This window comes from Sabethes cyaneus, chromosome 2 (genome assembly GCF_943734655.1).
Source record: "Sabethes cyaneus chromosome 2, idSabCyanKW18_F2, whole genome shotgun sequence".
Lineage (NCBI taxonomy): Eukaryota > Metazoa > Arthropoda > Insecta > Diptera > Culicidae > Sabethes > Sabethes cyaneus.
The window spans coordinates 155,928,917-156,217,274 of record NC_071354.1 but is presented as its reverse complement, the minus strand read 5'-3'; the positions used below and the strand labels follow the sequence as shown (position 1 = coordinate 156,217,274).

General features: G+C 39.6%; 3 protein-coding genes across 3 annotated transcripts; 1 reads left to right on the top strand and 2 right to left on the bottom strand.

The window, feature by feature from the left end:
* Positions 1 to 11,013: 11,013 nt before the first annotated feature.
* On the bottom strand, positions 11,014 to 11,943 carry LOC128736234 (chymotrypsin-1-like). Its single transcript, XM_053830714.1, has 3 exons — positions 11,895 to 11,943; positions 11,260 to 11,831; positions 11,014 to 11,187 (listed from the first exon to the last, which is right to left on the bottom strand). The coding sequence occupies exons 1-3, from the start codon at positions 11,941 to 11,943 to the stop codon at positions 11,014 to 11,016; spliced, it is 795 nt and encodes a 264-aa protein (XP_053686689.1).
* A 108,931-nt stretch (positions 11,944 to 120,874) lies between these two features.
* LOC128738224 (SCY1-like protein 2) lies at positions 120,875 to 275,513 on the top strand. Its single transcript, XM_053833207.1, has 20 exons — positions 120,875 to 121,051; positions 174,927 to 175,052; positions 175,633 to 175,731; positions 199,661 to 199,798; positions 207,449 to 207,665; positions 207,770 to 207,915; positions 214,399 to 214,529; positions 214,693 to 214,807; positions 215,638 to 215,783; positions 215,885 to 216,038; positions 222,699 to 222,875; positions 223,315 to 223,387; positions 230,345 to 230,481; positions 230,541 to 230,766; positions 230,825 to 230,983; positions 231,082 to 231,176; positions 239,925 to 239,942; positions 246,034 to 246,183; positions 268,482 to 268,538; positions 275,352 to 275,513. The coding sequence occupies exons 1-20, from the start codon at positions 120,875 to 120,877 to the stop codon at positions 275,511 to 275,513; spliced, it is 2,703 nt and encodes a 900-aa protein (XP_053689182.1).
* LOC128738225 (general odorant-binding protein 72-like) lies at positions 152,939 to 154,301 on the bottom strand. The gene is made up of 3 exons (XM_053833208.1): positions 154,215 to 154,301; positions 153,965 to 154,132; positions 152,939 to 153,136 (listed from the first exon to the last, which is right to left on the bottom strand). The coding sequence occupies exons 1-3, from the start codon at positions 154,299 to 154,301 to the stop codon at positions 152,939 to 152,941; spliced, it is 453 nt and encodes a 150-aa protein (XP_053689183.1).
* Positions 275,514 to 288,358: the final 12,845 nt, after the last annotated feature.

Below are 288,358 nucleotides of genomic sequence, written 5' to 3'. Positions count from 1 at the left end.
GGAGCTGTTTTCTACTTTACTGTGAGGAAAATTTGTATATTAAACCACCCATGAACTCCTCAGAAACTTGCAAAACTCGAGATTGTGACAAAGGTCATCCGAGATTCACGATGTATGTACAACACAGCTTAATTTGTGGCAATACGAAGTTTGTCGGGTCAGCAGGTCTACTATAAATAAAAATGATTCGTTCTCATATAAAGAATACAGAATACAATTAACCTCCACCTGTTGTTGTTCACTATATCATCCCTCAATGATATGCTTGCGACTTCATACTTGCGCTGTATTTAGTTCAGACAAAAAACTAATGTTTGATGAAACTCTTCACTAGTTTATACATCCTACACATTGTTGCAGTAAGCAATCATTTACCGTTGACTACATTTTGATTGAAAACACGGTAAGGCAAACGTTTGAAAACTGATAACAACATACTCGTGCTAGTGATGAGCAAATTAATAAATTGAATTTGTCGTTCAGTCTAACATGCAAGCAACAAAATAAGTTTGAGATAGATTTTCTACCGATAAACTTTTCCTGAGACATCCCTAAATATTTCACGAACGGTCCGAGGACGTTAACTTTGCTGCCACTATTGCTGCTTTTCCGTCCGTACCAGGAGAACATGCAATCATTTCTGGCGCGATTGGTGTACACGAAAGGCGCGTCTTCCTCATTGCACTCGGATTCGCCTAGCAGTAAATTGAAGTGAAGCCCGCTCACGTGGAAAATGGCCACCAGTTGGACGGTTCCTTTCACAGTTTCCCTTGTGGTTATCTATATCCTATCGAGTAGAACTAACAGTTTAGTCAGTGAGGCGAAAAAATCAACGTCTTTCCATCATCCGGAAAATGGCTTTGATGATGAACTCGTGAGTGCTTTACCGTGTGTCCGGTTTCGAACCGATACCTCGACCTAGACTCTAGTTTTCGACCCATCATTGACAGATTCCGGCTTACGAGTGTTCCCAGCGGAGCCGCGACTGGACATTGAGATGTTTGATCCCGGTGACCAATTTTCAGATGGCGATTGACCTATGCGGAACAAAACAGGTTTGTGGTTTGTTAATAACAATATGGCTTGGCTCTTATGTTACGTTACCTTTTTCTATTCTTAGAAACCAGCTGAGAACTTAATTAAACAATGTATGCAACAGCTTTACGTTCTTGGGAAATCCTGTCCGCAACCTTCCATGCTTGAGGCAGCAAGTGTAATGATGCACAACGAAAAGCCACCACCACCACCCAATGATTTGAGATGTAAGCAAAAGAAATCAGCATCAAAACGACAAGAATTTCAATTACCCAAATCGTTCGGTGGCAAAAGCGGCCAGAATTCTGAGAAAAATCTGTTTGATTTGTGATGAAAATTGGCATGGGCGGCTAAATCTGAAAATTTCTGTAAAAATTTTGATTATTTTTATTCCGGAAGTTGAACTAAATTACTTGTTACTAGTATTGTGTATTTTATATTAAACTTATTCCTAAAGAACAGTCGTGCAGCCTCTCAGATGCAAGTATGTATCTCTTTTTTCGACGACATCTCATGACAGATGCCGATTGTTCTGCACTTTTAAACTTTAACTTGCACTCAATCGAGCAAAAGTATTTACGAGGCAATTGGCGTTTGCCGGTACAGCGGATAAAAAAGAACACAGATAGATTTCGTCTTCCGTCGTCTCTGGTCGCACATCATCACCCAAAGCTTCACGTAGTCAATTGTGCTGCGGTAACAAGATAAGCTCCATTCCATTGTTTACCCCTTACAGATTCGCGGCACGTGATCTGAATGCAGCCACCAACAGAGGAAAACATGCAGACAGCGTACGTACTCTGGCGACTGGAACCAGCGGGCCCAAGGAGCGAACGGCACTCAGGCACAAAAAAAATCTGTCTTACAAAACGCAATTTATCGCAAACGCAGAACCACCACCCCCGGGGGCAAGTTCGAAGACGGGAACAAGATCCTAAATCAAATTAAAGATATTAGCTTCCGACGCGCGTGCTGGTATCTGCCCGCAGGGAGCAGCCGGTGAATGGATTACAGTTCTTATGCGTCGATTACATTACTGAATTTCCGATCGCCAAAGGAGGCGAAATCAGGCGAAACAATCAGCGTTTGGAAAAGCAAATTCATTGCTGTTATATTCGCTCAACGTTAAGAGGATAAAATCTGATAAAATGAATGCTAACATGAGATGATTATTTTAAGTTATAGTTATGATTTTTATGAATGGGTATGAAATTGGGAGAGTTACCGGGAAGTACGTTAAATATAGTTCTGGTTCTCTCAAGCCCCTATTTAGCGCCTTTTAGAAGATCAAAGTTAATGGTGTCGATCGATGGTCATACCTGGAAATGCCTCCTGTACATACTGGAGCAGCTAAGCTGGGAAGTGCGAACCTGAGCACCTGTTTCCCAGGTGTAGGGCGAAAACGCTGTATCCCGCAGCTACACCTAAGATGGCAGACCCATCAGCGATATGTACCCAGATAACACAAAATCGTAATAGAAAGTTCACACTAAATCGTTTTCATGTCAATTTAACATTGGAATTGCATAATGATTAGAGTATGTCAAATTGAAGTGAATAATAAGTTGTTTTGCAGTCATGCGTGTCTTCATATACAATTCATGACTGTGAATTATAAAGCAGGATAGACAATTGCAATATTTGATTATATCTTAATCATATATTCAGGAGTATTTAGTTGCGTGTTATAAAAACTGCGCAAAATAAAATTACAAATAGTTGTCAAAATTTTCGCACGTATGTCGCCTCCACTTTGGTACATATATGTTCTTATATGGCGTGAAATATAACTTTTTCGTTCAGATATGATTTCGTATACCCCAGTTGCAATCGAGATATACAAACCAAATGGTTTACTGGGTAGGTATCGCGACCCCAGGGAGTGTTCCGAAACCGTCATTTACCACGACAAACGAAAATGGAAATACGGATCAATTGGCATAGGACACGGCAAAGAACAAGGAAACGATTACTATGGAAAAATTGGTGGTACCTGAAATATCAGAACTCTCCATGAACCGACACGAGCTGGCCTGCTTGCTCGAGAGCTACATTGAATCGGAGAGGAAATTGCTGCTGTTCAGGAAGTTGGCCAAATTCCGGAGAAAGAGAGTTCCGCGCAGTAGACCCTATTATTGAAGGTAAGGTACTTCTTTCAAGTACCACATCTACTACAGGGGCAGTAAAAAGGCAGAAAATGGAGTCATAGACTCCAACTGTCGACCAATGATTACGGTCTGAGCCTCATAAATTTTGCCGCGACCACCACATCTGAATCACATCTCATATGGATTCCCATGAGATTCCCATATGGATGTCTAGTTTTCAGATAGATCATGTCTTGATTGACGATCAATGCTTTTTGGTTGTCAAAAATGCACGGTCTTTTCAGGAACCAAATATCGACTCTGACCACTATCTCGTCGTGTGTAAGATTTGTGGCAGCTTATCGATCGCGGTGAAAACTCGCACTGAGAGAACACTACGTTTCAACAACCAGAGATTGACGGCAGGTGGTACGGTAGAGGAATGCACCAGAAAGCTTGACGAATCGTAGAACATCAAGAAGATATAAGAGGGCTACGGAGGAACATCCATGGTGCCATGAAAACAACTGTGAGAGAGGTGGTGGACACCATAACGGCTGGTTTGATGCCGAATGCCAGAGAGTAACAGATGAGAAGAACAGTACCAGAAGTCTCTTGCTCACAGTGGCTACACGTTAGAACAGAGAAAGGTATAGAGAGGAAAAAAGAACCCACCGTCTGAAAAACACGAGTACGAGGAGCACGTGCTCTCCGTCGCAGAGAACAGATTCGCCAGCAACGACACACAGAGTTTCTACAAATTCTGAGGTGTAGGCATTTTGCCACGCCTGTAATGTGCCAACCTGTTTATCGAAAAAAAGGCGATAGCATGCAGCAGAGGTGGGCACCGCTAATCAGCTAACCGCTAACCTTTTAGCCAGCGAGTAGTGCATTCGCTAGGTTTCAAATTTGTTAGCGCTTTCATTAGCTTCCGATAAGTTAAAGTGCCACTAAATTAACTACTAGCCGCTAATTTTTGAAAATAATAACAAAAATAAGTGTGCGGTTTCTTACAAATTGATAAAATTGCTCGCTGCTGTTCGCGACGCGAGCAAATATAGTTCATTCATGGCTAGTTGAACTATTTCCAAAAATTATTTTCAAAAATTAGTGGCTGGTAGTTTATTTAGTAGTACTTATGTTTATCGGAAGGTAATAGAAGCGCTAGCACATTTAAAACCTAGCGAACGTGCTACTCGCTAGCTAAAATATTAGCGGTTAGCTGATTAGCGGTGCCCACCTCTGGCATGCAGGTAGGAAGAGCACTTTCAGACGCTGTTGAATGGAGAGGTAAATACGGAGATCAGCGGGAACAGGATAAGACTAGCGACTACCAAGCTGTAGAGCCACCAATTGGCTGGCAAAGGGTGAACATGTGCATTCCATAACCTCTGTTCATTAACTACTATTCCTACCTCCACAAGGTGCCGGCTGGGGTACCCAACTTCTGTTGTCGTATGCTAACAGGAAAGGGGGCACAGTGGCTCCCGCCCCCATTAAGATGGCAGCTCCATCAGCGGGATAAGGACCTTAGGTTAACAGCCTACTGTACCAGAACACAAAAAAGTAACTGAAAATGAAAGAAGAAATCTCTTTGGATTATTGGCAACGACCTTTAGCATGAAAACACGGACACGAATCGGAACATGGAATATACTGACCCTTGCCCAGCAGGGCAAGCTGGCTCAACTTGCAAGGGAAGCTAGCCGCCTGAACCTTGAAATCCTGGGGCTGATCGAGGTCCACTGCCCGGGTACTGGCGAACACAGGACACCATCCGGGCAAGTCTTGCTTTACTCTGTCATACGAGGTGAAAATGCTGCTCAAGAAAGAGGAGTTGGATTCCTTCTCAGCCCAGAGGCACATGCGGCCCTGATGAAGTGGGAACCGATAAATGAGCGAATAATCGTTGCCAGATTCAGAACACGGGTTAGGAACCTTACAGCAATCCAGTGCTATGAGCCAACAGATGCTACCGACCTGCAGAAGAAAGAGAGTTTTTACAGCCAGCTGAACAGCGTGGTTGAGAAAATCCCGAAGGGGATCCACATGGGCGACTTCAACGCGAAGATTAGCTCAAACAACGCGGACCTTGAACGCGTCATGGGACGCCATGGCCTAGGAGAGATGAACGAAAACGGGAAGCCAAATCGACCATCGTAGAAGCCTTCTTGATGTACGCAACAAATGCAGCGCTGATATTGCATCCGACCATCATCTTGTTTTCACCGAAATACGTCTGCGCGTCGCACGTGTCCAACGACGGGAGGAGAAAGTTGCGTGCCGCTACGACGTTCGCCGATTGGAGAATCCTGAGGTGAAAAGGGGCCCGGAGTTGCCACCTGGTGGAACCGTCGAAGAGCAATGGACCGGCATCAAGAACGGCTTCATCACGACCAGTAATGAAACCCTCGGCAAAGCGCGCAGCAGGCGGAGGGAATGGATTTCGGATGAAACTTGGAGGAAGATCGACGAGCGGAGAGAGGCCGGCATTGAGCGAGCGCGGACCAGATCGGCTAAGACAGCTGCCCGTCAACGATACGCTGAACTGGAGAGGGCTGTTAAACGTGCTTGTAAGCGGAACAAGAGAGCGTGGACTAACTCCCTAGCCGAACAAGGAGAAACCGCCGCCGCCAATGGTGATATCCGTTTGTTGTACGATATTTCTCGCCGCCTTAGTGGTGCCAGGATTAATATAAAGATGCCGCTAAAGGACAGAACTGGTCAGCTATTGATTGATCGTACGTTCTGTACCATGCTTAAGCGATGGACTGAACATTTTAAACAACTCTTCCGAGTTTCAAATGTCAGTGATCAACAAAACCAGCAGCGTATGACGCCTACAGTTAAATTACAGCCTACAGTCGAATTAATCGCGTCAACTCGGAGGCGCCATCGCTGGATGAAATTGTAGCAGCCAACAAGAGTATGAAATCCAATAGAGCGCCAGGAATAGACTGTTATTTGACTGTAAATGCTCAAAGCTGACCCATCTTTGTCAGCCCAGATCATACATCAGCTTTTTAGCAATATATGGGAAACCGCAACTTTTCCGGTGGACTGGATGCAGGGCATATTGGTCAAAGTCCCTAAGAAAGGAGACCTAACTGAATGCTGTAACTGGCGTGGCATCACGTTGCTCTGTATTACTCCCAAAGTGCTCTGTAAGGTAATCCTCAACCGGATACAGCAGAAGATCGACGCTGCTCTTCGGCGGCAGCAAGCTGGATTCCGTGCTCGCCGATCATGTGTAAACCATATCACAACACTCCGCATTATATTGGAGCAGATCAACGAATTCCAGGACTCTCTTCTGCTGCTGTTCATAGACTTCGAAAAGGCGTTCGACCGACTCAACTACGAAAACATCTGGGGCGCACTTAGGCGTAGAGGAGTTCCATATAAGCTAGTCTATCTCATCGAGGCTCTGTACGAGGCGTTCTCGTGCAAGGCCTTGCACGACGGCGTCTTGTCCGACCCCATAAGGGTTACTGCTGGCGTAAGACAGGGCTGCATTTTATCACCGCTTCTGTTTCTCATCGTTATGGATAAGATATTAGTTGGAGCAGTTGACAGTAGACAAAATCGAGGATTGCCTTGGAATCCCTTAACGATGGAGCAGCTAAAAGACCTCGACCTAGCCGACGACATTGTCTTGCTGTTAGATGACCTCTCCGAGAGCTCCCAGGCAGCAGGTCTCACAGTCAAAGTAGCGAAAACTAAGTCTATGGTAGTAAACACTGACGATTCCACCAACTTCGCAGTAGTGGGACAACAAGTTGAGCAGGTAGACGCTCGATTCTTTAATTCAAACGTTAAATCCGTACTGCTGTATGCCTGCGAAACGTGGTGCGTCTCAGCGGAGACAACGCAAAAACTGCAGGTATTCATTAACCGGTGCCTGCGATACATCATTCGTGCCTGGTGGCCTGATAACTGGATATCCAATGAGGAACTCCATCGTCGGTGTCATCAATGACCGATAGCCACAGAAATTCGTGAACGTAGGTGGAAGTGGTTCGGACATACCTTGAGGAAAGGAGCGAACGAGGTTTGCAGAGAAGAACTCGACTGGAATTCACAAGGACAGCGTAGAAGAGGCAGACCCAGAGGCTCTTGGCGACGGAGCTTAACCAACGACATCCGGGTTGTAGACGAGAACCTGTCCTGGCGACAGGTAAAATCCATGGCGGGTAACCGTCAGCAGTGGAGATCTCTGATTTCATCTCTTTGTTCTGACAGACCGGCGGACATGGACACATAAGTAAAGTAAGTAAGTAGGAGCTACTAATATAGGAGGAGGTCAAGAAAGCAATTAGTGAAATGAAAAACGGTAAGGCGGGTGGGAATAACAGTATCTCGGCGCAATTTCGAATAGCGGGGATCGAGCGGCTGTACGAAGCAATCCACGGGATCAATGTCTGTATCTAGGGGGAAGAACAAATGCCGGAGGAGTGGTTGTATGGTCCTATTTGACCTATTTTTAGAAAAAAGACTACGACTCAGATCAGAATCTGATCAGAAGTTCACGCTGCGCCACTTACTAGACAGGTTTCGGGAGTACAACTTGCAGACTTACCATCTGTTTGTGGACTTTAAGGCGGCGTAAGATTCGATCAAACAAAATGAGCTGTGGCAGATAATGCTAGAACATGGTTTTCCGACGAAACTAATTACGTTGATTAGTGCGACGCTGGAAGGGTCAAAATCATGCGTCAGAATAACGGAAGCCGCTTTCGAGACCTTGGATGGACTGAAGCAAGGGTATGTACTCTCTAACATGCTATTCAACTTTGCCTTGGATGGTGCAATACGAAGAGCAAACGTAGAAAGGCACGGGACTATCATCACGAAACCTTCCATGCTTCTTATATGCTCCTTCCCATACAAATGAAATACAAATTACTGCATAACTCGAAAATTAATCAATCAGGTTGAACCAAATTTGGCATGTGAGGGTTTTTGAAGAAAGAACTTTTTTCTATGGTGCATTGAGATCCCTCCCGCCGTTAAGAGGGACGGGGGGGGGGAGCTCTCATACAAATGAAACATAAATTTCCTCATAACTCGAGAACTAATCAAGTAAATGGAACTAAATTTGGCATGTAGGGGATTTTGGAGGCATGAATTTATTGTATGATGGTTTGAGACCGCTCACCCCTGCGGGAGGGTGGGGACTATCATATCGAATAAAACAAAAAAATTTGCATAACTCAAAACCTTATCGAACTCGAGAAATTTAAGACTTTTCCATAAAACATTAGTCAATAAAACAAGATTACTTTTCGTCAGATTCACGATTTATGTACAACACAGTTTAATTTGTGGCAATACGAAGTTTGTCGGGTCAGTTAGTCAATGTATAAGCTTCGCAGCTTCTCGAAGCTTGGTAATCAGCTCTTTCTTTTCCTCGCTAAAATTTCCACAAAACCTGTTAGGGAACCCAACCAACGTGCAATGAACCAAATTTGTCACTTTATCATGGATGGCCGATTCATCTCTAATATCACGGACATACAGGGTGCGGACATTGACTATGATTATCAGTTAGTTACAGAATATGGGCGCTAAAAAACAGCACAACCCGCAATCTGCTCGGTTATTGGAGACCGTTACTGTGGCCCTAGGTGAAGTGCCACGGAGTACACGAAATGACTGATTTGATGGGGAATTTATCAACAAGCTGTGGAGAGAAAGGAAAGGAATTTGGCCAAATTACCCAAACAATGGGAACTTGGCCAAATATCGACGAAGACGGAGCCAGTTGACCACGATTTTGCGAAGGAAAACATTTTAGAAAGAAAACATACATCGTTAATAATGGATCATTAAAAAAGCGGAAAAATCTCACATGTGGCTCCAGCATAGATGAGTTCTGTCAAACATACTCGACGACATACTGTAATCGTGTAATCTGTATCAGTCTTAAAATTTACTCTAAACATGGCACGTGGCGCTTTAGTGTCCATCTAGCGGTAAGCATGAGCAAAAGCTACCTAAAATGATCCATTGGAAAACTATTCAGTGCTTACGACACGCGTAAGTTCTGTGCGAAGCAATCCTGTAAGGGCTAAATCTCGAAAACTGAAATATAGTCCCCAGGCTCTGTGATTTGCAGATATTGGTGAACCTTTGAACCACAGCGGGTAGCGCCGAACGAAAAAATGAATCTCACATTCGACGTAAACTGAAATCCGATATATTTTTCCATTAAATAAAACGTCCATTAAATTAGAAGCGTGTGGGTAAAAAGAAAACTCTACAACTCCCTTATAAGTGCGTGTCGTATTCCAAATTCCACCAGCATTGGCGAGTTCAGTTATTTTTAGACATAAATTGTGCCTCTTCTCCCATCTACGATAATCAACCACCGAACAAGAAGTTTTAATCTAATTGGTTTTCTAGCGGGACGACGAAAGCTTGGGTTCAATTCCTGTTATAATTGGCTCCCGTAGGAGGTTAGGTCAATCCGCGGAATTTTCAGCTTGGATAAAGAGGAACGTCATACAAACCTAGTAAAAGTTGCTTCAATGACCCTCACTTACCTAATTTTGCATTCTTTCTCCTTTACGCATTATTACAATCTGTTTGCATACTATTTTTAACACTTTCGATATCATTACTTTCTTCTATCGTTTTCTCTGTCTATTGAAAACGACTTTCGTTATATAAAAAAATCAGTTATGACGTTTGGGTTTTAGTCGATCATTAAAAAGGGCTAAGTATTCCGTTTGTTCAATAATTCTGATGAAATTTTTCGGAACTTCAGAATGTGACATATTTTCAGTAATAAGCAAAAATGTTTCCATACTGGATGACCCTCAGGTACAAAAATTTACCTATGATAAGCGGCAGAGACGTACCTAATGTTTTTATTTCACTGGCTGTCATTTTGAAACATTAATATTTCTGATGGTATGTGGAATGTTTGCTAAATTGAGTTTTCCAAAGACGAATGAATTCTCCCTGTAGTTTAAACCGTCTAATGTGAACATTTTTTTGGTTCTGATAAAATAATTGAGACAATAACGTAGTCCATATACACATATGCCTTCCCAAAGATCATGTATCAAATCGAAATAGACACTGTTGTTTTTAATGCCAGTTATCGAAACGTCATTCAGGAATAATGCGCTTTGGTAATTCTCTACAATTCCTAAGCTATTCTGGTATTCAAATGTATCGTTTTCTTTTTGTTCTCTATTAAGTTTGCAAACTGCGGATACTACTAAATCTACAATGCTATAATAATAAACAAAAAACGCAGGCAACGGTATTATACTAGGTATTCCAGGATTTACAAGGTGAAGAAGCTACCGGACGGCCCATGCCCATACAATGTGCCCATGCGTCGTATGTTCATCGATTTCAAAGCAGCATACGATACAGTCGACCACCATGGCAGATAATACATGAAAACGGATTTCCAGACTGACGCGACAGACCAAAGCAACATTCGATATGTTTTGAGCATGTCTTGGGGCTATTCTCGAGTCCCTTCGCGACGCGGCAGAGGCTGAGACAAGGTGACGGCTTATCCTGTATTTGCGGGCGTAGATACAGAGGGATGATTTTCAGCTGCGTAGCCGACTCCTAGGGTTCACCAATGGCAATGACAATTCAGCTAGCGAGAGAACGCTACTATCTTGTTGCGCTGTTTCCACGGATCAAACGTTCAGCTAGTTGGGTCGTGGGCTTTCATATACGTAATTGCTTCGTTTTTATCGTGTATCAGAATGTCTTTTAGCTAAATGTTCATTAAATACTAGATAGAAAACGTCTTTTATTTCTAACAATGAGCATGTAGTTATAAATATATTGAGCACCAATGAAGAATAACACTAATTAACCAGTAATAACAATAACAATCATTGACAACATTCTATAAAAACTACTCAACTTCCTCTGTATCCGGTTTTAGGTCAGTGTTCTCATAAATGAAATCGATATAATGGGATACTTTGGTCAATATTCCTGGATATGGTGCAATCGTGCAAGGCTTAATGCTCCAAGAGACGATGCCCACTTGAACTCCTTGGTGAATCAATGGACCTCCAGAATCACCCTGTAAATCGAAAGAAGAAAAAAAATAACTTCGCAATCTTTCATTTTGCCTTCTCAACAAACAACGTCTTACATTGCACTGCCCCTTGCCACCATCAGGCTCGGCTGCACAAATTTGACTCGGGTAGATGTTGCTACTATGGATTTCGTTGCACTTCTCGTTCGGAACTATGTAGTAGTCCACCTTCTGTAGAGTACTGGGAATAACTCCATCGTCATTCAAACCCCAGCCAATAAGGGTAACCCCTAGATCCGCTTCGTCCACCTCGAAGTATGGCTTAGGCAGAGTCACCGGCTGAATCGCTTCACTGAATACCAAGGGAGTTACCAGTTTCAACAAGGCGATGTCGTTAACATAACTATTTGATGGATCGTAGCCCGGGTGCTGAATAACTAGCTCTATTTTGAACACCGAGTCATCAATTAACCTGCTGATATTCGTTCGTCCAACTTGAATAGATTGCAAACTAGGAGTGCTGAGAAGATTTACACAATGGGCGGCTGTCATGACCCAGTTGCTGCTTAAAATGCTACCTCCGCAGCTGTGGCCTCCGCCCGAACTCCGAAGTGACAGCATAAACGGATATTCCTCGATTGTAGTATCGGTGCCGTTGATGACGCGTTGACCATCGTTTGTTGGTGCCGCTGTTAAAAAAATAACATGATTATTGAAATATTTAGTCACACTGAAGAATCTTGAATTCTAACCCGTAATTAGTTGAGCAAAAGCAGTGAGTACAAACAGTTGGAACCACATTTTGGGCTGCACAATTGTAGCTTCTGTTGAGAATTTGTCGAGTGACTGATGCATTTCTATCCGAGCAAATGGATTTTTATAATCGCAATCGACGGTATCCTCGTACGATTGTACAAAGAAATTATCTATCAAGTTGAATGCGCCAATTAGTCTAGCTTTGGCAAATTTTGTAGGTCAGTTACGCCGGGCCAGATCTGATAACCACCGTCGGGCAATTCGAATTGTTTACCTGTCCGCACGGTAGCTGATGCGCAATCAGCGCGCAATTTTCACCTTCCAATCAGTAATGGATGACGAGTGGTTTAGAATTTGGTATTACCCGCATGGGAAATTTATTAGCCACACCGCATCGCCTTTATTGATTGTTATATTACTGATGCCGGGACCAAGATGTTGTATTGTATCGTAGCTTTTAAGTTATATCTAAAAAGATATATCATTTCTAATTTGTCTTGTTAACATTGCACTCAGTAAAGTTTAATTTGGGAATTAACGATTTATATCTTCAGTTTGCCAAAAATAAAAATCTAAAAAACTAGATTTAATGGTTGCAACGTGATTAACTATGATGAATGCTGACAAATGAAAATACCGTTCAGGGTAGAAAAAAATCATTTCAACAAAGAAAAGCAATCACAACTCATCACATTCTTTGAATTCCATCACCAATCGGATAACTCGCAGTTGAACGATAAACATTTAATTTTTGCGATTGTCAGATAACCCATGTCTAATTTGTCATTTTGTCAAATTTTGTGCCCTCGATTTAAATTTCCTACAAGAAAGTCAGACAACAAAAGATCAATCATTCGCATGCGCCAGTAATCGACTGTTTTCGTGCATTAATAGCACAATCACTGCAATTCTGGTCTGTGGTTGAAAAATAATGCACTTAATAGGGTAAGAAGGGGTAAGAAGGCCCGGCGGGGTAAGAGGGACCACATCGATTTCGTCAAGAAATCCTCAAATTTTCTACAAATGCCCCAGTATGTTTTGTTTATTAACCTATCTAAACACTTTCGAGACAACCTGTGGCACTCGGCCGTATCCAACGTCAAAACTAGAATCAAAACAAACTTTTCGTTCGCAGTGTCTTCATGCGATATAATTTCAGCAGCAACAAATTTAAGGTTTTTCAGCAAAAAAAAGCTAAGTATTTTGACGTTTCTCTTACCACTGACTTTAATTGGGCAATTCTTGTTCTGCGTGTGGCGAAAAATGTATATAAAATAGTACGGATTGAGAGATAAATGCAAAATAATGTAAATTGTTAGGTAGGGGTAAGACGGGCCATTTTTCACGGGGTAAAAGGGCCATACGTCATAGTGATCATAATTGCCTAAAGTTTTTCTGTTTAGTATCTTAATAGATTTTAGAAATATTGAATGAAAAAACCAACCTTTTTCCTGTTAAATTTGACTAACTATTTTATTATTCTGATGGATACGCATTTCGTTTACGACTTGCAGGCTTCATCAGTGTCTTTTTCGACATAGAGTACACCTGTAATAAAAATTATCCCTGAATCTGAGATCTGTCTAATACAGAGCCTCTCACGTCAAAAGAAGCCAACAAGTGCCATTCGAATGACATAATCAATGTAAATTTAGATCTAACGAAATCAAAATTCGATGATTCCAATTCACTTAACGTTGCCTTCTTTACCTTCACCTAAAGTTAATGGTATTCGAAGAGTAAACGTCCTGCTGACAAATCAACAAAAATAACGCCAAGAAAAGAGTAAATAAAAACCAGTAGAGTAAAATAACGTCTACTCTTATTTTCAAAATTGAACTAGTAGTAAAGTTCCTTCTTTTAGCAGGAGTCTAAATGAAACTATACCTTCTTTTAGCATGTACCTAAAAACCCCTTAAGAACTTGTTCTTACTTAGTTAATAATATTGAAATTGTGTTTACAATTCAAAGAAACCTTCAAATCTGCCACAATCCGCCATGGTCCGTCTTACCCCTTTGGTGGTCCTTCTTACCCCGCCTGATTGTGAACGAGTAATTTTTAGACGTTTCGAAAATTGATGAAAAATCACGGAAAAATAAACTAATTAATTCTTTATATAATTTTTAATGGTAGATAAATGAATGCTTTTCCATGTGTGGAACAAGAAAATGTGAATTTTCGTACACATTTTATGCTAGCAATTTATTCGCTTAGGGGGGCCGTCTTACCCCGTCTTCCCCTACTTCTGTGTTGATTATTTGACCAAAAAAAGGAGTAAGATGGAAGAAACGTTACAATCAGAACTAGAAATAAACGGCACTAAGGAAAAGTTTTCTTCTTTGTTAAACAATACGAACTATGATCTGTAATCATGTTTTCTGTTCCCATTATTTTTGTTTTTGATTTTTTTACTTTTTAAGCTAACAGAATCAATTATTCTGTATCAATTCTGTATCAATTGTTGTCGCTTATGAATTTCCGTGCATCTGAAAGGACTTTGAGGCCGTCATCATTGCTGACTAACCCGTTTCACCGTACCGAATTTGGCCGCAACGAACCAGTTACATCGTGTGTCAGAGTTTTTAGCTGTGTTGACGAGCATTTCCAATTTGGCGAATCACTGAGATAGATTGTTAGAGTAAGTTCATTTAGACTAATAAGTCAGATGAAGTGTAAAACAAACAAATAAACAAACAAATAAACAAATAAACGAAATATGCCAACGTACAATTTGTTTTCTTATTTTGCTCCAATTACAACTGGCTATTTCTGCTATTTTCGATTGCTTCGAAAAAGTGCATCAGCTGTTCCCCCAACCATCAGCGATTGAAGTGGAATGAACTAGAGTTAAATTGCTTATCAAACGACTTGGCATGTTGTTGATAATGCAATGCGCTGGCCAGTATCGAAAGATGACAATGCAAAAGTTAAACATTTTATCTTCGTCGGAATACTTACCAACTTATTCATCAGATAAAATGTTTATATTTGAAAACACAATGTCAGTGTTAATGCACAGTTTTATATTGATTGTAAATTTACCACAAATTAAATATGTGCACGCATATAAATAACGTTGGACAGCAGTCAGTCAATCGATCTCGATGGTCATATCTGTTTGTACTACAAATTACGTCCCAAATAAGCCAATTTAATTGTGTCTTTTGGTTCACTAGTAAACAAAAAGGGGACAAGTCAAATTTAGACCACGTGGATTGCATTATATGTTGCAATATAACGTGATTGCGTTTAGATTCAACTAACCAGGCATAACAAATGTCGAAATTATTATGACAAAATTTGTAGCAGATGTGCATTTGAAACTATTTAATTTAATGAAATTATTCACCGATTTATTGGCACTTTTTCATGCGGCTATCATTTATGGCCCACAACCCCAACATCCTAACATAGCAATGATTCGCTAATAGAGGGTTTGTTAGTTGGGTGTTCGTTAGTTGGGCCATGCTCAAATTTAAATGTCAAATTCTATTGAATTTTTGAGTTTAGAAAAGTCTAACTACTGTCAGTCGACTCAGTTAGCGAATCAGCTGGAGCGTAGTCGTGACCCAATTAACGAATTCATTGTTTCACGGAAACAGTCCGTTTCGATATAACGGATTCACGTTACCACTTTTAACTTTCGTAAAACAAAACAGTTTTGTTATGCTTTTTATGCGTAAAAGCAAAAAGCTGCAGAAATGACATCTAGCAGCAAAAACAGGGCTGCGCATGCTCATTTGTTATCAATGAACGAAGCTTTGCGATAGATGAGGCTTTCGCAATAGAAAAAGCTAATACATTTTTTATCAAAGAACTTTCAACTAGACACTTTATCCTCGAGCTGGGGACTGAGCTTATTCGAAAATCAGAGGGGTTGTGTACAAGACACGACCGCATATATAGGTGACGCAGCACTACGTAAGTCTCTTTATAGTGATAGTAGCATGTATCCATGCCTGTAATCATTCGATTCTTCATGTATACATGCTATATGCAACATATATACATGCTACATGCGTTGTATGTAACATTTATCAAAGTAGTAACATTGCATACGTTCAATTCTCAAAAGATTTCAGAGTTATTTCTATGTGCATTTGGAAACAATTTAACAAAATCAAAAACACAAACTATTGCTTTCCTGCTACCTTACAGAAATTAAAGATTGTTTTTATTACCCATGGTTCCCCACGTTGAAGGGATTTTACCAATTCAATCCTATTTTATCATCAGCACATCTTTTTACTACACTTCTAATGAAACGGCAAGCATGCGTATGAAACACTGTACTGTATGAAACAGAGTCATATTATAACCGAACACTACAGCTGTAGCACATTTTTCCAACACAGATATCAAATTCGCCTAGGTTTAATTGTCTCGCAGCGCAGTAAAGAATTTGCGATCTGTTGCGACGAAAAACTTGTGTCATTTTTTCTGGCACACTTTCCTAACACAGACATCAAATTGGACTAGGTTTAATCGCGTTCGTAAGAAATCTGTTGGCACGAGAAGGTTTCGTCACTCTTTCTGGTGTACTTCTCAAGCAAGGACATCAAAATGGTCTAGGTTTAATCGCGGTGTTAAGAAATCTTGTTGGAATGAGCAAGCTTTGTCACTTGTTTTGGTTCACTTCCCAAGCACAGATATCAAATTGATATAGGTTTAGATCATCGTAAAGAATCTTCCAACCAATCATGAAGCAAGAATTCGGGTAAAACACAGGTTCATTATTTTCAATTTTTGAATAGTTCAACATCAAGGATCCATACTTTTCTTCATTTGAGCCAATTCTTAGAAGATTTTCCAATCGGTTGGTGTAACTTACTTATGTGTCCATGTCCGCCGGTCCGGCAGAACAAAGGGATGAAATCAGAGATCTCCACTGCTGACGGTTACCCGCTGTAGTGAATAGCAATGACATGGTTGAATGTAAGCAAATGTTTATGATCAAATCAAGAGTAATCATAGCCAGCTTAGTTATGAACTTAAATATAAAACAATTATGTCACTTTTAAAATGTTAGCACTGCCCAAACTTTGAGTCGATATTGTTTCTGGCAGCCATGTATATAATCCTATTGAGTGGGACAACGTTTCCCGTAAGGTCGAGGAACGCGAGAATAACGAGCGAAGTCATTCTGTGTGCTATCTTCGAGAACCAAGGATGTGTTTCGGATACGGATTCGGATACGACATGGCGCAGTAGGTAGGTAAGTGAAGTGAAAATCAAATATTTAATCAAGTGAATTGTAGTTTATTATAAGGATAAAGTTGTATTTTGTGGGCGAAGCGTTCCCAAATAAAGTCAATTATGAGTTGCATGAGCGAAGCGGTCTCAGCATAATAAAAAAAAAAACGTTGAGCGGTACGATCTCGGCGAAACAAAAAAAAATGAGAGTTGAGCGGTGCGGTCTCAGCAATAATAATAAAAAAAAGTTGAGCGGAGCGGTCTCAGCAATAATAATAAAAAAAAAGTTGAGCGGAGCGACCTCAGCATAAAAAAAAAGAAAAAAAAGCGTTGAGCGGTACGATCTCAGCGAAAAAAAAAAAAAAATGAAAAAGTTGAGCGGTGCGGTCTCAGCATAATAAAAAAAAAGTTGAGCGGAGCGGTCTCAGCATAAAAAAAAAACGTTGAGCGGTACGATCTCAGCGAAACAAATAAAAATGAAAGAGTTGAGCGGTGCGGTCTCAGCAATAATAATAAAAAAAAGTTGAGCGGAGCGGTCTCAAAAAAATAAACAAAAGTAGTAAAAAGTTGAGCGGAGAGGTCTCAGCATGAAAAAAATAAATAAATAAAAGTTTAACAGAGCGGTTACAGCTAATATTGACCGAAGCGGTCTCAATAAATACAGTTAATGTCAGTTAATAGTAACGAAACAGTCTTAGTGTTGCAAAATGCAAAAGAATAACTGCCTTGATCTTGATTCGTTAATAGAAACAAGACAAATAATATTAGTGATATGACACGGTGGTCCTAAATGGATAGTGTTTACAACGGCGAAGGCCGGTATAGTCGCATCGTGTGTCAGAGCCTTGGCAACTTTCAAAGGGAATATTCACCCCATCGACATCTCTATATCGAGCTGCAGTGAACGTAGGCGACAGCAGGTCCTGGGCTCAAAATTTGACAGCGGACCCAAATCAAGCTGCTGGCAGTAGAGTGAAACGAAGTGATGAAATGCTATTTCATTTTCGCTCACGCAGAGATGTTGGCGGCAAAACCATGGTTGTCTGTCGATGGGGTGGGAATATTTAAGATTCTTGCCTAATTGTCTTCAAGAGGTAGAGATGCTTCCTTACGAGTGTCAGCTGTCACTTGCTTTGTGGCCAATCACGTTTCAGTTTAAGCTAAATGGAGCTTAGTCCATTTGGACGGATCTTCAGGAACACCTGTCACTTATGGACACAGTGTCAGCGTTGTCACGGTTCGCAAGAGCTTGTCTGTACAAGCACAGACCTTAAAATGCAATTGTTCAAGCTAATGTGCCAGCATTGTACTCTACTGAGAGTCGTTTCTCCTCGCGTTGTTCAGTGTAGGGTCCACTGTATATTGTTATATTTGCATAAATTGCTTTATTTTTATCTTAGTGTAAAGCACAGATTCTACGCAGTCCATCGCAGCAGCTTGGTAATCTTAAACATTATGCCTGAATATGACCGCAGGTGTTGGTCTTAAAAAAAAGGACATTCCTGTAGTTCTGTTTGAGTGGGGTGCCTACACGGAGAATAAAAATGTAGTTTCAACCATATTTATAGTTGTTTTACGCACAAACAAAAATTTCGTTTTGTTTCAAACTGAAATGTATGATTGAAATGAAAATATTTATTGTTACATCAATGTGAACTTCAAATTTGAAAATACTTTACTTTTATTTCAAAACTGTTATTTACTTGATTGATACTTGAACAGAATCTCGTTTGAAAACAACAATATTGTCAGGTTGCTATAAAAATATTTTGTTGAGGCTTAAAACAACAATCATTTAGTTTAAAACAAACTGGAGCTTTTTCGCTCCGTGTACTTGTGAATCAGTTTGAGGCATTCAGGGTGAACAGTGAAAGTTGGGTTCGCGATTGTAAAGCTAGCAGGTTTATCACGTGAACTAGGCCTTCATTCTAGTATACAGATGTTTTGGAAATTTGGGACGTTCGATTTTTCAACGCCTCGAGCAGAGAAGCTTGATGTACTTCCGGTACACTCATTGAACCTTCTGCTTGTTCGCCGTTATGTAACACCGTTTACATGGGTTCATCTCGATATGACTGTCTTTATCTGCTGAACGCGTTATAAGGATGTTAGTATTTGCGTTGCTGTGGTGGTATCGGTACGGTCTGAATGTTTGGGGGTGGGTCCTGGATCTCAAAGCTGTGTTTTGCAGCCTATTTGATCGACATTGAGACTGTTCTTTGTCTACTGTCAGTTGTGTCAAAGTGGTGATCCTCTGCACCGTTTGGTCCAAAATGGGGTTGAAGTGCGCACTTCCAGATACCATGGAGGACCGATCGCTGGGCAGGACCCAGGTGACTGGAGTCACGTAGATCAGTCTCAGAATTGCAAACTGTGTTCTCACCTGAATAATTTAAATGAAGTTACTGTGAGTATAGAGCCATGGTTGAAACTGAGGCCAACAGGAGCCATTAAACAAAGAAGCTGCATACATTTGTCACCAAGTTTCCTGATTAAATTTCTAAATCGGAACACAACTAAATCGTTATTTTCGGAATGTGTTTTGGTTTTGTTCACATTTCCTTGCATCCAGCTGTTCCACGGTATATACGTCTATTTCATGTTCGCTAGGGTGAGTGTCCGTGTAAACTATCAGAAAGCTCTATTTGTTAGCTTTAACAACGAACAGACGAGACTCTGGCGTTAATCTAATCGTCCACGAGGAAACCACTAATTATAAAAAGGGCAAGTTTCGTAACATGGCTCTAGTAGTGGCCAAGTGGTGGCTCTAGAGTGTTGAAAATAAAACCCTCCAAATGTAAATTGATTCGCGGCATTATGACGGAGGATGTTGGTAATTAATAGAATGTCTTTTTTTCTGATACTGTTAACAATATTAATTAATAAACTAAAGGGAGTACAGTAGAGGGCAGATGTAGTGAATAGCAATGACATGGTTGAATGTAAGCAAATGTTTATGATCAAATCAAGAGTAATCATAGCCAGCTTAGTTATGAACTTAAATATAAAACAATTATGTCACTTTTAAAATGTTAGCACTGCCCAAACTTTGAGTCGATATTGTTTCTGGCAGCCATGTATATAATCCTATTGAGTGGGACAACGTTTCCCGTAAGGTCGAGGAACGCGAGAATAACGAGCGAAGTCATTCTGTGTGCTATCTTCGAGAACCAAGGATGTGTTTTGGATTCGGATACGACACCCGCCATGGCTTTTACCTGTCGCCAGGACAGGTTCTCGTCTACAGCCCGGATGTCGTTGGCTAAGCTCCGTCGCCATGAGCCTCTGGGTCTGCCTCTTCTACGCTGTCCTTGTGGATTCCAGTCGAGTGCTGCTCTGCAAACCTCGTTCGCTCCTTTCCTCAAGGTGTGTCCGATCCACTTCCACCTACGTTCACGAATTTCTGTGGCTATCGGCCGTTGATGACACCGACGATGGAGTTCCTCATTGGATATCCAATTATCAGGCCACCAGGCACGAATAATGTATCGCAGGCACCGGTTAATGAATACCTGCAGTTTTTGCGTTGTCTCCGCTGAGACGCACCACGTTTCGCAGGCATACAGCAGCACGGATTTAACGTTTGAATTAAAGATTCGGGTTTTCGTACGTAGAGTGATCTGGTTTGAGCGCCAAATGTTTCGCAGACCTGCAAAAGCACCCCTGGCCTTCCTGATCCGTGTGGCTATATCAGTCTTGGTACCACCATCGGGCGTTGTTTGGCTACCAAGATATTGATAGGCGGCTACCTGCTCAACTTGTTGTCCCGCTACTGTGAAGTTGGTGGCATTGTCAGTGTTCACTACCATAGACTTAGTTTTCGCTACATTGACTGTGAGACCTGCTGCTTGGGAGCTCTCGGAGAGGTCATCTAACTTGCTCTGCCTGTCGTTTCGGCGTTGTGCGAGCAAGACAATGTCGTCGGCTAGGTCGAGGTCATTTAGCTGCTCCATCGTTAGAGGATTCCAAGGCAATCCTCGATTTGGTCTACTGTCAATTGCTCCAACTAATATCTCATCCATAACGATAAGAAACAGAAGCGGTGATAAATGCAGCCCTGTCTCACGCCAGCAGTAACCCTTATGGGGTCGGACAAGACGCCGTCGTGCAAAACCTTGCACAAGAACGCCTCGTACTGAGCCTCGATGAGATGGACTAGCTTATCTGGAACTCCTCTACGCCTAAGTGCGCCCCAGATGTTTTCGTGGTTGAGTCAGTCGAACGCCTTTTCGAAGTCAACGAACACCAGCAGAAGAGAGTCCTGGAATTCGTTGATCTGCTCCAATATAATGCGGAGCGTTGTGATATGGTCTACACATGATCGGCCAGCACGGAATCCAGCTTGCTGCCGCCGGAGAGTAGCGTCGATCTTCTCCTGGATACGGTTGAGGATTACCTTACAGAGTACTTTGAAAGTAATACAGAGCAACGTGATGCCACGCCAGTTACCGCATTCCATTAGGTCTCCTTTCTTAGGGACTTTGACCAATATGCCCTGCATCCAATCCACCGGAAAAGTTGCGGTTTCCCAAATATTGCTGAAAAGCTGATGCATCATCTGGGCTGACAAAGATGGGTCTGCTTTGAGCATTTCGGCTGAAATACGATCTATCCCTGGCGCTCTATTGGATTTCATACTCTTGATGGCTGCTACAATTTCATCCAGCGATGGCGCCTCCGAGTTCACGCGATTTATTCGACGAACTGTAGGCGTCGTACGCTGCTGGTTTTGTTGGTCTCTGACATTTGAAACTCGGAAGAGTTGTTCAAAATGTTCAGTCCATCGCTTAAGCTGTTCTGTACGGTCAGTCAATAGCTGACCAGCTCTGTCCTTTAGCGGCATCTTTGTATTCATCCTGGCACCACTAAGGCGGCGAGAAATATCGTACAACAAACGGATATCACCATTGGCGGCGGCGGTTTCTCCTTGTTCATCTAGGGAGTTAGTCCAGGCACTCTTGTCCCGCCTACAAGCACGTTTAACAGCCCTCTCCAGTTCGGCGTATCGTTGACGGGCAGCTGTCTTTGCCGATCTGGTCCGCGCTCGCTCAATGCCGGCTTTCGCCTCTCTCCGCTCGTCGATCTTCCTCCAAGTTTCATCCGAAATCCACTCCCTCCGCCCACTGCGCGTTTTGCCGAGGGTTTCATCACTGGTCGTGATGAAGGCGTTCTTGATGCCGGTCCATTGCTCTTCGACGGTTCCACCAGGTGGCAACTCCGAGGCTCGAGATTCAAGTTGTTCAACAAAGGCCCTTTTCACCTCAGGATTCTCCAATCGGCGGACGTCGTAGCGTCACCCAACTTTCTTCTCCCGTCGTTGGACACGTGCGACGCGCAGACGTATCTCAGCGATAACAAGATGATGGTCGGATGCAATGTCAGCGATGCGTTTGTTGCGTACATCAAGAAGGCTCCTTCTCCATTTCCGGCTGATGCAGATGTGGTCGATTTGGTTTTCTGTTCGGTCGTCGCGGGAAACCCAGGTGACTTTATGTACTGGTCTATTGGGGAAGAGCGATCCACCAATGACCATGTGTAATAACGACATGAATTCTGTAAACAGCTCCCCGTTTTCGCTCATCTCTCCTAGGCCATGGCGTCCCATGACGCGTTCAAGGTCCGCGTTGTTTGAGCCAATCTTCGCGTTGAAGTCGGCCATGTGAATTTGGATGTCCCCCTTCGGGATTTTCTCAACCACGCTGATCAGCTGACTGTAAAAACTCTCTTTCTCCTGCAGGTCGGCAGCATCTGTTGGCGCATGGCACTGGATTGCCGTAAGGTTCCTAACCCGTGTTCTGAATCTGGCAACGATTATTCGCTCATTTATTGGTTCCCACTTCATCAAGGCCGCATGTGCCCCTGGGTTCAGTAGGAGTCCAACTCCTCTTTCTCGAGTAGCATTTTCACCTCGTATGCCAGAGTAGAGTAAGACTTGCCCGGATGATGTCCTGTGTTCGCCAGTACCCGGCCAGCGGACCTCGCTCAGCCTCAGGATTTCAAGCTTCAGGCGGCTAGCTTCCCTTGCAAGTTGAGCCGGTTGGCGTAAGAATATTGAAAATTGTTCGGGAAACCACTAAGCTATTAGCGTTTAAAACCTGATCGCTTTTCGAGAAAGATTTTTTGGAATTACCCCCTATACGAGCTACCTTCCTGAAAGACGCAGTCCTACGTCAAAACCACACGGTCAACTGCCCATTTAGCTTCGAGGCATGATGCTGGTCTAACAAAGCCAGACGTCGTACTTTTGTTCGAATCTCGGATAGGTGGTGCTGCTAGATAGAGTCGGTAGGATTGTTGCACTAGCCCTGTAACTGTCCTGTACTCTAACAGCCGGCTGTGAAGTCTGTCAATGAAAAAGGGTCCAGAAAGACGTTTAAGCCCAAGGCTTTGCTTTTACGGTTTACCAAATCTGCATAAAAATCAGTGCCTGAGGTGAGTTTTACCAAAGTTTGATTTTAACAGCAGTCAATTACTTACGAATTTACAAATCGATCCATATTAGATATTATGCTGAGACGCTTAAAAATGTTTCAGACTCGGCTGAACTATACACGGAAAGAAATCTGATTCCGATACCACAAATAAAATCATGAAATCATAAAATTTGAATCGCTGTCAAATCATGACTGAGCCGTCATATCAGGCAGATAGAGAGAAGAGCGGAAAGCTTGGTTCGACTCATGCACCTTCCAGCATTGGACAAAAGGTAGGAGTCAAAATGACTACTTGTCAAGCATAGCTACCAGTACCCCCCCTTCCTTTCCGCTCTTCCCCTCCTTCACAAAAAAAAAAATTTTCATTTCTTTCCCATACCGTCCCTTCATCAATTGTAGAACCATCGTTTCAAAAAATGTTAATATATATGTATGACCGCATTTCAAGGTCAAGACTAAAAACTTGAGATTACTCTAAATTTTTTATCTTACTTTTAGGGGAATTAATCAAATAATCGTTCATGCCACATGAAAGAGCTTTTAATGCTGAGAAATTTCTCTGAACATACTTAACCAGTATAATCAACCGTTTCGGCGCAATTAAAAAAACGCGTATTTTGATACCAATGGGACCACTGTGTTCAGTGGGGAATCGCTGGCCAGCAGCCAAAAAATGAAAGTTCATTTCGACTCTCCCTTGTATTTTTCCTGTGATTCTATACTATTGAAGTGTTCAAATCCAACATTTTGGATCAATATGACAAAATTTGAATTTTCTATGAATCTTGAAAGTATGCTATCTCAGCATGTTTTAGCGTTTTTTGGAAAAATAACCCAATATTTCAAAACATGCTAGAGGTCTAATGGTAGCTCGGATTTCAACGATGTCTAAGGAAAAGTTCTTCAAAAAATAGTGCTGAATAAAGCCCATTAATTGAGTATGCAGTAATTTTATCATAGTATGCCACAATTTTAATTTTAATTAAAAAAGTGCCATATATTCGCGTAAAACACGCTTAAAAGTTTTGAAGCCAAGGTTTGCCACTATTGACACTACCGGTAAAAGTTAGCGTAAAATATGAGCTTTCAAATGGATATAGTCTCATTTAGCGCAGAGTTGCGCAGAGCTCAGATATTATGCTTGTAAGGCTACTATATCAGAATTCAATAATATAGACAAAATTCAAACACTCAAAGGAAACGTAGGATATCTTAATTATGGGATATCTCCTTTACATAGTTGGATAAGCTGCTTCGCATGTATGGTCCATATTGCATATTGACTAGATTTTAGAGATTGGAGGAAATCTGGAGGATACAGCGATAGTAATGACGGAAATACAGCTCAAAGATCTTATGCCAATCCTGGTATTAGTTCTGAAATCACGGGTTTAGACATGAAATTAATTAAAAGGTTAACAAATTTTCTCATGGCAAGTTCTTGAACACATTATTTCAGAAAAATTCGAAACTTATTGTTTGTATACCAAAAACCTTTATGTCAGGGTTTAGTCCTCATATAATACGTCTAAAGAATCTGACTAAAGAAAAGACATTGGAGCTCAGTCACTCGCGGCCTCCTGTCATCATTAAACCTGATTTGCTCAACGATGATTGTTGTGCGTGACTCTGTTCAAAGTTGCTACGATAAGTTCGAACAATATTTTTCGAGTGCAACATTTAGGCGATTTTATGAACTGTATGATACAAATTTGATTGCCTGGTGTTTTCGTTAGGCAGCACGGACCGATTTCGTGATGATACGATGGTATTTGTTGCTGTTTGCTTGTATTCATTATTTTCTGCCGCGTTCATCGACTGATACTCCGCAAGTTTTCGAGCAAAAGATTCAGAAGGTTTCATCGAGATTCATGTGCACTTGGTTTCGACGAACCGAAAATGAATTACCTGTCACTTCTTTAGTCAGTTTCAATACGTCCACTGCAATGCAAAGAATTCGCGGTCATAAATGAATCTAGACAACTATATTGCTGAAAGGACGAATGACAGAAAAAGCCCAAAAATAAGTTTTTTATATATCAATTTTGTTGATTTTTTCGGTGAAAATAAAAACTATGATGCTTTCAGCGGACGTTTCGACTTACTATCCTTCAGTCATTGACTACGCCTAAAACATAATTACAATTATTTAACTATTTTACACAAATTAATTTCAAACAGTTTTCTATCGTCAACACAAACTTACATTAAACATCTATTCTCACTGCGTCGTCCTCTATAACTATTACTAACTAAGCTATCGTTTTTTCTTGTCTTCTAATTGTCGCAGTTTAGTCATTAGACCGTTGTATGTGTCATTAAAATTCCCGCACTCTCGCTGTAAGTTTACGGTTCGCCCTTGTCCTTTTACTTTAATGTGAAACAATTCACGTGAATAAAATTCACGGTGACGAACTCTAACAATAAGTTTTTTTTTGTTTAATTTTAGGTACTTTAACAACTCGGGTCATTCGTGACTTCTGCGGGATTGGGAATTGAACCACGATCCTCGGTGTGAGAGGCGTGAATGCTAGCCACTACACCGGTATTGACCCTCACGAAAATAAGGTTATTGCATTATGATAAAAATACAAGACAGTGTTTTACATGCAAAAATGAGTGTGAAAATACAAATCGTGATAGAATAAATCGTCTTCTTATTTCTCCTTATTTTTATAGCTTCTTCGAAACGGAAAAATGTAATAAGAAAAATCTTTCTGAGAACAATATTATTACTATTGAAGACGAAACGTGAAACGAGTGATTCTGCAGCAGGCGAAGAAGAAGAAGAAGAAGAAGAAGAAGATGGAGATAAAGAAGATTAAGAAAACTAATAAGGGGAAAAGTTTTGATTTTTGATTAATATTAACTTTTATGGATTTTGTGTTGATTGTTAAAGCTCATACTTGCTTTGTATTGTTTTATATAATATTTTATCCTATAAAAATCCATCTGCCATAGTTTTCAAAATGACCCTTATTTCTTATACGTCATTATACTTAAAAATACTTGAAAAATAGTTGAAAATTCTCCCTATATCAAAATTGTCTTACATCGAAACATGATTTTTTTTCAAAAAATTTTTGTGTTGGCGATCGCCAATTAAGTCTGTGTTGTGTGTTTACGATTTTTAAACTATTTATTATTGTTTGAGCTATTAGTTTTGTACAATTGTTATGATTATTTTGAAATAATGAACATCTTCATGGCGCCGATTTTGGAATGGAAAGTCAGCTATGGTGCCCCTACCAACTATGTCTAAGGTATTTGTCTTATATCGCGGTAAAAACTGTCTTATATCGGATTGCCTTATATCGAGGTTGCTTTATAACGAAGTTGTCTTATATCGAGGTATGCCTGTAACTCTCTACCCGTATCAAACTATAGTTGCAATTGGCAGGCACAAGAGTTTATTTTCTTCCCTGATAGGTATAATGCGAATCTGTGTGAAACTGCGGAAAGGCAACAATGAACCGAAAACATGAACGCTAAACTTTTCAGAATAGTTGACTTTTCTGAGTATTAACTTTTTCGAGAGTCCACTGTTCAAATCTCGTTAATGGATTTATTACAATTTTTTTTATACTTAGACCGTGATTTGTTACATATATCAAATGTTATAAAAGTCTGCTCTAAGCGCCTACCAACAAAAAAAAAAAAAAAGTTTGTGAATGCAATTTTTTGAAAAGCGTGATTTTGCAACGCTTATTTATATCGAGCTTATTTCGTAGTGCGTAGGAATATTTAAGTTCAGGATTTTTAAAATTAATTAATTAACAAAAATTTTAAAAAGCAAAAAAAATAGGTATATAATTTAAATTGAGGGGTCAATTCCGGCGTAGTGGTTTGCAAATTCCCCTTAATTTACTGTTAAATGCTTTCTAGGTCACTGTCTTTAGATTTTATAGATCTAGCTCTAATGAGTTTGCGATAATAGGTCGGTACAGCATTCACGTCACAGTAAGTAATTGGGCTAATTTGACTTTCACGCACAATAAACAGTAATTTCTTTCCACTCATCAGAACAGTTAACAAATCAACTGTTCCAGTTTTGCAGACAGCATAGTGCCCTCTTTCTTCTTCTACTTTCCTCCGTAGAATGTGCAAGCACATTTCCCAAACAAGAATTTCCCCTGGAATGAAAACTGTTGCTTCTACATTGGTGTGAGTGCACATCCGAAGGGGAAATGAGTTCAAGGAGGAGAAAAACGACCGAGCGAATGCAGAGCGTTTTCCCCTTGAACTTTCACGTTCGGTTATTTAAACTTTCATATCCAGGGGTTCTTCAGCTTTGCCGCCGGAATCTGTCAGAAGGTTGACTGGTTCGCGGAGCTCGCTTTTCAATCTGTTCCAGACAGTAGGTACCGAAACTAAAAGAGGAAATGAAGGAATCACAGTTCGGTGGTTATCCAGCACCACCATCGTAACAATAGCTTACGGCGCCAAATTCAGAATATATTAAAGCGGGTGAAAATGTTCATTCAAAAGCGTTACTCATAGACTCAAATAATTTTAATTCAAATATTGATACTAGCTATTGTTCCTGATTACTGCGTAACAGTAATTTGCGCATTAATTCTCCCTTCGTGTAAATTTAGCAGTAAGATTTGTGGGTAAATACTTAAGACGATAGGGGAATTAAAAAACTGTCGTTAAAATTAAAATTAGTGCAATAAAATTCCGACAATAAACGCAATTAGTACGAGGAGGCGCTGAAGGAAACGTCGACCGCAAAGCTCATCAAAGCGGAATCAAGTGCGTTGAAGCAGTTGTTTCTATTAATGGAGGAGCTGAATTCGTTTTCCCTGCAGGAAAAAGAAAAATACTTCAAGCTAGAACGAACCCACGAAGAGACAGGAAGAAAACTCAAAGAAGCGGATCAAATTAAAAGTCACTACCGGTAGGGTGGTACCTTACCGCTCGCTCTGGAGAACGACGAGAACGAGAAGCAATTTGATGATCGAATGGCATGTCGCCTGGTGGTTGTTGGTGAGGTTACGGAGCTATAAATAGCATTACCTAATGCTCCTCTCGTGTTCAACTGGTGAAGCAACAAGTTCATGCGTTGGTGGTGATGATTTATAGCTCATTTAGTCTGTAGAGCGACTACATGGCATCCAGCGGCTATTGATCTGTGCCAATTATGCAAAGTGGAATGCTATGGGTCCGCCACACCGTGATAGAAGGAGGACTTTGACGCTAATGGTTGAATTTCTTAGTAAACTATTTCATTAGCATGACTTGTTATGTAAGCAAGATGATTTAATTGAATTCAATCGTTTGCTTGTAAGGTAACTTTTGAACAATTTAGGCTGATATGCTCTTTTGATGCGGGCTTAGAATTGGTGAAAAGCGCCTGGCGGATGAAATGGGAATATATTGTAGCATAGATGCCTAACAAAATCTCATGATAGTGATATGATGATACTGTAGCTATTTTTGATGGCACAAAAGAACATTGGAACAAAAGTTATAAAAGTCGTTTCCAACCTTTGTCAACCACACAAAAGTTTGTTCTGATACGTGGTTTAGTATCCGAGAAAAAGCAATATGAAGCTCGAAAACACGATTTTACAGTCGCCAGGTGTTTTTGCAACGAGTTTGGGCTGCGAGTTCCTGGAATACTTAGGTGTATGGGTTTTTCTCAGCGGCTTCCCTTGGTAGCATGGTAATAAAATCAATGCGAAAAGTCTATAAATCGAAACCAGATATTAAAGAAGCAGAATAGTCGTGTTCTAGACATGACCGCATAGTTGACGTAGGACGATAATAGACTTCTTTTACGATTTTAACCCATATGTAGCCAATACAGCAATGTTCCGATTTTGTTAGCCCCATGTTGAATTTTGGGCTGACAAAATGGGGAAACTAACAAAATCAGGAAAAATTGTTTTCGAAATTTTTGCTGTTTTTGTAGATGTTGTATGACTTTCTGTTTCTGTTTTACAGAGTTGTACAAATAGTGGAAATACACAACATTGCTGAATATAGTATACCTCTATCTTTGTTTGTTTAGAAACTGTAGAACTTTTAATATAAAAATACTATAATTTTGACCCCAAATTACTCGCAAGAAGGCATCATTTTATACTAAAACTCCAAGAAATCAGGATAGTTTCAAGAAGAATGAAAAGTTTTATAAACCATGTTTAAAAGCACAAAAGAGCAGCTCCTCGTGAAATAGGTAAATGACTAAATTTGAACCTTTCTGATTTAGATGAAACTTTACAAACGTGTTTGATAGGAGGAAATATGCACTTTCCACAGGTTTTGGCACCATCTTGATTCAAGACTTATTTTTAAATAGGCCGTATTTATTATCACGTGTATTATGTTTGAAAGTATCGTGCCCAATATAAGAAGAATAATTCACGTCAGGTTCAAATAGTAATAAATATAACGTAAACAAATGACAGTTGCCGAGCAGGAGCGAAGACAAAATAATATCAAAATGTGTTATGCAAATCGAATAACACATATCAAAATTTGGTCTTGTTTCGGCTGACATAGTTGGTAAAATAACAAAAAATAATATCAAAATATTGCTATTTTAAGGCCAATAGAATAACTACTTGTGTTAGTTGAATAACAAAGCAATAACATGATTGTATTCAGAGTTTGGAATAACATATTTTAGTATTATTAAGGTATTGAATAACAAATGCAGTAGCATATGAAATATTAAAAAATCATTTTATAAAATATTTATAATCTAAAATCTCTTGATTCAATAAAATTTTTTTAAAGAAATATATCGAATGTCATTTCAAGGGCATAATAAGATATGATAACAAAATCAGTTATGAAACTCATCTTACAACCACTGTCTTAAATATCTACTCAATAACAAAATGTCTTATCAATGTATCTCCATATCTATTCAACAACAAAATATAGCATTATAACACAGTTTGATATTGGTTTTATATTATTTTGCTCTTCGCTCTTGCTCGGGTTACCATAAAACAAATTGTAACCAGACAATACTGTAGGCTAATAGAATTTAGACAAAGACGATCAACACTTTAAGATCCAAATCCGGATCGAAACGTTGGCGTAAAAAGGAAAATATAACGTCTACTATAATTGAATGACTGAATGGCCATACACCCAATCATTCGATATATCGATCATATAAATTAAATTAAATCCGAATATCTCGAAAACGGCTGCATTTACAAAAATAATTATTATGACCAATTTTGTTGGAAATGACATAAAGAATTTTTATTTGCATTACAAATTCATATATTACTTGAAAAATCCCAAGTTGAAAAAAAATCCTGAAAGTCGTTGATCTACGAAGTCCGTCCATGAAAGTTGCCACATCTCAGAATAACTTTTTAAATGCACTGAAAAAAATATTTTACCAATTTTTCAAAAATTTGAAAATAAAACTTAAAATCAAGATATCAAAAATATACCATTTTTGAAAATTTTTAAATTTGTTTTGCAAAAAATATAAGTAATTTGCAAGCTTTTAAAAGTTATCCGGAGATGGAGCAACTTTCATGGATGGACTTCGTAGAACAACGTCTTTCATGATATTCTTCCAACTTGGGATTTTTCAAGTAGTTTATTTGAATTTGTAATACAAATAACAATTCTTTATGTCATTTACAACAAAATTGGTCATAATAAATATTTTTCGAGATATTCGGAGAAAGGTTAGATTTATTTTAATTTTTGTGTTAAACACCTCTTTTTCATATGTTACCCCAGTTGCTCCACTGTTTCTATAAAATTTCTAATAACTACATTTAATTTCATACAATTTATCCGAATACACCTTATAGATTCAACCTTTCGCTTTTAAGTTGTGGGTATTTTTTTTTACCCTCCACTAACCCCCACACCAAAGAGCTCATATCGAGAGCCCTCTGGTAGTGGACACCTACTAAAACTGAATTCGAAAAAACTGGATACGCTGATTGGTTACTTTTATTAGACTCTTTACCGCGTGAGTAAACATAACAGAAACTTTGACTAAAAATAGTGGAAAGTATGTTGTATATATCGGTAGAGTTTTACCAAAATAGATTAAGAGATTACAGTGATATCTTTGGAGAAAGTACTCAAAAAACTTTGGATACTTTCTTCGAAAATCCAAATGCTTCTCATCGATAGAGCGGTAAACAGCTCAGAATCGAACGCTCAACCGTATCCTAAGTAATTAGACGTTCAAGAAGCCATGGCAGCTGGTCTCCAGGTCCGCTGGTACCCAGTGCTCGCCAGATCTTGCTCCACCTGGTCTTGCCACCTCGCTCGCTGTGCCTCTCTTCGTCTTGTTCCTACCGGATTCGATGCGAAAACCATTTTTGCAGGATAGTTGTCCAGTATTCTAGCAACATGTCCTGTCAGAAGTATCCGTCCAGCTTTAACCACTTTCTGAATACTTGGTTCGCCGTAGAGACGCGCGAGCTCGTGGTTCATTCTTCGTCTCCATACATCGTTCTCTTGCACTCCGCCAAAGATGGTTCTTAGCACCCGCCGTTCGAAAACTCCGAGTGCTCGTAGGTCTTTTTCAAGCAGTGTCCACGTTTCGTGCCCGTAGAGTACGACCGGTCTAATTAGCGTTTTGTATAGATTGCACTTTGTACGGGGGCTCAGATTGTTCGACCGCAAGTGTTTGAGGAGTTCGAAGTAGGCCCGACTTCCGCTGATAATACGCCTTTTAATCTCACGGCTGGTATTGTTGTCCTCTGTATCCAGTGAGCCAAGGTATACGAACTTATCGACTACCTCGAACTTATTCTCGTCGATTACCACGGTGTTGCCCAAGCAGACCCTGTCGCGCTCGGTCCCCCCCGCCAGCATATATTACGTTTTAGACGTATTTATCTTCAATCCAATCTTCTCTGCTTCGCGTTTTAGTCTGGAGTACTGATCTTACACCGCATCAAATGTTCTGCCGAAAGCATCCACGTCGTTAGCAAAGCAAATAAATTGACTGGATTAATTGAAAATCGTGCCCCGCATTTCGATCGCCGCTCGTTTTATAACACCTTCAAGCGCAATGTGAAGTAGCAGGCAGGAAAGACACTGAATCCCATTCATCGTAGCCATGATAAGTCTATAGTAAGCATACCCGGAAAACCGTTTTCGTCCAAAAATTTCCATAGTTCTTGTCGGCTTACACTATCATATGCGGCTTTGAAATCGATGAACAGGTGATGCGTGGGGACTCGGAATTCGCGGCACTTCTGTAAGATCTGCCGTAGGGTGAAGATTTGGTCCGTTGTAGACCGACCCTCCATGAAGCCGTCCTGATAACTTCCCACAAATCTATTGGCTATTGGCAATAGTCGATGGAAGATGACTTGGGACAGTATTTTGTAGGTGGCATTCAGGATAGTGATCGCTCGGTAGTTCTCACAATCCAGTTTATCGCCTTTTTTGTAGATAGGGCAGATAACTCCGTATTTCCACTCCTCCGGTGGTCGTTCCGTATCCCAAACTTTGACAATCAGTTGATGCAGACAGCCGGCCAACTTGTCCGGGCCCATTTTAATAAGTTCCGCTCCAATGCCATCCTTTCTCGCTGCTTTGTTGTTCTTCAGCCGCTGGATGCCTTCTTTAACTTCCCTTATCGATGAGGGTGGCACATCTTCGTTGCTTGCTACACCAATGTGGTCACTTCCTCCGCTATCATGGTCTCCCGCCTGCTCGCCATTCAGGTATTCATCGTAGTGCTGCTTTCACCTTTCGATCGCCTCACGGTCGTCAGTCACGATACCTCCATCTTTATCTCTGCACATTTCGGCCCGCGGCATAAAGTCTTTGCGAGATTCGTTGAGTCTCTAATAGAACTTCCCTGTGTCGTGAAAGCGGTAGAACTGCTCGAGTTGTTCGCACTCCTTCTTCTCTTGGTGACGCTTCTTCTCCTGGAAGAGTCGGGTCAGTCGGGTTTGCTGTCTCCGCTTCTGTTTGTATCGCTCCACATTATCTACGCAGTATTTGTACCCGCGCTCTTCTCAGCCAATTTCTGCGGGCATTCCTCGTCAAACCATTCGTTACGTCGATTCGGTGCCACACGGCCTATGACGTTCTCCGCTACGCTGTTAAGGGCTGTTTTCACGGCATTCCAACAGTCCTCAAGAGGGGCTTCATCCAGCTCATCATCGTCCGGCAGCGCGGTTTCGAGAGATAACGCGAAGTTTTCAACGACATGCGGTTGCTTTAGTCGCGCTAGATTATACCGTGATGGGCACCGGTACCGTATGTTGTTCACAACAGATAGTTTTTGCCGTATCCATACCATCACTAGATAGTGACCCGAATCAATGTTAGCGCCCGGATAGGTTCTGACGTCGATAATATCTGAAAAGTGCCGACCATCTATCAGAACGTGGTCGATTTGTGATACCGTCTGGTTGGGTGATCTCCAGGTGTACCGATGGTAGAGGTTATGCTAGAAGAAGGTACTACGCATTGCCATGTTCTTTGAGGCGGCGAAGTCGACCAGTCGTAGGCCGTTTTTGGGTGTGCGCTGAACCGTCCAATCACCCACCGGTTTGAATTCTTCCTCCTGACCAATCTGAGCATTGCAGTCCCCGATGATAACTTTTACATCATGTCTTGGGTACCGGTCGTATTCACGCTCCAACTCCGCGTAAAATTCGGGGGTTGATCGGCCACCAACCGATCACTCGCTTCTGCATCTCGCACATCTCTATATAAAAGCTGTGCCCAGCTCGTGTATATTGCCACAGTTCTGGTAGATAGTATGATCATCTCTATGTGTACGTACCATCGTACGCATACCTCCTGCAGCGCTACGATGTCGAACTTGCGGTTCTTTACTTCTTTAGAAAGCACATCGGTACTTCCGAGGAAATTTACAGACTGACCGTTCCATATTCCTAATTTCCAATCGTTAGTCCGTTTTCGTCGTCTGGGTCTTTGCCGATTGTTCCGATTAGAATTATTATTACTAACGGAATCCATTGCTTTGGCTTTTTAGTGGTTCAGGCTTGCAAAGCCCACAACCACCTCCACAGTATAGCCGGACGGTCAACGTAGCTCGAAGGAGCCCTCCTCCTCTGTCAGTATACGACCTTGGTTTCCATCGGGGCTGGTAACCCGATCTCCGCGGAGGTTGCTCGTATCCCGGCTGGTACCACGAGGAGGTAGGGGTAGGAGTTGCTGGGTAAGAGGCTGTGGACCACTGTGGGGCCTATTTTATGCCCAGTGCGCAAGGCACCGATGGTACATTTTATCCAATCGTTTACCAACAGATGAAAGAGAGGTATTTGTTGCATGAGGAAAAGTAAGAGGATGTATGCATAAGCGTATTAATCAAATGCGGAATCATGACTGTTTTAGTAAAATGGTCATAACTTCTACAATTTTCAACCGATTGTTATCATTAACCCTGATTTTTTTGTTTTTTATCAACCTTTAAAGCCCTTTAATCTTGTCCAAAATCATTGATAAAGTTGAAATTATTCCAAAAGAATGCATTCTTTTTTGTTTTGTTGGTAATAAATTTACAAATACCTAAAGTACTAGTATTCTTACAAAAAAGTGAACTTCAACTAATCGATAGCAAATTTTCTCATCTTTAATATGAATAAAAGAGATTTGAAATTGATGCACTGCAGCCGGAGATATTTGTATTTATGTACATTTCTTTCATTAAGCAAAGCTTCAACTTTTGTGCATATCTCAAAAGCTATTCTACTTTAATTTTTTCTGACCTTCGGATTCACCGGCCAATTTTATATGAAAAATCACCTTTAGCTTACTGAGTTCAAAAACGCTGTTAACTAAACATGTAGTGTTATCGGTGGACCAGTTAAATTAATTTCCAAAAATAGATCACATAACTTTTCCACAGTCATATTATCAGGTCTTCTCATCTCGCTGTGGCTTCAAATATGTTTTCCGTAACTATTTAAACGGCAACTACCAACTACAACCAACAACAACCTAGACAAGACGGATGAAGGAAAAACCTGACCGCGACAACGCTGTGATGATGACACCGTACGTCACGGTATCAAGCGAGAAAAGCATGGCAATGAAGTTAGCTGTACCCTAAATTAAACGACGTTAATTACCCAAAATTAGATTCCATTCACTTTGATTTGATTGGAGACCACCATTGTATCTGTATCCTTTGATAATGAGCTTTACCAGTATTGGGAATGCTTTTCGATCTAAATGAGTTGAACCTGTTCGGTTGACCATTTTTGGTTTTTCGTATTCGATTTATTTCATTTACTAGTGTATTTAATCATCAATTGTATCTTATTGTTCAATTATTCATTAGTGTTTTTCATGGTTTAGAATTAAAAAGAACAGTACACGTTAGAAGAGAAGGTTGCTCATGTTAATCGTATGAAGCGATAAATGAATTAATGACTACTTTACGTGGCTTTACTCAAATGCTTAGTGCAGTGATTCCCTTTGCTTTCTACAAATTGCTACACAGCATACTTTGCTGCACGACTAGGCTACAACTGCAACCATTCTTATTAAGAGTCGCATTACCGTTCAGAATAGATAGAATACCCCAGGCGGCTTAAAGTGGTAATGCCCTTGTGTTGTGAGGCGACACAAACAGCTGTTGCTCTTAGATGCAGACAACCGGGGGTGGTAAATGCTTTTACAAATGATTTGCAAGCCCGTCGGAAAAACCTTTATCCATTCTAGACCCACCCCAACGTACAGACATCCTCGTAGCAACCATGCAACGGCACGGCGTGGCTATTTCAGTTGCATCAAATGCATTTGGGTGGAATAATAACTAATTAAATTTTCATTTATGCCAGCCAGTGACGCCATCGACGGTCGTGAAAACCGCCCAGCATCGGTTGAAAATTGAAACGTTGTAATACGGGGGTGCGCTAGAAGCGAACTAAACTGTGCCACAAGCTCCATTTCGCGAGCATACAGATTGCATAGCTGCTGGAGAGACTCGAGACAACAGTGCCATCCAAACTGACCTCAACCGGCTGATCCTGTTTGGTAGAGACGATGAAAGTGCTGTTGCTAATGGAATGCTCCACGTGTTGCGCTTTCGGGCGTCTGTATGTGAGACTAAGAGTGCACGAATTAATGACAGTTTGGTGTCCCAAGCTGGGGGAAAGGTTATACGCCCGTTGCTCTTTGAAGCGAATTCAATTTCATTTTATCTTTTCTTATTTCATCCAATCTCATCGAAAATGAATTTGCATTTCTGCATGCATTATTGTGTTTGCTGTTTGAAAAAGCGTAAAGTGATTACTGACTCAATAAACCTTCAAATGGCAAACAAAGTAAAGTTTAACAAAAAAGTAGTTGCATTTGGGAGCAGCCATCAGATGTGAGACATCCCAGATCACGAACGTTGGAAATTGGTCCGTCTTGATCAGATATCCGCTATTGAAGTTACTGAAACACTGGGTCTCATTTGGAATCCCTCGACAGACACATTTAAGACAAAAGACAAAGATACACGAAGAAGACCTGATTTACTGGAATTAAAGATACATTGTCCTTTGTTGAAAAAAATAGTGTACATTTGAAAACGGTCCGTAATCGGCTGTTCGGCGAAGCTTCCGTTTGATGTCGGAACAAGAGCGATGTAGGTACGGCCGTCATGTCAACTTTGCGAATGCATCTCTTGATTCTACCAATCAACTATTTACAAATCGTAGCTCTCTAGTTATTTCTGTACACTAAGGAGCTCAAAATCCCGAAGAAATCTCCGATTGAGCGCCATCGAGGTAGATTTTTCCGGTCGAGGTTTTTGGGTACAAATGGGATCGAAGGGATATTCAGGAACAATTGGGCTTTTTGGCGTAATGCGATGATGCTCTATCCGACCAAAACACGTGTTGTCCATCTGCACGATGTTTTTGTAGAAACAGGATCAAAGTTTTCTTCAAACATTCGTTCTGGTACACATCTTGATTGATAGCCAATCCAGAGGGCTTGTTGTTAAAGGCACGAGAAAGAAAACGATGTCCTTCTGTGTCCAGAGTTTTGGCTGGTCTTCGACTGCTTTGCTTGCGAATAGTTGTTGGGTATCTTAGGATATGATGAACAGGCGAAGCAGCAATATATTCGCTTTTTAAATGTTGTACCGTATACTTTTTGTCGAGATTTCTGTGGCAGTTCGTAGAAGTGTACAACGCGCTCCCGAAATGCTTTTTGTTTCGACGCCATTTTAAACAAAACGGAACGAGCATAAACAAAACAAAAAATATTGACAAAAAGAGGAGAGAGAGAGAGAGCTTACACATACGCACACTCATTTTTCTCTGAGCTCGTTTGTTGTTTAGTATAGGGGCCTCGAAAACTTTTATTTGTGATTTTAATTTCCGTAATAATGCCATTGTAAATTATTTTTAAAGTTTTTGTCACCCCCCATGGAAATTTGCTTAAAAAATTGAGGGGCAAAAAATAATTTGTAGGATATAGGGTGTGTTGCTACATCGTCGTAATTGTCTATTCCCGTCCTATCCAACACAAATTATTAAAAATATCAGCATTTTTATGACACACAATGCAAAACTAGTTATTCCCTAATATTTTAGTTAGTTGTCTATCATACGCGATCAATCAAAGTGAGCTGAGATCTATTTAAATGCTTTTATCATTAAAGAAGTCCTACCAGCCAAATTCCCTACGTTTTTCGTGCGACGAAGAGGACAATGTCGACTAATCGTTTTAATTTCCGTCATTCATAAATAAAAATAACTCACGCAAGGCATTGTCGTTATTCTACAGCCAGGAAAATTTGCTTGATCTGCAGAAATTTTGTAGAATAACATTTGTCATGCCGTCCTACACAAATACATGCGCGTTAGCTTCGTAAACATTGTTGTGATTTTTAGTTCGGACGATGAAAAATTTTGATGGACGGATTTCTAAACGGTACGACGAATTTTAGAAATAAAGTCAGTTGCATAATTTCAATAATATGCTTTACTAGTCGCTTTTCAGTGATTTCAAAGTTCACGGATCGGAAGGTAAGTGTGTTTTAGTCAAATCAGCACAAGAACTTTTGGAGTATTCATTAAATCCATTCAAAAAATGATGAAAATTAGAATGGCTTTACTTATTACGACGGGAATTAAAAAAAAACCCTGCGTTAATTTTTTTAAACCAATTTCCTGTGGGCTCTACAGCCTTAAGAACTCGAAAAATGAGTGTACGTGTGGAGTTTACGCTTCTAATACGAAACAGAAATGAAATTCGAACAATGGAATTTCTAAAAATCGGCAAAAAAAATTCTTACCGTTTTGTCCTTCTTTCGCAAGGAAAAGAATAACGTCTATATGAAAAGCAAGAATAGATTAGGTTTTCACATTTAAACTTCAAGTAAAAATGCTTAAAAACGCATATTTTTTAGTCGAATAAAAAAAATCTCTGTTTTATGTGTCCCCCCCCCCCCCTTCCCTTCAGTAGCCCAACACCGGAAGGGAATAACCTTTATAAAATACTAGCTGACCCGACAAACTTCGTATTGCCACAAATTAAACTGTGTTGTACATAAATCGTGAATCTCGGATGACCTTTGTCACAACCTTGAGTTTGCAAGTTTCTGGGGAGTTCATGGGTATTTTAATATACAAACTTTCCTCACAGAAGTAGAAAACAACTCTCTCCATTACTTAGCCTGATAAAATTAAGCGGATAGCATTTAAATATTCGTCATCATTACAAACCATTTCGTCGAATAACATTTTGCGGAACATCAAATCTCGGTTGACCATAACGCGGAATATAGAGTTTCGCAGAATACCATTTCGCGAAAAACCTTACGCGGGATGTACCATTTCACGGAAAATCTTTTCGTAGAAAGTACCATTTCGCAGGGGTGACCCAACTGAAGGAAAGTAGTAGAGGTCAGTAGATCTAGGAAAATAAATAAACCTAGATAGAGATGATCTCTACAGGGGGCTGCCCCCCGCAGTGGCCGGCGCTTCCGACGGCAGGTCGCCGGCAACACTCGCGGCCTGTGTCCGCCTCGCCCTGAATCATCTAATGTTACTATTGATAGTTTTTGGTGATCTTGTTATTGATTAATGTTTTATGAAAGAGTCTAAAATTTCTCGAGCTCGATTAGTTTTTGAGTTACGCAAAAATTTAGTTCTAGACTTCTGAGGAAATTTTTATTTCATTTGTATGGAAGCCCCCCTCTTAAAAGGGAGAGGGGTCATTATTCCCCTCCCAAAGAGGGTAGGGGTCTCAATTTACTATAGAAAAAAAATTGCCTACAAACACACCCACATGCTAAATTTGGTTCCATTTGTTTAATTAGTTCTCGAGTTATGAGGAAATTTGTATTTCGTTTGTATGGGAGCCCTCCCTCCTAAACAGATAAGGGGTCTCAATTCATCATAGAAAAAAGTCATGCCTTCAAATCACCCACATGCCAAATATGGTTCCGTTTGATTAATTAGTTTTCGAGTTATGAGGGAATTTGTATTTCATTTGTATGGGAGCCCCCCCTCTTAGTGGGGGTTCATAAGAACCTTCCCTGGCCCCAAAAACCCCTATATGCAATTTTTCACGCCGATCGGTTCAGTAGTTTTCGATTCTATAAGGAACATTCGGGCAGACAGACAGAAATCCATTTTTATAGGTATAGATTTGTATGGGAGCCCCCCCTCTTAGTGGGGAGAGGGATCTCTAACCATCGTAAGAACCTTCCCTGGCACCAAAAACCCCTACATGCAAATTTTTACTCCGATCGGTTCAGTAGTTTTCGATTCTATAAGGTACATAGAGCAGACAGAAATCCATTTTATTGGCATAGATTTGTATGCGAGCCCCCCCCCCCCCCCCCCTCTTAGTGAGGAGAGGGGTTTTTTGCCATCGAGAGAACCTTCCCTAGGCCCAAAAACCCCTACATGCACATTTTCACGCCGATCAGTTCAGTAGTTTTCGATTCTATAAGGAACATAGGGACAGACAGACAGAAATCCTATTTTATAGGTATAGATTTGTAATGGCCTAACTGGCTGAACGAATTTTTTTTTAAATATCCAGGTTAGTCTCATATATCCGGTGCCAGGGACGTAAAATGTACTGGTTGGTGACAAAAATTTGAAGACATTTACCATTCTTTCTTGCTATCAGTCTTGCGACATGTTACTGGTACACAAGCATCTCTTGACCTACGTGTCATACACTCTTCTGTATCGGGGAGAACATGTCACCAGTCTTGGATACACTTGTTTTATATTCTCTTTTGCTGTTGCGCACGTCAACCAAACATACAGCTTTACCCCAAACAACCCGGTTTTAAATAAGAAGGTCCCCAATACACCTTATTCTCTATCACTTCTCCATACTATTCCAACTACAACTGCAAGCAAAAAGCGGCAAATGCATGTCATTTCTACACGACATTTTATATGACATGTACGAAAATGTTTGCTTATTATCATGTACATATTCGGACTAGCCTCGACACATACAAGAGATAGGCACTGTCGATACAAAAACAGTACAGAGCGAAGGTATTGGTTAGAGTCTGACATGGCATTACATGCTGGTAAATGTAAAGAAAAAATGTAACCGTTTCGGTCCCTGTCCGGTGCTTATACACCGATTATCGTTTCGTTTGGTAATTTAGCATCGTTTGCCTTCGTGACTCGCTCGTTGCATTTTTACGACAGTGGTTGTTTTTTAAGGTAATTTTGAATTCATATGAGCACACTTAGCAATGGCACGTTTACAAACTTTAACTTTTGTTGAAGCCTCATAAACGTGCATTTGAGTCGTGAAATCGGTTACCTAGGAACGTCGCGCATAATTTCTATTATCGAATATCAAAAACTTAATAACTTTTATAAAACTCCCTAATAAAGTAGTTAGAGTTTTTAAGTAAGTTTTATGATCGAAGGATGCCAAAAGGTATCTCGCGCATTCATGGTTTTTGATGTAAGGTTGCACAATAAGGAATAGTGTACCGTCCCAAGTATGCTTTTTCTAACCACCATTTTGCAATTTTCATCGATGCTGGTCAATAACTCGAATCGAATATGTTGATAGCATATAATTTTTGGAGCGCTAAACTGTTTTCTCATGGTTTTTCTTATATCGGTATTTCGGATTTCTACTACCTGTTTGGCAATTGCCACATAACCAAACACGTTCTCCAATCGTACGCGAGTTCGAATGACAGTGATCGCATTACCCGCCTCGGTGGATCCAGATCAATTCCTTTCCGCTAACAACAACTCTTTTCTGTGACACTTGTGGTCGATGCAGAGGATTCTTCGGTCTCTAGTAGCAGCAAGTGTCGGACTAACATTCCTTCCCTCCCAAATTGACCTGCATGGGCGTGGCCAGCTTTGCTATTGATCATCACAAAGAATTAGATCACCAGAAAATGCATACTGAGAATGATCTGCTACTCCTAAGCATCATTCTGATGGTTCTTTGTGCAATTTCAGCTGATCTAGATCAATCGCTGGCAACTCACGGGCGGTCAAACTATGCTATACTTTTGTATTTTTGCATTTTTGCATTTTTGTATTTTTGTATTTTTGCATTTTTGCATTTTTGTATTTTTGTATTTTTGTATTTTTGTATTTTTGTATTTTTGTATTTTTATATTTTTATATTTTTGTATTTTTGTATTTTTGTATTTTTGTATTTTTGTATTTTTGTATTTTTGTATTTTTGTATTTTTGTATTTTTGTATTTTTGTATTTTTGTATTTTTGTATTTTTGTATTTTTGTATTTTTGTATTTTTGTATTTTTGTATTTTTGTATTTTTGTATTTTTGTATTTTTGTATTTTTGTATTTTTGTATTTTTGTATTTTTGTATTTTTGTATTTTTGTATTTTTGTATTTTTGTATTTTTGTATTTTTGTATTTTTGTATTTTTGTATTTTTGTATTTTTGTATTTTTGTATTTTTGTATTTTTGTATTTTTGTATTTTTGTATTTTTGTATTTTTGTATTTTTGTATTTTTGTATTTTTGTATTTTTGTATTTTTGTATTTTTGTATTTTTGTATTTTTGTATTTTTGTATTTTTGTATTTTTGTATTTTTGTATTTTTGTATTTTTGTATTTTTGTATTTTTGTATTTTTGTATTTTTGTATTTTTGTATTTTTGTATTTTTGTATTTTTGTATTTTTGTATTTTTGTATTTTTGTATTTTTGTATTTTTGTATTTTTGTATTTTTGTATTTTTGTATTTTTGTATTTTTGTATTTTTGTATTTTTGTATTTTTGTATTTTTGTATTTTTGTATTTTTGTATTTTTGTATTTTTGTATTTTTGTATTTTTGTATTTTTGTATTTTTGTATTTTTGTATTTTTGTATTTTTGTATTTTTGTATTTTTGTATTTTTGTATTTTTGTATTTTTGTATTTTTGTATTTTTGTATTTTTGTATTTTTGTATTTTTGTATTTTTGTATTTTTGTATTTTTGTATTTTTGTATTTTTGTATTTTTGTATTTTTGTATTTTTGTATTTTTGTATTTTTGTATTTTTGTATTTTTGTATTTTTGTATTTTTGTATTTTTGTATTTTTGTATTTTTGTATTTTTGTATTTTTGTATTTTTGTATTTTTGTATTTTTGTATTTTTGTATTTTTGTATTTTTGTATTTTTGTATTTTTGTATTTTTGTATTTTTGTATTTTTGTATTTTTGTATTTTTGTATTTTTGTATTTTTGAATTTTTGTATTTTTGTATTTTTGTATTTTTGTATTTTTGTATTTTTGTATTTTTGTATTTTTGTATTTTTGTATTTTTGTATTTTTGTATTTTTGTATTTTTGTATTTTTGTATTTTTGTATTTTTGTATTTTTGTATTTTTGTATTTTTGTATTTTTGTATTTTTGTATTTTTGTATTTTTGTATTTTTGTATTTTTGTATTTTTGTATTTTTGTATTTTTGTATTTTTGTATTTTTGTATTTTTGTATTTTTGTATTTTTGAATGTTTTGCATTTGTACTTTTATATTTTTCTTTTTCTGGCTGCATTTTGTTGTGTACCAGTTCAATGCTGACATTTTACATCATACTATACTTCTAATTCAAGGTCTTAATGGGTTCTTCACCTTTTTCTGAAGGTGTTAATCTTTCGTCATAGTTAGTAGAATTAATTTAGAAGGTAACAATGTATAAACTACTTTAGAAACTTTGAATTAACTATCCCTGTTTAATAATACATTTGCATCTGAAAGCTCATAAATCAGCGCAATTAAATTATGTATGCAACGCCTCGCTGGGAAATCGGCTTCCGTTGCGCTGCTAAAAGCAAATCTACATCGAGAAGATAAGCACCAGTTGTAGCAACCGGCAAATAGCAGCTCCCAACAGCCACGTAGCCAGAAGGGGGGGCCCGGGGGCCCAATTTTGATTTTAACTGTTTTATATGCATATTTTTGCGTTTAGAACTACAATACATTAAATGTATTGTGATGTATTATATTTATAAGCAGTAAGATACGCATATAATGTATTAGGAGCTAAGATAGGGCTCCTGGCCCCCACCTCTGGCTACGTGGCTGGCTCCCAACTACCTACTGTACATAGTTCGAACTTTGATGGTCATTTCTTGGTTCACCTTGATAGAGATAGGTCAGGATCAATTCAGACTGATGGTTCTATTTGCCAGTATACTGTTTGAAGTGGGTTGCGGTGTTTAGGGTCAGAGGATGCAAATTGTTTAGAAAGTTAGTTGTACGTAGCTGTAGCTCGTTGTACTCGGTTGCTGCTGCAAGCTAGTGGGAGTGAGATTCTTAGAGTAAAAAGCAATAATTTGCCCGTTACTGCATTCAATATTTAATTACTGTATTGGTTTTTAGTAAGCCAAACTTTTTGCCGATGTATTGAAATTCCACTGCTGGTTTAACAGGACTGATATGGATCCTAAAAGTTCAAAATATGTTGTTTTTCGCTTCTTTTGGGTTGTGTGGGAGTTAACTTTAATAAGTTCAATTAAAATTCAACTCGTCTTTTATTATTGCACGTGGTGGTCCAATAATTGATTGATATATACTTGGTTGGTAAGTGGTACGCATATTCACAGGAACTTCTCGATTTTGTTTAAAGGGTGTTGTATTATTTTTTCAAAGCTGCTTTAATACTCTTAATTAATCGTTTTCTAAACTCTGACTTTTGTACCTTCACATCGAAAAGAAAAATAAATGAACGCTTTCAGTCAGTGCATCCATTTCAATCTCTAATGTTGGTGTCACAGTATGAACAGGCGGAACAGAATAAAGCACTTCCTTGCTACTTCATTAGTTAATTAGAGACAGACAACGGATGGCTGCGTAGAGCTTTGAAGGGAAAATACTGGCACATCCGAAACGTGCCGGATGAATTTTGCTTTCATCCCTGTGCTTCGCGACTAACGAAATAAAAAACCTGCCATTGCCAAAAGTTGTTATGTATTCAGTGTGGTTCTGAAGCAGCACGTTCTTTACATACGTGCCCGAAGGTTAAATTATGAGCCTCCGAGTGTTTCACTCGATTAAAACCGTTTGCGAGGGAGAAATTCTAGTAAACTATTTAAGGAAATCAATAGTGTTTTATAACAAACGTGCTGTGAACAAAATTAACAAGCAGTTTAGGTAGTTTAACAAAGGAATTAACTTTATTATATTCCAAAGTCAGGCAACGCTACTTTTCGAATAAATCGCAGCTTGTTAAACGTAATTATTCAAATGGTTATTTAAATGGATACATAATGAGTGTGCCGTATCGATTTACTAAACAATACATCCTATAAAATGATACCTTCTCACGATAAACCACCTAGCTAGCTAGCTAGCTTGTGTACCTGTAGATGATATCTAAATTGGCTACTCCTACTAGGCACACAAGGTCATTACTTGGTCAGTGAAACGTTTGCTTTCTATGTCAAGCAGATGGCGAAGAACCACAATGTTCCTTCGAAACCACATAACAATTGAACCAAACTAGGATAAATATGTACATATACATACACATGAATGAAAAGCAAATCAACTGCAGCAGAACCACAACTTTTGAGCCCAGCTGCAATGGTGCATTGTGAGACAAGCGTGTGTTTCTGGGTGTTCAGATCCTATGTGTTCTGTTTCACCGCCAGTATATTCAATTCTGGTTAACACTGCTATTGCCACCGACACCAGCATTTTTATTATTCCAATCGAAATCATGGTGCTGCAAATTAAAAATTAACTGAAATTTCGCTCACCAGAAATTCGTAGCCGTACATATTATTTTATGAGTCGACTAGCGTTGTCAGTTGTCACAACATAACATCTACATTGAAACCCGTCTAAAGGCGACCCACTGTGCTGCTGGCTGTGAAGACAAATGCTGACAATAGCAGCGTTCTGTTGAATCTACAGTTTAAATTAGATTCTGTGGCAAGGCCGGGTGGTGAGCCACAAAATGCCCATCTGAGTTAGCTTGTTGACTGGAATATCTGCAGGAGACGGCATTTTGCATCAACAGATGGCAAAGATGAGGCTAATTCATTGATACTGTCAAAGGAACACCGTACCGAGCACAAATCCTGAGCATTGAAACCTGTAATGTTTCTTATTTTTATAATAGTGATATAACTGATCAGGAAATAAATTGAATAATGCTGTAAAACAAGATTAGACAAGACGATTTTGCCACGCCGTTAAATTATTACATTTATTTATCCTACGGTTTAAGATTCTGATGGAGATACAAACACATTTTTAGAGCATAACAATCTATAGGTGTTTTAGATATAAGCACAAAGAATATAAGAGTTTAAGAAATACGCCTATGGCATACGATTCCTGTACAATTATTAGTCACATATACGATTGACATAGATTATTACTACTAAAGCAAAGCCTAGTTGCTACATTTCGGTATCGAAACTTGACCTTTTGTTTTTATATGACAGACTTCGCAGCCAGCTGTAAGAGATTATTGCTACTGTTGACTTTAAATTGAATCAAAACATTGTTCATAGATATATCAATACGGTTGTGAAAGGATTACATATCAATATTGATTTATGTTTTTTACACTTTTCTCGATAGCATTCTACGCAACGCTTTACGTTATCTACTCGTTAGACCCACTAACAAAAGTGAAGAGCATGATTCTACTGTAATATTTAATTTTATTGGGTAATTTACATTTTCAGCAAGGAAGCTGGCAAGACCAGGCGGAGAAAAATCTTCCCGCAGAACTGAAGAGTTGCGGCTATAGACCGCGTTAGATGGAGGAATTACGTTATGCAGGCCTTGTCGTAAGGCGTATAGCCAACTAAGTAAATGGGCAAGTATTTTTGTTACTGTAAAAGCTGTACAGACATAGGAAAATGTTTTTAATATTTAAAATTTTTTTTTGTGCTGTTGACGAGCCTCTCGTCCTTAGCTTAGCTTAGGTAGACTGCCCATAGTTGCATTCCGTAATTGGTCGAACCAGTAAAATTGCGTAAAGAAAATATTTATGGTGGCATATATTTATTTCTGTAAGTAAAGCATAAACTAGTCCCGCGCGAATCCACCGTATGGACGGAAAATATTGCATCCGTCTTGTTAGATGAGATTGACGATTTATCACGAATGTTTTGATTTGGTTTAACATTTTTTCGCAAATTCAATATAACGATATCGAGGTGGCCATCAAAATCACGCCTTCTAATTAGTTTACCGTTACATTGAAAACTTCAATGCTCTGTGAATTTACCGTTTTATAACAAAAATCATGATAGTAACATATCTGGGCACCCGATCACCACCAGCAACCCCTGCATTCTGCTCTTCACTGCTGCTCATATTATTGTAAATTACAAAATTGGGAACCTTGCTACAAATAACTGGTTATTTCATTCACATCTAATTTTATGAATGTTTTTTGTAGCATTTTTTCTCAGCTTTCCAATAGTGGTACTAAAATGAAAATCGGTTGGGGGCTCATGGTGAAAACAACGATTGTTTGATAAAATCCAATATGGCGACCAAATCCCAGATGGCCGCCAAACAAAATTTTACTCCATTTGAAAGCCCTGTTCTTCTTCTTTACAGAACCGGGCCATTTGTTAGTTGTTCCATGGCATATTTATGAAATATCACATGATATAGATCCTAAGGTTTGCTCAAAATTCAACTTTTTTTGCACCTGTTAGACCCCTTGGCGCACGAGGGGTCCACTATTTCGAGGTATCAAAAGTTTAATTCTCATTTTTTTTAATTTTCAACCAATTAAGCGGAAAAGTTCCAATATTTGAAGACCTCGTGTCAGTAGTGGCTCCGTTTTAGCGAGAATTACTCAACAATAACGCTTAAAATAATTTCGTGCCTATCTTTGATTTGTCAAGTAAAATTATCGTTTGAGTACATCGTTGAATAGCTTCCAGCCTTTAAGTCTTTACGGCAATACGTTATTAATTTATCGACTCTAATATCGAGTAGTCTTTCATTAAGTCGTGAACATATCAATTTATAAATCAAGTTTATCGTTTACTATTTAAACTATTATTTATTCTAAACATAATAACAATACAATCATTTTCCATCTGTAATGCTTGCAAGTACGAGCTACGCTCACAACAATACTTTTAAGCCAATTGACCTATTGGAGTAAATACTGCCGCCGTGGTGCTACCTGCTGCGATGGTGGTAAAAACGAAAACAAATGTCAGAAGCGGTATATTTCTCAAAAAAAATTTCAGTAAATTTAATTTTTAACAAGTTTTGGATTGAAAACGTTACTAAATTTACATCAGATTTTATAAGAAATTTGCTGTTTTGCATGCTATTTTATTTATTTTTATTTATTTATTTTCTGGAGATAAAATTCTGGAGATTCGAACATCTGTCAGTCCTAGCGAACTATGTTGCTCCTGCACTGTATGAAAATATGAATGTTTTCGTTGGTTATCCTGTATCTTGCCTGCAATAACCTGGTTTCTGTTATTTTCACAAACAAACAAGTGTTTTAACACTTGAGCACGTCGATTTTTTCTTAAATTTTGCAATAATAATTTCACTTGTACCGTGACCGCACCTAATTCTGCGCAGCTCCTAATTCTGCGCATTTTTCTTTATATAAGTATTTTTTAGCATTGTGCATAACTATGATGATTGCGTTATTTTTTTATAAATGTATGTTGAATATTACGCCATTATTCACAAACGGGCCATAATATTTGAGAGCGAAATAATTTAACGTGAAACTGAAAGTATTTTTTATGGCAGAAAACATTGTCGTTAGCACCAACGCTAAGGTTATGCTTCTAGAAAATTAACAAATTTATGATCGAAATTCTTTGCAATGATCAAATTAGCCAGCATAATTAGAAAGTATAATTAGTTTTAGTCATGTTTTAGACAAAAAGAGTGATTGCATGCATTGCTTTTCTTAGAAAAATGCGATGCAATAATGCGCAGATTTAGGCACAGATTTTTTATTCATGTGCCAAATTCTGCGCAGTAATGTATCCTACAAAGAAATTACGAAAGAATACGCAACCGCACCCAAATGGGCTGAGGTATAGAGGCATGAAAATTCAAGTAGAATCTTTAACTTGCATTGATTGGAATCCTGTGCTGTGTCCCGGGGTCCGAACCTACGAGCGCCAGTTCATGAAACCATGTCTTCTATTTTTTTTAATGTCCAACCTCATGGGGCTGTCTGACCGGGGATAAGTTTACAAAACGAAAAATATACTCAATTGTTAGTCGACTTATAATTCGTATATTTTTTTCCAGATATTATAGATCGTAGCACTACACGTTGCTGCTATCCACGTTGTTAATTTAAATCTAGAATACTTAGAATAGCGGAAGAATCATAAAAATGTCTTAACTACGCAGAATATGGTACGTTCACGGTACATTGTTTCACTACATTAAGAAAATTAAAAAAGTGAACTTTTTTCCGATTTTTCAAGCAAACTGCCAACTTTCTCACCATTCGGCCTATTCCAAAGACCACCACCGTCAGCGCATAAGTTTCTGTCGAATGGGTCAATTGGCTTTGGCATAATCTTCCATTTATATAAGAGGCTTATGTCTGTACCGAAAACTAGGTCTCTGACAGGACGTCATAAGAGACTTATCGGTAATTAAAAACAGGCCCCTGACAGGACGTCATGTTTTCGTAGCAATGTTGCAATTAGTTCTATTCTCAGTTACCTCAATGGGTCACTGGGCGACTACTGGACTACTCGATTGCTCAACTTGTTGACTAGACTGCTCGACTGGACTGGGTGATTAGACTGCTCGATTTGATTACTCGTCTGAACTGTTCGATTCGACTGCTCGACTCAACTGCTTGATTGGACAGATCGGATTGACTGCTTAACTGAACAGCTCGATTCAACTGCTCGAGTGGACTGCTCGACTTAACTGCACAATTGTACTGCTCGATTTGTCAGTTCGACTCAACTGCTCGACTGGACTGCTTGACTAGATAACTTGATTTCACTGCTCGACTCAACTGTTCGACGTAAACACCTGACTGGTCGACTCAACTGCTAGCCTGGACTACTCGAGTCAACTACTCGATTGGAATATTCGAACCGGCTGCTCGACTTAACTGCTCAACTCGATTTAACTGCTCGACCTGACAGCTCGATTCAACTGACGACTGGACAGCTTGATTTATCTGCTCGACTAGACTGCTCAACTTAACTGCTCGACTTAGCCACTCGACCTCAACTGCTTGACTTAACAGCTTGATTCATCTGCTCGACTCCACTGCTCGACTGAACCACTTGACCCGACTGCTCGACTACACTGCTTGACTAAACTGTATGATTCTACTGCTCGACTCAAATGCTCGATTCAACTGCTCGACTAGGCTACTCGATTCAACTGCTCGACTGGACTACTAGAGCCAACTGCTCGATTCAACTGCTCGACTCTACTCAACTGGTTGACTCAACTACTCGATTAGACTATTCGAATCGGCTGCGCAACTCAACTGCTGTACTCGATTGCTCGATTCAACTGCTCAACTGGACTGCTCGACTGAACTACTCGATTCTACTGCTTGACTCGACTCGACTGCTCGATTTCATTGCAAAACCTAATTACTCGACTGAACCACTTGACCCTACTGCTCGAGTAGACTGCTTGACTAAACTGTTTGATTCGACTGCTTGACTAAACTGCTTCATTAAACTGTATGATTCGACTACTCGATTCAACTGCTCGACAGACTACTCGATTCAACTGCTTGACAGACTACTCGATTCAACTGCTCGACTGTACTACTCGATTCAACTGCTCGACTGTACTACTCGACCCAACTGCTCGACTCTACTCAACTGGTTAACTCAACTACTCGATTAGACTATTCGAATCGGCTGCGCGACTCAGTTACTGTACTCGATTGCTCGATTCAACTGCTTGACTGGACTGTTCGACTGAACTGCTCGATTTTACTGCTTGTCTCGACTCGACTTCTCAATTTCACTGCGAAACCTAACTGCTCGACTGAACCACTTGACCCGACTGCTTGACTAAACTACTTGATTCGACTGCTTGACTAAACTGCTTGATTCGACTGCTTGACTCAACTGCTCGATTCAACTGCTCGACTGGACTACTCGACTAGACTACTCGATTCAACTGCTCGACTGGACTACTCGACTCAACTGCTCGATTAAACTTTTTGGTTGGACTACTGGATTAATCTGCTCAACTTGACTGCTCGATTAAACTGCTCCAGTTAGCTGCTCGACGAGGCTGCACGACCGAACTGCTCGACTCAATTGCTTGACTTAACATTATGATTTAACTGCTCGGCTAGACTGCTCGACTCAACTGGTTGACTCAACTGCTCGACCCAACTGCTCGACCCGACTGCTTGATTCGACTGCTCGACTCGCCTGCTCAACTTGATTGCTTGTCACGATATCATCGGTCGGTGTTAAATCAGACCGGACCAAATCGCAAAATTTTAAAAAATGAGTTAATGACAGCAAATGATCAAGAATTTTCTAAGCAACATTTTACACTAATCAGATTACATAAATGTTGCAAACAGTCAGCCAGAGTTATAAGATGATTTCGAACGATTGATAGCTATAAACCATACAGAGCAGCAAACTTCGAATGCGTTTTTCTCGACAACATCTTAGAGCTATATTATGCAATTTAAGAACTCAAAGAACTAATACAAAAATTAAACATCTTCGCAAACACTGGGCAATGGAATGTGTCCGCAGTTTTCTGAACGGACATTCATATATACCGGATCGTAAGATTCGAGCTCAACTAGTACATAATACACAAGAATTTTAATTACAAGTTTCATGCTGCTGGCAACGAATAAAAGTTGCTTGTTCTCTCGGGCAAGCTACTGTTGCTAGTACCAACTGTGAGTTTGTGTAATTGTTTCTGGTATGCTATTAAATCAACTTGAAAGTTAGTCTTTATCTTAGTGAAGAGGAAAAACCCAATCTGATAAATCACTCACATTTTTCTACACAATAGCAACAAATGTAATAGAAGCTTTCATCAAAGGAGAAAGCCTAATGAGCATCACCTGCAATCCCATTTGAACCACAATCCACAATGCGAATACTTTTCCAAGCACACAATTCACCTGTTCCAATTCAATGTTCATTATTCTTTATTATATACAAAACTCTCACGTATAATCCAAAGTAGGATAAGGCCAAGGCAGGCTGGGATGTAGATAAGTGGCACCTCAATTATTTCATCTACCATTGAGGTAATTTGTCAAAATTAAGATTCAACTACCAAGTTGGAGAGCAAGTTGAAATATAGGTATTTTTAAAGCTGCTCCCAGCCAAAAAAGCAAACAACTTTGAACCTATGTCTAACCTAAGAATTATGCCACTTAGAGCGGCCTCCCCTACTGAGCGGAAACTCCCGCAGAGCTTTTGATGGCATCATTTTCAATTGGTCGTTTTCGCCATTGCAGAACGAAGATGTAGGTAATACCTACGGTGTGGGATACATTGTCCTTTGAAGATTGACCCCCCGTGCTAGCTAGCGTACAGTAGCTGCAAATTGCATAATTATGACGATAAGCAACGGTATTCAAGGGAAACCGAAATCGTTAGCAGTGAGTGCTAGTGAACGATTTCAGTATCTAGAAGCCTTGACCCAGCTGGATGCTAAACGGCAACAGAAGCAACGTTTCAGCCTCAATTTCCAGTGTAAATAAACGACTGTGCAGCAAAATTCGTCTTGAGTCTTGACTATCAAATTATTTTCAGTTGTTGAATTTTAAAATTGCGATGTAAGATGGAATCGTAGGATTCTTTTCATACTTTTGCAAGGTCATCCTATATTCTATAACCAAACTTTTGGGTTTTTTTAATGAAGAGGTAAAAAATAGTCAACAGTTGAATATTTGCAAACGAGAATCTCATGAGCGACAATAAATGTGCCTGTTGCAGCACCTCTTGCCCTTGACACGGAAAAACTTCGAACTAGTTTCCACTTTGCCTCTCTTTATGTGTCGCGTATTTTTGTTTATTGCTTCCCCGCTTGATTGTTAGTATCAGTCAAAGCAGGACCTACAACGCAACAGGCAGACAGTGTTGAAAAACAGCCTGATGCTCACCCAGACGGAAAATTTACGGTGCAGAAACACTTCATTCCGATCGTTTCGATCAGGCGGTGGAAACAAATTTCGCAAAAAGAGAGTGTGAGAGCTACGAGGAGACAGCCATTCGCTCTTCTAGCGCCTAACACCTTGACAAATATGCAACAGGCAAGCCCCTCGCTCATTCCAATTCCGAACGTGAACGACGGAAATGAAAGTTAACCAGTTTCCCCTACCGTTCTTTCGTTATTGAATTCATCCAACTTCCGGGATGGAAATTGTTGGAAGAAGGGAACTCTGCTCTGCGGATGGATGTTGACTCTGACCTAAATATTGGTCGTCATTTTGTCGAACTGTGAATGCATTCGATTTTGCTCCCCTTGAAACTCGGTTACGCTTTGCGACGTTTTTGTGTTAAGCTCTAGGTCAACCAGATTGAAGAGACTTCCGGGAAAAAGGGAAATCTGGCTATTTTTACTAGACAGTAGTTTGAATATTGAATATTGAATCGGAATAGGCTGCCAACTGGGTTTATTTAGACATGCTTTGAACTGGATGGAACGGGGTGACAGGCAACCTTTATTGAATATTTGTTTTTGCTGTGTTGAAGGGTGTAGCGAAGCGAAACACGAAAACCAACTTTCAAGCATCAGCCGTCTCAGTTTATCATAACAATGCGAGATATAGGAGGGTCATAATTGTTGAAGTGGAGCATCGAATGAATAGTAATTTTTTTCTGTTGGCTATTGAATAAAATACAAAAACACCAAGCTTCTTCAATTGCTCCTACAAGACTTTGTAGGAATCAAAATTGATAGCGCTACACACTACACACTTCCTTTCACAAACCTTATCTTTCGGCAGTTCAAAAAAATTCAAAAAAGGCGCATCTGAAGTCAAAATGAAAATTTTGTTCGGATAAATTAAATAGTATGATTAGATGACAGCGGCTTCTATCATTAACCTTCGACTGAGTAAAACGAAAATCGAATTTGAATATTCTGGGCCTTAAGATTCCAATACACTAAACAGTCTTTCGCCAACTATCAGCTGGACTACAACATGAACAACAAGACTAAGGTACTCTATGTAGAGGTCTAGTAAAGCCGAGATCATCTTTATATGGTCAGATCTGGATAACCTGGTTGCTTCCAGAGAGAATCTAAGAGTCTCAAAAGTCAGCAGTAAATAGACGTGAGATTTTACGAGATCAATTTTCTCATGATCAAAAGTGGATTCAACTTACCATCACTTACTTAAATTTTTTAGAAAAATAATCCGATTATAAATTTAACGTGGAACTTAGAATACGTTCCCGCATCTGTCGGTTTTGAGCTACCATTTTCCAATTGCCTCTAACATCCGCTGTTCTATCATTCCTCGTCAACAGCGCAAATCCAATGGGGCCCAGAACTCGTCGACCTCTGTCGGGTTCTCTGCAGAATATTTTTTTGCTGCTCGCTCATCCAGCATCCTTATAACGTGGCCAGCCCGCTTTAGCCTGCCGTGTTCTAGTTGCTGTACAATATTCATATCTTTATATACCTGGTGTAGTGCACTCACTTACTTGAGTTACACACCATTATCATAGGTTAGAAATAATAAACAAAAATACATACGGTACAGTCCGACGGTTGCCGATGATTCAAAAAGGATGCATCGGTAAAATCAATTGTCACTACAGGTGTTTTATCTGTACCTATAAAAATGGATTTCTGTTTGTTGTAGCATGGCTACTATTTTAGGAAATTAATAATTCAAATATCATTCACTTACGTTCACTATTCGATATTGTACCATACTCGCAAGCAAGAAACTTGTATACAAATACTCAGCTACTTTCAAAATTCAGCACATTTCAAAGCCATTTCCTGACGATGTTTCCGTCTCACTAAATGCCGAAGCGGGTAGAGACACGAAAACGCGGATAAAGGACGGAAGGAAGAAGGAGATGAAGTCATGCACGCTTAGCCATAAACAATCGTTTACGAGTCGTTTCACGAAACGTACTTCCGATCACGACTACCGAATATGCTTCGCAATCTTTTCTGAGGATTACAGAACTGCTATTCGACCATTTCGATCTGGATCGTGAAAGCAGGCAGCAGTGTGATTTGAGTGTTCGCGTGCGTGAATTGTTGTAAGCTTAGAATGTGAGATTTGCTTGAAGATTTGATTCAAATTGTATGTTCCATAGGTTGAAAGCTAGTGCGGTCGTGTTAGAGTGCGGTCATTGTTACGTCTACGGACGCTTTTTTGTGTGCAAGTTGTTTAGCGAGAAGGTAAGAGTGAGAGTTGATTGTGTGTGTGACAAATTGCTGAAAACGCCATTCAGCCGGTAGACGGCTTCTCTTTTTGGCTTTGTTTTTGCCTCTTTCTCCGCCAGCCGTATACTAGCACAGCTTTACGTCCCGCACCCACGCTGCTGACCCACGACGGATTCGAAGCTATCGACTGTGCCACCGAAAGTCGGTAATTGCGACAATTTACATTTTGACGCCGATCAGCGCCACGCCATTTTTGCGCGGCCGAGACCACCGTTGTTTAATTGTCCGGCCATTGTTCAGCCCCGGAGCATTGTCGGCAGCTTCCGGTGCCATTTTGTCGGCGCGAGCAACGCCATTGCTGACAATACTCCTATTCAGCCATCGCGCATAATTGGCGCATCATCGCTATTCTGGACGACATCCACGATACCGGAGCTTTGCAGCAGCTGGCATCTAAAAATAGCCCGCAACGATCTACTCAACCTGCGTGAGTAAAAATAGCTCATTGAGCCGGCCGTAATCACTCACTACACACACACACCACACACCTTCTTGCTTTATTGCCACTCGAGAGCTTTTACCGAGTGTGCTTCAGCCGTTCAACCAATGGTGAGCGTGCTTGATCTGACCGCATAGTAGGAGTTAGTAGGGAAGCCAACCACTAGAGAGAGCAAGGAACATAACACGTGACTGAACCAATGTACCCCACTAACCCTACCAAGCAATAAACGCAGCTGTAACCGTGAAATGAGAGAAAGCGCTTCCCAATCAGATAATCTTGTCCGAAAGAACTTCTCACATTCCGCGTACGTAGTTTAGATTTCCTTTTTTGTCGTTATTGTACTCCGGAGGGTTACCGGTAAATAACCCCGCTGCTGCGCTGAAGCGAGATAGCTAGATTGGTCGAGTACGTTCGACCGGTGATGAGAAAACACTTTTGAGGCGCTGCGAGTTCTCGTGCGTCGGTAAGACGGTTGTGATAATCGCTAAGCGGAGCAGTGGCTCCATCGTACGTCAAACGGAGTAATTCTTTCGGCCTTTAAAAGCTCTTCGCACTATACGCCGTTTCGGGACTTTATTCAAAACCTGCCCTGAGATCAGGTTTCAAGCTGGGCAAATTCCATCTGACGAGTGGCCCTCATTAGAGGTGGCGCTAAAGTCACTCGTTTAGCACGTCCTGAAGGCATTTAGGAGACGGAAACCCTTAGCGGCCTTCCGGCCAGCTACAAATTGGCGCCCAACGTTAAAACAGGCTTAACACCTCCAAATTTTTTTTACTTGGCGCATTGATTAGGGAAGAGCACTTTCGCTTCTTTAGCCCAAATTGTTATATTGGGACTATTTCGGATTTCTGAATTTAATACACAACACATAATATATCATTTATTCTTCAATTATTTTTATTGTTTGTATATAAATCGTTTCTTGCTTGTTATTATAATTAATTATTATTTTAGGTACTACGTAATATTTTATAGTTAAACATTTCTTAAACTTCGGTAATTCCAATTTACATTGATATTTTTTTAAAATTACGATACGGGATTATTGAAACTTATAGGGTAGTTAAATTAAAGTACGGTAGTGAACGATAGAAGTGATTGTTAGTACAAATTATTACGCATTCTTTATTACTATGGCTCTGAAATATCCCCACGCGGACCATTTGACAAACGAGGAAGTGGACTATGAATTGGTACTGCGTAACCAATTGGAGGAGCGGCATAAAGACATGCCAAGCAAACTTCGATTGTTACGAAGACTGATTCAAGAGGACAAAAAAGAAGGGAAACGGTATCGGTCCCCGTATCAGTTCGAGGCGGAAATCGATATAATTCGAAACCGGGTTGATCAAATTGAACTGCTACTGCAAGATGGGGCACACCCGAAATTAGTGTCACGATTGAGACACTACTACCTCAGAATTCAGAGAAGTTTGCCTTCGAATGAAGGCAGCGAAAAGGTCCGTCAAGAGATGATAGAAAAAATTGATGCTTTGCTCCAACGAACAACTCATAAGCTTCCCCCGTCCGATGGTGGTAGTGGCACTGACGAAGAAGGAGCAGTTGGTATTAACACCGTGGAAAAAGGCAACGACACCATCGCAAAACACGTAGACAAAACGGCTGATCCATCTGGCAACAAATTGTTAGGTGCAATTCCTAAGGAAAAGCAAGCAACTGATCCAAAATCCAAGGTAACTGTAGTTCAACCTTCGTACGAAGAGATGCAAAACCGTATTTTGGAACTCGAACGTCTAATCAAAAATCTACAGAGTTCGAGTACAACAAATACGATTGAGCCGGGAAATGCAGAACCGGGTGAGCCACATGATCCACGAATTAGAAACCACAGTCACGAAGTGAGGTCTAACACCCGCAGATCTGGCGTTTCTGAATATAGACAACATAGGCGAAGAGTTAGTAGTGACTCAGACGAAGAAAGTGGACATGACAACAGCAGAGGTTGGCATACATCAGCGTCAAGGCACAGCTCCAGATTTCATGTAGGTGGAGATAGGCACGAGTCGAGGGACTCTAGTTATAGTCAACAGAGAGAACGAGAGCCTCGACACTACAGAAGAATCGAACATTGGAAATTGTTCTTCTCGGGGGATACAAAGTCGATCTCGGTGGAAAATTTTCTATACAAATTAAAGAAAATTGCGGTGAGAGAAGGTGTTTCCGGTAACAATTTGTTACGGGATATCCATCTTATCTTGGAAGGGCCGGCTTCAGACTGGTTCTTCACCTATGTCGATGAATTTGCGGACTGGGACGATTTTGAAGATCGAATTCGATACCGGTTTGGAAACCCAAACCAAGATCAAGGTATTCGCCTAAAGATTCAAAACCGGACACAGCAGAGAGGAGAACCATTCATTGCATTCGTGACAGAAATCGAAAGACTCAATAAAATGCTGTCCACTCCTCTTTCACGTAGAAGAAAATTCGAGGTAGTATGGGACAATATGCGGCAGCATTACCGTTCCAAAATTGCAACAATCTCCGTCCGGGACTTGGACCATTTGATCCGCTTAAACCGCGGTATCGATGCCGCTGACCCTAATATGCAACAGTTCCCCGAAGCTCGGTTTCAGCGAAACATTCACCAGCTGGAATGCAATCGGTCAGAGAGCGAAGAAGAGGAGCCTGAAGCAATCGACGCAATGAAGGTAAACGCGGAAGGAAATAATAGATGGCCACCAAGAACCAGATTCGCGCAAACAGGTCAGCAAGCAACAGGTCAGCAAGCAACAGTGCAGGCGCTGCAGAAAGTATGCTGGAACTGCAAGAGAGTGGGACACAACTGGCGAGACTGCCGAGAACCAAGGAGGATTTTTTGTTACGGGTGTGGAGAATTAGGCCAAACAATCCGATCGTGTAACCGATGTATAGGGAGAGACGGAAGACAATTCCGGCAGAACCAGGGAAACAATTAAAGGGATGTACTACTGGGAACGTGACCATCCCGGAAAACGAATATGTTCCCAATGCCGCAATCTACGACCCAATCGACCGAATACACACGATCAAAATCGAAACCAGGAAATGTCCTTATTTACGCGTTAAAATATTTGACAGTGAAATAACGGCACTGTTAGACTCAGGTGCCGGAATCAGCGTAATCAACTCACTAGAGCTTTCGGACAAATATGGACTGAAGCTTCAACCAACGAGGCTGAGAGTGTGCACCGCGGACAACTCACAGTATAAGTGTTTGGGATACCTTAATATTCCCTACACCTTCAGGCAAATGACGCGCGTTGTACCAACAGTAGTTGTTCCGGAAATCTCAAAACCGATTCTGGGATGCAATTTCTGGAGAAGTTTTGGGATTCAGCCAATGGTGGACCTCGGGAACGGCCCAGAACCAATCGGAGAATTTGACGATGAGAACGAGAGCATTGCGTTCACTTTAGAGCCAGTGGGAATGTTACCAAAGCTACCAGTAATGGAAAAAGATGTAACCCTGGATGTACCGACATACGATATTCCGGAAGAGGAGCAGATTCCAACGGAAGACACCATAGAAGTCGAGCACGAGCTGTCTAAGGTAGAGCGAGAACAACTGGTCGAAGTGGTAAAAAAATTTGCGTTTACATCTCTGGGGAAACTAGGTCAGACGAACAAAATCGAACATGAAATTATTCTGAAAGAGGGAGCAAAGCCTAGGAATCAGCCAACGTACCGATGCTCTCCAAGCATCCAAAAAGAGGTTGATGCAGAAATCGAGCGGTTTAAGGAAATGAATGTGATAGAGGAATGCTACAGCGAATGGACCAATCCGCTGGTACCAGTTCGAAAATCAAACGGCAAAATTCGAGTGTGCTTGGACTCTCGCAGATTAAATGCGATGACGGTGAAGGATACGTATCCAATCCGGAATATGCTGGAAATCTTCGGTAGACTGGAGCATGCCAAGTTTTTCTCAATAATCGATTTGAAAGATGCTTACTTTCAAATCCCGCTGAAAGAAGAGAGCAGGAATTACACCGCTTTTCGGACATCTAAAGGCCTATTCAGGTTCAAAGTCTGTCCCTTCGGCGTAACAAATGCACCATTCACGATGTGCCGATTGATGGACAAAGTGATAGGGTTCGACTTGATGCCGTCGGTGTTTGTCTATTTAGACGATATTGTGATCGCAACAAAGACGTTAGCAGAGCATTTTCGTTTACTCGAAATAGTCGCAGAGAGATTGCGAAATGCAAATTTGACAGTTTCGTTAGAAAAGTCCAAATTCTGCAGAAAACAAATAAAATACCTTGGGTATCTGCTAACGGAACAGGGAGTTGCCATCGACGGATCAAGAATCGCTCCAATTTTGGATTACGCGAGACCAAAAAGCATAAAAGATGTCCGACGGTTATTAGGATTAGCTGGGTTCTACCAAAGGTTTATTAAAAACTACAGCCGGATCACCGTTCCAATTACCGATTTACTAAAGAAAGCAAAAAAGAAGTTTGAGTGGACGGAAGAAGCCGAACAAGCATTCAGTGAGCTGAAATCGGTACTGACTTCCGCGCCGATTCTGGCAAACCCAGACTTTACCAAACCCTTTACAATAGAGTCTGATGCATCTGATACGGCGGTTGGAGCAGCTTTGGTTCAAGAACTTGACGGAGAGACACGAGTGATTGCATATTTCAGCAAAAAGCTTAGCAGAACACAACGGGCTTATTCAAGTGTAGAGAAGGAATGCTTAGGAGTACTGCTTGCTATTGAGAATTTTCGTCACTACGTGGAGGGTTCGCATTTCAGAGTCGTCACGGATGCACGCAGCCTACTCTGGCTGTTCACCATCGGAGTTGAGTCCGGAAATTCAAAACTCCTCCGCTGGGCGCTCAAGATACAATCCTACGACATACAGCTGGTTTACAGGAAAGGATCTTGCAATATAACCGCGGATTGTCTCTCCAGGTCAATCAACCTTCTAGAACTCTCGTCTCAGGATAACGATTATGAAGAACTAATCGAAAAGATTAGAGCCAACCCTGCGAAATATAGCGGCTTCCGAATTACAGATGGCGTAATATACCGCTATGTAAAAAGCGAAACCCGAATCGACGATCCGCGTTTCCGATGGAAGATGTATCCCCGAGTAGAAGAACGATTGCCAATAATAAAAGCGGAGCACGAAACAGCACACCTCGGGGCGGAAAAAACGTTACAATCGGTAAAGCGTCGGTATTGCTGGCCTGGAATGGCAGAAGAAGTAAAAAAATATTGCCGCGAATGTTTGAAATGCCAAACCTCGAAAGCTGGAAACATAAACGCCACGCCGCCAATGGGAGCTCAGAAGGAATTTGTGGAGTACCCTTGGCAGTTTGTCACACTCGACTATGTTGGTCCATTACCAGCTTCGGGTAAAGGCCGTCACACGTGTCTGCTAGTTGCAACTGACGTTTTCAGTAAATTTGTATTGGTTCAACCATTTAGAGAGGCCAAAGCTAACTCGTTAGTTGAATTCGTCAAAAATATGATATTTCTGCTTTTCGGAGTACCGGAAATAATTTTGACTGATAACGGGACTCAGTTCACATCAAAAGTTTTTCGGGAACTGTTAGCAGAGTTCAACGTGAACCACTGGCTCACCCCAGCGTACCACCCGCAAGTGAATAACACTGAACGGGTCAACCGGGTAATAACTACAGCCATTCGCGCGACAATAAAACAACACAAAGACTGGGCAGATGATTTACAAACTATAGCATGCGCGATTAGAAGTGCCGTGCATGAGTCGACCAAGTACACGCCGTACTTCGTGGTTTTTGGTAGAGAAATGATATCTGACGGTCAGGAATACACAAGAATACGGGAACAGGCGGAAACGGATAAGTCGCGTGATGAACCGGTGAGGGGTAGGAGGCAAAAGTTGTTCGATGAGATCAAAGATCAGTTGGCAAAAGCGTATGATCGACACAAAAAGCAGTACAACCTGAGATCGAACCCAGATTGCCCGACTTACACGACTGGGGAGACGGTTTTGAAACGAAACTTTGAGCTTTCAGACAAAGCGAAAGGTTTCTGTTCGAAACTAGCGCCAAAATTTGAACTCGCCGTAGTCAGGAAAATACTAGGGAAACACTGCTACGAGCTTGAGGACCAAAATGGCAAACGACTTGGCGTGTTTTACGGCAATCACCTGAAAAAGGTGCATTTATCGAAGTAACATTAAATTTTTCAGCTATGTAGCCCTTCGGGGTAACGAAAGTTACGAATTCGCAACTAATGAAACCTCTTCGGAGCGCCCAAAAATACAAATTACTCCCCGGCTATGAACTTCTTCGGAACAACAAAGTATTGTAATTCAGCAAAAATACCTCCAAGGTCGTGATTGTGTTTTGCCAAAAGCGACCGCTTGAATTTTTTAAGCTATGTATCCACCTGGTGAGGGACCAACTTCAAGAAAAACACTTGCAGGAAAACGGTCATTGATTTTTAGCGGAACCGACTATGAGCCAACAAGAGTAGTATAAGGAAGGCGACCGGCCTTAAGGGTGAATTAATCGTGAAGCATCAGAAGGAGCTTGGGCTATGACCTGAATTAAGTAGTGCAGCAGCACGAATTGAAGCGAGCTCATAGGCAATGACTTCGATTTAAATCAGTAGCAATTGATTACCCTTCTTTATCGACTTTCTTATTATAGCTCGAAAGTTGGAATCAAGTCGTCAACTGAAAACCAATTCCCAACCTCACGTTGGAAATTTGGATGGACGATTACTTTACGAGCTATGTATCTTCTACAAAGAACAACTAAGTGTCTTCGATGAACGAATTCCACCAAAAACACCTTAATGGGAAAAACGAAAAGCACAAACAAGGTTGAAGATTCACTTCCCTTGTAAAAACCTGTGTAAATATTAGTTATTAGTACGCGCCTGTCGTCTAACTTAATTTTAGTGTTAGTATTAGGTATAGATTAGATTGATTCATTCAAAAACTCACGATTTTCTATTTATAGTTTCTACGTTAGATTAAGCTTGTAGTTAAAATTCTTCTGTTAGCTCCTTTGTACATATTTTCCCATCTTCATACATCATTTAGTTTTTGGCATAAATAGTTTTAGTGTTCTTCCCATCGTCATCCAGTAGATATAATTTTCGTAATAAGCATCTCCAATCATCCTAAAAATAGAAACCATAGCCAAAATTAGCTTATTTTTTTTACCAAAGCTTTCCGTTCCGTTGTTTTCAGCCGTGTTGACGCAAACAAAATCCACCGTTTCTGTAAAGAAAAAGAACCAATCAACTCAACAATGATATGATACATATTGTATTCACACTTCCCTTCAATTTTGGCCTACAAAACCAGTCAAGCGCCGGTAGAAATCCACTAATTTTGTTAAATTTCGCCGAGCAGCATTCCACTAGCCATCTTGGCTATCAAAGCTTTTTCCACTTTTGACGTTTGTCATTTGTTCGCAGTCCGGTCAGTTGACACGCAGGATTAGGTGAGTGAGTTACTTCTCACTAGTGTGAGGGACGGCTCACTCGTGTTGAGGGGCACGTCGATGTAAATTTTATTGTATGCGCAGATAAATATTTCGCGGAAATATTTATGATTTTGGTTTAGTTTAGCTTATGTAAAACAGTGCTTCGGACATAATTCTGGAGGGTTTTCATAAGTCAAAACGGATGTTATTGTGGAAAGAGAATACGATCAGAACCTCGGAATTCATTCTGTGGGGATCGATATTCAGGATTCGCAGGTTAAAAGATATTTTAATGTGGAGAACGTACATGATCGTGTTTTCGGAATTCATTCTGGAGTTGATCATGCTTCTAGGATCCACAAGTTTTTGATCATTTACGGGTTGTTTGTTCAGTTTTCGGCAAAGTTGCTGGAGTAGAAAAACACCTAGCTAGTTAGAGAAGTTGCGCAAAATTTTTGTTAAATTAGTTGGAAGAGAGATGCGTGTCACTGATATTTTCGGATATTCATAGTTCCATAGATTTCCATAGTCATTTAGAGTTCCATAGTTCCATAACAGAGATAAATTCAGCGAAATATAACCCTACAAAAATTTGATTAAAATTTTTTCAAAATTTTAATCAAATTTTTGTACAACTAGTAAGGGATGATGTAGCATGGCTACTATTTTAGGAAATTAATAATTCAAATATCATTCACTTACGTTCACTATTCGATATTGTACCATACTCGCAAGCAAGAAACTTGTATACAAATACTCAGCTACTTTCAAAATTCAGCACATTTCAAAGCCATTTCCTGACGATGTTTCCGTCTCACTAAATGCCGAAGCGGGTAGAGACACGAAAACGCGGATAAAGGACGGAAGGAAGAAGGAAATGAAGTCATGCACGCTTAGCCATAAACAATCGTTTACGAGTCGTTTCACGAAACGTACTTCCGATCACGACTACCGAATATGCTTCGCAATCTTTTCTGAGGATTACAGAACTGCTATTCGACCATTTCGATCTGGATCGTGAAAGCAGGCAGCAGTGTGATTTGAGTGTTCGCGTGCGTGAATTGTTGTAAGCTTAGAATGTGAGATTTGCTTGAAGATTTGATTCAAATTGTATGTTCCATAGGTTGAAAGCTAGTGCGGTCGTGTTAGAGTGCGGTCATTGTTACGTCTACGGACGCTTTTTTGTGTGCAAGTTGTTTAGCGAGAAGGTAAGAGTGAGAGTTGATTGTGTGTGTGACAAATTGCTGAAAACGCCATTCAGCCGGTAGACGGCTTCTCTTTTTGGCTTTGTTTTTGCCTCTTTCTCCGCCAGCCGTATACTAGCACAGCTTTACGTCCCGCACCCACGCTGCTGACCCACGACGGATTCGAAGCTATCGACTGTGCCACCGAAAGTCGGTAATTGCGACAATTTACATTTTGACGCCGATCAGCGCCACGCCATTTTTGCGCGGCCGAGACCACCGTTGTTTAATTGTCCGGCCATTGTTCAGCCCCGGAGCATTGTCGGCAGCTTCCGGTGCCATTTTGTCGGCGCGAGCAACGCCATTGCTGACAATACTCCTATTCAGCCATCGCGCATAATTGGCGCATCATCGCTATTCTGGACGACATCCACGATACCGGAGCTTTGCAGCAGCTGGCATCTAAAAATAGCCCGCAACGATCTACTCAACCTGCGTGAGTAAAAATAGCTCATTGAGCCGGCCGTAATCACTCACTACACACACACACCACACACCTTCTTGCTTTATTGCCACTCGAGAGCTTTTACCGAGTGTGCTTCAGCCGTTCAACCAATGGTGAGCGTGCTTGATCTGACCGCATAGTAGGAGTTAGTAGGGAAGCCAACCACTAGAGAGAGCAAGGAACATAACACGTGACTGAACCAATGTACCCCACTAACCCTACCAAGCAATAAACGCAGCTGTAACCGTGAAATGAGAGAAAGCGCTTCCCAATCAGATAATCTTGTCCGAAAGAACTTCTCACATTCCGCGTACGTAGTTTAGATTTCCTTTTTTGTCGTTATTGTACTCCGGAGGGTTACCGGTAAATAACCCCGCTGCTGCGCTGAAGCGAGATAGCTAGATTGGTCGAGTACGTTCGACCGGTGATGAGAAAACACTTTTGAGGCGCTGCGAGTTCTCGTGCGTCGGTAAGACGGTTGTGATAATCGCTAAGCGGAGCAGTGGCTCCATCGTACGTCAAACGGAGTAATTCTTTCGGCCTTTAAAAGCTCTTCGCACTATACGCCGTTTCGGGACTTTATTCAAAACCTGCCCTGAGATCAGGTTTCAAGCTGGGCAAATTCCATCTGACGAGTGGCCCTCATTAGAGGTGGCGCTAAAGTCACTCGTTTAGCACGTCCTGAAGGCATTTAGGAGACGGAAACCCTTAGCGGCCTTCCGGCCAGCTACATTGTCTGCCCCTATGTTCTTTATAGAATCGAAAACTACTGAACCGATCGGCGTGAAAATTTGCATGTAGTGGTTTTTCGTGCCAGGGAAGGTTTTCATGATGGTTAGAGATCCCTCCCCCCACTAAGAGGGGGGGGGGGGGGCTCTCATACAAATCTATACCTATAAAACTGGATTTCTGTCTGTCGTTCCGAATGTTCCTTATATAATCGAAAACTACTGAACCGATCGGCGTGAAAATTTGCATATATGGGTTTTTGGGGCCAGGAAAGGTTCTTATGATGTTCTTATGGTTCTTATGTATGGGGGCTCCCATACAAATGAAACACAAATTTCTGCATAACTCCAGAACTAATCCAGCAAATGGAACCAAATTTAGCATGTGGATGTTTTTGTAGGTATTTTTTTTTTCTATGGTGAATTGGGACTCTCCCTCTCCCTCTCCCTTTTAAGAGGGGTGAAATACAAATTTCCTCATAACTCGAGAAGTAATTAAGCAAATTGAACAAAATTTGGCATGTGGGGGGTTTTGGAGGCAGGATTTTTTAAATGATGGTTTGAGACACCTCACTAGGGATGCTATACCCGTTTTACCGAAACCGGTTTTACAGGTATTACCGGGCTATTTTTCAATACCGAATTACCGGTTTTTCCACGATCAAAAACCGGTATTTTCGGTATTTTTGCATGATCAAATAACAACTCAAGAAGCCCGAATTGCTGGTAAAACTTTTAAAGCATAATTTCATGATTGAAGGTTCTACAAATAATAACTCGATTACCGTCGATTCGGGCGAAATTGATCAGTCGGGTGAAATTGATCAGCTTGGACTAACGAGTAAAAAACTCTTTATTCTACGTTTATACTGATTCATAAAGCTGAATATGCACCCATCCATATAAAGATTGAGTTACTGGTCAAAGTCACTTGGCTTTCAGCAAGATTGATCTTGTAAATGGCTTGATTTTTTAAAATTTACTATTTTGATCGAATCGCAATTTTCAACATGCCCGATAAAACTCCTTGCTGTTAACACAAATTTCGTTGCAGAAGGAAATTTTGATAGAACTAATTCGATTCTCTAATTATCTGGCTGTGCTTTGATAATTTCCATGAATAAAATTATGCGACAGAAATTGTTTGATTTGACCTTTTACGAAATAAAACGATTGATAACATCATGAACTGAGGCAACATAGATTTCTAGATCGCTATGGGTGCGAAATGGAGCTGCCACCTGCGAAAGTTTATTCTTTCTGTAAAGCAGAATGGAGATTTATAAAAGGGTGCAAAAGACAGACAATACTTCGCACAAATTTTACAAACGCTCCATATGGCAGTTGCATGAGAGTGCAAGAGATCGGTTTGTGCTTACATAGCGAAATGCAACTACACATTCAAAGAGACAGTCAAGCTCCCGTATATGAGGAGAATTAAATTATTTGTTTCACTAGATTGGTGAAGATTGTATACGAAAATCGTACATTTACACATATATACAGCAAAAACAAACGATTACGATGCTAAAATTGGCTTAATATCTTTTCTATCGTTCATATTTATTTAGCAGATGCATCAACCATGCTAATGTAGAGCTGACTGTTTGATTTTTGTGCTAGTTGCTGTACGCAACATTGTTGCCTACATACAGGCAATATCTCGATTACGCCAGATTTTATACTGCACGTTAGGTTATTGCTGTCAGAGCGTATGGTTTAATAGCAATATCGTCTTGATTTCTACGTGATCAATTTCACCCGTTATTTGTAAATTTTCAATTTCACGATTACATTAAGTTTTATCTAAAATAAAACTATTTATATAAGATATAGATGATACTGTCGTGTAGCCAGCACTACAGTACTTATTTTAAAATTGAATCATCTTCCTAAATATGTTTCTATTCAAAGATATTTAAAAAATACTCGAAAAAGTGATCAATTTCACCCGAATTCACGGTATGTAGTTCTTCCAACGAAAAACCCCGAAATACCTCACCGTTGTCAGTATAGAGCCGGCATGCCTCATGCTTTTTAAGCAGTCGACTCCATTCCACTCGATCCATTCCATGGGTTACTCATCGCCAATTTCCTAGTCGTCTCAGAAGTCGTAAATCACTATCGACCTGGTCGAGCCATCTTCTATGTTGAGCCTCTATGTTCCTGGTGCCGATGGGTCGTTAGAGAACTCTTACTATTGTACTAGCGTCCGGCATCCTTACGACATGTCCAGCCCACCGTAGCCTACCGACTTTTGCCAGCTGCACGATGGGAATCTCTCCGAGCAATGCCTTTAGTTCGTGATTCATACGCCTCCGCTACTCTCCGCTTTCAGTTTGTACTCCGCCAAATATCATCCGCAGCATCTTCCGGTCAAACACGGCCAGGGCACGTATTTCCACTGTGAGCGACGTCACAGCTACCGTAAAGAACTATCGGTTAAATAAGGGTTTTGTACATTGTCAGCTTCGTACGGCGATGTATGGTTCTTGATCGTAGCGTTTTGCGAAGGGCAAAGCAGGTCCGATTTATTGCTTATATGTGCCAAATAATTAAGAATATTGCACAACAAAAGACACGTGCGCTATACAGTGAAGCTGTTCAGAAAATCTTCAGTGAAAATTAACAGAGTCTCTAGAGAAATGTCAGAACTCATCCCGGAAAAGGAATTTGTTCGGTTGCTAGTACAAACTGGAATAGAAATGATTTTATGATTATTTTGAATAACCTGCAGGCAGGACTGAGCCAATTCTACGGGATCTAAGAAGCAAGGATACGCTTTACTTAAGCGAATTCATAAAGAAAGAAGAAATTGTTGCAGTGCTAGAACCAGTCTTGGCTGCTGTCGAAACGCTGCACCGAAAAAATTGCAAACTCTACGATCTCTGAAACTACTCTCGGAACACCTTTCAGGTGTCGCACCACTGCTATTCGAGTAATTTCAGAGAGAGTTCGTATATTTGAATTTATTCGTTATATAATTAACCGCACTATTCGTGATGACTTTGTAATATTCTTCGAGGCATTAAGAATGTTTTGATAATAAAATTTTGCAAGGTTTTATTATTTTAAAAGTCAAAGGAATAAATTCAAAAACCAAGCAGGCAGAGGAACCATATCAACTGAACTTTCAGTATTAATTTATCATAAATGTCAGTATCTAAGTCGCGTATTAAAAGCTCCTGAACAAAGGTTTTCCTATGCCACATTTCTAATTTATCGCTTGGAATTGTTCTTTCTTTCTCCGTGGAAACCGAATGAAGATTTTCTGCCTCTAGAAGTTTTTTCATAAAAAAATTTTCTCGTTTAAAAGAGGACTCGGTAAATTCTCTCCGCATTGTTAAATATTATCTTGTTAATGAACTAGTCAATTAGTTATGTCAAAAGAAATTGAGTACCATTGATTATGGAAAGATCTTCTTCAAATCATATAATTTTTGAATGTAGTTTTAAAGTATTAACTTTTACCGGTTTTACCGGTATTGCATTTATGAATACCGAAAAACCGGTTTATGAAATACTCCCCGGTATTGGCATCTCTGCCCCTGTACCCTGTACCCCTGTGGTAGGGGGATAAGGATTCTCATACAATTGAAACAGAAATTTTTGCGGAACTCAAAGCTAATCGAACACGAGAAAGTTTAGAATCTTCCATAAAACATTAGTCAATAACAAGACCACCATGAACAACCTATAGTAACACTAGATAATTCAGAGTGAGACGGCCGCAGGCCGCGAGTGCTGCCGGCGATCCGCAGGGGGTGTGGGGGCAACCCTCTCATAGACCTAGGTTTATCTCTGTGAATACTCAATGGCATAACAGGTTTCATGCCAGACGCCATTATAAATCGCACTGTAGAAATCACTCGACGTGGAGAAGCGCTGTGTGAACAAAGTACGTCTTACCTGTCCAAGGGTCTGCTGGAAAAAGGGGGCGATACGCGAGCAATGTTGCCAATGATAATCGCGCACTGTGACAGCTTCACATGACAGCATTGCCAACACTTTCGTCGTTAAGGGGGAAGTAGAGTGACTATATATAGAGTCCTGCATGCACCTCACATACATGTATCTCACAATCTCTATCTAGGTTTATTTATTTTCCTAGGTCTACTGACCTCTATTACTTTCCTTCAGTAGGGTACGAACGAGCGACAGCGATTAAGGAGCGCGAAAAACTTTGCCGTGAAATGGTACAACCCGCGTGAGGTTTTTTGCGAAATGGTATTCCGCGAAACTCTATATTAAACTACCCAACTACTCAAAAACTTGCAAAACTCGAGATTGTGACAAAGGTCATCCGAGATTCACGATTTATGTACAGCACAGTTTGATTTGTGGCAATACGAAGTTTCTCGGGTCAGCTAGTAACACGATAAAAAAACATGAACAAGAGCTCGAAAAATAATGGAGCGATTCGATATAAAACAATCAATATTTTATACACTGAACTGAAATTCGATACACAAAAAGTAAGATGAGGTTAATAGCTGACTGTATTATATCTTATAATGGCCTTAAAATGACTTTCAAAAACATCTTTTGTAAAATAATATTCTACATATAAAAATAAAATTAAATAAAGTGAAATATTAAAATAATAAAAATAAGCTTCTACTTTTAATATTATTACCTTATTTATTTCTTTTTTTCTAACGACGTATAGCAGTCGGCTTAACTTTTTCTGTTGGGGAAAAATAAATGCTTAATGCGAAAAATGTAGATTCAGGCAAACTGAAAATTCTTGATATTAGGCCAAAAATGTAGACTTAGCGAAGGTCGCAATATCAAGAATTTTCAGTTTGCCCGAATCTATATTTTTCTATATTATTCTTTATTTTTCTATATTCTTCCCCAACAGAATTATTACCTTAATAATACAACGCGAAAAGGTGGATAAAAGCTCATGATAAAAATAGTATAATACCGATACTCATGATTTAGCACATTACCGTATAAGAACCGCCAACAACGCCGCAAACCACAGATCCACAGCGCCTGTATATGAAGCAAATCATAATTGCACAAGTATATTTTGTTTTCTATACAATCTTCGCTGCCAAATCTCGTCGATAACCATGCCAGACCATAACCGTGCATCAAATACGTTCTGATGCAAAATGAGCTACGAATGTGCTCTCGAACCACATACGAACCATTCGTAATAACAACTTTTGCGGTAGAGAATAAGGCTACGAAAGTTTTTGACTCGCCGTTGGAAGCGCTGACCACTTGCGCCGCATAAACCACCTCTATTTAGGTACCATGCATTTTCCTAGGTTTACTGACTAGCAGAGATTAACCCATAGTTCACTCCGAACGAGCGGTAGCGAATAAGGACAGCATATACCCAACATTTGTGCAGGTTGAAGGCCGCGAATATTAGCAGTGGCGACTCGTCCGCATGTTCAACCTGTTCATAGGAGAGGCAAACAAAATTCAGCCCGACAAAATTTCGTTAGCACCGACGCATATGCAATGCAATACGAATTTAGTTTAGTTACGAAGCTGATGAGCAAACCGTTCAACACGACATTTGAACGTTGCTTTATTAGAGATCTCAATGCACAAGCATACCAACGCATTATTCCTGGTATTGATTCTTGATACTGAATTAGTACCAGGAACAATGTGTTGGTACGAAGGAGGTAAAAAGAGAATGTGACACAGCTTTTACTCGAAAGCGCGGGCGCTTTATTGTCTCGTTCATCTTCAGCATTGAACAACTTACTACCACATATCCCTATGGCCTGCGCTTTGATTCCATATTTTATTTAGTTAGGAAGCTAATGAGCAAAACGTTCAACACGACGTTTGAACGTTGCTTTAGAGATTAGCACCAGGAACAATGTGTTGGTACGAAGGGGATTTGAAAAGAGCGCGGTTGGCAATTTGGCAAGCATTATTCGCAAAATTTTCTCATTAACTCGTTCATCTTTAGCATTGAACAACTTACGCATATTGCTTGTTGCTTGTGGTGCGTGTGATGTGGGTTTGTGCGCGCATCGCAGTAAGGTGGTAATTCTTGAATTTGGTTCAATAGGTAAATTGAACGAAAAGTTTTCGGTTCGTAATTAAAATTCAGAGACGAGTTTGCTGGTAAAGTAAACCGTCGTATTCCGTTGCTATTTAAATAAATAGGGATATTCACGTAGCACTTGCTATGTTGCGAATACGGAGTATTGCGTATTTATACTGCCGCTACTCGCATAACAGTTCCATCTCCATAGAAACTGGAACTGCAATGCGAATTGCGGCAGTATATACACGAAATACACCATTTACGCAACATGGCAAGCGCTACGGTGAAAACCCCTAATGTTTGTTTTATGATTAAGGTATAGAAATGCGATAATAAAAAAAGCTGCGTATTAATATGTATTTTTCGTTGGTTGAACAGGTAAGCTAAACCCCCACGTGTCGCCACTGAATATTAATATTCGCCAACAAAAGTTTCCAGCAACGACCGCAGTCTATGAATCTGGAATAATGCATGCAGAGTTGAAAAGAGTAATGGACCGGTAGCTGCAGCTTTCGAGTCGATGACCCTTTTTGTAAATAGTTTATGGGTAATTCGCCCTCAGTCCATACCTTTAGTGTAACCTGATGGATTGTACAACACTACCGTTTGCTCCCGACTTTCAAAAGTTCAATAGGGATGTCATTTTTTTCCAGATGCTTCACCGTCTTTCAGTTCTCTATCTGTTTTTTCACCTCGTCAAAAGTTGCTGGATCCACAGCTTGTCCATCTTTCTCAGCCAGAATCAGGACCCACAGAATCAGGGATTCTGTTCATGGGATCATTTTGTATCATGCCTCTCGAAGGAATTGTTCATCTCCGGAAGAACATGATCTCAGTGCTAGTGTTTCTTACGACCGTGAAGTCTCCTTTCCGTAGATCTAGCATCTCAGTATGTCTCTCTGCTCTGACTTCTGTCAGTTACAACTAACATGTGAGCTCTGGTTCGATTGTTCTCGTCAGTCACTATCTGGTACTCTGCGTCTAACTAATCACTAGAAGTGGCTACAGTAGTCGTTACCAATACTTGTCGCGCTGTAGTACTGGATATACTTTCACTGTCCGTTCAAGTTCTCTTCAACCCGATCGCCAACCCGTTTTCTGATCAGTTTTCCGAGAGTACTCTGCATCAACTCTTACGCTGACAACAATCGAATGTTCAGCAGTATTATGCTCATTGGCTCAGATTTGAATACGTTGGTCAACCGAGCGCGAATCTTACCAATTACCAGATAGTAGTGCGAGTCGAGGTTTGGACCACGGTCGAGCATGATAGATAAATCTCTAATCTGTAAATAATATTACGGATAGCCATTATATTGACTGCGGCGAGGTTGATTATTCTCAAACTGTTTAAGGCTTTCTCTACCAGTAACGAGGTAAAAGAACTCTTCGCACCGTACCTCTGTATTGTATCCCCGAAGACTATCATGTATGTCATGTTCTGGGCACTTTCCATATGTTTCTTCCTTTCGTAGATTGCCAACTCTTTCAATCAAGGAAAGTCGTGTTACTCCAGGAACTTAACCAAGAAACCAGAAAATTTACGTGAACGAGTGTGGCTTTTCAAACTACAGGTAGAGATAATCTGCCCAACCGGGTATTTCTTAGTGAATATTGGTTGAAAATAACTGCCACCGGGTTCCCCTTTCGATTGCGCTTAATATTCCTACCCTCGAAGCATTTTGTAATGTGTCTTAACGTAGTTTTTGTCGTCCATCGCCAGGAATCGTCATCGTCTACAGCTTCCGGGATCATGCTTGATCGTCTTGTTTTGTTAATCGTCGCTATTTAAAGTCCCTGCTTTCTGAGAAGTCGACAATAAATGCTTCAAGTTTAAATCTACCCACTTTTTATCGTAACTGTAGATTGTTATGCATTGTTACTAAATGTCAATGATCTGTCATTCCCACTACATTTAGCTCATTCATTGTGCAATTTTATGGGGGCCTAATTAAGGGGAAATGAGCAGTCATTAATTTTTCGAACTTCGAAAGCAGTTTTTGGGTCCAAATCAAAAGCGCTGCTTTAAACAATATATTCACTGAATTCTTCTTGCCAATCTGAACACAGTGAATATATTTTCATGAACAGAATTTTTATTTTAAACATAAAACTGCTTTTGAAATTCACAAAATCAATGACAACTTATTTCTCCTCAATTGAGTGGCAATAGCAACCAATAATATGTGCAATTAATCTAAGCTAATGTAAGTACTGTCTCTTTATTTTGTATTTTTAATCGCTCTCAAATCGTTATTTCACATTAATTAAAAGCCAGTCATCAAACTACAATCAAGTCCGAACGGTCATATGATGCCATACGACTTCACCCGTCAGGAATGCATTTAAGAGTTTTGTTAATTTTAAATTTGATACGAAAAGTTTTGGCAATTAAATAATCTAGTCTCTGTCTTCGTCATCTGACCGAGAACAAACCTCTTCTTATTATATCCACAAAACGTCTCTGTAGACAGCGATTGCTATTGAATTAAAGCATAAGAGTTTTTCCTTTCTTGTCATTAAAGCTCCAGTTCAAACTCTCATTTGAGAAATTTTTTCTCGTGCTGATTAAGGTGGAATGAGTCGTCATTGATTTTGTACAATTCAAAAGCAGTTTTTTTGTTTGAAACAAAAATTCTGTTCATGAAAGTATATTCGCTGTGTTCAGATTGGCCAGAAGATTGCGGTGCATACATTTTTAAATACAGAACCCCTGTTTTGTGCCCAAAAACTGCTTCCGAAATTGGCCTTCACGACGAAAAGCTAATGACTGCTAGTTTCCCGTTAAACTAAATAATTCGGAAACGTTGTCAGACGAAATCACGCTTGCAGACGGGTGACGTCGTGTCCGTCCTTCCACATTATGCCGTCACAAAACATCCGAAGCACAAACAGACCAAACAATCGGGAATTTATAGTTCAACACCATCAACCCCCGGGTGAATACAACAATCAGTTATCCTGCCTTCTTGACGTTTGCTACAGGAAACAACAACACAACAGTTGCTTTGTGCTGTTGGGGCCAATTTGTTTTAGTTTCTCCTTTCGTTGCGCTTTTGTGATACATTGTTTTGTGGCACTGACGATCCACAGCCGGCTCGAAGCTTCAGCTTTAAAAGTGAAGAGTTTGCTATTTCATCCATCTAACCGCGCTTCTCCCTGGCGATTTCCACGTACACCCAGCCAGAATTGCTAACATATTCCATTTGTTTTGATTAACAGGTAGCTGCCGTCTGGAAATGTGTTCGTGTTTCTGTGCCGAGCATGCGCAGCTCCCCGCCGGGACCCAGCGGATGCTCACGGAACGAAATCAACAGATGGCTGAGTCCCTGAAGCGAAAAGTCCTGCAGCTGATGTCGATGAAGCAACACATGCGGCCTGTTGCGCCAAATGAACCGCCCGAGCTGCCAGTAACCGATCTCGGGTCACTCACTCGCTCGTTCGGCTGCTTGGTGTCATCCTAAGAGGTAGACAATTTAACATATCCAGGGTCCTTGCTGCAGGATGGGTATGCGAACCACTTTTCGATTCAAGTTTCCAGCTTCAGTTCGGATTAAAATACTGAGCTGAGCGGACGCAATTTAGAAGTGGTTCTAGTGGTGATCTTGTCGGTAGAGTTATATTCACAGTGTCTGTCCCCCGTGCCTCCTCCGGTGGAAGCTCTTGCTGGTGCTGGTGGGATCAAAGTGTGAAAGTGCTCTGGTTAGAAAATAATACTACAGTGTGTAAAGCCCGCCGAGGGCAATTCCCGGAAAGCAGTCGATTCCAGCAGAAAGTGGTCTGCTGGTTTCTGAAGAATATTTTATTCAGTTGAATTGTATACGTCGTGAAAGAAAATTTAGAGTAATTCAATTTGTTCAAGTGGGAGCAGGCAATAAGTTATCGATTTTCTTCCTAGTGGAAGAAAGATTTCCCTGCGTGCAAACCTCCAACAATATATGAATTGAAAGTAAAATTTTCACTCAATTCTTTCGGAATTGTTAAAAAAAATCCAAGCTGGTAGTGGCGGTTGTACTCTTAAAAGACTATGATCGACGTGTTTATTACTGGCTACAGTAAATGATGTGCTAATGTAAAAGTTTTAGGCAAAGTGCGAATTTCCATGTACCCGTGATTAGGATACTTCTGGTTGAGACAGAATCAGTTGAAAAATTTGTGCCGTACATCATCCAAGCTCCTGAAGAGAATAACTTTTTGAAAAACGTCTAAGAAAACAGACTTGATTGCTGTTAGCGCTTTTCGACGAAGCCCAGGTATGCTCCATTTTCCATGTGCTAGAATCTAGCAAGTCTTTTTTGCTATTGACAAGCATTTTGGTTTGTTTACCATGATAGCATTTTGCAACAAACCAGTCATCCAACAACAGAGCAACGCAGGCTGATGAAAGTTGTTTTAACGCGAGAAAGAGAACATCAGTCAGTATTTGCCAACGAAGGAAACGGCGTGAAATCGATCCGAAAGAAAAGCACGTTCTAAAACATGCCTTTCTCGGAATAACGTCTAAAACGCTAGCCTTGGATTTATTTTTATAGGATTTGTGTTCAGCGAACAGCATCACAAAGTTTTAATTAATTTTTGATCAAATATAATTGACGGGCAAAATGTTCCCAGACGAGCAGGTTTTCAAAGTGGAACATCGTTCACGGTTTGAGCTTTTTGAACATTTTGCTTTTCGATTGTAACGCTTAACTTCGAAGTAATTAGATTAATGTGTAATATATGTAAATGTAAATTTGAACCTACGAGGAAAAATAGGCACATCATTTACTAGATTATCTAACTGTATAATAAATACAAAATGCTGTTCGTGTGACGATTGAAAATCATTTGACCGATTTTCACCAAATTTGAAAAAAGGAGGGAGCATTTTGAATTGTGTGTTGTTGGTTTTAGTGTACAATAAGAGTTTTATTGTGGTTTCTACAACTGCTATTTAGATTTTCGAATTAACATGTTTTGTTGTAGGACAACGTCTAACAAATCTAACATCTAACAAACAATCTAGAAATGCGAGTGTCATAAAAAGTTGTTAGCTATCAACTTAGCGATTACCTGACAGGTTTTCAATATTTTTACACCAATTGATCTAAAAGCCTTCGCATCGTCGCAACGCATCGTCTTCAATGAAGAAAACTATTGACTAATTCAAATACGCACTATCGAAAAATTGCCAAATGTTATGCCATGATTGATTTTTATCATTTTCGTGCCTTGACACTTGCGTCTCACGATATAGGACAAAACATACTCGAACGGAACGGACCAACATTGGATTATTGAAGAAGCAGATTGCTTTTTAATAATAATTACAGTAATGTTCCGATTTTGTCAGAACCCGATTTTGTCTATCCCCGATTTTGTCTATCCCCGATTTTGTCGACCCCCGAGTTTATCAACTTTTTTGTGCTTTTAAACATGATTTATAAGACTTTTTAGCCTGCTTAAAACTATTCTGATTCTCTGGGGAGAGTTTTTGAATGAAATGATGCCTTCTACGAGTAATTCGGGGTCAAAATTACAGTATTTTTATAGTAAAAGTTCTACAGTTCCTAAACAAGAAAATATAGAGGTATACTATATTCAGCAATGTTGTACAAATAAACTTTTTAAAATAAGAAAAAGTCATACAGCAACTACAAAAACAGCTCAAATTGAAAAACTGATTTTAACGATTTTTCATTTAAAGAAATAGGATTTTTCTAACTTTGCTGAAGAGATAAAAGGTTGCTGTCTTCAGCAAAATTTCTTGCAATAACATGCTGTAAAACTTTGCAGAACACATCAATATGTTATATTGAAACTGAAGAATTTTTTTTTTATTGCACAAGAAGCTATTGTGCACCAAAAAAGGTTCTGGACCAGTGTGCTGTGCCTGGTTGATTGAGCTTTCGGTTGACCAATTGAGGAATAAAATTTAATTTTAAGTAGAAGTCTTCGATATTGCAAGGTCTTTAATTTGCATTTTGAAAAAAAAAAATCGAAAAAAAATTTCCCGATTTTGTCAGTTTCGCCATTTTGTCAGCCATTCATTCAAAGTTCAACATGGGGCTGACAAAAACGGAACATTACTGTATCAATGCTGTTGCAAATGAACGTGTGCTTTATGAACAGTAAATTGATTGTTCCCGAATTTGAAAAATTATTCAAAATATTTCAAATCATTTTCTCCACGTTTTCTGAACTTCTCAAGCACAGACGATCATCATCTGTGACCGTGTCACAGAGTCACGATTTCTGTACTCAAATATTGTTTTACGTTCACTAATGGGGGGACGTAAAAAAATCGGTCGTAGAAAGAGAGGACGTTAATTCAAATTTCGGACGTAAAAAAGAAATGACGTAAAATGAAGATTCTAGTGTATTCAAAATTTGAATTTTCCAGACTTTTTTATAGATTTCATTTTCATTAGAAAACAGATATGGGTCGTTCCATCTCAAACGTACACAAGGTTTAGATTCGACCATCAACGATTTCAACCAAAGTTGGCATTCCGACCCCACAACCAATTTCCCAAAATATTTTTCTTTTTTTTTGTTTAGATTATAGTCACTTTAACCAGTTTTGGGTCTTTCGTGACTTCTGCGGGGTTGTGATTTGAACCCGGGTCCTCGGCATGAGAGGCGTGAATGCTAACCACTACGCCGGAACTGACCCCTTCCCAAAATATTGTGCCGATTGATCAATCCCTCTAGCAGTGGCTCTACTTCCTTTTTTACAGATTTTCAAAAAAGTCATTTTTCGGGTTCAAATATCTCTGAAATAGTTTTATGTGAAGACATGCCAGTATACTCTTTCTATTGATTTTTGGCTGTGCAATCGAATGATGTTATCAGTTTTTATCTAATTTGTCAACATCATACATTTTTTTTTTTTGCAATTTAAACCGAAACATGCAAATATCTCAAAACACCCCCAATTTTATTTTCAAATAAATATTCAAATTCAAATAAATCAAAATATTTGCCAGAAAATTCTACACAAGAATCACTTAACTAGAAAAACCAATATTGGTAGTTTGGGAGATATGGCCTTTTGGAATATCTGGGGCATGCATAATTTAAACTGAATTGTTAGCGAAAGTATGTTTAAATACATCTACCTGAAGTTTCCGGACATTTTTATGACTAAATAATGTATTTTAAAGAAAAAAATGCATTTTCATTATAGAATCAGCATAATAAATTTTGATGTTCTGGATACTTTTATATATCCGGAGTGATACGCGTTTGGGGCGCAACTAGCAAATTGTAAACAAATCGTTTTATTACACCATCAGCCTTAAAAAGACTGATAATATCCATGGCAAGAAACCTTTCTTCTGTTTTAATCGTTAGAATTAATTAAAACAAGCTTTTAGTGATGGGCGATAGAAGTGTTAAATCAAAACAAAAGACAATTTGCAGTTTAGCCCTTTTCATTGTTATGAAGTAACAGGCTTATTTGCAAATCGTTTTGTAAACAGGCGATAGTAAAGAGCGAAACTGCGTTGTTTCCAAAACACAGGCGCATTGTAAACAGGCGAAACTAAATAAAAAAAATCAAAACAAGGCGAAACAGGGCTGGGCGAATCTCATTGTCAAAATGCTTTGAGGCTCATTCCAAGGGGTTAAACTATAAAACTTAGATTTTGAGCTTGAATGCACAAAGGTTATGCACTTTTGTTGTGAAATTATAAGATTGATTTATTCTACACCAATTTATGTCTTTAAACTCGATTTTTGTAATCAAGTAGAACCTAATAAACGAAAAAGTTGTTCGCAGATGATGAGCGAAGACCAGCAGTAGCTCGAAACGTCCGGACTAACTGGTATTTAAAAATCTTCATACTTATTTCGCCGAAAAACGTCGATTAAATCGAATAAATATTGCGGTGGCGGCGATTATCTGAAATCAACAACTTTTATTTAAATTATGACATGAAAATATACTTGCAAATTATCACGGTGATATTCCTCATTATTTACACTTTGCTAGTTGCGTCCTTATTGCGAATCACTCCGGGTATATTTGAATAAAAATAACAAGTTCGTACAAATTTTTATAGTTTTATTATTTAAGTGTGCTAGTTATTTGAGCGATATAATGCATTTTTATGTCGATTAATGTAGTATTTCACTCTTGAGATTATTCGAAAGTTCGAAGTAATTTCGAAACATGAAAAGGGCTTCATGTTAACACTTCATTGCCACTATAAGATACAAGGCGGACAAAAATTAGAAAACTGACTTTCACTAATGAATTTTTCTATTTATGGTAAACACAGCAATTAAGAAAAATCCAAAATAGCAATACTTTATTCGATGTTGTTTCTGAGCTAGAGGCTGTCAAAGTTGAAATACGCTTTTTGCCATTAAAACACACTTAGTCAAATCAAATCAAGTTTTTAACACTATTTTCAAAATTAAATCATATATGTTATATATCATTAGAAAGGTAATGAAATGTGCTTTCCGAAAAACAAATGGTATAGACAACTAGAGGAATGAATAATAATAATTAAAAAAATGAGAAGAAGAAAAACATGAAAAAATAGCAGAATTTTCTGCTTTGTTAGTTGAGAACTTTTTTTCTCCAGTTATATTCAGGTTAATTCCACATTCTGGGTTCAATCTCAGGTATATACTACCAGACTATGAAAGAATTACGTGCCACCATGCGCCACTCTGCGAAATATGTTTTGAAAATCTCTAGTCAATATAGGAGATTTCAAGACTAAATGTATTTCCAGCAAATAACACACACACACACACACACACACACACACACACACACACACACACACACACACACACACACACACACACACACACACACACACACACACACACACACACACACACACACACACACACACACACACACACACACACACACACACACACACACACACACACACACACACACACACACACACACACACACACACACACACACACACACACACACACACACACACACACACACACACACACACACACACACACACACACACACACACACACACACACACACACACACACACACACACACACACACACACACACACACACACACACACACACACACACACACACACACACACACACACACACACACACACACACACACACACACAAACACACACACACACACACACACACACAAACACACACACACACACACACACACACACACAAAGCTCAGCTAACAGGATCAACGTGAAATGATGTCAACAGAAGCAGCATTTAGTGTAATCATATTTAGAAACTGGGTTAAGCAGGTTTCAATATGTAGTAATTCATAGGGAGTCACTATCGAGATTTTCTCCTAACTACGTTATTGGCACTATGAAGAAAACATACGCCCCTCCTACTAAGTTCATCGAAGAAACGTCTTCGTAAATTTAAAATTGCAATCCATATTGAGTGGGCTGAATTCTTAGACCTATGGCCTATTACAAGATCTATCTTCTAGATCCACTGAACTTATGGACCAATTTCGGTAAATCTTACAAAGCTTATATGGGATTACCTACGAATGGCCGAAACACAAATGGCCGAATCACGAATAGCCGAAATAACACATGGCATAATATATCTAATGGCCGAATCACGAACGGCCGAATCACAAATGACCGAATCACGAATGGCCGAATCACAAAAGGCTGAAACACGCATGGCCGAACGTCATATTTGGCCGAGAATAATCACGGCCTTCAGCCTGCACAAATATTGGGTATACGCTGTCCTTACTCGCTACCGCTCGTTCGGACTCAACTATGGGATAATCCCTACTAGTCAATAAACCTAGGAAAATGCTTGCACCTAAATAGTAGTGGTTTCTGTGGCCGGCGCTTCCGATGGCGGGTAACCGGCGCACTATCGCGGCCTGGGGCCGTCTCACCTTGAATCATCTAGGAAACATTTGGTACTGACACCATCAATAGGCCTCGCATGCTATAATAAACGTAAATCATTCGCGCTTAGGGGAAGAAACAGCTATCAATCATCTATACTCTATCTACCAAAATAAAAAATAAGACGCAGAGTATGTCCTGTTTTGACGTAGGACTACGTCTTACGGCAAGTTTTGAGATAGGGTGTCATTCCAAAATATCGAAAAATGCGAGCGTCACGAAAAATGAAAGGAGCGCAAATAGCTCAGCGGTTTTCCGATCGATTTTCAATATTCTTACACCAATCGATCGGAAAATCTTCTAAGAATTGACCCAAATGAAGAAAAGTATGGATCCTTGATGTTGAACTATTGAAAAATTGAATATAATGAACCTATGTTTTACCAGAATTCTCGCTTCGTGATTGGTTGGAAGATTCTTTACGATGATCTAAACCTATACCAATTTGATATCTGTGCTTGGGAAGTAGGCCAAAACAGGTGACGAAGTCGCCTCATTTCAACAATATTTCTTAACACCGCGGTTAAACCTAGACCCTTTTGATGTCCTTGCTAGGGAAGTACACCAGAAAGAGTGACAAAACCCCCTCGTGCCAACAGATTTCTTACGAACGCGATTAAACCTAGTCCAATTTGATATCTGTGTTAGGGAAGTGTGCCAGAAAAAATGACACAAGTTCGTTGCCCCAACAGATCGCAAATTCTTTACTGCGAGACGATTAAACCTCGGCGAAATAGAAAAACTCGTATAAAATGTACACAGATGGCTCTATCATTGAGTCGCCAGTCGGTTACGGTTATTATGATCCATAAGAAAAATTATCATATAGCGGAAGATTAAAGACAGGCTTTACTATAATGAGCGCGGAAATGATAGCAATATTAAAAGCAATAGAATACGTTGCACTAAAGAGTATAAATGACTTCGTAATATTCACAGACTCCAAATCAGCTTGCACCTTACTATCAAAACCATCAGCGACAGAAAACACCTTGATTTATGAAATAGTGAACAAAGTAAAAGAAACTAATATAAATCTAACAATTCAGTGGTTACCTGGACATATAAACATAGAAGGAAACGAAAGAGCAGATTATGCAGCAAAATTCGGAACTACTAGAAATAACATTGAAAATATAAACCACACTAAGGAAGATCTACTTAACATTCTTAAAAAGGAAACTTGGGATTTATGGCAAGAAAATATCAAACTATATCCGAACAAAAAGGAAAATTTCACTACGACCATGCAAAAGTAGAACAGACCAAACCGTGGTTCAATAATATAACACTGAGAACACTAGACACAATAATCATTACAAGAATTAGATCAGGACATACGGTGACGAAAGACCGACTAGCACAATGGAATTTGATACCGACAGGAAACTGTGACACATGTAACATCACAGAAAACCTTCACCACATCCGTTACCAATGCACAAAATATGACAATATGAAATTCCTCTTCAATCAATATTAGAAAAAAAAAAAAGATGAAAATGAGTATAAATCTATAGTTTCATACTTGAAGTCCATAAAATGTAACGTTTGAAGAATAATAATCTAAATTCACGATAACTTATTCTAATGAAAACAAGCCGTAAATGGCGAATCGATGCGAAATGATGAACTGCAAACACACAACATATGGAATCAATGTTTTTTTCGGTTTTTTAAATTAATATTTCCGATTAAATTGGCAACACGTAAAATCACAAGACCTGGCTTTATGGATCAGTCGATCTAAGCCAAACGTCAAGAGAGAAAAAAAAAACCTCGGCGAATTTGATATCTGTGTTGGAAAAATGTGCTACAGCTGTAGTGTACGGTTATAATATGACTCTATATGAATACGCATGCCTGCCGTTTCATTAGAAGTGTAGTGAAAAGATGTGCTGTTGATAAAATAGGATTGAATTGGTAAAGTCCCTTCAACGTGGGAAACCATGGGTAATAAAAACAATCTTTAATTTCTGTAAGGTAGCAGGAAAGCAATAGTTTGTGTTCATGATTTTGTTACATTGTTTTCAAATGCACAATCTTTTGAGAATTAAACGTATGCAATGTTACTACTTTGATAAATGTTACATTCAACGCATGTAGCATGTATATATGTTGCATATAGCATGTATACATGAAGAATCGAATGATTACAAGCATGAATACATGCTACTATCACTACAAAGAGACTTACGTAGTCCTGCGTCACCTATATATGCGGTCGTGTCTTGTACACAACCCCTCTGATTTTTTTGAAACTAATGTACATAATTTTACGAAAAGCTTTTTTCCCTCGCCTCATCACAGAGCTGTGAGCGGAACAAAAGGCAATAGAGGGGAAAATTTTAAAGGTTTTTCAGGGGGAGTAATAAATGAAAAAATTTATTCAAAATGTGTAATGAGCAATAAAAATTTTGTTGATGTTCGTGATTCAGCCATTCGTGATTCGGTCTTTCGTGATTCGGTCATTCGTCACTCGGCTTTTCGCGATTCGACTTTTCGAGATTCGGCCTGCTGTAACTGTTGTTGGAATCCGGCCATTCCAGATTCGGCCAATCGGTATCAGCCCTTATATGGGACGATACTATCTTGCAAATGAAACATATTGCGTGAAATTTGTTTGCGCCATCTCCTAGAAAACGTTGGTAGAAAATTGAGAAACTCATACGTGTATATATTAATTCATACATACATACATACATACATACATACATACATACATACATACATACATACATACATACATACATACATACATACATACATACATACATACATACATACATACATACATACATACATACATACATACATACATACATACATACATACATACATACATACATACATACATACATACATACATACATACATACATACATACATACATACATACATACATACATACATACATACATACATACATACATACATACATACATACATACATACATACATACATACATACATACATACATACATACATACATACATACATACATACATACATACATACATACATACATACATACATACATACATACATACATACATACATACATACATACATACATACATACATACATACATACATACATACATACATACATACATACATACATACATACATACATACATACATACATACATACATACATACATACATACATACATACATACATACATACATACATACATACATACATACATACATACATACATACATACATACATACATACATACATACATACATACATACATACATACATACATACATACATACATACATACATACATACATACATACATACATACATACATACATACATACATACATACATACATACATACATTCATACATATATATATACAATCAGACATTTGTCGATCTCATCGGCCTGAGTTAAACAATGAATGACTCTCGGCCCTTTAGGCTTTGCTAAAAAGTCAGATCTTCTACCGTGCAACAATTTTTCAATTTTTCTTCTGTTCTGGCTTCCTTTCATGATTTTTTGATGAGTTTCAACTTAAAACTAAATTTTTTTGAGTTTCGCCACTGTGGAAAAACATTGAGTCGGAAGGCCAATATTGAAATTTCAAGGAATAAGAGACTTTTAGCGTTTTATGACCTCCATCTTGTCTAATATAAAAAAAACATTTGTACCCTTTTCAAAATATGTTCGTGCAATGTTTGCAAATGTACTCTAAGAACATATTTTAATCATACCAACTAGGAAAGCAGAAAAAATCCTAAAAAAAGAATTCGAAAATATTTTTGTCCGCCTGCCTGTAAGGAAATCCCCCATAGTGGCATTGCACTATGGGAAAAACTAGCTTAAAAATGAACGAAATTCAGGAATGGTCTGCCAACTGATGAAATATAAGTGATTTTATGTAAAATTTTCCGGCGAATCTCATGGTGCCTACCTCTTTCCAAATAGCCATCGGAAAGTATCAAGTTTTGCTAATTTTTGTCTATTTTTAGCAATATTTGAAGTTATCTCAGAAAAAATCAATTGAAAAATGTGTTATTTTTTGATAATTTTTTTTATAGCTCGTTAAGGGAAAGGGATAAAGAGTTACTGTGTTTAACAAAGTTGCTTATTTTATTGTGCTCTACAACTTTGCAGAAGACACCATACCTCTTTGAACGCATTTAAATAAACGAAAATTTATATCATCCTAATAAAACCACCAAATCCACAATAGTTTGCTATAACGTTCAAATGAGTAATTTTAGAGGCATAGGATCTTGAATTAAATGTAGCGCATCTTTTTGCACTATTAAGGTGACCGTGAATTCACCTATTGACTTTTAAGTGCTCTTTTTTAACACATTTAAAAATAAAAGTTTGTATCACCCGAATAGGTGAATTTACGGTCACCCTAATAGTGCAGAAAAATGTGCTATATTTTATTAATAAACTTCTCCCTTGAAAAATTACGCATTTTTTACCCAATTGCTAATGTCCGCTCGTTTTCGAAACTGGACCACTGTGCGTCGTTATGTGTGTAAAAATAAGATATAACTATTATAGAACATCATTGCATCCGAAAAAGTAAAGCGAATTGATTGATTATTTTAGATGTGCCATAGAAAATAGGAACTAACATCGTAATTTCTCTACACTTGAAGTCCCTGCGGGCAATGAACTTATATTCAAGTTTGACAGTTCGCTTTTTTCGTCGTGCTTCATAGTGGGCGTATTCAATGGGGAATTGCTTGGTTCACGTCAATCATACTGTTTATGCCCTCGATTCACGTTAACGTACACGATGACGGCTAGAAGTAAATAAGAAAATTCGCATCCAAGAAAAAGAATTTTTCTGGTCACGGCTTTGTATACCGAATATTTTCGTTACGGATATTTGCACGAAAATTGTCTGGTTCCTTGGTGAACTCTTTCGAAGTGTTTCAAATGCAATTCTCTAATCTTCAGGCATCATTTTCGGTTTCGGTCAGTAGATGCTCATTTGATCACTGCGCCATTAAGAGCAATTAATTAATTATTATCTACAATAGTTTTTAAGAAAGTTTTTTTTTTGTATTTACGGCGTTGGTAGCAAAAAGAGCGCCCATTTATTTACCGACGGGAAACCAGTCCCACAGCACTGTAAATACAAAGGATAAAACTAGGCTTTCTTCAACAATATTGTAGATAACAATTAAGTCCAACCACGTATTTTTTTGTGTTGACCTTGAAATGAGGTCAGGCATGTGTAATTAATATTTTTTGAAACGGTCTGCAGTTCTTTTTACAATTGACAATTAAAATTTTAAAGTGAAGATGAAAGAACGGAAAGGGGAAAGAGCTCCTTCGTCAATTGTAAAATGGACTACCGTTTCAAAAATATTAACAATTAAGTCTACAACTGCCCTTTATAGTACTTTTTCGAAATCTGTTTCGTTGAGGCGCTGTAGTCAAATGAGCATCTAATGAGCAAAAAAACCGAAAATGAAGCCTGTTAATTTTGACCATTTTAAAAACCCTCTGAAAAAAGTTAAAAACCAATCAACTATGAAATTTTCAATATTTAAGGACTTCGTGTCAGTAATAGCCGCGCATTAAGAAAAATTTCTTTTGATTTTTGCTTTTCTTAAACAAAAAACACAAACAAGTCTTTGGTTCTATTGTAGTTTTCAATTTATATAGCGAAAATTCCATAATCTCCATACGTGGTTGAAAATTTGAATAATTATAAATTAATTTAGAGTGTCTTAGTCTTCTTCTTCTTCAGCAGCATAGAGCCGGGGGGGCTCGTGCTATTTCAAGCACTCGTCTCCATTCAACTCAGTCTTGGGCCACTCGACGCTAATTTCCTAGTCGTCTCAGATGTCGCAAATCGCTTTAGACTTAGTCGAGCCATCGTGCACGTTGGGCCCCCCTGTTCCTCCTTTTTGAAGAGGACTATTTTCGTCGCGCTGTCGTCCGGCATCCTTACGACGTGTTCGGCCCACCGTAGCCTGCTAACTTTCGCTAGATGTACGATGGGAGTCTTCCCAAGCAGTGCCTGTAGCTCGTGATTCATACGCCTCCGCCACTCTCCGCTTTCAGAATGTCCTCCGTGAGCAGCGTCACGGCTTCAAGTCCATAAAGAACTACCGGTCTAATAAGAATTTTGTACATTGTTAGCTTCGTGCGGCGGCGTACGCTTCCTGATCGTAGCGTTTTACGAAGGGCAAAGTAGGCCCGATTTTCCGCTTGGATGTGCCGCTGGATCAATGAGGTTTAAAAAGGTGTGGCAGATGAAGACATTTGATGGTATTAGTAGCGAAAAATCCGGTCCTCTTACGATTCCACCCACACCATGATGAAATTTCTTCATTGCACGAACACCACTTAACCAACATTGCCACACCTGTATATATCACATTGCCGCTGGATCTCCTTACTAGTGTTATTGTCCGCGGTCACCAGCGATCCCAAATACACGAACTCCTTTAACACTTTTAGTTCGTCGCCGTCAACGGTTACCGTCCGTGGGAGGCGCGCGTTTGTTTCCTTTGAGCTTCTTCCTTTCATGTATTTGATCTTCGACGCATTTATTTTTAGCCCAATTCTCCTAGACTCCGCTTTCAGTCTGGCGTAGATTGCCTCCTCCGTCGCAAAGTTCCTGGCTATGATATCGAAGTCATCTGCAAAGCCTAGAAGTTGTCTACCCTTGGTAAAGATCGTGCCTCTCGTTTCGATGCCCGCTCGTCGGATCACCCTCTCAAGAGCGAAACGAAACACATCGCTCGATCCAATGTAGCTCTGATCAGTCGCGTCAGTTTGTCCGGAAAACCGTGTTCGTGCATTATCTGCCATAGCTTGTCTCGATCGACTGTATCGTATGTTGCTTTGAAATCAATAAAGATGTGATGCGTGGGCACGTTGTACTCCCGACATTTTTGCAAAATCTGTCGGATGGTAAATATTTGGTCCGTAGTTGCGCGAGCCCCCATGAAACCCGCCTGATAATTCCCTACGAAACCTTGTGCTATCGGTGACAACAGGATCAGGGCGGCGGCGTTTACCAGCGTAATACCACGATAGTTGCAGCAGTCCAGCCGATTATCCTTTTTGTAGATGGGACAAACCACTCCTTCCATCCATTACTCCGGTAGCTTTTCCTCCTCCCAAATCTTCGAAATAACCAAGTGTAGGCCTTTGCTAGCGTTTCTCCGCCATGTTTATAAAGCTCTGCCGGTAGGCGGTCCTTCCCAGCGGCTTTATTGGTCTTCAGCAGCCCGATTTCTCGTTTGACTTGTTGGAGATCAGGTGTCTTAGTGGAACCTTCGAATAAACGTAAAAAAATTTTAAAAAATCCTTTTACTTCTATTATATTTTATGCGACCTTTACAGATACGCGAAAGTTGAAAGTTGCTAATCGTGATTAACTAACGAAAAAAATAAATTAACAAATAATACGTATTTGCATAAAAAATCAAAGAATTACAACATTATAAATGCAAATACCGTTCAATTACCAAGGTAAGGCAAATAAGCATTACCTCTAAAGTAAACCTTCACCAGGTTTTCGTGTGAACTAGCCTATTAATCAGGGCAAAAAACAGACGCCAGAATTACACACAGGAAGCACTACAATTTTCCTAACAGTAACAGAAGAAAGCAGAAAGCAGTGCAAGACTTTCTATTGACTGAGCATTGCATGATATGCTGTTTTCCGTGGTGGGTTGCATGGCAAACCCATAAATTAGCAGTTACCCGCCAAATTGGCTGCAGCATAGGATGAAAGATTATAAAAATTGATCATCTACCTTATAGATGCCGTGAATGCTTCCGCAGTGCCGGTGGTTGCGTCGGAACCGGGTAAGCTTTACATTTTATTCAGCTCGTGTCGGAGGAGATTGTATGGGGGAAAATCGATATCCTTTGCACAGTTACTGCGACTCACATGTTGCATCCATTTGTCGAAGTAAAAAGGCAAAATACTTTGTTCACAACTTGGCTTCCAAGTATATTGAAGCAAAAGCATTGTGTAAGACTGCACATGGGATGCACGGCTTAATAAATGATTGAATCATGCATGCACCATAGTTAAATCAACTGGAGTTATTTGATAGGTTCAAAAGATTTTCCTCTACCCTAGCAAGGATGGTAAATAATGTTGATCACGCGATACCGTGTCACCGTTGGATGGCGACCGATTGCTGAGGGTTTGCCCACAAATGAATTCCGGAACCGGTTGTCCGGTCGGGACAGTAACTGATAGCTTTTGCAAGTTTTATGAGCTCTCAGGAGATGCCAATTCTGCGCTGGAAATATATGGACGACGAATTTTGAGTTCGATAAACCGCTAGACCCATAAGGATGTGTTATTTATTTTGTTACACAAGACACAAAGCCTTTATTAATGATCCTTATTAATCCACCCAACTATGAAATAGGTAAATTTTTACGTTTACAAGAACTGTAATATCATATCATATACTGTATATACATATCATAAAATTTGTATTCGCAAAATTGACAAACAAGGAGGGCTTCTGTTTCTGATTTTGTTTTCAAAATTGTCCTAATAAGTCGTTCGGATCAAAAGTTTAATGTTTCCGCGAAAATACACCCTACCTGCACGAACACTTCTACATAGGGAATGACATAAGCAGCTTATTGCGAGTCGTTCATAGATGAAAAAAGTGTTAAAATCTAACAAGAAGTTAGAACCCTTCAATTTGTCGAACCTCGAACGGTCTTATGAATTTGTGAAACATATTTTCCAAAAACAACTGCCTGCTACTACCCTTAGTAACCCGAGAAGAATGGTTCCCGCTTGGGGCTAGGTCACGGTCCTTTTCCAACAGACAAAGAGGTAAAAGACACGATATTGTTGTTTGTACAACATTAAAACGAGAGCATACGAGAAGACAAACAGCGTTACTTTTCGTAAGAAATGGGTCACCCCGGCAGGGAAACACCGCAGGATTGTTGAAATGATGAGAATTTCTCACGGGCGGCGGCGCCCAGGAAAATTCATTAAATTCCAAAACACACCGTTATGGTAGAGTATCCTTTTCGCCACCGTGATCATCATGGTGCAGGGCGCGGCTGGTCCATGCAGTATTTAAATCCTTTTACCGGGTCTGACGGTGTCGAAGTTTTGCCGCCTAACGTAAAGCGTATAGAGACGTGACACTGCCGTAAGCTCCGTTACGGGATTATTCGTTGAAGGTATTATAGGGCTTTAATAATGGATGAAGCAGGGTTGAACTGAATCAGTTTTGAAACTGTTGAATTAATTACATTGATTGTTGTAATAATCAAGGTATAGGGAATTTTATCTGATCTAATCTGATTAAATGTCTTGCTGACTCAATTGAATTTAATCGTCGCACAAAAGCACTTTGAATAATTAATGGATCGAACTTTAATTAACTTTAATAACCTAGAAAAGGTGACTGAACAATTCATGTTCGCCGGCATCCGCTTCTCACCTGGAAAGTTGCGTTCCGTTCAATCTGCTCTATAAATTTACGGATAAAAGTTGAACACCATGCAAAACCCGTCTGTCTACTGGCTATGGAAAGAACACTCACACATTGATCAACCCGGACAGATGCAGCTTACCATCATCTTCTGGTTCAACGCTGTTTCACCAGAGAGTATCGGGTTTCAGCAATTGTGAACCACAGCTTGGTATGAGTATCTGCAAGGAAGCAAAAATAGTTTCTTTTTGGATACCATGCCGAGGATAGTGTGCTACATCCTGGCTATACTTTTTCTAATTTTCCCTACTTCCGGTTCAGTTGAAATGGGCATTCTCAGAAGCAGTTGTTCGGATTAAGTGTAGTGAGCAGTAATAATGACGTGAAAAATTATGGTGAGATCGTGCGATGTAGTCCAGTGTACCAATTACCGCGCAACTAAGAATGAAGCTATGTTTAATTGAAGACAGATTGAGCGGAAATTTCATTTAATTATTCTGGACGCTTGTTCAAACCACAATTCCGCTTTGGCTGATTCTTCCGATAGTGAAGATTTTAAACCGGGATGCCTGATAGAAGGTTGGTGGAGTGTATAGAATATAGGACTATTAACTATAGTCCTATTAACTATTTTAGTTGTAAATGAATAGGTATCAATTTAATACACAGAAGTTGGTTTCAATTTCTCTGATAGTACAGGCTAAATGAAATTGCATTCCAATATTGTAAAAAAATTTTAATTAAAATTAATTCTAAACTTTTTCGAATAAACGTGTCACTTAAAAGTTTTAGCTTTGATAGTTTGATCATATAAGTCCTAATGACGATGCTGACATTTGTTAGTCATTAAAATACAATCCGTTTGTTTCCATGCTGTATCGGTGTATAATTCCACTCTAATTTCTAAGTACCATAAAGTGAACTCCTTTGCACAGATGTAAGACTATTTTTCCTGGTAGACATAGCTAAGGGATATAACTATTTGGTACCTACATAAAAGATGTAATAAGACTATGATATCCAAAAGAATTCTTGCGAAATCCTGAAGGGCTGATAATTAAAAATGCTGCAAATATTTTCTGGCCCTAAAAATTCGGTTAATTAAACCGAATATCTACTATAACTTCTTTTCTGTTTATTTGTAACAAAAAAAATCATAACGGAGCACCGAACCTTATGACCAATCTTAAATTATTTACTGAGGCATGCGGTTTGCCTGCCTTCGGCATCGGGATCGTACGCATCAAAGTTTCTCAGTTTTCCCACGAAATTAATTTCCAGTCAAGAGGGAGTCGGCCAAAGTCAAACAAATCGTTTTTGTGTGGTCCTTCGTTCTTCATTGTTATGTCTCCTTGCTAATACAAATAGCCGGCGTCATCTTGGAGGAAAGTTTTTTTTTGTTTTGCGAAAAGAGTTGTGCTTGCTGCAGCTGCTGCTATTGAAAATTCTCAGCCATTGTTTTTCCCTGCTGAAAGACAAATGTTAGCAAAAGTTTAAGTTATTATTGGACAAACCCGACTTTTACTTATCAACTGCAGTCAACCCTGTTTTGTCATTGTTAAATTTCGCCAACAATAGAAGCATTTGCGCTCCTATAAATCAGCAGACCAATTTGGACTGCTCTGAAACGAATTATATTCATTCAGTTGATGGGTGCCACCTCTCAAAGTAATCATAACAAAACAAATAATAAGAAGTCTAATACATAAAACTTGATATCTTTAGTAGAAAGTTTACTAATCTATACGCTTTTACCATTTAGAAAATGTTGCTTCATGGTTTATTGTACACGAAGATACGTTTTAATGGAGACGCAAGTAGTTTGTAATAAAATGAAACAGTAATCCAGTTACGATGTTAGGCCATCGGCACACTTTTTAAATTGTATATATCCAGCAGTTTCTTTCTATCATTGAGGAAAAAAACTAAACTCGGTAGATTAATAAAATCTGATATACCGGCAAGCATGAAATTCAAACAATTTAAATACGTATTTAAATACAATTTAAATACAAAATTTAAATACGTATAAGTCAGTATAAGCAGCACAATTTTAGCGCTTTTAGTTGCATAAACTTATTAATGATCATAATTAGTCATATATTGGTTGCAACTGTGTCAGTAGGGAAAATTCTTGGGTAAATCCAGGGGAACCACCAACGCCGTTCGCATGGCCAAATCGGTGGGATCGGAAAGGTTTGATCTACTATGAGCTACACAAACTCTGCAAAACCATTAATAAACATTGAACGCTACCGAAAACAAATTATCAATTTGAATCGCACAATCAGCAGACCAGAAAAGGCAACACAAACCGGTCAAGGAAACGAATGCGGAATTTGGTTGGGTAGTTCTTTCACATACGGCTTACTCACCAGACACCATCTCCTTCCGAACACGAAGTGCGTGTCTCACACTTCTTAAGCAGCACTTTAATTCTTACGAAAATGTGAAAAAGGGCTCGATAAATGCTTGCTCTAAACAGGAACAGTTATTTGGTGTGATGTCCACAGAGATGGGAAAAATGTATAGTTTTCTATGAAAAATACTTTGAATAAAATAGAATTGGTTTTAATTGCCTTTTTATGAACATATAGAATTATATTTAACTGAACAGTATAGCTGTAGCGCAGTTTCCCAACACAGATATCAAATTGGTCTAGGTTTAATCGTCACAAGGAACCTTCGACCTGTAGGGGCGACGAGACTTTGCCACTTTTTATTCTCAAAGGAAATCATAGTAAATAGTTGATGAATTTAACTGTTGTCCTTGCAATGTATGGGTAAATTGAGTTTTGAAACTTTTTATTAATTTTCATTATTTAGTGATTGAAAAAGAAAATAATAATAAAAACCACATAATTGCTGCTTCTATCATGAATCGATAGGTACCCAAACCATCAAAATCCAATCATAATACACGGAAAGAAATTTGATTCCGATGCCATGAATGAAATCATGAAATCATGAAATGTGAATTCCTGTCAAATCATGACTGAACTGCCATATCAGACAGCACAAAACCATGAATAATGTTCATGATTTCGCGTTGTGTTGTACTGCAAGAAGCTCTTGATATCATGATTATTATTCATGGTGTATTTTCATAAATCATTAGCTAGAAACCTGGAATCATGAGTCATTTTGCTCGTTTTGGAGATCAAATTTCTATCCGTGTACTTACTTACTTACTTTTTCGGCGACAATTCACTTATCGAATCTGCGCCGAATTTACTAGTCGCCTCCACGCTTCTCGGCGTTGAGCTATCACTCTACAGTCGCCCCTAACACCCGCTATTCTCGCATCCGCGTCAACAGCGCTCATCCAACGGGTACGGAGTCTGCGTCGAAGTCAACTACCTCTGTCGGGTTCTGTGCTGAATATTATTTTCGGTGGTGTCTCATCCGACATCCTTGCTACGTGGTCAATTCACTGCAGCCTGCCGTGTTTTATTCGCATTTTTCTATACTTAGTAAATGTCGTGGTGCATGCCCCTGTGCCATATTACATTTTTAAATGTTGCCAAAAATTGATTACACTGTTTTAAGTTCAAAACACTAAGAGCACGTCGGTCACACTCTTTCAATGTCCACGCTTCGTGCCCGTAGAGTTCCACCGGGAGAATTAACATCTTATAGAGCGCGAGTTTTGTATGGAGTTGTACGCTACGGGACTTCAGCTGGCTACACAATCCGTAGAAGGCCCTGTTGGCATCCGCTATCCGCCTTTTTACTTCATGGCTCACACCGTTGCCACATGTCACTAACTTGGTAAACAAATTCGTCGTCTACTTCAAAAGTAACTATCACCATCTATCACTACCGCAGTTCCAACACCTGAAGGGCTACCACGCTCTCTATCAGCCACCATATACTTCGGTTTGGCAGGGTGTATGACAAACCCTATCCTCGCAACTTCCTCCGTAAGATACGTGTACGCCTCTTCCACAGCTTTGGGGTTAACACCGATGATATCGGTGTCATCCGCGAACCCTAGGAGCATGCCATATTTCGTGATGCAGGTACTGCTTCTCTGCACACCTACCCTTCGAGTATTGCCTTCCAATGCTATGTTGAATTAGCAAATTCGATAGTCCGTCACCTTGCTTTAAACCATCTAACGTCTCAAACAAGTCCGCTATTGTGACGCTTGATTTCGAATCATTAAGGGTAGTACGTCGCCTAGTCAATTTTGTAGCAAAAACTATGTTCAAGCATAATCCGCCGCTCATTTCGTTTAATTGGATCGTACGCCACCCTAAAGTCTTTAAACAAATGATCAATGTGCAAGTTAAATTCCCGGAATTTATCGAGGATTTGTCGCGAGGTGAACATTTGATTCGTCGTGGAGCATGCCTCTCGAAAACCGCACTGGTATTCGTCAGCAAAGGCTTCCTGTAATGGCCTCAGCGTGTGAAACAGTACATGGGAGAGAATTTTGCATGCAGAATTGAGAAGAACAGGGCATACGAGACCTTCCCATCAGTTCGTAGGTTGCTCCATACCTTTAGCACAGACAAACAGACATAACACTCGTTTTCCATTCTTCGTACCAATTAAACCGTCATTTCAAATTTGGGCTCAGCTGGGAATGTCTCCGTTTTGGTCAAAGTGGCGCTTTTTGACGAAAGAAGGGAATTCCCCATAAAAAATACTTGCTACTTCGAGGGATACTCCTGTTGCTGTTTAACCTTCCTAATGCATTAGAAAAAAGTTACATATTATGCATTGGGGTCGAAAACGACCCAAGTTTTGAAATTGCTCTCATTCATCCATTTTCAATCCGAATTTCGTTTTCTTTACCTCGTTTGAAAGCTATGGCCAAAACTGGCACCCAAGGTATGTTAGGCGATATTTGTTGACTAATGGCCACTTCTGCGTCGGTTCCGGAACACCCATTACCAGGTCCCGGGAAACATGTTTATGGTTTGAGATAATTTATTTTGCGGCCCACCAAATCACATTGGCTCGATAAAATAAGATTAATGAAAGTACAATGGGGACATTTTGGACTCAAACGGCCATTTTCCCATTGGTTCTGGAACATCCGGTACCTGGTTTTTGAGGACAATTTTGAATTTTAGGATGATTTATCTTGCCACACGTCAAATTACGTCAGCTTGATAACATAAGACTATTGAAAGTATAATAAAACATTTTGAAGGCAAATGGCCACATCAGCATTGGTCCTGGAACATCCGGTACCCGGTTTTTGGGGCCATTTTTGTATTTTAGGATAATTCAAAAAGCGACATATCAAATCACATCGGCTTAATAAAATAAGACTAATGGAAGAAAAACAGTGTCATTTAGAAGCCAAATGGCAACTTTACCATCGGTTCTGGAACACCCGGTGCCAGTTTCGGGGGACATTTTTGGATTTAAAGATAATTCACCATGCGGCACCTCAAATCACAATGCTGAAGTGGCCATTTGCCTTCAAAATGTCTTTATTATACTTTCAATAGTCGTAATTTGACGTGTGGTAAGATAAATCATCCTAATATTCAAAATTGTCCTCAAAAACCGGGTACCGGATGTTCCAGAATGAAGTGGCCATTCGGGTCCAAAATATCCCCATTGTACTTCCACTAGTCTTATTTTATCAAGCCAATGTGATTTGATGTGCCGCAAAATGAATTACCTCAAAGTATAAAAATGTCCCCGGGACCTGGTAGTGGGTGTTCCGGAACCGACGCAGAAGTGGCCATTAGTCATCAAATATTCCCCAAGGTATATGGGTGCCAGGTTTTGGCCATACCTTTCACATGAGGTAAAGAAAACAAAATTCGGATTGAAAATGGATGAATAAGAGCAATTTCAAAACTTGGGTCGTTTTCGACCCTTAATGCATAATATGTAACTTTTTTTGCTGTGGCTCTTCTAGATGTCGCTGAAAGCTGAAACTCCCCCACAATGCTAGTTTTCCAAAGTTAGGAAAAGTCAGAAAATTTCAAGTCTCTAGCTCGTTCCGTTACTGAGTATCAAGCTTTGTAAGTATGCCAATGCACTAGGAAGGTTAATATTTGGGAATGTCGATCATAGATGGTGCTGGTGTTCAGGCTAAATGTGAGGTACGATAATTTTTGTTGATTTTTCTTCCAAGAGTTATGTCTGTTTGTCTGTGCCTTTAGTATAACTTGATGGATTGCACAATACAGCCGTTCGCTTCAGATTTCACGAAGTTCGGCGGGGATACCGTCCTTTCCAGCTGCGTTTCTTTGCCGTTTTTCAGCCTTCAAGTTGCTTTTTTAACCTCGCCCGAAGTTGGTGGATCCACTGCTTGTCCATTATCTTCAATCTTTATCTTTATTTCTGTTAATCGCTCCATCTGGTTCACAATTCAAAAATACATCGAAATGTTATTTCAGTATAATCAATATATATAGAATGCCAGTGTCGCTGCAGTGCGTGTGGTAAACATCACGCATGTTCAGATAATGTATTTACATTATGGGCCCTATTCTCACAATTTGCGATCCTTACAGTCACCTGGGGGACTCCGCTCACCTGGGTGACTGTACGAATCAAACGGGGAGCCGTTAGGTGAGGTGACAGGAAAGTGAAAGAAGTGAGGCGAGGTGAAGTGACTGTGAGAATAGGGCCCTATATATGCAAATGTGTGTGTGCCTGAGATTCATCAAAAGGGGAATCTCATTGTCAAACTTTGACAACCATTTCAAAATTTCAAATATGGCTGCCAAGTAATGTGATTGGAAACTTCGCTTGCTTCAAATTTCTGAAAAAATCGGTGCAAAAGGGCGCAGTTGTGGGATTCTATTCATCCGGACGAAAAGAAAAAGAACGTCACTGGCATAAAAACACAGCGGAGAACGCACTGTTGACAGCACCAACCAGCGCACAGATAAAGAACAGATAAATAACAATGAGCAACTTTGACAATGAAGTTCCCGATTCACAGACTTGATACAGATTGTTAACATCATGTTTACCACAATGAGTCCTATAGAAAAACAGCGAGACTGGCATTCTATTTATATATTGATTCTACTGTTATTTCCAACGCCTAGCCATTTCCAATCTTTCGGTAATCCCCTCCTTGTCAATGCACATGACAGGAGACGGTTGGCACGATCTGATCCTGATCCTGTTGATCGATGCTTCTCATGTCGTGCGCCCAAATCATTTCTCCGCCTCCGCCAAAACACGATCCAGTGCTGGCGTTTCTTACGACGGTGAAGTCTCTTTCCGGCAGTTCATCTCAGTATCTCTCTCTCTTTCTCTCTCTCTCTCTCTCTCTCTCTCTCTCTCTCTCTCTCTCTGCGTTAGTATGTCTGCAACTGTGCACAGTGGGGAATCGCTGGCCAGCAGCCAAAAAATAAAAGTTCATTTCGACTCTCCGTTGTATTTTTCCTGTGATTCTATACTATTGAAGTGTTCAAATCCAAAATTTTAGATCAATATGACAAACTTTGAATTTTCTATGAATCTTGAAAGTATGCTATCTCAGCATGTTTTAGCGTTTTTTTGAAAAATAACCCAATATTTCAAAACATGCTAGAGGTCTAATGGTAGCTCGGATTTCAACGGTGTCTAAGGAAAAGTTCTTCAAAAAATAGTGCTGAATAAAGCCCATTAATTGAGTATGCAGTAATTTTATCATAATACGCCACAATTTTAATTTTCATTAAAAAAGTGCCATATTTTCGCATAAAATACGCTTAAAAGTTTTGAAGCCCAGGTTCGCCACTATTGACACTACCGGTGAAAGTTAGCGTAAAATATGAGCTTTCAAATGGATATAGTCTCATTTAGCGCAGAGTAGCGCAGAGCACAGATGTTACGCTTGTAAGGCTACTATATCAGAATTCAACAATATAGTCAAAATTCAAACTCTCAAAGTAATCGTAGGATATCTTAATTATGGGATATCTCCTTTACATGGTTGGATAAGCTGCTTCGAATGTATGGTCCATACTGCATATTGACTAGATTTTAGAGGTTGGAGGAAATCTGGAGGATACAGCGATAGTAAATAAAGAAATACAGCTCGAAGATCTTATGCCAATCTTGGTATTAGTTCTGAAATCACGGGTGTAGATATGAAATTAATTAAAAGGTTGAGAAATTTTCTTATGGCAAGTTCTTGAACACATTATTTCAGAAAAATTCGGAACTTATTGTTTGTATACCAAAAACCTTTATGTCAGGGTAAAGTCCTCATATAATACGTCCACTGCAATCCAAAGAATTTAAATTCGCGGTCATAAATGAATCTAGACAACTATATTGCTGATAGGACGAATGACAAAAGAAGCACAAAAATAAGTTTTTTTGTTTAATTATAGTCACTTTAACAACTCGGGTCATTCGTGACTTCTGCGGGATTGGGAATTGAATCCAGGTAACACCGGTATTGACCCTCACGAAAATAAGGTTATTGCCTTATGCTAAAAATAGTGATAAAAATACAAGACAATATTTTACATGCAAAAATGAGTGTGAAAATATAAATCGTGATAGAATTATTCGTCTTCTTATTTCTCCGGATAAAGCTTATAGCTTCTGCGAAACGGAAAAATGTAATTAGAAAAATCTTTCTGAGAACGCTATATTACTATTGAAGACGAAACGCGAAACGAATGATTCTGCAGAAGAAAAAGAAGAAGAAGAAGAAGAAGAAAAAGATTAAGAAGAAGAAAAAGAAGATGGAGATTAAGAAGATTAAGAAAACTAATAAGGGGAAAAGTTTTGATTTTTGATTAATATTAACTTATATGGATTTTGTGTTGATTATTAAAGCACATACTTGCTTTGTATTGTTTTATATAATTTTTTATCATATAAAAATTCATCTGCAATAGTTTTCAAAACGACCCTCATTTCTTATACGTCATTATACTTAAAAAATACTTGAAATATAGTTGAGAATTCTCCCTAACACAAAAAATATACGTTTTAATGCAAAATAAACCTGAAATTCGGGCTCAGCACCCCAAAATTACTTAAGAACCACATATTCTCCTTGATTTAAATAGATTTTTTTGCTTGGCCAGCATTTGTATGGAGTCGCCCCACTGTGCTGTGTGCTGTGACTCGATTCTTCTCGTAAGTCACCCGTCAAACCACTCGCTGGAAGTGGCTGCAGCAGTAGTACCCAACGCCAACGTTTCACGTGCTGTCGTACTGATCTCATCGTGGATATGCTTCCGCTTCTCGTTCAGGTTCCCTTCAACTTGTTCGCCGACCCGCTCATCAGTTATCCGAGACCGATCAAAAAACCGATAATAAAACTATGAACTGCACCAGAACTTTCTGATGACCGCTATAAAACTGCTTTCTATCCAAGTGGCCCACTTCTCAGAATGTTTTCATAATCTCTACAAGAATCAGGTTATAAGCTCAAGTAGTCGAATTGCTGAAAGCAGCAATTTAATAAAGCTTTTCGCTTTGCGCTCTGGTAAAAGCTAAATCAGTTCGCCAGCTTTGTCAACTTGAAAATACATCCGTGAGCGGAAAAGTTAAAGCTTTAAGGCCCAGACACAATGCATACGGATTTTACTACGTTGCGGCAATTTGACAGTTTTTCCATGGGTTTTCTGTCAAATATCCGCAACGTAGTAAAATCCGTATGCATTGTGTTTGGGCCTTTACATTCAGATCAATCCGAACGATTTGGTTTTTAGCGACCATGATAAAATATCCCATAGAATATTTAATAAATTTTAAGCAATTTCGTTAGTTTGCAGCATGTGCGGATTTAATTTTATTGTGCATATTGATATGATAGGCGGATAAAATCAACGCACCAATGAAATTTTGCAATTTTCGAAAACTGGTTGTTTTAACAAAATAAATATATTCAGTTAGTTAATCTCAGTTTCTAGCAAAATCATTTTAGTTGCTTCCTGTGACAGGAAAACTAATTGATAATAACTTTCTTTTTGCGAAGCACTTTGCTTTGATGAATTGTTGTTTGTGAGCAAGCAACCGCGATAGGATCAATTTTGATTGGTGCGCCATTGTATTGCTATGCCACACTTATGGTAAGTTTTTAAAAGACGCGGTGCAGCCAACAAGTTGTAACGTGGTAATATAAACAACCATATTAAATTTGCTTTATTAACAGTTTTATTATGGTTTTCTAGCTAGCTGTAAGTGTTTTTGGACTCGTGTCTTCTTGGTATTGCGCACTACCACAAGAAAACCAGAGGTAATGATTAATACCGCAATAAAACCTTCATAAAATTCAACTAAAACCAAGTCGCTTTAGAATTGTTACTTGGGTATAGCCTCAGACCACTGTCGTTTGTGGTAGGAAGGAGGCTTTCTCTACCAATTACAGGACGAAAGAACCCTTCACGTTCGACCTGTGCATTTGTATCCTCGATGACTATCTTTATGTCATGTCCTGAGCGCTTACCATAAGTCCTGTCGAGAAGATCATAGAACTCCTTTTGACGTAGCCGTGACTCCGTGTGACGTATTGCCACCATGAACCTACACTAATTTTGAGTAAAACATGTTATCAATACAACAATAATAATAACGTAGGCCTACGTCACCCTGTCGTACAACCTTTAGGGCTGAATACCTTGTAGTTTTTTACGTCATCGGGTTTGTCATTCGTCGGTGCGTGCACATTTATCAGACTGTCGTTAAAGAATTTGGCCTTAATCCTCAACGCGCATAGACGGTCATTGATGGGCCTCCATAGGTTCTACTATTCGCTATGTCCCATCTTCGTTCATCGCACTTCCTGTATAGCTGCAACATCGACCTTCATCTTCTGCAGTTCTCTTGCTAGGATCCCCCCGCGTGCCGGTTCAAGTCCTGACTTCCAAGTAGCAAGTTTCCAATAATCGTTGTTCTTTTTCATTCGCCTAGGTCCATACCGATTATTCCGTCTTAGTTCATTTCCTAAATTATTCGTAATATGAGTTTTTTAATCATGCCGCGTTTCTAGGGCTGCGATGCCTACTCTCGCAGACAAGTTAGCAGTCATGGGTATAGCTGGCGAGACAGCGGTTCATAAGTCAGTCGCCCGCTCCGGAACAGTCGCTGTTGTGCGCCGCCCTTAACCTGGGATTCAGCCGCGTACCTGGTGAGAAAACGATGATCCGTGCAGTGGGATCATCGTCATGAGCCGCGCTCTGTAGTCAGGCGCTCACGGCTGGCAAGGCTATTCGTATTGCCAACACTCAGCGGAAATATGAGTGCCTCCTTTCCTGTCGGTATACGACCCTAGTTTCCACCGGGGTTGGCTACCCGATCTACGTTAAGGTTGCACGTATTCCGACCTATTTTATGCCTACAGGTACGCGTGGCACTGTTGGTACGCATTATCCAACTATTTACTAGTCTTTCATCCATGACACATTCTAGCGTTACGGGACGCAATTAGCAATCATTTTTACCGTGTAAATTGCGTTTTTTCACAATTTTTTGGCAAATAGCTTGAAATATTAGTGATTAAAAGGGACTTTACAATCCAGTTGTATGCCAGGGGTTTTGGTTAAATAGGAACTGATTTGCGTGGTAGGCATGGCATCCGTAACGCTGGAATATGTCCAATTTATAATTGGCAGAGCTGTTAACCTTCAAATTTCTTAATATTTTCGTGACAGTAACTAGAATCTAAATTATGAAAAAAAAAACATTTTTAATCTTTAAAGTCCCCTAAAGGCTCGAGTCCAATGCATGAATAAGTTTCTTTCAATTATTTTGTTTTTTACAAATTTTTATTTTCATTTTAATCAAATTTATTGAAAGCGAAACCTGAATACGCTATTAAACTCTCCTTTCGACTAGCATCTTTATGATAAAGACATTGATTGAACCGAGAAACCACAACTCGTAAGGATTGGCTCTCAGTCTGACAAGATTATTATAGCCGGCTTACCGTACGCTTACGATACCCCCAAAATACTATCCCGGCAAAGCCTAAACGGTTTCATCTTGCGTCCTAATTTGCTACACCAAACAAGAGTATTGCTTTTCACGCTGACTAGGTATATGTATACGTAGGCACATCTATATTGAACTTGAGAGCGACCACAGAAATAGCATCCTGCTCTGGGTGCTGCTAGTGTGGCAGCCTTGGCAGCTTTCGGAGCCCAAATACTACCACAAGTCATCAAGTAACTAAAGAGGCATTCACACATTAGCTACAGCTGAGCCCACCGTCGTGCCGTTGCCTTCGCAAACGCGACCTGCTATGAATATGTGCATACTAATTAGCTCATCATCATCTATGTTAATGGTGTTCTGTCGGAGCGTTGCTTGCTTGCAAAAACGACAACCGTCACAGTTCAGGTGAATGTGGCCGGCAGGTAACGATGAGCTCGAAATTCAAGCAGGATAATTTGAGCGTCAAACGATGACAAACAAACAATGATGACGGGTTGGGTAAATGTACGACTATCCCGTGAAGAGCTGTAGAGAGGTGTGGCAATTCCGATTCGGCAGCAAACCGGAGCTTTAACAACCGCTACAAAGGAAGACAGTCAGTAGGTAGGCTTCGAACATATTGTCATACGGTGTTAATTAAGATATTTAATTCAATCCTTGGCAAAATCACACACACTCACCGATATCCTGGTGGAATCCGAGTTTATTTGATGTTTATCGTGCTCGTTCATTTCACGGAAGTAGCAATCCAAAATAATTATTTTAAGTTTGGTCATATTAGTAGAATGTCACCTTTTTCCCGGATATAACAAGCATAAAAATAGATAGATTCACATAACATCAAAGGAAATATGATATTATGCGCAAAAACCGAATAATCGCAATAGATTTCGTTATTGCACAACATGAAGACGCAGTAACTTGCTTACAAATTCGGCCAACCATTGCTTACATTTTACAAACATTTTTTATCATTTGCTGAGTATACTTATCTAGATCTATATTTCAGGGACTTTAAATTTAATGACCCTATATGCGTTCCGGCATGGATCGTTACAAAATATCAGGTTCGGTTTTGCTTCAGACGTCTTTTCATCGATATAAATAACGTTGAATAAAAATAAATGGCCACGGGTCAAATACGGGTTGGCGTAACATAAAACGCTATCACCTGAGTCAGTTCAGCGCTAATATCTAAACAGCGTATCGCGGCCTTATATCGCGGACAAATATAGGCTGCGTGGGTGGTCGCGAAAATGGTTTCACACACAAACAAACATACTTTCACTCGCGTCCATCATTTTTACATGAGGAAATCGTTATTTATTAAATAATAAACCTTTTTTCCAAATTATAAACCCTTATTACTGGACTACAATTTGCGTGCACCACCGGCTAGACATAGAAAAAGGATAGCCATTTATTTTTTTTTTCTTTTACGCTACCAACTGTTGTTATGTCGCGCATCAGCTCATCAATCATGGAAATCCACGACGGCAAAAGCCATCGTTTATCTTTTGGCAGCCTGTTGCAACTTGCCTTCGCCGGTGCTGTGCTGACCATCATCACCACCACTTACCATTCACCGGCAGCAGTAATCGATGTAATAAACGTTAACATCATCATCGGCTTTTGTTTTATTTTATTATACGGACTACGGCGGAGCTTTACTTCCTTCTTGTGGGCAAGCACAAACAACAGGCCTTTTTGCTCGCGACTGCCCTTGTTTTTCGTGGTTCAGCCAATGCCTAGCGAAAAGGTCCACAAGCGGGGTGGAGAATCTAGGTCATAATATCCGCCGGAAACGAACTGTGAAGGGTGTGCCACAGCAGCATGCCAGGTGGTTTAATTTCGTCTATGGGAATATTGCTCGTATTAATGCGAAACAGTTTTAGATTGGGATTTAATTTCATCCCGTAGCAATGAAATCAGAGCATTTATTGCAATTTTGTGTCATTTAGTTCAACCTACGTGAAAATACCATAGGAATGAAAAATCTCACAACAATACATATACTAACGACTACGTACAAACGAAAGCCAACCCACTAGGAAACACCTCATACACCGTTCGTTGCTGCTCAGCTTCCTGATGGAAGTTATTTTCGTCCCGTTCAGGCCTCGACCGTGACCCGACGTTGTACGTAAACCGCAGCAACAGCGCCACACAGTGAAACACCATGAACCTACACTAATTAATTGATGGTTGTGGCATGTTTTATGCGTACTGAATGCAAAAGCTTGTTACTTTCGAAGAATATGCAACCGGAACGTAGGTATACGTTCCGCGGGTGTTACTGTAGCCAGGAAGAGAGACATTTTCGAAACAAATTCAATAAATTGCAATATGTTTTAAATTATGAAATTCAGAGAGCAAAGAGTAAACGGAGACCCACTGCGCAAGGTTGGGTTATAGGTTAGTTAACATGCGAAATTATTATTTTACACCGCAAGCATCACCTCTAAATTGGTGAGTAATTTGTGGGAAATTTCATTATTACCGAAATAATTATTAGTGACCTGGTAAAGCAGAAATGTTAATTATAAATACATTGTATCAGGTCGCTATAGCGAGGCTTTTAAATATGAAAACAGAAATAAACTTAAAGTTTGCCTCGGTCACTCGTTACTCTTTAAGCTTTTCAACCTTAAATTGCACACTAATTTGTTTCTCATTCTATTTCTGTTCTCTAACACGCAATTTACTTAGTCATTTTCTATAAACTCGCAAATAAATTCGATCGAAGATGAAACGTGATACTGCTGTGACTTAAACTTCCGTTTGCCATTCTGTTGGTACTAAAGCTTCGCAAGGATACGACAATTATTACCGGTACCTTTTGTGTTGTCAATAAAGCTATCGTATTTTTCGTCATTATCATGTTACTCCTCAGTACTGCGATTATTTCCGGTAAATTTTCGCAGACTTTGTGATATCGAAAAACGGCTTCAACCATTGTGTTGTGTTTGTTTTGTCGTAATGCGATGATGCTCTATCCGGCCAAAATACGTATTGTCCATCTGCATGATGTTTTTGTAGAAACGGGATCAAAATTTTCTTCAAACATTCATCTGCTGGAACTTGATTGATAGCCAAACCAGAGGGTTTGTTGTTAAAGAAACGAGAAAGAGAACGATGTCCTTCTGCCGTTCTGCGTCCATAATTTTGGCTGGTCTTCCACTACCTTGCTTGCGAATAGTTGTTGGGCATCTTAGGATATGGTGAACAGTCGATGCCGCAACATATTCGCTTTTTAAATATTGTACCGTATATTTTTGCCGAGATTTCTGTGGCAGTCCGTAGAACTGTACAACGCGCTATCGAAATGCTTCTTGTTTCGACGTCATTTTAGCAAAACAAGGCAAGCATAAACAAAACAAAAAATATTGATTAAAAGAGGAGAGAGAGAGAGCTAACACATACACACTCTCATTTCTCTCTGAGCTCGTTTATTGTGGAGTATAGGGGCCTCAAAAAAATTCCAAAATTTTAGTTGTCACCTCAGTTCGCGCTAGTTAGTGAACTTCCTAGAGACTACAAGTACGCCAAATTATAAATCGTATTGTAGATCGCGAGAGTCAGCTATTGTGGTTGGTAAATGGCTGGATAATGCGTAAAATGGGAGCGATTCACAACCACTTATCCAGCAACTCCTATCCCTACTTCCTCGTGGTACTAACCGGAATATGAGCAACACTAGCGGAGATTGGGTAACAAACGCCGGTAGTATCTATGGTCGTATACCAGCAAGCAAGGGGGCACAGTATTGTCTCGGTACTATAAGATGGCAGCCAATAGTGCCTACAAACGACAACAGCGTGCCAGCTCCCGGTCTCGAAGAGTTCCGGCGAGAAATTCGTCGGCTGGAGAATAATAGAGCCACCGGAAAGAACTCGATAATTCCTAGGATTTGGGATGAGGAGAAACTACCGGAGAAGTGCAGAGCCGGCGTTACAGCGCGCGAGGCCCTGTGTAGATTAAGCAGCGAGGCCCCTTTTTGTGTACCAGAAGGGTATTGGGTTGAAAGGCCACTGTGACAGTCTTAATGATTGTCTTTTGGCGCAGGCTTCGATTGCCGTACACAGTTTCCGGACTGCTCATACCCATTGATGAAGTTAAGCTAGGTAGTTGTAGTCTTGTGCCGGGAATGATCTTTTGTGACTTGGTTTCTATACTCGGTATGGAGTAAGCAGCAAGCTTCCGAAGAAGTTATGCCCAGATAAAGCAAGAGCTCCACAATTACAGAGCAGATGCGCTGAACTTTCAAGTGCAGAGTTACAAAAGCGGAAGGTGTCGGTATCATTCGATACTGTTTGAATGATAAAGAGCAGGACTGTGTAGGACAGTTAGTAGTCCCCTGATTGTGCGTAGCTCACTGTTTTAGTCTGTAACTCTATATTTGATTTTAATGAGATGTTATTGCTAATTTCCCACCCTTTCGCACGCTATGAATTATAACCGTCAGGGCAAATATCGTTTATTTTGTCAAGTAATTCAATAGCTTACGTGCTAGACAAGCAAATTATATATTTATAACTTACGTACAGCCAGGCAGATTCTTTTTGGGGCGATTTCAAGCTATCAAAAAAGTGAGCAGCGCGTTTTGTTACCAAAGAAATGGGCAATATCTTAACGAGTAATCTAGGTTGGCAGCTAAGTTCGGTTTTTCGTAACCAAGATGAGCTGATGGTGAAGCAATGCGTCGGCCACCAGTGACCAAAGCGTGGCTGAGAGAGCTCCTTATGGGCTTCCTTTCATCGCCGAAAATGTTAAGCGATGTATCTCCCAACGAGGTTGTGATTTCAGTGCTTGTAAGCATTGCTAGAATCTAACTTATTTTAGTCGATTCGGTTTGAAAGAGAGCCGTAAAAATTGAAGCGAACAACACGCTATCGAAAGCGCCTTCAATATCAAGGAAACCCCAAAGTGGCTCCTCTTGATATATAAGCGATTTCTCAATTAACGTCACAACGCAGAGCAATGCAGTTTCCGTAGATTTACCGTGTTGGTATGCGTGTGGATTTACATGCAACGGAGAGTTATTTGAAAACCCATTGCGGATATAGTTATCCGCGATTTCCTCTATCAACTCGAGAAGCATTAATGTCAAATTTATTGGTCTGAAAGCCTTTTGCATGGTTTTCTCTTTTTTATCTGTCTTAGGTATGCCTTTTCGGTATCTGCCTACTTTCCGCCAATTCTCTGGGATATGTCCCGAAGTGAAACTGGCTTGAAAAATGTTAATAAGCTCGGACATTATAATGCTGTCCATTTTCTGTAAGAAACGGGTAGAATATTATCCGGATCTGGGGATTTCATTGGTTCAAAAGACCGAAGCATCCACTTGATTGAATCCTCCGTAAAGAATCGGCGTGCAAGCAGAGCCAAATCGTTTGGCACCTTATGTAACGACACATTCTAAAGCAGCGAGGTCTAATTTCATCGATTTTTTCTTAACACTTTGCACTCAACATTCAAATAAAAGAGAAAAGGAAACAATACAAAATAAATAAAAATAAATATTTCTGAACAGTCAATTGTGTTGTATACAGCCAGGGATTGTCCACTAGAACTTTTAACATTTTTCTCTAGTCATCACCAAGCGCGAGGCCCCCCTGAAGTGCGATGCTCCGTTCCATCGCACGGGTTTGCCGGCCTAAGCGCCGGCTCTGGAGAAGTGGATAGAAGCTGTAGTCTGTCCCATCTACAAAAAAGGTGACCAGCTAGATTGCTGTAAGTACCGCGGCATCACGTTGGTCAGCGCCGCCTACAAGGTGCTTTCCTAGATTTTGCTGCGTCGTCTATCTCCAATAGCGAGAGAATTCATAGGGTAGTATCAGGCCCGTGCTACTATAGATCGAAATTTTACTCTCCGATAAATTCTCCAGAAATTTCGACAGTACAACGTGGCCACCCATAATGACGTGGATTTCAGAGCAGCATACGATACATTTGAACGCGAACAGCTATGGCAGATAATGCACGAGTACGGAGACTAGAAGGATTCGGTTACAAATCAATGCGTTGAAAACCAAATAGGTAGGAAGAGGCTCCAGAGAAAGCAACGTTTGCCTCCCACTGACAGCGACTGTTGACCGTGATGAAGCGGAAGGGGTTTTTTTCCTGTATGGACTCATCACTGCGACCAGTATGGTTAGATCTATTGTGATATCGCCCGGGTGTTTGTTGTATAACCCGCACTGCATTTATTTTGGCTATAGTCGTTATTGAGTGAGCGATATGCTTATTGAATTTTTTATGCGTGCTTGTGTGTAATTAGGTACCCTTCTTTCAATGCTTTACTCTACTTTACCCACCTCGTTCCACATGACAGCGCGCAGTCCCCAATTATAGTCATCCCTGGCGGAGCAAACCAGTGCATTTTTACTATAAGGGTCTCATTTTTGCACTGTCAATAGACCATATCGGGATAATATAGAACTCAGCATGAAGGAAGGGCGATGAGGGGCCTGAGAATAAACCCATGCATAAGTCACTTTGACATCGAATGGCCTAATTCTACTAAGATTCGAACCCATGACCATTCGCTTGTCAAAGCAGACTCGGTAACCTTGCGGCTACAGAGCCCCCCGCGGAAGGGGTTGATGAGTTCGAATATTTTGGATATCTGGTCACCGCCGACAATAATACGATTAACAAGATTCAACGACGCATCCAAGTCGAACCTACTTTGCCCTCCGTAAGATGCTTCGATTAGGGAGCATACACCACCACTCAAAACTGACGATATAGAAAACGCTAAAAAGACCGGTAGTCCTCTGCGGATTGAGATAGTAAACTTTGCTTGTGGAAGACATACGTGCACTTGCCGTATTTGAACGAAAGGTGTTGCCGATTATTTTTGACGGAGTACAAACAAAAAGCGGAGAGTGGCGAAGGCGCATGAACCACGAGTTGCATCCCGATTCCGATTCCCATCGTACACCTGACGAAAGTTGGGAGACTACGGTGGGTAGACCACGTCGCAAGGATGCCGAACGACTGTGCAGTGAAATTCACTCACCAGAAGTACTTGTGAGTCGCAAAATTTTATAGTTAGCAATTATATAGGTTTTGTGATTGTACATTATCAATATTGGACATTTTGAAAAAGAATAAAAAATAGACTCGGCAGTTTAGTTATTTGTTATTTATTGATTAATTTCATCCGACATAGGTTGTCTTAATCAATATTCAAATATGGCAGGGAAAAGCCACCTTGAAATGCACAAATGACAGTTTCAAGCTGGCACAAAAACCCTGCATCTTTTCACAGAATGTTATAAAGTAATAAAACTTTTCAACTAATCACAACTTTACAATAACTTAAATGGATAAGGATAACAATTACAATAACTTAAAATGAACACAAAACAGCAGTTTTCAAATATTAAAAGTTAAAATTATTATCACTTTGATTATAAGCCAGTGCCAGACGACGGATGGGTTCGTGTTGGTCGTAATTCGTAAGATAAACGTTTAAGCGTAGAAGATGTTGATGACATTGCGGGCGCAACGCAAAGGACAATGCATTTGTAACATAGCTAGGATATTAGGACAGTCGTAGCCACCAGTTAGAATTTTGTGGGCCATTTGAGACATGATATGCTTTCGTCGCTGTTCGAGGGGTTTGATTTCAATTAGCAAGCAGAGGTCTTCATATGATGGCAAACTCTCAGGATTTCTCCATGGAAGTGTACGACAGATACGTCGGATGAAATGTTTTTGTACACGTTCAATACGCTGCACCCAAATGTCATAGTTCGGGTCCCATACAACACAGGCAGACTGTAGAATGGAGCGTACCAGCGAGCAATGGAATGCCTGCAAGGTCCCAGGATCGTCAAACCCCTACCGATTCTAACAATTAAACCTAGCTGACGATTTGCCTTGCTAATGATGGAGTAATGCTGCCTAAATGTCAGTTGACCGTCCAAAATTACACCAAGAACAGTTACGACTTCCTTGCGTAGATGAGATATCCCATCAATATGTTAGCCAAATAGCAAAGGCTGTTTTTTTGCGGTGAAAGCTCATCGCAGTGCACTTTGAAATGCTTAATGTCATGTAGCTACGTCGCCACCAGTAAGCCAACAGATTAGTTAAAACTTGAAATCTGGAGCAATCAAGAATTTGAATAACCTGATAGATTTTAGTGTCGTCCACATACAATAATCATGTGCAGTGAGGTAACAGCTTTGTGATATTATTGATAAATAACGAAAACAGTTGGGGTCTCAAAATGCTGCCTTGTGGAACCCCGGAATTGTTATTAAACCAACTAGATTGTGACGTACCCAATTTCACAGCAATTTTTCTCATTTGAATATATCAGTTGATATATGCAGTGCCGTATCGTACAGGTGGCTAGACTGACTCGCCTAGGGAGCTAGATCTAGGGGCGCCAAAAACGACCTGAAACTCAGTAAGGCACTCTCGAGTGTAGCGAAGTGCTGGATATAGAGACTTGTACGAATCATCTATGAAAGTCTGGTTGTTAAAATTCATAAACTTCGAAGAAATACCGAAATAAAATGCATTAGGACAATGTCACGCAACGGTTCTAGAAACAGGTCTAGAATTTGGGTTCAAAATCTGATAAAAAGTTTTTCTAAAACTATGGTCCACAATCTAGTCTAAATCAGTTCCAGAATCTGGTTCAAAATCTGATCGAGAATATGGTCCAAAGAGTCTGATTCAAACTCTGATCCAAAATCCGGTTGGTAGTTTGAAATCAGATAAAAAATGTGGCCTAAAATGTGGTTTACATCTATTCCAGCGATAAAATCTGAACCCAAATTTTATCCAAAAGCTGGTCCCGAATCGGGGCAAGGTCCACAGCCTGCTCCAAGTCTAAAAATTGATCAAAAATGCGGTCCAAAGTATTCTTCAAAATCTGGTCAAATATGATAACAATACCCAAGAAACAATGTAAGTTTTATTGTACTTTTATGGTGGCTTTCATGACCAATTTTGGTCTTGAATGCCATCATAAGAGTGTAATAAAACCCAAATTGTTACTTGGGTATTGTCCAAAATATGGTCTAGTATCTGATACAGCTCCAAGATCTGGTTCAGATTTTCCAAGATGTGGTCCAAGATCGGATCAAGGTCCACAATAAGGTTCAGGAATCTGGACCCAAATTTTATTCAAAATCTGGTCCTAAATCAGATGGAAAAATGTCGACCAAAATTTGGTCCAAATCCAAAAACTGGGTTTGGTCCAGAATGTGGTCCAATATCTAGTCCAAAATCTGTTAAAAAATGTGGTCCAAATCTATTCCAAAATTTTTTATAAAATCTGAAAAAATGTGATCCACAATTTAGTGCTGGTTCAGAATCTGGTTGGTGGTTTAAAATTATATCAAAAAGAATAAACTGGAAAGAAAAATTGATTTAAGAAACGAGGGAGTGCTCAATCGGGTCTTCGCCTAGGGCGCGTATGGCTCTGGAACTCAATAGTTTAATTGGTTTGAATTTCAAATAAATATCAAATACAATGAAGCTAGCCAAACGCTGTCGTAAGTTAGTAAGTCGCAAAAATGTGAAGAAATAACATCCACAATACTGTTTATTTCCACCATTAGTTACTATAACGATAAACGAACTCAATTTATTTTTCACCGATGAACACTGAAATCAAAAATAACGGATGTAAATCCCCGGAGAAAACACTGGCGAAAATTAGGTGCCGCTGGATGGAAGAAACTTTTTATTAGATTCAACAGGACCTTGCGGGTACGGTGTTGTGGGTGTGCTGATAGCATGGTCGATGGTATTGATTTTTTATTATATCGTTGGTTACACTTTACGCCTATCGTTTGTCCACTGATTGCAGTGATCTTCGTGGTCTCATGAAATATTAATGCCTCTATATAACAAAAAGGTAACCGTTGACGTTATAACGAACGAGGGTGCCAAGATAAAATGATATTTAATATCATAGTAGTGAGCAAATGTGGCCCGTCCACAGTTTTATTTTTATCGCCAATCATCGTTTTTATATGCCCGAGAATACACGTCGTCAGTTTGCTATGCATTGGGGATCGAAACTCAGGTTCAAGACTTTTGTTTCAGCATACGATATTATTTTTAGCGCCAGGTAGCGTTACCTTTCATAATGATATTTTGGGAGAGATTTAAAACCTAAAAACTTCTTCATTGAGTAGCCTCCCAAAAAGATCAACATAAATGACAATATATAGAATGACCTAAAATCATTTAATCAACAAAATTCAAAATTGTTGCCATCCTTTTCTATTTAATGGCTTGCAGCTCTTACAATATATTCGTGATGTTTACAGAATGAAGATTTTTAAAGGAAAATTTGTCAAAATACATTTTCAATACAACTTTATTTATAAAAATGAATGAATGAATAATGGAATATCAAATAATAATATTATTTTATATGCCAGATTTCAGTAATACATATTCAGAACTTAAAAAAATCGTTCCAAAATATCAATATAATAGTAAGCACAAACATTACCTAATATAGAACAACCCCTATAAAAGGTTTTGAAAGCGTTTGTTGTGCGTTCATCTTAATATTTCTTCTTTATCGTATTTTAACTCTAAAACGAAGGAATATCAGGTTGATTACATACAATTTAATCACAAAATGATCATACTACTACGCTTAGCACAGTAATATTAGAGCTTTCACAAGAACGTCTGCGATAACCACGCGTTCGAGCAGAGTTACGTGATTCTAAGGAATACATTCGTTTTCTCCACTGTACCTTCTGTACACGTGCAAATTTACATATGCACTGCACACCACTGCAGGTTTTCATTCCTTATCCTTATCAACCGAGTACAATATTTGAACCAAATTGTAACATTCCAATGCTTTGTTTCAGTTCAATCTAAGCCTGAGTCTTAACAAGGAATTCTCCGATAGAGACATGGTTCACTTTAAGAGCACTTTCAATGTGCTACCGACGACCGACCGGCCGGCATTTTCTGTAGCTAACCCTACTCGAACGTAGGACCGGTAAATATGCGATGAATATTTATGAACCAGAAGACTGATCTTCGGTTCAATTGGAAGCGAGCTCCTTGACCAACTGACTGTCGTGAAGTGTAAACGAAAAGCTACATTCATTGTAATTGGTATGGCTTGATACGATAAATAGATGCCGTGAAAGCGACGGCTCTATCACTCCCGATGGCTTTGCCGGATGCTTATCGCGCCTACTCAACTAATTAAGATAAACTTTAATTCCTGCGTTTTACCGCTTCCAAAGTCAAATGCTGTCAATATTCGTGTTGTCGGATTTGCTGTGGAATTATGGCCTACCTAATTAGTGGGCTGTAAAAAGCCGAAACTTTGTATGGAGCCTTGCGTAGAGACCGAAGGAAGCTGACTGAAGATTTGCATTAATATTCTATTTAGTTCTCGGAAAACGGATAGCCACCAGTGCTGCGAAACTTAATAAAATTACTTCGAAGTCAGTTATAAATTAGATAAGACACGAGAGTATTTTCTACGTGGGACAGCTTTCGTACAGCAAAGCCCAAATTCTGATGGTATGGAATAGTAAAGAGCAAAACAATATTGAAGGACCTATGATGATTCGGGTAGTTAGGATGCCAGCTGTTTACCAGAACAGCCGCTTGCATCATCGCCCACTGATAACGGCCAACGCGGTCAGCTGTTTTTCACAGACTATCAGTCAAACACCAACAGTGCCAAATAATGAACAATCTAGAGTGGGCTAAGGGAAAGATAATTCTAGGTATTTCTTAATTAAAAGTCAAAGATTAGGAGCAATCGATTTTGATTTTGTTAGGTATAAAACAGCTGTTCCGCCGGGGTACCCAGAACCTGCTACAAGGTTGCCGTGGAAAGCTTTCAGTATCAGTGGTTCGTCAAATCTTAAAATTTGATACTCATATTGATATGGGGGCATCCAATAAGTACGTCACGCTTATAGGGGGAGAGGAGGTTGATCTAATCGTGATGATTTGTGACGTTCCCCCCTACGTGTGGGTATGACGTTCCCCCCTACGGGTGGGTATGAAGTTGTGGCGTCACATGAAAAAAAACATTAAATGAAAAATTTATTCGGGGAATTATAATTTAGCCTTCATTTTAAGATACAACTATTCAAGGCTTCTATAAAATTAACGTACTGATGCATTTTAAAACAAATAGTGAAATTTTTTGAATGAAAACCTTTTTTCAACATATATGTGTGAACAGGGCTCATTTATTCTTCTATGTAGTATGAACTCTCCATTAAGGCTTTACAGAATATGTTGTTGTTTACCACTGAAGAGCTCCTTGAGTACCGTCCTGCCTAAAAGATTTTTGCAACCGCAAATAGTAGTCGCACAAATTCCTGAGAGGCTACGGGGCGCTACCAGAGACCAATGGCAATGCTTTTTCCTTGATATTCGTGCTGAACTCAATCGATGAACATAAACTCAAACCGAAGTTCCACTGCTGTTTTTAAGGTTTTTCGGTGTAATTTATACTGCCCCTCACTCAGAAGCTCCCTGAAGGATAGAGTTTATACCACCTGCGGATTAAATTTCGCATCTAAGGCAGTGTGGAATGATTGCACGATTGAATTAATACACAAAATGTCAAAACCCGTCAGAAAAGCTCTTCCAATGCGTGTTGGTGCAAGACGTCAGCAGGAAGTCCTGATTCTTTCAACTAGATGGATATGTGGATATGCGTGAAACATTAATCGACGTAACAGCGACTTCTGTAGCGAATCCGATCGCAGCAATTGGAGATCATCATCAAAATTCGTGAATCGATGACTTATAAGCTCGAAAATTTTTCCTTTTTTTATTTGCTGAAATTAATTTGATATAGCTTTAAATAAAAAGGTTTTTTTTTTTTTTTTTTTTTTTCCTGTATGGACTCATCACTGCGACCAGTAAGTTAGATCTATTGTGATATCGCCCGGGTGTTTGTTGTATAACCCGCACTGCATTTATTTTAGCTATAGTCGCTATTGAGTGAGCGATATGCTTATTGAATTTCTTTTTTTTATGCGTGCTTGTGTGTAATTGGGTACCCTTCTTTCAATGCTTTACTCTACTTTATCCACCTCGTTCCACATGACAGCGCACAGTCCCCAATTATAGTCATCCCTGGCGTAGCAAACCAGTGCATTTTTACTACAAGGGTCTCATTTTTGCACTGTCAATAGGCCATATCGGGATAATATAGAACTCAGCATGAAGGAAGGGCGATGAGGGGCCTGAGAATAAACCCATGCTAAAGTCACTTTGACATCGAATGGCCTGATTCTACTAAGATTCGAACCCATGACCATTCGCTTGTCAAAGCAGACTCGGTAACCTTGCGGCTACAGAGCCCCCCAATAAAAAGGTTGGAATGAATATTTAATTTTTTTTTTGTTGTAAAGGGGGAGGGGTGCCGTGACGTGACGTACTTTCTCAGGGGGGCCACAAATGTGCGACCAAATGTGACAAGGGGAGAGGGGGGAGGATTGATTTTGGTCAAAATTTGCGTGACATACTAAATGGATGTCGCCTATGATTTGAATTATGTCCTTAAATAAATGGTCAGAGCGATAAATGTTGCTGGCACTGTAAGTTTATAAGGGACGTGGTGCAGCCAACTGGTTTTATCGTGGTAATATAAGCAACCACAATAAATTTGCTTTAATAACAGTTATATTATGGTTTTGTAGGTAGCTAGCTAGCTATAAGTGTGTTTTGACTCGTATCCTCTTGGTACTGCGTAATGCCATAATAAAACCAGAAGTAATAACTAATACTGCAATGAAACCTTTTTAAAATTCAAATAAAACCAAGTGGCTCTAGAATGGTTACTTGGGCTGTTACACCAGTTGTTCTAAAGTAGCTTCGATCAGCTGCACTAGTTTATCCGGAAATCTGTTCTCATGCATTCTTTGTCATAGATGCTCCCGAAAATAAGATGCGTGAGCACGTTGTGCTTTCGACATTTGACGGATTTGTCGGAGAGTGAAAATTTGATCCGTAGTAGCGCGAGTCCCGGCACTCTGTTATCATTTGTAGACACTCCTATGTTAACTTCCGTTTCGCCTGGATGTGCTAATTTCCCATTTACAGCAACCCCGAAGCGAACTTAGACCCAAGAGCAACTTATTGGCAAAATTCACAAAATAGGTTTCCCAGTAAACCATTTGGTTTGTATATCTCGATTGCAACTGATATATATGAAATCATATCTGAACAAAAAAATTATATTTCACGCCATATAAGAACATATATGTACCAAAGTGGAGGCGACATACGGGCGAAAATTTTGACAACTATTTGTAATTCTATTTTGCGTAGTTTTTATAACACGCAACTAAATACTCCTGAATATATGATTGAGATATAATCAAATATTGCAATCGTCTATACTGCTTTATAATTCACAGTCATGAATTGCATATGAAGACACGCACGACTGCAAAACAACTTGTTGTTCACTTCGGTTTGATATACTCTAATCATTATACAATTCTAATGTGAAATTGACATGAAAACGATTTAATGTGAACTTTCTATTACGATTTTGTGTTATCTGGGTTGTAAGGCGGGGAACTCTGGGGTTCAAATCCAGCAGCGGTGTGTGATAATTTAAGTTTTTTTATATGATCCAACTGATGAAACGGATTTACAGAAGTTAGGAGTTGGAGTAGAAATGTCTTAAAATAGAACTTAAAGTGTTAAATATTTGCATTTTATTAATTTTTGACAAAGTTTCTTCAGAAGCGGCTTAGCGTTCCAACCGGCGAACACAAGGCAACTTAAAGGTTCATTTAATGACTTACATGAAGCTGCTTAGCAAGCTATAGATCTATAGACATAAAACTTGTTAATCTTCCTTAGACACCATTACCCAAGCTCTTGATTACTTTCAAGTTGCATATCGAACTTTAAAGTTACTACAAATATTAACGGTACTTTATTGAGAGTGGAGTTCGGTTTACAAATGTAGTGTCTTGTTGTTCAGCAAGAAAGTTCTGCGGAACTAAATTTGATTTGACGATCGTAGCAACTGGTCCCGTAATTGTCCTGTACTCTAACTGACTGCTGACTGTGAAGTATGTCGTATAAAAAGAGAAGGTTAAGTTTCGATAACGAAATGTAGCACCAAGGCTTTGCTTTGCTTTACTATGAACTTCCAAGTTCGTTCCTTAAGCGAAATTCGAACTTTTGGTTGCTTGGACTGTTGACCACCTCGCACTCGTTTGTGATAAGGTTTTCCTCCTCGTCCCTACGCATATCTGGGCTTCAGTGTGCGTCCTCTTCGAAATTGGTTCACCTGCTCATAAAATTGACGCGTTTCATAAACCCGGAATAGATGTTCTAGCTCTTCACGATCTTTGGAAGGTAAAGCTTCATCCAGTAGGAACACGTAATTCTCGGCAAATGGTTCATTTGGATCAATGTACATTGGTCAGGTGTTCTCTAGGTGGTTTTATGGAAAGTTTTTTGCGGGAAAGAAAGTGCTTCTGATCAGCAGGTCCCATAAAACTGCAAAGTTGCATCGCTTGCCGTTATCGTTGGCCTCGATGTGTAGGTTATAGGATTTGATCACCGGTCTATGTATCGCTGTATGCCTCCCACTTGGCCTCGACGTATGACGCTGGCCTAATAGGCCAGTCATCGCATGTTCGAATCCCGACTGGGGGAGGCTGTTGGAGTCAATAGGCACGTAGCACCTGGCCCTGCAATTGTCCAGCACTCTAACAGCTGACTGTGAAGCCTGTCGTATAAAATCAGAAGGGCAAGTTTCGATAGCGGAATAAAGCACCTAGACTTTGCTTTGCTATGTATCGCTGCACACGCAAGCGTAAAACAAACAACCACCGTTGCTGTGCGCAGTCATTCTGCTACCTACACACTCGCGCACGCACATCCTCACATAGTCTTCCTGCATAGCTTATTCGCGAGTCAAATAACTCCTGAGCAATCAGTTACTCGTGTGGCCTAGCGGCACACTGGGATACAGATTTTGCATTCCTTTTTTTTCATTGTAGCCCTCGATTCTACTCACGGGCGGGAGTGCAAACCCTCGCGAGTAATCGGTTTCATCGGCTCAGACTGCAATGACGAACGAGAGCGACGCTGTGCCCTTAAACATTAATAACATCCGGAGCTATCTTTTGGAAACAGACCGGACTAATTGTCATACTCTATAAAAGCTCTACAAAATCCGTACTGATATCATCAGTTCTCGACAACTTTTTGCGAAATTGTTAGGATAATTCCTTCACGTTCTAAGACATGTTTATCTACTACAAGAATAATCTTCTGCTGGGTCAATACCAGTGTTGAAAAATTCCTAGCAGCAATAAACTCAATGAGATTTCAAATACATGAAATTTCAACCTTGATCACAAGCGCCAAACTCACATATGAATTTCTCTCGCTATTATACGCGATGTCTCTATTGCTATGCGATGTGAACCAAATTTAGCTGTGAGCATTTTGCTTAATTCTTCCATAGCTGGCATTTCATGCAACGAACCAGACAGCAAAAGAGAATCTACCGTCAGAGAAAACATCAGCAGCGAAAAATGCAGCATACATTCATGAATTAAGATGGCAAACATATTGACAGAATTCATATTTTTCCTTCGCGGGAATCGACATTTTCTTAACTAGAAAGTAAAAAGCCTAATAATAATTAGATAGACATGTAATTTAAATGTGCGTTTTAGTTTAACTTTGCGATTTATTTAGAGATTCATTCCCTAACGCTCACTCACAGCTACGTATCGCATGAGAGTATACCTATGCTGTTCAACAAGGAATTTGTATGTATATGTGTATAGCTCCGGGTAGCAGTTGAAGCAAAGCAGAATGTGATCAAGCGGAAAAAAATATGTGTGGGTTTTGTGCTTCTTGCTATGAACACAGAAAAACTCACGCGTGAGTTTTTTCTGCTTAAGATCAAGCTGGCGTGATTCACATTTGATTTTGATTTTTGATGAGTTTTGAGATTTTTACCATCACTGGTCAATACATAAGTTCATGGCTTTTGTATTTTGGAACGCGTATGGAACTTTGCTTAGTAACATTCTACCGAAGGAGCAGATGATCAACAGCAACTACTAGGTATTTTACGTCATTGGATAGATTGAATAAATCAGGTAGAAAAATCTTCCTTTTATATAAAAAAATGATGTTTCCACTACGCAATACATCGATCAATAAGCCCTTAAACATGAAAGTGAAATTGTACGATTTATAATTCAATGTGTTTTTACAACCAAGTCTGACTTTTCCCTGTGAGCAAGCCATAAAGATATGTACCAGTAGGACCATGTTGAAGTAAATGACGTCGAATTTTTGACCAAAAGGTGTGTTTATGTTGGCTGTAAATGTAAAAGGGTTATACTGAACCAAAATAAAAACAAATTACGTTCGAGTGTGTTGACAATACATTTCCCTTTTAATATTCAACGACAACTGCTTATACTATTTCTTGTTCTAATTTGCTCGTTCTTCTTTTCATGTTTCAGATAAATTGGAGCAACTATATAATCACAGCGGGAGATAAAACAGAAGCGACCGCCTAATGGAAAGCAAATAGGTCAATTTGGTCGGTGTATGTGTTAGTGTTACCTTGTGTAGGTGAAAAATACACGGTGTCTGCATCTGACAGAAAGTTAATAATTTCCATTTCACGAAGTAATTATATCAAAACAAGGTGTGTTCCGTTCGAACAACAATGCTGAAAAGTGCCAGGATGAAGGAGTAAGCGAAAAAAGCACTAGGCAAATTCAAGCGCTGAAACGGAACGAAACGAAACTAGTTCGAACCAAAAGTTGTTTCGCAGTCAGTCGTTGAATTGCTCACCCCAACGAACTACGAACGGAACGGATTGTTGCAGGAGGGCTGTTGAGGGGTGGTAACCTCAAAGCTTTGTGTCGGATCCACGTTGTGGCGTATGCGATTTGTGCCAGCCAGATAGAGCATTTCATCGTTCCAGCGTCGGTAGCCCAGGAAAGCCTTTCAACATTCCGCTTTTCCAATTAAATGTTATGCCGGCCGCGACCATGTTTTCCAAGTTCAAAAGCAGCAGCACAAGCGCCCCGCCACCCAACCCGTACGAAAACAATCCGATTACGCAGTACTTTGATATTGGAAAACAGGTTGCTTGCGCCGGGCCGGAGCTGGTGTGGAAAATTCATGAAGGCTACCGGAAGACGGACGGAAAGGTAAGCGTGAAAAATTGTTTCGTATCTGCACACTAGCTAGCCAGTTATGTGAATATAATGAGGTTGATTGAAAGGAGATCTTCTAGTCTATTGTCGATTGTTGAATGCTCGTTCTGTTAATGTTGGGATTTTTTTCTCTTGATTCAATTGCGATATAAAAGCAATAGATTATATACAATCACAACAGATTCAACACGATAATTTGAGTTTAACACTTTCTATTTCTCGCTAGTTGTTCAAAATGATACGGTTTCTGGAAACACTTTTTCCACACTCTGTCTCAGTGAACCACATTGCAGTATAAGATGTTAACCAATATTCAACACTTTGACTTTTAAAAGCTTTCATCACTATTAAATGAAAACTGTTTCCACGACTTTTGCAACCTGTTTACTCAGGTGTTCCTCAAGGTTCCATTATAATCCACGTCGTATTTTGATATTTTCTCCATCCAGTCGGAGATGAGAACAAAGCCACTTTTCCGGCTGCAGTCTTTTGTCGTCGTCAGCAGCAGCGGAAGCCGCAACGAAAAGTTGTCGAGGAATATTGCCATCAGCCAGCCGGAACGTTACTCGCAACGACGACCGTGGCCGCGAAACTCGCAGCGAGCAATCTTTCTTAATTTTAAAGTCAATTAAAAGTTATGTTTTGAAAATATATAACTTTTGTTTTGGCCGCTGACGGTATAGTTTTAACTTAATTCGGGATCGCAGAGAAAAACCCTGTACTGAAACAGTCGGTGCAATGTATGTAATAGTTTTCGTTATTTAGAGTTTCTGAACAAACTTTTCGGACCTCTGTATCGAGATAGATATGTACTGATGCTGTTTCGCATATTCCATGCTGTGCTTCGGGGGCGAACTAAATTGTTGTAATAGTTCCGAATCTCCGGCGAAATTGTATAAGTTTGACTAGACAACTAAGGATATGCTGCATCGACGGCTGCAGAAGCGTGCGCCTGGTATGCCTCGAAAAGTAATTTTCTGAAAATTTTGCCTTGTCATAAATAAAATACTGTTAACACGGTGCATGTAGATAGCTACAAGCGTATGTTGAAAAGAAATAAGTGAATTACTGACAAGAGCGGGGAGCGAATGCACCGTAATATAATAGCGGACTTAATTGCATTTCGAATAATGAAGCACAGAAAAGAATGAGCATACATGACAAGCTTTATTAAATTTGTATAATGCTTTTATCTTACACTTAATATATATGCTTTATATTGTCTAGCCATGATACTAAAAGCAATCTTTTGTCAGTCTGTTTCTTGAATTTGCAGTAAAGAGAACTCTGAGCAGTCTCTCTAAAATGTAATATGATCCACCATGTTTTCTTTCATTAATTTTACTTTTAATTTGTTACAAACATCACAAAATGCTGAGCAAGTGAGAAAATCAAACTGCAAGCTTATAATTCTCCGCCAAAGCAATTGAGTTTATAACTAAAATCTTCCGATTCTTGCACTCGATGATTAGGGCAGAAGACCTCCTTTCAGCCTTAGCGGAAGCCTAAACTAAACTTTGCTTATTATATTAAAAAACTACTTATTCGATACAAGTTTTTCCTATCAATTCGTTTCCCATGACATCAATTCGTTTCCCATGACATTTCAATTCGTTTCCCATGACAATGTATTTGTGTGCATTTTGGTATTAATAAAATGCTTTTAAATTTGAGGATAGGAAAATGTTGTGCTTACGGTGGTAATCTTAAGCCTGTCGATTATAATATTCCACAATAATTCTAAAATGTAAATTTTAATAAATTTTTATTGGTGAAAGAGAATTAATATCGCTTTGGAGAGTCAAGTCTGCTTTTAATTTCGCGGAATATCTCGAAGCCGTCGGCGTACATAGGCTTAGAGGAGCATAAAAGATGCAGAGCTCGTTAACGAAAAATACAAATACCATAAGCTCTAGATGGCTTCCTTGGGGCACTACTTTGAATAACTACTTTGATACTGCCAAAAGCGGTTCATTAATTTTGCAGTTAATATAGCCTTAACTTTTCCAGTGCATCAAGGGACAAACTTAATTCATTAAGATGCCGCTCTTGTAAAATCATTTTAGAAACTTTGTTCACATTGTTATCGAAAAGTAAATAACGGATTGAAACAAACTTGTTTTTGTTGGCAAAAGTTTGAAGAAAACTTTAACATGTGAGATTTGTGAAAGAAGTCTGAGGAAAAACTTTCAGCTGCCGTGATCATCGTTCATCGCAGTCACACCGGACGGTCGCGTTTTCAAATCGCTGCTGCGCGCGCCCTAAATAAATTTCATTTTACCGTGGTGCAAGTGTTTTTAACAATAACATAGTTATAATCGTTTAATTCGTGTGTCGTACAACTTTGTGTGCACGGTTACAGTTACAATAAAAGTTATTCGGTCAAAAAAACAAAAATAATTGAAGATGAATTGCGAAATTTGTTTGTCTGACGCTGCAGTGGACTCGATAATGTGGACCTGTGTCGGTTGTGACCGATCGTTCCATGCCGCATGTGTGGGAGTGCCGATTCAACGTGGTTCATTACGCAAAAGGGACAGAAAAATCGACCCACAGTCTTATCTATTGCCGTGCTGTAGCCCCTGTCAGGCGTTAATCAACATTAACTTCGATATAAAATCGTTAACAGCAGAACAGGCTAAGTTAACAGAAGTGATCAACAATAATACAGAGGTGATACATCGGACAACTCAGCAAAATAATGTAGGTGCCGTGCACGAGACCATCGATCGCATCGAGTCATTGCTTATTGAAATTAAAAAAGAGCTGACAGGGGGAAAAAGCGCCGCTTGCACTGGCAATGTTATTTCCGTAAAAAAACCATATTACGTCAGCTTTAGACATAGCGATGCGATCGTGCTATGAAAATGTAGAAGCAACGTTAGCAACGATGACGACTTCAATATCAACTGACTTAAAACTAATCAACGAAGAAATCAAATTGATCTCAACAAATGCCGCTGTGTTTAACGATAGCGCCGTCGCTGCCGATATGCTTTATAATTGGCCGGCCACGCAGATTATGGGTGAACTACAACACCTAACAGAAGCTGTCATTCGTCTTGAAACCCCGCAAAGTGCACCCGCTCCTAGTATCGCCGTGGAACTGAATAACGCCAATTGTAACGATGATTCAGTTGATCACTCGGGATGGCGCATTATCGGATCTACAAGGCGCTGGTGTGCAGATTGGAGAGATTACGACAATAAGAAAAAACGTCGTGAGGCTCAAGAGCAAAGAGAATTTAAAGCGTGGCGGAATCGAAAAAACCGCCGGCAACGTAGAATGCGAACGAATAATAGAGGCAATACCAGTGTCAATAACAGAAACAGCAACGGGGTTTATAATAGTAACAACAGCAGCAGATACAATAACAATAATAGAAACATCAATAATAACAGAGGTAACAGTGGCAATAACAGCAATAACAACAACAGGAATAACAACAACAACAGGAATTACGACAACAACAGGATTAACAACAACAACAGGAATTACAACAACAACAACAACAACAACAACAACAACAACAACAACAACAACAACAACAACAACAACAACAACAACAACAACAACAACAACAACAACAACAACAACAACAACAACAACAACAACAACAACAACAACAACAACAACAACTACAACAACAGCTACAACAACAACAACAACAACTACAACAACAGCTACAACAACAACAGGAATAACTACAACAACAGCAATAACTATAACAACGGCAACAGGAACAATAACTATATTTCTTATGAGAATAATAGGAATAACAACTACAACAACAACTACAGGAATAACAACAATATCAACAGGAATAATTACAACAACAACAGGAATAACAGCTATATTTCTTTCGATCATCCACAACACAATAACATCAGCAATCATCGAAATCATCTTCCCCCGGATAGAGTACTACTTGCGGCTGCTAGACATCACTTTTCTGGACCACGTTTGAGACCTGCTATACAATTTCAGCGGGGAGAAACGCTCAACCCTTACACAACAAATGATGAACCGCAACGACCGATGGCATCTAATTCTTCTGCTACACATTGTATGGCTTGCCTGCAGCAACACTCGTGTTTTTGATGAAATAAGTCATAGTTCGGTAAATATGTTTGATAACCACGCTACTATTAATACTCATTCCAAACATTGCTTGGAAAATATACCAAATAATTTTATCATTGAAACCCCATCAACTTCTTCGCTTAATTATTCTACGGTAACTGAAGTTTCGGTATACTGCCAAAATCTAAACCGCATGCGAAGTGCTCACAAAATTAATGAAATTCAAAAGAATATTTTATGTTGATCCTTTTCTATAATTCTTGTAACCGAAACTAGTTGGGATGATAGTGTACATAGCGAGGAAGTTTTTGGTAATAGATATAATGTCTATAGAAATGATCGTAATTATCAATTGTCTGAAATGAAATCAGGTGGCGGTGTATTAATTGCTATTCTATCAGAGCTAGACTCAGAGATCATAATCACTCCATCATTTACCGAATTTGAACATGTATGGGCGAAAGCACGAATAGCTGGTGAGACACATATCTTTGCGTCCGTCTATTTTCCTCCAAACAATGCACGTAAAGAAAACTATGAAAAGTTTTTTGAAGTCGCGGAAAATGTCTTATCTGAGCTCTCTCCTGAAATAAAGCTTCACATATACGGAGATTTCAACCAACGCAATCTTGACTTCATTACAGACACTGACAACGAGAGCATTCTTCTCCCAGTCGTTGGTGAAAACGAAACCTTGCAATTAATATTTGACAAATCTGCCAACTTGGGTCTTTATCAGATTAATCACGTAAAGAATAGGCAAGATTGCTACTTAGACTTATTGTTTACTAACATAGGCGAAGACTTCTGCGTAACTGAATCGCAAACTCCATTATGGAAAAACGAGGTATTTCATACCGCCATCGAATATTCGTTATTTATACATGAAAATCTGCGACCCTACGAGTGCGAATATGAAAAAGTATCGGACTTTCAGTCCGCAAATTATGGGAACATAAAACAAAGGCTTCACAATATTAATTGGCAACATGTATTTCGAAATGAAAACAATGTAGAAATGGCTGTCGAAGCCTTCTATAAGCTCATATTTGAAATATTAAAAGACGAGGTGCCTATGAAACAACGAAGACGTCAGGCTCATTCAAAGCATCCTATATGGTACAACAGTCAAATAAAAAATATAAAAAATCGCAAGCAAAAGGCACATAAAGCATACAAAAACCATAACAATGACAATAACTTAGCAAATTATCTTGATCTCTGTGATCAACTAAACCAAGCAATAAATGTTGCCTTTGAAGAGTATATACAAAAAACCGAGCGTGAGATAAAATCAAAACCAAAAAACTTTTTCAACTATGTAAAATCAAAATTAAAATCAGAAAACTTTCCATCTAGAATGCATTTGGACGAAAAAACCACAGATAACATAGAAGAAATTTGCGACCTTTTTGCCACTTTCTTCCGAGATATCTATGGTACATTCACAGAAGAGGATCGCGATTACGGCTACTTTACACATTTTCCAGAATCCTCAAATGACGTAAACGTTAAACAAATTAGTGTATTAGAAATATTAGACGCCTTAGAAACATTAGATTCCTCCAAAGGCCCCGGACCAGACGGCTTACCTCCAGCATTCATAAGGAAACTAGCAACAGAGCTAGCTACTCCACTATTCTGGCTTTTTAATTTGTCCCTTCAATCTGGAATTTTCCCAAGCATCTGGAAAAGATCTTTCTTAGTGCCTGTGTTCAAAGCTGGTAAGAAATCTGATATCCGTAATTATAGGGGTATTGCAATTATCTCTTGTATTCCAAAACTTTTTGAAGCAATTGTCAATAAGAAGGTATTCTCGCAAATAAAAAATAGAATTACTCATACACAACATGGTTTCTACAAAGGACGCTCAACCACAACAAATTTACTCGAGTTTGTTAACTTTTCGCTTAACGCAATGGATAATGGAAACTACGTTGAAGCCTTATATACCGACTTTAGTAAAGCCTTTGATCGCATTGATATACCAATGCTTCTCTTCAAATTGAAAAAAATAGGTATACATCAAGAACTTTTAATATGGATCGAATCATATCTCACATACCGCCAGCAAATTGTTAAATTTAAAGGAAAAACATCTAATCCCATTCAAGTCACTTCTGGAGTCCCTCAGGGGTCTCATTTAGGACCGCTATTGTTTATTCTATTCGTTAATGATATCTCATTCGTTCTCAAGAATATAAAAATCCTTATTTACGCCGACGATATGAAATTATACTTAGAAATAAAACATGAGACAGATGTCAACACATTTTGTAACGAAATTAAAATTTTTTATAATTGGTGTAAGAAGAGCTTACTTCAACTAAACGTGAACAAATGTAAATTAATTAAATTCAGTAGGAAACGAAATACACATATAACCAACATCTCCCTTGGAGATCAAATGATAGAAAATTGTGAACGAATTAGAGATTTGGGAGTTATTCTAGACTCAAAATTAACGTTTATAGATCACTATAATACAATTACTTGTAAAGCAAGCAACATGCTCTCTTTCATAAAACGCTTTAGCTTTAATTTTCGAGACCAATACACATTAAAAACACTTTACATTTACTACGTTCGTTCAATTCTTGAGTACTGTAGGCATGGTTTCATTGTGAGGAACGTGCTGCTCGAGCCAAAGATGCTGATACCTGATACCTGATACTGTAGCGTGGTATGGTCTCCGTTTGCCAATGCACACATAAATAGAATAGAATCAATACAAAAACAATTCTTGTTGTACGCACTCCGTAATTTAAATTGGACGAGCCTTCCTCTTCCGTCATATGACAACCGCTGCAAGCTTATAAATATCGAAACATTAAAGGCGCGTCGTGAATTTGCAATGGTCTCATTTGTTAATGACATAGTCTTACAACGTATTGACTCTGCCGAACCCTTATCTAAATTAAATTTTTACGCAGCTACTAGAAATTTACGTGTTCGTACACTATTTGCCACGGATCATTATCGAACTAATTATGCTAAATTCGGGCCCATAAATCAAATGATGGTGCTATACAACCAACATTGTAATTTTATTGACTTCACAATTAAAAAAACCAAATTGAAGCAATATTTTAGGACAATAAGTAATTCAAGTCAATAACAACAGAAAACTAGCAGAAACGAGCAAACATAAACAGAATATGTAATCGATTGATAACATTAGGTTAAGCTTGTATCACGGTCTACACACGATTGACTGCAAATAAATAAATAAATAAATAGATAACAATTCTCTGAACTGTGTCACAGAACACAAAAAATGAACTATTTTCCTCCTAACTCACTGATCTGTACCGTGCCAAGGGCCAATGAAGACTTAAACGAAATAATCGATTCAAAGCATCATAGATTTGATTAATAACATTGCAGAATGTTAATTCCTGTTAAATTTTGCCGTTTCAAAACACAAATAATATGGCACGAAGACTTAGTGTTAGGCCATTGCAAATGATTTTTAAAGTTTTTGTCCTCCCGCCCTTCAAAATTGGCTCTAAAAATCGGGAGGCAAAAAAATTGTTAAACTCGAGTAATTTTTTTTTTGTATAAAATCAATTATTTCAAAAATTCAAAAATTTAATAATAACGTATATATGAAAAGCAAGAATAGATTCTGGTTTCACGATTAAACTTCAAGTAAAAATTCCTAAAAATCTCAATTTTTACCCTCCTATCTTCGGCGCACTTTTTCGTTATCTTCCAAGCAATAAGTGCGCCGAAGATACCGAAACGATTTAATGCAAAATAGCACTTTTATGAGCGATATCGCACTTTGGATGGTACAATTTTCCTTGCAATTGACAATATTGTATGTCAATCACTGCTCAATATATAGGAATGACAGTTGACAGCTATGTCCATACGGCTTTGTGTGTAAGTGAAACAGATGCAAGCAGTCGAGAGGGAACAAATATAAATGAGAGCGAAAAAGCTTTCTGTCAAACGTAATCCTTTACATTGATTATGATCACGTTTACTTATACTTACTTACTTACTTACTTACTTACTTAGGTGGCTTGCCGTCCTAAGACAAAGCCTGTTGAACAAAGTTTCTCCATGTAACTCGGTTGAGGGCTACCGCTCTCCAATTCCTCGGACACCGAGTACTCTCCGCCAGATCTCGCTTCACCTGGTCTAACCATCTTGCTCGCTGCGCTCCTAGTCGTCTTGTTCCTACTGGATTTGAGGCGAACACCATCTTTGCAGGGTAGTCCGGCATTCTTGCAACATGCCCTGCCCATCGTATCCGTCCAGCTTTAGCCACCTTCTGGATACTGAGTTCGCCATAGATTTGTGCGAGTTCATGGTTCATCCTCCGCCTCCATACTCCGTTTTCCTGTACGCCGCCGAATGCCCGATGGAGCTCTCCGCTACACTGCTGATGGCTGTTTTGATAGTGTTCCAACAGTCCTCGAGAGGGGCTTCGTCCAGCTCGTCCTCTTCCGGCAGTGCAGCTTCGAGTGAATGCGCGTAGTTTGCGGCGACATCTGGCTGCTTCAGCCGCGCGAGATCTAACCGAGGCTGGCGTCGGTACCGAATGTTGTTCACAACGGAGAGTCTTGGGCGCATTTTAACCATCACTAGGTAGTGGTCCGAGTCACCGTTTGCGCTTCGATAGGATCTGTCGTTGATAATGTCTGAGAAGTGCCGACTGTCGATCAGAACGTGGTCGATCTGTGATTCTGTCTGATTTGGTAACCTCCAGGTGTACTTATGATGGATTCTGTGCTGGAAAAAGGTACTACGTACGGCCATATTCTTGGAGTCATCGGTTTGTATTCCTCCTCCTGGCCGACCTGAGCATTGAAATCCCCGATGACGATCTTGATATCATGTTTTGGGCAGCGGTCGTATTCACTCTCCAACTGCGCGTAGAACTCATCCTTGTCGTCATCGGTACTTCTGAGGTGAGGGCTGTGCACGTTGATGATGCTTATATTGAAGAATCGACCCTTGATTCTCAACCTGCACATTCGAGGATTGATTGGCCACCACCCAATCACCCGTTTCCGCATCTCGCCCATCACTATGAAAACTGTACCCAGCTCGTGTGTGCTGCCGCAGCTCTGGTAGATGATATGTCCATCTCTGAAGGTACGTACCGTTGAGCTCTTCCAGCACACCTCCTGCAGCGCTACGACGTCGAATTTGCGGCTCTTCAATACGTCGGACAGCACTCGAGTGCTCCCTTGGAAGTTGAGAGATTGGCAGTTCCACGTCCAGAGTTTCCAATCCGTAGTCCTTTTTCGTCGCGTGGGTCTATTCCGATTGTTCCAGTAAGAATTTATTTGTTCTTCGTTCCGTGCTTTAGTATTTTTGGTGGTGACGGCTTGCAAAGCCTGCTACACCAACCCCCAGTTTCGCCGGAGGGCCAACAAAGCTCGAAAGAGCCCTCCTTTCCTGTCAGCATACGACCTTGGCTTCCACCGGGGTTGGTTACCCAATCTCCACCAAAGTTGCTCGTATCCCGGCTGGTACCACGAGGCGGTAGGAATAGGAGTTGCTGAATAAGAGGCTATGAACCACTGTAGGGTCTATTTTATGCCTACACGTGCACAAGGCACCGACGGTACGCATTATTCAGCCGTTACCAGCCCACAGTCCAACTTGTCACCCTTTTTATAGATCGGGCAGATAACCCCATCTTTCCACTTCTCCGGTAGCTGTTCCGTATCCCAAATTCTAACAATTAGTCGGTGTAGACAAACGGGCAGCTTTTCTGGTCCCATTTTAACAAGCTCGTTTACTTATTCTAATACTAATTCATCTTTTCATCACGGAAGAACACAAGAACTCGCCTCTGATATGAAATGAATTGCGCCTGAAACTCTTCTATCGTGTTGATATAGCTAGCATTTGAGTGACAACCACTTGCTTCTGGTACTAATGTATATGTACTATTCAATGATACACTAGCGCCAGCAGCAAGCTGTTGTCACTGCAAAACTAGTTATCTTCAATGAGCCGGTATCAAGGCAATACCGACACGTTATGCATCGGTCGGAAGCATCTAATCCCTGTGCAGGCTATTTCGGCCGCTCAGATTTAAAAAACACAGACATCACAATGAATATAGTTTCAATGTAATTCCTGAATATTGTTTAGGCTATCGCTTAATGGGCTGAAAATACCCTCCCGTGCCCTACCTACAATTACTGATCTATTTTCGCGTTTTTATCAGATAAGTCGTAGAATAGGAGGTGAACCCCATAGGTATAAAAACGTCCTGTTGAGAACTTGACCCTCCTTTATCGACAGACTTCGCAGCCAGCTATTAGAGTACAGAACAGTTACGGAGCTAGTGCAACGATCCTACTGACTCTATCTAGCAGTACCACCTAGCCGTGACTCGAACATACGACGACTGGCTTGTTAGATCAGCCTAGTACCTCGAAACCAACTAAGCGGCGAACCAGTCACACCTCTGAAATAAAGAAAAAAAGTCGTAGAACTGTACTCTAAGCGCTTCTTACATGAAGGATACGTCGTCGTTTACATAGATCCGGGTTGCTCGTAGTGTTTCATGTAATTGTCTCCATTCTTTTCGATTTTTGGCCACTCGTTGCCAATTTTCCAGGCGTATCAGAGGCCGTAAGTCGCTTTCGACCCGGTTGAACCATCTGGTTGAACGTTGGCTCCCTCTGTTTTTTGGTGCTGGTTGCGTTGTTGAAGGAAACCGTTCTCAACGCACTGTCGTCCGGCATCCTCACGACATGTCCGGCCCATTGTAACCTACCGACTTTCGCCAAATATACTCGCGATTCATACGCCTTTGTCACCCCCAATTTTTAAATTGTACTCTACCAAATATCGTCCGTAGCCGATCGAACACGGCAAGGGCACATATGTCCCCCGTGAGCAGCGTCACAGCTTCAAATCCATAAAGAACTGATGATCTAATGAAGGTTTTGAACATTGTACGGCGGTGTATGTGGCGCTGTCCTGGTATCTAACTGAACGCACGCTGCCTATGCGTCTCCTCACCATGTGTTAATACGCCTGGCGTTCCACAAGGGAGTAATTTGGAGCCGCTCTTGTTCATCATTTCTTCAACGATGTTACGTTCTCGCTTGGTAAAGTTTTTACGCCGATGATGATCTGAAAATCTGCGTGTGGTGCGCAAATATTGCTAAGCTTGTTCGTAAAAACTATACAAACTCGTTATTAGTATCGCAAATACAACGTTGATAACGTCTCATTATATTTGATTACCATATCAATGGTACGATTCTTAACTGTTCGAATGTCCACTATGTTACGGATCTTGATATTCCACTGAGTGCTAAGCTTACCTTCCATGCGCACTACATGTCGATTATTTCCAAGGCAAACCGAAAACTTTGCTTCATCCCCAGAATTTCTATGGACTTCACAGATTCACATTGCGTGAAAGCGTTGCATTAGTTCCTCGTTAGCCGGCTACTTGAAAATGCTTCCATAATATGCACACTGCACGGCGTAACATGGAAGTGAAGGATCGAGCGAGTCCAAGAAAGAATCGTACGACTCGCTCTGAAGAATCTTCCGTGGCGTGATCCTTGAAATCTTTCAGCGTATACCGATGGATATCAACTGCTTAGTCTCTCTTATCTCTGCTTGTTTTCCGCGCTTCAGCAATGATCTTGCGATGACGATCATTAACGTAGCCAGGGTTTTATCGATCGATATGGTTACAACCAGCCTATTGCTGCGAAGGTTCACCTATTTACTTTTATCGAATCTGTGGTCAAGTTTGAAATATCTTTTGAGTAGAGAATTTAGTATTCGTTAAGATAAAATTGACAGATGAATTATTATATATATAACCACAAATAAACAACAAATAATTAGGCATGTATCCCGCCAACCTTCCATTGGCAGCATTCCAATTTATCACACGAACTTGCGTTCTGCCCAACACTATAAAGCCCATTCCCAATTCGTTGCGAATGCCACCGTTCTTGTAAAACTGGTCCTTTCTGTCGCGGATCTACCAAGCCCTCTCTTTTTTGTGACCGATTTCCTGCAGAGCTATGATGCCGAGTTTACGGAGTTCAAACAGTTCGAGCAACACCCGCCACCTACTAAATTTAGCAATCTGAAGTTTTAAGTACCGAGTTACTAAGTGTACAAAACTTGACCAGTTTTCCACACAACTAAAATAACCAAGCTCTAAAACGCCCCTAACGTTGACTTGTAGCCTACGTCAAAACTAAATATTGATAACGCGTTTTCATATTTTAGGCTTCATAAATTTGACCAATTGTTTGTTATCCAGACATATCAGACAAACAAAAAAACATCGCATTCACTTGAACCGCTCTTTTGAAGTAGAACAAAAATAAAATGTCTAGTAGGTAGTCATTGTAGCGGAATTTTAATTAAAATGAACACAATCCTACCTGAACAAACTTTAATTTAATTAGTTTTCTGATCACTTCCGCGTCATCTTTTTTCGTATAAATTATAATGCCACCGAAAGAACACAAGGCAAAATGTCTCCGCCAATGCTGATTGAAAATGTATGCGGAAAGTTTGGTGGCACGGCACGGACCGCTTCTGAGGTTGCTACTGATGCAGCGCAACGCAACTATAGAGAGGCACGGTACGGGAAATGATTCCTCTACCGGCAGGTGGTTCAATGAAAGTTGCTTTGCTGAGCTGTGCACAAAGTTCGCCCGCAATCACTGCAGGTAATAAAGTCGTATTTCACCGAAGCGTTAGAAGTTTTGAAATGATGGCGCGCTTGTCAACAGACGGGGTAATGTAGTTTGCTGTGCAATGTCCGCACGAAACAGTGAAATTGATGCAGCAACCCATCCTTCAATCATAATCTGAAGCGAACCGGAATAAAATGGTCTGAAACTCGAGATCGAGAAACGGACGAATCAGAATATTGAATTTTTCATCAGTCATTTTTTTTTTGTATCCGCACTTAGTTGGCAAATATTGACTGTTTCCACAAATTTTCATTCGCTCAAACGTTTTCCGGTTAACGTCATATTTCAGAGCTTATCTTTAGCTGGAAGCGAAATGGCGAATTTATTACCTCTCAGTTGCAAAATGTCCGATAGTTCTTTTTTCTGCAGAACTGAGTAATGAGATTGTTTCAATTCAGTTTGTGAAGCACGGATACTGAAGTTTCAGCTCCGGCACAGGAAGAGCTTGTTTCTCGGCAGACTGAATTATTGATGAATTCATTTCACTAACAGTCGTTCGTTAGGTACTCTTTGTGTCGTCACAGTTAGAAATTTGTATTTTTCATTTGACGGATACACCTTGAGGAACTTCTTCCCCGGATAATAAATAATTTCGAAAAAGTTAAAAATTCAATTGTAATCTTCGAACCTATTTCATTAGATTTACACAAGAATCTTCATAAATTTGTTCGGAAGTAATGAGTTGTTCCTAAAGCAATTATAAAAATCTAATATAGAGAAATATGTCCGCACTTCAGAATCGTTTCTGCTTTTGAAAAGTGTGAAGTCTTTCTATGTCCACTTCTAGCATCACAGCACAAACATGTGCTGGGTTTCCAAAGGCCGTAAAGTGCATTCACAGCAGTTGGAATTCACCTTCCAGCTGAAAGTCCTTTTTTTCTATTTCCTGCTCTCAAATAAAAATAAAACTCCTTTCGACAGTAGTCAGGCCACGAGCCAGGTAAGTACGCTGCCACGGAAAAAGAAAAAGGAAAAGTCGGGCAGTGAAAATGAAATGCCATTCAACAGGCATTGTTCACCACCCATGCTAGGGATAACAGAAGCGGAAAGCTTTTCCATAAGAGAAATAGGAAAAAAACGAAAGTTATGCAGGTCCTTTGTGAGAGCTACGTCATTCTTGTGGAAAAAGATGTTTAAGATGGAAACTGCTGAACTATTTATGTGTGCAGTGTGACATTGTTGTTTACCTTGCGCTTTTGATATGTTGATGCTGTTTTCCAGCATATTGTTTGCTTTGGAAAAGTGCATTATGTTGTGCATAATAGATTTATGTAGATAGATAAAATATGGCTTGCAAACGCATTTGAAAACAAAAAAGGACCAACATTATTATAAAACAATCCAATCTTAGCTTCTGGGAGATCCGCCGGAAAAGAAACAAACTACGAACCTAGTAAGAGTTGCTTCAATGACCCTCCCATATCTAATTTTCCGTTCTTTCCTCATCATAAAGCTCAACACCACAAAACATGAGCTTGGTCAAAAAGATTCACTTTATGGGAAAATTAAAGAACTCAATTTTCTTTCAACTAACATGTGGACAGCCAGCTAAAATTGTACCGGTTAAATATCATCAATCTGTTAATGACAATTATTTCCAAAAGCTAATTGGCTTTGTGAAAGATAACACAACTTAATTCTTTATAATTTTCTGTTTAACCAAAAGTAGTGCGTCCAATGACAAATATTTTAAGATTTGAGCAAGTTCCTTTAAGTAATCACGCATCTTTAAAAGAGGATTTGTAAATGTGTTCTAATGATTTTACCTTTAGTAAAACTATAAACTCCAAGAAACTGATTAAAATGAGAAAATGATAATCCATCCATCCATCCATCCATCCATCCATCCATCCATCCATCCATCCATCCATCCATCCATCCATCCATCCATCCATCCATCCATCCATCCATCCATCCATCCATCCATCCATCCATCCATCCATCCATCCATCCATCCATCCATCCATCCATCCATCCATCCATCCATCCATCCATCCATCCATCCATCCATCCATCCATCCATCCATCCATCCATCCATCCATCCATCCATCCATCCATCCATCCATCCATCCATCCATCCATCCATCCATCCATCCATCCATCCATCCATCCATCCATCCATCCATCCATCCATCCATCCATCCATCCATCCATCCATCCATCCATCCATCCATCCATCCATCCATCCATCCATCCATCCATCCATCCATCCATCCATCCATCCATCCATCCATCCATCCATCCATCCATCCATCCATCCATCCATCCATCCATCCATCCATCCATCCATCCATCCATCCATCCATCCATCCATCCATCCATCCATCCATCCATCCATCCATCCATCCATCCATCCATCCATCCATCCATCCATCCATCCATCCATCCATCCATCCATCCATCCATCCATCCATCCATCCATCCATCCATCCATCCATCCATCCATCCATCCATCCATCCATCCATCCATCCATCCATCCATCCATCCATCCATCCATCCATCCATCCATCGTCCGTCAACAGCATTCCCTGATTTAAGTTTCGATTTAACGAAAACGACCAAAGCGATTATTAATAAAAGCTTTCATCTCTGAGCTGAGCCAACTGATTATTTAGAAAATGCAAATCTTATACCTGTAAATAGGGGATTATTTACGAACAAAGCAGAACAGACTCCAGAGAAACCCTTGGATACCCCAAAAATGGCTTAAAGGGGTTTAGAAATGTCAAGATTATTTTTTTTAGGGTGTCCCACATCAAATTGTATTCCGGAAAAAAACACATCGATCCTTTTCAAACTTTCAGACAATAGAATACAACTCATTAGTAAGCTTTCGGCATATTTATTTCGTGTAACTTGAACTCTACTCATAAGATTCTGTATTCTGGCTACAGCTTCTTCTGTTCGGAACCCACTTTTCTTAATGTCTTCCTTAGATTTGATCTCTTTGGGATGCTTCCGTAGTGCCTGCTCCATCATAGCTCAGCATTTTTCAATAAATCCGATGCGTTGGGGGCGGGGGGGGGGGGGGGTCTCTTGTCCTTGAGTACGAAAGTTACTCCGTTGGCTTTGAAAGTTTCTGCTTCCTTACTTCCTCTGGAACATCAAACTTGCGCTGGGCGGTGAAGAACAGTAGCCCCGGAAGCTACCATCCGCCGTGACGTAAGTGTCATCATCCATGAGCTTATAAACAAACACTGAACAACGATTTACACCGCCATGTTTACTTAATTAAAAAAGCGATTGCGCTTTCTATTTTTTTGGCAAAAAAATACTTGTCCACGTGGACATTTTCTATACCCCCTCGCCCCCTTCCGTGGACAAGCGTGGACATTTTCATAGCGCCCACCCCCTCTAAGCTGTCCACGTGGTATATGGATGGCCCCTCTGATGACCAGTTAGCTTCGGGGTACGATGCTTACCTAACAAGCCAGTCGTCGTATGTTCGAATCTCCGCTGTGAGGTGCTGCTATAGTTGCGCTAACCCCAGAATTGTCCTGTTCTCTAATAGCCGACTGTGAAGTCTTTCGATAAAGAACGGTCAAGTTCTCAACAGGACGTTTATATCCACGGCTTTGTTTGCATCCTATGACAAAAGTTAAGATTAAAAAGTATGTTAGCAATCTAGGATGTTTATCTGGTCTGAATTTCTCGTCTTCCGCCGAAAGATTTAACTTTTTATCTCGATAGATTTTTTCATTTTCCGCGGAAAGGTTTACCTTCAACAGTTTTAAATATATAATAAGGTTGACAAAAAAAAGCATTGAACCTGAACTGAAAACAGTTTTTTGCTTCGACCGGTAAAAAAAGACGACACGGTGGAAAGAGAACATCAGAAAACGACAAATCATACGAAGCCCCAAGCAGGTTGTACCTAGAAAAGTATAATCTTCTCATACTAAACGATATGCTTCCAACCCTTGTGTTTGAATTCGCTTCAGATGGCAAAAAAAAACTAAGCATCGAGTCGACGCTGCAGCAAACGAGCATACGAGTCAACCGTCGTCGTCGCAAAAAAAAAGCAACGGAAGATATTACAATTTGCTGAGATATCCGTTCTGCTTGTACCGCAACGGGTTTGCTTCATTTTTTCTTTCTTTTTTGTTTTTTGCAATCAAAGGGGTGACTCAAGGTTTTGCCAACAAGAAGAGTTCCATTGCTTTGCATAAACTGATTTAATTGAAATTAAGCATATTTGAAAGCTTTCTTCGAACTTTTAATGAGTTGAAATTTGGCCTTTGAAAGGGCACGACCTGTTCTGCTTGCCCATGCTTGAAATACGCTTTTATCAACCAATTAGTCATCAATCGTCTTTTGGACCAAAACAAGTTACCCCACCCAGATTGGGAAGCCCTTTAGTATGGAATGCAGTAGAGTATCGGAATGAACAAGGTACTGATAAGAAGATTCGTCAAGCATAATGCATATGATTATAGAACTAATTAAAACACACTACAATTTTGCCTCTAGGACTCCACTGCACAGGTAGGCCACACAAATGTACGTAGACCACCCCAAGCTATCTAGTTTATAGAATCTAGGGAGTAAAACTGATGTGGCACTGCCGTGTCGTGTCGTCACCTTCCGCCTTTCTGTCATCTTTCTCGATTGGCGTTATCGCGATCACGGACGAAGGTAAAGTTTTCCTTCGTCTCAACACTGACATATCTTTGCCTATTTATCATTGCTTTACATGACAGATTACCTTCCGCTGCATTGTGCTTACGTGTGTGCGTGGGTGAGTGGGTGGGTGCGAGAGGAAACCGATGGGAAACTCGAAAACTTTCCTTCGTCAGTCACAATCGAATGTAGGATGTAGCTGTTCATGCGAATAGAGTTAGTAAATTTTTTGACATAATCGAAAGAAGTGGATCGAATTCCCGTGCATTTGTGCTGAAAGCGGATGCCAGCCAGGCCCTGCTTGGTGCACGTATTTATCAATACGAAACCTGCCAATCATAATCCGTTACCCATGACTGACGTTCACAAATTGCATTGTTCCGCCTCCAACAAGTAATCTCATCAAATGTGCTTACCGCGGCAACAGCATAGCTGACCGGCCGGTTGGACAGAATCAATTCTGCAGCAACAGTTGCGGCTTGTTCCTGGAATAGACTTTTCACTCTCATTGTCCTATTCGGCTAAAAATGCAGTCCCGTTGTGTTCAAGTACGGTTTTGTCGTGTTTTTAACAGTCAACCGAAACAAAAAGCAACATAAATGAATACAGAGCCTGAAGCGCACAGGTTCAACACGAACTGATCCACTTAATGGCGAGGGAAACTTTTGTTATATTCCGATTTTTCAACATATGTTGTTTTGAATGCCACAAAATTCGAGTTTATTTATAAAATGGTGTAAAAAAATCTTTGCAGTTTGAGTAAGTTGTTTGTAAACTTGATTTAATTAAATTTATTTATTAATCTTCGACATAAAGAACATCGCACAGACATAAACTATCGTCTAAATCTTAAAACCAAACCCGAAAAAAAGGATTAAGTTGAATGAAATGTGCAAATCACTTATAAAGGGCACAAAAATCTCAGTACTCTGTGTTCTGTACTGACTGTACAGAATATGCGCATGAAGTATTCGTCTATAAGGGATGGAGCGTGAGGTCGGTGACAGATGTCCCCACTGAAGGGGTATCGACTTGGAAACCAGCTCGGCACTGATCTCCTTTCATCGTACTAATTGGTTCCGGCGGCGTCATTAATCTCAATTCCTGGTGCAGGTACCTTATCAGTCACCCATGGAGCCTTTTACAGAATGGAATCCCGACCACACCGTCGTACAATGTCAGAATGGTATTGTTGTAGGTAGATAGGATAGGAAACAGGGTCGCCCGGTACCTGACCGATGAAAGTGGCTATACCAGAGCCAAAGTACGGTCCCGCTGACGTACTATCTCTTGTGGCTTTCTGCTCAGTGAACATGGAAAGCGGATCAATTTCATGCATAAATAATGATTTTATCCTATCACTTTTCCCACGCAACTCTGAACGGCAGCGAACAGGTGGCGTAGTTTCGTGTCGAATTCCCTTCGCTTCCATGGCTCAAAGTGATAATGGCTGCCCCGCAGGAGAGCTGCAATTCGCAGGGGATGTCTCAAAACGAATAGTCCATTTGCGGATGAAGATTTATCTAGCGTGACGGTGCCGAAGGGAAGTCATTCTGTGTGCGTTTTGTTTTTCTTTTATAGCACTCCAGTAGGTACATAGAGTGCATACTGTTTGTTTGCGAATCCTTTACCTACTAACACCTTTTAATGGATTTTACTCACTAAATTGGAACAGTTTACAAGCCGATTTCACATGATCTGAATATTTTTAACATTTAAGTAGACCAAACTAGCAATTCATTTTTACTCCAAGACCATATTGGAAGTATGCAAAAGATATGTAATACACGTAGAAAATGTTTACTTAAACCCCCTAACAAAGCCATCCATATATTTTGACTTTATGCGCCTTCACGTAGTTGCTTGAGACTGGCTTTACGTTCGATTCTTCGACGATCCGGACTTCGGCGTTATTGTTTCTTTTAATTGCATCGACAACCGTTGGTCTGCGATGGTGGAGGGTTGGAGGTTACATAAGTTTATTTCAGTCCGATGAAACAAACGGTTCCAACGATGGTTTGCACAAAATTCAGTAGTGCATGCGATTGTTTTTATTACTTTATAATGCTCCACAAAGTTATTAAGTATATTCAAATACACATGTTCTCTGAAGGAGTTATGAAAAATTAAAAAAAAATCCATTCACCATAAAAACAGTGTTCAGACAAAGTGTGCATGTCGATACTATTTATGGAGTTTTCTTCAAAGAGTTATGTCCGTTTGTCTGTGATAGCACTTAATGACGAACTCGCAAAGTCGCTTGCTAGTATCCCTCAAACTCGTCAGTGCTATTGAGGCTAACAAGCTTTTCAATTGATTTTGGTCAATTCACTTGAGGTTGCTTCAAAGTGCTGTTGATGAAAGTTTTTATTTTAAGTAGCCAAAATATAGTGCTTTCTTCTAAAAATTAGTTGGTTTTCTCGAAGTGACCACACATTGACATTTTTTCTGCAAATAGTGTGAATTATTTTCATAACTCCGTAAATATGTATACCAGAGACTACATACAACTGGATAACTTTATAGATCACTTGGTGACCCGGCAAATTTCGTACTGCCTCAAATTCAGCTAAATGATGTAAATTATAAATTACGTTAGTGCTCAAAGTATAAGTTGAGCTTTGCACTTTTTTGAAAAGTTTATGCCTTGTTGAAATAGTTAGCTGACCATCGGATTTTCACAGAACATTTGTTTCTTACAACTATGCTAAACTGTTAGTTATGGCAATCTTTCTAAAGACTTAAAATTTAATGCCAAATAACCATTGGAAATATGGTAATTTTTTAATTTCCAGTACCCAGCGGTTGTGCTAGTGTTAATTTAGATTTCGTTAAATGTTAACAAAAAATGAATGTTAAATTAAACTTTAGAAATCACCACAATAGATCAAAATAATGGTCGCAGTGGTAAGTCCCCAACACGGGAAAAAAAAAAAAAAAACTTTAGAAATAAATCGTAAAAACTACCATAAATTTTCGAACTGATAAGAAGCTCCCCCTACCCCAAAAACACCAGCATACAAATCTTCACGCCGATCGGTTCAGTAGTTTCCGAGACACAGACAGACAGACAGACAGACAGACAGACAGACAGACAGACAGACAGACAGACAGACAGACAGACAGACAGACAGACAGACAGACAGACAGACAGACAGACAGACAGACAGACAGACAGACAGACAGACAGACAGACAGACAGACAGACAGACAGACAGACAGACAGACAGACAGACAGACAGACAGACAGACAGACAGACAGACAGACAGACAGACAGACAGACAGACAGACAGACAGACAGACAGACAGACAGACAGACAGACAGACAGACAGACAGACAGACAGACAGACAGACAGACAGACAGACAGACAGACAGACAGACAGACAGACAGACAGACAGACAGACAGACAGACAGACAGACAGACAGACAGACAGACAGACAGACAGACAGACAGACAGACAGACAGACAGACAGACAGACAGACAGACAGACAGACAGACAGACAGACAGACAGACAGACAGACAGACAGACAGACAGACAGACAGACAGACAGACAGACAGACAGACAGACAGACAGACAGACAGACAGACAGACAGACAGACAGACAGACAGACAGACAGACAGACAGACAGACAGACAGACAGACAGACAGACAGACAGACAGACAGACAGACAGACAGACAGACAGACAGACAGACAGACAGACAGACAGACAGACAGACAGACAGACAGACAGACAGACAGACAGACAGACAGACAGACAGACAGACAGACAGACAGACAGACAGACAGACAGACAGACAGACAGACAGACAGACAGACAGACAGACAGACAGACAGACAGACAGACAGACAGACAGACAGACAGACAGACAGACAGACAGACAGACAGACAGACAGACAGACAGACAGACAGACAGACAGACAGACAGACAGACAGACAGACAGACAGACAGACAGACAGACAGACAGACAGACAGACAGACAGACAGACAGACAGACAGACAGACAGACAGACAGACAGACAGACAGACAGACAGACAGACAGACAGACAGACAGACAGACAGACAGACAGACAGACAGACAGACAGACAGACAGACAGACAGACAGACAGACAGACAGACAGACAGACAGACAGACAGACAGACAGACAGACAGACAGACAGACAGACAGACAGACAGACAGACAGACAGACAGACAGACAGACAGACAGACAGACAGACAGACAGACAGACAGACAGACAGACAGACAGACAGACAGACAGACAGACAGACAGACAGACAGACAGACAGACAGACAGACAGACAGACAGACAGACAGACAGACAGACAGACAGACAGACAGACAGACAGACAGACAGACAGACAGACAGACAGACAGACAGACAGACAGACAGACAGACAGACAGACAGACAGACAGACAGACAGACAGACAGACAGACAGACAGACAGACAGACAGACAGACAGACAGACAGACAGACAGACAGACAGACAGACAGACAGACAGACAGACAGACAGACAGACAGACAGACAGACAGACAGACAGACAGACAGACAGACAGACAGACAGACAGACAGACAGACAGACAGACAGACAGACAGACAGACAGACAGACAGACAGACAGACAGACAGACAGACAGACAGACAGACAGACAGACAGACAGACAGACAGACAGACAGACAGACAGACAGACAGACAGACAGACAGACAGACAGACAGACAGACAGACAGACAGACAGACAGACAGACAGACAGACAGACAGACAGACAGACAGACAGACAGACAGACAGACAGACAGACAGACAGACAGACAGACAGACAGACAGACAGACAGACAGACAGACAGACAGACAGACAGACAGACAGACAGACAGACAGACAGACAGACAGACAGACAGACAGACAGACAGACAGACAGACAGACAGACAGACAGACAGACAGACAGACAGACAGACAGACAGACAGACAGACAGACAGACAGACAGACAGACAGACAGACAGACAGACAGACAGACAGACAGACAGACAGACAGACAGACAGACAGACAGACAGACAGACAGACAGACAGACAGACAGACAGACAGACAGACAGACAGACAGACAGACAGACAGACAGACAGACAGACAGACAGACAGACAGACAGACAGACAGACAGACAGACAGACAGACAGACAGACAGACAGACAGACAGACAGACAGACAGACAGACAGACAGACAGACAGACAGACAGACAGACAGACAGACAGACAGACAGACAGACAGACAGACAGACAGACAGACAGACAGACAGACAGACAGACAGACAGACAGACAGACAGACAGACAGACAGACAGACAGACAGACAGACAGACAGACAGACAGACAGACAGACAGACAGACAGACAGACAGACAGACAGACAGACAGACAGACAGACAGACAGACAGACAGACAGACAGACAGACAGACAGACAGACAGACAGACAGACAGACAGACAGACAGACAGACAGACAGACAGACAGACAGACAGACAGACAGACAGACAGACAGACAGACAGACAGACAGACAGACAGACAGACAGACAGACAGACAGACAGACAGACAGACAGACAGACAGACAGACAGACAGACAGACAGACAGACAGACAGACAGACAGACAGACAGACAGACAGACAGACAGACAGACAGACAGACAGACAGACAGACAGACAGACAGACAGACAGACAGACAGACAGACAGACAGACAGACAGACAGACAGACAGACAGACAGACAGACAGACAGACAGACAGACAGACAGACAGACAGACAGACAGACAGACAGACAGACAGACAGACAGACAGACAGACAGACAGACAGACAGACAGACAGACAGACAGACAGACAGACAGACAGACAGACAGACAGACAGACAGACAGACAGACAGACAGACAGACAGACAGACAGACAGACAGACAGACAGACAGACAGACAGACAGACAGACAGACAGACAGACAGACAGACAGACAGACAGACAGACAGACAGACAGACAGACAGACAGACAGACAGACAGACAGACAGACAGACAGACAGACAGACAGACAGACAGACAGACAGACAGACAGACAGACAGACAGACAGACAGACAGACAGACAGACAGACAGACAGACAGACAGACAGACAGACAGACAGACAGACAGACAGACAGACAGACAGACAGACAGACAGACAGACAGACAGACAGACAGACAGACAGACAGACAGACAGACAGACAGACAGACAGACAGACAGACAGACAGACAGACAGACAGACAGACAGACAGACAGACAGACAGACAGACAGACAGACAGACAGACAGACAGACAGACAGACAGACAGACAGACAGACAGACAGACAGACAGACAGACAGACAGACAGACAGACAGACAGACAGACAGACAGACAGACAGACAGACAGACAGACAGACAGACAGACAGACAGACAGACAGACAGACAGACAGACAGACAGACAGACAGACAGACAGACAGACAGACAGACAGACAGACAGACAGACAGACAGACAGACAGACAGACAGACAGACAGACAGACAGACAGACAGACAGACAGACAGACAGACAGACAGACAGACAGACAGACAGACAGACAGACAGACAGACAGACAGACAGACAGACAGACAGACAGACAGACAGACAGACAGACAGACAGACAGACAGACAGACAGACAGACAGACAGACAGACAGACAGACAGACAGACAGACAGACAGACAGACAGACAGACAGACAGACAGACAGACAGACAGACAGACAGACAGACAGACAGACAGACAGACAGACAGACAGACAGACAGACAGACAGACAGACAGACAGACAGACAGACAGACAGACAGACAGACAGACAGACAGACAGACAGACAGACAGACAGACAGACAGACAGACAGACAGACAGACAGACAGACAGACAGACAGACAGACAGACAGACAGACAGACAGACAGACAGACAGACAGACAGACAGACAGACAGACAGACAGACAGACAGACAGACAGACAGACAGACAGACAGACAGACAGACAGACAGACAGACAGACAGACAGACAGACAGACAGACAGACAGACAGACAGACAGACAGACAGACAGACAGACAGACAGACAGACAGACAGACAGACAGACAGACAGACAGACAGACAGACAGACAGACAGACAGACAGACAGACAGACAGACAGACAGACAGACAGACAGACAGACAGACAGACAGACAGACAGACAGACAGACAGACAGACAGACAGACAGACAGACAGACAGACAGACAGACAGACAGACAGACAGACAGACAGACAGACAGACAGTCTGTCATCCCCGCTGATTTGGTTTATAGCAGTGATGGCCAAACAAGGGCCCGCGGGCCGCATGCAGCCCTTCCAGAATTCGTGTGGCCTGCAACCTGAATTGAGGGATAGCGAAATTTATGAGTAAATTTTTTGATGACACAGTGGTCATTCAGTTTACTCATAATGCCAATGCGTGTATGTTGTAAATCTGAATGTTTTCCAGTTTAAATCTTGAAGTGATTCCTAGAAAATGGTTTTTGTTGCTGTTTATTTTACATTTTGTTATGCGTAGGAATGGCCAGCCGTTATTGCGGCCCACGGTATTCAAGGGACGATTTGATTTGGCACGCACAATGCTTGTGCATGGACACCACTGGTTTATAGCGACCATATTAACATATCTCACAGAGTAATTAATAAATTTGCAGCACTCTCCGTTGGTTTGTAGCATGTGCGCATTAAAGTTTTTCGTGCATATTAATATGACAGGTGCATAAAATCAACGCATCATCGAAATTTTTCAATTTTCGAAAACTGCTCGTTTTAACAAAATAAATAAATTCAGTTAGTCAGTCTCAATTTTTAGCAAAATCATTTCAGTTGCTTTCCGTGACAGGAAACCCGATTGATAATAAATTTCCTTTTTCAAAACACTTTGCTTTGATGAATTTTTGTTTGCGAGCTAAAACAAAATACTAGAATACGGCAATAAGACCTCGCAAAAAAAAAAATATTTTGTTGTTGAACATTGGTATTCTTCATAATAGCAGCAATAAATCTGTTTGGTCAGAGCGTTTTTCCACCATTTTAATAGCACTATTAAACTAAAAGATTTATTGCGGTTTGACTGGCAACCACAATACGATTTTGATTGGTGCGCCATATTGTATTGCAACGCCACACGTATGGTAAGTTTATAACAGACGTTGTGCAGCCAACTAGTTTTATGGTGGTAAGAGAAGTTTTTGGAGCGTCTTAGTAGAATACGAAACCTAAAAATAAAAAATAAGAAAACTTATCCAATTTAATTCTACTATGTGTATTTTATTCAATGACAGATACGTATTTCGCCTACGACTTGCAGGCTTCCTCAGTGTCTGTTTTCGAACTAAATTAGCCAAAGCAATTTTACAGTTTTTATAGGAGCTTAATGTTCCTTGCTGCTGGTACTACTACAACAACAGCAACTACAAAAAAATTGCTTTATGACCAGTTTTATTATGGTTTTATAGCTAGCTATAAGTGTGCTTTGACTCGTATCCTCTTGGTATCGCGTAAAACCGTAACAAAAACTGAGGTAATGGTTAATACCGCAATAAAACCTTTATAAAATTCAAGTAAAACAGGTGGCATTAGAATTTGGGGCTTTGTTATTTGGGAAGGCATCATTTTCTATTAAAGATATTTTTTCGTCAAGTCAAATAATTCAGAAGGGCATATTTAACCCTCTAACGGGTAAGACCGTCTAGAGACGGCCTTCGCTTTTGGAGCTCCAGAGCCGCATACGAAATTTGTTTTTAATTGGTAATATGCAAAATGTGTTCAGAACAGATTTCTTGACATTTTGATACTAATATCATAACATTCTGACCATGCATTCAAAAGTTATCATTTTTCAAAAACAAAAATTCCGAAAAATTTCGAAAATAATTAATGCGCGAATATTTCCTTTTCTACTTTTGAAGGAAAAGGACATCTAGAACAAAATGATTGACCTAAACAATTTTTCTATGAGTAAATCTCATGCATTATTTTAATTTTGTAATATATCTGAATTGAAAAAATATCTGGGCAGAGTGTTAGACATGAAAAAAGAGAAGGAGAAATTGGACTTTTTCTTACCTGGCGCTCCTCCAGATAATTATTTTTGCATGAAAATCAGAACGTAAGGTTATTTCGTGTGTACTTTCATGATAAAATAGTCATTAGCTTGATCGCATCAGTTTTACGGTGTTGCCCGTTAGAGGATTAAAAATGATTTTTACCTTTGTTATACTATATAACAAAGGTTTAGAAATTGGTCGAAAAACACGAAATTGATCCGAGGCCCGGAGGGCCAAATCACATATACCAAACGATAGAGCTCGACGAACTGAGCAATGTCTGTGTGTGTGTGTGTGTATGTGTGTATGTGTGTATGTGTGTATGTGTGTATGTGTGTATGTGTGTATGTGTGTATGTGTGTATGTGTGTATGTGTGTGTGTGCAGCTCATTTTCTATCGCCTGTTTCTCGAAGGTGGCTGAACCGATTTGACCGCTTTTACTTTTGTTTGAAAGGTATTATTGCCTAGTATATCACTATTGAATTGCTTTGCGGTCCGACGTTTCGTTTAAAAGTTATAAGCAAAAATGTGAAAACTACGTGACACGCGTTTCTCCGGAACTACGCAACCAATTTCAACGATTTTAGTACCAAACGAAAGCTCTTGCTATTACTAAACTTTTTACCAAGTTTTATTGAAAACGTACAAGTAGTTTAAAAGTTAGCTTTAAAAAACCTGTTTTGACTAGGTACAAATGATCGCCTGTTTCTCAGAGTTGGCTGAACCGATTTATGCGCTATTATTCTCATTTGAAAGGTAATATAGCCTAATAGATCACTATTGATTTGTTTTTTGATTGGACGTTTAATTCAAAAGTTATGAGCAATCGTATACAACACATTAAAATTTACAATTATTTTCGATGATTTCATCTTAGATAATTTATCTAGTTTAAATTAGTTTGGCATCAAATTAGAAGTTTTATTGCTGCAAATATATCTGCAAAATTTCAGAAGAATTGGTTTTGCCGGTCAAAAGATATTAACCCTTGAACACTCGCGCCAACTTTCGTAACACGGTTGCTCGCGGGAGACAATAGCCCAAAACCAAAAAACGTGCGCATTAGAGTTTTGACTAGGAAAACCTGGTTTTAGGTTTATCGCACCTTTGGAAGAGTTTTTTGATATTGCAAGCTCTATCGTCTGGTAGAATTTAAATTTTTAATTAATCCCCCTAAAAGTGAAATAAAACAAATATTTTTCTTCAGTTTCAATATAACACATTGATGTGTTCTGTAAAGTTTAAGAGCATATTATTACAAGAAACTTTGCTGAAGACAGTAACCTTCTATCTCTTCAGCGAAGAGAGAAAAATCTTATTAGTTTTATACGAATTTGTAAAATCAGTTTTTCCATTTTAGCTCGTTTTGTAATTGTTGTATGACTTTTTCATGTTGTACAAATAGTAAAAATACACAACTTTGCTGAATATAGTATACCTCTATGATTGCTTGTTTAGGAACTGTAGAACTTTGATTATAAAAATATCCTAATTTTGTCCCCGAATTACTCGACTATCGACAGACGGATACATTTAAAACATTTTACATTTGCTGATAGTTTTGTTGCATACAGACACCATTTTTCCATATGGAGAAACGATAGAAAATTCCAGTTGGGGCCGATTGCGGTACACCTCACATACTGATTGCTTCGTTTCTGGGATGTCAGTTTTTGGTGATCTATTTTGCCAACAGTTTAAAGTATTAATGCATTGAATAATTATGGCATTTTGCTCATAACAAGTTTATTGAAGAATATACGTTGGTTAAATATCGATTTGTAACTTTATAACAATATGGCATTCTAAAATCTACACGTGTTGTACAAAATACAACAGCGTGAGTAACCGAAGGTTAATAAAAATTGATTCCAGGAAATTATGCATAGTTCAAAACCTTTAAACTAGACCTTTACTACGCAATATATATGTTAAATAATAATATTTCCTCTTACAACTTACTTTTACTTGCATTTACTCAAATTAGTAACAACTTACTTATACTTACTCAGTAATTTCATGAAAAAAGGATCTATCAAAATTTATAAGTGCTCCCATTTTGATCAAATTTTGTAAACTTTTTCAATTTCCAAAAAAATTATGTAAATAAACGCACTACGCAACGTTAACGTAGACGAAGACCGTATAACAAAGGTTCTTTCACCACTAGGTGTATTAAATCGGGTTTTTTTTATAAAAATAAGCTATAAGCTATGGTGATCTTCATATTAGCGTGTCCCAAACATAAACTTTTTTATGGCTTAAGTTACCTGAATAAAATTTTCAGCCAAGTTAAAGAACATTAAGTTTTGAGTAACTTTACTAAAGAAACCTAGTCCTATCTCTTAACGTTGATAGGCTGGAGCAATTTATAGTTTTTTGGTCTGGGTGGACCCAAAAAATCTGTTTTTTCTTGATATCTTCTTTCTTGTTTGTTTCTCATAAATCGTGCCTTCTGAGCACTTTCACTCCCATTGAAAACGCACATTTTGTTTCAAGAAAGCAAGTTGCTGTCTCCTTCGGCTCTGAAGTTACAGGCTTTTTTTCTAAAAAAATATGTTTGTTCAAATATCAATAACGTAAATAACGTTAGTAATATATTGTCCACCGAATTTATTGAAATCAATCAATCAGGGTTCAGGTTGCCCTGTTTTTACTAGACCGTATTGAATATTGAAGTATAAATTACCCTTAGCATTAAGGGTAACTGTGGTTGCCGAAAATATAAAAGTAATTCTCGTTGAAACCGGGCGACTACTGCACGAAGTCTTCAAATATTGGAACTTTTTTTCTTGATTGGTTGAAAATGGTTAAAAAATGAAAATTACACTTCTAGTACCTCGAAACAGTGGACCCCTCAATAGTCATAAGGACCGACAGTTTTAATAAAAGTTGAATTTTCAGCGAAACTTGAGATCTACACACTTAAAAAACTCAGCAAAATTTGCCGATAATTGGACAGCCAAACATTCGGTAAAAATTTCAGTTTTGCAAATCGACGTTTACGGATCTTTACTAACGTTTGGCATCATAAAAAATTTTACCGAACGCTCGGCTGTCCAAATCTCGGCAAAATTTTGCTGACTTCGTCACTTTTTTTTAAGTGTGTATATCATGTGATATTTCCCAAATTTACAATAAACATTTTCCTTCATGCGCAGTATTGCGTTTCCTACGATGTTTTTGCATGGACATATGTATGCAAAGCAGTACGTGCATGGTCAATGTTTTGAACTATCGGTCTCGTTTTTCTCCCAAGCAGAATAAATAAATTCATCGTCTGCTTTCATAATAAACAATTTTAGAAAGCAAGCTGAAACAGGTATTCGGAACTAAGTTTTGAATTGGAGAGTAAACAAATAGTTGAACAAAGAGCAGCAAGCATGATTTACCCCCGCAAATGTGAACAGCATAAACCGCAATTTTTTATATGAACTAATTGGAATGCGTTTGCAGGGTCCAATGCTGACGCAGCGGAGAAGGGAGCGAAAAGTGAACGAGAGAATGCGGGTGTTTGTAGTTTGATATTATTGGTATCATTCTTGCAGCAAGAAGCACCGATGCGGACCCCACTTCATATCAATTTTTTCGTCATTCGTGCAGTGCGGTTTTTGGTTTACTCCATTCCAGCGACAATTGCTTGATAAATTGAATGTCAAAGTTAGTTTTCCGGTCCGCCAGATTAAGCAATTTAACCACAGCACAAGTGATTTGCTTATCAAATAGCTGGCGACAAGAACTAGCGTTAAACGCTATTTAAACGCATTAAACTTCTGTTTTGTTCGAAACAATGTCATCTAACGGATTCCTTCATTCCCATATATCAGCAAAAGCAAACACACCACCAACATCAAAAAACACATAGAAATGCACTAAAAACAATTGACACTGCACTTCCTGTACTGCGAGGATACTTCCAATGGCAGACCCCCAAACTTTGGGCCCTGTGACACATCAACCTAAACACTTCTCATTCACTACACCATTCTGCAAGGAACTTCAACGAATGGAGTAAGTTTGGCCGCTTATACCTTCCGTTTTATTTCTGTGGCCGTTGATAAATAGCACTAGAACTTTAGCTTGGACGAATCTGACTGCCACTACGCCAGCCATCCTAAAATAGCACCGTAATAATTAGGTTGGATGAAACTTTTAGAGATTTAAAGTTGGGTAATTAAATACAACACTGGCCATTTAGAATTAGGAAAATTAAGTTGAGTAAGTTCTTATCAACACTCACTTGTAAAACCGACAAGTTTTAACGGCATTGGTCTTTTCATAGGTCATTGCTCATTTCATCCAAGCCAAAGAGCTGGGGATTAAATAACTGGATTAAATTATATTCGATCTGTTCGAGCACAGACATGTTCTGTAATATGCTTTGACATTTACTTCTTGCCAAGACAAAAAAAATGCGCCTCTTTCACTTTGTCTGGCCTCCTATACTAAATTAAGACTTACCTCGAAAATCCTTTCCTCTTATGAAATAAACGAATCAACAACATCCGGGACTGCGGGAGCGGAGCCACTGTTCCGAAATTGTCTTGATTGGTTTCCGGCCCAACTTCTGGTTGATGTTGGAAAACGAAAACGAAAAGCAATGCAGTGGGCGGCAGTAAAGGCAACATCAGAAATAGTCATCAAGACGTACTCTCACGGTATCTTGAAGAAGAAAATAATATCGTTCTGGGAAATGGGAAAATAATCACCGATGGTCCGCTGGAGCAGCTGAGCTCTCGACGTAAACAGTTTTTATTCAAGACGTTAATGAAAGAGGACTCCGCTCCGCTCCCGTTCGCTCGTTCGTTCGTTCGTTCGTTACCATATTTTACATCGACGACGCTCTTACATCAAGCCGTGCCGTCGCAGGTTGGTACGTACCGTACACCCACATATTCGAGCGCGTCATGTTCGATTCGTTGTGGGTTTCACTGTAAGAAAAAGTCAATACCGAATCGTAATTGTGAATTGTGATACCTTTGATGTGCGTACGAGTTGGAAAATTGGATTCGGATCTACTTAACGATGCTGTTCAATGAACTAAATACAACTTGTCGAATATCTTATTTCCATCATTATTGACTTTAAAGCTAATATTTTTGCCGGCGTAATTTAATTCCTAGGCGATTCAAAACGCCTTTTACTGAGAACACGAATTAAATGATAGACAGATATTTGAATGGATTTGTCAAGTTTTAGGCTAACATAGATGTAATTTGATTGTAGGACCATTTTTATTCACCTCGCAATTATTTTTATCAATTCTGTGCTTTCTTAGTGACTATATTCAGATAAGTATATATTGCTGCTTAAGGAAATACAAATTTGGGATTATTTTTGGAGATGCACTGCGCAATCTCGTAAGCCGCATCGCAATTGTTCTTAATGCCGTCGCCACTATTCCGGCAGGCGTTTAGCGCATTGCGCATCGGTTCCGCAAACTCGTCCGGCATGATGGTGTCGATCTGCTTCATCGTGGCATCGTAGTTTAGTTTTCCTTTGCGAATCTGTGCAAATACGATAAATAGCAGTTAAGAATCATTTCCAATGCGAACTAGAAGTGTTTGACGGCAGTGAACAGGGTAGTGAACAATGCGCCTCCACCGATTGTTAAGAAAAGGGGACGCACGGTCATTCAATTTGGAATGCCAAATTTGAAGGAAACTCTTTAGAGAACCCCGCCATTCATTGATTCCCTTTTGTCTACCTAGGACAGGGCGCACACATTTTAAACCGCGGGTCTATCATTATTATTACTTTTAGCAGATCCTGCGTGTTGAGGGATTTAGGCAGTGTAAAACGCCTTCATATTTCTACATTTTCGTTAAAATTAGAACCTCTATATGATGGCACGTTAAGTCCTAACTTATATCGAAGTAAAAGTGTCTCAAAAAAATACCAAAATGACTCTGATAAATGATTGTCTATCATTGGTACGGAGGAACGAAACATCTACTGTTTCATTCCCTGGAAGGTTTCCCACGCTTCATTTTACGTAAATCACTCTATAACTGCAATGATCTAATTTAACCGAACTATTGTTTAAATGTCTAACAAGATTACTTTTGCTTTAAAACCCTGAACACTAACTAACTAACTAACGGTTCACCGACGTGACACAAAACGAAATCGTGTACTTACAGAAACGCTTCATAATTCCATCCGCTTATACAAATATCAACAATCCTAGTACCAGTGGCAAGAGCATTGAACAATCCTTTTGTTTCTCCCATAATACCCGGTCCTATTCAAATCACTCACTCCCTACCATTCAAACTGTTGGTTCAACCACATTCCAATTTCCCCCCGGTCCCCTCGGTCATCATCTCACTCACCGTTTGCATCATTTCCATTACACAGTTTACGTAGCACTTGAGTTCCTTGACATCGGGAAACTTTGACTCGCGCAATCCGTTGACCATGTCCTCGCCAACTTTGGTCTTCCCCAGGCACACATTTCGCATCATTTCGCCGGTCTTCATCATCTGCTCGACGGTGGCTTTCTGTGCGAACCGAGAAGCAATGGGATCGTATATAGTTGACAGCAGTCAGTCAAAAATTTACAACCAGAGCACAAGTTATTACCCCCTCGACTCCGATGCCGTCCCGCTGAAAGACCGTTCCGAGAAGGACAATCCAGCTGAACAAAATGAGCTCCACCGGCCTCGCCATTGTCAAAGTTTTCGCCAAACCTCGTTTCCTGTTTCTTCTTTGTTCACTATCTAGTCCAGTAAATCCTCCGCTCCACTGCAACGCAACGCGGGAAAAGGTTCTCACCACTACTGATTGGCCATGAATTATTCAGTCATAGTTTATATAGTAACCCACGTCGTCTCACCAGCATTTAGTTCTATCGATTGAAAAATCACTTGACGTTGGCAAAAGCTTCGGGCCGCCCTAGACGATCGCAGCGGGAGTACGATGAATCGAACGAAATATCGGCTATTCATGCAGTATGTTTTGTTTCGATTAATGTGGTATGCTAATAGCTAAATTATAGACAACTTCGGACAGATGATTGGGGTTGAATTATCATTCTACATGTGCTTTTTGCATATGGGAGGTGAAGTTAATTTCTAACTTTATTGAGATTTAACAAAGCGGATTCATCAGTTACGCTTATGCAGCCGCTCAGAAATATCGGCGAGGTAAATATTAGCGATGAGAAACTGAAGGGGGTTGTTTTGTGCTTCGATAATGACAGATATGTCATGAATTAATAAATAGTCCCGTTTTGATTGGGGTTGCAAATTAATTCTCTGCCATGAGCCGCTTTATAATGAGGAAATTTTATCATGTTAGTGTCAATGGAGGCAGGAAATTATTCGGCACGTTTCATTTAATTGTTTGTTTTATTACGATGCCGCATATTTTATTATGTTTTTAATGTTATATGGTTGAAATTAAGTTAATTTAATGTTATATAAATACTAGCTGACCCGACAAACTTCGTATTACCACAAATTAAACTGTGTTGTACATAAATCATGAATCTCGAATGATCTTTGTCACAATCTCGAGTTTTGCAAGTTTCTGAGGAGTTCAACTTTAGATGATTCATTTTGGCAGTTACGTAACGATGAAAGCATGGGTAGTTTAATATTCAAATTTGCAATTTTTCCTCACAGTAAAGTAGAAAACAACTCCTCCCATTGCTTAGCCATAAAGCGGGTGATAAAGCGGAGCGAAAGCTGGTAAATTATTGAAATTTGCTTCAAAAATCGGAGGGCAAAAAATAATTTGTGGGATATAGGTCGAATTTTTTTAATAAAATCAATTGTCTGTGGGCACTACAGCCTAAAGAACTTGAAAAATGACTCCATACACTCATGTTAACGCGTCTAACACCAGACAGAAATGGAAATTCAAACAATAGAATTTGCAAAAATCGCCATTTTTTCTTTCTTGTTGTAGGTTTTTGCATGGAAAACAATAACATATAGAGTAAGGAGGGGTAAAAGTGCGATGAGGGTAAAAGTGCGATTCAATGATTTATCAGTGCGGATTCCGAGTAAACTGACTACATTGGCATGGATGGGTGAATACTTTGACAGCTTGGATCTATCGTAAACATTTATTGTTTACGAAGCATAGTTGCTGAGTTATGGGTAAATGTTATTTTAGAACGGTTTTGATGTAATATATCGTTATACGGCAAATACGATATCAACGCTTTTCCGTAATTTGATCAAACCCCGTCAAACGCCTAGCGGTGCTAAAGTTCAATTTACTGACGGGGTAAAAGTGCGATTCATGGATCGAGAATCTGACTCATTTTACTGACGGGACGACGACACTATGCAAGTCCTTGCGACTTATTAAGGTAAAACGCGCGAGCGCCGAGCGCGACGCTGTTCGTCTGTCAGCGTTTTAGCCGCGATTCTCAACGTGAGTGTTCGGGGAAAGGCTTCGTTTCTATCACGGAGCGAAAAAACTCCAGTTTGTTTCAAACGAAATTTTTTTAACTACCTAAAACTATTTTTGTTTCAAAACGAAATTCTATTTGAATCAAGAAAATAACAGTTTTGAATTAAAAGTAAAGTATTTTCAAATTGAGTTTAACATCGATATAACAATAAATATTTCACATATCACATATACATATCAATTTGAAACAAAATTTCTGCTTGTGCGTAAAATAACCATAAATGTGGTTGAAACTACATTTTTATTCTCCGTGATGGAATAGACCAACTGTCGGTGGTTTCTACAGTAAGCGGACGAAGAAGCATAATTTGTGTCTGAAAGTAACTCAACCTGCCAAGTGTTGGTAAAGTTCGTAATACGTCGTACGCTTAATAAGAGGGTTGTGAAGTCTTTTGTCCAGAACCTCTATGGTTCAAAGGGTCATTACCATCGGCGAGCCACATGTCCTGGTGGGAGAAGTGGGTTCGAATCCGGTTGTAATGCTCCGATTATAGCTTGGTTCGATCCATAGAATCCCTCAGTTTGGATAACATATTGTGGTTACGCAAAAATATCTGTTTTATTTGTATGAGAGTCCTTATCCCACTACCACAGTGGTGAGGGGTCTCAAACCATCATAAAATAAATTCATGCCTCTAAAATCCCCCAAATTTGGTTGTATTTGCTTGATTAGATCTCGAGTTATGAGGAAATTTGTATTTCATTTGTATGGCGGTCCCCCCTCTTAAACAGGTGAGGGGTCCTAATTCATCATTGGAAAAAATCTTGCCTCCGAAAACCCGCACATGCCAAATTTGGTTCCATTTGCTTGATTAGTTCTCTAATTATGCAGAAATTTGTGTTTGATTTGTATGGGAAACCCCCCCCCCCCCCTTCAGTGATGGGAGGGGTTTCTAACTATTATAAGAATCTTCTCTGGCCCCAAAAACCCCTGCATGCAAATTTTCACGCCGATCGGTTCTGTAGTTTTCGATTCTATAAAGAACATACCGACAGACAGACTGACAAAAATTCATTTTTATAGGTATAGATTATATTATAATCTATCAGATAAACTCATTGAGAATGATAATGTTATTTGTATTTGGAAAACATCCCCCTCATCACATGTTTACAATTAACCGAACTCATCCGAATGATGAAGTATTTTACGATGTACTATTTATTCCAGAAGAAGCAAATCCCCCAATTAATTCAGAATAAATCATTTTTAATGAAATTGTAGGCAAATTTTTTCATCAACTTAAAAACAATTAATACTTTCGCTGAAATCACTCCACTCATTGTCATTGTCAATAATTGAATACGCGATTGGTTGAAGTTGGTTAAACAGTGAACGAAACAGCGAACCTTTCGGGCCCGACAGTTTAAAAATAGTTAAATGTTTTGTAGCCCTTGACATTTTTATTATGCGACATTTCCTAAATTTCCTAATCTAAATGACAAATGACATGCTTCTGTAAACTACCACTTTTGATTCGGCCACCGTGTTAGATTTTATTATAAAATCGTCTTTTATGGTGAACGCGAACAAATTTGTTTTGCATCCGATAATAAGGCTATTGCAAATCATATTTAAAGCTTTTGTCTCCCCCCCCTTGGAAATTGGCTTGAAAAATCGGGGGGCAAAAAAATAATTTGTAGGATATGAGTCAAATTTCTTTTTATAAAATCAATTGTATGTAAGCTCTACAGTCTGAAAAACTCGAAAAATGAGTCTCCGAGTTGAATTAACGCTTCTAGCACGAAGCAGAAATGGAAATTCGAATAATGGAATTTCCGAAAATCGTCCAAAAAAATTTTCCTTCGTTTTTGTCTTTTTTCGTATATTTTTGCATAGAAAATAATAACGCATATATTATAAGCAAGAATAGATTCGGTTTTCACGTTAAACCTTAAATAAAAATTCTTGAAATCCATGTTTTTTTTGCTCGATTAAAAAATTCACATTGTTTATTTTCGCCACCCCCTGCAGTGGTCGAACACCGGAAGGACAAAAACTTTATAAAATATTTGTAATGGCCTAATTCCCAAGTAACAATTTGGGTTTTATTACACTCTTATGATGGCATCTAAACCCAAAATTGGTCATGCAAACCGTCATAAAAGTACAATAAAACTCACATTGTTGCTTGGGTTGGCTCTAATTGTAGCGCGGATCTCCCGGTTTGAGTAAACAAGAACGTTATATAAACTTAACAGGCGTTGCTTCAAAGACCCTTACCTAATTTTCCGCTCTCTCCTCTGAGATACTATCAACACTTTTCTTTCATTACTTTCTTCAACTGCTCCCTACATCGATAGAAAAAATTTCCGTTATTGCTGAAAAATAATTAAATACCCATCAATTTTTGGATATCGAAATATGGAAAGGCAAAAAGCCGGTATTTTCTACTATCTTGGTTTTCAACTTCTTTAAAGCTTCGCTTTAAGAATATGCCTATGCCTACAACGATATTGGAAAGAACTATGTTTGATAGAAGATTAGTGTAAATGTTGAAGAGCTTTTTTATGTGCGTCAAATATTTGAAGCTCTCAAACCTGTTTGAGCCACAATAGAGCATTTTTGCTGTAAAATTGGCTCATTGTGTCAGACAGACGAAGCGCTTCAATTAAACTTTCACTAACTTTATATTCAAAACCCAGACACTGCTACCAAATTATTAGAAACTCTCAAAGAAAAAGTCGAATAGTAACGATAAAAATACGGGACCTTTCCGCTTTTTTGAACAATCTTTGCTGTTAAAGGATCTGCCGGAAAACTCTTTGGAAGTCTCTTGGAACTCTTTGGAATGTTTGTTTTCGAGTTTGTTGTATCTGTCGAAATGAAATTAATAGTGGAACTTAATTGTGAAAATAGCTTCGACTTTTTCTTTATTCAATTGTCGAATTCCACTAAAACACTCAAAAGCAGACTTTATTGCTTTCTGGCTTATTGCGGAGTTTCCACCTTTTTAGACTCTCACGCGAAAATTATTAGCGTGATTATTTTCTGCCTGTAAAAGTACTATTTAACCTAATAATACAAGCAATAACTTAATGACATTTAGTATGACTCAAATATCAGCTACACTGGATTGGTCACTTTCTAGACGGTGAGGAGTTTTCGGATTTAGACCGAAAGTTATATACATCCAGAATTCGTTAGTTGGATCATGTCATAACTGTGCCCCAACGAGGGATTGATTCGACTGATAGAAGATTAGAACTGTTTACTATCACAAGTTGCTGGTTTGAATTTCGATTTCAAAAAAGTTTCGTGCTTCGGAATAGTTGTAAGTTTCAGTGTCTTTAAATTTTCTGCATTTATTCAACAAACTTCATTGCCGAATCCGAATCACAAATGATCGAAACACAAATGACCGAATTAACAAATGGGACAATAGATCTAATGACCAAATTACAAATGGCTGAATAAAGCCTTTTCAGCCGAAAATATTCACGGCCCTCAACTTGCACAAATGCTGGATATATGCTGTCTTTACTCACAACCGCTCGTTTTGACTCAACTAAGAGATAATTCCTACTCAGTAAACCTAGGAAAATGCATGCGCCCAAATAGAAGCGCGCAATGACCGGCGCTTCCGATGGCGAGTCATTGGCGAACACCCGCGATCTGGTGCCGTCTCGTCCTGCATTTCTAGAAAATATTTGTTATTGTTACCGTGCCAGGTCTCGTATGTTATAAGGGTTCTTCAGAGGAACTTTCCAGATTCGCGAAGATGTGTAAATTTTGCTAACGCAGTTGTTAAATTTGAAAAAAGCGTACTTGAAACATGTTTTTTCCCAGCTAGCATTTTCATATGTATAAAAAAGGTAAAAATCAGCATTACGTACAGATATACATGCTAAATAAATCGTATTTCATGCGCAAAATTGGCATATCCGTACTATTTTGGAGGCGATATACGTGATTACGAATAATTTTGAGCATTACGACTATATAAGTATTTATATACGATAATATCCGATTAAGCGCGAGTCAGTACTACTCTACGATTTTGTGCTGAAAATCGTATGTATGCCAGTCATTATCATTATATACGACAGAAAATCAACTTGATCCCACTTTATCCAGCTTTAGTTACGATTTCGAGTTTGTTAGGAGATATTTACGATAGTTTTCGTACATTGATATACGAGTTGGTGCTAGTTGGGCTGTTTTGTACAAAAAAATGTGTTGCTTAATTTATTTTCTGTTCGAATAAGGTCATTGCAATTGTAATTGTATTTAATGTTTTTGTCCCCCCTTCCCCCTCTGAAATTGGCTTGAAAAATCGTGGGGTAAAAACTAATCTGTGGGATCTTAGTTAATTTTTTTATAATATCAATTGTTTGTGGCCTCTACAGCCCAAAGAACTCGCAAAATAAGTGGACGAGAGTATTAACGCTTCTAGCACGAAACAAAAATGGAAATTTGAACAATGGGTGTTCCGAAAATCGGGAAAAATTTTTTCTTTCGATTTTGTCTTTCTTTTCGAAAGTTTTTGCAATAACGTATAACTATATGAAAAGTAACTATAGATTTGGTTTTCGCTTTTAAACTTTAAGTAAAAATGCCTATAAAATGCATATATTTTTACTCGATTAAAAAAATCTCTGTTTTTTCCGGTGTTTGGCAGCTAAAGGGGGAGGGGCTTTTAGTTGCCCAACACCGCATATTTGCGCATATGCATATTTCCTGAGTGTTGGAAAAAATCCGTTATGTTTCCTGTATTTAAAAAAGGAAACAAAAACGATATAATTAATTATCGAGGAATAACTTCCCTCTCCGCCGGATCGAAACTATTTGAGATTTTAGTTGGGAATGTCCTACTACGTGAATTCAAGCCTTATATCTCCACGGATCAGCATGGTTTTTACCCTGGTAGATCAACAACGACAAACTTACTTCAGTTTACGTCAAACTGCATTCGAAATATGGAAAAAGGCGTGCAAGTGGACACTATCTATACCGACCTAAAAGCAGCGTTTGACCGCGTCGATCACTCTATCCTATTAGCAAAAATCGAACGTCTCGGAGCCACAATACATTTTACTGAATGGCTTAAGTCATACCTAGTTGGTCGTTCACTCTGTGTTAAATTAGGAAACATTGAGTCTAACTGCTTCCTTAGCTTGTCAGGTGTTCCTCAAGGAAGCAACCTGGGACCACTATTATTTTCCGTATTTTTCAATGACGTCTGCTTCATAATCCCGCCAAACTGTAAACTCATCTATGCTGACGATCTGAAATTATTCTTCGTCATACGAACTGTAATGGACTGCATTAAGCTGCAACGGCTCTTGGACTCTTTTTGTAACTGGTGCTTGCACAATTCACTGACTCTTAGTATATCAAAATGTTCTGTAATTACTTTCACACGTAAGAAAAACCCATTATTATGGAACTACACCGCATCTGGAGAAATACTGGAAAGAGTATCAGTAATTAAAGACTTAGGCGTATTACTAGACTCACAACTCTCCTTTAGGCATCACTATTCATACGTCATAGCAAACGCTAACAGAAACCTTGGCTTCATAATGAGGATTGCCAGAGAGTTCACAGATCCGTTTTGCTTACGGTCGTTGTACTTTTCAGTAGTCCGCTCCACTTTGGAGACATCAGCTGTAATTTGGAGTCCGTATATTGAAATTTGGACCAACCGCATTGAAGCAGTACAAGCTAGGTTTCTACGTTACGCTCTCAGGTTTCTTCCGTGGCGTGATCCTAACCATCTGCCAACCTATGTTGACCGTTGTCGACTATTGGGAATTGACACACTTGAAAAAAGGCGAAATATCGCCAAAGCTGTTTTCGTAGGAAAACTTTTAGTTGGTGAAATAGATGCTCCACATATACTTTCACAAATCAATATAAATGTGCCTTCCAGAACACTAAGAATACGAAATTTTCTACGCCTTGCATTTCACCGAACCGATTATGGCCAGAACGAACCCGTTAGGGCGATGTATGACGTCTTTAACAACGCGTTTGAACTATTTGACTTTAATTTACCCAGTGTTACTTTTAAGAATCGACTTAAGCGATTGTTGTAATGTGTTTTTGAGTTAAATTTGTATTAGTGGTAAAGAGATTTTTTATATAAGCTAGTATAAATGTATATAGATCGTAAGATAGTTTTGTAATTGTAAAACTTTTGTAACGGTGTCAAAAGATGGTGGGGTTTTTACGCGCACCTGAGGGTCGACCTCAGGTGGGCTTTTCCCCACCCCCCAAATTTCATTGAGGCCTGTGAAGGCCAGATGAAATAACTATGAAGTAAATAAATATCAATAACACCGGAAGGACAAAAACTTTATAAAATATTTGTAATGGCCTAAAGTTATTTGTTAACTGCTCTCCTATTCATATTTTCGTTATTGAAAAAAAATTCTTCTTTTAATGTTAAGCCTTTCGAGACGCAGCCAAATAAGAGTTCGGCCTTTTGTAATTTGCCTAAACAGGGGTTCGGGCTTTCGAGATTTGATCAAATATAATTTCGGCCCTCTGTGACAGTTGTTGAAATTCGGCCATTTGGATTTCGACTATTATTCGGTCATTTGTGTTTCGGCCATTCGATACCAACCCCAATACAAGACAATATTACAAAATTAAGAGAAGTCTTACAAAGTTTAAGTTGAGACTTGCTCTGTTTCACGTTGTGTTCTTCCAAGCAGCCAAAAGCTTCTCAAGCCAACGGTGATGGTCAACGAATCGGACGAATAAGCTCCACTAGAACCTTCTAATGACCGCTATAAAACTTTCTTTCGACAAAGAGGCCCATTCTTCCGGTTTTTTAACCTTTTGAAGAGTTGGGCCATAAGCTCAAGTAGGTTTATTACGCTCTGCTGAAAGCAGCAATAAAACCGATGATGTTTTTCGCTGCTTGACGGAAACTGCTATAATCTGTTGAAGCTTTTCGTTTTGTTTGACAAAACTGTAAAGTATAAAGCTTGCTGTGTAAAAAACTAACTGCTGTGTTAATTTGAAAATATATAACCGTGAACAGAAAAGGTAAAGTTTTACTGTCAAGTCATCCTCATCGATTTGGTTTATAGCGACCATAATAAAATTCGTTTCGGTAATTGTGCAGCTTATGCGCATTAAATTTTATCGTGCATATTGGAATAATAAGTGGCTAAAATTAACGCGCCATCAACATTTTGCAATTTCTTAACTCCAGTTGTTTAAACCGAATAATTATATTTGATTAGCAATCTTAGTTTCTATCAAACTTATTCTAATTGCATTCTTACATGAAAACCGATCAATGATAACTTCCTTTCTGCAATTCACAGTTTGCTTCAGTATTGCGAAGCCTCGTGTGGTCTAATTTTGTTAGACAGGCGTATTCATTCACGCCAGCATAAGCATCTCTATAAAGCTCCCGCTCTTATTTCTTCATTCACTGCAACGTGTTTTTGCGAGTGTGTGTTTAGCTAACAGCTACAGTCGTCACTCGTCGTTCGTCATTGCAGCCCGATCTTCTGATACCGATTACTCGCGACGGCTCGCACTCCCGTCCGTGAGCAAAATCGAGGGCGAAGATGAAGAAGAAAAGAAAAAGTAATGCAAAATTTGTATCCTAGTGCGCCACCTGCCTTACGGGCAGCTGATTCTCCACGAGTTTTTTGACTCGCGAATAAGCTATGCAAAAAACGATGTGAGCACGTGCGTGCGCGAGTGTGTGGGTAACAGAATGTCTGCACACAGCAGCTGTGTTTCGCGTCTGAGTAGGCCTATGCATGGTTGACTTCTCGCTCGATTCGCTACATTGGTTTGCTTTGATGTTTGGCGAACAAACAATTGCTTGAAAACGGCAATATGGCCTCGCATAAAATCATTATTTCGGTGTTGAACTCTAATATTCTTCAACAAATCAATAAATTTGTTTAGTCAGGGTGTTACGATATTAATATCAGCATAAAACTAATAGTTTTATTGCGGTTTGACAAGCAAGCGCAGTAAGATCAACTTCGATAAGTGCCCCTTATTGTATTGCTACGCCCCACTTATAGTAAGTTCATAAAAGATGTGTCGCAGGCAACCAATTTTATCATGGTAATATAAGCAACCATGATAAATTTACTTTATAAAAAGTTATAGCTAGTTATAAGTGTATTTTGATTCGTGTCAACTTGGCATTACGTAATACCATGATAAAACCAGAGGTAATAATCCATACCGCACAGAAACATTCATATCATTCAAGCAGGCCGATCACTTTGACTTAATTTTGATTCATTTGACAGTACCGCCTCATTTGACAAAATTATATATGGGACATTTATAGTACTAGTTATTATCTACAATTTTGCTGAATAAAGATACAGAAAAAAATTATTCTGCAAAATTGGAACCATTTTCGCAGCACTGTCGTCCAGCATCCTTACTCCAAGTCTAGCCCACTGAAGCCTTCCGACTTTCGCCAAATGTACGATGAGAATCTCTCCAAGCTCTAAGTTTGTACTCTGTTAAATATCATCCGAAGCACCGTCGAACCAGCTCGAACACGTTAAGGCCATATACAGTATGTCCTCAGTGAGTGACCTTTCCGGCTTCTAATCCATATACTGATCTATAAAGGATCATCAGCAATCCCAAATATTCGAACTCATCTACCCTAGTTCATCGCCTGTGGGGGGCGCACATTCGTTTCCTTTGAGCTTCAATTTTCGTTGTAGTTGGTCTACGACGCAGTCATTTTAACACTCCGTTTTCAGTCGTAGTTCAAAGGGACTCGAAAATGACCCCGAAACACGCCCGTAGCACATCACTCGTTCCAGGGAAGCTTTGATCAGCCTCGTCAGTTTGTCCGGAAAACCGTTCTCATGCGCCATAGCTGTTCGTGCTCGACTGTATCGTATGCTGCCTTGATATCCATAAATATGATGCGTGGGTACGTTGTAATCCCGGCATTTCTAATGGATTTATCGGTGAGTGAGAATTTCATTGTAGTAACACGGGCTCCCTTAAAGCCCACCTGATACTGCCCTAAGAATTCATTTGCTATAAGGGATAGACGACATGACAAGATCTGGGAGAACGGCGTAGATCAGCGTAATACTGCGATAACTACGTCAGTGCAGCCGATCGCCCAGACGGGACAAATATTACCTTCCATCTATCGATCGGCAAGATCATAAAAAATGTCGTAGTGGAACTAAGGATCGGAAGCTACCTTTAATGGTGTTGGGAACGACAAGAGGAAACCCAAGGCTGTCGGATTATGATATTGTCAAAAAATTCAATGCCGGGAATCGTCCGCGAGAAGGATTTCGATCTTTTTGGGTAGTAAGCAATCAAACGAGACACTAGAATAGTATTTAGTGGCCAAAAGACGTTCCCGAAAGTTATACAGTGAGGTTCTTACGGAGCACGAAGGATGCATCCTTATGGACGACGAAGATGGATTATGGGCAACTTCCCGAACAAAAGTTCTATAAAACCACAGGTCTAGGTTACGTCCCTAGCAAGTTCAAGTTCGTTTTTGTCGATAAATTTGCAAGAAAGTTTATGATATGGTAGCTGCGGGCAAAAACCCCAGGTTTTTGGTTCTACGTAGCAAATTATTTTATATTCCTTGTTAAACTTGCATAAGGTAATATCTGGATTAATACTTGAGCAGAGTGTATTGAAATTGATTTTAACAAACGGCGATACATTTGTATTGCTCTCAACTATTTTCAGTCTTCCGATTCTATTCAAACAAATAAAAACAGAGCTCATTACTACGAAAGAGTTGAGTAAAATAAATCACCGACTATTTTTACAAGCATTTACAGGGATACTATTTGTACACAGTGTACTTAGCTTGAATATTTACGGACAACTGCTCATATATATTCATTTGCTTCACTCTTTTTACATTGTTTGTTTTGAAAACAAATATTTCCTGAAGTGCAATGATGTTTAAAAATATATTTATTCACCGAAAAAAATACCAAACAAATTATATCTTCACTACCATTCGAACGAAACAAGCAACAAGGGTAATTTTTCTCACCGCCCAAAATTTCCATGAAAACGACGGAAATAGAAATTGTCAACCATTCTGGCATCGCGTAGTGTCGAAACCCTTCATCACCGGTTGTCACACTCGACTTCCTTTGCTGGCGCTTAAATAGAGTCATTTTCGCACACGGCACAGCGAACATCGTTGGTTGGTTGGGTTGTTTTCCTCCACCCACACGCATTTTGCTTTCCACCCGCAGCACGTGCGCTACGATTGCTCGACAGAGCAGCGAGCGCAGCGGAAAGTAACAATCTGTAATCACCGTAATGACTGTCAACTTTTTGAACCGAAGCCAATCCAGCATCTATAGCGAATCGCGGCAGTTAGAATAATTATTTACATTGCAGCAATGTGTTATCAAGCAGTGAGTGTTGGGTCTCTAAACGTTATGACTGAACAAGGTCAGAGTATTACAGTTATTATTGCTTCGCAACATTGCGAATGTAGTTTAGCTATTGCTGCTTATTCCAGGTCAGAGCATTACCAAGATCTCTAAACCAAATGTTTTACTAAAACAATGTTAAGAATGATACTTTATTATGCTAGTAAGTTAAAAAGTGTGACACGAATACTCTATTCAGAATGATAAAAATGCCATTTATCTCGAGTCGAGTATTCTACTCGACGCAGCTTTGTCTGTAAACATTTCATAAGCCCCATGGACTATCTTCACGTCAACGTACCAGATTCTAATAGCTGTGACACAAATCCAAAACAATCATTGCTGACCTACAATTCGCAGTGTCACGTGCAAGCCTAGTGCAAAAAGAACATTCAACTTAACAGTATTCGCAAACAATTCACCGCACAAGTTAAGAAATCCCGCTGTCATCCTGGCACACTGTTTTCCTAGCTTGTTGACATTTCCCACCCGCATCGACAGGGGATACTGTCAATATTTTATTTGAAAAAAAAAATCACCGACGGCGGTATCGTACGCAATTCAGAAAACGAAAGCGGCGCGTATCGCGTCGGCAAACAAAAAAAAATATTCCGAAATGCAAATATGACCACGGATTCAAATCAAAGCCCCCAAGGCACGTGGCTTCTGAGCAGGGCAGCATTGGCAAAAAAGGGAGGGCATTCTCAGAATAAATATCTTTCATTTGCTGACAGCATCCAATGTACTGTTGTAAATGGTGCAATAACACTCTTTTTTGTTTGCTACTGGCACTGACGTGCTCAGACTTTAAAGGCCGATGGGGTACCAATCATTTACAGCAAGTAAAGCCGTCTCTGCAAAATGTTTACACTGTAATATCACAATCTTCTTAATTTTTAATTTGGTGCTAAACTTGTTTCAGTTGTTTTAATTCGATTTTGTTATTTTAGTGTGTCTTGATTAAATGTTTTGCCGGTTATATAACGCAAAACCGTAAAGTATAGCGTCATTTGCCATCCTAATAATTTTGTCTTAACGCTTTGTCAAGTTCCACTAGGATGATTTAACAATTTATTTATTTAAAAACGGAGTAATCGTAAAAATACGAATATGTTATTACTTGTCACTAAAATACCAACCGATTTGGTCAAAAACTTCGAACTTTCGAGTGTAATTGGATTTAAAATCGAAGTTGAATATGAACTATAAAACAGAGCTGAATCTGGACTTGAAAGCGAACTTCACATAGGACTTTATACTTAAATATGGACTAATTTGAGTTTAAAGCTTTATTTCATACTGAACTAGAAATTTGGCCTAAAATAGAACTTGATTTTAAAATTGGACTTGAAATCGGACATAAATTTAGAATAGTTTGGACTGAAAATATTACTTGGAATTAAACACGAAATCGATTTAGAACAAAACTTGAAGTTTTTATTTGAAATTGTATTTGAAATTGGAATTAAATTAGACTTGCAATTGAATTTGAAGTTAGGCTCAAAATTTAACTTAAAATTTGAATCGAAATTGGACTTGAAATTGGACATGAATAGACCTGAAATTAGATTAAGAATTCCTTTTGAATTTGACTTGAAATTGAAATTTAAATTGTTCTTAAAATTTAAGTTTTAAATCAAAGCTTAAAATTGACTTGAAATTGAACCTAAAATTGGAATTCAAATTAGTTTTGAAATTGGACTAATTTAAACAAGAAGTTTAATTGATATTTTTTTTTAAACGGTGGTTCTACAATTGATGAAGGGACGGTATGGGAAAGAAATGAAAATTTTTTTGGAGAAGGAGCGGAAAGAGCGGAAAGGTGAAGAGTGGGGGGGGGGGTATTGGTAGGAACTCTTAACAAGTAGTCGTTTTAACTCCTACCTTTTGTCCAATGCTGGAAGGACCTTCCATCCGCACCGTTTCAAAAAAATATTAATATATATGTATGACCCCATTTCAAGGTCAATACTGATACATGAGATTGGTCTAAGAAGTTTAATTTCAACCGTACATGGACACGAAATTAGATTAGGGGAAATGTGTATAATGTGCCCCCCCTAAGAATAAATCGATATATCTCTGTTATGCTTCCCCAAATTAACGTTACAACTACGTGTATATGTTGGTATTTGAGCTGAAAACCAATTGCAATTGTTTATTTAATTTAGTATTGTGGAATAAATATGCTAGGAATTATTCAATAAAAGCACCTAAATATTGTGTTTCTCGTTTGCGCGGGGTAAAATGCCCCACCTATAATATAATATGTTCAATGCGGTAATTTGAGTATTTCTACCAGTGACAGACCAACTCTATTTTGAAGAGAGTAAAACTATTTCCGTTGTTTTCAAAATATCATACTGTTATGTAAAAAAAATGTAAAATAAAATTTCGGCCTTCTGGTGCACTTTTTCTTTTCTGCATGGGGCACATTATACTGTAACTGTGGCATTTTGCACCGCGTAGTTGAATTACCTGAAATTTGGACGTTGGTAATAAATTATTCCCACCACGGTTACTCTACAATACTAATTCAATTTAATAATGGCAATTGACTTCAACTTAGATCTGTTTACCTATGTTAATAGCCACATTTGCAAGGGGGGCAAATTGCACCACCGCAAGTGGGGCATATTGGCCTGCTTTTACTTATTTGAAAAGATATTAAATGTCAAAGCAAATCAAGCGTTCCATACCGTTATTTGTGACAGAGATGTCTTTTTGAAGTTCACTTCACGCAATCGAATTGCCACAACCGGTTATTTACAGATTTTGACTAGAAAATAGCTTATGGAAACGACGCCAAAAGTTACATCGGAAGCTACTCAAAAACAAATTTATTTTTGTTTTGTTTTTACAGCATGTGACAACAGTCATACTTGCATAGTAGGCTATTTCCATCAAATACTATGGTTTCTGGGGGTTTTCATTTTAATTTCGCTTGTTTAGGGAAAAACGAAGGGGGGCACATTTGCCAGGGGGGGGGGGGGCACGTTATACACAATTCCCCTACGAAGTATCACCTGAAATTATAATAGACCCAATTGATGCTATATAGAGTCAGTAGGATTGTTGCACTAGCCCTGTAACTGTCCTGTACTCTAATAGCCGGCTGTGAAGTCTATCGATAAAGAAGGGCGAAGTCTTAGAAAGATTTACTTACTTTAGATTTACTTTTTTCTGTCCCGTGTTTCGTTTTTTATTCTTTCGTTTTTGTTCGTTTTCTGTCTCATTTTTTTAAATTTTCAGTCCTGTTTTTCCTCACGTTTTTCACTGCTTTTATTTCAGTACTTTTTTCCCCGTTTGCCCATTCTCCCCATTTCCGTTTCCAGATTTCGTCTTTTTCTCCCATTTCTCTTTAGTCCATTCCAAAGTAACAATTCCAAGTTTTATTACGTTCCAATAGTGGTTTCCATGACCAATTTAATAAAACCGCTAATAAAACTATGAGCTCCACCAGAACTTTCTAATGACCGCTATAAAACTGCTTTCTAACCAAGTGGCCCACTCCTCAGAATGTTTTCATAACCTCTATAAGAATCAGGTTATAAGCTCAAGTAGTCACGCTCTGCTGAAAGCGGCAATAAAACCAATTAAGTTTTCGCTGTTTGACAGCCACCGCCATAATTTAATAAAGCTTTTCGCCTTTCGCTCTGGTAAAAGGTAATCAGTTCGCCAGCTTTGTCAACTTGAAAATATGTCCGTGAGCAGAAAAGTTAAAGTTTTACCGTCAGATCATTCTGAACGATTTGGTTTATAGCGTCAATAATAAAATATCCCATAGAATAAATAATAAATTTTGCGCAGTCTTAGTTCGTTTGCAGCATGTGCGCATTAAATTTTATCGTGCACATTGATATGATAGGTGGATAAAATCAGCGGCACAAACCTTCAAGCAGCTAGCAAAGACATTGTAAAGCGGATCAAAAACGAGTGCAAAGACACATTTACCGACTCCAGAACACGCTGGAACTTTAACCCACCTAGTGCACCCTACGTGGGAAGAGTGTGAGAAAGATTAGTACGTTTTGTAAAGGCAGCGTTGACCGTGTTTGATGCTGGGCGAACGATGACGGATGAAGTACTCCTGACAGTACTGGCAGAAGCAGAAGATCTGATCAATTCGCATCCAATCGCCTTTGAACCGGGATGACAATAGCCATTGACACCTAACCATTTCGTACGGGGCGTCGGAACAGAAAACTACATTCGACCAACTAACGAAGCTGAAGCTCTCAGAGTTACAAGCAGTCGCAGCTACTGGCAGTTCGATTGTGGACTCACTGAGTACTTACGTTCGAACAACCGGAAAACCAAGTGGCTTACAGAGTCTCCGCCATTAACATGTGGTGATTTCACTAGCCTACGTCGATGATAATAGACAACGCCAGATGATAATAGACAACGCCAGATGATAATAGACAACGCCGCTTGATCCGTGGTGTGGTATTCGAAGTTTATTGCGCAGCGGACGACAGAATCAGGCAGTCGTGAGTAAAATCTTCGATTGGAGAATTCAGGAGACCAGTCGCTAAATTTGCGGTGCTAGAGATACAAGATTGTATGTCCGGCTCAGTAGTGGAGACTTCACCAGACTTTCCAGACACCAGGATTAGCAAACCGCACCTGCAGCAGCGTGAACATTGTTATAGCATAAATGTCAAAACCCAAAAGTAAACAAATAAAAGCAGAGAGAGGAAAGCTTGAGTTAGGAAAAATTTGAAAGATATAACGATTTGTAAAGAAGCTAACGAAGTGGTTTTCCGAGGAAAGAGCAGAGATTTAACGAAAGAAATTATATATTTGAAACTAGAGGTCGTTTGCGGATATAATGCCCATACTCACAAATGAGTCCCATATCGATTTTCGTCATTTTTGAATTAACTGAATAATTAGATTCTATTTTTGGTGTAATTTTTAAAAACACATTGAAATTGGCCTGTTGCTTTCTGCAAAGTACAAAAATTTACCAAGTTGTGTGGGTTTCGTATTGAAAGTAGCACATAACAGTACCATCTTTTCCTTTATGGAAAAGATAGCTAATTCTGTTATCCCATTTTTTATAATTCAGCTGCCCAAGTAGCACACGCTATCTTATTAAGTTACTGTAACTCATTTATCACCAATTTTAGTCATAAATAGGTTGCAGAAACAAAATGTGACAAAAATGTGCTACTTGGGTGACTTATTCGAATGACTGTTTATTTATTTTAAAAGCAAATAATACTCAATCAAGTAATCTAATTTAAGTACATAATATTTATTGCTATTATTCACGAATTGTTATTCGTTACGGGTATGTATTCCCAAAATTGTTTCTGTTCTTACTCAATCAGAGGTAGAATTACTTTTAGTAACGAATTTTGTCGGACAATGTCTAAACCGACTGGATTAGTCTGAAAGTTCAGTGAATTTAACACATTAAATTCCATAGCGGTAATTATCTTCAATTGTTTCTTCGAAAACAAAGCAATGATTCGAAGTTTTGTGCCATCACCGATGGAACTGCTGTACTGTAGATCCATACAACCTTTACCTACAATGAGCCATCTACTATTGTCGTTGTAAAGTCGGTTTTTGCATTTGTTTAAAATATATTCCCCACACTGAGCAATGGTTGAAGGAAATTAGACACTTGCATATCGACTTTTTGCTTTGATTTGGAAACACATTCAACGAAATCGGGAAATGTTACGGGAGGGTTCTGACGTATAGCTTTTTACACTGCAGTGTGAAAAGAGTCTGCTGCCATAAAAGTGTGGCCAGGCTCAAAAAACTATCTCTTTCACCTGGATTGACGGAGAATTCACTAGCAACACCAGAAGAAGGAAAAGCCCCTAATTTTTCTTTTGAGCCGAGCAATTGTCTAGCCAAAATATAATTTTGCGTAGACTACTAAGGCGCTCAACTATTTGGTGGAAACAGCTAAGAATGTCGTTTACCGATCTTCCTGCAACTCACAGGTAAGCTATCACTGGGTGGGTTTTTGCATATTTCCCAACCGGTGCAAAGGTTTCGTTAAACACGAAAAGACGTTGCGCGAATACAACTGTCTTGGGTCCATCAAGCCGGGGTAACTGGATGACCTGTGGTAACATATTGTTTATTAAAACTGTTATTTATATTTGATATTCAAAAAAACGTTCTGCATATTCACAGCCAGTACTACTACATCCTTTTTGACTTCTTCACCATTTGCACGATCGGAGTCACGTGCTTCTTTCGCAAGTTTTCGCGCGTATGCCCGAGTGATTTCCGGTGTTTGCCAGCCACAACGCCAACTTCACATTCTTCATGTCCGAGCTTCACTAACGATATGTTGAGCTCTTTTACAATTCGGCAGTAAAATGTGTAACATACTAAGGTCCGATGGCAAGTATAGCCGGTTCAGGGCGTGATCTTCCCGGTAGTAGTGTGAAACGGTAGGGTTTTATTGACCCTTCTTCCAACAGGTAGAAGTTTGTTTACGACGTTCAGAGTTATACTAATTTGAGATCTGAGCTTGGGGAGTACACCAGGAAATGTGGTAAAGTCCTCTCGTCGTCACAAAATTTCTTAGGATCGGCATAAGCGCTGACCAAATTGATGTCTGTATAAGGGAAGTGCACCAGAAACAGTGTTAAGTATCCTCATCCCAACAAGATTTCTTAGGACCGTGATAAATCTAGTCCAATTTGATGTCCTGAAAGTGAACAGGTATGAAGAAGTGAGCGACCAAACCCATCTTTCATCCGATTGTATCCATAAACTGCATGAATTTATGCAAAACTGATGCTTTATACAAAAAGGGGAAATTCCATTCATGCATGTGACATGAAGTAGCAATTTTCAAAGTGAGGAAAAATTACTGACTATCTAATCCGAAAATAGGTGTTTGGGCATTTAATTTGTTGCTTTACGATTAGTTGTATGCAGTTGTTTACATGTTTTCTGCTTGTGTTTCTGTCAAGTGTGAAATAATTAATAGACAGTGTAACAAAAAACTATTAATGTGCCGAGGACGTTAGCTAATTGACGATTGACTGAAGTTTTTGGAACGCCTTAGTAGAATATGAAACCTGGAAATTAAATAAAAAAGAAACTTATCCAATTTAATTCTACTATGTATATTTTATTCTTGACAGATACGTATTTCGCCTACGACTTGCAGGCTTCCTCACTGTAGTTTGAAAACAGACAATGAGGAAGCCTGCAAGCCGTAGGCGAAATACGTATCTATCAAGAATAAAATATACATACATAGCAGAATTAAATTGGATAAGTTTTCTTTTTATTTCCAAACATTCAGAATTCGCGCAAATTCGAAATGTTTTCAAAACCTTTGTTTTCGTCAAATCAAAACAACAAGTTCATAGGGTGCGCGCCTTGTGCGTATGTGGAAATGAATAGAGTTACCAACTATTCAAATTAAAAGTGAATTCGCCTAATCTGAACAAGGTGTTTTTCATATTAGCGGGGGTTGAGTGTACTTCATTTAAAACAGAAATTACAAATTGCTTCATATATATAGCAAGGTAATACATTTGTTTACTACATAACAAATATATTTTCTACAAACGCGGCAGCAATAATCAAAAATGAAACTATGCCCTATATTAGCTGGACGAAACTAAACAAATTTCGTTAACCAGCAGTTTCTTTCCGCTAAGAAAGCAATGTATTATGCTAAAATCAATGTTATATCCAGTTATTTTCAACCAAAAACTTGAGTACTTGTGGATATAATTCCTTTAAAAACTCGAAAAAAGTGTGAATCGGGATTATGTATGACTAGGTGGCTCCTCAACCCCATAGTTACTTATCGCAAAGATATTGAACGATTAAATTAAAAACAGCGGACTTCTGCGTTTAGAAACGTAGCTTTCGTTTTTTTTATAAATCTACGATAAAAATTCTTCGCGCAAAAACTCAGCTGAAATTGAAAAAATCGAAAAATTAAAAAATAAAGAGTGGGTGAATCCTAAACTCGCATTTTTTTCTGGCAATCTGTGGAGTTTGAGTTACGGTTAATTTCAAAATTATATCATTTCCCATTTATTCTTCCACCAATCGCATTCTGATGAAATTGTTGGTTTCAACGAAATGCGATAGTGCATCCATAAATAACACCGATTTTTCAATTGGATAGCGCAGCGTAATATTTTGCAAATGATTAATCCTACAGATTATGTTACTAATTGCAGGTTTCCGAGGTCAAATTATCAAACAACCAATAAATCCCTTTAGACAGCAATTTATCACACACAACACTCCCCATAAAAAAATAACTTAAACACAATCACAACAGAGGGAATTATATTTATTGATTGGTATATGAAAGAACCTATCACACCAACTATCAATCAACGGTCTCTGTCCTCCCCTCTGTGTCTCTACCGACAGGTTTCAATTATTCACCAAGCATACAAAACTAATTACCTTCCCCGGCACAAAGCAAGACCGCAAAGTTGATGAACATATTTTTGCTTTGTTTTTCACTTCCAGGAATGTTCAATATTTGTGTTTGAGAAACGTACCGCAGAGAAATTACACAAACCCAAGCGGAAAGACATGGTTACGGAGATCCTGCGGGCTTCCGTTAAGCAGCTGGAACGTTTTCGACATCCGAAGGTAAGTTAAAGTCCTCAACGGTCTAGATTTAACCTTACAGAAATAAACTGTACTCAAGATGAGTTTCATTTCGCTTATAAAATTTCGTACAATCCAATTAAGGTAAAAGAATTCCATTTCCTAAGCCCACAACGAGCGGGAAAACTTTAAATCGGATAAGCCTAAGCCGGAAACGAATTAAAATCCACAACTCCCATTAGTTTTTCGTGGAAATAATTCCCAGTAGTTTCACGCGCTCTGCGAGAAATAAAATACAAACTGTTACTTCAGTCTGCTGACATCGGAACAGAGTGAAATCATAAACACTTGCACCGCAAAGGCAAAAAGTTGCAGGATAATAATTTCTACTAGGTATAGCTTTATCCTATTTCATCAGAAAGGCCTAAACTAGCAGGGATGAAATTACAGTCCTATAGTTTTAAATATGTTTTACCGTTTTACTTCCTCCAACAGCCTTCTCTAAACGACATTTAATCAGATTTTAATTTTGTTCTGGTTTGCGTTTAATTTCATCACGTTTCTTACTTATGTGGCTGTTTTCTACATTTTTTTTCTTTTCGCTTTCCCGTACCATCCACAGATCCTGCAAATAATGCATACCGTCGAGGAGAGCTCGGAAACCCTCTCGTTTGCCGCCGAACCAGTCATCGCCAGCCTAGCGAATGTGTTAGCATACCAGGTGAGCCGGATGAAAAAAAACCTCTTCTAGCCTATGAAAAAACAAAACGATAATAGCGAAAACGTTGCATCGCATAAATTTCCAAGCATCAAATTACGCGCATCAATTTCGGGGAGTGGAATCGTCGTCGTCGCTGCTATACCAACAAAATACTTAAACAGAAGTGGTACCATGATATGCTGTCATATTTTTTCGAACAGGAATTTCGCCACCTGGCGTAGAATGTGTTCCGCAGGGCGCCACCGCCGCCGTGCCGGAAGGAATTCCAGCGTGGTGAAATATAATAAATTTCTGACTGACACATTCCGTAAATCGAATCACTAGAGAGAGTACTGCCTACCACCAACGCTTTTGGCGCCAGGAGGTTTTCAGGTTGACAAAAGCCGAGTAGGGTTTTTTTGCGATATGAAAGTTAATTCACAAACTAAAAGACATATCACTCTGAGAAAAATGATTTCTAAGAAAAAGCTCCGCGAAAAGCCTTATTCAATATTCAACATCATTTTAACATGCAACATTATTTCAAAGTCACGCGAGAGTATCAGCCGTTACCCCACTCAGTTAGTTTGCACAATAAATTTTTTGGTACTGAAGTATTTCAGTTCGAAAAAATCCAGTATTGAAGGTATACAAATATGAACTAAACTGATTTGAACATCAAATCAAAATCTCAATTTTACTATTATTTGCGTTTTCTTGTTAGATAGATGTGTCAAATTGACACATTGACATTGACACAATTGTTAGATAGATGTGTCAAAACAAATATTGATTTAACTGACATGATTACTTTTTTGTTTTTAAAATACTATTTAGCTGACAAACGAAAAAGGTACATTTTACCTCTACGAGGCTTATTAACCCAGGTACCCCTACTTTATATGTAATTCACACTTACAGACCATCATTTAAAATTTTGCATGAAAACACCTGCAGCAAGGTACCCCAGGGCAAGTGGGACCTAAAAACTGCATAGTTATGGTTGATTAGACTGTGTAATCTACACCTGTGATTATTTTCAAATTCTTGCAGCGCAGAAACTCTTCACTGGTTTCACTTGAAGATTTAATGATAAAAAGAACTATCGATTTACATGAAAAGAGTCTAGGGAGAATGAGGATAGGTCCCACTTGCCTTATTAACCTAATATCTGAAAAATTTGCAAAATTTGGTATTTGGAAGCAATATAGTTGGCACTGCCCATTTGCCGCATAACGTTGATGGCAATATGTTTACCACAGCTTCACAAATCTCCTAAGGCCACAAAAATTGGGGACAACATTTTTCAAATATTAGTGCCAATGTCCAGGATAAATCTGTGTAATCCATCGCAAGAGACCGTAAATAGAATGTTACCATTAAAAAAATTTATCAAACCGATTGTTCTTCTACGAACTTAAACCAAATTTACTTTCGACGTCATGGAGTCATGGTGTGTTTTCATAAAAGTAGCACCCAAAACCATTTTTACGAATTCAGCGGAATGTTGCCAGATGTTACCAAAATCCATTTAGTAGGTGAATCATTAAAACGATATTGTTAGAGAAGCAGCTTTATAAAGAGTTAAAGTTTTAGGAGCACAAAGTTCGAAAGGCACCGAACCGGAATGCCAACCACAACACGGTGGCTAAAACTCGCGTCAAGAAGCTGTACGGGAAGTATCTCACAAACCGTACTGCATTGTGATGGATAATGAAATCTACTCAAGGTCGACAACAGACAAATGCCAGGATAGCAATACTATGTTCCCTTCTCTAAGTTGCAATTCCCGAGAGCATAAAGGAGGAAGTTGTAGAAATTCGTTTGTCTGGTGTCCGCCTTGATGCAAGTTTTATCATCCACCACAATGCATATCGGTTTTGTGAGCCACTTTCTGTGTATCTTCCTTGCGCAAATTTTAGAATTCACCGTGTTCTGTTTCTCAGTTTAGTACGATGGCTTCCGAACTTTGTACACGGGGGTCCTTAAATTGATTTGAACTAAATTGAATGCCATTGAAAGCAAAGTCTTTTAAAACCCTAACTTCCGAATTTGATGATGATTGGAATTGTAGTTTGAAAGTTACATAAGAGTAATTCTAGCTGAAACGGGGCCACTACTGACACGAGGTCCTCAACTATTGGAACTTTTGCGCTTAATTGGTTGAAAATGGTTGAAAAATAAGAATTACACTTTTGATACCTCGAACTAGTGGACCCCTCGTTCGCCAAGGGGCCTAACAGGTTAAAAAAAGCTGAATGTTGAGCAAACCTTGACATCTATATCATGTGATATGTCATAAATTTGCCATTAAACAACTAACAATTGGTCCGGTTCTATAAAGAAGAAGAACAGGGCTTTCAAACGGAGTGAAAAAATTTTTGGCGGCCATATTGGATTTTATCACAAAAGCGTCGTTTTCACCATGATCTCCCAAACCGATTTTAATTTTAAGGCCACCATCGGAAAGCTGAGAAAAAATTACGCCGGCTGTCACCGATAGCACAAGGTTTTGTAGGGAATTATCAGACGGGTTTCATGGGGGCTCGTGCAACTACGGACCAAATTTTTACTATCCGACAGATCTTGCAGAAATGTCGGGAGTACAACGTGCCCACGCATCACATCTTTATTGATTCCAAAGCAGCATACGATACAGTCGATCGAGACAAGCTATGGCAGATAATGCACGAATACGGTTTTCCGGACAAACTGACGCGACTGATCAGAGCTACATTGGATCGAGTGATGTGTTCCGTACGCATCTATGGGACACTCTCGAGTCCCTTCGAGACGCGACGAGGGTTGAGACAAGGTGACGGTCTATCCTGCATGCTGTTCAACATCGCTCTTGAGGGGGTGATCCCATGAGCGGGTATTGAAACGAGAGGCACGATTTTTACCAAGAGTAGCCAACTTCTAGGCTTTGCAGATGACTTCGATATCATCGCCAGGAACTTTGCGATGGCGGAGGCAATCTACGCCAGACTGAAAGCGGAGTTTAGGAGAATTGGTCTAAAAATAAATGCGTCGAAGACCAAATACATGAAAGGAAGAGGCTCAAAGGAAACAAATGCGCGCCTCCCACGGACGGTAACCGTTGACGGCGACGAACTAGAAGTGGTAGAGGAGTTCGTGTATTTGGGATCGCTGGTGACCGCGGACAACTAGTAAGGAGATCCAGCGACGCATCCAAGCGGGAAATCGGGCCTACTTTGCCCTTCGTAAAACGCTACGATCAGGAAGCATACGCCGCCGCACGAAGCTAACAATGTACAAAACCATTATTAGACCGGTAGTTCTTTATGGACTTGAAGCCGTGACGCTGCTTACGGAGGACATACGCGCCCTTGCCGTGTTTGAGCGGAAAGTGCTGCAGACGATATTTGGCGGAGTACAAACTGAAAGGGGAGAGTGGCGGAGGCGTATGAATCACGAGCTACAGGCACTGCTTGGAGAGACTCCCATCGTACATCTAGCGAAAGTTAGCAGGCTACGGTGAGCCGGACACGTCGTAAGGATGCCGGACAACAGTGCGACGAAAACAGTCCTCTTCAACAACCCCACCGGCACCAGGAACAGGGGGGCCCAACGTGCACGATGGCTCGACCAGGTCGAAAGCGATTTGCGACTTCTGAGACGACTAGGAAATTGGCGACGAGTGGCCCAAGACCGAGTTGAATGGAGACGAGTGCTTGAAACAGCACGAGCCACCCCGGCTCTATGCTGCTGAAGAAGAAGAAGAAGCAGAAGAAGAAGAAATTGATATTGAACTGTTAGAAATTTCTCCGTCGATATGGACTGCTAGCTGGGGAAGATACTAGTCTTCTCGTCGTCACAACAATTTGCGTTGCCTATAGCTAAATCCAACAGTTCAGCTGCCGCGAAATCAATGCTACTAATCTGTTGGAAATTTAGTAAGCTTTCTTCTCTATTTTCTTAAGTAACAGATCGGAACGGCTTGGCTGTTCGGCAGTAGACCACCTTTGGCAATGGTGGATCCATAAACGGGTACAATTGCAGTACCACGTAGCGTAATTCCTCTTTGGCAGCAAAAGGTGAACAGCTCACTGATCAACACGAGCACAACACGAGCTCAGACTGAAAATAAAATAGCATTAAACTAAGAATTTGTTCGTTCTTAAAAGAACGGTTTTCGGTAATTGATAAAACTTAAAAAACTTGGAACTAAGGGCTTTCCTCTCGGTTTTCTTTAGCAACACAAATCTATCCATCACCAATGCTACAGTAATACGTATAGTGTAATTTTTCTTTGACAGGAAAAGGTGAACGGTTCACTGTTAACTTTGCTCCTTTGTTCAGACTGATATTGAAATGCTCCAGTTTGTTTAACGTAGATGATGGAATGACGACCCATGAAAAATAGGAGGGACCGATTCTTGTCGCTTGCTCTAGTATATAACACGAGGTAAGCCGACGAACAGCATTGTTCAAACGCTAGTTGAGCTACTGCCAACATCTTATTGGCATGTCTGGATGCGACAAAGGAGGAAGCATCAAGGGCAAGCGAAAGTCACGCTCGAGTCGTGCACGTCTGTAGCTCCCGGTCGGTCATATTCATCGGCTGCAGTGGAAAGGAAACTATTGAAGTTGGAGCTGGCTGCCGTCATGGAATAATTAGCTGCGGAAGTACTTGAGTTGGCAGGAAATGCTGCTCGCGACAACAAAAAGACCAGAGTTATCTCACGACAATTGCAGCTATCCACCTGGACTGGTATTTCATCGTGACTCATGCATGACCATACATGAACGGCTTTGTCAATCGCATAGCTGCTGAGGCTTTCTGGTTGGTTCGTTGCAACAAGCCGTGCCTGGTTTGCGGTTATCGGTACTCCAATTTACCGAGAAAAAAATTACGTTAAGTGCGTTAGTGCAAGTTTATTGCAAGCTAGAGTTATGATAATCAAACAATCGGTCCTTTCAAGGGCCACACAACGAGCGAAGAGTTTATTATATTTTCTTACCCAATTAACACCATAATGACACAGGCAACGAGGGAAAAGTTGAATTTTTCGCCGTTGCGGATGACCAACAAATGGCGGAAATAAATTTTCTGGTCACGGGCGACATTTTATGCCACACGACGTCTGCAGCTTATCAATGCTTTATTATTCAGTGTTCTTTTGTAAGCATCAGAAAATTTTTGGGTAAAAATTTCAGCAAAAGTTCCAATATTTGAACACTTCGTGTCAGTAGTGGCCCCGATTCAGCGAGAATTAGAGAATGTGAAAAAGAGTGTTTAAAACATATCTTTATTACATATAAATATGAATTTAAAGAGAAACATTCTACAATTTATTATTATTTGATAAGTAGGGTTTATATCTATCAAATGAAACCCAGTTATTAAAAATCGGACGTTTCGTTCAAAAGTTAATTAAACTAAAATATTCATGAAACCGTTATAAAACTGTTAATCACATGAAAAAACGGTGAAGATACTTCCTGTAACAAACGTGACCAGATAAAAACCATGTCAGGTGGAAATTGACATTACCATGCTATTTTTCAACCCAATTTGAGATATTCGTTGTCAATCGTGGGTCCATCTGCCCTTTTCCGGAATGTCCCATTCCTGCGGCTCTGTGTCTATATATGTAAGCTTGTGTGCATGTATGTATGTACAGCAGTATGCATGTGTATGCAGTAGCAAAATAAAGTAAACCTGACCTAAGTTTAAATTAAATGATTCGGTATGATCCTTGTTCAATGAAGTGTGTAGTTCAGTACGACCATAGATTATTTGAATGGTTTGGTACGACCATCAATAAGTAAAATGATTTGGTACGACCATAAATGAATTAAATGTTTGGTACGACCATTTATAAATAAAATTGCTTGATGCGACCATTGCTAAATAAAATGGTTTTGTACAATCATTATTGAAACGATGGCACATCTTCAGAATTTCAGTAACTTGGGAGATGCTATAAATGATAAAGTCATACAGTAGTAACAGTAGTTATTTTGTGAAAAGTGAGCGATCAATACTCGTGGCATAGAATATCGCCTATACCAGCATTAGCACATGTCTCGCGCAATATACCATCTCGGCACCGATACGTTGTGCTACCGTCGCAACAATCGATATGAACAGACAGTTCAAGGCGTCGTCGTATCGGCAATCATCGGTATCGTCCAGATTCCGATCGCGTTCAAAGCCCTGACTGCTGAGCACAATCCAGTCGTTTGCAATTATGTAAACAAGTAAGACTTGGGCGATTCTCTGCGACCAGTAATTTGGTATTGTACAGTTACTAACAGTGTGAGGATCGTCGTTTACTATCTACTTGTAGGCACAAATGTGAGGTAAGTAGCCATTTTGGTACTGTCAGATGTTAAACTTTGGTTGAAACTTTTTTTTCAGTTCAGAATTTCAGTGCGGACTCCATCATGTTTCTAGACGAAACTCATAAATGGTTTGTAGTTTGGGCACCGAGGAGGTATCATTGTCGTGCACTTCAAGTCTCTATCATTCGGATCGCAAGTTTAGGTGGCACAGTTTTAGTCAACCTTTGCCGCTCGTTCTAGTTTTAAACGTAACGTGGCTGCTGGTCAACAGTAAAAAAGGCAAGTTTCCTCATCTCTTTGCTTGTGTATCTACTACGAGGCTACTACCTGTGCTTATTTTGAGATTCGGAGAGCCTTCTGACGGCAGCACAACGTAAGTCTCGTGCTCCTTCTTCATTTGGTTGCGTCCACGGATTAGGAAAACTACCCAAACGGATCCCATTTGTGATCTCAGGGTCATCAAAGAGATTGAGATGGCACCATACATATAATTACTATCGAGGTCAAAGATGTTTTTCTGACTTCTATCTTTTAACTCCATTATCCGTGGTACTCCACCGGCTACAGTTTCATAAAAACTGCAAGCAGTGCATACAGTTGCACAGATTGTATCATATTTAAGTTACCATGGATAAAGCAACAATATACATTCAAAGAACTACATTAATCCTACCACAAAGTTCGCAAATTCAAGAAAAAACAGCAGATACTCCTCCCAAATTATCTGTTATGATAACCACTTGCTGCTGTCGCTAAGCCTGCAAAGAGATATAATAGTTGATAATATCTTTTCATAAGCTGAAACAATTCACACTATACGATGTCGCGAGTATCTCCTCCAGTCGCGTTCCCTTGCTTGGAAAACTTTTATCGAATAACAGGAAGAGCAGCGCAAAAGCGTGAAAGACACGAAAACAACAAAGGAACGTTTGTTTTCAGTTCATTCCGTTATGAAGTAGAGGCTCATCAAGTATTCCTAGAATTGAGATAAGAACTTTATGAATGCGAAAATGAAAACATGGATGCTGGCGGGATGGCTGGACGGCCGCCGCCCGGTTGTGGGTGCACGCAAGCAGGCTGCTGCAGCAATGGCGCTCGGACGAAGCCCGCCAGCTGTTTTATCGCTGAAGAGCTTTTGAATTCATAAGAGCGTGGGTGAAAGAGGAATTAAAAGCTAACAGTACACGATGATGTGTAAGCTGTGGTTGTACATTTTTAATGAGGTTGCACTAGCTCCAGAGACACGATGCGTTTGATCATGATGATGGCTAATCACGGGCTAAACTTTTAATTGGGAAGTAGTTGTGGATTTTATGGCACCAAAATGCAAACGTTCCGCTTTAATTGCGGTTATTCAATTCCGCTTAGCAGGGTTTATAAAATTGCATGTTCACATTTTAATTAGATTTATATTATAGATCAAACAAATGAAAATTTAGGTTTTCATTTTGAAGAACATTTTTTTGTTAGAAAGAGAATTCTATACGAAAACTTTTGTAGCATAAATTTCCCTTGCAGTAACAAAAAATAATAAGTAAAATGAAGTTTTCAAAGTAAAAGCTGTAGAATTATATTTAATTATTTTAGTTTTAGACACTGCAAAATAGCTATCTCTAAGAATTATGTCTTTAAACCCCCTATTTAACCGGAAACACCGGAAAGAAAGTGCTGGCGAACTGCTGTCTAGAGGATTACCGCCGGCTCTCATGCTGACTCAGAAGTTGCAAGAGAAAATAAAAAAGAAAATTGACCATTCGGGTCGCCTTATAGAGCAACAAGTCGTAGATTTTTCCTTTCTTTTTCATCCTCGTAAAGAGCCACGAGCAACCATATGAATAAAGAATGCACCACTAACCACTTGTTTGCCAAGATGCGCACACTAACGTGCATTTTCCAATGCAGATTGGATTCACCATTTGTTGGGCAGAGAAAAAAGTGACACTCCGGATTTCAAAGAGAAAGCGATTAACTGTAGGATGATAAATATCATGGTTAATTTACTTTTATTATATCCCTTCGCTTGCTGGTTTTACGCCAGAGTTTGGTCTCGCCTGGCAGACGGCTGCGCCTGGCGAATCGTTTTTTTAAGTCACAAAATAACAAAAGTCTGAAACGGAGAAGGAGAAGGTTCGTCGTGCAGAAGAGACAGTAATCGTCATAATGGAATAAACTGTTCGTGAGATTGATGTCTAAATTGTTTTTCTTTATTAGAATTCACTTAGTAAAGCCCCGGTTGACGGGATTATTTTATCTTGGGATCCTCGCCATATGCCTCATTGTATAAAATGTAATTCTCTGCAGAATAATTATAATAATTATAAGCTTATGCTGTGATGATAGCGACTATAACCGAAAATTATATTTATTGTTTATTAGACGAATATTAGAGGTACCGAGCTAGATTCATGTAACAATTCATGGATTCATGAATAGTTGCTTAGTAGTTTGGCTGCACTAGTCTGACCAGCCGTCCCGGATTTAGAAGACCTGTCCCGGGTGACTTAGCGTCCCGAAAAGTGTCCCGCATTGATTGATTTTTTGTCGTGTCAATTGAATGTAGAAATTATCAGAGAAATGCTACAGGTGACAAAAAATTGTTCTGAACATTGCCGAGATTTTCTACCAACGAAAAATTGTAGAATCAAATATATTCATCTTAAAAACACATATAATTTTCCCAGCTAGCACCAAATCGTACATCAGTAACCGGAAATTATCGTAAATAACTCTTAACAAATTCGGAATCGTAACTAAAGCTTAATAAAGTCCGCCCAAGTTGATTTTCAGTCATAAACAATGATAACAGCCGACACCCATACGATATTCAGCGCAAAATCGAATAGCAGTACTGAGCGGGCGGGCTTAATCGGATATTATCGTATATAATTACTTATATCGATGAAACGTGTATGTTTATTCCTGATCACGTATATCACCTCCAAAATACCACGGATATGCCAATTTTGCGCATCAAATATGATTTATTAGCATGTATATGTATACGCAATGCAGATTTTTAACTTTTATATAAATACTAGCTGACCCGACAAACTTCGTATTGCCACAAATTAACCTGTGTTGTACATAAATCATGAATCTCGGATGATCTTTGTCACAATCTCGAATTTTGCAAGCCCCCCAGTGGGCGGCGCTTCCGACGGCGGGTCACCGGCAACACTCGCGACCGTCTCGTCCTGAATGATCTAATATTACTATAGATAGTTTTTGTGGTCTTGTATTGATTAATGTTTTATGGAAGAGTCTCGAATTTCTCGAGTTCGATTAGTTTTTGAGTTTCGCAAAAATTTCTGTTTTATTTGTATGAGAGTCCATATCCCCCTACCACAGGGGTGAGAGGTCTCTAACTATCGTAAAATGAATTCAAGACTCCAAAATCTCCCACATGCCAAATTTGGTTCCATTTGCTTGATTAGTTCTCAAGTTATAAGGAAATTTGAATTTCATTTGTATGGGAGCTCCCCTCTTAAAAGGGGAAGGGGTCGTAATTCACCATAGAAAAAATTTCTGCCATCTAAAACTCCCACATGCCAAATTTGGTTCCATTTGATTGATTAGTTCTCGAGATAAGAGGAAATTTGCATTTCATTTGTATGGAAGCCCACCCTCTTAAAGGGGAGATGGGCCATAACTCGCTTTCTAAAGAAGAGAGGGGTCTCAATTCACCATAGAAAAAAATCTTGCGTCCAAAACCACTTACATGTCAAATTTGATCCCATTTGGTTGATTAGTTCTCGAGTTAGGAGGAAATTTGTTTTTCATTTGTATAGGAGCCCACCCCCTCTCAAAGTGGGGAAATCCATAGAAAATATACCATAGAAAATATTCTTGCCTATATAAACACCCACATGATAAATTTGGTTCCATTTGCTTGATTAGTTCTCGAGTTATGAGGAAATTTGTATTTCGTTTGTATGGGAGCCCCCCCTCTTAAAAAGGTAAGGGGTCCTAATTCATCATAGAAAAAATGGTTGCATCCAAAAACACCCACATGCCAAATATGGTTCCATTTGCTTGATTAGTTCTCAAGTTATAAGGAAATTTGAATTTCATTTGTATGGGAGCTCCCCTCTTAAAAGGGGAAGGGGTCGTAATTCACCATAGAAAAACATTTTTGCCTCCAGAAACCTCCACATGCCAAATTTGGTTCTATTTGCTTGATTAGTTCTCGAGTTATGAGGAAATTTGAATTTCATTTGTATAGGAGCCCCCCCTCCTAAAGTGGGTAGGGGTCCCAATTCATCATAGAAAAAAATTTTGTCTCCAAAAACACCAACGTGCCAAATTTGGTTCCATTTGCTTGATTAGTTCTCGAGTTATGAGGAAATTTGTATTTCGTTTGTATAGGAGCCCCCCCTCTTAAAGTAGGGAGGGGTCCTAATTCACCATAGAAAATATTCTTGCCCTCGAAAACTTTCACATGCCAAATTTGGTTTCATTTGCTTGATTAGCTCTCGAGTTATGAGGAAATTTGTATTTCATTCGTACAGGAGCCCCCCTCCTAAAGTGAGGAGGGGTCCCAGTTCATCATAGAAAAAATTTTTGTCTATAAAAACACCCACGTGTCAAATTTGGTTCCATTTGCTTAATTAGTTCTCGAGTTATGAGGAAATTTGTATTTCGTTTGTATAGGAGCCCCCCCTCTTAAAGTGGGGAGGGGTTCTAATTCACCATAGAAAATATTCACGCCCTAGAAAACTTTCACATGCCAAATTTGGTTCCATTTGCTTGATTAATTCTATAGTTATGAGGAAATTTGTATTTCATTTGTATAGGAGCCCCCCTTCCTAAAGTGGGGAGGGGTCCCAATTTGATCATAGAAAAAAATTTTGTCTCCAAAAACACCCACGTGCCAAATTTTGTTCCATTTGCTTGATTAGCTCTCGAGTTATGAGGAAATTTGTATTTCGTTTGTATAGGAGCCCCCCCTCTTAAAGTTGGGAGGGGTCCTAATTCACCATAGAAAATATTCTTGCCCTCGAAAACTTTCACATGCCAAATTTGGTTTCATTTGCTTGATTAGCTCTCGAGTTATGAGGAAATTTGTATTTCATTTGTATAGGAGCCCCCCCTCCTAAAGTGAGGAGGGGTCCCAGTTCATCATAGAAAAAATGTTTGTCTCCAAAAACACCCAGGTGTCAAATTCGGTTCCATTTGCTTGATTAGTTCTCGAGTTATGAGGAAAATTGTGTTGCTTTGGTACAGGAGCCCCCCCTCTTAAAGTGGGGAGGGGTCCTAATTTACTATAGAAAATATTCTTGCCCTCGAAAACCTTCACGTGCCAAATTTGGTTCCATTTGCTTGATTAGTTCTCGAGTTATGAGGAAATTTGTATGGAAGCCCCCCCTTTTAAAGAGGAGAGGAGTTATAATTCCCCTTATAAAGAGGGGAGGGGTCTCAATTTACCATAGAATAAATTCTTGTCACCGGAAACACCCACATGCCAAATTTTGTTGTATTTGCTTGATTAGTTGTCGAGTTATGCAGAAATTTGTGTTTCATTTGTATGGGAGCCCCCCCTCTTAGTGGGGGGAGGGATTTCTAACCATCACTAAAACTTTTCCTGGCCCCAAAAAACCTCTACATGCATATTTTCATCTAAAAATAAAAAATAAGAAAACTTATCCAATTTAATTCTACTATGTGTATTTTATTCAATGACAGATACGTATTTCGCCTACGACTTGCAGGCTTCCTCAGTGTCTGTTTTCGAACTTCGAGTTCGAAGGAAACAGGATCGTGGGTGAAGCCTATACCTACAATAATTTTCCACACGACGATATCTAAGCTGGGTTACCAGTGGTGGGGTTCAAGCTTAGATCGAAGAGGAAAGTTGAATTGAACAGTTCGACACTCGAGCAACGTTCGAACGACAATAACGGCTCGATTTATGTTTTTATAGCATTTCAGTAGCCTTCACAGGTCAGGAAGGCAGGGCTACGCTACCCAAGCAACAATGTGAGTTTTATTGTACTCTTCTGGCGGTCTTCAAGACCAATTTTGGTCTTAAATGCCATCATAAGAGTGTAATAAAACTCAAATTGTTACCTGGGTAACATAAGTTTATTCCTCTTCTGCTTCTTGAAGCAACAACAGTAGCCTACGCTTGGTGTATGTTATGGTCGTTCGTTCCTGTGAAGCAAAATTATCGCATATAAAATGTATGGAGAAATTTGACTTTGAAAATTTTCGTGGATTTTCACTGCCTAGCGATTGGGAAACAATCTTTTCATGAAAACCACACAATTTCTGTACGCATCTTTTGTGAATTGAAGGGCATGCGAACCAATGCGTTCGGAATTGGAAGAGCCTTTAACGATCAAAATCTTTCATTCTTTCGAGACGCTGACCTGAATCTAAATTTTGGATTGACACCCTGCGGCAAAACGTAGTTCTACATCGAAACCACGAGAAATCGTTTGGTGTTGGTCTCAACGCGTCAACCGTTTTGCCCCATTAACTTCTATTCCTTAATTGATTCTATGGTACGAATAGTAGAAGAATGTTAGGAAAAAGGAATATGAAATATTTTATTTTGATATCATCCAGGGGCAGGGATGGAAAATCAGTAATTTTGATCAAATCTGTGAGTCGCCACATGCACAGATCACGAGCTCTACAGTACATGACAAACAGTGAATCTATAGCATTGATCACAAGATTTTGTTCTCTAAACAGTCTCAACAGTCGATCACGGTATTACATGTTACCTAGCTGCGAGAAAAAAAGGTTACTCATATGTTTGTATTGCGATTCATACGCTGCACACAACCAATCGTCTGTATCTGTTATATTTCTCAACGCAAACATGTAATGAACATGATCGTACATGAGGTTTATCATAATCAGTGCAGATCGCGACAAAGTATTTGTCACTTACAAGTAGTGATGTCAATGAATCTGAATCTGATCGCTCCTATGATCTTGATCGCTAGAAGTAATTTTTTCCATCCCTGTCCAGGGGTCTGATTGATCCTATTTTACTTAAGAATGAAGCCGATGTGATAGAGAGGAAAAAAAGAGCTTGGAAAACTATTCAAGCATTGCCACGAGAGGGAATTTGGCCAAGTAGTGTCGAGCGCGAAATGAGTTAACCACGATCTTGAGGAGGACAAAACGCCAGAGTGGGACAGAAATCGTGAAGAACTGAAACAATTATTCCGGGTTAATGAGACGCCAATCTCGTTAGGGACACGTGCCGAAGCTCGATATGTGCAGGGACGAAGAGGGAAACCTGATCACAAACGAGCGCGATGTGGTCGACAGGTGGAAGCAGTTCTTCGATGAGCATCTTAACGGTGATATAGCAGAAGAAGACGCCACGGAAGTTAACCTAGAAGTGCCTATAATCGACAACAGCATACCGGCGTCTCGAAGAGATCCCCCGGAAGAGCCGCCGGAAAGAACCAACTCCCGGCAGAACTCTACAAAAATGACCAAGAACCGCTAGCAACGGCACTTCACTGCATAATTTCAAGGATTTGGGACGAGTAGAAACTATCGGAGGTGTGGATGGAAAGTGTGGTTTGTCCCATCTACAAAAAAGGCGGTCGGCTAGATTGCTGTAATTACCGCGGCATTACGCTGGTCAACGCCGCCTACAAGATGCTCTCCCAAACTTTGTTATGTCGTCTATCCCCAATAGCAAAACAATTCATAGGGCAGTACCAGGCAAGCTTCAGGGGGGCCCGTGCTACTATGGATCAAGCTTTTACTCTGACAGATCCTTCAGAAATGTCTAGAGTATACGTGCCAAAACATAATATTTCCGTGGATTTCAGGGCAGTATACGATACAGTCGAGCGCGAACATGCCAAATAATGCTCTAGAATGGTTTTCTGGACAAACTGACGCGGCTGACCAAAGCTACCCTGGAACGAGGCACTCTCGGGTCAATCGTGCAGAGGGTTGCGGCAAGGGGATGGACTGTCTTATACAGTGGACCCCCGTTCGTTTGAACGATTCCTCATGCAAACTAACGGGGTTAGCTTTTAATTTGAACAACTGGTAACCCTAAATATGCTGGAGCTTGTGTGAACTGGCTGCCCTGTTCTTTGTTATTGTTTTGGTGGTATGATTCAGTTGGCAGTTGCAAGCAGCGAATATTTCATTCTCCGATCAGATTTCTACCATAATCGTAGGGAAAACGCATTGTGAAACAGATTAAACACGCTAGATCAATACAAACAAATCGTGTTTATGTGCATTGTCTGCATAAGCAAATGATGTCATATTGAGAATGACATTTGAACCATTTTTAATTTGCACGTCGTGCAAACCAACGGGGTTCAAATTAAAAAGTGTTCAGATTAAAAACGGTCAAACGAACGGGGGTCCACGGTATGTTATTCAACATTGCACAGTGGTCCAGAAACGAAAGTTAAGTGGAAACTTACTTTTGCAGCTGAGCGATTTATAATAGCTCCCCACAATGTTCAGCAAAGTTGTTCAACTCTAAAAGACAAATAATGCGAAATCAACGACTAAGTTCCAGTTTGGCTTGGAAACACATAATCAATAATAACTTTTTATAAGAAAGAGATAGAAGGATAAGTTTTTCGACAAAATTGTAGCTAAAGATTATGTAAGTAACTTTGTCAAAGACATAGTAGGCGTATTTTTAGGCGTTTCTAACTTACAGTGTTTTACAACAAGACCTCTCAAAAATCACTTTTTCACTGATTTCTTCAAATGCAGTGGTTTTATTGCATCATAATGTTTTACAAAGTTGGTTATCTTATCAAAAGACATATTTTTGTAGAACATTGTATGTTGAAAACTCATACGTATAACGAGTTCTAACGTTTTTCCTGTGTTTTTTTAGTCTTTTTTGGAATAGAATATCTCAAAAAGGGGCAAACGAAAAAAATCAAACTCGGCCGTTTCTGAAAGCTTGAAGTTTTATCTCAAGCATATGTGAAAATAAAAAACTGGTTTTTTCTCTAACTCGAGTAATTTCAGTTTAATTATTTCTTGTTTGACCATTTTCTACTATGCAGTATTTTCCAATATCTTCTGGAAGACGATTAAAGTCAACATGTCAATAGTAAAAAAGAAATTTGTCGTACCTTGACACAATTTCTTCTGATTGTCACGTAAAATAGTCTTCCAACTCCAGATATGACATCAGTTTTCTATCAGCACCAGCTGTTTTTGATAAATATCTATCTTTAAATTTTCATTATTTTGCAAATATGCTCAATCTACCATCAATAATGTTTCAAAAATAATTTTCAATGGAAAAGCAAAAAAATATTGGTTATTTCATGCGTAATATTGTTAACTGTTATTTTAGTTTTATGTCATTTTTTAATCGCAGGTAAGTATATCAAAACAGTCAAAGAGGTAAAAGAGAAAAAAGACCTATAGATCCCTTTCGAACTTCAACCACCTTATATCAGTATATCGTTGATTTGGAAAACAAAAATGGTAGTCATTTATTTGAGAGATTCAATAAATGTTTTGTTTTCGAAATATTTTATTATTGTCAGCAATATAATAATTTATTATATTAATAATTGGTGGAAGCTCCAGAGTACGTGTACAATACGAACGATTTTGTATTGCAATGACTGGATCGGACGACAGTAGGAGGCGTCTGAACGCATCCTCCAAATTGGCATTCCGGTTAAATTTTCTGGCGTGAAATTCTCTTAACTTACAAATACATTTATTTCGCGTTTCCTGTACCTCTTCGCTTAATAACCCTATGGGTTGTGCCGTGGCCTTAATAATATCTGCGCCGTGTACTAAAATTTTATTAACGGTTGGCGATATAGCTAATATGGAATTGAATGGGAAATAATCTCCTAAACTACCGAATTACTTTCACGAACATTTTAGATACTAATTTAAAAAACAGTAACGGTACCCTCAAATTTTTTGACAAAAAACTCCAGGACTCTAATAGGATTTGCTTGAAAGCGTTCCTCCTTTTTTACTACGATCATAGTCATGTTCCTGTTCCTGAATACGTAGACATCAATTTTGAAGACTTCTCAGCTTTCTGACACTAAAGTAATTTAAAAAATGATCAATCAAAGTAATTTAAGAATCAAAAATATCAATATAAAATTTAATTTCATGTGCATATATCCAAGTGAAGATTTCCATTTGTCTATTTGTAAAATAATGAAAATTGTAAGATCAAAAACAGCTGGTGCTGAGCTCCATTTGCAGAGAGGACGATACGACAGTGATTATTTGAAATCCAGGATAACTGCTAACCAGAGTACATTAGTTCTGTGGAGACTAAGGCCCTTCACTCCAAACCACCGTCGAACTAACTACGCGCGCAATGATCCAGCCTGTCGCTGTATGCAGCTAATGAACAATTTTAGAAACATACTAAACTTAAACATGTCGACTGATGCTATTAAGAAAAAACTTTCTGACTATTTCTGAGAGGTCAATTACATGTACACTAATACCACTGCGTTTTATATTATTTTGTATTTGGTATTATAATTTATATTTATATGTATGGACTGGATGACGGGCGAAGTCCATATATCTTGACAATAAACAATTATAAAAACTACCGTTATACAAACTTATTTAATGAATATTTCAGCAGTGGTTCGAAAACTAGCACAAGGTCGAAAAACTAGATCTCTTAACTTATCCTGAGTTCGAAGACTATTTTACGTGACAATCAGTAGAAATTGTGTCATGGTACGACAAATTTCGTTTTTACTATTGACATGTTGACTTTAATCGTCTTCAAGAAGATATTAGAAAATACTGCATAGTAGAAAATGGTCAAACATGAAATAATTAAACTGAAATTATTCGAGTTAGAGAAAAAACCAGTTTTTTATTTTCACATATGTTTGAGATAAAACTCCAAGCTTTCAGAAACGGCTAAGTTTGATTTTTTTCGTTTGCCCCTTTTTGAGATATTCTATTCCAAAAAAGACTAAAAAAACACAGGAAAAACGTTAGAACTCGTTATACGTACGAGTTTTCAACATACAATGTTCTACAAAAATATGTCTTTTGATAAGATAACCAACTTTGTAAAACATTATGATGCAATAAAACCACTGCATTTGAAGAAATCAGCGAAAAAGTGATTTTTGAGAGGTCTTGTTGTAAAACACTCTGTAAGTTAGAAACGCTTAAAAATACGCCTACTATGTCTTTGGCAAAGTTACTTATATAATCTTTAGCTACAACTTTGACGAAAAAATTATCCTTCTATCTCTTTCTTATAAAAAGTTATTATCGATTATGTGTTTACAAGCCAAACTGGAACTTAGTCGTTGATTTCGCATTAATTGTCTTTTAGAGTTGTACAACTTTGCTGAACATTGTGGGGAGCTATTTTGAGCCACAAAAAACTTTCCACTTAATTTTCGCTGCTGGACCACTGTGCATTGCTGTTGAAGATGTGATCCCACGGGCGGGCATCGAAACGAAAGGAACGATCTTCAGCAACAGCAGCCAACTCCTGGTCGTCGACATCATTACTAAAAACCTTGAGACGGCGGAGGCAATCTACGCCAGACAAGAAACGGACGCTAGGAGGATGCGGTTACAAATTAATGCGTCGAAAACCAAATACATGCTAGGAAGAGGCTCCAGAGAAAAACAAAGTTTCCCTCTTACGGATAGTGACTATTGACGGCGATGAACTGAAAGTGGTTGATGAGTTCGTATTTTTGAGATCTTCCACCGACTATAATACGAGTAAGGAGATTCAGCGACGCATTCAAGCTGGAAGTCGAGGGTACTATTCGCTGCACAAGACGCTTCGGTCAAGAAGCATTCGCTGACGCACAATACAGACGATATACATAACGCTAATCAGACCGGTAGTCTTCTACGGACTACAACTTTGCTGACGGAAGACGTGCATACAGTTACTGTATTTGAACGAAAGGTGTTGCGGATTATTTTTGGCGGAGTACAAGCGAATAGCGGAGAGTGACGTAGGTGTATGAACCACGAGTTGCAGGAGCTACTTGGAGAGATGCTGGTAGAAGTAAATTATCTTTCAAGTGATATATTTTTCCTAATTGAAAGAGTGTGGAGCCTAAAATGATTATTTCTAAATGAATGACAACACCAAAAAATATTGGTTCTATAGTGCATGTCTAATTTATCAAGAGGCTAGTTGGCATTTTTATCTATACCTATAAAGAAGGATTTCTGTCTGTCTGTCTGTCTGTATGTTCCTTATAGAATCGAAAACTACTGAACCAATCGGCATGAAAATATGACTGAAGTTTTTGGAGCGTCTTAGTAGAATACGAAACCTAAAAATAAAAAATAAGAAAACTTATAGAAAGTCATATTTTCATGCCGATTGGTTCAGTAGTTTTCGATTCTATAAGGAACATACAGACAGACAGACAGACAGAAATCCTTCTTTATAGGTATAGATAAAAATGCCAACTAGCCTCTTGATAAATTAGACATGCACTATAGAACCAATATTTTTTGGTGTTGTCATTCATTTAGAAATAATCATTTTAGGCTCCACACTCTTTCAATTAGGAAAAATATATCACTTGAAAGATAATTTACTTCTACCAGCATCTCTCCAAGTAGCTCCTGCAACTCGTGGTTCATACACCTACGTCACTCTCCGCTATTCGCTTGTACTCCGCCAAAAATAATCCGCAACACCTTTCGTTCAAATACAGTAACTGTATGCACGTCTTCCGTCAGCAAAGTTGTAGTCCGTAGAAGACTACCGGTCTGATTAGCGTTATGTATATCGTCTGTATTGTGCGTCAGCGAATGCTTCTTGACCGAAGCGTCTTGTGCAGCGAATAGTACCCTCGACTTCCAGCTTGAATGCGTCGCTGAATCTCCTTACTCGTATTATAGTCGGTGGAAGATCTCAAAAATACGAACTCATCAACCACTTTCAGTTCATCGCCGTCAATAGTCACTATCCGTAAGAGGGAAACTTTGTTTTTCTCTGGAGCCTCTTCCTAGCATGTATTTGGTTTTCGACGCATTAATTTGTAACCGCATCCTCCTAGCGTCCGTTTCTTGTCTGGCGTAGATTGCCTCCGCCGTCTCAAGGTTTTTAGTAATGATGTCGACGACCAGGAGTTGGCTGCTGTTGCTGAAGATCGTTCCTTTCGTTTCGATGCCCGCCCGTGGGATCACATCTTCAACAGCAATGTTGAATAACATACCGTGGACCCCCGTTCGTTTGACCGTTTTTAATCTGAACACTTTTTAATTTGAACCCCGTTGGTTTGCACGACGTGCAAATTAAAAATGGTTCAAATGTCATTCTCAATATGACATCATTTGCTTATGCAGACAATGCACATAAACACGATTTGTTTGTATTGATCTAGCGTGTTTAATCTGTTTCACAATGCGTTTTCCCTACGATTATGGTAGAAATCTGATCGGAGAATGAAATATTCGCTGCTTGCAACTGCCAACTGAATCATACCACCAAAACAATAACAAAGAACAGGGCAGCCAGTTCACACAAGCTCCAGCATATTTAGGGTTACCAGTTGTTCAAATTAAAAGCTAACCCCGTTAGTTTGCATGAGGAATCGTTCAAACGAACGGGGGTCCACTGTATAAGACAGTCCATCCCCTTGCCGCAACCCTCTGCACGATTGACCCGAGAGTGCCTCGTTCCAGGGTAGCTTTGGTCAGCCGCGTCAGTTTGTCCAGAAAACCATTCTAGAGCATTATTTGGCATGTTCGCGCTCGACTGTATCGTATACTGCCCTGAAATCCACGGAAATATTATGTTTTGGCACGTATACTCTAGACATTTCTGAAGGATCTGTCAGAGTAAAAGCTTGATCCATAGTAGCACGGGCCCCCCTGAAGCTTGCCTGGTACTGCCCTATGAATTGTTTTGCTATTGGGGATAGACGACATAACAAAGTTTGGGAGAGCATCTTGTAGGCGGCGTTGACCAGCGTAATGCCGCGGTAATTACAGCAATCTAGCCGACCGCCTTTTTTGTAGATGGGACAAACCACACTTTCCATCCACACCTCCGATAGTTTCTACTCGTCCCAAATCCTTGAAATTATGCAGTGAAGTGCCGTTGCTAGCGGTTCTTGGTCATTTTTGTAGAGTTCTGCCGGGAGTTGGTTCTTTCCGGCGGCTCTTCCGGGGGATCTCTTCGAGACGCCGGTATGCTGTTGTCGATTATAGGCACTTCTAGGTTAACTTCCGTGGCGTCTTCTTCTGCTATATCACCGTTAAGATGCTCATCGAAGAACTGCTTCCACCTGTCGACCACATCGCGCTCGTTTGTGATCAGGTTTCCCTCTTCGTCCCTGCACATATCGAGCTTCGGCACGTGTCCCTAACGAGATTGGCGTCTCATTAACCCGGAATAATTGTTTCAGTTCTTCACGATTTCTGTCCCACTCTGGCGTTTTGTCCTCCTCAAGATCGTGGTTAACTCATTTCGCGCTCGACACTACTTGGCCAAATTCCCTCTCGTGGCAATGCTTGAATAGTTTTCCAAGCTCTTTTTTTCCTCTCTATCACATCGGCTTCATTCTTAAGTAAAATAGGATCAATCAGACCCCTGGACAGGGATGGAAAAAATTACTTCTAGCGATCAAGATCATAGGAGCGATCAGATTCAGATTCATTGACATCACTACTTGTAAGTGACAAATACTTTGTCGCGATCTGCACTGATTATGATAAACCTCATGTACGATCATGTTCATTACATGTTTGCGTTGAGAAATATAACAGATACAGACGATTGGTTGTGTGCAGCGTATGAATCGCAATACAAACATATGAGTAACCTTTTTTTCTCGCAGCTAGGTAACATGTAATACCGTGATCGACTGTTGAGACTGTTTAGAGAACAAAATCTTGTGATCAATGCTATAGATTCACTGTTTGTCATGTACTGTAGAGCTCGTGATCTGTGCATGTGGCGACTCACAGATTTGATCAAAATTACTGATTTTCCATCCCTGCCCCTGGATGATATCAAAATAAAATATTTCATATTCCTTTTTCCTAACATTCTTCTACTATTCGTACCATAGAATCAATTAAGGAATAGAAGTTAATGGGGCAAAACGGTTGACGCGTTGAGACCAACACCAAACGATTTCTCGTGGTTTCGATGTAGAACTACGTTTTGCCGCAGGGTGTCAATCCAAAATTTAGATTCAGGTCAGCGTCTCGAAAGAATGAAAGATTTTGATCGTTAATGGCTCTTCCAATTCCGAACGCATTGGTTCGCATGCCCTTCAATTCACAAAAGATGCGTACAGAAATTGTGTGGTTTTCATGAAAAGATTGTTTCCCAATCGCTAGGCAGTGAAAATCCACGAAAATTTTCAAAGTCAAATTTCTCCATACATTTTATATGCGATAATTTTGCTTCACAGGAACGAACGACCATAACATACACCAAGCGTAGGCTACTGTTGTTGCTTCAAGAAGCAGAAGAGGAATAAACTTATGTTACCCAGGTAACAATTTGAGTTTTATTACACTCTTATGATGGCATTTAAGACCAAAATTGGTCTTGAAGACCGCCAGAAGAGTACAATAAAACTCACATTGTTGCTTGGGTAGCGTAGCCCTGCCTTCCTGACCTGTGAAGGCTACTGAAATGCTATAAAAACATAAATCGAGCCGTTATTGTCGTTCGAACGTTGCTCGAGTGTCGAACTGTTCAATTCAACTTTCCTCTTCGATCTAAGCTTGAACCCCACCACTGGTAACCCAGCTTAGATATCGTCGTGTGGAAAATTATTGTAGGTATAGGCTTCACCCACGATCCTGTTTTTCATTTGCTGCGTCACGCGTTACACACAAACTACCCGACTGGACTGCTCGACTCAACTTCTTGGCTCAATTGTTCGATTCGACTCAGTTGCTCGACTGGACTACTCTAATGCTTGACACAATTGATTGCTCGATTCAACTGCTCGGCTCAACAGCTTATCTTGACGACTTGACTTGACTGCTTAACTCGAATACTCGACTTGACTGTCTACTCGGTTACTCGACTTAACTGCTCGACACGTCTGCACGACTTGACTGCTTGATTCGACTGCTAGAATCAACTGTTCGACTGGATTGCTTGACTCGACCGCTCGACTCGGTTACTTGATTCAACTGCTCGACTCAACTGCTTTGAGTGCACGACTGAAACGCTCAACTAGAGTGCTCGATTTGACCGCACGACTCGATTGATCGACTCGTAATATTCGTAATTATGTAAGTCACATGCGATATGATTGTGTCTCGTAACTCGACTGAGTAGACCGCTTAAAAGTTTTTTTTTTTAATTTTTAATGTGGTTTTAACCAGTTGGTTATTCACCAATGGCTTAAAAGTTAGTGAGACAACAGGGAGCAAATAACAAGTGAGCTTGTTTTATTTTGGAGGTGCATTGAGCATCCACTATGCTGCCCGTTCTCCCCGCACTCGACACTGGACAATGACTCAGTCGAGTCGAGTTGCTCGGCGTGACTTATAAAATAAGGCCCTATTACGGCAAAGTCTGATTTTGGTAATGGCAAAATATTCACAAAATATAATTAAATAACTTACCTACTGAAGACATGATAAAATCATAGTAATATACGTAATAATCTTTGGCATGTGTTATATGAAAAGTCACTTTTTAGCCCTTAAAAACAGCGGCAACAAATAGTTCCGTGTTTTCGGTCGATTTTGCCCACTGAGTATTGTTTCAAAAATCATATTGAATTCATGCGCTAATAACTATCAATTATCTCTTTTCTTTGATGTTTTATTTGGTCGGCCACCATCATATCAATGGCCGATTTATTATTTCCGATTGCAATATACTCTGGGTCACAACGCACAACAGTATTAATCATTAAATTCAACCGTGAAAAAGCAAATTAAGTCTCGGCCAACTCTCACCTATGCGATACTAAAGTGAATATTAGTTAGCAGCTACTGTATTAAGTTGTTTAATTATCTTGATTCTATTTTTATCAGAGAACTCAATTTTCCTTCATTCACACCAAGATTCATTCATCAATCACATTCTGTCATGTACTCAATAAGTACTGTTTTGGGAAATAGTATTCAATCAACAACAAAAGCCTCTAGGACACAGGACACTATCAAATTCTATTCCTAGCAAATGGTTCATTTATTCGCTGTGCTATTAAGCCAGCCAGCCGGCAGGGCTAAGCCAACAACCTCACGCGCGGTCTCTTCCCTAACACAACATGATACCGATCCTCAGTGAATGACCAACCATCAATGTCCTCTTCAGGAGAAGTTTCCGATGAAACGAACGATAGAATCAATGCGAGCTGGAGTGTGGTTATATGTCACCTGACAGTTCGAATATAATAAATGATGAATATCCTAACGAGGCCATCGCATCGGTACAAGTTGGTTTTACGTCTTTGCGGTGTCCACATTCCACTTTTCCGAATCACAGCTACCTATTAGAAGAATCCGTAGGACGTCAGAGAAGAGAAATGATAACCTCGAGGGTACAGTTATCGTCACCGGTGTTAATAGATTACCATATTCGGTTTTGTCTTTTATTGCTGCCACTATATGCATTCTTAATCGCATCGAACATCGTACAATCATCAATTTGAAAACTGTAACGTGCAGCGTGTTCATGTAGTATTTGCGCTTGTTTCAGGAAAGTGCCGGTACTGCTCCTGGACCCCCAAGCACTGGCGCCTCCCAACAGCTTCAGAGTAGTTCTCCCGCCAACCGACCAGCACACGCCAAGGAATACACCTTTCTCGACATGGAACTGAAGTATGGAATATTACAGGTAAGTTGATCAAAAAAAAACTAAACAATTTAAATATACGATTCATGTCTAATCTTCTTGATAGAATGTGTATGTTTAATAAGCAAAAGTCAATCAGCAAAATTTTCCTGCATTTATAAAATCTGATATTTTTATTGCATGTTTAACCTATAAATCATGTTATGCAAACATTCAAAAGTATTTAATTTAATAACATAGCAACAATAAAACTTCATACGATCCCTTTCGAAATAACTCCTCCGTTAATCTTGAGGATGATTAAATTTCTTGCCTCCTTTAATGCGTTGTTTACAAAAGGAACTTCAACTTGGCCATTCAATCTTTTCTCTCAGATTTGCCCTGTACTCATACACATTCACAGTAATGGATGATAGAAAGAGGACGGATTGAGCTCAAGCCATTACTGGAATGAAAAAATTAAACAAAAAGTGCTAGCGCCAATTGAACTTGGGAAAGCTCAGCTTTTCCCACTTGAACCTCTGTACCTTCTTGATATACATCACCAATGGAGACAACAAGCAACAAGTGTAAACAAAAAGCTGTTGCGGATGGGAAACTCGCACTCTGGTGCTGGCTGGCTTGTGCTCCCTGGAGCGATGCCAGGATGCCATTAATCTTAGCCTCGAGAGACAAAAACGACAGCTTGGCTGCTCAGTGGAGCCTGATGGTGTAACGACTGTTTAAACTGTACCTCGACAGCTCGTTATTCTTGCCAATTAGTACTTAAACCATTATCGATGTACTTGTAACAGAAGAAACTTTAAGCTGTATATTTCTATGGGTTGACAGCGGAATTTCGAGAGCAATTGCTACTTGTTGGTTGATTTGCAATATTTATGGCTACACAAAATGAAAACTAAATACTTGTTTGAGTAATTGGTACCCAACCTGTTTCAAAGTCATAGAACCAACCCAGTTTATATTATCACAAACTTTTATTACCAATTTTACTCACTAAAACTGTTATAAGAGTTTAATCAAACCCAGTTTTCTGCTCGGAAAGACACTTGTACTTTTATGTGTGATCTGCCACCATTTGTTACCTTGAGAAATATTTGAGCTCAAAGAAGTACTATTTTGCACAGAAAAAGCTCAATATCTCGGAAAATTTAGAAAATAGCGTATAACTAAAACGTGGATTTTAGTACGATAAACAACTTTCTAGAACGCTATGAACAAGCAAAAATTAACCAGGATAATTTAGAGACAAAAATCAGAGAGGTTGTGTACAAGATACAACCGCATACGTAACGCAGGACTAATCTCTTTGTACTGATAGTAACATTTGTTGAGACTAACTGCAGGTTGAGAAAATTCGATTATTTTGACGTAGAACTACGTCTTACGGCAAGGTTTGGAATAGCGTGTCATTCCAAAAAATCTTTCTCGAAAAGTGGTCAGATTTTAAACGGTAATAGCTTGGCGGTTTCTTGGTCGATTTTCAATATACTTACACTACTCGAGCGGAAAATCTTCTAAGAATTGACCCAAATGAAGAAAAGTACGGATTCTTGATGATGAATTATTGAAAAATTGAAAATAATGAAAAATTGTCCAACTGTAAATCCTCGCTTCGTGATTGGTTGCAAAAGACGCCATCATAGTTTTAACGTATTTTTGAAAAAATGTGACGAAATCTCCCCGTCTTAACAGGTCGAAGATTCTTTGCGACGATTGAACCTAGGCCAATTTGATATCTGTGCTTGGGAAGTACACCAGAAAGGGTGAAAAACTCCGCTCGTCCCGACAAAATTCCTTACAAACGCGCTTAAACCTAGTTCAATTTGATAGCTGTGCTTGAGAAGTACGCCGGACTGCGAAACAACCCCTCTTCTTCAACCGGTGTTAGCGTTTAAACATTAAACCTTGTCCAATTTGATGTCCTGAACGTAAACAATTTTCTTGAAATGTGAAACCACCCCCTTCATTCAACCGATATCACCTTTAAACATTAAATCTAATTCAATTCGATGCCCTGAAAGTAAAACTTCATATAAAAGTAAACGGTAATCCTTTCCTTTTGCCTGATTGCATCCATATGCTGCAAGAGTTTGTTCAGAACTGTTGTCTTGCTCGGAAACAGGGCTGAAGGGATATTTGTGCATTTGACGTGACACAGCAATTTTCAAAGCGAGGACAATCAGACTCTCTTATCCGAGAATAGTTTTGAACGTTTCATTTGCTGATTAGCGTCAGTTAGTTGCCTGCAATTCTTTACATAGTTTCAATAGTCAAGCATTACATTTAGATTAATTTCGTTCAAAAATTATGGACAAGACAAGGCAGGAGAAACCGCCTCGTACTGAGCCTCGATGAGATGGACTAGCTTAGCTGGAACTCCTCTACGCCTAAGTGCGCCCCAGATGTTTTCGAGGTTGAGCCGGTCGAACGCCTTTTCGAAGTCAACGAACACCAGCAGAAGAGAGTCCTGAAATTCGTTCATCTGCTCCAATATAATACGGAGCGTTGTGATATGGTCTACACATAATCGGCCAGCACGGAATCCAGCTTGCTGCCGCCGGAGAGTAGCGTCTATCTTCTCCTGTATCCGGTTGAGGATTACCTTACAGAGTACTTTGAGAGTAATACAGAGCAACGTGATGCCACTCCAGTTACCGCATTCAGTTAGGTCTCCTTTCTTAGGGACTTTGACCAATATGCCCTGCATCCAGTCAACCGGAGTCCGGAGTTCACCGGAGAAGTTACGGTTTCCCGTATATTGCTGAAAGGCTGATGCATCATCTGGGTTGACAAAGATGGGTCACGAGCATTTGAGCATTTCGGCTGAAATACAGTCTATCCCTGGCACTCTATTGAATTTCATACTCTTGATTACTGCTACAATTTCATCCATCGATGGCGCCTCCGAGTTGACACGATTAATTCGACGAACTGTAGGCGTCATAGGCTGCTGGTTTTGTTGGTCTCTGACATTTGAAATTCGGAAGAGATGTTCAAAATATTCAGTCCATCGCTTAAGCTGTTCTGTACGGTCAGTCAGTAGCTAACTAGCTCTGCCCTTTAGCGGCAACTTTGTATTCATCCTGACACCACTATGGCGGCAAGAAATATCGTATAACAAACGGATATCACCATTGGCAGCGGTGGTTTCTCCTTGTTCGGCTAGGGAGTTAGTCCAGCTCTCTTGTCCCGCCTACAAGCACGTTTAACAGCCCTCTCCAGTTCGGTGTATCGTTGACGGGCAGCTGTCTTAACCGATCTGGTCCACGCTCGCTCAATGCCGGCTTTCGCCTCTCTCCGCTCGTCGATCTTCCTCCATGTTTCATCCGAAATTCGCTCCCTCCGCCTGCTGTGCGCTTTGCCGAGGGTTTCATCACTGGTCGTGATGAAGGTGTTCTAGATGCCGGTCCATTGCTCTTCGACGGTTCCACCAGGTAGCAACTCCGAGACTCGAGATTCAAGTTGTTCGACAAAGGCCCTTTTAACCTAGGACAGGACGTGCCAAGTGTCAACCGCGGCGTTGACCCAAAATTGACCCAATTTCTGATTGGCTGAAAGTGACGAGCAACCGTTGACTGGAAAATATAACGCGGTATCGCTTTCAGTGTTGCTGAAACTCATTAGTGGGAATACGACAGTAAGGTATTATTCCCGAATTTTGATTTCTTTTGTATTATGTAATTCTATGCTTGGTTCTACATTAGTTTTGTTTGTACACGAATTTTAATTTTCAAAATGAAATGCAAAACATGATTTTGGTCGCATAAACTGTAACGTATGCGGGAGCTGTTGTTCGGCAAACGAAGTTATTCTTAAAATAATATGTGCAGGCAACAGTGGTGCAGAGTGTAACAAAGAATAATCAATCGGGATGGCAGTAATAATAAGAAGAAGAGTAAGAAGCCAGGTGGCATGTCCTGTCCTAGCGTTTCACCTCAGGAATCGGCGGACGTCGTATCGGTACCCAACTTTCTCCTCCCGTCGTTGGACACGTGCGACGCGCAGAGGTATCTCAGTGATAACAAGATGATGGTCGGATGCGATATCAGCGCTGCGTTTGTTGCGTACATCAAGAAGGCTCCTTCGCCATTTTTGGCTGATGTAGATGTGTTCGATTTGGTTTTCTGACCAAATGACATGTCTTTATGTACTGGTCTATGAGGGAAGAGCGATCCACCAATGACCATGTTGTTTTTACCACAGAATTCTGTAAATAGCTCCTCGTTTTTGTTCGTCTCTCCCCAGGCCATGGCGTCCCATGGCGCGTTCAAGGTCCGCGTTGTTTAAGCCAATCTTCCCGTTGAAGCCGCCCAAGTGGTTTTCGATGTCCCCCTTCGGGATTTTCTCAACCACGCTGTTCAGCTGGCTGTAGAAACTCTCTTACTCCTGGCAGGTTAGCAGCATATGTTGGCGCATAGCACTGGATTACCGTAAGGTTTGTAACCCGTGTTCTGAATCTGGCAACAATTATTAGCTCATTTTTCGTTTCCAAATTCATCAAAGCCGCATGTGCCCCTGGGTTCAGAAGGAATCCAACCCCTCTTTCTCGAGTAGCATTTTCACCTCATATGCTAGAGTGGAGCAAGACTTGCCCGGATGATGTCTTGTGTTCGCCACTACCTTATTCGGTACGCTCTGCGAATGAACCTTTGTGATGACTCAGTTCGTCTGCCTACGTACGAACATCGATACTTTTATACACCTGCTCACTCTGACGAATAGGAGAAGTATGTTGCAACGCTTGTTTATCTACGATTTACCTGTTTACTTATTAGTCGCCATGAGCCCCAGGGTCTGCCTCTTCTAGGTTATCCTTGTGGATTCCAGTCGAGTACGGATTTAAAGAATTGAAAATTCCGGTTGTCGTATGTAGAGTGATCTGGTCTAAGCGCTATAAGTTTCACAGACCTTCAAAGGCACCCCTGGTCTTCATGAACCGTGTGGCTATATCAGTCTTGATATCACCTTCGGGCGGTGTCTGGTTAGCAAGATACTGAAGGCTTGATCTGTTGTCCCGCTTTGAAGTTGGTAGGGTTGTTAGTGTTCGCTATCATATACTTAGTAGTTGCTAAATAAACTGTGAGACTGCTGCATGAGAGCTCTCGGAGAGGTCATCTAACTTGCTCTGCATATCGACTCGGCGTTGTGCGAGCAAGACAATAGGCCGTATGAATAAAAGAGTTAGAGCAAATGCCCCCATACGATTTAAACGGGAAAAGCAAAGCAAACTGTTTTATTCATACGGCCTAATGTCGTAAGTTAGCTCGAAGTCATTTAGCTGCTCCATCGTTAGAGGATGCCAAGGTAATCCTCGATTTGGTCAATCACTCCAACTAATATCTCATCCATAACGATGAGAAACAACCATCGGTGACAAGATGTTACCCTGTCTCACGTCCGCAATAACCCTTACAGGGTTGGGCGAGACGCCATTGTGCAACACCTTGCTCGCCTCGTACTGAGTCTAGATGAGATGGATTAGCCTCTAAGGAACTCCTCAGTACTCTAAGTGCGCCCCAGATGTTTTCGTGGTACGCTTGCTGAACGCCTCTTCCCGCTCGTCGAACTCACTCAATCTTTCTTCCGAGATCCACTTCCTCCACCAGCTGAGCATTTTGTCGAGGGTTTCATCACTGGTCGTCATGAAGGTGTTCTTGATGCAGGTCCACCAGCTGGCAACTTCGAGGCTCGGGACTCAAGTTATTCAACAAAGGCGCTTTTCACCTCGAGATTCTCCAATCGACGGACATCGTAAGGACACTTAACTTTCTCCTCTCGTCACTGAACATGTGCAATGCGCAAGCTTACCGACTGTCCTAGTGTACGGTAAATGGCACCAAGGATGGTTCTATCACTTACGCTCAGTGAACGTTCACTGAACTACTAATGAGCTAGCAGCGTTATAGCACCGTAAATACAAAAGATACAGCAAAATTTTATTCAGCTAAATTGTAGGTGTTAACGAGCCCTACAAACGTCTCATCTATAACTTTGTCAAATTTATCTCGGTTTAGATGGTACTGTCAAATGAATCAAAATTGAGTCAAAGTGATAACACCATCTCTGAATGGAAAACTGGAATGGAAAATTGTCTGTAATAGATGCAAGTAAAATACAAGCAGTTTAACAAGAATTTTTATTGTTACTAGAATCCTTCCTTCCTTCTAAAAGCATAGAGCCGGTGGCTCTCGCCATATCAAGAAATTCACTGTACTCGACCCTGGGCCACTCGTCACCAATTCGTTGAGCGCCTCGACACTCGCAAATCTGCTTCAACCTGGTAGAGCCATCGAGCACGTTGGACCTCTCTAAAATTAGAATTAATCTAGTGCAAAATAGTGGGGAAAAGTTGCAAATAAGTTCAGTGGCATTTTCGACAAAGTTTCCTGTGGACCATATTTTCTAACTCGTATTTCGAAATAGCCCTGCGACTTCTGTCGATTTTAACAAAAAAAAAATCCGAGATAACACCAGCTCTCGACATTTTGTGCATTTTGGTATTTCACATTCAAATATTTCTCGAAAATGCCGAATAGAATGGCCCATGCTATTAATTGTTTAAAAACGCGGAAACTATTTGGTAAAATTATGAATGCGCATTTTATTTTGGTGTAAAACCAGCTAATTCATAATTGTGTAGAATGCAAAAACATCAAACATAGCCACATCCAATAAAATCAAGCGATTATCCACGATCTCATTCCACATGTAAGAAATCACGGTTTTCTATAAGCTTTTACCACTAGTCGGTATGCAAATTTCATAATAAATACAGTCTATCTAATTGATATACTGTCATACTCGATGATTCATCACAAAAACAGCATTAACTAGGCATGTTTTGCACATATATTGCAAAAAGCTTCGAAATGAAAAACAGGGGTAGAATGCATCACAGCGGGATCGAACAGTTATAAAATATTTTTAATATGCAGTACAACTTTTGTTTCGGATTATTTATTAAAAATGTAGCAATATTATGTATTGTATAAGACTTAGAATTTACCTTAAACCTAATTGTATATTGTTTAACTAACAATATTTCATCACACATCAGTTATAGAAAAGTAGATGATTAAATTTTATTGCCAATAAGGTTGAGATATGAACCCATTGTATCCCAGCAAACAAGCGTATGTAACAAACGCTACAACGAACGTTTCCGCCATTTCGGCAGCCTAGTTTTAGGAGTTTATACAACACGTGATTGAATGTAAATTTTTTGGTTACGTTTAACGTCTAGCTGGGCAAATTTGGTGCGTTTTGTCCACGGGCTTTGGCGTTCTGCCTCACATAATGATTTTGACTCTTGCCAAAAATCGTCAAAAATAACAAAAATAATGGTTTTTGTAAGGAAATTTCACCAGAAGTAAGTGTAAAAAAGATCCCAAAGTCTTCTAGAAGTTGAAAAACGTGGAACAAACACGCCGTTGCTCTGCAAATCATATTTTGCTTAAGCGGTGCATTCTGCACCACTTTATCTTACACCCTAAGAGCATCGAACGGCAAACCAAAAATTACCAATGATTGTGATCTTTTTTACACTTGGAAGATAAGCTTGCTTTGAAATAAGTATTGACCTTCTACATGATACAGACAATTGTCGTGTCACAGCTGTATACATTAGCATCTCCTCCACACGATGGATCACTAAATAATTCAACTTCAATTTGCTTTACTCTCGTACAGATAACGGAGGCGCTCTCATTCCTGCACTACTCCGGTCAGCTGATACACCGAAACGTGTGCCCATCGTCGATCCTAATCACAAAGAAGGGTACTTGGAAGTTAGCTGGTTTCGAATTCACCGAAAGAGCACACGACCGCGATCAATCGGATACGGTTCCGTGCCAGGCCTGGTCGACCAGAATATCCAAAATGGTGCAACCCAATCTGGATTACACGGGTAAGTGTCACACTGTTACAATTAACCATTCGGCATTCTGATGGCGCTACCATATCGGATTAAATGCGTTATCCTTGTCAACACCCACCCACCTTTCACTCTAGCGCCCGAGAATCAAATCAACTCCAACTGCAGCATATTGAGCGACATGTTCTCGCTCGGCATGGTGATATGTGCAATTTTCAATCACGGGAGACCGTTAATACAGTCGGGGAATTCGCCACCTGCGTATCTGAAGCAAATGGAAATGGTAAGTACATTCGTTTACAAGGCTACATATGTAGCAATATGCCAGAGTGTGGAAGTGCAAGAATGACAACAAGATACGAATGCGTCTTGATTTCCTGCGGGAACGCATCATTGTGGCATACGTGGGATAAAAATTTATCACCAGTATGATTCCAGGTATTACGCCTCGGAGCTGCACAAGATGGGATTCCGTTTAAATTGGTTAGAGCTGAATTATAAATTCATTTTCATTGGGTCAATTTGAACCCATCAAATTAAATAATGTTTCTCCTTCTCGGATTGCTTTTCTGAATGCTCTTGTATGACTAGCTGTTTCAGGTAGATGGGAAGGTGGTTAGCCTTAATTTGAATGTCAGGTCATTTGAGTGTGTTCTGAAAGCTTTTTGCTCTTCACATCCATTTCACCCTCGTTAGGCTTGTTTTTTTGCACTAAATTACTGGAATGGATGAATTCATGCTTGAATAATCCAAATAAAATTATTTTGGGTTGTTTGTTAAAATGAGAGTGCATAAGCCCTTATAATTCATTGATAATCACAAGGGATCTGAAAATTCTAAGAAAATCAAATTATAAAACCAGAATCAATTCATATATTGGCGGAATTTTTTTATGGTATATGGCATAAGTCCAAATTTAAAACGATACTAACAGAAATTTTTAGTTTCGCCTTTGATTTTTTATAAAGGTTTGAAAAATCTAAATGTATCATTAAATAATTAATCTAAATCAATCTTTGAAGAGAATCTAAGAATTCTCTATTTAGTACAACTTTTTACATCGCTACTAAAACGCAGTAATTCAACACTTTTGAAATGATTTAACAAACTTTCTAACAAATATAAAATAACATCAAGAAATTATTTTTAGAAATTGTCTGATGGCAAACAACGCAGTATATATGCTGCTATATAAAGTTAGAATGACCACGTTGATCTCAATGAAACTATCACGCCACTATCCGATCAAAAGTCAATCTAGTAAATTATAACTTTAGTTTAGTATTCACACCAACAAGTTTGATGCTGCGATATCACCCACAATTTGAACAGCAACAGCATACAATCGCCAACACAAAAAAACCCGTGCAAGTCCGAACGCACAGGAAAGCACCGGATGAAACACCACCCACTTCGTATAAATATAGCAACATTGCACGGATATACTATAATTACCCAGCGCGCTTTGAATTCTCTGGTACCAAGCGCACCGGCACGAGTCACGTTTGCTGCAATGTAGGTGTTTAATTCTATTCAGAGCACCTGGCAGTTATTTTTAAAACACAAAAAGGTACACAATAGGGAGTGCGCGGGCGGGCGGCTTCTGGCAATTATTCCTGTGAACTGAGCCAACAAAATTTTGCTTGCTCTTTCGAAGTTCACCTGCGCCGGAGTATAGTAATTTTTTTTACCGCGCTGGTCCTGATTTTATGTTTCAGTGTATATATTTTTTTGTATGTTCTGTTCAGGGAAGGCAACTTTTTATTTATCCTATGGCTATAATCTCTGGCGACAATATTATAAAGCTAGCGTGAACTTGTCGAAAGTACTAGTCCACTAAAGGCACTGACAAATTGTCACTTTGCATGCTATTTTCATGTTCCACATGAGCACTGCACCCGGATGACTAGTAAATAAACTGGAGCTATTTGCAGTTGTTCAATATTTCACATGTATCTCTTCTTTGAAGTTCTCGCGACAATGCATCAATTATTATGGCAAACTTGTTGGAATTGTTTGATATTCTGAACATGAATTGTTCTAACAAAAAGATAAGAATGTGAATTACATTGAGAAAAGAGAAATTTACTGAATCATAAGGCGAAATAATTGGAGTAGGGTTTACAAGCTTAATCTCAAAAAACTGTTCTATGACCAAAGACTCTATTTTTCAATATTCTGATTAGCGCTTTATACATCGTGAGCTACCTGTGGCTGCTCGAGCCAAAAATGCCTAGGAGCCGCCCATGGAAGATAGTTATGTCCTAGCGCCTGATTTCCAAGAAGTCAAACGAGAAATCAGGTTGCTGAAGACCAATAAAGCCGCTGGGAAGGACCGCCTACCGGCAGAGCTTTATAAACATGGCGGAGAAACGCTAGCAAAGGCTCTACACTGGGTTATTTCGAGGATTTGGGAGGAGGAAAAGCTACCGGAGGAATGGATGGAAGGAGTGGTTTGTCCCATCTACAAAAAGGGTGATCGGCTAGACTGCTGCAACTATCGTGGTATTACGCTGGTAAATGCCGCCTACAAGGTACTCTGCCAGATCCTGTTACGCCGGCTGTCACCGATAGCACAAGGTTTCGTAGGGAATTATCAGGCGGGTTTCATGGGGGCTCGCGCAACTACGGACCAAATTTTTACTATCCGACAGATCTTGCAGAAATGTCGGGAGTACAACGTACCCACGCATCACATCTTTATTGATTTCAAAGCAGCATACGATACAGTCGATCGAGACAAGCTATGGCAGATAATGCACGAACACGGGTTTCCGGACAAACTGACGCGACTGATCAGAGCTACATTGGATCGAGTGATGTGTTTCGTAGGCATCTCTAGGACACTCTCGAGTCCCTTCGAGACGCGGTGAGGGTTGAGACAAGTTGACGGTTTATCCTGCATGCTGTTCAACATCGCTCTTGAGGGGGTGATCCGACGAGCGGGCATCGATTTTTACCAAGGGTAGCCAACTTCTAGGCTTTACAGATTACTTCGATATAATAGCCAGAAACTTTGCGACGGCGGAGGCAATCTACGCCAGACTGAAAGCGGAGTCTACGAGAATTGGGCTAAAAATAAATGCGTCGAAGATCAAATACATGAAAGGTAGAAGCTCAAAGGAAACAATCGCGCGCCTCCCACGGACGGTAACCGTTGACGGCGATGAACTAGAAGTGATAGAGGAGTTCGTGTATTTGGGATCGCTGGTAACCGCGGACAACAACACTAATAAGGAGATCCAGCAGCGCATCCAAGCGGGAAATCGGGCCTACTTTGCCCTTCGTAAAACGCTACGATCAGGAAGCGTACGCCGCCGCACGAAGCTAACAATTTACAAAACCCTTATTAGACCGGTAGTTCTTCATGGACTTGAAGCCGTGACGCTGCTCTCGGAGGACATACGCGCCCTTGCCGTGTTCGAGCGGAAAGTGCTGCAGACGATATTTGGCGGAGTACAAACTGAAAGCGGAGAGTGGCGAAGGCGTATGAATCACGAGCTACAGGCACTGCTTGGGGAGACTCCCATCGTACATCTAGCGAAAGTTAGAAGGCAACGGTGGGCCGGACGCGTCGTAAGGATGCCAAATGACAGGGCGACGAAAATAGTCCTCTTCAACAAGCCCACCGGCACCAGGAACAGGGGGGCCCAATGTGCACGATGGCTCGACCAGGTCGAAAGCGATTTGCGACTTCTGAGACGACTAGGAAATTGGCGACGTGTGGCCCAAGACCGAGTTGAATGGGGACGAGTGCTTGAAACAGCACGAGCCACCCCGGCTCTATGCTGCTGAAGAAGAAGAAGAAGAAGAAGAAATAACGGATGGAAACTAAAATTTTGGAATTTTTTCGCAAGCTGTCAAAAAAAGACAAAGATACCTAAAGAAAATCTAATTTACCGAAATGAAAGATACATTATCCATTGTTGAAAAAAAATTAGTGTACATTTGAAAACGGTCCGTAATCGGCTGTTCGGCGAAGCTTTCGTTTGATGTCGAAACAGGAGCGTCGAAACGGCCGTCAGGTCAACTTTGCGAATGCATCTCTTGATTCTACCAATCAATTGTTCGCAATTCGAGGCTCTCCAGTTATTTTTGTACACCAAGGAACTCAAAATCCCGAAGAAATTCTCGATTGGGCGCACTGAGACAGATTTTACGGGTCGTGGTCTTCGGGTAAAAATGGGATCGAATGGGTATTCAGGAACGAGTGTGTTTTTTTGGCATAATGCGATGATGCTCTATCCGGCCAAGACGCGTATTGTCCATCTGCATGACGTCTTTGTAGAAACAAGATCCAAATTTTCTTCAAACATTCGTCTGTGGTGCATCTTAATTGATAGCTAAACCAGAGGGCTTGTTGTTGAAGAAACGAGAAAGAGAACGATGTCCTTCTGCGTCCATAATTTTGGCTGGTCTTCCACTACCTTGCTTGTGAATAGTTGTTGGGCATCTTAAAATATGGTAAACAGTCGAAGCCGCAACATATTCGCTTTTTAAAGGTTGTACCGTAAACTTTTTCCCGAAATTTCTGTGGAAGTTCATAGAAGCGGACAACGCACTCGCAGAATGCTTCTTGTTTTGACGCCATTTATAGCAAAACTTGGCAAGCATAAACAGAACAAAAAATACTGACAGAAAGAGGAGAGAAAGAGCTAACACATACACACTCTCATTTCTCCCTGAGCTCGTTTGTTGTTGTTGTTGTATAGGCGCCTCGAAAAAATTCCAAAATTTTAGTTATCACCGTAGTTATTGCCGAGTGGTTAACCGAGGAGGACGACTTTGGTTTAATGTTCGTTAGTCAGTCAATTTATAGGTGTCCTTGAGTATATTTTTGAGGGGAAATAAAGTGTTTCTGATGCTAAGGCCATGAAAAGCCTCTAGGTAAATGCACCGCTGGGCGTTATCGTTCTTGTCGGTATGCAGGCAATAGAACCCCACGTTTCTCTAATAGGTTGCTTGCATCTGCGTGTAGAACGCCAGTTTTGAGTGACTCTTGAATCATAGAGAACCTATAAGACCTATGGTTCAAGAGTTACGCAATACCGGCGTATCATGGGCCGTTAGGGGAAACTTGGATTTGAATCCAAATGTATTTAGCTCCCATCATAACCTGCTTCAACCCGCAGATCACTTAGCTTGGGAAAGGGAAATGAGCTACGAACCTAGTAAGCGTTACTTCAATTGACCTTCCTTATCTAAGTTTTCGGTTTTTCCCCTTCATGTCTTGTCCCACTCTGTCTAATACTGTAAAACAACTTTATTACTTTCTTCTATGTTTCCATCCGTCTATTGCAAAGACTATCGTTTTAAAAATGCCGAATCTCTGACAAAAATTTAAAAAAAGTCAAGTCAAAAACATCTGGTTAAGTCTATGCAATTCTACAGAGTGTGTTGTGCGACCCTAGCTAAAGAAGGGCAGCCAAGCACGCGAGCACCTCATTCATTCGCGTTCTCTTTTCATTTCAGGTTATCTACCAATGTTAATTTCAAATTCTAAATAATAAATAGTAAGGTGAATACAGTTGTACGTTAATAACAAATAAGTTTTGCGGAACATAATGTTATAATTTTTTTTAATGCCATCACCGTTGTTTTCAACTACATGTCAATTTTAAGGTTGTCTTCCAGTTGTAAATCAAAGCTCTCATCGGTCGATCATAATTCAGAATTCTAATCTAATCTAATCTCACACCAACGCAGCAAATTCTTGAAGGCATCCTGGAAAATGACGATTACTTGAATCAATCATTTTTCTTGTCAACGGCCAGGCCAACTGCGCAGCATGTACCGCAGAGAGAATTAAAAGGAATCAAATGGAATCAGAAAAAATACCTAATTCCATTGAACTCCTTGAAATCAAGGAGAAGGAAGAAAGCGTGGACCTCCCGTACCAAACGCTTCCCATATACATAGATAATGATTTATTTACAGTCGTTGGGAGTATCTTTGCTAATAAAGGTTAAGTGATACTCCGGACCCTCAGGGATGAACTAATGGCATTTAGACCAGAAGCCAGGCTGCAATTGGCCAAGGATATAGCGCCTTATTTCGCTCTCTGAAAATAGATTAGTTTGCCAAAAGTATTAGTTTAAATTATATAATACTTGAAAATAAAATTGTGTGGTTTAATGGTTGCTTAAAACTACATTTGTAAGGTTAGGAACTGAAAACCGCACGACACCGCACCTAGCTTGGGTACTCAATTATACAAATTGAAGTATTTCCAGGTATGGCCACGTGGAGGCGCTAGGTAAAGGCTTGGGATGGCTTGAGCTGTGCTGGACGCCTTAGCTGCCTTCCCCATTTCATACCCCGGTCGATCATAATTCAGTATTCATACCAAAAATGGGAAAGAATTTATTTGTAAGGTATTTGAGAGATGTAATTTTATAATAATTCAATTTAAGTTTAAAATTTAACATCTCTTTTTTGTTACATATAATTTCTAAGGGTGCAATAATAAGGCACATGTTGTAACTAAAATGTACATAAATGTGCTGAACGAAGCCTCAGCCATTAGATTTCTTCCTAAAATTTATTTAACGTGCCTCACTGAATGTAACTTGTCAACCAAATACACTTCATTCTTCACATAATCACGTCTTTGAATTGAACACCCATCAGTCAACATTAGTTATCTTGTACCCAGTAAAGAGTTTTAGTATGTGTGTTCACGTGCCTGCGAGAACCCCAGCAAAGAAACGTTTCTATATACGTATACGTATACCAAATAACATCACCATTATCCGTTATCTTCCAGCTAGACGAGGCCGTGCACAACATCTTGCCCCGGATACCGATACCCCTGCAGGAAGCTACCACCCGATTGCTGAAAAAGGCCCCTGGAGCCAGACCAACAGCTCAGCTGTTGACGCTCATAAAGTACTTCAGGTAGGTCAGGTCGAAAAAGTTTATGAACTAGTCCTTTCCTTCTTTTCCCACTGTTATTATCAACCACGGTATCAACTTCAAATCAACAGGCGTCGAAAGCATCGCTAAACTCATTTTCTCCTCTTTCATTCAACCGACAATTCCCACCCGCTAACGGACACAGCGACCCGGCGGTTCAGGCATTGCAATTTCTGGACGTCATCAACATGAAGGATCCCACCCAGAAGGCTCATTTCTATCGCAGTACCCTGCGAGAAGTACTTCCATTCATCCCACGGGTGAGTTAAAATTAATATTGAATTATCCGGGTTGGCTTTTACATTACGTACGTGATAAACTCGGTGAGTCTGTCGAAAGACATGATGCATTTCGCGTGAGTCGCTAGAAAAAGATTTACTACACCTCTGTGGTTTGCATCGATGTGATGTAACCGGTATCGAGATAATTCTACTTAGTTAGAAAGAAAAATCAACAGTTCCATTTCCGTAGAAATTATCAATAACTTTTCACTCTGATAATAATCTTAACATTACTCTTCGCCGCTGGTGTGTTTTGTTGCCAAATGCTAAATTATCATTTTATCATATTATACCTACCCCCCAAATGAAAAACCTATCAGAGAGAACGCGATTTCACTTTTTTCTATACCCATGCTATTTAGAAAGATTATTCAGCAATCGATTTGAATACGGCTTTATTCGATACTGTAGAGCTCCAATCATACATGGTTGAAGCACAAAATACCTACCGCTTGTTTTTTGCGCCTTTTTAGTATCACCCGAGGAATATTTAACGAGCGGAACACATTTATTTTGCCTTTTTCCTCGGTGAAGTGGAAATTGTTATCCTTTCGTTGTGACCCTTTATCTCCGTTCCTCCCGCATGGATTGCTCAGCAGTTGAATAATTCTGTTTGCAAACTTTCCCACAACAATTGATGGTGCGTACGGAAATACGAGTGCCAGCCCAGTGAAAGCGAGGAAATGGAGAAATCCTGTTTCTGATATTGCCTCTGTTAACAGTTTCATTGTGCTCGACCATGATAGAATATTGTTTGGCTAACGTAATAACTCTATTTACGTCTATCTCTTCCCCTTGCTCTCGGTAAGAAATTATGGTGGCAGCACATCTGGCCTAATTTGCAGCAGGAAATGCGTGCTGACGAGGTGCTGGCCGCGGTGCTGCAACCCGCACTAACATTGGTCCAAGAATCTTCAAACACCGAATATGAAGCAATCATTTTACCAACCTTTAAGTAAGTCACCAAGCCGTGTCTAGTGGAAAGTCACGTACCGCAAGTGTACCGTGACCGGAACGTTTATCTTTCGCTACCCATCCATGTATCCCTTTCTACAGGACTGTTTTTGTAGCCCCTAAGTCTATACAGGCAACCGTAGCGTTACTAGAGAACTTACACATAATCCTAGAGAAAACACCACGAGACGACATCAGGACGGAGGTGCTACCGTTGCTGTTCAATGCGCTCGAGAGTACAACGATACAGGTGCAGGTGAGTAATTTCCGCTTCGAAGCCATATGTATAGTGGCACCCGGTGCATTCATGGTGGCAATTCTATTGACAGATCTAGAGGTGCTCAAAATTATGTCACTCGTATCATTATTTCAGCTTGTTCAGAGTACAAGTTGGTTAGTTGATTTATGTGCTGCTTACATTATGCTTATTCATCATAACTAGTGCAGTAGTGTTAAGGAAATGTTTATCTGAGATAAATGGTTGGATTGATTGAAATATAACTTAGAAATGCATTTCTTATTCATCTGTTATACGTTTGATATTTAATAATATTATTTTATCTATGTGTTCAAATAACTGTGTATTTATAAATTACTTTAATTGGTTCTATTTGGCCTTACTCACATGGACTTGGACTTGAACTTGGACTTGAACTTGGACTTGGACTTGGACTTGGACTTGGACTTGAACTTGAACTTGGACTTGGACTTGGACTTGGACTTGGACTTGGACTTGGACTTGGACTTGGACTTGGACTTGGACTTGGACTTGGACTTGGACTTGGACTTGGACTTGGACTTGGACTTGGACTTGGACTTGGACTTGGATTTGGACTTGGACTTGGACTTGGACTTGGACTTGGACTTGGACTTGGACTTGGACTTGGACTTGGACTTGGACTTGGACTTGGACTTGGACTTGGACTTGGACTTGGACTTGGACTTGGACTTGGACTTGGACTTGGACTTGGACTTGGACTTGGACTTGGACTTGGACTTGGACTTGGACTTGGACTTGGACTTGGACTTGGACTTGGACTTGGACTTGGACTTGGACTTGGACTTGGACTTGGACTTGGACTTGGACTTGGACTTGGACTTGGACTTGGACTTGGACTTGGACTTGGACTTGGACTTGGACTTGGACTTGGACTTGGACTTGGACTTGGACTTGGACTTGGACTTCGATGCAAATAACGTGAAAATGTGATGAAAAGGCAACGAATAGACGCAAGACTGCGACAGAAGCGTCAAATCTATACCTATAAAGAAGGATTTCTGTCTGTCTGTCTGTCTGTCTGTCTGTCTGTCTGTCTGTCTGTCTGTCTGTCCGTATGTTCCTTATAGAATCGAAAACTACAGAACCAATCGGCATGAAAATATGCATGTAGAGGTTTTTTGGGGCCAGGAAAGGTTTTAGTGATGGTTAGAAACCCCTCCCCCCACTAAGAGGGGGGGCTCCCATACAATTGAAACACAAATTTCTGCATAACTCGACAACTAATCAAGCAAATAGAACAAAATTTGGCATGTGGGGGTTTCCGGTGACAAGAATTTATTCTATGGTAAATTGAGACCCCTCCCCTCTTTATAAGGGGAATTATAACTCCTCTCCTCTTTAAAAGGGGGGGCTTCCATACAAATTTCCTCATAACTCGAGAACTAATCAAGCAAATGGAACCAAATTTGGCATGTGAAGGTTTTCGAGGGCAAGAATATTTTCTATAGTAAATTAGGATTCCTCCCCACTTTAAGAGGGGGGGCTCCTGTACCAAAGAAACACAATTTTCCTCATAACTCGAGAACTAATCAAGCAAATGGAACCAAATTTGACACGTGGGTGTTCTTGGAGACAAAAATTCTTTCTATGATGAACTGGGACCCCTCTTCACTTTAGGAGGGGGGGCTCCTATACAAATGAAATACAAATTTCCTCATAACTCGAGAGCTAATCAAGCAAATGAAACCAAATTTGGCATGTGAAAGTTTTCGAGGGCAAGAATATTTTCTATGGTGAATTAGAACCCCTCCCCACTTTAAGAGGGGGGGCTCCTATACAAACGAAATACAAATTTCCTAATAACTCGAGAACTAATCAAGCAAATGAAACCAAATTTGACACGTGGGTGTTTTTGGAGACAAAAATTTTTTCTATGATGAATTGGGACCCCTCCTCACTTTAGGAGGGGGGCTCCTATACAAATGAAATACAAATTTCCTCATAACTCGAGAACTAATCAAGCAAATGAAACCAAATTTGGCATGTGAAAGTTTTCGAGGGCAAGAATATTTTCTATGGTGAATTAGGACCCCTCCCAACTTTAAGAGGGGGGGCTCCTATACAAACGAGATACAAATTTCCTCATAACTCGAGAACTAATCAAGCAAATGGAACCAAACTTGGCACGTGGGTGTTTTTGGAGACAAATTTTTTTTCAATGATGAATTGGGACCCCTACCCACTTTAGGAGGGGGGGCTCCTATACAAATGAAATGCAAATTTCCTCTTATCTCGAGAACTAATCAATCAAATGGAACCAAATTTGGCATGTGGGAGTTTTAGATGGCAGAAATTTTTTCTATGGTGAATTACGACCCCTTCCCCTTTTAAGAGGGGAGGGTCCCATACAAATGAAATTCAAATTTCCTTATAACTTGAGAACTAATCAAGCAAATGCCAAATTTGGTATGTGGGAGATTTTGGAGTCTTGAATTCATTTTACGATAGTTAGAGACCTCTCACCTCTGTGGTGAGACTCTCATACAAATAAAACAGAAATTTTTGTGAAACACAAAAACTAATCGAACTCGAGAAATTCGAGACTCTTCCATAAAACATTAGTCAATACAAGACCACAAAAACTATCTATAGTAACACTAGATCATTCAGGACGAGACGGTCGCGAGTGTTGCCGGTGACCCGCCGTCGGAAGCGCCGCCCACTGGGGGGCTTGCAAAACTCGAGATTGTGACAAAGATCATCCGAGATTCATTATTTATGTACAACACAGGTTAATTTGTGGCAATACGAAGTTTGTCGGGTCAGCTAGTAGTGGATAAAACATGCAAAAAGCACGACGAAGAGATGGCTAATATACACCGAAAAATTACAAAAGAATGACGAAAATGTAAAAAAGGCAACATATTTGTTGTTTTGACAAATATAGGGCGAAAAAAGATGATGACAAAAATATCTATAAAAGGCGGGAAAATGATGACAAAAACATGGCAAAATAAAAAGATGTGACAAAAACTGATAAGAATCGGCGGGACGAGTATGTATTTAACTATCAGCCACGGTAGTCGCCTTCGCTCGTCATTGTATAAGCTACGGCGTAAGATGAAAAAAAGCAGTAAAACAAAATCTATATCCATACATTCTAGTGTACCGCTTGCGCTCACGAGCTATTGGCAGAGGCTTCTTCGCGAGCGGGCTGTGCAGAACACGCTACGATGCAGTGCGTTCGCGAGTGTGTAAGTAACAGAATGTATGCACACAGCAGCAGCAGTAACCCATATAAGGTCGGCCAAAATGCTATTGTGAAACATCTTGTACGAGCACGCCGTGCGCTGGGCCACGAAGAGATGGACAAGCTTATCTGGAACTTCTCTACGCCTAAGTGCGCCCCGGATGTTTTCTTGGTTGAGTCGAACAAACGCTTTTTCAAAGTCAACGAATACCAGTATTAAACCAGCTTGTTGCCGACAGAGAGTAGTGTCGATCTTCTCTTGGTTCCGGTTAAGAATTATCTCCTGTTCTCCTGTACACCGCCGAAGATCGTTCTTAGCAGTCGTCATTCGAAAACTTCGAGCACTTACAGGTCCTTCTCTAGCATTATCCATGTTTCATGCCCGTAGAGAACTACCGATCTAATAAGCGTCTGCTCGACCGCAATAGCTTGTAAATCCCAAGTAAGCACGACTTCCGCTGATAATACGCCTCTGAATCTGACGGCTAGTATTATTGTCCACCGTTACCGGTGAGCCAAGGTAGACAAATTCGTCAACTACCTCATCGCCGTCGATCATTATACTACTACCCAAGCGGCGTCGACATTACCTTACTTACTTCAAGAGTACTACAGAGCAGCAAAATGCTACGCCTGTTACCGCCTTCAGTTAGATCTCCTTTTTAAAGGGCTTTGACCTTTGCATTCAGCCCACCGGAAAAGTTGCAGTTTCCCATATTACGCTAAATAGTTGATGCATCATCTAGTCTGACAAATATGAGTCAGCGTTGAAACCTTTTTCACCTCGGAAGTCTCCAATCGGCGGACATCGCAATCACACCCAACTTTCTCTTCCCGTCGTTGGACGAGTAACGGCTCCGTATTTTCGCTCATCTCTTGTAGGCTATACTATGGTGTCCCACGACGCGTTGTTTGAGCCAATCTTCGCGTTGCACTCTTCCAAGCGGATTTGACCTTCGGGATTTTCTTAACCACACTGTTCAGCTAGGTTTAGTTCTTGTAGCTGTTACCACTGAAAGTCACTATTACCAAGCTAAACTTCCGATTTCTTACGTTAAACATTGAGACACTGTAACTAATATTAATCAGCCGAAATGCATTTTAATCACCAAAGTACTTTCTTAAGCAGTCCTGAATTTTAGTATTGCAACTTGTCACCACATTATCACTGTTATAAGCTTGCGACCATGACGTCAAATGACGGAAGCGCTCACATATCCATGACAATATGGTATATGAAAATGGAGTACTTGACTTTTAGAAAGGCTGCAATCAGTGCTCAAAGTAGCGAGCTGTTCCCTTTAGCAGTGGTACATGGTTCAGAAAGGTGGCTGACAAGAAATGACAATGAAGATATGGCGAACCGAAAAGATAGCAAAAAGGCGACAAAAATACAGACTGATAAAATACAGAAAGAACATGAAAACTAACAAAAGACTCGAAAACGGACAGGAAAAGAAAAACAAAAAAAAAACGAAAAAGACGTTTATAAAACGTTAAAAAGACGAGAAAACATGCAAAAAAGACGAAGAAAAGAAAATGAATATGCGACAGACGACGACAGATACGACGAGGGTACGAAGAAAAAGCAGTAAAAAGAAAACATTTTTGTATTGTAGACAAGAAACAGGACAATGAAATAGCAAAAAATGACACAAAGGCATTAAAAACGGTGAAACGATGATAAGAGACGATGAAAAATATTGAAAAAATGACGAAAAAGCGAAGAAAAGTAGACATAACGACAGCAAAAACATGTCACCGCAACAAACAAGACGAAAAAGGAGCAAAATCACGCCGAAAATAACGACAAAAATGACCAAAACACACAAACACAATACGATGAATAGACGACAAAAAGACCAGGAAATTACTAAAAACATACGACGAATACAAAAAACAACAAAGAGCAACTAAAGCGCCACAAAAGACGATACAAAATAAAAGTAAATCTCTGAAAAAACAGAAACAAACTATGTAAAGATGCCCGAACAGCAGAAGTTAAAACAGAACGAAAAACGACTTGCAGACGCTAAAATTACAAGATAAACACAATAAGAAAGCGACTCCAAAAGGCGACATAACAAAAAGACGAAAAATTAGAGACTCAAAAGGAAAAACTAGGGGACGAAAAATAAAAGACGGAAAAAACAAAAAATGTAGTACGATAGTAACCTTCAAACGAAGCACAAATCTTGGGTAATTTTTCAAATAGAGTAGAGAAGAGACGCGAGCAGAATCTCTTATTGTCACATAGGTCCATTTGAAAAATTACTCAAGTAATGTCGACTTAACCTTTATTTAAACTAAAATCTGATCAAATTTTGTTTTTTTTTTAATTTTGAAACGAAAACACTTAAAAACACAAATGGTAAAACTACGGATTTTTCTTCAGCAAAATATGGCAATACTAGCTCGGGGGCTAACCCGTAATGAAAAATTCCAAAATGACCTGAAACTATATTAGATTATCTCGTTTAGATTATGGTTTAAACCATCCATAACTACTTGTAGTACAATACAGCTTTCCAAATAAATATCTCACAGGTGCTTTTGCCCATTCCATTTTAATTTTTTAAATTTTCATTCGTGTTTCATTGTCACACGAGTATTAAGAATATAACGCTTGCATAAAGAAATAATGAGTTGAGTTTGCTTTCAAATTGTAATAAATTGACTTCCTCGACTTTGTTACTGAATGCTCGACATTGGTCACTAAAGCAGAGGCTTGTTTATTCGAATATATTGTTAAGTTTTAAACCATGGAATTTCCTGGCACGATAATCGACAGGGACCTTTGTGAGAATAATTAAATGGCGAGGCCATTATCATCATCATTATCATTATATTTTCTATATACATTAAAATATCGGATTGAAATCAGTCTATGCTTTCGGTTTTGAGTCGAGTACAGGTAGGATTGAAAAAATCCACTAATATTTAGAATCATTTCGATTTTTTTTTTGTATTATTTCATTTCCCTGTCAGCTCATAGAGTGGTTGAATAATTTTCAACCCTCCTTATGGGTAGAGCAACGAAATAATGTTCAGAAGCTAAATCAATTCGATAGTACCGAAATGTATTTGTTTTTCAACTCATCGAATATCAACTTTATTTAGATTTTCAAAACTTTTCAACTGCCGGCACAAGTGGATTCATGTGATTTACTTTCCCTGCAGCAAAATGAAATAGTGACATTCTATCGAATGATAGTTCAATATAGACAGATAAACCAGCATAGTTATCTACCTGAAGTCGAAAAGTTACTTCTGGAACAGTTTAGTTGCCGATTTTGAGCATCTCCGATCGATATCCTTTCCCCTCGCCGTTGCCATGCTACCAAGTTTCAAGTCGGAAAAACCACACGAAATTAATATCCTATCCTTCTGGCTCGTTTCCATCACCCACCATAACGTTGCTTGCCGGCTAAACTTGGTCCTAGCAGAGCGCCGCACTGGTGGCGGTGACGAACGTGTACGACTATCTGGACGACATCACAATCAAGAAACTGGTGCTACCGAAGCTGAAATCGGTGTTCGAGAAGAACCAAAACGATCTCAAGATCATGGGCAATGTGCTGCAGTGTGTTGAACGGACGCTAGATAAACTCGACAAGTCGCAGGTAGGTGGAGCCCGAATACATTGCATTCATACTGACTGTGGGAAACTCCAACAAAACTATTATAATACACTTTCCGGTTCTGCGCTAAATGTAGTTTTAACCGTGAAAAAGTTAACCATATTGACATTTGTGCTACTGTTGATAAAGAAAATAGTGTGTCCTGGTGCTTTTGTTGATTTTGTTAACTTTGTTGGAGCTCGCAGAATAGAAAAGTTTTCCCTTCATGCTGGAAAGTTCACGTTGTGTCCAAAAGAGATGGGTACTGGCACATACTATCAGATAGATTCACTCTATTGTAGCGTAGAACGTTGTCCGGCAAATTAAAATAGTGTGAATCCTAGCAGAAGTTTAATTTTGCAACTGAAAGCTTTGTGTGTATGTGATAACGAATGGTCTAATCTGTTCTTGTTTCCACCTTTTTGATTTCATGCAACAAAAGATTATAGACGAAGTGTTACCATTGCTGCTCGAGGTTAGGCTGACAGATCCGGACATCATAGTACGAGTCGCTAGTAAGTAGACAAGCCACCATCAAGACTATTTTATAGTCAATAGTTGTAGTCAGATAAAAATGTAACACATTAAAAATATATCATGGTACATATATTCAACAACAAAACAAACAAATTACCATTTGCAAGTAATTAATTCAACTATTAATAGCAATTAACAGCTTAAATTTCAATGAAATCAATTTCAACTTTACCAAGAGCTTCAGCTGTCCTACTACTTCTGATGCATGTTGCAGTCAAAATCAAAATGTAGCACTGAATCCCGAAAATAATCTCTATTTCAATGTCGTCAGGGAAACCGATGTTATTCACTCAATGTATAACATGAAATCCAACGCTGTTAGACTAGATCTAGTCCCAATGAAATTTAAAAAAAAATATTAGTCCTTCAGTTGCGAAACCAATAACTCATATCTTCAATTCCATAATCATATCCAGCCAATTTCCTGATGTATGGAAAAAATCAATTATTATCTTGATAAGAAAGAAATCTTCCAGTGATTCCATCGATAACTTACGTCCAATAAGTATTTTAAGCGCCTTATCTAAAGTTTTTGAACGTTTATTAAAATCACAAATTAGCCAATACGTTAATGTACATTAATCGGGTTACCGACCAAAACACAGTGCCAAAACGGCTAAGTTAAAGTTTTCGATGATATTGGAATTGTCTTAGATAATAGTAAGCCCGTTGTGTTGTTACTTTTGGACTACTTGAAAGCTTTCGACACCATTTCTCATAAAATTATGTGTAGAATGCTTCGTCAAAATTTCAATTTCTCCAACCACGCTACATCCTTAATTCAGCCGTACTTGGAAGGATGGACGCAAGCTGTTTGGAACAACGGAGAATATTCGTCATTCCCATCCATTTCTTCGGGAGTACCACAAGGCTCTATTCTTGGCCCTGTTTTGTTTTCCATGTACATTAACGATTTGCCTAGTTTACTCAAGTATTGTAACATCCATCTTTTTGCTGACAGTGTTCAACTATATTTCGCTTGTGCAGGGCTTTCCCTATCTCAAGCCGCTGCTAAAATGAATGAAGACTTAGCCTGTGTACGCGAATAGTCTTCTAATAACATGTTGTCTATTAACATTAAAAAAAAACACATGCTATTTTCATCAGTAAGGGTAGAGAAACTCATAGAACAAAACCTACTCTAATATTTAACGATAAAATCATTGAATTTAAAGAGCAAGCTACCAGCCTTGGAATAAACATTCAAGAACATTTATCCTTCGACAAATATATTTTGAAACAGTGTGGCAAAATATTTGCTGGTCTAAGAAACCTGAGCTTAACTTAACTAACGTCCTTTCCTTAGTGTGGACACCAAGATTAAATTTTTTTAAGTTTACTATTTCCCCATTTTATAGCGTGCGACTTTCTCTTATTCGATGCTTCATCATTTGCTTTTTCGAGGCTACGGGATGCGCTTAATGCACGCATACGCTGTGTTTTTAGCTCAAGTAGATTCTCTAGTGTTTCTCACTTACAGTATCGACTTATTGGTTGCCCATTTGATACATTTGCCCTAATGCGAATATGTTTGTTCCTTTTCAGTTTTGTTAACACAAAACAACCAGGCTATTTGTTCAACAAACTGCAATCTTTCAGAAGCAATCGATCGAGAAAATACAAATTACCGCGCTTCTAACGGGTGGCAACTAAAATTTTGGAATTTTTTTCTCAAGCTGTCAAAAAAAGACAAAGATACATGAAGAAGATCTAATTTAGCGAAATTAAAGATACATTATCCATTGTTGAAAGAAAAAACTCGTGAACATTTGAAAACGGTCCGTAATCGGCTGTTTGGCGAAGCTACCGTTTGATGTCTGAACAGGAGCGTTGCACGGCCGTCATGTCAACTTTGCGAATGCATCTCTTGGTTCTACCAATAAACTGTCTGCATTTCGTGGCTCTCCAGTTAATTTTGTACACCAACGCACTCAATATCTCGTAGAAATCTTCGATTAAGCGCACTGAGACAGTTTTGTCGGGTCGTGGTTTTTGGATACAAATGGGACCGAATAGGTATTCGGGAACGATTGTGTTTTTATGGCGTTATGCGATGATGCTCGATCTGGCCAAAACACGTATTGTCCATCCGCATGATGTTTTCGTAGAAACGGGATCAAAATTTTCTTCAAACATTCGTCTGTGGTGCATCTTAATTGATAGCCAAACCAGAGGACTTGTTGTTGAAGAAACGAGAAAGAGAACGATGTCCTTCTGCGTCCATAATTTTGGCTGGTCTTTCACTACCTTGCTTGCAAATAGTTGTCGGGAATCTTAGGACATGGTAAATAGTCGAAGCCGCAACATCTTCGCTTTTTAAATGTTATACCGTATATTTTTTGCAGAGATTTCTGTGGCAGTTCGTAGAAGTGTACAACGCGCTCCCGACATGCTTCTTGTTTCGATGCCATTTTAAGCAAAACCGGGTAAGCATAAACAAAACAAAAAATATTGACAAAAAGAAAAGAGAGAGAGATAACACATACATACTCTCATTTCTCTCTGAGCTCGTTTGTTGTTGAGTATAGAGGCCGCGAAAAAATTTCAAAAGTTTATTTGCCACCCGTTATACCTCAAGATATGGAAAAGCTTTCTTTGCGTGACTGAGTGGAATTTACTCCCTAACGATCTAACTAAACTAAATAAATTAATGAAATAGTTAAATAATTTTGAGGGCTAAGCATAAACTAAAATAGAAACCATGACACTACTTCTACGTTTAAAATGCATATGTAACAGTTATGAGAAGATGAATGACTTATGTTACAGATTAATCTATACCTATAAAAATGGATTTCTGTCTGTCTGCCCGTATGTTCCTTATAGAATCGAAAACTACTGAACCGATCGGCGCGAAAACTTGCATATAGGAGTTTTTGAGGCCAGGGAAGATTCTTATGATGGTTAAAGACCCCTCCCCCCACTAAGAGGGGGGGGGGGCTCCCATATAAATGAAACACAAATTTCTGTACAACTCGAGAAATAATCAAGCAAATGGAACAAAATTTGACATGTGGGTGTTTTTAGAGACAAGAATTTTTTCGATAGTAAATCGAGACCCCTCCCCTCTTTGGAAGGGGAATTATAACCCCTCTTTGAGAGGGGGGCTTCCATAGAAATTAAATACATATTTCCTCATAACTCGATAACTAATTAAGCAAATGGAACCAAATCTAGTATGTAAAGGTTTCTGGAAGCAAGAATTTTTTCTATGGTGAATTGAGACCCCTCCCCACTTTAAGAGTGGGTGCTCCTATACAAATGAAACACAAATTTCCTCATAACTCGAGAACTAATCAATCAAATATGGAACCATATCTGGCATGTGGGTGTTTTGGAGGCATGAATTTTTTCTATGATGAATTGGGTCCACTTACCTTTTTAGGAGGGGGGCTCCCATACAAATTAAATACAAATTTCCTCATAACTCCAGAACTAATCAAGCAAATGGAACCGAATTTAGCATGTGGGTGTTTTTAGAGGCAATTTTTTTCTACGGTGAATTGAGACTTCTCCCCTCTTTAGGAGGAGAATTTCAATAGTGGGGGGCTCCTATACAAATGAAATACAAATATCCTCATAACTAGAGAACTAATCAAGCAAATGGAACCAAACTTGGCATGTGGGGGGTTTTGGATGCAGGAATTTTTTTATGATGGTTTGAGACCTCTTCCTTTAAGAGGGGGGTCCCATACAAATGAAACCCCTGTGGTGGTGGGTTGTTTATTTGCTGTTTTCTACTTCACTATGAGGAAAATTTGTATATTAAAACACCCATGAAATCCTCAGAAACTTTCAAAACTCGAGATTGTGACAAAGGTCATCCGAGATTCACGATTTATGTACCACACCGTTTAATTTGTCGCAATACGAAGTTTGTCGGGTCAGCTAGTTTATACCTATAAAAAAGGATTTCTGTCTGTCTGTCTGTATGTTCCTTATAGAATCGAAAACTACTGAACCAATCGGCGTGAAAATTTGCATGTAGAGGTTTTTGGGGCCAGGAAATTAGAGACCCATCCCCCCACTAAGAGGGGAGGCTCCCATGCAAATGAAACACAAATTTCTGCATAACTCGAGAACTTATCAAGCAAATAGAACAAAATTTGGCATGTGGGTGTTTTCGGTGACAAGAATTTTTTCTATGGTAAATTGAGACCCCTCCCCTCATTTTAAGGGGAATTATAACTTCTCTCCCTTTTAAGAGGGGGGGGGGGGGCTTCCATACAAATTTCCTCATAACTCGAGAACTAATCAAGCAAATGGAACCATATTTGGCATGTGGTCCAAACGAAATACAAATTTCCTCATAACTCTAGAACTAATCAAGCAAATGGCACCAAATTTGGCATGTGGGTGTTTTTGTAGGCAAGGATATTTTCTATGGTGAATTAGGACCCCTCCCCACTTTAGGAGGGGGGCTCCTATACAAATGAACACAAGGGGGGAGGGGGGGCTTCTACACAAATGAAATACAAATTTCCTCATAATTCGAGAACTAATCAAGCAAATGGAACCAAATTTGGCATGTGGGAGATTTTGGAGTCTTGAATTTATTTTATGATAGTTAGAGACCTCTCATCCCTATGGTAGGGGGATCTGGACTCTCATACAAATGGAACAGAAATTTTTGCGAAACTCAAAAACTAATCGAACTCGAGAAATTCGAGACACTTCCATAAAACATTAATCAATAACAAGAACTATCTATAGTAACACTAGATCATTCCGGACGAGACGGCCGCGAGTGTTGCCGGTGACCCGCCGTCGGAAGCGCCGCCCACTGGAGGGAGGCAACTCCCCGCAGAAATCACTACTGTCTAGGTTTATTTGTTTTCCTAGGTCTACCTGGGTTTCCTGGAACGAGCGACAGCGAGTAAGGAGAGGATCGCGAAATGGTACTTTCCACAAAAAAGTTTTCCGTGAAATGGTACATTACGCTTAAGGTTTTTCGCAAAATGATATTCGGCGAAATGTTGTAGAATCATGGCGAATATTACTATCCGCTTTCTGGCTATGCAATGAGGGGACAGGGGAGCTGTTTTCTCCTCAAGTTAATTTGTGGCAATACGAAGTTTGTCGGGTCAGCTAGCCTATACCTATAAAAATGGATTTCTGTTTGTCTGTCTGTCGGTATGTTCCTTATAGAATTGAAAACTACTAAACCGATCGGCGTGAAAATTTGCATGTAGGGGTTTTTGGGGCCGGGGAAGGTTCTTATGATAGTTAGAGACCCCTCCCTCATAAGAGGAGAATTTTTTCTATGGTAAATTGAAACCCCTCCCCTCTTTAGGAAGGGAATTATAACCTCTCTCCGGTTTAACCCCCCTCTTAAGAGGGGGGGCTTCCATACAAATGAAATACAAATTTCCTCATAACTCGAGAATTAATCAAGCAAATGGAACCAAATTTGGCATGTGGGGGTTTCTGGAGGCAAGAATTTCTTCTATGATGAATTTTGACCCCTCTTCCATTAAGAGGGCTCCCATATAAATGAAACCCCTCACCCCTCTGGTGGTGGGTTGTTTAATTATTTTCCTAGACCTCTATTACTTTCTTTTAGTTGGGTCCGAACGAGGGACAGCGAGTACGGAGAGGATCACCCCTGCGAAATGGTATTTTCCACGAAAAAGTTTTCCGTGAAATGGTACATTCCGCGTAAGGTTTTTCGCGAAATGGTATTCGGCGAAATGTTTTACAATCACGGTGATTATTTAAGTGCTATCCGCTTTATTTTACCTAGCTAAGCAACGGGGCGAGGGGGTTGTTTGCTATTTTGCTGTGAAGAAAAATGCCAAAGTTGTATATTAAACTACTCTTGCTTTTATAGTTACGTAACTGTCAAAATACATCATCAAAGGTTGAGCTCCTCAGAAACTTGCAAAACTCGAGATTGTGACAAAGGTCATCCGAGATTCATGATTTATGTACAACACAGTTTAATTTGTGGCAATACGAAGTTTGTCGGGTCAGCTAGTAATAAATAAATACATTACAAATGCAAATACGAATTAAGTTACATAATAACTTCAACTATCTATTACTAGTTCCGTGAAAGTCAGTATAATAAAGATACCTAAACGTGAAAAATCAAACGTAGAGCGCTCAAACACACTGACGTGCCCAGGATGGTTTGATGTCGCACGCAATGAATTGGGGATGATACTTTATTTTTCTTAAAGTACAGTTCTGTGGATTTTTCAAAATTATTACACAAGATTGCGCCAAAAGGCCTAAAAATTTAATGTAATTTTGCATATGAACTTATAGTTTATGGACTTACTCATGTCTATGGACTACTAATTCAAGGTCCCTACTTTTTTTCCAGAAAACGTCACGGGAAATATTCCGATTTTTTTGCTTTTTGCTAGTACTCGAACAAGAAAAAAAGTCAATCTCAATGAATACCCGAATAAGAAATTGGAGGACCTATAATAAAACATTAAAATGAGTAAACTCAATAAAAGCAACTCTCACAAAATTGCAAATACATTGGTTTTGGATAAAAATAAAATCGAGATATACACTTGAGAATATGTTCAAGTAAATTCAAACTACAAATGCAAAAGTTCGGTTCTCCAGCTTCTACCTGAGTCCGCCAGTGATGAAGCACGAAAACTAAGCCTGATTATGGCCTATAAAACTCTTGTTCTCGGTATTGCACTACGCTTTTCATATGGCTTTTATTTTCATAACCTGCCAACGATTTTATTAGAGCCAACAAAAACGGTACTGCTCTCCGTGCCAAGCCAATAAAGTACAATGAACTGGAAAATATGTAATAATATGTTGGTGATATAAGGCTTGTGGAACGGTGCAATCGATACAGCTTTAGAGCTGAAAGCAGAACAATTGTTTACTTTATTGGGCAAATTAAGACCCCGTTATGGGGCGCGCTTTGATGTTTGCTGTATGCTTTGTTTCCTTTATTTTAGACATCTACCGGATCATGCTTTGTGACAAAAAGTATGGCCTCACGGTGAACATTATGGCCACTAAAGTGATGCCCACCCTTCTACCGCAGACAGTCAATCCATCACTTAATCTGGAGCAATTTATGATACTTTTAGAGGTAAATTTGGATAATATGAGCGGAGCGCATGTTCAGATACATAACGGTAATTCCAACAGGTACTACAGGAAATGCTCGATCAAATCGACAGGCAGCAGCGGAACAAGTTGAAATTGGACAACCTGTCGCTTCCATCGCCCGATCGGCACCGACCGTTGCGCCATCAGTTCTCCTCGGACAATATGAACGTGCAGCAGTTTAATATTCCTAACTTAAGAATCGACCAGCGAAAGACTTCCAGTGCCGAGGACATGGCCCGGAAGAACTCTACAGGTACCCGAAGAGGTATTAGAAAATCTAGACGTGTGCATGCTATATGTGTTTGGATAACCCTTTGTAACAGGTTCGGGTGCTCTAGGTAGCTGGTGGTTCGGCGGATCGCCTTCCTCCCCGGACAGCAACTTCCTGCGAGTGGTCAATGCTTTTCCAAATCGGCGCTTATCGGATAATACACTCATGACACCAAAGATACGAATTGCTCCGTCGTGCGCATCGTCGCCGGGTGAGTTGTTAACCGAAACTTCACACACTTGGTTCAGGATATTTTATAATATTTAAATGTAACGAATTATGACTGTTTATAAATGATTACATTCGCAGGTGGTACTCCCGGTGGTGGTTTACCTATTCGACGCCATTCTAGTATCGGACCACAAGAGAGGCGAAGTTCTAATATTAATTTATCACCACCAACCGTAAGTGTAATTACTATAAGCTACGTATCTATATATTTATTGAATTTGGTTCGCGGTAGCTTCATTTTAACGCAGTTACACTATTGTTCATAGTCCTGTAATAGTTATTAAACACTAAGTGAAGCTACTACTAGTCAAAACACTTAATATCTAATCTGTTGTCTGCTTTTGAGCTTTGTAGATTTTCGCTAAATCACCCGCTTTCTTAGCAGTATTGCAAACACTTATAACAACGTACTTATGAACCACGTAGTAGTTAGTTGTAACCTCAATTAGATATGAAAATTGTTAGAGTAGATGAAAGTCGATGATAATTTAGAATAGTTTCGAACTGCTTTTATATAATATAAATTAAATGCTCCTAGAAGCAAGTTAAACTGACAACGTGAATATAAAAACTCTAATTCGAAAATATTTTCTAGACCAAAATTATCACTCTTAAAATCATTTTTTTAAACTAATAATAATTATTCTATCTTTTATTTCTATGTTATAACTTGTTTTCTCTTGAACATCATATCATAAACAAAAACTAAAAACTGCGCTCAACTGAACATCGAAAAAAATCAACAACCTCACATCCAACAGGGCTTCAGCGCACGTGGCGGCTCCGGTTCGAGTCTTTCAGTGCCTGCCACTTCCGCTTCTTACGTAGTAAGTCACTTGCCACAGTCACAGTCGTAACGCGTAACGAAATGTAACGCAATCGACACGTTTATCTGTTTGTGTGCGTATGCAAGCGTGCGGCTAAAACCCACTAAACACGCTCTCCGACAACAATCACGTTGATTGAAACACGTTGTGACGTTCTGTACAAAAAAAAAAGTTCTGTGCCGTCTTTTGCCCGATTGATTGGTTGCCCTTCCAGGTGGAGACAAAAAAAAGAGAATGTGCAAGCCTTGTGTTCCACGCCTGGGCCAGCTATCCTTAAATGTTCATACTGTTCTTCTGACGAATGCTGTGTTGTTATTTTGTAATTATCTTTTGTTTATGTTCATTCGCGTTCATTGGCACGTAAACTGCATCGAACGTACTGCACCCCAGGTTTGCATCAGAAAGAAAAACTGCAGATCGAACGAAATTTTGTTGTAGTTTTTTTATGTGTTCTGTAAACTGTTTCGTTACTGCATAAATTACACATTTCAGCAGCTTTTGGAGTACAAAAAATCTTTATTTTTACATGATCCCGTGCTCATGGATGTATACACAAGGCTATATAACAAACATATTTTCACTGGAAAAAAGAAAAATGTACCAAAAACAATAACAATATTGAACACTGGTAAATCTATTGACAAACAAAAATTACAAATAATAAAAGTTGAAATCATCCAAAGAAGTGAGTCAGGTTACACAGAGAGAAAATGCATTACAAACAATCATTTGTGGGAATTATACTTATTATTTCATTGCAGTACACTAATTGAATTCCTTATATCGACAGATGAATTAAGCTTCGAAGGATGCCATCGTCGCTGGGTGGGCTATTTTGTAACCAATTACTTCCAAAAAAAAATCAAACTGGGTAAAAATGCTAGACAAACAGTTCTAAGGGGATTAGTTATGTTGAATGTTTTAAAAATTCAGTCTACAACGTCTGAAAATTCAGAACCTGAATCTTAGATGTCGAGATACAGCCACCAGCATTCCGCTGCGGAGCTAAGTGCTTAGACCCTCGGCCGTCAATTACACCGGCTAGGTGAAGAAACCTCGAGTATACTCGAAATGACTAAGTTGATGGAAAATGTCCACAAGCGTTGGAAAGGAAAACAATGTTTGAAAAAACTACCTAAGCATTGCCGCGAGGAAGAATTTGATCAAGCATCAACAAGCGTAGAATCAGTTGATTACGCCAAAAAGAGGCCAAAGATTGTGAAGAGCTAAAACCTCTACTCCGGCTAATGACAGGTGCGAATTCTATGAAAAAGTGTCCTAACCTCGTAAAGAATACACACCGAAGTTTGATATATGCATAGACGAGGAGGTAAACCTGATCATAAACAAGCGCAAAGTGGTCGATAGGTAGAAGCAGTTCTTCGAGTTGCATCTCAACGGTGATATAACAAAAGAAGGCGAAACGGAAGTTAACCTAGGAGTACTTACAAACGATGATAATGTCCAGGCTCCCGATATCGAACACGTCCGGCGGGAAATCTGATAGCTGAAGACAAAAAGAGCCGCCCGTAAGGACCGAATTCTGGCAGGAGCTCTATAAAAATGGCAAGGAACTACGAAAAACGTAACATTGCATAATTTCAAAGCTTTAGGAGGATGAGAAATTATGGGGGGAGCGGATAGCTACAAAAATGCCCATTGGTTCGTTTGCTGTGATTACAGCGGCATTACGTTGATCAGCGCTACCTAAAAGATGCTTTCCCAGATCTTGTTACGTCGCCTAACAAGCAAGGGGAGGGATCTAGGGGGCTTTATGGAGACTCGAGCTAGTACGGACCAAACTTTCACACTCTGACAAGCCCTTCAAAAATATTGGGAGTGACAGGGATTTCAGGGCAATATACAGTCAAGCACGAACAACTATGGCAGACATTCGAATGATTTTCCGATTAAACTGACAAGGATGCCGCACGACTGTGCAGTGCAATGTGTTGTTCTCTTCAATGACCCTAACGGGAATAGAGGATCATGTTAGATGGTTCGCCTAGATTGAAGGTAACTTGCGAGTGTCGAGAAGCTTAGTGAATTGGCGACGAGTGGCTGAGGACCGAGTACAATGGAAACAAATTCTTGTGCACAAGCCACTCCTGTTCTAAGCTGCTAATGGAGAAGAAGAAAAGGAAGACGCTATTACTTAAATTTAAGATATTAAGGATAATTTAAGGATTTTTGAAACTCGAGTAAGCGGAAAACAAAGGCTTTTTGTTGAAACAGTGTATTCAAACTATGATAAAGAAATGAGCTCACGCAAATTTTAGCGGTTAATCTACGGTTCTTTAGCTTCAGTTAAGGTTTAATTTAACTAAGCCGCACTAAGTTCCTAGTTGCTACGTACATCACATCGCATAGACACTATATTGTAGACAATCTGCGACCAATGTGCAACAATAATATCTACACCAAAATATATGCACGTAAGCTGAAACGTAGAGAAAGCTATTAAAACAGTCGTCCATTTGCCGGTACTTTTCAAATATAAAGTGCAAATGTGAGTAGCGCAGCAAAAAGTCAAACATTTCACGTTCCCCAAAGAAGCCACAATAGTATCCCGCCACGACGGAACAGCTGATACGACCGGAAAGCAAATAAAAAAAACTTTGTTACAACTGCGCCCAGAATCGTAGAAACTCGTAAACTCGTGAAATGAAGCTTGTTTATTGACTCATAAAATCTTCTCCCCAGTTGGAATGGTTCAGTGTCAGATATCTCCAACAGTTGGAAGTGTAGATGTACTAGCAATGCCAAAAATAAAAATTCACCAACAATGAAGAAACAGGTTATCATTGATTTCCGCAATGAATGTTAATGTTACAATTACTTTGTTCGGCAATTCAATTTAAAATAAAGTATGGTGAGATAACATCCAAATGAATATGGAGATGCCATATTTGTTATGTTTGCAACGTCCTCATGTTTTGAAATAGATGGCAGTAATATTTTTACCAATCACAAAATGGTTGATTCATAGAGTCTGCTAACTTGTCCGATGTGTTTAAAAATTGGAAATTTGATAATTTTATGCTTGCATGCATTACCCTACTAGCACGGTTATTACAAAGTTGTTGTGATAACCGAAATATGACTAATTTCAGTTGTCGTAATTTGGTTGCTACAACTAAATCAACCTAAAGTGTGCTACTTGGGTAGGGAATGTCCATCTATGGTTCTGGAGAACTATAAAATATTTAAAAGTGATGCATTTTGATGAATGCAATCTACTGTGGCAATTTAAACACTGTGAATTTAGAACTTGTTCAGCGTTTATGTGCGGTCAAATTATTACCATCAGTTTTAACTCATTATCTAACAGACACATAATAGCAATAACATTAAAGTTACGTATTTATACCTAATCACAGTACAGTATCACAAGCAATGGTGTGCATGTAAAATTTAATATACAGTAATGTTCCGATTTTGTCAGCTCCCGATTTTAACAGCTTTTTTATCACGATTTTGTCAGCCAATAAATTTTGCTTAACTTTTGTGCTTTTAAACATGATTTATAAAGCTTTTCAGCCTACTTAATAGTATTCTGATTCTCTGGGGAGAGTTTTTGCATAAAATGATGCCTTCCTACGAGTAATTCGAGGCCAAATTAGGGTACACCCAATTCTTTTTTTACACGGGGGATGCGTCCCGTGTAAAAAAAAAACGTGCAAAAATAAACCGTGTTATTTCGAGAAACCGTGTAAAAAAAATCCGTGTTATTTCGAGAAACCGTGCAAAAAAGTCGGGCAAAAAAAATTTCGCGTACTAGAATCCGTGTAAAAAAAGAATTGGGTGTACAACTGTTGTTGGTGAAATTTAAAAAAAACCGTGTTATTTCGAGAAACCGTGCAAAAAAAGTCGTGCAAAAAAAATCCGTGTAAAAAAAATCCGTGCAAAAAAAGAATTGGGTGTATTTTTATAGTAAAAGTTCTATAGTTCCTAAGCAAGCAAAGATAGAGGTATGCGATATTCAGCAATGTTGTGTATTTTTTCTAATTGTACAACTTTATAAAACAAGAAAAAGTCATACAAGAACTACAAAAAAGGTTAAAATTGAAAAACTGATTTTAGCGATTTTTCATTTATGAGAAAAAGGATTTTTCAATCGTTGCTGAAGAGATAGAAGGTTACTGTCTTCAGCAAAATTTCTTGTAATACTATGCTGTAAAACTCTGAAGAACACATCAATGTGCTATATTGAAACTGAAGAATAATAAATTTTTTATTGCTCTTTTACGGGGATTAATCACAGTTTGAATTCCGCTGTACGATAGAACTTTTAAATTTAAGAAACTCTTACAAAGGCTCCATGAATCTAAAACCAAGTTTTCCTGCTCAAAGCTAATGCGCACCAACAAACGGTTCTGGACCAGTGTGCTGTGCCCGGTTGATTGAGATTTTGGTTGACCAATTGAGGGTTAAAATTTAATTCTAGTATAAGTGGTCGATATTACAAGGTCTTAAGTCTTGAATTTTGAAAAAAAAAATCAAATAAAAAATTCCCGATTTTGTCAGTTTCCCCCATTTTGTCAGCCCAAAATTCAACATGGGGCTAACAAAATCGGAACATTACTGTAAAACAAAATTATTTTTCTGACCCCGGAATCCACAGTTTTTGATTTGATTCGCCACTATCTTTACGATAAATTGGAAATTAATTGCGTAAAAATAGTTCCAGTTTCATGTTTAGTTTCAAACTCAATTTCAATTCTAATTTTATGGCCAATTTCAAGTCCAATTTAAAATACAATGTCAAGTCTAGTCACAAGTCTAATATAAAACTAATGTTTATACATGTCCAATGTTAAGTTCACTTATATGTTAAGTGATGATGGAAAGCTCAAAGAAAAGTCAGAAAATCAAGTTTTGTCAAATGGAAATTTTTTGAAATATATTTTTCTTGTTTGTCAATCTCTAACTTTTTGAATCAAGAACATTTTCATAATAACGTTTTTGTTGTTTCTAAGTTACGGCCGAAGAACTCAGTTTCCCTGAAAATTTACTTAATTCGAAAATGCATATCTCATGAACCAAACAGCGTAGAGCAAACAATTTCTTATGGAAATGTAAGTAAATTTTCTTAGTCTGTTCACCGATGGATTACCTAGAGTTCTCGATGTAGTCCGCCTTTTGCTGATGTTCAGAAAAAGGAGAAATGAAACAGAAAGAGGAAAGATTTGGAAAAATAGCACGGGGGGAAAACGTGACAAAAATTGGACAAACGGAATAGAAAGCACATGCGAGAGCAAAGGAAGAAAAACTGGCATGAGAAAAAAAACGAAAGAAAAAACGTGACAGAATGAGTGGGAAAATGAGACATGAAAAGAAAAAATGGGTAAAAGTCAAACGGAAGAAAAAAAGAAGGAAAACAATACGAAAAAGTAGAAGATTGGACAGGAAAAAGGGAGAACAGAAGTGAAATAAATGAAAAGAAGGTAGAACGACCAAGAAAATGAGAATTAACTAGACAGAAGAAAAGAAAAAAAACAGATCGAGAGGAACAAATAAAGAGGGAATACGGAAGTGGGAAAATGGAGTAACAAGGACCGAAAAAGAGAAATAAGGGGCAAAAACCAAAAAAAAGCATGGATAAAAAAAGAAATCTGAAGGCAAATGGATTGAAACGAAAAAACAGCACGCGACAGAAACAGCGAAAGAGTAGGACATACTAAGAGGAAAAACGAAACAGACGAAAACGAAAAACGGGATAGAAAAGGAGTCAAAAAAGGAAAAATACGAAAACCGGTACCGAAAAAAGAAAGAATGAAACGAGGAGAACGGAAGAAAAAAATTCTCAGAAAAGGCGAACAAACGGGAGAGCGAAAAGAGAAAACGACACAAAAGAAAAAACAGAAACCAAAAGGAAGAAGGTCAAACAGAAAGAAAGGAAGGTCAAAAAGCATGGAAAAGGGGTAAAGGATAAAAGAAAGGAACAAAAACCGGGAAAACGGAACAGGAAAGAAGAAAAGAAAAACAGGGCGACGGATGAAAAAGGAAACCTGCCAAATACAGAATTAACGCTACAGAAAAGGTGGAAAAACGAGACTTCAAAACAGAAAAACAGAACCATCAAAAATGTAAAATTTGAAAGAAAGGAGATAAACAATTAGAAAATGACGAAAACTGGAAACAAAAACAAGTGAAACAAACAAACGAGTAAAAAACAAATTTAAAATTGATAAACTGCAGTTGTCCTAATGATGGTTAAGTTTGTAAATGTAATTCCAGGCCTAATGTCAAGTCCAATTAGAATCTAATTTATGCCCAATGTCAATTCGAATTTCAATTCAGTTCAATTCCAAGTCTAATTCAATGTCAATTTCTAGGAAAAACTTCAAGTGCTCTTTTAAGTGCGATTTCATGTCTAATTTCAAGTGAAACTTCCAGAACAAATTTATGTTCAATTTCGAATGCAATTCTATGTCCAATTTCTAGTACAATTTCCAATTCAATTTGAAGTAAAGTTTCAATCCCAAATTAGTCCAAATACAGTTCTAGTTCCAAATCTAGTTTCTAGTTCAATTTAAACTTTGATTTCAAATTCTATTGGACCAAAAATTCCAGAGCTTTCAATTTAATCGGCTGTCATGTTTGTGATAAGCAGTAACCGATTCGTCATCCTGCGATTGCTAGATTTTTTCCAGACCAAAACTTTCTTCTGAAAGGTCGGGTGTCCCACCTTTTGTTAATGACTGGTTAGTTCTCACACAAATAAGTTAAGCCATACCAGGTGTGAAGGTTTGTATACTAACAAAGAAGGAAAAGATTACTTGACGTACGTCTCGTACTTGTAAGAACTAACTTTTCATAGTGTATACTTAAATTGGACACTTTAAATAATGGATAATTGCACTTTAATTTCTTAAGGGGTTACATACAGTTAGTATGCTTAAAAAATCGATTTTTCTAGAATTTGTCTAGCGAAACCCCTTCAACTAATTAAAGTGCAAATTTGTATACATATTAAGTCACCTTTTGGCTGTATTTTAACATATTTTGGTTTTTAAAAAAGTTAAAACTGCTATAGTTAATCTCCTGGAACTCTTCAAAAATGAGGCGTCTTGTGGTGAGCACGATATCTATGAACTGAATTATCGGAAATCGAAAAACCGAAAAGGATCATCGATTCCTTAATAAATATATTATCTATAGATTGATCAAATGAATTAGCAAAATAATAATTTTTGACGAAATGGCGGTTTCTTAAACATAAAAAAATCGATTTTTGGCATAAATTTTGCCCTTAATTTGTCCATACAATGAAAAATATTAATCGGTGAGGAAAAACCTTCGATTAATCTCTAGAATATATCCTTAGAACACTTGTGTGAAATTTGAAGCGATTCGGTTCAGCCGTTTTCGAGAAATCTTGCTCATCGACTTTGAAAACAGGGTGTCGAGAAGCACGTGTTCATAGTTTTGCGTTCCTTTTTCAATCGCTCTGATACGTCGTTACAAATATGCGTATAACTTCGTTAATATTTGCCGGATTGGCATCAAATTTTCTTGATACGTACTTAAATATATGTACACTACGAGCATGAAATAAACAGAAAATCGATTTTTCGAAAATTCAAACTGTATATAACCCCTTAACGCAATAACGTTAAAGTCAATAATCCAATTTAACGACTTGATAGTTGGACAACGATCAGAAAACTTTGTCTGAGTCTAAGGTCTTCTATTCATACGATTCATTTATTGCAAATTCTTGAACTTTATACCTAAAAATCATTTGACCGAACTCATTAAATAACAGATAACAAAACTATTTCTCAAACCAACTTTTAAATAAAAATGCCAAGATAAAAATGTATTCCCCTAACTATCTACAGAACTTTTCCTACAAGTACCTGTCATCTGTTTCTCCTCTGTTTCACTCCACTTGAGCAAAATTCTTCACAGCTTTCACTCTATAGCTCAAGTTCGATCTAGCTTCTGCACTCCCGATGCCCGCACACCGCACGTTCCCTTTTATGTCTAGTCTATGTACGTATGTAAGTTACTATTGTAGTTCTATACGGTGTGATAAAACATTCATCTTCATGTAAACATAAACATAAGTTTTTCTCTCCTCGATAGCTTTCACGGAGCATGATCGTGAGTACTCTGTCCCCCATACAATCTTCATCATATCAGCTGCATCGAACAATTGCGAGTGGAAAAGTTACCTCTTTTGAGTTTCCATAATTTTCGTCGCTCTAGATCTCTCATCGCTCCACATGCGCTTTTCTTCTTTTGTTAGTTAGTTTAATCTTGATAAATTGATTCCTCCAGGTATGGAGAGAAAAGTTTTATCTATCAATTATTTTCACCACCATCTGTTGCGAACTTGAAAGTTGCAACGTATGGTGGGAGTTTGTCTTCATTTTTCTTTTCAGTTTTATCTGCCTCATCCAATCACCATCCATCCATCCAGCCAGCCATGCGTTCCGAATGACAATCTGTCAGCTTAATTATAAGACAGTTTATCACGCTTCGACAAGTGCATATAATTTCGATTTTATTTCTAGTTTAATTTAGTACCTGGGAGAATTAAACTTCACTGCGCATCAGTATGAGTTCATTATTTATAACCGGGCCTGTCGTGTGGCTTGGTGACAGTTGTATTACTCATAGCCTCGTTATTCACGTAGTGCGTTCATCATGTACAGTTACGGAATGAGTTCAAGTTCGAGTTTTGAGCCCGTTTTGCGATCATCTTTCGCTCTCTATTGTTTTAGTCGTTGTCACACGTTCTTTGCGAATGATGATGGTATGCGTTCACAAGAGTTTGTTCGAGCTCGATATTGATATAGATATTTATTACAAAAAAACTGTACGTGTGTGCCTGAATGGAACGTTTCTACAGCTACAACTAATTTCAATACATATCGTAATAATCCAAAAGGAATATGATATGTATTGGAACCAATACGATTGTCATTGCTCAAAATGCGCCGATGAACAAACGAAAGGTCAAATCAGTCTAAAACAAATTTTTCCCCTAAGAAACCCAAAAATATGTAAAATTCCCTATTATATTGTACTCCAAAACCAACAAGTATTTTATTACGCTGAAGTGTCATGTGAGCTACAACACGTCAACCTTATACTGTTTAGTAGGGTACCTACTATACAGAAGAGTGCACCATAAAGAGAAAAATGTTTTCAATCCAATTAAAAAACCATCCAATCCAGTAAACAATTTTTGCTAATACTTGTAAAAACCAATCACTCTCATGTATTTAAAAGGGATCAGCAAACGGTAAAGCGCTTGTAACTAAACAAAAAAGTGGTTACACCCGTAGTTCACATGACAAAAAAATGCTGTCAAACGCCATAAGCAAAATTGCCAAATCAACACTGCGCTAACTATGGCAAACTCTAGTATGTACCTATCATCAATTTATTTTTCGAAGCTCATTGATACTTACCTACATACCTAGCGAAACAAAAAATAATTTTTTACTTTTACATCGTTTCGAGAAAAAAAAAGTTGCATTACTCTGCCCTTTAATGACAAAAAATGAAAACCCGTTAAACGTGCTGCAGGCACGTTCGTTTGAAATTTTTTACAACACCGACAGAATGCGAAAACTTATCGCCAATTAGTGTACCTAACAAGTTGCAGCAAAGCTGAGACAATTAAACATAGACTATTTGTCAATCAGGCCGTAATGAATGACATCAAACAAAAGTTTCGAAAAACGGAATATGTATGATGATCCATCGAAATATGTTTTGCAAAAAATCACTAAACGAATTTTAGGTTTTATTCAGCAATATTAAAATTTTATTTCATTTAAATTTATTCTCAAAACCTTACAGATATTTCTATCAAAGTGTGTTATAAATGTGATAGTAAAACCTGGGACAGCGACACAGGAAATATTTTATAAAGAATCCATCTCGTTCTGCTTCTGATAACACGGTTTGTTACATTTTGGTTATAAAGAAGGACTGAATGCTAGTTTTTGTAACTCATCTTGAAATGAACTTGATCAATTTCTAGCATAATTTGATATAATTGTGATACGCCTAGAGCGGATTTGGTTACAATTTTTGTTATTTTAACGAAACCGTGTTTATAACAAAACGAAAAGGAGATACTATTATAATATACTTGTTATTTAGAACTCATCCTGTTATAAACTAGTTATTTTCATTTGAACGGAGTGTTACCGCGTTTAACATGACAAAGAAGTGGAAGTTCGAATTATGCGATTACGGTAAAGCGAAAAAAATATTCTTTCAAGTTTGTCTCTCTTTTGGTAGGGTTTCGCATGGAAAACAATAACATATACAGTAGGATTACGAATTTGCCAACAAATGCTTGTCGCCTATGGTCCCAAAATCGAAACCGTCTTGCTTTAGTTGCCCAACATCGGAAGGACAAAAAACTTTATAAAGTACACTGAAGTCGAATTCCGGAATTTACGCGGTTTTTTATACGAAATTGGGAATTTACGTGGATTTAACGTAAATTTTAGAGTTTACACGATTTTTTACGAACACGGATACGTTTTTACACGGATTTTGAAAACGATTTTAATATATTTGCACTGTCTTTTTTGCTTTTGTCGTAATTTTATTTGTTTAGTGTCCATTTCTTTCTTATTTTTTTTCTTAACCTTTTTTGTAAAGTGAAGAAGCGTTTGGTGAGAAGAATGGTAAACTGGATAAAACTAGGAAACTTCGATATAACGCAAAAATATATTGGGCCGTTCAATAGCAGGAGGGACTCACATTCTCTCGATTGGTACCCGAATGTTTCAGGCAATTAAACTACAGCTGCACCCTCCTATTAGATTAGTCTAGATTAGTCGCATATCTAATTTTGTCCCTCCAGTCTATACCGTTTCATACACGCACACATGTCGTAGGAACAAAATTAGGATAAATTAGCCATTAGTGGACCCTTCAGTGCGGGAGTTGTCTTTTTCTGTGAATTATTTTGAATTGGTAATGCTAAATACCCAACCGATGGCACATACAAAATTAATGACTCTTGGTTAAACCTAAAATAATTTCAATTTATGTTGCAAATTTTTATATTTTACATATTTTTCAAAACAGAATGGAATGTTCGTTTTCCTTTTATGGACCCGTATTTTCTACAATCGAATAACGACCGGGTCCATTATAGGAACTCTAATGTATTTTGGATGGAGAGGGTACACTAATGGCCACATTTTTTGCATTGTTAGCCGTACAATGGACCCTCACTTGTTGAAAATGTTAATTTTAAGGCATTAGTGAACAAAAGCAGCTAAAATTTTATGAACTAAAATGTGTGTTATTTTTAGTATTTGCTGTTTCATATCATATGTCTTCAGAAATAGGAAGTACAAGGTAATACACGCTGAAATTGTACCCGAGGACCATTACAGGTAAAGGGTCCACTACAGGTTAACCTAGATCGGGTTTTCACCATTAAACCAGAAACAAATTAAACAGAAACCGCCGCACTATTAGAATATGTTGTGTAGTTTCTGAGAAAAAGGTACATAAAGTTTGAAAATCATGTTTTACAGGAACGGTGTTTTATTTCGTCGAGGTTGTCCCACGCCGCACTGGAATGCTTATGTGTATGATCGTTTTTCGGCCACTTCCCGTAGTCGGATCATTACAAAATTAGTATCAAAATAAACGGAAAAGACTGCAGTTTCAAAATCTGAAATAAACAAATTATGAATTTTCTTAAAGATTTAGATTGTTAAGTCCACTTCAATTATGCACTTTTGGTTTTTTACTGTTTTCCCCTTCAGTTGCCCAACATCGAAGTGACAAACACTTTCAAAAATTTTTGCAATGTCCTTATTATTTTTTTTGGGTATTTTGCATTCTTTTCTTGTTCCTTTTCATATCCTTTCTCTCTTTCAATAACTTTATCCCTTTCTTTTCATTCCTTTCCTCTATTTTTTCCATTACCATTTTCAATTTTCGATGCCAATACTTTATACGATTTCTTCTTACTAATATTTAGTTTTTATTTTCTATTGATTTAGTTTTTCTGTTTTCTATAGTTACAGTTTTCGTTTTCGTTTTCGTTTTCGTTTTCGTTTTCGTTTTCGTTTTCGTTTTCGTTTTCGTTTTCGTTTTCGTTTTCGTTTTCGTTTTCGTTTTCGTTTTCGTTTTCGTTTTCGTTTTCGTTTTCGTTTTCGTTTTCGTTTTCGTTTTCGTTTTCGTTTTCGTTTTCGTTTTCGTTTTCGTTTTCGTTTTCGTTTTCGTTTTCGTTTTCGTTTTCGTTTTCGTTTTCGTTTTCGTTTTCGTTTTCGTTTTCGTTTTCGTTTTCGTTTTCGTTTTCGTTTTCGTTTTCGTTTTCGTTTTCGTTTTCGTTTTCGTTTTCGTTTTCGTTTTCGTTTTCGTTTTCGTTTTCGTTTTCGTTTTCGTTTTCGTTTTCGTTTTCGTTTTCGTTTTCGTTTTCGTTTTCGTTTTCGTTTTCGTTTTCGTTTTCGTTTTCGTTTTCGTTTTCGTTTTCGTTTTCGTTTTCGTTTTCGTTTTCGTTTTCGTTTTCGTTTTCGTTTTCGTTTTCGTTTTCGTTTTCGTTTTCGTTTTCGTTTTCGTTTTCGTTTTCGTTTTCGTTTTGGGTGTTTTGGCCCAATAGGGGACATCAATCTTCGTAGGAATGCAAATTATGTGGAACGTTCCAACGAAGACTACGCAAAGCATATCGAGCGAATTAGCGCTGAATGCTTTCAAGTCTCTTAATCAAAATGTCCTAATAGGAGCACCAAACAGTATTGGCAAACTCTAGTTTCGAACCGAATAGCGAACAATACAAAGCTTTGAAGCATAAAGGGTCATTGAACTCTAGAGCAATTTTGGAAATAAATCCAAGTTGATGGCTTACTTTTTCGATAGTCGTTGAGATTTGTGGACTGAAAGTTAGTTTTTCATCTAGTATTACACCTAAATCTTTTACGTGTTTTACTCTGCTAAATTTGGTATCGGAGATATTGTTATCAAATTGGATAACATGTTTCATGCGATGGTAACTGATGACGAAACATTTTTGCATGCTTAATGAGTGCTGATTCCTCTCACACCAGCCGCTAAATAGATTTAAAGAATTTGCCGGATAGCGACGTATATTTTCAAATCATCAGTAAAAAACTGTCGTCCGACTCGATCAAGAAACAACGATGCATCATTTACGAATACTAAAAATAGCAGATGCTCCAGGTTACTACCCTGCAGTACCCCTGACTGATTCGCAAATGTAACAGATTGACAATTTCCAAACCGTACTTATAGTTACCTATCAACGAGATATGATTATAACCAGTTACAGATCCTCTCAGTACAGCCAAGTCTCTTCAGCTTGCATAGAAGTATTTTATGGTTAACAGTGTCGAAGGGGGCTTTTGGGTCAACCTGAGCTATGGAACTTATACTTTTGATGAAAAAAGAAACGAAATTAATGAGGTTAGTTTCCGCTGCATGAAAAAACTCGTATTGCACTGTGCTAATATGATTCCGACAGGCAGCATATAATGTCTCATTCACGATAGTTTCGAAAACGTTAGACTCCGCACACAAAGAAGTTATTTCTCCGTAATTTGCTGCATTACACTTATCACCTTTATTCAACACCGGAAACATATAAGATTTTTTTCAAGCACTAGAAACCTTTGTTGTTGGAGTGACAAGTTAAATAAAAATGTTATTGGAGCTATAATTTTTCTGGAAAGTTGCGATATTTCTACTTGACGTATTAAAAATTCAGACAAATATAAGTTTATGCATTAGAGAGGATTTATTTTGATGAAATAAGGTTTCGATATTGCAGTGGAAACGCATGGTGTTTTAATTTTATGTTTTTCGAAGCGCATATTTCTGGTTCCGGTTTTTACTTGCTAAAAATGTCCGTTTCATTACAGTTATAATCAAAACACCGTGCGTCTGAATTGCATTAGTTAATTAAATTTTGGGTATCAGTTTTTATCCTTAAATCGTCCATTTATGTACTTATTTCTAAATGTTGATCAATCGTCACAAAAAATGTAATGAATTAACATACTAAGCCCCAGTGAGCAACATTGTTTACGACTGATTTGACCTTCCGAGTCGTTTTTTCTTCTACTTAATAAACCATATTCTAATTAATAAAATGTATTTTTCTTTCTTTCCCACTTTGCGAACCTTCATCGTGACCCGATGGAATTTTTGGGTTTTTGTTCTCTTCATTTCACCTTCTCTTCCACAGGGCGGCTCGATGCCAAATACGTCTAGTAGCGTGCCGTTCCTGCTCTCATCCAGCATGCAATCGATCCGCAGCCGCCGTACCTCGACGGTACTCTCCTCTGGCCCGCTTGGGTCCGGATCGGGGCTGCTGCAGCAGCTCGGTTCCGGCATGGTAAGACAACTGACTGGTTACGGTGGTGGCTCCGGTGCCGCAAGTCCGGTTCAACAGTCTCTTTTCAATGGAAATTCTAGTAGTCAAACTCGAAGCAATTATGTACGAAAGTGTCCGTCACTCAATATTACATTCAGTGGCTAAAATTTATTAATTCTTAAGTGATTAAGCTATACCATCGTATACTTTCCTCCTTTGAACTATACATGTTTTAAAGATATCTTTCCGGTTACTTTCACTTGCATCTTTTCTACACTATCTATTTTGTAATGTAGTGATCTCGTTCTAGAGATTAACACTAGACACCATTGTGATATCTTTCTTGTTACTTCTTTATATATCTGCACTCATTCTAATGAAACGTTTTAGTTTCAGCAATTGTTCACAATCATGTCGTTTTGCATCACTTAATCATAAAGATTTCCAACTCTTTACACTTGTTTTCAATGGCATGTCTTTCGTACTTTCCTGCTACCAATAGTGAGTAATATAAAACGAAAAAGAAGAACGGTCAAGGTACAGATTCTGTAATTGATCCAAGCACAGAGATCAATCTAATTCCCTACGAATGGAGTAAAACAATTTCCTTTTCGGCAAGCCTAAAATACAGTAGGAAAATAAGCATACAGTAAGCGCAACATAGTATTTAAGAACACAAGGTTTTCATTCGATCCGAAATGAAAATTAAATGAGTCACGTAAGTACACTAATTAATTTTAGCTCGAATCTCTAGAGTTAAGAATACTGTCACGAAATCACGAAGATGAGTTTCAAGATGGACGGTAAATGTATTTATTAAATACGTTTTACAATTCAATATTAATTATAAACTTAATAGTTACTGGATTAATACCAGCTATCGATAGGGACCATCAGGAACTGAAAACACTGTAAACTTAGTGGTAATTTTTAATGATATTGTGATGTTTTAAACTTCTATCAAATTGGTGTGATCTCGTTTTTTCTGTTTATTTTTATATTTAGCATAGTTTTTCTACGTTAGTACTGAAGAGCATATATTTCATTAAGACCTTGAGTCGGATGGAATTATTAAAAATAAACAAATAAACAAATAAACAAAAATAATTAACACAACTTTTCTCTTAACTTTTATGAAAGTGTGAAGTTTGGAAGACATTTTAATGCATCGCTCATATTGCGATAATGTCATAGAATTGGCAATACTAAATGTGTGGTTCTGAAAAGCTGTGATACTTTATTTTACTTCCAATTGGTAATTGATTGCTGATAATGAAACAGTGCCATATCTATTAAACCTTTTAATCTATTTAAATGCGATTAAAAACTATATGTTTAGCGTTTTAGCTTACGAGACGGACGAGATCACACACGTTTTACTGGTTCAAACTAAACTGCTACATATAAAATTGCAACTAATGATATCTAATTGAGAATGTCTATGTAGTTTATTCTGACAAAATCCTTCTTTAAATGCCTATAAATGATGGTATACATGACTACAAAAGGTTAGACATTTAGCACAATAAGAGCAGCTCTTTTTAAAACGAATCTAATCGTCATTCACAATCGTCTACGCATACGTCGGTTGCCTGACATGTGGTTTTATGACACGCACATCGAGCATCGTCTGTCGTCTGACTGACTTTTGGCTGACAGCTAAAGAAAGCTGCACGAAAAAAAAATAACAATCGCTCAAAATTCAACCTCCCACGTCTCACCCACCAGTGCAGGAAGTGTAGATCCTCATTGCTACCTGACTGAGCAAGGCTAAAGCATCGAATAATGCACTCACCGAAGCGATATAGCACCATTTTTTCCTAAACCTACCATACTTGGACCCATTTATTTACTTTCCGTGTTGGTCCCCGAAAAGGCTTCTGGAAAGGAGAAAATCCCTCGTTTTCCGTTAACGTGCAGAAAAATACGCAAAGGATCAGACAAGTTGACTTCATAAGCAACAAAAGGCAACATTAATGCGAAATTCGATGGTCTTTTTTGAACACGCGTCTCGTTTCTTATGTTTTTGGAGGGTGACTGTGTACCTATCTATATTCCTTTGAAAAGATTCATTCTAGCAAAAGTTACTACACAATATGGATTTATTCTCCTTCCGAACTGCGAAACGAAAGTAATATAAGCCTAATACTCACCTGTCAGTTAGGACCGGCAGAGCTTCCGAAGTCATGCGTCGTTTAGGATAGCACCAACCAACACATCAAAAGCGAGCTCTGACTTGATGCTTCTCTCCTGGTCGGTCGGTGCAAGGCTATATACCCATCGCCGCGACGTGCTTCCGCAAATTTGATTAAGAATCCCAGTGCCAGCAAGATTGAAAATTAAATTGCCATCACGTCCCTTTTTTATTTCGTCATTCTATTCTAGCGAAAAATTCTACTCGAATAGAGATGCGTACCTATTTAATATTTAATGTTTGACGCAGGATGTAAACGATGAAGCTTATATCGAGTTAATAACTGGGTTAAAAAGTTAGTATTCAATTTGAAAAACGTTTATGTTATTTGGTTGTTCCGAAACCCGACCAGCTGACGATGGAGAGATTTTATAAGAATTTGAACCGTGAATATCGCAAAGTTTTTAACGTGAAATGTTGATAGCATTTGCAGATCTTCATTTTATGTTATGTTTTCGAAACTCCATTTTACATTACCACAAGTAGGGGGCGTAAATATCTAAACTTTTCTGCAATATACTGCAAGTGATACTAAAAACTTTTCTCATATGAAAACGAATCATCACAGAACAACGACTTGGGGCAGTCAGGCCGTGATTCGGGGAGTTCATATGTTATGCAGTATTACATCCAGGATTGAAAGTAGAGACACAAAAAAAATATATGCTTGGTTCAAGAGTTGTAAATTTTGAAAATAACGATATATATGAAAATAGGAATTTTCTGGGAAAATAGAAGTCCTCGAAGTTTTAAAATAAGTTAAATAAGTCCGAAGTTTCCTGCTATGTCCAATAATTTTGATAATATGATAATATGACAATACACCTGTGAACCTTCGTACAGAAAATTGGTCACTTCATTTGATTAATGCCAATGCACACCTATTTTGGTAGCTTTCCAATGGCGATCGTAAAACAATAACATGGTTCATAGAAAAATAGGCGATTTTTGATAAAATCCAGCATTGCGGCCCCATCCTGCTTTTTACCGAATTATGTTATTTTTTATTTGTTTCATTGTAAATTTAGGAAATATCTCATAATAAATATGTCAAGGTTTGCTAGAAATTCAACTGTTTTGCATACTGTCTAGCCCCTTGGTAACCGAGGGGTCCACTGTTTTAAAATATTGAAAATGTAATTCCCCTTAATTTACAACAAAGTTTCATTATTTGAGCAGTGGCTTTGTTTCAGCAAGAATTGCTCATTTATATAATCGACTTATATCCATATCCGCCGGGTCAACAAATATCATTGGCTTGGCGACGCTGGCATGAGCCTCTAGTTCTTCTGTGCTGTCCCTGCGGATTCCGGTTGAATTCCTCACTGCCGATTTCAAATGCATCTCTTTCTTTACGCTCCCAATTCTCTGCATCTATCGGATGCTGGTGACATCGGTAATGCGGTTCCGAAAAGGACACCCGAGCATTTTTTTACGAGTAGGGATATCTGCTAAGCACCTGAGAAGATACGGTACTATCAGACACCTGAGAGGACAACTCAGGGTGTGGGGTAGGGTATTCCGACCCCCTAGTGGGGCGTGAGGATCCCGACCCACTAAAACCCATCTCGAGTCTCCAGCCTCAATCCCCCCTACCTTATCGGTATTACTTCAGGGAGGGGCTATTGTGCTTAACGCACTCTCTTAGATAACTACTGGACTATGGTAGTTAGGCTGTTTACTCGCCGTTGATCGGCACTCCAGCGGTTTTGTAGCTCAAGTACAATCTGGATAGCTGCCGCATTGACCGCTCCCCAGACGTCCGAGCTGGAACTTAATCCTTTGGATTAAGTTATCCGGAGTAGAGTCCTGTCCGTTTACTGCCATCATGTTGCTTCTCGCGCCTGCGAAACGACGGCATATGAAGAAAGTATGTTTCGCAGTTTCCTCTACATCCACGCATTTGGGACACGCGGGGGACTCCGCATGCCCAAACTTGTGCAGATACTATCTAAAACAACCATGCCCTGACAGAATCTGTGTCAGGTGGAAGTTGACTTCGCCGTGACGCCTGTTGACCCACCCGGATACTTCCGGGACAAGTCGATTTGTCCGCCAGTCTTTTGTGGAATCAGACCATGACTGCTGCCTTGTGGTCATCGAGGCCGATCTTGTGGTACTCCGTATGCCTCTAGTTCCACGTTGGTTGAAGCGCTCTACGTCCTCGCTGGTGATGATGTCAATAGGCATCATACCCGCTAAGACGCAGATTGCGTCATGTGAAACTGTGCGATACGCACTCACCACTCTCAAGCACATGAGACGATAGGTACTTTCCAGTTTACCTAGGTAGCTTTTGGTACGGATAGAAATTTATTCTCCAATGTGAGCAAAATGACTCATGATTTCAGGTTTCTAGCTTATGTTTTATGAAAATACACCATGAATAATAATCATGATATCATGAACTTCTTACTATACAACACAACGCAAGATCATGAACTATTATTCATGATTTTGCGCTACCTGATATGACAGTTCAGTCATGATTTGACAGCAATTCAAGTTTCATGATTTCATGACTTTATTCAGATTTCTTTCCGTGTAACGCCGATGACCACACCGGACCGCCATACCTGAGTATGGACTGGACCACGATGGCTAATAGCCTTCGCTTGCTGCCGTATACCGCAGAGCTATTAGACATCATACGAGACAATGCCAAAATAGCTGTGGAGACCTTCTTGCAGACATAGTCGACGTGGCTCCCGAACTTGAGCTTGTCGTCGATCATGACTCTCAGGAGTTTTAAGAACCGCGTTGACGAAATAGTGCAGTCTCTGACGCTGATATTTGCTTGCTGCACTGACTTGCGTTTGTTCACCACGATAAACTCCGTTTTATGATGCGCTAGCTCCAATTTTCTGGAGCGCATCCAATCTTCAACAATGCATATAGAGTGGGCAGCCGTCAACTCCACCTCTCTGATAGATTCACCGTAGACTTCCAAGATGATGTCGTCCGTAAAGCCGACAATCACCACCCCTACCGGGAACTTTAACTTTAACACCGAGCCCAGTATGAAGCCTTGCGGAACCCCTGCGGTGATTGGAACGCACTTCTGAACCTCCGTGTTGTAGCATAGCACACGATTCGGGAAATAATTTTCCAGAATCCTGTACAGCAACACTGGCACTTGGACGTTCCGAAGCGAGTTGGATATGGAGCTAGCACTATTAAATACATTTCTCACGTCGAGCGTGACTACTGCGCAATAGCGGATACCTGTCCTCTTGCGCTAGATTACCACCTCAGCTGTCTTAGTGACAGACAAGATGACATACATCGTAGCTTTGCCTTTTCGGAAGCCGAATTGGTTCCTTGACAGACCGTTTGTACCCTCAGTGTACTGTACGAGTCTGTTAAGGGTAACCCTCTCCAGCACCTTACCGGCAGTATTTAGCAAACAGATCGGCCTATATGACGAGGGGACACCCGGAGGTTTTACCGGCTTCGGCAATAAGACCAGGTTCTGTCGCTTCCATCTGTCTGGGAAGTGGCCATCCTCCAGGCATCTACACATTACTACCCCGAATAATTCGGGAGTCTCTAAGATAGCCGCTTTAATGACCATATTTGGGATTCCGTCTGGCCCCGGTGCCTTGGTCACCTATAGGGATTTAGCGATCTCAATGAGTTCCTCGTTCGTAACCGTTGCTTCCTTCCCAACCTCTAAATCGCCGTCGCCCACGTTACTTTGGATGTTCGGCATGTAGGCGGACCATCTTACGCTATGGTCTGAGATACTGAAACGTCGGCCGTGAGACGACTCAATGGTCTGAGGCCAGGGCCTTGGCTCCTGGCGCGGAAAGAGGCCTTCGATGATCCTCTCCAGCCTCTCTGGCGATCGCTCTGCGGGCGCCATCACACCCTTGGTCTTTGCCATTACGACCCTGTAGGCATCACCCCACGGGTTCACATTGGCACTAGCACATAACCTTTCAAAGCAGGCTCGTTTGCTAGCTTTTATCTCACTCTTAAGTACTGCACGTGCAGCAAAAAGTGCTACTCGACATTCTGCCCTGCCTTTGTCCTAACGAGCTCTTTGCATAATTCTCCTCGCACGAAAGCACTCTCCACGGAGTTCCGCAATTTCTTCTGTCCACCAGTAAGCCGGTAACCTACCATACCTGGGTCGGCTTTTCTTAGACATGGTGACGTCACACGCTCGCGACAGTACCTCAACCAAATGACCAGCGTTCGGATCGGGCATATCGCGATCACCGCACTCTCTTCGGATCGCTTCCAAAAATACTTCGGAATCGAAGTATGATGTCTTCCATCCTCGAGTGGTTGGAGTGTTGGCTCTACCCGCCGCCCAAGCCACACCCAAGCATGAGGTCACTATGCCGAATGATGAATCGCAGGTAACTGTTAACGAAGACCTGCAGTTATCGCGTTGTCTCCGCCGATATGCACTACATCTCGCAGGCATTCGATAATGACACATTCCAGCGTTACGGGACACTATCCCAACTATGCAGATCGATTCCTGTTTAATCAAATCCCTGGCATTGTAAAAATGAAGTACTCTTTAAACAACTATTTTACAAGCTATTTGCCAAAAAATTGATGAAACAGGAGGCGATTCACACGATAACAATGGGTGCTAATTGTGTCCCGTAACGCTGGAATGTGTCTAATGCGTATTTGACGTTTGAATTGAAAATTCGTATTTTGAGCGCCAAACATAGATCTTCTTGATTCGTTCGAACAAGTCTTTGTTTGTGCTGTTATCAAAGGCACGAATTTTTGCTTGTATCAGTTTACATTCCTCCCGATAGAAGCAAGATAGTTAGGTTCATAGACAACCATGTCCTCTTGATCCGTGTGTTACGTAAGAAAGAGGCTGCTGACCACAGAGTTCTCATTTGTGGTGATTACAACCAATCGCAAATTACCTGGTGTGATGTGGAGGATGAAGCACAATACGACCATTCCTTACTGCTTTCTACTGCTACTGTGGTTGATGAATTTGAATTCCTGTACTTAAAACAAGTAAAATCACTGAGTAATTGGCCACTGAGTACCTTGGACGAATACTCGATCTCGTTTACTACCTTCCCAATTAAGAGATCCTATGAAGGCCAGAAAAGTGTTGAGTATGTTCAAGCGTCGGTCGAAATTTTCGATTCACCATGGGGCAAAGAAGCCGAATGTTTCCATCTGGTTTGTCCAAAACAATCGATGAAACCTGCCAACCTTGATATCTTCAAGGTGCAAATGGCAACGAACCGGAATAACAAATGAAACGCGGAGGCCAAACCCACACCTGGAAGCTGTACCGAACTGACGAAAACGAAGTGCGCGGAGTAGGCAGTTGGTTTGGCAGTCCATCTAAAGGGTGTCCCACATCAAATTGCACCACAGAAGAAACGCTGTAGAAAATTACCTAATTGACCGATCCTTTGCAAACTTTCAGAAAACAAAATATAACCCATTACTAAGCTTTTGGCATATTTAGCTAATTTAACTTCAATACTATAATCGTATGCTCGCACTTTACACTTAACTCCACACAAAAAGTGTTGTACAACCTGGCTGCAGCTTCATCCGTACGAAAATCCATTTTTTCTTCACGTCTTCCTCAGGTTTGACCTCCTTGGGATATTTCCGTAATGTCTGCTTGATAATAGCCTAGTATTTTTCGATGGACCTCATGTCATGTCCTCATGTCCTTGGGTACGAAAGTGACCCCGTTGGCTTCGTACCACTTCAGGACATCTTTTGAACAGTGGCACGAAGCTAGATCCGGCCAGAAGATCATAGGGCCCTCGTGTTGCATCAACAGAGGAAGCAGACGCTTCTGTAGACACTCCTCTGCAGTCCCGGTAGTCACGAATGGCACACTCCGTTTGCCACATGGGCAGATCACTTGCCAAATCATGTATTTCTTGGCATACTTTGAAAGTTTCTGCATCCTTATTTCCTCCGGTACATCAAACTTGTGCTAGGCGGTGTAGTACAGTAGCACCGGAAGCTGCCGCAAGTCCGCCTTGACGTAAGTCTCATCATTCGTGATGAGAGAGTTGAGGATTTTCCAGGTGCTGCGCAAAATAAATTCGGGACGTTGCTTTTCGAGTGACGCCATTTTATCGAATTTTCGAAAAACTGACCGCAATGAAAATAGAGTGTAAACAATACACTTTAAACTACTTCTGCTCAAATTATCAAGAGAAAATATCCAATGGGTAATTTTCTACAGCGTTTCTTCCGTGGTGCAATTTGATATGGGACACCCTTTATCTCATTTTTTTTCGAGTACACTCTTTAACGGCGGCCATTTCTCTTTCGCCAGATAGGGAGTTGATCAAGGATCTCTTGTTCTGTCTTCTTAACGGATCTTACTCTCAACCAAAATCTATTGCTTCTGCCCACTGCGTAGCCAGCCAAGGGTTTCATCGCTTGTTAATACGAAAGGGATCTTGGTTCCACCAGGCGGTAGTTCTGAGACGACTAGGGATGCTAATTGCTAGACCAAAGCCCTTTTCACCTTAGCATTTTCAAGCCGGCGGACATCATAATAACATCCTACGATCTCGTCCAATCGTGGTGATGAGCGGGTGTATCTCATTGATGACAAGACGGTGGTCGGCGTTGTATTTGTTACGTACATCACGCAAGCACTTTTGGTTGACGGAAATGTGATCTATTTGGTTTTTCGTTCGCCTATCACGGGAAACCGAAGTGACCTTACAATCATACATTCCTCATCCTCCTCTAGCACTATATAACCGGGATGGATCGTGTTGTATCCAGAGCTTGTCTCCATTATACTAGGTCCTGGGCTACTCATCAACCGGCATCATGGTGCCGGTGAAGTCCTTGAAGAGAACATATTTCCCTGCCTTGTCGTCCGGCATCATTGCGTCGCGACCAGCTCAACGTAGCCTCCTGATTCTCGTCAGGTGGCTCACTAAGTAATACCAGCATGCAACTCGTGATACTTACGCCCGAGGCACTCTCCGCTTCGCGTGTGCATTCCGTCAAAAATTGTCCGCAACACTTTTCGCTTAAATACGGCAAGTGAACGTGTGTCTTCCGTAAACAAAGTTACAGTCTCAAATCGGTAGAAAACTACACGGAGCGAAAAGTAAGCTCGACATCCAGCTTGAATGCATCGTTAAATCTCCTTACTCGTATTATTGTCGGCAGCTACCAGAGATCCCAATTATATGAATTCATCAACCAGATCATCGCCGAGCCTCTACCTACCATATATTTGATTTTCGACACATTAGTTTCTATCCCAATCCCCGTAGCTTCCGTTTTTAGTCAGACATAGATTGCCTTCGGCGCCACAAGATTTCTAGTAATGATGTTGAGGTCGTCTGCGAAGACTAGGGTTGGCTACTTTTGCTGAAGATCATTTTTGACTATTGGTCATTTTTGACGTTTCGATATCCGCTCGTCGGGACACACCTTCAATAGCGATGTTGAATAGCCTGCAGGACAGTCCATCCCTTTGCCTCAACTCTCTGCGAAAGGACTCGAAAGTGCTCCCGAAATACGCACGTAGCACATCGTTCACTCCAGGGTAGCTTTGATTAGCCGCGCCAGCCAAGAAAACTATTCTTGTACATTATCTGCCATAGCTGTTCACATTAGACTGTACCGTATGCTGCCCTGTATGCTCCTAATAAAACAATAACCCAGAAACTTCTTAGCCTGTCTAAAAAGGACTTACGTACTTACTGTGGCCTCGTAACAGGCCACTGCGCAAGTAAATATCACTTAAAACAACTGGGAAAATTAGAAGATGACACGTGTCGCTTCTGTAAGCTAGAAAGTGAAAATGCGGAACATCTACTATGTTATTGCGTGGCACTACTTCATAAAAGAAAAACTTTCTTTGACATGATTTTAATACAACCCTCGGATGTATGGATGAATTCTCCCAATAAGGCAATAAACTTTATTCGTTGTATAATACCTTATTGGGACAATGCCGTCGATCAGCAAGTGGAAATCACTCATACTAATAGTGATACGACACCCTGATGTGGCGTACAATAAACTGGGGCCTGCCACAATAGATCAAATAACTGGTCGCAGTGGAAAATGTACCCAAAAAAAGAAAAAAAAAATGTTGCCCTGAAATCCACCAAAATATGATGCGTGGGCAACCACGATGCGTTGTACTCCCGACTTTTCTACAGGATTTGTTGGAAAGTGAAAATTTGATCCGCAGTAGCACGGGCCCCCATAAAGCTCGCCTGATACTGCTCTACGCATTCACCTGCTATTGTGGATAAACAACGTAACCAAATCTGGAAAAGCACCTTGCAGGCAGTGTTTAACAGTGTAATGCTGCGGTAATTACATCGTCCTTTTTATAGATGGAACACACCATACCTTCCAGCCATTCCTCCGGTAGCTTCTTCTCTCCCCAAATCCTTGAAATTATCTAGCGAAGTGCCCTTACTAGTGGTTCTTTGCCATTTTGTAGAGTTCTGTCGGGAATCGGTCCTTTCCGGCGGCTCTATTATTCTTCAGCTGACTGATTCTCATCGTTAGCACTTTATAAAATCAAATCGGTATGCTTTCTTTGTATCGTTTAATAACAATAATACTACACATTGATAACTTTAAACCCAAAAACACCGATATAGCTTCACATAATCTACAATTAATTTTAATATCCTAGGACCAAATAATTATGTTGATAAAAACTGAATGCAAACAAATGTTCAAAAAATTATTATGGCAAACAATTGATTTTTTCTGGCACAAGGGAAAAAATAAGTTAAAATTTAAAACAAAAAAAAACATTCGCAGGACAGCCGCTAGGGAATCAACGCAACGAACAATGTACAGAATCAAGCTTATTACCATCAGTGTAAAATGAAGCAGCAAAAAGTAGGATGAGCTTTGAAATAAATTTTTAATTGCTTCGTCCCGGTGATGGGTATACATTCAATCTCTTAAGCATAGTGAACGCAAAGAGAAAGCGGGAAAGGTCATCCGGGCACTGGGATGCTGCAACCTAGTGGCAAGTAACATAAAAAGTAAAGACTGATGATGTATACGAGTTTTACTTCAACGGTCATTTACTAGTTTTGATTAGGATTTAAGACTAACTAATAAAGTATATCTCTTATTAATTAACAACCAAAGCGTGTACAACTATGTGCAATATGATGGCAAACACATCAAATCATCTTCATTTTCTCATGCTTCTCTGTTTGATGTAGAATGATTGCTATAAATACATCATTACACTGCCTGACTGATGGTTTCCAAGCTTTCACTGTAGACTATAAACTCTTTTAAAGCTTTCAGCTGATAACTTTAACAGCTTGGATAAACGTCGTCCTGTCAATTCTCGGTTTGTATTTCCCTCTCCATTATTTATTGCATTCCAGAAAACACAATCGCCATCGCATCGATTCGAAGAAAAATAAACAATCAAAAGTAATCTTCTTATAAGACCCGACACAGAACGAATCGGAAAAGTAAAAATTAATTTCGTAGATAGAAATGAAAACTTTGTGTTCACTGTCACAATTAAATACTTTGTTACTCTTCTTCTGCTTATTTGTATGTCATTCACTGCCGCTTTTATCACTTTATTTCTTCTATCCAGATGCAAATCAAGCGCTCTATAACAGTGGACTCCACGAACTCTGCTCAAGGACACACCATATCATAGCAAAATGTAGCAAATTATACCTACCTTAGGATACTTTTCCTGGCATTAGGCTTACTGGAAAGAATTATCGATGATTTTCATCCTTTCCATCTGCTCGTTAAGCATAATCCATTCCATTAGCAAGCAAGGGCTGGTCGTGAAAAAAATCTATCCTGCTAAATTCACAGTAAAAAACAAGATACTAGACTTTTTTCCTTACTTTTGTAATTATCATTCCAGCAGGTCGTTTTTTCCATAGAAGTAATTTTATATTTATATTTGCTAGTAATTGACCGAAGATTACCACGCGCCTCCATTTGTACTAGGTACCTCCTTTTTCTACAGTGTTCTCGCTACCTAACACTTAATTTTTAAAAAGCATATTTGTCCCAAAATTTAAAATTCACAAAAAACATATTTTTCCGAAAATTTAACTGGATACACATGAATTACGTGGAAAATTGTAACCGATAGAAGATTTGTTTCCTTGCGAATCCATGCTAACGAAAACGTTTTAATGTTTATTATTTAGTCATCATAGAAATATGTACAGCACAAAAGCATTTGACAACGAAAACTGCTGGGAACATCCAAAGCATTTGTACCTTTCTTGTATAAGCTCTGCACAACCATTCCTAGCAACAATAATTCCCGTCGCTCTCTTCGCAAAGTAGCGTTCTGCGTGTCACTCAACATCTGAATGGCAATTAAAAACTTATTTCCTAATTGAAATGGCAAGAAAAAGGAACGGAAAAGGAAGCTTGGTGCCAGAATGTTTCCATTTCTGGTCGTTTTTAAATGTTTTATTCCACAAAGCTTTCACGTCCTTTTCCGTTCCGTTCCGTCCTTCGCCCTAACGAAATACACTCCACTCAATATAAATAAAACATTCAATGCAAATATTAAAATATTCATACCTTGTAATGCTTGAAGCCCAAAACCGGCCGTTTTGATTTTGCTTTAATTATTGCTTTTCCTTCAAGTGTGACTGCTTGGAACGCAACGCGCAATTTATGTGACGATGCACTTTTGATCTGCATGAAAGGAAGATTGTTTACGCATCCAACTTGTTTTTCGCTGGATAAAGCATTTTATCTCCTCAGTATTGATTCCTAACTTCCAGTGCTCCTACAGATCACCGTTCACAAAAGTACAATATCCCATTTTATTTATTAGAAGAAGTGCTAAGTCAGAAACAACGATATTTGAACAAAGATTTTTTTTTGCCATTTTGACTTGTATAAATGACGTAACTTAAAATACTCTGATACCATAGTTTGCACATATTAAAAGAAAAAATAACAGCGGTATTTTATTATTTTGGAAAAACTTTACCAAAAGGAATATTCAATAATGTACAATGCAATTGCAATCAAGTGACTCATTTCAATTCACCGCAGCTGATTGAATATTTTCTTTTGTGTCAACATAATAAAAGTGTTGGCGAAAACTCGTTCACACATTTTCAATTAATCACAGCACGACTATAGCGATTCGGTGTTAACATATGTATGTACATATTTACCGACCGACTATAATAGAGTTGAACAACTATTAAATTAACTAAAAAACAACTTGGAGCGATTCTCCTTGGTTACCGTGCGTAATAATCCATCGGAATGGAATGCACCGGAAAACGTATTACCAATTTCTCGACATCCAGTAACCAGTTCAAGCACTTTTACTCCCGCAGTTTCAGCATTTCGAATGACAGCACCCGAAACTCATTTATTCTCGTCATCGTCATCGTTATCAGTGGTCGCTTGATAATGGATTCTGCAGTAATTCCCTGAGTACGCTTCAGCCAGCCCAATCCGATGCACCGCTTGCAATAATTTTGATTTCCATTTGGCGCAAGTCGCATCCGAAACCGGTGGAATGCTTTTACCATAAAATACGGAGGTATGCGAAATGAAATATGAATCAATTGCTTTATGCACAATGAACTTGAGGCGGTAAAACGAAGTATTTTTCTCCATGAGTGGTTTTGATCACAAGATTTTGTTATCAATTTCGATAGCTTTGCAGTGAGCTGCAAAAAAAAATATTGCTAGTCGAAGCGAAGATGACGTTTCTCCGAAGCACCGGTGCTTCGCGCTGAAAACATCTTGACAGTCTAGGTACTTGCGCTTGGGCAAAATTGATTTTCATATCGATTTGTTGCTCGCAAAATAACTGGAAAAGCTCAAACCTCCACTTCAACTTTAAGAGTGAACATCGCTTGTAGCGCTTTAGAAGATAGCAGCATCCGTGCAGTCGATAGACTGCACACACACCACACTAACCGATACGTATAACAATTTCATCGAACTTTAAACGTTCAAGTGGTACCTCCTTTAGCCACCTATAAAATTTCATGACGATCTCTCAAGGATGGGAAAATTATTCATCTCAAAATAGAGCAGATAGATTCAACGTTTCCAATAAAAAAAACACAAATTTTCAAACTATTCTGCTACTTCCGTGCCACTTGAAAAGTATTTTTTCAAATTATTATAATGCAAATATATGATGTATTGTTGAAAATATTCTAGCTTACGGGGACTTGTTTGTCTAAAATACTGAAGAGACCAGCCATTTCCAGTTTTCATGACATTGGATGTTGGCAATGCGGATACGACGTTTTTCAAATTTTTTTACAGGCCTTACAAACAAAACCAATATTAATAAATTTCGAAACCTACTATTTTCCAAGAATACTCCAAGAAGAATTTCCTGATTTTATAGGGCATTGCTTGTTTTAAAAATGTCTTGACAATGGAGTAGTCGTGTGTTCGAATTTTAGTAGAAACAGGCCACTCGATGTTAAGTGATTTTAGCATCGGTTCATTCTAAGGCTCCTTCATATCCTTCCTTTATAAAAAAAATTCTGCAATAAGGAAAAACACATCACACACATACACATCCTCTCTCTGTGCTAGTTTATAAGAATGGTTCTGGCTCACGGTGCGATTGATCCCTCAAATCAAATCAAATTATAACTGAATCTGCTCCGGGCTTTGAACGGTTCTCAATACACTCGATTAATATATCACCTAGTATATCTTACATCGGATGCCACCCTACAAGAGTATGCTCGGGTTTGAGAAGACACATACTTACGCTAATCGTTCAGCATAATTCGTGGCACTTTTATGAAGCAAAAGTACACAATACCGAATGTTTCCGAAGTGTTAAAAACCGGTGCCTAAAATATAAAACCGAAGCCGACGGCGGTTTTGAGCGTGCCGTGCATTTCATCAAGCATGGCAGCAGTGTACCGATTCGTACTTACTTACTTACTTACTTACTTTAGTGGCAACGGTCCGTTACCGATTCTGCGCCGAACGAATTATGGTCCTCCAATACCGTCGGTCCTGGGCTGCCGTTCTCCAATCCCCACGAACACCAGCTGAACGCGCATCGTCTTCGACAGCACACACCCACCGGGTGCGGGGTCTGCCTCGGAGTCTACGGCCTCTTTCTGGTTCTCTGTTGAAAATAGTTTTAGCTACTCTTTCATCGGGCATTCTGGCCACGTGTCCAGCCCACCGCAGTCTACCACATTGCACTACCTTCACTATATCAGCATATTTGTATAATTGGTACAGCTCGTGATTCATGCGTCTGCGCCACACTCCATTTTCCATTTTGCCACCAAGTATAGATCGCAGAATTTTACGCTCAAAAACCCCAAGCACTCGACGATCAGCTTCCTTTAGCGTCCATGATGCGTGTCCGTAAAGGGCCACCGGGAGGATTAATGTTCTGTAGAGCGCCAGTTTTGTGCGAATTTACAAACTACGGGTCTACAGTTGGCTACGTAATCCGTAGAAAGTCCGATTCGCGGCTGCAACTCGTCGTTTCACTTCGCGGCTTACATCGTTGTCACATGTCAAGAGTGTACCAGAAGGAGGAATTTACCACTACTTCATATCGTTCCCCATCTAACTCCACCTCGGCACCAACACCACTTGAGCTCCCACGTTCCCTACCAGCAACCATGTACTTCGTTTTGGCGGTATTAATGGTAAGTCCCAATCTCGCAGCTTCCCTTTTAAAGGGCCTAAAGGCCTCTTCCACTGCTCTACGGTTGACTCCGATGATATCGACGTCATCCGCAAAACCGAGAAGCATGTGAGATTTCGTGATGATAGTTCCATTCCTTTCCACGTTTGCTCTTCGTAATGCACCTTCCAAGGCAATGTTGAATAGCAGATTAGAGAGTGCATCCCCTTGCTTCAGTCCATCCAACGTCACGAAAGCAGCTGAGGTCTCACCAGCTATTCTAACGCATGATTTGGACCCGTCCAGCGTCGCACGAATCAGCGTAACTAGTTTCGTCGGAAAACCATGTTCTAGCATTATCTGCCACAGCTCATTTCGTTTAACTGAATCGTACGCCGCTTTAAAGTCCACAAATAGATGGTGTGTCTGCAAGTTGTACTCCCGGAACTTGTCTAGCAACTGGCGCAGGGTAAACATCTGATCCATCGTGGAGCGACCCTCACGAAAACCTGCTTGGTACTCGCCGACGAAGGACTCCGCTAAGTCTGCAGAACAGGATACGGGAAAGCACCTTGTAGGCAGAATTGAGCAATGTAATTCCTCGATAGTTTTTACACTCCATTCGATGTCCCTTTTTGAAAATTCGTAACCGATTCGTAACGGTTTTCAAATGCGGCATGCAGTATGGTTTAGTTTCCAGACAGACTAATAGTAAACGGTTGGCTCACTCTATAGTGATAATGCAAAAACGAACAAAGTGTGGAAGTGTGGAAAAAACTCCTGAACAATATCACAATAGATCAAAATACTCGTCGTTACTCATCTACGGGGTGATGTCCAACTGTTGTTGAAGAGATCAGTTTCATTATCTTCTTTAGTACCGTATATCCCGGATATCTGGTATAGCTAGGATAGCTAGCGTATCAAGAACTCGTCTTCGTTCCACAAGATCCTAAACTACTCGTCTCCAATTCATTGAGTACCTCGAAAATCACAAGTAAGTTTCGAACTGGTCGAGCCATCTAACACACAAAGTCCTACTCCTCTACTCCTGGTACTGGTGAGGTTCATGGGAATGCAAATTTCTCTTCAAACACCTTCATACACCATTTGTACTCCGCCAAAAATAGTCCGCAACACCTTTCATGCAAATAGGGCAAGTGCTCGTATATTCTTCGTAAGCAAAGTTGCAGTCTCCAGTTCTAGTCTTATTGCCGATTCATATATCGTCAGCTTCGTGTGACGGAACATGCTTCTTGATCGAAACGTTTGCAAAATGAATCCGAGTTTAGGCTCGATGACGTTATTGAGCCTCTCTACTCGTGTTGATGTTGGCGGTGACCAGAGATCCCAAATGCATGTAGAGTAGGGCGGGGTATAAATACAATGTTTGAAGTTGTCATCAATTTTCGTAAAATATAAAGAAGGACAACAACAAAATATATTTTATAGTGATGAAGTTACTCAATGTCTTCACATTCAACTATAAATCATCTGGAATAATAGTGTTATGCAAAATAAATTCTTCATCCTTCTGATCAGGTGCCGATTCGCACTTTTACCCCACTAGCGGGGCAAAAGTGCGAATACCGCGGGGCAAAAGTGGGAAGCTCGAATCCATGAAATAAGCACAGCAGTAGCTAACAAAACCATATTATCTTCAATCTGCGGTATGTTTCGATAAGGAGTATTCTCAATTTGCACCTTTCCTATTTTGCGCTGGGGTATTGCAGCCTCCGGCAGATCGAAATTTTTCCAACCGTTTGTTATTTGTGTTATACTAAAAAGCCGATTCCTAGCTTTTTGAAAAGTCCACCACTCTGTTAAAATTCGGCCTTGCCACTACAAATTTTCTACATCGTCTCGCTTTTGCGAGAGATCTTCTATAATGCCATGATGCAGATTTTCCCAGGTACGAGCTGCTCAAGCAGCATCATATCGCCACCGACGAAACTCAGCGATCTGTATTTTCAGGTACCATGCGTCCATTTACGACTGACTCTACCAGCAGAGAGCCGGGGTTGCTCTTGCTGGATCAAGAATTCCTCTCCGTTGTACTCAGTCCAGGGCTACTCGTCGCCAAATCGTTGCGCGTCTTGACACACGCAAGTCGGCTTCAATCTGGTCGAGCCATCTAGCATGTTAGACTCCTCTATTCCTTGTGCTGGTCCTTGAAGAAAACGGATTTCACTGCACATTCGTCTGGCATCATTGCGACGTGGCCGGCCCACCATAGTCTCCCAACTTTCACCAGATGTACCATGGGAATCTCTCCAAACAATTCCTGTAGCTCGTGATTCATACGCCTCCGCCACTCTTCGCTTTCCGTTTGTACTCCGCCAAAAACAGTCCGCAACACCTTTCGTTCAAATACGGCAAGTGCACGTATGTCTTCCGTAGACAAAGCGTCCATTGCATGTCCTTATTTCGTGGCTTGGGCAGATGCCGTTTTTTCTTGGTTGTCCGTAGTTTAGTAGATAGTATTTAGTAGACAGCTTGCTTTACCAGGGCAACGCTACCAAGTCTCGTGATGAAACTGCTATCTTAACTTTAGCATTCGAGACTACATATTTCTTCATTCAGCCCCCCGCTGCAGGTGACACGCTTCCGTAAACCTGTCCCACCATAGGGTGTAGATTGTAGACGCCCACTAAGTTTAGGAGTTTTTTGTAATATGTTTTCTGCCTTACAAAGCAATCACCGTCAAAAAGCTTTCCTTTACATTGGGACAAACGGTCAATGTTATCAGGCAAAGCTATTCCTCAGCAGGAACTCTCTCTTTTCTGTCAACCTACAACCTTGCTCTCTACTGGATGGGTACATCTTGTTAAACAGTTACAGCTTTATCGAAATTTCATGTTGAAGAGTATTTTTTCAAAGATAAAATTGTTAGATAAAGCTCTTCAACTGGTTTCATATTTTCTCTTACCTACAATCTTCGCAGCCCAATCTCGTCGATAACAAAGCCAGAGAATTTATTTTTTGTGTGTGTGGATATTATCACTACAACCAGCATTTTGATCTATTCTCGCGCAACATGTAAAAAGAGCCTAAGTGCAAATGAGGGATTCTCTTTGTGTCTCCTCTCTTGCGTTTACCACGGCGACATGAATGCAATTTTTCGTTCCATGGCACCACGGCATTTCAATGCAATTTTTCGTTACTCTAGCAAAAAACACCAGCAACTGTTTCATGCATAATTAATCCATACAAGTGCATTTGCACAGCCATGATAAGCGGAAGAGAGGAGACACGAAGAGAATCTCTCATTTGCACATTGGCCCTTTTCATACGTTGCTCTTGTATTGTGATCTTATCCAGGTGTTGTTCCGCACTTCGTTGTTATTGCAGTATCGCTATAGAGTGAGCGAACTGCTTATTATCCGTGCTTAAAGTGTCGGTGTGTTTTTACCCCTTTTTCCCTCTACGCTTCTTACTACTTTTCAACCAATGTAGCTCTAGAGCCAGGAAGTGCGGAGACTAGTTACAATTTGTCATTGGACAAGAGTATCATTCTTATAACCAGTCCCGGCTAAAGGCTTCATGGTCGGTAAAGCAGACTTCATCACAGAGTGAGGGTGTGTATATGTGTTTGTATGTGTTCCTTACTACTTATGCATTACCAATCTCGTTCCTAGAACCAGGAAGCGGAACAAGCTATAATTTGCCCTTGAACAAGAGGCTTCTCATTCGCACTTCAAGCAAGTACCACTCTTATAACTTACCCTGGCAAGAGGCTATCATTGTTAGTAAATGCAGAATGCAGTAGGAAGGATGTGGAGGGGCCTGAGAATAAACCCATGCTAAAGTCGCTTGACATCGAATTGCTTGATTCTACTAAGAATCGAACACACGACCACTCGCTTGTCAAGGCAGACTCGGTAACCTTGCGGCTACAGGCCCCCCCAATAGCCAGACAATAGCCGTGCATCAAATGCGTTCTGACGCAAAATTTGCTACGAATGTGTTCTCGTACCAAATACGAACCATTCGTAATAACATCATGTGCCGTAAAAATGAACCTACGAATGATTTCAAATGGTAAGATTTTTTTTATCAGCTACGAATATTGTGGGCAATCACTAGACACAATCGCGGACAAGACACTTCTAACTCTTACAAAATGTTAAAATGAAACAAATTACTTTCAACTTACACGTCGACCGGTTTCAGGCATCATATGCCTATCTTCAGGACGAGAGCCGATGTCCAACCTACCTCTCATCCTAAAGATAGGTATATGATTCCTGGAACCCGTCGACATGTAAGTTGAAAGTAATTTGTTGTATTTTAACATTTTGTAAGAGTTAGAAGTGTCTTGTCCGCGATTGTGTCTTGTGATTGTGGTGCTCTTACATTGCACGAAAAATTTATTTTTTAAAGTAGGCAATCATTCGAAATAAAATCGTACGAGCAAAAGGTTACATGCGTTTCTATGCCGCCTCTCTTTCTGTCTCTCATGTTGGTTCGTGTTACATACGTCTCTTGGCATATGGCCGCTTTGATGAGAAGCTTTTTGTACGCACGAACGTACATACGTTTTACTTTATTCAGTACTCCGGATAATTTTACGGAAGACTCCCGAGAAACTTAGTTAATAAAATTATTCATAGAACGAAAAATTTCATAGTAACGGGTGGCAACTAAAATTTTGGAATTTTTTTCTCAAACTGTCAAAAAAAAGACAAAGATACAAGAAGAAGATTTGATTTACCGAAATTAAAGATACATTATCTATTGTTGAAAAAAAATTAGTGTACATTTGAAAACGGTCTGTAATCGGCTGTTCGGCGAAGCTTTCATTTGACGTCGAAACATGAGCGTTGTACGGCCTTCATGTCAACTTTGCGATTGTATCTCTTGATTCTACCAATCCACTGTTTGCAATTCATGGTTCTCCAATTATTTTTGTACACCAAGGAACTCAAAATCTCGAAGAAATGTTCGATTGGCCGCACTGAGACAGATTTTTCGAGTCGTGGCTCTTGGGTAAAAATGGGATCGAATGGGTATTCAGGAACGATTGGGTTTTTTTTGGCGTAAGGCGATGATGTTCTATCCTGCCAAAACACGTATTGTCCATCTGTATGATGTTTTTGCAGAATCAAAATCAAAATCAAAATTTTCTCCAAACATTCGTCTGGTGCATCTTAATTGATAGCCAAACCAGAGGGCTTGTTGTTGAAGAAACGAGAAAGAGAACGATGTCCTTCTGCGTCCATAATTTTGGCTGGTCTTCCACTACCTTGGTTGCGAATAGTTGTTGGGCATCTTAGGATATGGTAAACAGTCGAAGCCGCAACATATTTGCTTTTTGAATGTTGTACCGTATACTTTTTGCCGAGATTTCTGTGGCAGTTCGTAGAAGTGTACAACGCGCTCTCGAAATGTTTCTTGTTTCGACGCCATTTTTAGCAAAACTGGGCAAGCATAAACAAAACAAAAAATATTAACAAAAAGAGGAGAAAAGAGCTAACACATACATACTCTCATTTCTCTCTGAGCTCATTTGTTGTTGAGCATGAGGGCCGCGAAAAAATTCCAAAATTTTAGTTTCCACCCGTTATTAGTAACGTGGGTTCGCGCAAGGTAAACAAACTATGTGCTCATGGCAACAACTTCGGGTGGTCGAAAATTTTGATATTAGTCTGCAATATGATTTGATTTTCGGGTTAACGTATTTGCTTTCGGATTAGTGTTTAATTGGTGCAACGTGAAAATTGCACGCTTTTCCCCGGTTTAACAGCAATCTGAAAGTAAACACAGTTTGAAAGAACTAAACAAACTTTATGGCGAGATTCCTCATTATTGCATTTATTTATTCCGTGTGATACATACGCTTTTATAGAATTTATCTAAGCTCTGCTTAATTATCATTGCACCTGCATGGTTTTAATTATTTGCCCTGGATTAGACATAAAAAGATAGACATTAGTACTATTAGTATATTCAGCTAGAAGCGGCTTACAGAACCAGATTACATATATGTACATACGCTGTGCTTTTAAAAAGAGGCTCATTTGGAAACTATCGAAACATAAACATAACAAAAACAATACAATTTTCTGTATTCCTAAGCTGTCATTCGATGGACTTGCGACGTGTGGTCGTTTGAACTGGTTAAAAACTTGTACATTTTAATTAAAACAGTAATTATTTGTCGAGCATATGCATCGGTTTAGAAAATATCTTCTTTTTTGAATTACTTAAACTATTTTGAGGTTATTTGAAGTACTTTTATGGAAATATTTGATGCATAACTTTTGAAAATATTATTTTATCTGTTGCACCAGATATGCGTTCGAACTCTTAGAGGAATTTCGATTGTTATTTAAAACTATAATATACTCGGGTACTATTCCCATTTTCTTTATCTATATTGATTTGAACAAAACAAATATTTGAACGACTACAAAATACTTTATGTGATATAAACTAGCCCTTCACTATCTATTTTTTAAATTCGATATTCCAAAATATTACATTACATCCCTTTTTTTACCCCAGGAAAAAGTATGCGAATCTCTGCAACAATCCACGTCATCAAAACCCACTAAAAAGAAGGCAAGACAATTGATTTTTATACTTTTTCAACACACATTTACATTATGCACCTTGTGTTACATTCACACGATAAACGATACAATGCGGCTTTAGTAACAATTTAAAAACACTTAATATTGAATTTCGCACCAGTTTTTATATTTATTAGCATTGAATATAAAAAAGGCCGATCGCTTTCTACTGTATGGTTCGATTATTATTCTCATTAATATTGAGTCGTAAAAGAAAAACGATGATACTTGAGAGACTATTCCTATGAAGCACTATTCAGAATTGTAATTAATATATGCTTCGGTTATTCAATTCCGCGCGACCCCCCGTAACAAGTAGTGAAAAACGCAAGGACTTAGCACGCTTTCAAGTCAATTGTAAATGTAAGCTGCGGAGCACGAGAAAAAATGCATTAACTATAAGAAGGGAAGAAACATACTTTTCCAATAATGCTAATGCGATTTCCAACTTCGATTGAAGTCAACTAAGTGTGTACCCCTAGTTGGTCATTATAATATGCTTCCAGAACTTCAAGGGAAGTAAAAACAACTACCCAATCCATGCTCAACTATTTGAATTGCTTCCTCAATTAGGAATAAAAATGAAACTTTTTTTTATCGATGCAGTTACAATACTTATTCGTTCAACTGTGAACCACTTCTTCATGCTAATGACATTCACCAATCAAACTTCAAAGATAAATACGGAAATGAATGATAAATTGTTACAATGTTGCACTTGTAACACCACAAACAGTGTGCTTTTGTTTTGTGTTTGTGTGGTTGGCCTGTGGGAGAATTTTTTCAATTGTTCGATTTTCTCGCTGGAAGCACAAAGCCAGTACAGGTGCAACCTACCTGTTTCGTTCAACCGACACGGAAAACAAATTCTAAGAATAGACTCAAATACAATGGCCATAGAGAGGACGATGATTGAACTCCGAAGCGATACTTCGCGCTGTGTTCCCATGATGAAACTCAGTGTAAAAGCTTTTTTATGTAAACCAATCAATAACCCAACTCAACCTCGTGCTATGGAATAAAACGGACGAAAGTGATACTTTTCTCATAAACAGGATGACTTTTATTTCCACTTGTGTACAGAGCGAATTGCACCAAAACAGGATGTTTGATTATTGTCGAACTAATTAGGTTTAGAAAATCAACTATGAATTTGCGTCCCTGTTTTGGAAGCTGTGTTTATGCCATATCCTTGAAAAACTAAAAATAGCAAGCCATCGAACACTGTAAAGAAAATTCCGATCTAATCTCCTAGTCAACTTTCAATTCAGCCTGTCAATGCTATTTTTTCCATCACCTGCGCACTAATTTTCTCACCTACCTAACACGTAGAAGCCCACATCCAAACATAGCGTTTTACTAGTATCAACCTTCCAAGCCTGTGTAGGCCGCCGCTTCTAACACAGTAGGTAACCTACGTTAGTTCGAGCTTTTAGTAGAACGTAGCATATGTTGAAGAGTGTAGTTCCGCCTACCGTTAGATGGCGACGGCTTTCAAACAAACGATACAGCACAGCACTGGTAATTCTATTGCATTCAGAAGTAGAGAGTTAACAGCAAACGTAAACGAATACTACAACACACTCAAGAATCGTTACTGTAATGAACCGGTAGTTGGAAAGAGGTTTGAAAGTTTAAAAAAGTTTTTTCTCCATTATACGGAAATTACTTCTCAATGTCAATTTATTTTTTTCAAACATCAAGAAGTAAAATACAGTTTGAACATCCAAAATCTGTGGTTGTAAGCTTTAACATAAAGTTAACATTCACTTCGAAAACAGGAACAATATATGCAACCTAAGGTGTGCTAAAGATGAATAACTAAATTCTCCCTTTTCTTGTAGAAGGTTTCACAAGGAAATGCCATAGATATAACGACTTCCACTTGATTGACCCATCTTGCCCGCTACGCACCACTCCTACTCTCTTTAATCACTGGCTGCAAAGTCTGTCACTGATATGTGCTTATCGACTGCACGCGTTTGGCCTTTGGCAGTCTGTGGACGGTTCCATTGATCATACTCGATTGTGGTCGCAAATTGTTGCTGAGCCCAAGTTTACCCTTACTCCTAGCGATGTAACGCCCATGCGTACTTTTCGGTATAAGACTTACTCAAGTAGCTTTCCTCCTAGCGAGGACTGGATATCAGGCAACATGGAACGGGAAATTTCCGACTATGTGGTCTGTTAAACCGAAGGTTCCTTGTATGAAGGTCGGCGAGCTGAATCGTTTCATTGTAATTTATGTAAAGCCGACTACGGTACACCATATTCATAACTGTCCTGCAATAGCACAACTGCGTCATAGGATTTTTGGATCCCACGTCTTAAATGAATCGGATTTTAGGAAACTAAAATTACGAGACATTTTGATGTTTCTTACCGAAAGCAACAAGGCATCCTTGCGACATGGCCGGCCCACCGTAACCTCTCGGCTTTTACCAGATGTACCATGGTAATCTCGGTGGTCACCAGTGCGCATCCTTAGTAGAAGGCTAATATTAGTTTCGATTGTGCCTCCTTCTCGCAAGTATTATCGTCAATGTCGTCAATGTCGAGTGTGAAATTGAAAAGCTGGAAGGAGAAAATCGTACCACTTGTATCTATCCCCGCACTTCTGATCTAATCGTCTAGCGTGGTATTAAAATGTAGACATGAAAACCCATCGCCTTGCCGTTGCCTTTTTCTAGATTCAAAAAAAAACTCAAGAGTGATCCCCATGCTGGTCGAGCCACCTAGCACGTTGCACCTTTTTGTTTTTGACACCAATAGGGTTGCTAAAGAGAACCGTTTTCATCGCAGTGTCGCCCTCCGAAACCTACCGACTTTCGTACATTGTACGTCTCCAATGTTTCCAAGCACTGCCTGTAGCTCGTGATCCATATGCCTCCGTCACTCTTCGCTTTCAGTTTGTACTCCGCCAAATATTGTCCTATGCACCTTCCGCTCGAAAATGGCAAGGGCGCGTTTGTCCTCCGAGAGCAGCCCCATTGCCTCAAGTTCATAAAGAACTACCGGTCTATTACGGATTTTGTACTTTGCATTGTCAGCTACGCACAGCGACGAATGCTTCTTGATCGTTGCGTTTTGCGTTTAGTTGTCCGCAGTCATGCCACCAAAGTTCCACCAAATATATAAACTCTTCTACTACTTCTAGCTCATCGCCGTCAACGATTACCGTCCGTCAGAGGCGCACGTTTGTCTCCTTCGAGCTTTGAATCTTTTCCCTTCATCTATTTGATCTTCGACCCACTCATTTTTAGCTCAGTCCTCCTAGACTTCACTTTCAGTATAGCGTAGATTACTTCACCGTCGCATAGTTTCTGGCTATGATGAAAGTTATCTACGAAGTCTAGGAGATTTCTACTTTTAGTGAAAATCGTACCTCTCGATTCGACGCCCACTCGTCGAATCACCCCCTCAAGTGAATGATCAAGAGTGATGGTGACTAGCAGTTTGTTGGTCTGCAACAACCCGATTTCTTGTTCGACTTCCTGAAGATCAGGTACTGGGACATTACTATCTTCCATGGTCATTCCTAGGTTAACGTCCGTTCCGCCACCTTCTGCGACTTCGCCATTGAAGTATTCATCGAACTACTGCTACGATCTGTCGACCACTTCACGTTCGTTTGTCACCAGATTACCTCCCTCATCCCAATACATGAAAGATTTCAGTGTGTAGCCCTTACTAGTTTCGTTCTTCCTTCTTGTGTAACTTGCGAGTGTCATTAGCTATTTTTCGTGATCTTTGTCCTCCTGATGGTGCTTCTTATTCTTCAGAATCCTGGTTCCTTGCTGGTCGGTATTTGGCCAAGTTCTCCCTAGTGGAAATGTTCAGATATTTATTGCAAGCCAATTATTCCTCTCCGTCGCTTATTATCATTTCCCTACAAACCAATCGTTTCGTATACTCCGGAGCTCTCCGCCTAGTGCCACGGTAGCAGCCTCCTCGATGGTCGAACGTATTCTGCCCCAACCGACTTCGAGGGTTGCAACACCTGACTCCTCGGAAGTAGGCATTGTCTCATTCTGAATTCTCGCGTAGTTCTAGACAGAGTGAGGGTTATTTAGCTGCCTGATGTCCAGCTGAAACGGACAACGTTTATGTGTCTGATTTACGATTGGCATAGTCAATATCCTCACCCTGTACGGAACGTATGTTCATCATGTTAGAGAAGAAATGTCCATCCATGAGAACGTGGTCAATCTTTTTCATTGTATGTTGATCAGGTGACCTCCAGGTTGCTGTTGCGTTATCGTTATCGTTGCCGTTATCGGTATCGATATCGTTATCGTTATCGGTATCGATATCGTTATCGTTATCGTTATCGTTATCGTTATCGTTATCGTTATCGTTATCGTTATCGTTATCGTTATCGTTATCGTTATCGTTATCGTTATCGTTATCGTTATCGTGATCGTTATCGTTATCGTTATCGTTATCGTTATCGTTATCGTTATCGTTATCGTTATCGTTATCGTTATCGTTATCGCTATCGTTATCGTTATCGTTATCGTTATCGTTATCGTTATCGTTATCGTTATCGTTATCGTTATCGTTATCGTTATCGTTATCGTTATCGTTATCGTTATCGTTATCGTTATCGTTATCGTTATCGTTATCGTTATCGTTATCGTTATCGTTATCGTTATCGTTATCGTTATCGTTATCGTTATCGTTATCGTTATCGTTATCGTTATCGTTGTCGGTGTGCAGGCAATGGAGTTCAATCACTGGTCTACACACTTCTTCCCTACCGACCTCGGTACCGACCGAATCTCGGCTAGGCGGTGCTGCTAGGTAGAGTCAGTAAAATTGTTGCACTAGTCCCTAAAGCAGTGAAATCTGTCGATAAAGAAGGGTCAGGTCTCAGAAAGGATGTTTAAACCCAAGGCTTTGCTTGTTTTCCCTACCGAACCCTGGGCGTTCATGTCTCCGATAACGGTCTTGATGTCCCGTAGCAAACAGCTGTCATACATTGTCTCCAGCCGCACGTAAAATTCGTTCTCATCATCGGGTCTACCTTCGTGCAGGCAATGGATGTAGATGATGCGGTAATTGAAGAAATGGCAATAAACACATCCTCGTGTTGATCGCTTTCCAATCTATCGCGCGATCTTGCATTCTGACCAACACTACAAAGCCCATTCGCAGTTCGTTGGTAAAACTGGGTCTTTCCGCCACGGGCCTTCCAAACCTTCGCTGGCTTGCAACCGATGTCCTGCAGGGCTACGATGCCGAATTTGTGGGGTCCAAGCAGCTCGAGTAGGACCCGGTCGCCACCTGCGAAATTCAGCAATCTAAAGTTTCAAATACCGAGCTTCCATTTATCGTCCTTGTTTTGTCGCCTAAGTCAATGCTGAATATTTCGAAATGTAAATGTGGGTAACAAGGTGAGGCACAAATCTTCCACACGATTATGAGAACCGTGCTGCTTGAGCCACAGATGCTGAAGGTGGGTTTAGGTAGGTTGCTTTACCAGGACCATGCACCCGAGTCTGCCATGGCGCTGCCATCTTAACTTTAGTGCCGAGACACTACGTTTCTTGATTCAGCCGCCCGCTCCGGATCAGACGCTGTCGTAAACCGTTCCTACTCTGGAGTACAACCACTCACTTGGTTAAGGAATCGTTAATCCATCATACGCCTCCCCTGCCATGAGAACAGATGCTCAATGCTGACAAGGCTGTTTTCTCGGTGCAACACTCAGTGTTCGCACCTCTTTCCGAATCTTTATAAAAGCTCAGTGCAGTGCTTTGTGTCAGTGATTCACTGCCGTGTTTTAGTCGCTCGCTTGGTAAGAGATCAGTGGATGATAGTGAATTTAATTCAGTGCAACTTGCACTCCGAACAAAAGATTGACCTGAAGAGTTACAGCACATATATACCAGCGGCTTTATTGGTTTTCAATCGTCCAATCTTTTCCACAATTCCCTTAAGACGGCAGGTCAGAAAACGGTCGTTACGTGTTAAGCTAATGCATTTATGCACGGGCCAGGGCCTCACGATTACAATTCTCCTACTGGCGCATCTTCCGTTACAGAAATATGATCGTGTCGTTCCGAAAGGCATTTCTGTACTAGGCCTAGTTCTATTTCATTCTGACGCTTAGTACAAATATTCGTTACATATCACGATAAAAGTGTAAAAACATAGTTAGGTACTTGAAGAAGTTGGACATAAAGTTGGGATGAACAATGTTTTTCCATTTTCATTATCTTTAAGACAGGTATTACATCGAAAACGTTTAGGTACACGCTTTCCTATATGATTAATACACGATTATTCTAGATTTGGTTGTACTCTGAAGGTTACTAATGTTTTCTCATGATCACCAAGAAAACCTCTTACCACTACTTGTTCAAAAGCCATTGCAACTACACTCAATTCTCACAGTGTTTATCGGTACAACGGCCGCTACAACAGCATTCAACACGGATAACCAACACCACGCAATATGCACTCAGCACTGTTGCTAATCACTGCTAATACTATCTTCTGGAACACAAACTAGCACGCCAACTTGACACTACGCCAAAGTAGAGTAGCTTCTCGAGCCAAATCTTACCGACAACACTATCGAACATTGGATAAACCTACAAATCAAAATCCTCTTCTTTTCTTTTTTCTCTTTCTTTCTGTGCCTGTCCTTCGAACAAAATCAAATTTCAAATCAAAACCAAAAAAAACTGTATCAATCAATCAAACAAACAAAAAATCGACCCAAATATAATCCCCGCGTCAAACGTTGGCACTAACGGCGACGCCCGAAAACCGTAATCACCATCCGTACCAACAGACATCGAAGCTCGAGTCCAAGCTGGCCAACCTGAAACCGCTGGAACTGCTATCGTATTCCCCTACGTCGCGACGCAGCAGCACTACCGCTGCTTTCCAGCGCAGTTTCCAGAAGAGCCAGAAAAAGGCTCTGAAAAACTTGCGCAAAAGCTTTAAACTTTGAATACTTCGACCAAACGGCCAGTTCCACAAGATGAATAATGAGGAGACTGATGCGTCTGGTGCCAAAAATCCGGGTATGGAAACCCAATTCATGTGCGTGTTTCATGTAGAGAGATGTTCAAAGGAATACTTGAGGACCATCCGCTGTATAATTAATGGCAACCAAAACAACAACTATCATAATCGAAAACACCAGAGCGAAAGCCTGCAGTATTCTGTTTATAGCGCTGTATTCGTGTAATTTTTGTACTTCTCATAAACGCCTAGAGAGCACATCGACGTCTTTAGTTGTGAGTGTGGATGTTCGAACTACACGTTGACCAAGAAAAATCAATGCTATAGTTAACACGCTTTTTGTATCATGCAAGCGACCAAACATTTGTAATGCTATACCAAATATTGAAACAGAACCAAGTAAGATTCAACAGACCCGTAGTACTTAGTGAAGTAAAATCCGCTTTTTCCGTATTCTTTGACTGACCTACTATTACTACCGCTAATACCACTACTACTCAATGCTGCTGTTGCTGAAACCACTACTAAACGCTCCAACTGCTATTTCTTTTTATACACAATTCTAGCCCTTGCAAGATCATCGTTATTAAAAGCACCGCTCAATTATTTCTACTATATGTGTTCTCGAACAAAAAGTTCTACATCTTCTTCACCTTCACCTTTTACGAACTCCAAATGAATTTACCCCAAACTCCCCCATAATCTCTTCTCATCTCTTCCTCTCTAGTAGTAATACCTACGATAGTCTTTATTTTTCCATTTTATTGTGCAGTCTTGTTCACCACAATCATCTGTATATTTTCAGATTCTGAACACCAAAAACTTCAAATCAGTACTGGAAAAAGTAACTAAAAACCGACCACGATCCTCCTCCCTATTTAGCGTGTATAATGATCGTTAGCAGGGTAGTTTTCCGACCGCACCGCCATCCGGTGCCAAGTCGAGAAATTCAATTTTTTAAGTCGATATCCAAAAATACTCAAGTAGTTAAACATTTTATCCTACCAACCACCACCGTGATGAACTGAGATATTAAAAAAAACGTACTAAGATGTAACCAAGCATGATGCGCCATCGATGCCAAGTACTACTCCCAACCATTTGTGTATGTGATCATGACCACGGACCTGTTACTAGACACCTTTTGTAGCGAACCCTGTGATGAAAGCGGTTTCGTACAATGTTTTAATTTCACCGAGGTAAGACCCGTAGGCCCATGCATAACCGCCCAGTAGATAGCCATTATTGGCGAAGTAATATCAAAGTCGTTTTCGTAGTACTTGGTCCACCTCATAAGTATCTAAGTCGTAAACCGTTAACATTCGATGGCCTTTTCCGTACCCTAATTCTTCACTATTGACGGAGCTCATAATAGCGTAGTTCGTTTCGTTTATTCCGTTTGTATAGCGTCCAAAGTTTCCGTAGCGATTGGCATTTGACGAAGCAACGTTGTGATTGGCAGTTATCTGTTGAGTTTCGTTCTCATTCCGGCGAGAAAGTAATGTAGCTTTTTTAAAAAAAATGTGAACCCCCCTTTTTGAACCATAACCCTCCATCATCCCGTTCTACCCCACTAGTTTGAACAGTAGAAACTTTCCAGTAGTGAACCAAAACTTACTTACGCATATCTACATGTTACACAGCAGTAAACAGTCGTATCGTGAGGCATTTTTTGCTTTCGGACGGTTTCTATTATTCCAACTGACAGGAGAGTATCGATTCTCTGAATCACACTTGAATCACTTATCACCACACTAAATCATAATCATTATAAAGTGTACTTTTTATAGCAGACTTTATTACGCTTATTGATGTTTATTGTATTTTTGTCTTTAATTGTGTTTTATGCTTTGTATAATGCAGCGCTGGTTGTGCACTGTAATGAATTTGTAAATAGTCACATCACAAATGAAAAGTAGATATAGACTTCTTAGTACTGTATTAAAAATTCATAAAAATTAACCTAGCAACTCTAATGTTATTAAACACATTATTTTACACTTTTTTCACTAACTCTAATCACAGATTTTCCACAGTCATATATTCTTAAACTGAATTTGTAGATGGATTTCAAGGAAAATAAGCTGGTTAATGAATATCTATTATATCCGTTCAAAACGAACAAATATGAACCATTTAAAATTAAATTAAAATTTCACAATAAGGTATGAATGATTATCGTGATGCAAAAAGTCTTCTGCAACATCAACTAACAACACATGTTAAGGTATGAAACTGTTCAATAGGCAGGAAGTTAAGTTTTGAAGTTTTGATCATAACAAATTGATACATTCAACAAACTAGTACAAGCAATCCCTGGGTTGCGTCAGTGAACTCTATCGGCCTTTTCGCGTGCGTAATAGCGACTAGTGGGTACAAGTTTCGAAAAATGTAAGCATGCCTTTGGCAACTTTATTCACGTCAAGTTGATATTTCCAGCCTTAATTGTTGTTGTAGAACTTTCAAGCATACGTGAGCGGAGCTCCCAAAAGCAAATAAACATTGTCAAAAAGTGTACCCACTAGCCGCCATTAAGCGCGCGAAAAGGTGGACATGATATTTTATTTACTTTGCCTTTACCGATTAAGCGTCTAGAGCAGCGCTTTCAACCAAAAATTTAGTTCGCTGCAGAATAGTATAGGAAATTTCGCCAGGGGGTTCGCGAACCAAAAAAGGTTTGAAACTGCTGATCTAGAGTCAAATCCAACATACACCTTTAGGTTACTCGATTCTGGACTGTTATCCTCCATTCGCCCTTAACAGCTGCTGCGTTGACCTCTTCGATGTCCGCAAATACACATCCAATGAGTGTAGGGTCTGCCATAACATCAACAACCTTTGTGGTTTCAGCTGTATATTGTGTCGGCTAGTTACTTGTCCGGCATTCTCGCTAGATGTCCAGCCTATCGCCGTGACTTATTCTATTGACTATACCCTTAAAATTGTACGCGTAAACGCGTAAATATACTTCGTGATTCATTCACCTGCACCGCACTTTTTCTTCTAGCTTGCCTTTCAGGACTGATCACAGGATCCTACACTCAACGATGGCAAGTGGTTACTGCTCAGCCTCCTTCAATGTATATGGTGCATGGCCGTGAAGAAATAAATTTGTAGACTACAGCAAAAGTATCCCCATCACTCTCCTCCCATTGCATCATCAATACATAATGGGTTCCCACGCTCTCTACCAGCCACCATGTGCTTCACTTAAGCAGACTTTAAGAGAGCTCGCTTTTCACAGCTTCCCCCTTGAGTGGTCTAAAGTCCTTCCAAAGTTGGATATCTCTACCGCTATACTGGCACATGAAACCGAACTATCCAGCGTAGTACGCAACAACTTTCGCAGAAAAAGCATGCCTAAGCATACTTTGCCATTGCTCGTTTCGCTTGATTGAATAACACTCTGCCTTGAAATCTATAAATCGATGTTATTATACAGCAATTCTTTTCCGGCTACCAGATGGTCGGCGAGAATACTGTCTTTCCAAACGTGCATTTGTATCTTCGATACCCTACGACCCTGTAAAACTCCGAACCACCAGTGTTACACCACGAGAATGTTTTTCTACAATAAGCATTATAACGAATATGGGGCACGTGACCCACCCTACAATCATCAGTGGACTTGAAATTAGAATTTGAGCTTGAATTTGAATACGACAAATGAATTTTGAAGATACAATTTAATGGTCATCTGGAAATTAACTAGAAATTAAACTTGAATTTGGACTTCAAATGGAACTTAAACTCAAAATATGACTTAAAATGAAACGTGAAATTGGACTTAAACCCCCAAGTAACAATTCTAAGGCAATTGATTTTGCTTGAACCTTATAAAAATTTTATTACGGTGTTAATCAATACCTCTGGTTTTATTAAGGTATTACGCAATACCAAGATGATACGAGCCAAAACACACTTACAACTAGCTATAACACCATAGTAAAATTGGTAATAAACCAAATTTACTGTGGTTGCTTATAATGCCACAAAAAAACTAGTTGGCTGCGCCACATCTTTTATAAGCTTGCTATATGTGGTACGTAGCAATACAGTATTGTGTACCTATATAAAGTTGATTTTATTACGACTACTTGTCAACCCACAATACATCTGTTAGTTTTATACTGCAATTAATATGTTAACACTTTGACCAACAGATTCTTTTGCTGCTGTTTGGAAAAATGTTGGAATTCAACAATGAAAACAATTTTCTATGCAAGGCCATACTGCCAATTTCTAGTTTTTTCCACAAACAAAGTCCTCTTCTTCTTCAACATAGAGCCGGGGTGGCTCGTGCTGTTTCAAGCACTCCTCTCCATTCAACTCGGTCTTGGCCCACTCATCGCCAATTTCCTAGTCGTCTCAGAAGTCGCAAATCGCTTTCGACCTGGTCGGGCCATCGTGCACGTTGGGCCCTCCATGTTTCTGGTGCCGGTGGGGTTGTTGAAGAGGACTATTTTCGTCGCACTGTCATTCGGCATCCTTACGACGCGTCCGGCCTACCGTAGCCTGCTAACTTTCGCTAGATGTGCGATGGAAGTCTCCCCAAGCAGTGCCTGTAGCTCATGATGCAGACGCATCCGCCACTCTCCGCTTTCAGTTTGTACTCCGCCATACAGCGTTTCCAGCACTTTCCGCTCGAACTGCTTCCTGATCGTAGCGTTTTACGAAGGGCAAAGTAGGCCCGATTTCCCGCTTGGATACGCCGCTGGATCTCCTTACTAGTGTTGTTGTTCGCGGTCACCAGCGATCCCAAATACACGAACTCCTCTACCACTCCTAGTTCGTCGCCGTCAACGGTTACCGTCCGTGGGATACGCGATTTTGTTTCCTTTGAGCCTCTCCCTTTCATGTAATTGGTCTTCGACGCATTTATTTTTAGCCCAATTCGCCTAGACTCCGCTTCAGTCTGGCGTAGATTGCCTCCGCCGTCGCAAAGTTCCTGGCTATGATATCGAAGTCATTTGCAAAGCCTAGAAATTGGCTACCCTTGGTAAAAATCGTGCCTCTCGTTTCGATGCCCACTCGTCGGATCACCCCTCAAGAGCGATGGTGAACAGCATGCAGGATAAACCGTCACCTTGTCTCAACCCTCGCCGCGTCTCGTAGGGACTCAAGAGTGTCCCAGAGATGCGTACGAAAAACATCACTCGATCCAATGTAGCTCTGATCAGTCGCGTCAGTTTGTCCGGAAGACCGTGTTCGTGCATTATCTGCCATAGCTTGTCTCGATCGACTGTATCGTATGCTGCTTCGAAATCAATCAAGATGTGATGCGTGAGCACGTTGTTCTCCCAACATTTCTGCAAGATCTGTCGGATAGTAAAAATTTGGTTCGTAGTTGCGCGAGCCGCCATGAAACCTGCCTGATAATTCCCTACGAAACCTTGTGTTACCGGTGACAACCGGCGTAACAGGATCTGGGAGAGTACCTTGTAGGCGGCGTTTGCCAGCGTAATACCGCGATAGTTGCAGCAGTCTAGCCGATCCCCCTTTTTGTAGATGGAACAAACCACTCCTTCCATTCCTCCGATAGCGTTTCCTCCTCCCAAATCCTCGAAATAACCCAGTATAGAGCCTTTGCTAGCGTTTCTTCTCATAAAACCGCTCCTTCTCAAATTCCTTCTGATAAAACTGGCGCGTGTCATTAGCTCGGATTAGTTGTTCTAATTCTTCACGATCTCTGTCCTCCTGTCCTCTGCTCACAAACAAAGTGTGAGTTGCAAAAAGAAAGCTATTATCAATCGGTTTCCATATCACACGAAGCACCTAAAATGATTTGACTAGAAATTGAGATGGAGTAATTGAGCATACTTATTTTATTTTTAGTTTTCAAAAGTTGCAAATTGCTATCATACCAACATGCACGATAAAATTTAATGCGCATATGCTGCACATCTACGGAAACTGCTGAAAATTTCTTATGTATTCTATTGGATTATTTATTATGGTCGCTATAAACCGCTTTATGTCGATTAGCATCTAACAGTAAAGCTTCAACTTTTCAACATATTTTCAAGTTCACGAAGCCGGCTGACTGATTTAGCTTCCTTGTCAAGCGACAAGCTTTATGTTTTATAGCTTTGTCAAACAAAACGAAAAGCTGGATTAAATTGTGGCGGTGATTGTCAAGCAGCGAAAAGCATCATTGGTTTTAATGCTGCTGTCAACAAAGCGTTACTACTTGAGCTTATAACCTGACTCTTAAAGAAATAATAAAACCCTTCTGAAGAGTGGGCCACTTGGTCGGAAGGCAGTTTTATAACGGTCATCAAAAAGTTCTGGTGGAGCTCATAGTTTTAATAACGGTTTTATGAAATTGGTCATGAAAACTACCAGTGCAACGTAATAAAACGTAAATTGCTGCTTGGAATAATTTGAACTATAATTTTAAATGAAAATTTGGGCTTTAAATTGAACTTTAAAATCAAATTCCATAGACGAAAACACAAAATTCAGGATTTTAGTTGAAAGACAATTGTAAAAAGTCAAAAATCAAAAACAAGTATGTGGTCAAAAGCCACATATTGAAAATGCGCTCAAGTCGCTTTTTACGCGAAGAATACGTTCCGCGTAAATTTAAATCACGTAAAAAACCGCATAAATTCCAAAATTCGCGTTGAAAAACCGCGTAAATTTCGAAAATCGGGTAAAAAACCGCGTAAATTCCAAAATTCGCGTAGATAAAACCAAAAATTCACGTCAAAAGAAACTTTGTTGATTTCAACATTACGCGAAAAAATATACTGTTTGAGCACATCCGCGTAAATTCCGAAATTCGCGTAAATTGCAGGCCCTTACGACTTGCAAGGCACTGCCCATGGGGCGTAGTGTCGTCGTTCTGAAAGTAAGTACAGGTTAGATTTAAACTTCTCGGTCGGTGGTTTCTACAGTAGAACAAGGAAGAGGCAAAATTTGTGTCTAAAATAACCCTAACCAGATACGTCGCTACATTAATAAGGAGGGTTGCGCAATCTCATTTTGTCCAGCGCCTCTATGGTTCAAAGGTACTCGGGTACCAGCAAGCCACACGCCTTGGCGGGTGTTGTGGGTTCAAATCCGTTTATAATCTCTGATTATAGCTTGGTTCGACCCATGCACCTTCCAGCATTGGACAAAAGGTAGGAGTCACAACGACAACTTGTTAAGCGTAGCTACCTATTACCCCCTCCCCCTTCCTTTCCACTCTTTCCCCTCCATTACCAAAAAATGTTCATCAATTTCCCCTACCGTCCCTCCATCAATTGTAGAACCATCGTTTCAAAAAATATTAATATTAATGCCTGACCGCATTTCAAGGTCAAAGACTAACAACACAAGTTTGGTCAAAATTGAAAGTCAATAGTTGAAAATCAGCAGACAGAGTCAAATTTTGAAATCCAAACTAAAACTAATAATAAAAAGTCCAAAATCAAAACGAAAAGCATAGAGTATAGCCAAAGTCGAAAGTCAAAAGATAATCAATTGCCTAAAGACAAAAGTCAAAGATCAAAAGTAAAACTTAAACTAAAATTTCAAAAGTCTAATCAGAAGTACAGTCGAAAGTGAACAACGGTACTGTCAAATGAATCAACATTGAGTCAAAGTGAACGAACAAGCCCTGGTTGACAGTCAAAAGCTACATTGAAAGTCGAAGTTTAAAAGTCAAAGTTCATAAGCTCCAAAGGCATAAATAAAAATTGCCACAAAAGACAATCATTAAGACAAAAGACAGATTAACGCAATGGCCATTTAACCCAATGAACTTCTGGCATACAAAAAATAGCCAAAACCAAAAGTCAAACCTTAATTTACCTAAAAGTTAAAAATGTAAAGAACCAAAAGATGAAAGCCAAAGTCGAAGATCAAAGTCAAAATCAAAAGTTAAAAGTATAGAGTCAAAATTCAAAACTCGATAGCCAAAAGTCCAGTCAAAATTTTAATCCAACGTCGGAAATCAAAAATCGAAAAGTCCAAGTCAACAACAAAGAGTTTTCATAGAAAGAGCATCAAGAATCATTTCAAAATTTGAAATTCAAAACTTGGAAGGCTACGGGTAAAAGTCAGAGCTCAAAAATCAAAATTCAAAAATCATAAATCAAAAGTTCAAAATCATAATTTATTTATTTATTTACTATTTGATGGGGCTTTCAACCTGTGGTTAGTTCGTCCCAACAAAATCATAAATTAAACTTTAAATCAACATCAAAGTCGAAGTCAAATGTTTAAATCCAAGTCAAAATTTTACTCAAAAGTCAAAAATGAAATATCGAAAGGTAAAAATCAAATATCGAAAATTGAAAAACGAAAGTCAACAAATCCACAGTTAAAAATTTAAATTCGAAAAATAAAACTTAAAATACAAATACAAGTCATATTCAAAAGAAACGTGATTTTGACAAACGTCAAAATTGAGAGGCTAAAACTCAGTGTCAAAAATCAAAAGTCTAAATGAAATGGACTTAAAATAAAATTTCAAAAATTACTTGAACGTGGATTTTGAATTGGGCTTAAATTATACCTGAAATGGGACCAACAATCTGACATGAAAGCGAGCTTAAAAATGGATTAACCCGGTTTTTGCATTGGCTGTATTCCCACTTATTTCGCAGCCATATTTCTCTTTCGGTTAAAATCCTTCTCGTCACTTGCAGTGCAGGTCCACCCTTCTTTTTCCTTTTCCACCGGTACTCCCCAGTCGGCTTTAGCTCTTGGTCGATATCGACTTCTTGGAAACAACAGCGGCGTCATTGTTGTTGTATCGTTGCTTGTCAAGTCGGGTCAGTAAAGCCCTATACCGCGCTTATATTTTTGCGCCAAAAATCTAAATCAGGGTATAGATAGAGTAAACGAATAAAAAAAAATGAATATCACAAACTATCCACTATGGAATATTAAAAAAAATCTTTCGATCTATCTACTACCGTATAGTTTAACCAAACATATCAGATCAAACAATATTGGTCGTTAAACGAAATCGCTTTCTGGTCTTATTCAACCGAGCACCGAACCGCTTCCCTATTTGCCAACCGAGCAGCGCTATCAAAACCATTCAGCTCCAATCGCCGAAAGCCCTGCGGCGATTTGCAAACCGAGTGAAGTGAATTCAACGAGAAACAAATTTTCTCATATCCACTGCACAACAATTCCATCAAACGGAAGCCGAAAATTGCCTACATCCTCATTATTCACGTTCAGCTCAGCCTTATCGAAACCAGCAATAAATTCATAATGCTTCCTTATGAAAGGTAATGAATCCTCCCAACCAACTTGTCGCTCCAACCATCCTCCACCATCCAGTGGAAATTCATTTCAATCACCACAAACAGGACCACTGAAACTGCATGGCTGGGTCCCAGTGTGTTTCGGTTAAACGTACCTTACGTACCGCATAAACCAATCAATCTGGGACACTAATATCGGTTCCTTCGCCATTCACCACCGTCACAAAACCTGCCCACCAACACTCGCTGTGTGCACATGTTTGAATTAATTACGGTTCATGATTGAATAATCAACCAACGAAATTGAATATTCTACGCGTGATATACTGATTTACCGTCGGAAGCAACGCGCTATATCTGGCGAAGTGGGGGTAACACCCGCTCAACATAATGCCTCTGGAGGAATTCGGATGCAATCGTAAAATTTTCCACAGTCAGATTTATGATTTTAATTTTGTTATGGAAAATTAAGTTGATAAAGAACTGGTTGGCACCAATCAGGTGCTGTTTTTACACAGATTTTTCTGTTTTCTCATTACTGAGATGAATATTCAATGTGCAGTAAACCAATGAAATGACTTATTTCTGACTTCGGGGAAAGTACCACCAACCTCCGTATATTGCAGATAATTGAGGAATCAACCATTCAATCATTTCCAAAAGGTAAAATATAATAATTGATACACGTAAAAGGCATTCTGCTTTCTGAATTGTATTTATCGAGATGAAAGTCAAACATTCGTGAACCACTTTTGACTTTTGTAACTAAATTGATAAAGGATTATGCAAATGGTAAGTGCACGGTGAATGCAATCAACTACCTACTATGAAATCGAACTTACAGTCACGTGACCTGCTAAATGCGAAGCATTTCGATGATTGAAATGATACCCTTCTTAGTGTCCATACCTACTGTTCAAATCACCCACACAGCAGGTTGATGTATTTCCCAACCGTCTCAACTGCGAGTTTTCTTATTAACCTTTACATTTTTTTTTGCTTGTGGCAAGGTAGGTATAAAGAGTTTATGAGTTCATCGTCCGGAAGCTTTGCAATAATCCTAACATGGTTAGCATTCGGTAAGGTTGAACGATATCTGGAGTGCTTAGTTCTTTTAGAAATCAGTAATGCGACAAGGTTAGATTAAGGTTAAGGTTACTTATACAACACATCTACCAGTTGTTTTATTTGAACTAATTTTGTATTTCGGCAATAAAACGTATAGCAGCCGTTCGTTTTCACTTTTCACATTACTTATTTCATTGGCTTTCTATCCTAAGACATCCTGATGGACAGAATTTCTCCAATTAACTCGGTTATAGGTCACCGCTCTCCAATTTCTAGGATTCGTGAGCTCACCACCAGATCTCGCTCCACCTTGTCTAATCATTATATTCCATGCGCTCCTAGTCGCCTCGTTACTGAATAGGAAACAAACACCATCTTGGAAGGGTTATTGTCCGACATGCTTGCAACATGCCCTACCCATCGCATGCGTCCGGCTTTAGCCACTTTCTAAATATTGAGTTCATCGTAGAGCTGCACCAGTTCATGGTTCATCCTCCGCCCCCATACTCTGTCATACTCTCTGGCTGAAATTCGTCAACCTCCGAGAACTCATCGCCGTCGATCATTACATTACTACCCAAGCGGCGTTTTGGATGTGTTTACTTTTAACCCTCTTTTCTGCTTCGCGTTTTAGTCTGGTGAACTGGTCATCCATCGCCATGTCGTCGGCAGAGCAGACGAATTGACTAGATTTGTTGAAGATCGTGTTCTACGAGTTGATATCCGCTTGGTTCATAAAACCTTGTAGCACTATGTTAAACATGGGAGTCCATCCTTTCGTGAGCTTCGAATGAACCTTGCCATCTACCCCAATTGCATTAACAATTCTTGGTACCGTTCGTCATAGATTGCGTCAATCTGACAAACTTTCGGGAATAGCTGTTCTCGTCCATGTTTTCCATAGCTCTTTACAGTCGATGGTATCATATGAAGCTTTGAAGTTAACGAATAAATGGTGCGTGGAAACTCTATATTCACGGCATTTTTGGAGGATCCGCCGTAGTGTAAATATTTGATCCGGCGTTAACTGTTCTTCAATGAAACCGGTTTGAAAGATTCCAACTAATCTGTTTACAATTTGTGATACCGGTCGGTCGGTGGAAAATTATTTGGAGCAGAACTTTCTAAGCGGCGTTGAGAACGGTGATCGCTCTATAGTTCTTGCAGTACAGCTTGTAGTCTTTCACCGAGCAGATAACCTCAACTTTCCACTCCTCCAATAACTGCTTTGTATACTAAATTCTAACTATCAGCCACTACAGACAAGTGGACAGCTTTACCGGTCCCATTTCATTAAGCTCCGCTTCGATTCCCTCTTTCGCAACCGATTTATTGTATGCTACCATGGTTCTCCTCCTCGGCGCCATTCAGTTATTTATCGAAGTGTTACTTCGTGCAACCTTTTGTTCAACTCACGATCATCCGTCGTAATACTGCGTTCCTTACTCGACAGATTTCGACTCGTGGCATAAGGCTTTGTGGGATGCGTTCAGTTTTTGGTAGAACTTCCAGGCAGCGCTTTTTTTCTTGGAAGTTTTGGGTTTACAGCACCATCTTCTTTGACTTTCCACGTTCTTCAGTGGCATTAGGCCATCCGCGAAACGTTCTCCTCATCCATCACCCTTCTACATTCATCGTCATACCAGTCGTTCCACTGATTCTGTGCCATGTACCCGACGATGCTCTCTCCTGCACAATTAATTACTGTTTTTATGGTATTCCAACGGTCCTCGAGAGAGACTTCGTCCAGCTCTTCCTCTTCCGGTAGCGCAGCATCGGGTGAATGTGCGTAATTAACGATGACGTCTGACTGCTTCAGCCGTCCGAGATTTAACCGAGGTTGGTGTCAATACTGAATGTTGTTCACAGCAGAGAATTTTGGGTGCGTCTTAACCGTCACAAGGTAGTAGTCCGAGTCAATGTTAGTCGTCAATGATATCTGAGAAGTGCCGGCAGTCGATCAGATCAGATCAGATCAGATCAGACGTAATGGATGAGTGTAGCAGTTTATGCTGGAATAAGGAGCCACGTACGACCATGCCCTTGAAGGTGGCAAAGCCTTAGGCTACTTTCATTGGTCAGCTGATGTGCGCTTAACCTTCCTATCACCAAGGAGAATGATGACTAAGAGCATCAATACTTCCAAGATAACGGTCTTTAATTCTTAACTTACACATTCGAGAAGGGATTGGCGATCACCTAATCACCCGTTTCTAAGTACGTACCGTTCAGCCCTTCAAATTTGTCTTCTAAGTAACACGCTTTCATTTGGTTGAAATTGCTTATTTATAACTTATATTAGTAGTCACTACAACTACTTTAAAACAACTGTGTTGCAAAAACCCCTATAGTACTACAGCATCGAACTTGCGGCTTTTCAATACGTCAGAGAGCACTCAAGTGATGGTTAATTGGAAAAACTGGGAAATTTCGATATTGACCAAAAATGTATTGGGTTGCGCAATGGCACGCACCCACACTTTTTTGGTTGATACCCGAATGTTTTACTTGCTAAACTACTGATGCCCGTTATATAAGGTAGTCTAATAGCTAG

Bases quoted from the DNA above. Each gene is read 5' to 3' on its own strand.
- LOC128736234 (XM_053830714.1), bottom strand. From the start codon at position 11,943: ATGTGGTTCCAACTGTTTGTACTCACTGCTTTTGCTCAACTAATTACG. The intron at 11,832-11,894 runs GTTAGAATTCAA...TTTTTTTAACAG, and splicing joins TTTTGCTCAACTAATTACGG to CGGCACCAACAAACGATGGT. The intron at 11,188-11,259 runs GTAAGACGTTGT...TTCGATTTACAG, and splicing joins GTGGCAAGGGGCAGTGCAAT to GGTGATTCTGGAGGTCCATT.
- LOC128738224 (XM_053833207.1), top strand. From the start codon at position 120,875: ATGCCGGCCGCGACCATGTTTTCCAAGTTCAAAAGCAGCAGCACAAGC. The intron at 175,732-199,660 runs GTGAGCCGGATG...CGCTTGTTTCAG, and splicing joins CGAATGTGTTAGCATACCAG to GAAAGTGCCGGTACTGCTCC. The intron at 230,984-231,081 runs GTGAGTTGTTAA...TTACATTCGCAG, and splicing joins GTCGTGCGCATCGTCGCCGG to GTGGTACTCCCGGTGGTGGT.
- LOC128738225 (XM_053833208.1), bottom strand. From the start codon at position 154,301: ATGGCGAGGCCGGTGGAGCTCATTTTGTTCAGCTGGATTGTCCTTCTC. The intron at 154,133-154,214 runs GTAATAACTTGT...CGGTTCGCACAG, and splicing joins ACGGCATCGGAGTCGAGGGG to AAAGCCACCGTCGAGCAGAT. The intron at 153,137-153,964 runs GTGAGTGAGATG...GTATTTGCACAG, and splicing joins TAATGGAAATGATGCAAACG to ATTCGCAAAGGAAAACTAAA.